Source organism: Kogia breviceps, chromosome X (genome assembly GCF_026419965.1).
Source record: "Kogia breviceps isolate mKogBre1 chromosome X, mKogBre1 haplotype 1, whole genome shotgun sequence".
NCBI classification, from domain to species: Eukaryota; Metazoa; Chordata; class Mammalia; order Artiodactyla; family Physeteridae; genus Kogia; species Kogia breviceps.
In genome coordinates, this window is record NC_081330.1 from 77,247,972 (window position 1) to 77,536,329 (window position 288,358).

The following is a 288,358-nucleotide window of genomic DNA, read 5'->3' on the forward strand; positions in this document are numbered from 1 at the left end:
AGTGATGGCTTTCAAGTGCTTGACATGTGAAGCCAGAGATTGGAAGTATATACATTTATTTTTTTAATTTTTAAAACACATCTAGAAAAACATGAATGTTTCTGAAGTTTCAGCTTACCTGAAAATATGTGCAGGCTGTGTGACTTTGTGCAATTAATTTAATCCATCTCTTCATCCATAAAATAAGCATAATAATAACTACCTTGCTGGATTGTTATAATGCCTAAATAATATGTAAAGCATCTAGCACAGTGCATGGCTCATATATATTCAATAAATGTTAGTTTTAGTTATGGTGTCATTTATCTTCATCAGAACCGTAGGTTTGAAAAGAGACAAAGTGTACAAAGTATTCCCTAATTTAGAAGATGAAGAATCAGAAGAAAATGGCCCAATTGCCTTATTGTCAGTTGGTGATTAAGTCAGGACCAGATTCAGTCTAGGACTGCTTCTGGTTTCCATGGCCCTGATGCTATTACAAGACCCCTTTTCTTAATATCAGATAACAAACAGCCTGGCCACATAGAACAAAATCTGTCCTATCTCAAATTTACTACTATAAAAGCAGTCCCAGGAACTGCACAGCTGTCTGTCCCACTCTGATGTATTTGTAGGGTTTGCCAGCAGAAAGCATGAAGGTTACAAACAGAGGGTATTAGAATGATAGAGAAATGTAGCATGTTATCACAGAAACAGACATGTGACAGTGGTAGTGCTCTGAGTAGGTATGAAAAAAGGTTCTGAAGCATATAGAGAAAATAAATTAATATATCTAAAAAGGTATAGAACTCAGGAGAGGTTACTTTTTTTGCTCTGGTCAAGATGCTCATATCTAATATGGCATAGTTCTAGCTCCCTGGTATTTTCTCTCTAGAAGACAGAAAACACAATGGCTTCAAGCAAAAGAAATGAGAATGGCAGGGCTTCCCTGGTGGCGCAATGGTTGAGAGTCCACCTGCCGATGCAGGGGACATGGGTTTGTGCCCCGGTCCGGGAAGATTCCATATGCCACGCAGCGGCTGGGCCCATGAGCCATGGCCTCTGAGCCTACGCGTCCAGAGCCTGTGCCCCACAACGGGAGAGGCCACAACAGTGAGAAGCCTGTGTAACGTGGGGGGAAAAAAAGGGAAGAAGAAATGAGAATGGCAGATATAGAACCAGGGCTTAGAGGACCATGTTGAAACTCATAAGAATTACTTACTGGTCATGGTGGTTTTCCCTCTTCTAGAGAGAAAATCCTGGGAAGCTAAACTCCTATACTGCTGAGATGATGTACTCACTAGAACCTGGGGGAAGTGTGATACAATCTAAGGATAATCTTGTCCATATTTTTTCATCCTCATTTTCTTCTGAGGGATATGCCAAATGTCCACTGAATAGATAGAAGCTCTCTGGGAGCTTTTCTGTGACACAAGAAGAAGTGGAAAATAGGGCTTTGAGCCCTTGTTATTCTCAACACTCTTCATGGCATGGCCATTTTGGAAAATAAAGATTAAAATTTTAGTTAGCTCCTTGCCTCCCACTGTATATCAAATCGATACCAGATTAATGAAAGATTTAAATATGAAAAGTGAAATCATGAAAGAACTAGAAGAAAATATAGTTATCTATATAATGCTGGTGTATCCAAATTTCAACTGATAATATAGAAAAGTAGTTATTGACATAGAAGAAAGTTATCAAACAACATTTTTATTTGATCCTATTTTGTAAAAATACATATTTATATGCATAGGAAATTTCTAGATATGCAGAAAATGTTGATACTGGTTATTCGTGAGTTTATTTAAGCTATTTTTTTTCCTTTTTGCTCCCCTTTTCTATGTATGTAGGTGTGTATGCATTTAAGTATGTATAATGAGTAAGTATTTCTGGTATAAAAATAAAACTTAACCAAAAAAATTTTTAACATTTTTATTGGAGTATAATTGCTTTACAATGGTGAGTTAGTTTCTCCTGTATAACAAAGTGAGTCATCTATATGTATACATATACCCCCATATCCACCCCCCTTGTGTCTCTCTCCCACCTTCTGTATTCCACCCCTATAGGTGGTCACAAAGCACTGACCTGATCTCCCTGTGCTATGCAGCTGCTTCCCACTAGCTATCTATTTTACATTTGATATTGTATATATTAGTCCATGCCGCTATGTCACTTCATCCCATCTTACAGTTACCCCTCCCCGTGTCCTCAAGTCCATTATCTACGTCTGCATCTTTATTCCTGTCTTGCCCATACGTTCTTCAGAACCTTTTTTTTAAAGATTCCATATACACATGTTAGCATACGGTATTTGTTTTCCTCTTTCTGACCTACTTCACTCTGTATGACAATCTCTATTCAATCCACCTCATTACAAATAATTCAGTTCCGTTTCTTTTCAGGGCTGATTAATATTCAATTGTATAAATGTGCCACATCTTCTTTATCCATTGATCTGTCAATAGACACTTAGGTTGCTTCCATGTCCTGGCTATTGTTAATAGAGATGTAATGAACACTGGGGTACATGACTCTTTTAGAATTATGGTTTTCTCAAGGTATATGCCCAGTAGTGGGATTGCTGGGTCGTATGATAGTTCTATTTTTAGTTTCTTAAGGAACTTCCATACTGTTCTCCAGAGTGGCCGTACCAATTTACATTTCCACCAACAGTGCAAGAGGCTTCCATTTTCTCCACACCCTCTCCAGCATTTATTGTTTGTAGATTTTTGGATGATGGCCATTCTGACTGTTGTGAGGTGATACCTCATTGTAGTTTTGATTTGCATTTCTCTAATGATTAGTGATGTTGAGAATTCTTTCATATGTTTGTTGGCAATCTGTATATCTTCTTGGGAGATATGTCTATTTAGGTCTTCTGCCCATTTTTGCATTGGGTTGTTTGTTTTTTTGATATTGAGCTGCACGAGCTGCTTGCATATTTTGGAGATTAATCCTTTGTCAGTTGCTTCATTTGCAAATATTTTCTCCCACTCTGAAGGTTGTCTTTTCATCTTGTTTATGGTTTCCTTTGTTGTGCAAAGCTTTTAAGTTTCATTAGGTCCCATTTGTTTATTTTTGTTTTTATTTCCATTACTCTAGGAGGTGGATCAAAAAAGTTCTTTCTGTGATTTATGTCAAAGAGTGTTCTTCCTATGTTTTCCTCTAAGAGTTTTATAGTGTCCAGTCTTATATTTAGGTGTATAATCCATTTGGACTTTATTTTTGTGTATGTTGTTAGGGAGTGTTCTAATTTCATTCTTTTCCATGTAGCTGTCCAGTTCTCCCATCACCACTTATTGAAGAGAGTGTCTTTTCTCCATTGTATATCCTTGCCTTCTTTTTCACAGATTAGTTGACAATAGGTAGGTGGGTTCATCTCTGGGCTTTCTATCATGTTCTGTTGATCTATATTTCCATTTTTGTTCCAGTACCATATTGTCTTGATTACTGTAACTTTGTAGTATAGTCAGAAGTCAGGGAGTCTTATTCCTCCAGCTCCTTTTTTATCCCTCAAGATTGCTTTTGCTATTTGGGGTCTTCTGTGTCTCTATACAGTTTAAATTTTTTTTGTTGTAGTTCTGTAAAAAATGCCATTGGTAATTTGATAGGGATTGCATTGAATCTGTAGATTGCTTTGGGTAGTAGAGTCATTTTCCCAATATTGATTCTTCCAAACCAAGAACATGATATATCTCTCCAGCTGGGTGTATCATCTTTGATTTATTTCATCAATGTCTTATAGGTTCCTGAGAACAGATCTTTTGTCTCCTTATGTAGGCTTATTCCTGGGTATTTCATTCTATTTGATGTGATGGTGAATGGGATTGTTTCCTTAATTTCTCTTTCTGGTCTTTTGTTGTAGTGTATAGTAATGCAGGAGTTTTCTGAGCATAATTTTTTATCCTGCAACTTTACCAAATTCATTTATTAGCTCCAGTAGTCTTCTGGTGGCATCTTTAGAATAATCTATATATAATATCATGCCATCTGCAAATGGTGACAGTTTTACTTCTTCTTTTCATATTTGTATCCATTTTATTTCTATTACTTCTCTGATTGCCATGGCTAAGACTTCCCAAACCATGGTGAATAATAGTGGTGAGAGTGGACATCCTTGTCTTGTTCCTGATCTTGGAGGAAATGCTTTCAGTTTTTCACCATCGAGAATGATGTTTGCTGTGGGTTTGTCGCATATGGCCTTTATTATGTTGTGGTAGGTTCCCTCTATGCCTACTTTCTGAAGAGTTTTTATCATAAATGGGTGTTGAATTTTATCTAAAGCTTTTTCTGCATCTATTGAGATGATCATATGGTTTTTATTCCTTAATTTGTTAATATGGTGTATCACATTGAATGATTTGCATATATTTAAAAGGCTTGCATCCCTGGGATAAATCCCACTTGATTATGGTGTATGATCCTTTTAATGTGTTGTTGGATTCTGTCTGCTAGTATTTTGTTGAAGATTTTTGCGTCTATATTCATCAGTGATATTGGTCTGTAATTTTCTTTTATTGTACTATCTTTGTCTGGTTTTGGTTTTAGTGTGATTGTGGCTTTGTAGAATTAGTTTAGGAGTGTTTCTTCCTCTGCAATTTTTTGGAAGAGTTTGAGAAGAATGGGTTTTAGCTCTTCTCTAAATGTTTGATAAATTTTACCTGTGAAGCCATCTGGTCCTGGACTTTTGTTTGTTGGAAGATTTTTAATCACAGTTTCAATTTCATTACTTTTGATTGGTCTGTTCATATTTTCTTTTCTTCCTGGTTCAATCTTGGAAGGTTATACCTTTCTAAAAATGTGTCTATTTCTTCCAGGTTGTCCATTTTATTGGCATAGAGTTGCTTGTAGTAGTCTCTTATGATCCTTTGTATTTCTGTGGTGTCCACTGTGACTTCTCCCTTTTCATTTCTAATTTTATTGATTTGAGTCCTCTCCCTCTTTTTCTTGATAATCTGGATGAATGTTTATCAATTTTGTTTATCTTCTGAAAGAACCAGCTTTTAGTTTTACTGATCTTTGTTACTGTTTTCTTTGTTTCTATATCATTTATTTCTGGTCTAATCTTTATGATTTCTTTCCTTCTAATAACTTTGGGATTTGTTTTTCTTTCTCTAGTTCTTTTAGCTGTAAGCTTAGAATTTTTGTTTGAAATTTTTCTTTGTTCTTGAGATAGGATTGTATTGCTATAAACTTCCCTCTTAGAACTTCTTTTGCTGCATCCCATAGGTTTTGGATCATTGGGTTTTTTGTTGTTATTTGTCTCTAGGTATTTTTTTAATGTTCTCTTTGATTTCTTCAGTGATCTATTGGTTATTTAGTAACGTACTGTTTAGCATCCATGTGTTTGTATTTTTTATGGTTTTTTTCCACTGTAATTGATTTCTAATCTCTTAGTATATTTGTTGGAAAATAAGCTTAATATGATTTCAATTTTCTTAAATTTACTAAGGCTTGATTTGTGACCCAAGATGTGATCTATCTTGAAGGATGTTGCATGTGCACTTGGGAAGAAAGTGTAATCTGCTGTTTTCAGATGGAATATCCTATAAATATCAATTAAATCTATCTGGTCTTTTGTGTCATTTAAAGCTTGTGTTGCCTTATTAATTTTCTGTCTGGATGATCTGTCATTGGTGTAAGTGAGGTGTTAAAATCCCCCACTATTATTGTGTTACTGGCGATTTCCTCTTTTACAGCTGTTAACATTTGCCTTATGTGTGGAGGTGCCCCTATGCTGGGTGTATCTATATTTATAATTGTTATATCTCATTCTTGGATTGATCCCTTGATAATTATGCAGTGTCCTTCCTTGCCTCATGGAATATTCTTTATTTTAAAGTCTATGTTATCGGATATGAGTATTGCTAATTCTGCTTTCTTTTGATTTTCATTTGCATGGAATATCTTTTTCCATCCCCTCACTTTCAGTCTGTATGTGTTCCTAGGTCTGAAGTGGGTCTCTTATAGACAGCATATATACAGGTCCTGGTTTTGTACCAATTCAGCCAGTCTATGCCTTTTGGTTGGAGCATTTAATCCATTTACATTTAAGGTAGTTATTGATATGTATGTTCCTACTACCATTTTCTAAATTGTTTTGGGTTTGTTTTTGTAGGTCCTTTTCTTCTCTTGTTTCCCACTTAGAAAAGTTCCTTTAACATTTGTTGTAGAGCTGGTTTGGTGGTGCTGAATTCTCTTAGCTTTTGTTTGTCTGTGAAGCCTTTGATTTCTCCATTGAATCTGAATGTGATCCTTGTCAGGTAGAGTAAACTTAGTTGTAGGTTATTCCCTTACATCACTTTAAATATGTCATGCCACTCCCTTCTGGCTTGTAGAGTTTCTGCTTAGAAATCAGCTGTGAACCTTAGGGAGTTCTCTTGTATGTTATTTGCCATTTTTCCCTTGTTGCTTTTAATAATTTTTCTTTGTCTTTAATTTTTGTCACTTTGATTACTGTGTTTTTTGGTGTGTTTCTCCTTGGGTTTATCCTGCCTGGGACTTTCTGTTCTTCCTGGGCTTGGGTAGCTATTTCCTTTCACATGTTAGGGAAATTTTCAAATATAATCTCTTCAAATATTTTCTTGGGTCCTTTCTCTCTCTCTTCTCTTTCTGGGACCCCTATAATACAAATGTTGGTGTGTCTAATATTGTCCCAGAGGTCTCTTAGGCTGTCTTCATTTCTTTTCATTATTTTTGTTTATTCTGTTCCATGACAGTGAATTCCACCATTCTGTCTTCCAGGCCACATAATCAGTTCTTCTGCCTCAGTTATTCTGCTGTTGATTCTTTCTAGTGTATTTTTAATTTCAGTAATTGTATTGTTCCTCTCTGTTTGCTCTTTCATTCTTCTTGGTCATTGTTAAACATTTCTTGCATCTTCTCAATCTTTGCCTCCATTCTTTTCTGAGGTCCTGGATCATCTTCCCTATCAATATTCTGAATTATTTTTCTGGAAGTTTGCCTCTCTCCACTTCATTTCATTATTTTTCTTGGGTTTTATCTTTTTTTCTTCCTTTGCTACATAGTCCTCTGCCTTTTCATTTTGTCTGTCTTTCTGTGAATGTGGCTTTTGTTCCACAGTCTGCAGGGTTATAGGTGCCCTTTGCTTCTGCTTTCTGCCCTATGGTGGATGAAGCTATCTAAATGGCTTGTGCAAGCTTCCTTATGGGAGGGACTGGTGGTGGGTAGAGCTGGGTGTTGCTCTGGTGGACAGAGCTCAGTAAAACTGTAATCCTCTTGTTCGCTGATGGGTGGGGCTGTGTTCCCTCTCTGCTGGTTGTTTTGCCTGAGGTGACCCAGCACTGTCGCCTATAGACTCTTTGGAAGTGCTAATGTTTGACTCCAGGTACGCTCATGTCAAGTAGTTCTTCCCAGAACTTCTTCCGCCAATGTCTGTGTCCCCTTGGTGAGCCACAGCAACCCTCCCAACCTCTGCAGGAGACCCTCCAACACTAGCAGATAGGTCTAGTTCATTCTCCTATGGGGTCACTGCTCCTTCCCCCTGGGTACTGATGTGCACACTACTTTGTGTGTGCCCTCCAAAACTGTAGTCTCTGTTTCCCCCAGTCCTGTTGAAGTCCTGCTGTCAAATTCTGCTAGCCTTCAAAGTGTGATTTTATGGGAATTCCCCCTCCCTTTGCCAGAACCCCAGGTTGGGAAGCCTAAGGTGGGGCTCAGAACCTTCACTGCAGTGGGTGGACTTCTGGGGGTATAATTGTTGTCCAGTTTGTGAGTCACCCACCCAGTGCTTATGGGATTTGATTTTATTGTGATGTTCCCTTCCTACCATCTCATCATAGCTTCTCCTTTGTCTTTAGATTTGGGGTATCTTTTTTGGTGAGTTCCAGTATCTTCCTGTTAATGATTGTTCAGCAGTTTGTCATGATTCAGGTGCTCTTGCAAGAGGGAATGAGTGCACGTCCTTCTACTCCACCATATTCAACAAAATAGCCTTCTGCTCATTTTAAATTTTTTAAAATATTGAGTTGTATAAGCTATTTGCATACTTTGAATATTAACTCTCTGTTGGTCCCTTTGTTTGTAAATAACTTCTCCCATTCCACAGGTTGTCTTTTCCTTTTGTCAATGGTTTCTTTTGTTGGAAAAGCTTCTAAGTTTAATTAGGTCCCATTTGTTTATTTTTGCTTTTATTTATTTTGCCTCAGAGACTGGTAAAAGAAAATATTGCTGTGATATATATCAAACAGTTGTTTATGTTCTCTTCTAGGGATTTAATGGTTTCAAGGGCTTACATTTATGTCTTTAAACCATTTTGAGCTTATTTTTGTATATGGTATGAGTTTATGTTCTAATCTCATTCTTTGACATGTAGTTCTCTAGTTTTTGCAGCACCAATTTTTGAAGAGACTGTCTTTTCTCCATCGTGTATTCTTGCCTCATATGTCGTTGATTGATTGACCATAAGTGTGTGGGTTTACTTCTGGGCTTTATTTTGTTCCATTGATCAATATGTCTGTTTCCGTGCCAACAGCTCAATGTTTTTATTGCTATAGCTTGGTAATAGAGTCTGAAGTCTGAAAGGGTTATACTTCAAGCTTTGTTCTTTTGCTCAGGATAGCTTTGGCAATTCTGAGTCTTTTGTAGTACCATATAAATTTTAGAATTATTTGTTCTAATTTTGTGAAAAATGTCATGGATATTTTGATAGGGATTGATTTAAATCTGTAGATTGCTTTGGGTAGTATTGCCATTTTATCAATATGAATTCTTTCAATCCAAGAGCATGGGATATTTTTCCATATCTTTGAATCATCTTCAATGTCCTTTACCCATGTTTTATATAGTTTTCAGCATATAGGTCTTTTGCCTCCATGCTTAAGTTTATTCCTACATGTTATATATTCATGTAATACATACATATGTATATATATATGATTTTAAATGTGATTTTTTTATACTTTCTCTTTCAGATATTTCATTATCATTGAATAGAAATACAACAGAATTTTGTATATTAATCTTGTACCCTGCTACCTTGCTGAAGTCATTTATTAGTTCTAATAGTTTCTGTGTGGAGACTTTAGGGTTCTCTACATAGAGTATTGTTTCATCAACAAATATTGCCAGTTTTACCTCTTCCCTTCCAACTTGAATACATTTAATTTCTTTTTCTTGTATAATTGCTGTGTCAAGGACGTCCAGTAGTATGGTAAATAGAAATGGTAAGATTTGGCATCCATGTCTTTTTCCTGAATTTAGCAGGAAATCGTTCAGCTTTTCACCATTGGGTATTATGTTTGCTGTGGGTTTGTTGTAAATGGCATTTATTATTTTGAGAGATGTTCCATCTATACCCACTTCAAAGAGAGTTTTTATTATGAATGGATGTTGAATTTTATCAAATGTTATTTCTGTGTCTATTGAGATGATCATGATGTTTCTGTCTTTCCTATAGGTAATGTGGTGTATAACATTGATTGATTTGCATATGCTAAACCATCCTTGTGACCCTTGAATGAATCTAGCTTGATCATGGTACATGATTCCTTTTACATATTGTTGGATTTGGTTTGCTAAATTTTGTTGAGGATTTTTGGATCTATATACTTCAAAGATATTGGCCTGTAATTTTCATTTTCTGTAGTGTTTTGTTTTGTTTACTATCAGTGTGATGGTGGCCTCATAGAATGAATTTTGGAGTATTCATGTTCCTTCTTCTTCAATTTTCTGGAATAATTTGAGAAGGATAGGTATTAATTCTTCTTCATATATTTGGTAGAATTCTCCATTAAAATCATGGATTTTTGTTTGTAGGGAAGGTTTGATTTTTAATAGATTATATTTCACATCTAGTGATCAGTCTATTCAAATTGTCTGTTCTCGACTCAGTCTTAGTAGGCTGTATGTTTAAAGAAATTTGCCCATTTCTTTTTGTTTGTTTCTTTTTTCTTTTCTTTAACATCTTTATTTGAGTATAACTGTTTTACAATAGTGTGTTAGTTTCTCCTTTACAACAAAGTGAATCAGTGATACATATACATATGTTCCCATATCTCTTCCCTCTTGCATCACCATCCCTCTCACCCTCCTTATCCCACCCCACTAGGTGGTCACAAAGCACAGAGGTGAACTCCCTGTGCTATGTGGCAGCTTCCCACTAGCGATCTAATTTACATTTGGTAGTGTGTATATGTCCCTGACACTCTCTCACATCATCACCGCTTACCCTTCCCCCTCCCCATATACTCAAGTCCATGCTCTAGTAGGTCTGTGTTTTATTCGTGTCCTACAACTAATCTCTTCATGACATTTTTTTTTTTGGATTCCATATATATGTTTTAGCATACGGTATCTGTTTTTCTCCTTCTGACTTAATTCACTCTGTATGACGGACTCCAAGTCTATACACCTCATTACAAATAACTCAGCTTCATTTCTTTTTATGGCTGAGTAATATTCCATTCTATATATGTGCCACATCTTCTTTATCCATTCATCTGTTGATAGACACTTAGGTTGCTTCCATGTCCTGGCTATCGTAAATAGAGCTGCAATAAACATTTTGGTACATGACTCTTTTTGAATTATGGTTTTCTCAGGGTATATGCCCAGTAGTGGGATTACGGGGTCATATGGTAACTCTATTTGTAGTTTTATAAGGAGCCTCCATACTGTTCTCCATACTGGCTGTATCATTTTACATTCCCACCAGCAGTGCAAGACTGTTCCCTTTTCTCCACACCCTCTCCAGCAATTATTGTTTCTAGAGTTTTGGATGATGGCCAATCTGACCGGTGTGAGATGATATCACATTGTAGTTTTGATTTGCATTTCTCTAATGATTAATGATGTTGAGCATTCTTTCATGTGTTTGTTGGCAATCTGTATATCTTCTTTGGAGAAATGTCTATTTAGTTCTTCTGCCCATTTTTGGATTGGGTTGTTTGTTTTTTTGTTATTGAGCTGCCTGAGTTGCTTATAAATTTTGGATATTAATCCTTTGTCAGTTGCTTCATTTGCAACTATTTTCTCCCATTCTGAGGGTTGTATTTGGTCTTGTTTATGGTATCCTTTGCTGTTCCAAAGCTTTTAAGTTTCATTAGATCCCATTTGATTTGTTTTTATTTCCATGTCTCTAGGAGACGAGTCAAAAAGGATCTTGCTGTGATTTATGTCATAGAGTGTTCTGCCTATGTTTTCCTCCAAGATTTTGATAGTGTCTGCCCTTACATTTAGGTCTTTAACCCATTTTGAGTTTATTTTTGTGTGTGATGTTAGGGAGTGTTCTATTTTCATATGTTTAAAGGTAGCTGTCCAGTTTTCCCAGCAACACTTATTGAAGAGGCTGGCTTCTCTCCACTGTACATCCTTCCCTCCTTTATCAAAGATAAGGTGACCATATGTGTGTGGGTTTATCTCTGGGCTTTCTATGTTGTTCCATTGATCTATATTTCTGCTTTTGTGCCAGTACCATACTGTCTTGATTACTGTAGCCTTGTAGTATAGTCTGAAGTCAGGGAGCCTGATTCCTCCAGCTCCACATTGTGTTATCAAGAAGACTTTGGCTATTCCAGGTCTTTTGTGTTTCCATACAAATTGTGAAATTATTTGTTCTAGTTCTGTAAAAAATGCCAGTGGTAATTTGATAGGGATTGCATTGAATCTGTAGATTGCTTTGGGTAATAGAAGCATTTTCACAATGTTGATTCTTCCAATCCAAGAACATGGTATATTTCTCCACCTATTTGTATCATCTTTAATTGCTTTCATCAGTGTCTTATAGTTTTCTGCATACAAGTCTTTTGTCTCCTTAGGTAGGTTTATTCCTAGATATTTTATTCTTTTTGTTGCAATGGTAAATGGGAGTGTTTTCTTAATTTCATTCTCAGATTTTTCATCATTAGTGTATAACAATGTCAGAGATTTCTGTGCATTAATTTTGTATCTTGCTACTTTACAAAATTCATTGATTACTTCTAGTAGTTTTCTGGTAGCATCCTTAGTATTCTCTATGTATAGTGTCATGTCATCTGCAAACAGTGACAGCTTTACTTCTTCTTTTCCTACTTGGATTCCTTTTATTTCTTTTTTTTCTCTGATTACTGTGGCTAGAACTTCCACAACTAGGTTGAATAAGAGTGGTGAGAGTGGGCAACTTTGTCTTGTTCCTGATCTTAGTGGAAATGGTTTCAGTTTTTCACCTTTGAGAACAATGCTGGCTGTGGGTTTGTCATATATTGCCTTTATTATATTGAGGAAAGTTCCCTCTATGCCTACTTTCTGCAGGGTTTTTATCATAAATGGGTTTTGAATTTTGTCAAAAGCTTTATCTGCATCTATTGAGATGATCATATGGTTTTTCTCCTTCAGTTTGTTGATATGGTGTATCACGTTGATTGATTTGCGTATATTGAAGAATCCTTGCATTCCTGGAATAAACCCCACTTGATCATGGTGTATGATCCTTTAAATGTGCTGTTGGATTCTGTTTGCTTGTATTTTGTTGAGGATTTTTGCATCTATGTTCATTAGTGATATTGGCCTGTAGTTTTTTTGTGTGTGTGACGTCTTTGTCTGGTTTTGGTATCAGGGTGATGGTGGCCTCATAGAATGAGTTTGGGAGTGTTCCTCCCTCTGCTATCTTTTGGAAGAGTTTGAGAGGGATAGGTGTTAGCTCTTCTCTAAATGTTTGATAGAATTCGCCTGTGAAGCCATCTGGTCCTGGGCTTTTGTTTTTTGGAAGATTTTGAATCACAGTTTCAACTTCAGTGCTTGTGATTGGTCTGTTCATATTTTCTATTTCTTCCTGGTTCAGTATCGGCAGGTTGTGCACTTCTAAGAATTTGTCCATTGCTTCCAGCTTGTCCATTTTATTGGCACACAGTTGCTTGTAGTAATCTCTAATAATCTTTTGTATTTCTGCAGAGTCAGTTGTTACATATTCTTTTTCATTTCTAATTCTATTGATTTGAGTCTTCTCCCTTTTTTTCTTGATGAGTCTGGGTAATGGTTTATCAATTTGATTTATCTTCTCAAAGAACCACCTTTACCGTCTTCCTCTTTAGTATAGTGGTGAGTATCCCCGCCTGTCAAAGAACCACCTTTTACTTTTATTAATCTTTGCTATTGTTTCCTTCATTTCTTTTTCATTTATTTCTGATCTGATCTTTATGATTTCTTTCCTCTTGCTAAATTTGGGGTTTTTTTGTTCTTCCTTCTCTAATTGCTTTAGGTGCAAAGTTAGGTTATTTATTCGAGATGTTTCCTGTTTCTTAAGGTATGATTGTATTGCTATAAACTTCCCTCTTAGAACTGCTTTTGCTGTATCACATAGGTTTGGGGTCATCGTGTCTCCATTGTCATTTGTTCCTAAGTACTGTTTGATTTCCTCTTTGATTTCTTCAGTGATCACTTCATTATTAAGTAGTGTATTGTTTAGCCTCCATGTGTTTGTATTTTTTACAGATCTTTTCCTGTAATTGATATCTAGTCTCATAGCGTTGTGGTCAGAAAAGATACTTGATACGATTTCAATTTTCTTAAATTTGCCAAGGCTAGATTTGTGACCCAAGATATGATCTATCCTGCAGAATGTTCCATGAGCACTTGAGAAAAATGTGTATTCTGTTGTTTTGGGGTGGAATGTCCTATAAATATCAAATATATCCATCTGTGTAATGTATCATTTAAAGCTTGTGTTTACTTATTTATTTTCATTTTGGATGATCTGTCCATTGGTGATGGTGGGGTGTTAAAGTCCCCTACTATGATGGTGTTACTGCTAATTTCCCCTTTTATGGCTGTTTGTATTTGCCGTATGTATTGAGGTGCTCCTATGTTGGGTGCATAAATATTTACAATTGTTATTCATGGATCAATCCCTTGATCATTATGTAGTGTCCTTCTTTGTCTCTTGTAAAAGTTTTTATTTTAAAGTCTATTTGGGGGGAGCGAGTAGATGGCAGAAGAGTAAGACGCAGGGATCACCTTCCTCCTCACAGATACATCAGAAATACATCTACACGTGGAACTTCTCCTTTAGAACACCCACCGAACACTGGCAGAAGACCTCAGACCACCTAAAAGGCAAGAAACGCCCCACGTACCTGGGTAGGGCAAAAGAAAAAAGAATAAACAGAGACAAAAGACTAGGGATGGGACCTGCACCAGTGGGAGGGAGCCGTAAAGGAGGAAAGGTTCCCACACACTAGAAGCCCCTTCACAGGCGGAGACTGCGGGTGGCGGAGCGGGAAGCTTCGGAGCCGCGGAGGAGAGCACAGCAGCAGGGTGCGGAGGGCAAAGCGGAGAGATTCTGCAGAGGATTGGTGCCGATCAGCAGTCACCAGCCCGAGAGGCTTGTCTGCTCACCCGCTGTGGCCGTGGCCAGCAGGGCTGGGAACTGAGCCTAGGTCGGATCCCAGGGAAAGGTCTAGAGTTGACAGAGTGAAAACAGCCTGAAGGTGTGAGTGCAACACGGCTGGCCTGGAGGGAGTTCGGGAGAAGTCTGGAGCTGCTGAAGAGGCAAGAGACCTTTTCTTCCCTCTTTGCCTCCTGCTGCGCGAGGAGAGGGGTTTAAGCGTGCCGCTTAAAGGAGCTCCAGAAACGGGCACAGAGCTGCCGAAGAGACAAGAGAGTTTTTCTTGCCTCTTCACTTCCTGGGGCGCAAGGAAAGGGAATTAAGGGCACCATATAAAGGAGCTCCAGAAACGGGCACGAGCTGCGGCTGTCAGCACGGACAACAGAGATGGGTGTGGGACGCTAGGGTTGCTACTGCAGCCACCAAGAGGCCTGTGTGCGAGCACAGGTCACTCTCCACACTGGCCCTCCCGGGAGCCTGTGCAGCCCGCCGCCACTGCCAGGGTCCCGGGATCCTGGGACTGTTTCCCAGGGAAAATGCGCGGTGCACCTCGGGCCAGTGCAGCATCACGCTGGCCTTTGCTGCCGCGGACTCGCCCCACATCTGTGCCTCCCCCCCCGCCTGAGTGAGCCAGAGACCACGAATCAGCTGCTCCATTAATGCTGCTCCTTTGACCCTGCCCTCTCTGAGCGAAGGGCAGACGCCCTCCTATGACCTGTACGCAGAGGCGGGGCCCGGTCCAGGGCTGAGCCCCAGGAGCTGTGTGAACAAACAGAGGGGGAGGTCCCTCCCAGCAGCCTCAGAAACAGTGGGTTAAAGCTCCACAGTCAGCTTGAAGTGCCTGCATCTGTGGAAAACCTGAATAGACAGCGAAATATCCCAGGTTGAGGAAATGCACTTTGGGAGCAAGATATACTAAAATTTTCCCCTTTTTTTCTTTTTGTGAGTATGTATGTGGGTGGTGCTGTGTGAGATTTTGTCGGTGTAGCTTTGTTTTCACCATTTGTCCTGGGGTTAGACCGACCTTATTTTTTTTTCTTTAATAGAAATTTTTCTTCTTAATAATTATTTTGTTATTTTAATAACTGTATTTTACCCTACTTTATTTTGTCTTCTCTCCTTTCTTTCTTCCTTTCTTCCCTCCTTTCTTTCCTATTTCCCTCCTTCCTTCCTTCCTCCCTTCCTTTATTCCCTCCTACTGTCCTCGCTTCCTTTCTTCCTCCCTCCCTTCCTTTCTTTATTTGCTCCTTCCTTCCTCCCTTCCTTTCTTCCTCCCTCCCTTCCTTTTATTCCCTCCTTCCTTCCTCTCTTCCTTTCTTCCTCTGTCCCTTCTTTTCTTTATTCCCCCCTTCCTTCCTCCTTTCCTTTCTTCCTCCCTCCCTTCCTTTCTTCCTTTCTTCCCTCCCTTCCTCCTTTCTTCCTTCCTTTCTTGCCTTTCTATTTTTTTCTCCCTTTTGTTTTGAGCCATGTGGATTAAAGGCTCTTGGCACTCGAGCCCGGTGTCAAGGCTGTGTCTCTGAGGGGGAAAAATAACCTCAGGACACTGGTCCACAAGAGACCTCTCAGCTCCATGTAATATCAAATGGCAAAAATCTCCCAGACATCTCCATCTCAACACAAAGACCCAGCTTCACTCAAGGACCAGCAACGAACAGTGCTGGACACCTTATACCCAACAAAGAGCAAGACAGGTCTACAGCCCCATCCATTAGCAGAGAGGCTGCCTAGTATCACAGTAAGGCTACCGACATCCCCATACACACCACCAGATGTGGACCTGCCCACCAGGGAGACGGGATCCAGCCTCATCCACCAGAACAGGGGCACTGGTCCCCCAACCAGGAAACCTGCTCAACCCACTGAACCAACCTCAGCCACTGGGGACAGCCACCCAAAATAGATAGAACTACAAACCTGCAGCCTGCAAAAGGGAGACCCCAAACACAGTAAGATAAGCAAAATGAGAAGACAGAAAAACACACAACAGATGAAGGAGCAAGATAAAAACACACCAGACCTAACAGATGAAGAGGTAATAGCCAGTCTACCTGAAAGAGAATTTAGAATAATGATGATGAAGATGATTCAAAATCTTGCAAATAGAATAGACAAATTGCAAGAAACAGTTAACAAGGACCTAGAAGAAATAAAGAGGAAGCAAGTAATGATGAGCAACAAAATAAATGAAATGAAAAATACTCTAGACAGGATCAGTAGCAGAATAACTGAGGCAGAAGGACGGATAAGTGACCTGGAAGATAAAATAGTGGAAATAACTACTGCAGAGCAGGAGAAAGAAAAAAGAATGAAAAGAACTGAGGACAGTCTCAGAGATCTCTGGGACAACATTAAACGCAACAACATTTGAATCATAGGGGTCCCAGAAGAAGAAGAGAAAAAGAAAGGGACTGAGAAAATATTTGAAGAGATTATAGTTGAAAACTTCCCTAATATAGGAAAGGAAATAGTCAACCAAGTCCAGGAAGCACAGAGAGTCCCATACAGGATAAACCCAAGGATAAACACGCCGAGACACATAATAATCAAACTGTCAAAAATTAAATACAAAGAAAGCATATTAAAAGCAGCAAGGGAAAAACAACAAATAACACACAAGGGAATCCCCATAAGGTTAACATCTGATCTTTCAGCAGAAACTCTGCAAGCCAGAAGGGAGTGGCAGGACATATTTAAAGTGATGAAGGAAAAAAACCTACAACCAAGATTACTCTACCCAGCAAGGATCTCATTCAGATTTGATGGAGAAATTAAAACCTTTACAGACAAGCAAAAGCTGAGAGAGTTCAGCACCAACAAACCAACTTTACAACAAATGCTAAAGGAACTTCTCTAAGCAAGAAACATAAGAGAAGGAAAAGACCTACAAGAACAACCCGAAACAATTAAGTAAATGGTAATAGGAACGCACATATCGATAATTACATTAAATGTAAATGGATTAAATGCTCCCACCAAAAGACACAGACTGGCTGAATGGATACAAAAACAGGACCCATATATATGCTGTCTACAAGAGACCCACTTCAGACCTAGGGACACTTACAGTCTGAAAGTGAGGGGAGGGAAAAAGATATTCCATGCAAATGAAAATCAGAAGAAAGCTGGAGTAGCAATTCTCATATCAGACAAAATAGACTTTAAAATAAATACTATTACAAGAGACAAAGAAGGACACTACATAATGATCAAGGGATCGATCCATGAAGAAGATATAACAATTGTAAATATTTCTGCACTCAACATAGGCGCACCTCAATACATAAGGCAAATACTAACAGCCATAAAAGGGGAAATCGACAGTAACACAATCATAGTAGGAGACTTTAACACCCCACCATCACCAATGGACAGATCATCCAAAATGAAAATAAATAAGGAAACACAACCTCTAAATGATACATTACACAAGATGGATTTACTTGATATTTAAAGGACATTCCATCCAAAAACAACAGAATACACATTTTTCTCAAGTTCCCATGGAACATTCTCCAAGATAGATCATATCTTGGGTCACAAATCTAGCTTTGGCAAATTTAAGAAAATTGGAATTGTATCATGTATCTTTTCTGACCTCAATGCTATGAGACTAGATATCAATTACAGGAAAAGATCTGTAAAAAATACAAACACATGGAGGCTAAACAATACACTACTTAATAACGAAGTAATCACTGAAGAAATCAAAAAGGAAATCAAAATGTACTTAGAAACAAATGACAATGGAGACACGACGACCCAAAACCTATGGGATACAGCAAAAGCAGTTCTAAGAGGGAAGTTGATAGCAATACAATCATACCTTAAGAAACAGGAAGCATCTCGAATAAACAACTTAACTTTGCACCTAAAGCAATTAGAGAAGGAAGAACAAAAAAACCCCAAATTTAGCAGAAGGAAAGAAATCATAAAGATCAGATCAGAAATAAATTTTAAAAAATGAAGGAAACAATAGCAAAGATCAATAAAAGTCAAAGCTGGTTCTTTGAGGAGATAAATAAAATTGATAAACCATTAGCCAGACTCATCAAGAAAAAAAGGGAGAAGATTCAAATCAATAGGATTAGAAATGAAAAAGAAGATGTAACAACTGACTCTGCAGAAATACAAAAGATTATTAGAGATTACTACAAGCAAATGTATGCCAATAAAATGGACAACCTGGAAGCAATGGACAACTTCTTAGAAATTCACAATCTGCCAAGACAGAACCAGGAAGAAATAGAAAATATGAACAGACCAATCACAAGCACTGAAATTGAAACTGTGATTCAAAATCTTCCAGCAAACAAAAGCCCAGGACCAGATGGCTTCACAGGCGAACTCTATCAAACATTTAGAGAAGAGCTAACACCTATCCTTCTCAATCTCTTCCAAAAGATAGCAGAGGGAGGAACACTGCCAAACTCATTCTATGAGGCCACCATCACCCTGATACCAAAACCAGACAAAGACGTCACAAAGAAAGAAAACTATGGGCCAATATCTCCGATGAACATAGATGCAAAAATCCTCAACAAAATACTAGCAAACAGAATCCAACAGAACATTAAAAGGATCATGCACCATGATCAAGTGGGGTTTATTCCAGGAATGCAAGGATTCTTCAATATACGCAAATCAATCAACGTGATACACCATATCAACAAACTGAAGGAGAAAAACCATATGATCATCTCAATAGATGCAGAGAAAGCTTTTGACAAAATTCAACACCCATTTATATAAAAACCCTGCAGAAAGTACGCATAGAGGGAACTTTCCTCAATATAATAAAGGCAATATATGACAAACCCACAGCCATCATTGTTCTCAATGGTGAAAAACTGAAACCATTTCCACTAAGATCAGGAACAAGACAAGGTTGCCCACTCTCACCACTCTTATTCAAGCTAGTTGTGGAAGTTCTAGCTACAGCAATTAGAGAAAATAAAGAAATAAAAGGAATCCAAATAGGAAAAGAAGAAGTAAAGCTGTCACTGTTTGCAGATGACATGATACTATACATAGAGAATACTAAGGATGCTACCAGAAAACTACTAGAAGTAATCAATGAATTTGGTAAAGTAGCAGGATAAAAAATTAATGCACAGAAATCTCTGGCATTCTTATACACTGATGATGAAAAATCTGAGAGGGAAATTAAGAAAACACTCCCATTTACCATTGCATCAAAAAGAATAAAATATCTAGGAATAAACCTACCTAAGGAGACAAAAGACTTGTATGCAGAAAACTATAAGACACTGATGAAAGCAATTAAAGATGATACAAATAGGTGGAGAAATATACCATGTTCTTGGATTGGAAGAATCAACATTGTGAAAATGCTTCTATTACCCAAAGCAATCTACAGATTCAATGCAATCCCTATCAAATTACCACTGGCATTTTTTACAGAACTAGAACAAAGAATTTCACAATTTGTATGGAAATACAAAAGACCTCGAATAGCCAAAGCAATCTTGAGAACGAAAAATGGAGCTGGAGGAATCAGGCTCCTTGACTTCAGACTATACTACAAGGCCACAGTAATCAAGAGAGTATGGTACTGGCACAAAAACAGAAATATAGATCAATGGAACAGCATAGAAAGCCCAGAGATAAACCCACACACATATGGTCACCTTATCTTTGATAAAGGAGGGAAGGAAACACAGTGGAGAAAAGACCGCCTCTTCAATAAGTGGTGCTGGGAATACTGGACAGCTACCTGTAGAAGTATGAAATTAGAACACTCCCTAACACCATACACAAAAATAAACTCAAAATGGGTTAAAGACCTAAATGTAAGGCCAGACACTATCAAACTCTTAGAGGAAAACATAGGCAGAACACTCTATGACATCAATCACAGGAAGATCCTTTTTGACCCATCTCCTAGAGAAATGGAAATAAAAACAAAAATAAACACATGGGATATAATGAAACTTAAATCTTTTGGACAGCAAAGGATACCATAAACAAGACCAAAAGACAACCCTCAGAATGGGAGAAAATAGTTGCAAATGAAGCAACTGACAAAGCATTAATATCCAAAATTTATAAGCAACTCAGGCAGCTCAATAACAAAAAAACAAAAAACCCAATCCAAAAATGGTCAGAAGAACTAAATAGACATTTCTCCAAAGAAGATATACAGATAGCCAACAAACACATGAAAGAATGCTCAACATCATTAATCATTAGAGAAATGCAAATCAAAACTACAGTGAGATATCATCTCACACCAGCCAGATTGGCCATCATCCAAAACTCTAGAAACAATAAATGCTGGAGAGGTTGTGGAGAAAAGGGAACACTCTTGCACTGCTGGTGGGAATGTAAAAGGATACAGCCACTATGGAGAACAGTATGGAGGTTCCTTAAAAAACTACAAATAGAACTACCATATGACCCAGCAATCCCACTACTGGGCATATACCCTGAGAAAACCATAATTCAAAAGAGTCATGTACCAAAATGTTTATTGCAGCTCTATTTACGATAGCCAGGACATGGAAGCAACCTAAGTGTCCATCAACAGATGAATGGGTAAGGAAGATGTGGCCCATATATAGAATGGAATATTACTCAGCCATAAAAAGAAATGAAACTGAGTTATTTGTAATGAGGTGGATAGACCTGGAATCTGTCATACAGAGTGAAGTAAGTCAGAAGGATTAAAACAAATACCGTATGCTAACACATATATATGGAATCTAAGAAAAAAAAATGTCATGAAGAGATTAGTGGTAGGATGGGAATAAAACACAGACCCACTAGAGCATGGACTTGAGGATAAGGGGAGGGGGAAGGGTAATCTGTGACGATATGAGAGAGTGGCAGGGACATATACACACTACTAAATGTAAATTAGATAGCTAGTGGGAAGCTGCAGCATAGCACAGGGAGTTCAACTCTGTGCTTTGTGACCACCTAGAGTGGTGGGTTAGGGAGGGTGGGAGGGAAGGTGACACAAGAGGGAAGAGTTATGGGAACATATGTATATGTGTATCTGATTCACTTTGTTGTAAAGGAGAAACTAACACACTATTGTAAAACAGTTATACTCAAATAAAGATGTTAAAATAAAGAAGAAAAGTCCATAACTCATTATTTTCAAACTTCTGATGTCTATATTAATCCTTTTAATGAATAATACCTTTATTATCATTATTAATACTTTTTGGTGGCTGATGATATCATTAAATGATTAATGCATACTTATATTCCAAACATCTTAAAATTCATTCAAATCTTTGTCAAATGTCTAATAGGTACAATAAAGGGTGTTTTAGTGATAAATAAGGCATTGAACTGGAAATCAAGGACCTTCCTATGTAGTCAGCTCCTCTTTTTATCTGATAACTCCCATAATCACTGCACAAGTATTTGAACAAACTTGTAGGCTAATCTTTCACCATACCTCTCCTATGGGACAACCTTTGTTCTCTTTTCAGTGTATCTTAACCATATTAAGAAACCCAGCCCACATAATAAGACTTCTATTTCTAAAACAGTGGTGAATATGGTGCCTGATATTTTTACTTTTTACTTCTAAATGCAGCTAAGTTCTTAGTGTTCCTGTGGAGAAAGAAAACCCACAACAGAAATTATTTGCATTTTTAAATTTAAAATGTTACATCTTCAAGTCACACTTTCCCCAATGAAAAAATGTCTGCTTGTTGACATGGTCTCCTCTAGCTGAAATGACACAATCATTTCAACCCCCTGAATTTAAAAGTGAAATGTCTTTTTCTTCTTCCAGAAAAGAAATAACCACCCTGTGACTAGAACTTCCCACGGTTGCTTTTAAAGTGCTTGAACTGAAAAAAGAAAGTTCTCCTCTATTTTGATCAGAAATTACCCTTCCCACGCAAACGCCGTGGCTATAGCTCCGAGTGGCTGACGAGTTGAGTTCTTTGCTACAGTAGCCATCTCCCCATCCCTCCCTCCATTGCCCCGCTCTTTCCAGGAGTACAAGTGGGCAGGATTGCCTATCTCGTTCCACTGCCCCTCCAAACAGTGGTTCCCTTCCCCTCTCCAGCTGTGGCTTCCCTCAAACTGCCGAACTGCACAGAATGTGCTCTTAACCCTGCATTGGTTGCCATAGGAAATTGAGTCTTTAGATGATGTAATATCTAAACAACAGCACCTCCTCAAATCTTTTCAAACAAGAATATCTCTGAATTGCTCTTGAAGTCACTATGTGTCCACCTAGAAAGACTTTTATGAGAAAGACACAGACGTAGAGAATGAACTTGAGGACAAGGGGAAGGGGAAGGGTGAGCTGGGACAAAGTGAGAGACTGGCATGGACTTATCTATACTACCAGATGTAAAATAGATAGCTAGTGGGAAGCAGCCGCAGAGCACAGGGAGAGCAACTCAATGCTTTGTGACCACCTAGAGGGGTAGGATAGGGAGACACAAGAGGGAGGAGATATGGGGAATGTATGTATATGTATATCTGATTCATTTTGTTATAAAGCAGAAACTAACACACCATTGTAAAGTAATTATACTCCAATAAAGAAGTTTTTTAAAAAAATAAATAAAGTCTATTTTGTCTGATACGAGAATTGCTACTCCAGCTTTCTTCTGATTTCCATTTGCATGGAATATCTTTTTCCATCCCCTCACTTTCAGTCTGTAAGTGTCTCTAGGTCTGAAGTGGGTCTCTTGTAGACAGCATATATATGGGTCCTGCTTTTGTATCCATTCAGCCAGCCTGTGTCTTTTGGTGGGAGCATTTAATCCATTTACATTTAAGGTAATTATTGACATGTGTGTTCCTATTAACATTTACTTAATTGTTTCGGGTTGTTCTTGTAGGTCTTTTCCTTCTCTTGTGTTTCTTGCTTAGAGAAGTTCTTTTAGCATTTCTTTAAAAGCTGGTTTGGTGGTGCTGAACTCTCTCAGCTTTTGCTTGTCTGTAAAGGTTTTAATTTCTCCATCAAATCTGAATGAGATCCTTGCTGGGTAGAGTAATCTTGGTTGTAGGTTTTTTTCCTTCATCACTTTAAATATGTCCTGCCACTCCCTTCTGGCTTGCAGAGTTTCTGCTGAAAGATCAGATGTTAACCTTATGGGGATTCCCTTGTGTGTTATTTGTTGTTTTTCCCTTGCTGCTTTTAATATGCTTTCTTTGTATTTAATTTTTGACAGTTTGATTATTATGTGTCTCGGCATGTTTATCCTTGGGTTTATCCTGTATGGGACTCTCTGTGCTTCCTGGACTTGATTGACTATTTCCTTTCCTATATTAGGGAAGTTTTCAACTATAATCTCTTCAAATATTTTCTCAGTCCCTTTCTTTTACTCTTCTTCTTCTGGGACCCCTATAATTCAATGTTGGTGCATTTAATGTTGTCCCAGAAGTCTCTGAGACTGTCCTCAGTTCTTTTCATTCTTTTTTCTTTCTTCTGCTCTGCAGTAGTTATTTCCACTATTTTATCTTCCAGGTCACTTATCCATCCTTTTGTCTCAGTTATTCTGCTATTGATCCCATCTAGAGTATTTTTTATTTCATTTATTGTGTTGCTCATCGTTACTTGCTTCCTCTTTATTTCTTCTAGGTCCTTCTTAACTGTTTCTTGCAATTTGTCTATTCTATTTGCAAGATTTTGAATCATCTTTACTATCATTATTCTGAATTCTTTTTCAGGTAGACTGGCTACTACCTCTTCATTTGTTAGGTCTGGTGTGTTTGTATCTTGCTCCTTCATCTGCTGTGTGTTTTTCTGTCTTCTCATTTTGCTTATCTTACTGTGTTTGGGGTCTCCGTTTTGCTGGCTGCAGGTTCATAGTTCCCTCTGTTTTTGGTGGCTGTCCCCAGTGTCTGAGGTTGGTTGAGTGGGTTGAGCAGGTTTCCTGGTTGGGGGGACTAGTGCCTGTGTTCTGGTGGATGAGGCTGAATCTTGTCTTTCTGGTGGGCAGGTCCACGTCTGGTGGTGTGTATGGGGATGTTGGTAGCCTTATTATGATTTTAGGCAGCCTCTCTGCTAGTGGATGGCACTGTAGACCTGTCTCGCTCTTTGTTGGGCATAGGGTGTCCGGCACTGTTCATTGCTGGTCCTTGAGTGAAACTGGGTCTTGGTTTTGAGATGGAGATCTCTGGGAGATTTTCACCATTTGATATTACGTGTAACTGGGAGGTCTCTTGTGGACCAGTGTCCTGAAGTTGGTTCTCCCACCTCAGAGACACAGCCTTGACACCTGGCTGGAGTGCCAAGAGCCTTTAATCCACATGGCTCAAAATAAAAGGGAGAAAAAAAATAGACAGGAAAGAAAGGAAGGAAGGAGGAAGGGAGGGAAGGAAGGGAGGAAGAAAGGAAGGGAGGAAGGAAGGAAGGAGGGAAGTAGGAAAGAAAGGAGGGAAGAGAGGAAGAAAGAAAGGGAGGAGAAAAAATAAAGTAGGATAAAATATAGTTATTAAAATAAAAAATAATTATTAAGAGGAAAAATTTCTATTAAAGAAAAAAAAGCCAAAAAAAGAAAACGGGTCTGTCTAACCCTAGGACAAATGATGACAACAAAGCTATACAGAAAAATCTCACACAGCAGCACTCACATACACACTCACAAAAAGAAAAAAGGGGAAAATAATAGTATATCTTGCTCCCAAAGTCCACCTCCTCAACTTGGGATATTTCGCTGTCTATTCAGGTTTTCCACAGATGCAGGGCAATTCAAGTTGACTGTGGAGCTTTAACCCGCTGCTTCTGAGGCTGCTGGGAGAGACCTCCCCCTCTCTTTGTTCGCACAGCTCCTGGGGTTCAGCTTTGGACTTGGCCACGCCTCTGCACATACGTCGTCCGAGGGTGTCTGCCCTTCGCTCAGACAGGACGGGGTTAAAGGAGCAGCTGATTCGTGGTCTGTGGCTCACTCAGGCCGGGGGGAGGGAGTGGCATGGATGCGTGGCAAGCCTGTGATGTCAGAGGCCGGTGTGACCCTGCACCAGCCTGAGGCGCACTGTGTGTTTTCCCCGGGGAAGCTGTCCCTGGATCCCGGGATCCCGGCAGTGGCAGGCTGCACAGGTTCCCAGGAGGGGCGGTGTGGAGAGTGACCTGTGCTTGCACACAGACCTCTTGGTGGCAGCAGTAGCAACCCTAGCGTCCCACACCCGTCTCTGTTGTCTGTGCCAACAGCTGCAGCTCGCGCCCGTTTCTGGAGCTCCTTTAAGTGGCGCGGTTAAACCCCACTCCTCACGCACCAGGAGGAAAAGAGGGAAGAAAAGGTCTCTTGCCTCTTCAGCAGCTCCAGACTTCAACAGGACTCCCTCCCGGCTAGCCGTGGTGCACTAACCCTTTCAGGCTGTTTTCACTCTGCCAACTCCAGACCTTTCCCTGGGATCCAACTGAAGCCCGAGTCTCAGTTCCCAGCCCAGCCCAACCTGGTTGGGGGAACAGACAAGCCTCTCGGGCTGGTGAGTGCTGATCAGCACCAATCCTCTGCGGAATCTCTCCATGTTTCCCTCCACACCCTGTTGTTGTGCTCTCCTCCACGGCTCCGAAGCTTCCCCCTCCGCCACCCGCAGTCTCCACCCGCAAAAGGGCTCCTAGTGTGTGGGAACCTTTCCTCCTTCATGGCTCCCTCCCACTGGTCAGGTCCTGTCCCTATTCTTCGTCTCTGTTTATTCTTTTTTCTTTTGCCCTACCCAGGTACGTGGGGAGTTTCTTGCCTTTTGGGAGGTCTGAGGTCTTCTGCCAGTGTTTGGTGGGTGTTCTATAGGAGAAGTTCCACGTGTAGATGTATTTCTGATGTATCTGTGAGGAGGAAGGTGATCCCCACGTCTTACTCTTCTGCCATCTTCCTGTCCATTTCTTTTATGTTGTCCAATTTGTTGGCCTATGATTATTCATAGTATTCTCATGATTTTTTTTTTGTATTTTTGTGGCATTGGTTGTTATTTCTCCTCTTTCATTTCTTGTTTTATTTGTCAGTTTACTTCATGGTCAACTTGGCTAGAGGTTTGTCAATTTTGTTCATCTGTTCAAAAACATAGCTCTCGGTTTTATTGGTCTTTTCTATCTTTTTTTAATCACTAGTTTGTTTATTTCCTCTCTTATCTTTATTATTTCCTTCTTTCCACTGACTTTGGGTCTTATTTGTTCTTCTTTTTCAAATTCTTTTGTGTTGTATGTTAGGTTGTTCATTTGTGATTTCTCTTATTTCTTGAAGAAAGTCTATTTTGCTGTGAACTTCTTTCTTAGAACTGCTTTTGCTGCATCCCATAGATTTTTTAATGTTGTTTTTTTCATTTTAATTTGTTTTAAGGTATTTTCTGATTTCTTCTTTGATTTCATCATTGACCCATAGGTTTTTTAGTAGCATGTTGTTTAGTCTCCAAGCTTTTGTTCTTTCCTTATTTTTCTTTCAATTATTGACTTCTACTATATTTGTGCTTCACTTGTTCTTGTTTTTCTAGTTCTTTGAGGTGTAAAGTTTAGTCATTTACTTGAGACTTTTCTTGCTTCTACATGTAGGAATTTTTCACTATGAACATCCATCTTAAAATTGGTTTTGCTGCATTCCTTGAGTTTTTGTACATTGTATTTCCACTATCAATTGTCTCAATGTATTTATTTTATATCTTTTTAATTTCTTTTTGAAGTATTAGTTGTTCAGTAGCATGTTTCTTAATCTCAATATTTTTGTGGATTTTCCAGTTTTCTTAGTGTAATTTATTTCAATGTCATCTTTCACAGAAATAAAACAATCCTAAAAGTTGCATGGAAATACAAAAAACTCAAATAGCCAAAGCAATCTTTACAATGAAGATGAATATGGAGACATCACTCTTCCTGATTTCAAACTATATTACAAAAGTATAGCAATCAAAATGGTATGGTATTAGCATAGAACAAGACACATAAATCAATAGCACAGAATACAGAGCCCAGAAATAAACCCACACGTATATGGTCAGTTAATTCACAACTATTGGAGGCAAGACTATACAATGCAGAAAGGATAGTCTCTTCAAAAAGTGATGTTGGGAAAACTAAACATCCACTTGCAAATGAATTAAACAAGAATACTATCTTATACCTTATACAAAAATTAACTCAAAATGGATTAAAGACTTGAATGTAAGACCTGAAACCATTAAACTTCTAGAAGAAGACATAAGCAGTACACTCATTGTCATCAGTCTTAACAATATTTTTTGTATATGTTTCCTCAGGCAAGGAAAACAAAAGCAAAAATAAACAAATGGGACTACTTCAAACTAAAAGCTTTTGAACAGCAAAGGAAACTATCAACAAAATGAAAAGAACATCTGCTGAATGGGAGAAGATATCTGCAAAAGATATATCAAATAAATGGTTACTATCTAAACTATACAAAGAACTAATACAACTCAACATTCAGAAAGAGAAAGACAAATACCATATGATCTCACTTACATGTGAAATCTAAATAAACACAAACAAGCAAAACATGAACTCATATAGGGAACAAATTGGTGGTTGTTAGAGTTTGGGGGGGTAGGATGGGCAAAATAGGTAAAGGTATGAACTTCTAGTTATAAAACAAATAAATAATCGTGATGAAATGTACAACACGGTGATTATAATTAATAATACTGCATTGCATATTTGGAAGTTGCTAAGAGAGTAATTCTTAAAAGTTCTCATCTTGATAAAAATATTGTAACTCTGTATAGTGACAAATATTAACTAGATTTATTGTGGTAGTCATTCTGTAATATGTACAAATATAAAATCATTTTGTTGTACACATGAGTCATATAATATTATGTCAATTGTACCTCACTTTAAAAAAAAAAGCCTAAAAAGAAACATCATATGATCATATTATTTGATGTAACAAACATCTGAAAAGCTCAATGCCTATTCCTTATTAAAACTCTATGAAGTTATGAAGAAAGGGAAATTACCTCAAATTGACAACAGGCATCTACAAAAACTTACAAGTAACACTAATGATGAAATGCTGAAAGCTTTCCCTCTCAAATTGGGGATCAGGCAAAGATAACCACTTTCATCACTCTTATACAACATAGTACTGGAAGTTCTGGCCAACACAGTAAGGTAAGAAAATCAAATAAAACGTTTACAGTTTTAAAATAAATAAATAATACTGTCCTTTTATGACTGGTTACTTTAAAAATATACACAAAAAATAGAAATAATGAATACAGCAATGTGAACTAAAAGAAATCAAATCACACTTCTATACACTAAAAATAAATATGTATAAACCAGAATTAAAATAAATTTTAGTAAATTTAAATTTCTCAATGGAAAATATAATATGTAAGTATACATGTAACAAAATATGTACAGGACCTGTAAGTTGAAAATTGCAAAATTTTCCTGATGACAGGAAATCTAAAACCTAAATACTTGGAAAAAAATACTGTATTCATGGATTTAACAAGTCAACATACTAAAGATGTAATTTCTCCCCAAATTGATGGATAAGTTTAATTGAATTGTTAAAATAATTCCAGGAAGGTTTCCTGGTAGACATATACAAGATTCCCCTGAAGTGTATATGGTCCTAGAATATGTAAAACAATGTTGACAAAGAAGGATAAAGTATAGGGCGAATCAATCTACTTGATATTAAGGTTTCATATATAGCCAGAGTATTCAAAACAGTGTGGTATTTGTAGATAAACAGACATGTAGATCAATGGACTAGAATAGAGTACACTAGTGGCAGTGGTATCCATGGTTCAGTCACCAACATGTAGCTCTTTGTCCATGCCCAGGAACTACACACTCTCTAGGTGACTGGCCAGGAGACTATCACCCAGATCAAAGCTCATGTAGCCTCATTGGAGGGCATCACTACAGAAGATCAAGTCCTGCTCCTGGAATGCACACCCCTAGAGGATGAGGCTACCCTGGGCCAGTGTGGGGTGGAGGCTCTGAGCACTCTGGAAGTAGCCAGCCACATGCTTGGAGGTAAAGTCCATGGTTCCATGGCCTGTGCCAGGAAAATAAGAGGTCAGACTTCCAAGGTGGCCAAACAAGACAAGAAGAAGATGGGCTGGGCTAAGAGCCATATGCATTACAACCTGTGCTTTGTCAATATTATGCCAACTTTTAGCAAGAAGAAGGGCCATAATGCCAACTCTTAAGTCCTTTGTAATCTTGGCTGTCTTTAATAAAGCCACTTAGCCCAATCATTAAAAGAAAAAAAGAATAGAGTACCCAGAAATAGACACATACAATATGCTCAACTGATTTTTGAAAAAAGTATGAAATCAATTCCATGGAGGAAAGACAACATTTCAACAAATAGTACTAGAATAATGGGAAATATAAGTAAAAAAAAAAAAATGTACCTATACCTCACACCTTATACAAAAAAATAACTTAAAATAGATAATGGATTCAAATTTAAATGTAAAACTATAAAACTTAAAGAAAAATCAAAGGAGAAATTTTGGGCGATCTAGGGCTAGGCAGAGTTTTTAGTTTTGAGAACAAAAACACAATTCATAAAAGAAAAGAATGATTAATTGAATCTCATCAAAATAAAAAAAGTTTGCTCTATGTAAGACCATGTGAAAAAGATGTAAAGAAAATATACAGGTGAGACAGTGGTGGGGAAGGTACCTGTGGGGCCGACTGGCGGGTTGAAGGAGGGAAGCATGTGAATGAAGTCCCAGTGCACACTGCAGCAGCACAGGTACCTTCCACTTCTGGGCATGAGGTGCTGTGAGGAAAGCTGAAGTGAGAGGACTCACACCTGCAGCAGGATGCTGCTACTGCTGCCCCAGCCTAGCCTCCCTTGACTTTGGCACACTGCTGCCCCAGCCTAGCCTCCCTTGACTTTGGCACTTCCATTGTGGGGGCCAAGGTTCCTCAGCACACCCTGATCCAGCAGCCCCAGAGACTGTCCCCAGTCCTTTGGAAGCCCTGGTGCAAGTCCAGGCCCTTGGCAGGGAGGATGGCGGAGCTGCAATCGGCACTGCTACTGTGAAGACAGCTGGTAGATATTTACAGAGGGCCTACTACATGTCAGGGACTGTAACAGATGCTGGACTACATCAGCAAAAAATTAAAAATCCATGTTCTTGATTTCTCATTAGAAAGTATGATCTGAAGTGTAGGGGATGAGGCCCATGAACATGGTCCCCTATGAGCAGGTGGAACTAGACTGAGCACAGAGGAAAAGAAGATAATGAAGAGTTTGTAGAGAATTGGTATTATTTCATCGTTAACTAAGAATTCCTCAGTAAAAGTATGCAGGCTTGGACTGAGACATTCAAAGACTAGAGGAGTGAGATGCGGAGATCGCTTTCCTCCCCACAAATACATCAGTAATACATCTACATGTGGAACAACTCCTCAGAACACCTACTGAACACTGGCAGAGGACCTCAGACTTCCCAAAAGGCAAGAAACACCCCATGTACCTGATGGTGTGGCTAACATGGTCATGGTGCTCCCGCTAGGTGTCAGGCCTGTGCCTATGAGGTGGGAATGCTGAGATCAGGAAACTAGTCCACCAGAGACCACCTGGCTCCATGCAACATTAAATAGCAAAAGCTCTCCCAGAGATATCCATCTCAACGCTAATACCCAGTTCCACTCAATGGCCAGAAAGCTACAGTGCAGGACAGCTTATGCCAAGCAATTAGCAAGATAGGAACACAACACCATCCATTAGCAGAGAGGCTGCCTAAACTCATAATAGGTCACAGACACCCCAAAACACACCACTGAATGTGGTCCTGCCCACCAAAAAGACAACATTCAGACTCATTATCTAGAACACAGGAACCAGTCCACTCCAACAGGAAGCTTACAAAATCCACTGAAACAACCTTAGCCACTGGGGGCAGACACCAAAAACAACAGGAACTATGAACTTGCAGCCTGTGAAAAGGAGACCCCAAGAACAGTAAGATAAGCAAAATGAGAAGACAGAAAAACACAAAGCAGATGAAGGACCAAGGCAAAAACCCACCAGACCTAACAAATGAAGAGAAAATAGGCAGTGTACCTGAAAAATAATTCAGAATATTATAGTAAAGATATCCAAAATCTCGGAAATAGAATGGAGAAAATACAAAAAATGTTTAACAAGGACCTAAAAGACCTAAAAAGCAAACAAAAATGATGAAAACCACACCCTTACCTAGAGGTAAGAAGGGAATAAAGTCACAGACATACTAGAGAATGGACTTGAGGATATGGGGAGGGGGAAGGGTAAGCTGTGACAAAGTGAGAGAGTGGCATGGACATATATACACTACCAAATGTAAAATACATAGCTAGTGGGAAGCAGCCGCATAGCACAGGGAGATCAGCTCAGAGGGGTGGGATAGGGAGGGTGGGAGGGAGGGAGACACAAGAGAGAAGAGATATGGGAACATATGTATATGTATAACTTATTCACTTTGTTATAAAGCAGAAACTAACACACCATTGTAAAGCAATTATACTCCAATAAAGATGTTAAACAAAATTAATACTATAAAAATCCAAGGGAATATAATATAGAAAAACATTTTCAATTTGTTACATATTGACCAATTGTAATTTGTCCCTTATTATTATCTCTAAGGGGAAACAACTGAATAAATAACTCATGCAAATCAAAATTCAAAACCAAACTATTATCAGTGTTGTTATGATTTATGTATAGATGTCTGTAAAACCCTAATACAATCAGATCTTATTATAGAGCAATTTATGTATCAATCATTATATATGCCTATTGAGAAGTTCCTGTAGAAAAAAGAAGTTTGTTTTTTATTCTCCTTAAAAACAAAGAAGGAAAAAGGGAAAAGCAACAAATAACATACAAGGGAATGCCCATAAAGTTATCAGCTGAATTTTGAACAGAAACTGCAGGCCAGATGGGAGTGGCAGCATATATTTAAAGTGACGAAAGGGAAATACCTATAACCAAAATTAGTCTACCCAACAAGGATCTCATTCAGATTTGAGGAAGAAATCTAAAGCTTTACAGACAAGCAAAAGATCAGACAATTCAGCACCACCAAACCAGCTTTACAACAAATGCTAAAGGATATTATGTAGGTGGGAAATACAAAAGAAGGAAAAAGACATATGAAAACAAACCCAAAACAACTAAGAAAATGTATGAGGTATCAACTCACACTGGTCAGAATGGCCATTATCAAAATATCTACAAACAATAAATGCTGGAAACAGTGTGGATAAAAGGGAACCCTTTTACCCCATTGGAGGGAATGTAAATGGATACAACAGCTGTGGACAAAAGTATGGAGGTTCATTAAAAAAATAAATATAGAACTGCAATATAACCCTGAAATCTCATTACTGGACATATATGCTGTGAAAATCATAATTCAAAAAGACACATGCACCCCAATATTAACTGCAGCACTATTTACAATAGTCAGTACATGGAAGCAACTTAAGTGCCCATCAGCAGAGGTATGGATTAAGAAGATGTGATACAGGGGGGATTTGAGAAGATGGCGGAAGAGAGCGACACAGAGATCACCTTCCTACCCACAGATACATCAGAAATACATCTACACTTGGAACTGCTCCTATAGAACACCCACTGAACACTGGCAGAATACCTCAGACCTCCAAAAAGGCAAGAAACTCCCCTATGTACATGGGTAGGGCAAAAGGAGAAAGAAAAAACAGAGACAAAAGGATAGGGACTGGACCTGCACCAGTGGGAGGGAGCTGTGAAGGAGGAAAGGTTTCCATACACTAGGAAGCCCCTGCATGGGCGGAGTCTGTGGGTGATGGAGGGGGGAAGCTTTGGAGCCAAGGAGGAGAGTGCAGCCACAGGGGTGCGGAGGGCAAAGCAGAGAGATTCCCGCACAGAGGATTGGTGCTGACCAGCACTCACCAACCCGAGAAGCTTGTCTGCTCACCCGCCAGGGTGGGAGGAGGCTGCAAGCTGAGGCTTGGGCTTCAGTTGGATCACAGGGAGAAGACTGAGGTTGGTGGCGTGAACACACCCTGAAGGGGTTAGTGCACCAGGGCTAGCCGGGAGGGAGTCCGAGAAGAAGTCTGCAGCTGCCGAAAAGGCAAGAGACTCTTTCTTGCCTCTTTGTTTCCTTATGCACGAGGAGAGGGGATTAATAGCACTCATTAAAGGAGTTCCAGAGACAGGCACAAGCCACGTCTTTCAGTTGCGGACCAGGGAGACGGGCATGGGAAGCTAAGGCTGCTGCTGCTGCCACCAAGAAACCTGTGTGCGAGCATAGGTCACTATCCACACCTCCCCTCCTGGGAGGCTGTGCAGCGCATCACTGCAAGGGTCCTGAGATCCAGTGACAACTACACCGGGAGAAAGCACGGCATGCATCAGGCTGGTGCAATGTCACGCCAGCCTCTGCCACTGCAGACTTGTCCCACATTCCATACAGCTCCCTCCCCCTGGCCTGAGTGAGCCAGAGCCACCAAATCAGCTGCTCCTTTAACTCCATTCTGTCTGAGGGAGGAACAGATGTCCTCAGGTGACCTACACGCAGAGGTGGGGCCAAATCCAAAGCTGAATGCCGGGAGCTGTCTGAACAAAGAGGAAAATGGGAAATTTCTCCCAGCAGCCTCAGAAGCAGCAGATTAAAGCCCCACAATCAACTTGATGTATCCTGCACCTGTGGAATACCTGAATAGATGATGAATCATACTGAATTGAGGAGGTGGACTTTGGGAGCAAGATATATAATTTTCCCCCTTTTCCTCTTTTTGTCAATGTGTATGTGTATGTTTCTGTGTGAGATTTTGTATACCTTTGCTTTCACCATTTATCCTAGGGGGCTGTCTGTCCGGTTTTTGGTTTTTTTAGTTTTAAAAATTTTTTATTAATAATTATTTTTATTTTAATAACTTTATTTTATTTTATCTTTATTTTATCTTCTTTCTTTCTTTCTTTCTTTCTTTCTTTCTTTCTTTCTTTCTTTCTTTCTTTCTCCCTTCCTTCCTTCCTTCCTTCCTTCCTTTCCATCTTTCTATTTTTCCTCCCTTTTATTCTGAGCCGTGTGGATGACAAGTTCTTGGTGCTCCAGCCAGGAGTCTGTGCTGTGCCTATGAGTTGGGAGAGCCAACTTCAGAACACTGGTCCACAAGAGACCTCCCAGCTCCATGTAATATCAAATGGCAAAAATCTCCCAGAGATCTCCAACTCAGAACCAACATCCAGCTTCACTCAATGATGAGCCAGCTACAGTACTGGACACCATATGCCAAATAACTAGCAAGACAGGAACCCAGCCCTATCCATTAGCAGAGAGGTGGCCTAAAATCATAAAAAGGCTACCGACACCCCAAAACACACCACCAGAAGTGGACCTGCCCAAAAGAAAGACAAGATTCAGCCTCATCCACCAGAACACAGGCACTAGTCCCCTCCACCAGAAAACCTACACAGTCCACTGAACCAACCTTAGCCACTGGGGACAGACACCAAAAACAATGGGAACCACAAACCTGCAGCCTGCAAAAAGGAGATCCCCAAAACAGTAAGATAAGCAAAATGAGAAGACAGAAAAACACACAGCAGATGAAGGAGCAAGATAAAAACCCACCAGACCTAGCAAATGAAGAGGAAATAGGCAGTCTACCTGAAAAAGAATTCAGAATAATGATAGCAAAGATGATACAAAATCTTGGAAATAGAATAGAGAAAATGCAAGAAACTTTTAACAAGGACCTAGAAGAACTAAAGAGGAAACAAGCAATGATGAATAACACAATAAATAAAATTAAAAATACTCTAGAAGGGAATAATAGCAGAATAACTGAGGCAGAAGAACAGAGAAGTAACCTGGTAGATAAGATAGTGGAAATAACTTCTGCAGAGCGAATAAAGAAAAAAGAATGAAAATAACTGAGGACAGTCTCAGAGACCTCTGGGACAACATTAAACACACCAATATTTGAATTATAGGGGTCCCAGAAGAAGAAGAGAAAAAGGGACTGAGAAAATATTCAAAGAGATTATAGTGGAAAACTTCCCTACTATGGGAAAGGAAATAGTTAATAAAGACCAGGAAGCACAGAGAGTCCCGTACATGATAAATCCAAGGAAAAACACACCAAGACACATATTAATCAAACTATCAAAAATTAAATACAAAAAAAATTGAAAGCAGCCAAGGAAAAATAACAAATAATGTAAAAGGGAATCCCCATAAGGTTAAAAGCTGAACTTTCAGCAGAAACTCTGCAAGCCAGAAGGGAGAGGGAGGACATATTTAAAGAGATGAAAGGCAAAAACCTACAACAAAGATTACTCTACCCAGCAAAGATCTCATTCAGATTTGATGGAGAAATTAAAATCTTCACAGACAAGCAAAAGCTGAGAGAGTTAAGCACTACCAAACCAGTTCTACAACAAATGCTAAAGGTACTTCTCTAGGCAAGAAACACAAGAGAAGGAAAACACCTACAATAACAAATGCAAAACAATTAAGAAAATGGGAATAGGAACATACATATCAATAATTACCTTAAAAGTAAATGGATTAAAATTTTCCACCAAAAGACACAGGGTGGCTGAATAGATAAAAAAACAATACCCATATATATGCTGTCCACAAGAGACCCACTTAAGACCTAGGGACACATACAGACTGAAAGTGATGGGATGCAAAAAGATATTCCATGCAAATAGATCATAAGAAAGCTGGAGTAGCAATTCTCATATCAGACAAAATGGACTTTAAAATAAAGACTATTACAGGAGACAAAGAACGAAACAACCTAATGATCAAGGGGTCTATCAAAGAACAAGATATAACAATTGTAAATATTTATGCAACCAACATAGGAGCACCTCAATACATATGGCAAATATTAACAGCCATAAAATGGGAAATTGACAATAACACATTCATAGTAGGGGACTTTAACACTCCACTTTCACCAGTGGACAGATCATCTAAAACGAAAATAAGTAAGGAAACACAAGCTTTAAATTATACATTAAACAAGATGGACTTAATCGATAGTTATAGAATATTCCATCCAAAAACAACAGAATACACATTTTGGTCAAGTGCTAATGGAACATTCTCCAGGATAAATCATATCTTGAGTCACAAATCAAGCATTGGTAAATTTAAGAATATTGAAATTGCAACAATTATCTTTTCTGACCACAATGCTATGAGACTAGATATCAATTACAGGAAACAATCTGTAAAAAATACAAACACATGGAGACTAAACAATATAATACTTAATAACGAAGTAAACACTAAAGAAATCAAAGAGGAAATCAAAAAATACCTAGAAACACAGGACAATTGAGACACAACGACACAAAGCCTATGGGATCCAGCAAATACAGTTCTAAGAGGGAAGTTTATACCAATAAAATACTACCTTAAGAAACAGGAAACATACTGAATAAATAACCTAACCTTGCACCGAAGGCAATTAGAGAAAGAAAAACAAAACAAAACAAAAAAACCCAAAGTTATCAGAAGGAAATAAACCATAAAGTTCACAGCAGACATAAATGAAAAAGAAATGAAAGAAATAATAGCAAAGATCAATAATACTAAAAGCTGGTTCTTTAAGAAGATAACAAAATTGATAAAACACTAGCCACACTAGTCAAGAAAAAAAGGGAGAAGACTCAAATCAATAGAATTAGAAATGAAAAAGGAGAAGTAACAATGACAATGCAGAAATACAAAAGATCATGAAAGATTACTACACGCACATCTATGCCAATAAAACCAACAACCTGGAATAAAATGACAAATACTTAGAAATGCACAACCAGCAAGACTGAATCAAGAAGAAACAGAAAATATGAACAGACCAATCACAAGCACTGATATTGAAACTGTGATTAAAATTCTTCCAACAAACAAAAGCCCAGACCAGATGGCTTCACAGGTGAATTCTATCAAACATTTAGAGAAAAGCTAACACATATACTTCTCAAACTCTTCCAAAATATAGAAGAGGGAGGAACACTCCCAAACCCATTCTATGAGTCCACCATCATCCTGACACCAACACCAGACAAAGATGTCACAATGAAAGAAAACTACAGGCCAATATCACTGATGAACATACATGCAAAAATCCTTAATAAAATACAAGCAAATAGAATCCAACAATACATTAAAAGGATCATACACCATGATCAAGTGGGGTTTATTCCAGGAATGCAAGGATTCTTCAATATATGCAAATCAATCAATGTGATACACCATATTATCAAGTTGAAGGAGAAAAACCATATGATAACCTCAAAAGATGCAGAGAAAGTCTTTGACAAAATTCAACACCGATTTATGATAAATATCCTGCAGAAAGTAGGCATAGAGGGAACTTTCCTCAACATAATAAAGGCCATATATGACAAACCCACAGCCAACACTGTCCTCAATGGTGAAAAATTGAAACCATTTCCACTAAGATCAGGAACAAGACAAGGTAGCCCACTCTCACCACTCTTATTCAACATAGATTTGGAAGTTTTAGTCACAGCAATCACAGAAGAAAAGGAAATAAAAGGAATACAAATTGGAAAAGAAGAAGTAAAGCTGCCACTGTTTGCAGATGACATGATACACTACATAGAGAATCCTAAAGATGTTACCAGGAAACTACTAGAGGTAATCAATGAATTTGGTAAAGTAGCAGTTTACAAAATTAATGCACAGAAATCTATGGCATTCCTATACACTAATGATGAAAAATCTGAAAGTGAATTTAAGAAAACAGTCCCATTTGGGCTTCTCTGGTGGTGCAGTGGTTGAGAATCCACTTGTCGATGCAGGGGACACGGGTTCGTGTCCCGGTCCTGGAAGATCCCACATGCCACCGAGCAGCTGGGCCCATGAGCCATGCCGGCTGAGCCTGCACGTCCGGAGCCTGTGCTCCACAAGGGGAGAGGCCACAACAGTGAGGGGCACGCATACCGCCAAAAAAAAAAAAAGAAAAGAAAACACTCCCATTTACCATTGCAACAAAAAGAATAAAATATCTAGGAATAAACCTACCTAAGGAGACAAAAGACCTGTATGCAGAAAATTATAAGTCACCGATGAAAAAATTAAAGATGATACATATAGATGGAGAGATATACCATGTTATTTGATTGTAACAATCAACATTGTGAAAATGACTCTAGTACCCAAAGCTATCTAGAGATTCAATGCAATCCCTATCAAACGACCACTGGCATTTTCCACAGAACTAGAACATAAAATTTCACAATTTGTATGGAAATGCAATAGACCCCGAATAGCCAAAGCAATCTTGAGAACGAAAAGCAGAGCTGGAGGAATCAGGCTCCCTGACTTCAGACTATACTACAAAGTTTCAGTAATCAAGACAGTATGGTACTAGCACAAAAACAGAAATATAGATCAATGGGACAGGATAGAAAGCCCAGAGATAAACCCACTCACATATGGTCACCTTATCGTTGATAAAGGAGGCAGGAATGTACAGTGGAGAAAAGACAGCCTCTTCAATAAGTGGTGCTGGGAAAACTAGACAGGTACATGTAAAAGTGTGAGATTAGAACACTCCCTAACACCATACACAAAAATAAACTCAAAATGGTTTAAACACCTAAATATAAGGCCAGACACTATAAAACTCTTAGAGGAAAACCTAGGCAGAACACTCTATGACATAAATCATAGCAAGATCCTTTTTGACCCACCTCCTAGAGAAATGGAAATAAAAACAAAAATAAACAAATGGGACCTAATGAAACTTAAAAGCTTTTGCACAGCAAAGGAAGATAGAAAGAAGACCAAAAAACAACCCTAAGAATGGGAGAAAATAGTTGCAAATGAAGCAACTGACAAAGGATTAATCTCCAAATTTACAAGCACTCATGCAGTTCAATAACAAAAAAACTAACAACCCAATCCAAAAATGGGCAGAAGACCTAAATAGATATTTCTCCAAAGAAGATATACAGATTGCCAACAAACACATTAAAGAATGCTCAAGATCATTAATCATTAGAGAAATGCAAATCAAAACTACAATGAGATATCCTCTCACACTGGTCAGAATGGCCATCATCAAAAACTCTAGAAACAATAAGTGCTGGAGAGGGTGTGGAGAAAAGGGAACGCTCTTGCATTGCTGGTGGGAATGAGAATTGGTACAGCCACTATTGAGAACAGTATGGATGTTTCTTGAAAAACTACAAATAGAACTACCATGTGACCCAGGAATCCGACTATTGGGCATATATCCTGAGAAAACTATAATTCAAAAAGAGTCATGTACTAAAATGTCCATTGCAGCTCTATTTGCCATAGCCAGTAGATGGAAGCAATTTAAGTGTCCATCATCAGATAAATGGATAAAGAAGATGTGGCACATATATATAATAGAATATTACTCAGCCATAAAAAGAAACAAAATTGAATTATTTGTAGTGAGGTGGATGGACCTGGAGTCTGTCGTACAGAGTGAGGTACGTCAGAAGGAGAAAAACAAATACTGTATGCTAACATATATATATTGAATCTAAGAAAAAAAATGTCCTGAAGAACCTAGGGGTATGACGGGAATAAAACACAGACCTACTAGAGCATGGACTTGAGGATATGAGGAGTGGGAACGTAAGTTGTGATGAAGTGAGAGAGTGGCATGGGCATATATACACTACAAAACATAAGGTGGATAGCTAGTGGGAAGCATCTGTATCACACAGCGAGATCAGCTCCGTGGTTTGTGACCACCTAGAGGGGTGGGATAGGGAGGGTGGGAGGGAGGGAGTCACAAGAGGGAAGAGATAGGAACATATGTATATGTATAACTGAGTCACTTTGTTATAAAGCAGAAACGAACACACCATTGTAAAGCAATTATCCTCCAATAAAGATGTTTTAAAAAGAAGTATTGCTACCAGAGAAAGGTAATTATGTGAGGGGATGGAGAAATTAAGTAACTCTATTGTGGTTTCACAATCTATATGGGTATTATTTCATAACTTTTTACTCCTTATACTTACATATGTTTTATGTCAATAATATCTCAATAAAACTGAGGAAAAGATGTAGCCTATATAAATATTGAAAGTTCAGAGATATAAAAATAAAATAATTATTATAGTTAACATTTTTATATTGTTTACCTGGTGTCAGATAATGTTGTAAGTGTTTTCCATAAATGAGATCATTTAATCTTCAATCATCCTTACTATTATTTTCCCATTTTACAGGTAAGGGAACAAGCTCATGGAAGTGATGTCACCTGTTCACAGCCATATAGCTAGAAAATGGTGAAGTTTGGATTTGTACCCAGTAGTCTAGTTCTATAGTCTGGTTCTTAATCATAAAACAAATCACAAATGCAGGGACCACCTAAGTGTGCTCTCTGGTTTAGACTGCCTGGGTTTGAATTCAAGCTCTGACATTTGCCAGTTGTGTAAAATCAGTCAAATTACATCATTTCTCTGTGCCTTGGTTTCGTCATGTGTGAAATAGAGATAATAATAGCACATACCCCAAAGGGCTGTTGAAAACCATCAATGAGATAAAGCATATATGTATGCCAAAGCTGCCTCTGACACACAATATGCTCAATAAATGCTAGCTACATGAGCATATAGAGAAAGAGGAGCAAAGAACAGAACTTTGTGGGACTTCTATATTTTGGAATGGCAGAAGCCAATAAAGAAAGGTGGTCAGAGATTTAGATTATAGTGGACTAGAAGGATGTGAGCTCACTCCCTTCTTATAAGAACATGAAAAATCACAACTAACTTTTGAACAACCATTGGCAAAAAAACCCTGGAACCTGCCAAAAAAGATTCCCTACAACAACAGAAAAAGAAGAAGCCACAGTGAGATGGTAGGCGGGGTGCAATCACAATAAAATCAAATCCCATACCTGCCAGCTGGGTGACCCACAAACTGGAAAACAATTATACCACAGAGGTTATACCACAGGAGTGAAAGTTCTGAGCCACATGTCAAGCTTTCCAGCCTGGGGATCCAGCAAGGGGAAGACGAGTCCCCAGGTAATCTGCTTTGAAGGCCAGAGGTGTTTGATCTCAGGACTTCCAGAGGACTGACAGAAACAGAAACTTCACTCCTGGAGGGTGCACACAAAGTCTCATGTGCATCAGGATCCAGGAGAAAAAGCAGCGACCCCATAAGTGACTGGGTCAGTCTTATCTGATACTATTGGAGGGTCTCCTGCAGAAGCAAGAACTACAATCCAGCAGCCTGTGGAATGGAAACTGCAATCACAGAAAGTTCGACAAAAAGAGGTGGCAGAAGAAGATTTCCCAAATGAAGGAACAGGATGAAACCCCAGAAGAACAACTAAATGGAGATAGGCAACTTTCCAAAAAAAGAATTCAGAATATTGGTAGTGCAGCTGATCCAAGACCTTGGAAAAAGAATGGAGGCAAGGATCAAGAAGATGCAAGAAATATTTAAGAAAGACCTAGAAGAAATAAAGAACACATAAACGGAGATGAACAATACAATAACTAAAATGAAAAATACACCAGAAGGAATCAATAGCAGAATAAGTGAGACAGAAGAATGTATAAGTAACCTGGAAGACAGAATGGTGGGAATCATTGCCATGGAAAAGATACAGAAAAAAGAATGAAAAGAAATGAAAATATTTTAGGAGAACTTTGGGACAACATTAAACGTACCAACATTCATATTAGAGGGGTCCCAGAAGGAAAAGAGAGAAAAGACCTGAGAAAATATTTAAAAAGATAATAGCTGAAAACTTCCTTTACATGGGAGGGGAAACAGTGACCCAAGTCCAGGAAGCACCCAGGAAGGATAAACCCAAGGAGGAACACGCGGAGACACCTAGTAATCAAATTGAAGAAAACTAATGTCAAAAAATGTTAAAAGCAACAAGAGAAAAATGACAATTAATATACAAAGGAACTCCCATAAGGTTATCAGCTGATTTCTTAGTAGAAGCTCTGTAGGCCAGAAGGGAGCAGCATGATATATTTAAAGTGATGAAAAGGAAGAAGCTACCACAAAGAATACTCTACCCAGTAAGGCTGTCATTCAAATTTGATGGAGAAATCAAAAGCTTTACAGAGAAGGAAAAGCTAAGAGAATTCAGCACCACCAGACCTGCTTTGCAACATATGATAAAAGAACTGCTCTAAGCTGAAAAGAAAAGACCACAACTAGAAACAAGAAAATTGGGAATGGAAAAGCTCACCAATAAAGGCAAACACAGAGTAAAGGTAGAAATCATCCACACACAAATATGACATCAAAAACTGCCAGAAGCCATCCAGCATTGCCAACTGTTGCCTGAGCAAAGCTTGGCGAGAAGTTATGGCATGAGGAAGCAAAGCTCCTCTCCTGGTGGACGGCGGAAAGCATCTCTTCTGATTCTAGGAAAATTCTTGCTAAAAGTTGAGGGGGTTTCTGGAGGGTTTAGGCCAAGAAGATGGAAGTATTACAAACCAAATCCCCTTCGGTATGAGACCACAACAACCCCTGTAACCACAACAGTAGCTATACCCACTGTAAATAATTTACTTTGGAAAAAAGTCCCTTGGTCAGGCAACAAAGGAATGTTTCAATTAAGGAGTAGAAGTTTAAAGGAAGAATTAGATGAGCTATGGCCCAAAGAAGGAATAAGGGATAAAGAAGGGAAGCAAATAGTGAGGTATTATGTACAGGATGCCCCCAAATGGTGGATTATGTGGTATGCCCCCTCTCCGGTATATTGGAGGAAAAAGAGAGAAGAGGAAGGAATTTACTGTTAATATTTTACGAATGAATTATATGTAACTATGAAAGTTAAAATTGATTGCCTTACGTAGAAAATAGAATTGTATTTTTGCACAATGTGTTTTGAACAAGGTACTGAGAATACTGGGACACAGGCCAATATATGTTGCTAGCTGAAGTAGAAAAGAATAATTAGCTTTCTAGACCTAAACATCCTGTTTGCATGAAAAGATCTTAAGACGGAACAATGCTCACTAATGTTTCTGTGTATAGATGTAGAAATGAGATTATGAGCCCAAATCCTATATAAGAAATTATATGTCAAAAATAAAGCTGTCAGAAACTTAACAGAAGCTCCTGCACCTACCCCCTTGCCCTATTTATTTATTTTTCTCGCCGACACTGTTGCCTCCATCTCAGGGACCCCTGGTTCTGCCAGGGCTGGACCTCGGTAAAAAACAGCAATTCTGAGGAGACAACAAATGCAGGATATTGGAAATGCATTTGAAATTTAAAAGCCAGCAACTTTAAAAAATCATTTATATATATAGACTGCTATATCAAAACCTCCTGGTAACTGCAAACTGAACATCGATAGTAGATACAAACACACAAAAGAAAAAGGAATCCAAAGAAAACACTAAAGTTAGTCGTCAAATCACAAGAGAAGAGAACAAAAGAGGAAGAGAAGAAAAAAGACCTGCAAAAACAAATCCAAAACAAGTAACAAAATGGCAATAAGAAAATACATATCAATAATTACCTTAGGGGGAGCGAGAAGATGGCGGAAGAGTAAGACGCGGGGATCACCTTCCTCCTCACAGATACATCAGAAATACATCTACATGTGGAACTTTTCTTATAGAACACCCAACAAACGCTGGCAGAAGACCTCAGACCTCCCAAAAGGCAAGAAACTCCCCACGTACCTGGGTAGGGCAAAAGAAAAAAGAATAAACAGAGCCAAAAGAATAGGGATGGGACCTGCACCAGTGGGAGGGAGCCGTGAAGGAGGAAAGGTTCCCACACACTAGAAGCCCCTTCACGGGCGGAGACTGCGGGTGGCGGAGGGGGGAGCTTCGGAGTCGTGGAGGAGAGCGCAGCAACAGGGTGCGGAGGGCAAAGCGGAGAGATTCTGCAGAGGATCAGTGCTGACCAGCACTCACCAGCCAGAGAGCCTTCTCTGCTCACCTGCCGGGGCGGGCGGGGCTGGGAACTGAGCCTCAGGCGGATCCCAGGGAAAGGTCTGGAGTTGGCAGAGTGAAAACAGCCTGAAGGGGTTAGTGCACCACGGCTGGCCGGGAGGGAGTCCGGGAAAGTCTGGAGCTGCTGAAGAGGCAAGAGACCTTTTCTTCCCTCTTTGCCTCCTGCTGCGCCAGGAGAGGGGTTTAAGCACGCCGCTTAAAGGAGCTCCAGAAACGGGCCCGGAGCTGCCGAAGAGACAAGAGACTTTTTCTTGCCTGTTCGCTTCCTGGGGCACAAGGAAAGGGGATAAAGTGCACCGCATAAAGGAACTCCAGAAACGGGCACGAGCTGCAGCTGTCGGCACGGACAAGAGACGGGTGTGGGACGCTAGGGTTGCTACTGCTGCCACCAAGAGGCCTGTGTGCAAGCACAAGTCACTCTCCACACTGGCCCTCCCGGTAGCCTGTGCAGCCCGCCACCGCCAGGGTCCCGGGATCCAGGGACTGCTTCCCCAGGAAAACGCATGGTGCGCCTCGGGCCTGTGCAGCGTCACAATGGCCTCTGCTGCCATGGACACGCCCCACATCCGTGACCCCACCCCACCCCCGCCTGAGTGAGCCAGAGACCACGAATCAGCTGCTCCGTTAACCCCGCCCTGTCTGAGCGAAGGGCAGATGCCCTTGGACGACCTACACACAGAGGCGGGCCCAAGTCCAAAGCTGAACCCCAGGAGCTGTGCGAACAAAGAGAGGGGGAGGTCTCTCCCAGCAGCCTCAGAAGCAGCGGGTTAAAGCTCCACAGTCAACTTGAAGTGCCCTGCATCTGTGGAAAACCTGAATAGACAGTGAAATATCGCAAGTTGAGGAGGTGGACTTTGGGAGCAAGATATACTATTATTTTCCCCTTTTTTTCTTTTTGTGAATGTGTATGTGAGTGCTGCTGTGTGAGATTTTGTCTGTATAGCTTTATTTTCACCATTTGTCCAACCCGTTTTGGGTTTTTTTTGGGGGGGGGATTTCATTAATAGAAATTTTTCTTCTTAATAATTATGTTTTTATTTTAAAAACTGTATTTTACCCTACATTATCTTCTCCCCTTTCTTCCTTTCTTCCCTCCTTTCTTTCCTATTTCCCTCCTTCCTTCCTTCCTCCCTTCCTTCCTTTATTCCCTCCTTCCTTCCTCCCTTCCTTTCTTCCTCTCTCCCTTCCTTTCTTTATTCCCTCCTTCCTTCCTCCCTTCCTTTCGTCCTCCATCCCTTCCTTTCTTCCTTCCTTCCCTCCCATCTTTTCTTCCTTCCTTCCCTCCCTTCCTCCTTCCTTCCTTACTTTCTTGCCTATCTATTTTTTTCTCCCTTTTATTTTGAGCCATGTGGATTAAAGGCTCTTGGCACTCCAGCCAGGTGTCAAGGCTGTGTCTCTGAGGTGGGAGAACCAACCTCAGGACACTGGTCCACAAGAGAACTCTCATCTCTACGTAATATCAAATGGCGAAAATCTCCCAGAGATCTCCATCTCAACACCAAGACCCAGCTTCACTCAAGGATCAGCAACGAACAGTACTGGACACCCTATCCCCAACAAAGAGCAAGACAGGTCTACAGCCCCATCCATTAGCAGAGAGGCTGCCTAAAATCATAATAAGGCTACCAACATCCCCATACACACCACCAGACGTAGACCTGCCCACCAGAAAGACAAGATCCAGCCTCATCCACCAGAACACAGGCACTAGTCCCCCCAACCAGAAAACCTGCTCAACCCACTCAAACAACCTCAGACACTGGGGACAGCCACCAAAAACAGACAGAACTACGAACCTGCAGCCTACAAAAAGGAGACACCAAACACAGAAAGATAAGCAAAGTGAGAAGACAGAAAAACACACAGCAGATGAAGGAGCAAGATACAAACACACCAGACCTAACAAATGAAGAGGTAGTAGCCAGTCTACCTGAAAGATAATTCAGAATAATGATAGTAAAGATGATTCAAAATCTTGGAAATAGAATAGACAAATTGCAAGAAACAGTTAACAAGGACCCAGAAGAAATAAAGAGGAAGCAAGTAACGATGAGCAACACAAAAAATGAAATGAAAAATACTCTAGATGGGATCAGTAGCAGAATAACTGAGACAGAAGGACGGATAAGTGACCTGGAAGATAAAATAGTGGAAATAACTACTGCAGAGCAGAAGAAAGAAAAAAGAATGAAAAGAACTGAGGACAGTCTCAGAGATCTCTGGGACAACATTAAACACAACAAATTTCGAATTATAGGGGTCCCAGAAGAAGAAGAGAAAAAGAAAGGGACTGAGAAAATATTTGAAGAGATTATAGTTGAAAACTTCCCTAATATAGGAAAGGAAATAGTCAATCAAGTCCAGGAAGCACAGAGAGTCCCATACAGGATAAACCCAAGGATGATCACGCCAAGACACACAATAATCAAACTGTCAAAAATTAAATACAAAAAAAGCATATTAAAAGCAGCAAGGGAAAAACAACAAATAACACACAAGGGAATCCCCATAAGGTTAACATCTGATCTTTCAGCAGAAACTCTGCAAGCCAGAAGGGAGTGGCAGGACATATTTAAAGTGATGAAGGAGAAAAACCTACAATGAAGATTACTCTACCCATTAAGGATCTCATTCAAATTTGATGGACAAATTAAAACCTTTACAGACAAGCAAAAGCTGAGAGAGTTCAGCATCACCAAACTAGCTTTTAAAGAAATGCTAAAAGAACTTCTCTAAGCAAGAAACACAAGAGAAGGAAAAGACCTACAAGAACAACCCGAAACAATTAAGTAAATGGTAATAGGAACGCACATATCAATAATTACCTTAAATGTAAATGGATTAAATGCTCCCCGCAAAAGACACAGACTGGTTGAATGGATACAAAAACAGGAACCATGTATATGCTGTCTACAAGAGACCCACTTCAGACCTAGGGCCACTTACAGGCTGAAAGTGAGGGGATGGAAAAATATATTCAATGCAAATGGAAATCAGAAGAAAGCTGGAGTAGCATTTCTCATATCAGACAAAATAGACTTTAAAATAAAAACTATTACAAGAGACAAAGAAGGACACTACATAATGATCAAGGGATCGATCCATGAAGAAGATATAACAAGTGTAAATATTTATGCACTCAACATAGGCACACCTCAATACATAAGGCAAATACTAACAGCCATAAAAGGGGAAATTGACAGAAACACAATCATAGTAGGGGATTTTAACACCCCACTATCACCAATGGACAGATCATCCAAAATGAAAATAAATAAGGAAACACAAGCTTTAAATGATTCATTACACAAGATGGATTTACTTGATATTTATAGGACATTCCATCCAAAAACAACAGAATAAACATTTTTCTCACGTGCCCATGGAACATTCTCCAGGATAGATCATATCTTGGGTCACAAATCTAGCCTTGGCAAATTTAAGAAAATTGAAATCGTATCAAGTATCTTTTCTGACCACAACGCTATGAGACTAGATATCAATTACAGGAAAAGATCTGTAAAAAATACAAACACATGGAGGCTAAACATTACACTACTTAATAACGAAGTGATCACTGAAGAAATCAAAGAGGAAATCAAAAAGTACTTAGAAACAAATGACAATGGAGACACGATGACCCAAAACTTATGGGATAGAGCAAAAGCAGCTCTAAGAGGGAAGTTTATAGCAATACAATCCTACATTAAGAAACAGGAAACATCTCGAATAAACAACCTAACTTTGCACCTAAAGCAATTAGGGAAAGAGGAACAAAAAAACCCCAAATTTAGCAAAAGGAAAGAAATCATAATGATCATATCAGAAATAAATGAAAAAGAAATGAAGGAAACAATACCAAAGATCAATAAAAGTAAAAGCTGGTTCTTTGAGAAGATAAATAAAATTGATAAACCATTAGCGAGACTCTTCAATAACAAAAGGGAAAAGACTCAAATCAATAGAATTAGAAATGAAAAAGGAGATATAACAACTGACTGCAGAAATACAAAAGATTATTAGTGATTACTACAAGCAACTCTATGCCAATAAAATGGACAACCTGGAAGAAATGGACAAATTCTTAGAAATGCACAACCTGCCAGGACAGAACCAGGAAGAAATAGAAAATATGAACAGACCAATCACAAGCACTGAAATTGAAACTGTGATTCAAAATCTTCCAACAAACAAAACACAAGGACCAGATGGCTTCACAGGGGAATTCTATCAAAGATTTAGAGAAGAGCTAACACCTATCCTTCTCAAACTCTTCCAAAAGATAGCAGAGGGAGGAACACTCCCAAACTCATTCTATGAGGCCACCATCACCCTGATACCAAAACCAGACAAAGACGTCACAAAGAAAGAAAACTACAGGCCAATATCACTGGTGAACATAGATGCAAAAATTCTCAACAAAATACTAGCAAACAGAATCCAACAGAACATTAAAAGGATCATACACCATGATCAAGTGGGTTTTACTCCAGAAATGCAAGGATTCTTCAATATACGCAAATCAATCAACGTGATACACCATATCAACAAACTGAAGGAGAAAAACCATATGATCACCTCAATAGATGCAGAGAAAGCTTTTGACAAAATTCAACACCCATTTATGATAAAAACCCTGCAGAAAGTAGGCATAGAGGGAACTTTCCTCAATATAATACAGCCCATATATGACAAACCCACAGCTAGCATTGTTCTCAATGGTGAAAAACTGAAACCATTTCCACTAAGATCAGGAACAAGACAAGGTTTCCCACTCTCACCACTCTTATTCAACCTAGTTTTGGAAGTTCTAGCCACAGCAATCAGAGAAAATAAAGAAATAAAAGGAATCCAAATAGGAAAAGAAGAAGTAAAGTTGTCACTGTTTGCAGATGACATGATACTATACATAGAGAATCCTAAGGATGCTACCAGAAAACTACTAGAACTAATCAATGAATTTGGTAAAGTAGCAGGATACAAAATTAATGCACAGAAATCTCTCGCATTCTTATACACTGATGATGAAAAATCTGAGAGGGAAATTAAGAAAACAGTCCCATTTACCATTGCAAAAAAAGAATAAAATATCTAGGAATAAACCTACCTAAGGAGACAAAAGACTTGTATGCAGAAAACTATAAGACACTGATGAAAGCAATTAAAGATGATACAAATAGGTGGAGAAATATACCATGTTCTTGGATTGGAAGAATCAATATTGTGAAAATGACTCTACTACCCAAAGCAATCTACAGATTCAATGCAATCCCTATCAAATTACCATTGGCATTTTTTACAGAACTAGAACAAAGAATTTCACAACTTGTATGTAAGCACAAAAGACCCCGAATAGCCAAAGCAATCTTGTGAATGAAAAATGGAGCTGGAGGAATCAGGCTCCCTGACTTTAGACTATACTACAAGGCTACGGGAATCAAGACAGTATGGTACTGGCACAAAAACAGAAATATAGATCAATGGAACAGCATAGAAAGCCCAGAGATAAACCGACACACATATGGTCACCTTATCTTTGATAAAGGAGGGAAGGATATACAGTGGAGAAAAGACAGCCTCTTCAATAAGTGGTGCTGGTAAAACTGGACAGCTACCTGTAGAAGTATGAAATTAGAACACTCCCTAACACCATACACAAAAATAAACTCAAAATGGGTTAAAGACCTAAATGTAAGGCCAGACACTTTCAAACTCTTAGAGGAAAACATAGGCAGAACACTCTATGACGTCAATTACAGCAAGATCCTTTTTGACCCATCTCCTAGAGAAATGGAAATAAAAACAAAAATAAACACATAGGATATAATGAAACTTAAATCTTTTGCACACCAAAGGATACCATAAACAAGACCAAAAGACAACCCTCAGAATGGGAGAAAATAGTTGCAAATGAAGCAACTGACAAAGGATTAATCTCCAAAATTTATAAGCAACTCATGCAGCTCAATAACAAAAAAACAAACAACCCAATCCAAAAATGGGCAGAAGAACTAAATAGACATTTCTCCAAAGAAGATATACAGATTGCCAACATACACATGAAAGAATGCTCAACATCATTAATCATTAGAGAAATGCAAATCAAAACTACAATGAGATATCATCTCACACCGGTCAGATTGGCCATCATCCGAAACTCTAGAAACAATAAATGCTGGAGAGGTTGTGGAGAAAAGGGAACACTCTTGCACTGCTGGTGGGAATGTAAAAGGATACAGCCACTATGGAGAACAGTATGGAGGTTCCTTGAAAAACAACAAATAGAACTACCATATGACCCAGCAATCCCACTACTGGGCATATACCCTGAGAAAACCATAATTCAGAAAGACTCATGTACCAAAATGTTTATTGAAGCTCTATTTACGATAGCCAGGACATGGAAGCAACCTAAGTGTCCATCAACAGATGAATGGATAAAGAAGATGTGGCACATATATACAAAGAATATTACTCAGCCATAAAAAGAAATGAAGCTGAGTTATTTGTAATGAGGTGGATAGACCTGGAGTCTGTCATACAGAGTGAAGTAAGTCAGAAGGATAAAAACAAATACCGTATGCTAACACATATATATGGAATCTAAAAAATAAAAATGTCATGAAGAGATTAGTGGTAGGATGGGAATAAAACACAGACCTACTAGAGTATGGACTTGAGGATAAGGGAAGGGGGAAGGGTAAGCTGTGACGATGTGAGAGAGTGGCAGGGACATATACACACTACCAAATGTAAATTAGATAGCTAGTGGGAAGCTGCTGCATAGCACAGGGAGTTCACCTCTGTGCTTTGTGACCACCTAGAGGGGTGGGATAGGGAGGGTGCGAGGGAGGGTGACACAAGATTGGTGGGATAGGGAGGGTGGGAGGGAGGGTGACACAAGAGGGAAGAGATATGGGAACATATGTCTATGTATAACTGATTCACTTTGTTGTAAAGGAGAAACTAACACACTATTGTAAAACAGTTATACTCAAATAAAGATGTTAAAAAATAATAATAATTACCTTAAATGTAAACAGATTAAATGCTCTAAACAAAAGCCATAAACTGGCTGAATGGATACAAAAACAAGACCCATATATATGCTGTCTACAGGAGACCCAATTCAGATCTAGGGACATATTCAGACTGAAAGAGAGGGGATGGAAAATGGTATTCCATGCAAATGGAAAGCAAAATAAAGTTGGAGTAGCAATACTCATATCATACAAAATTGACTTTAAAATAAAGAAATGTTACAATAGACAAAGAAGGACTCTACATAATGATTAAGGGATCAATCCAAGAAGAAGATATAACAATTGTAAATATATATGCACTCAACATACGAGCACCTCAATATATAAGGAAAATACTAACAGCTATAAAGGGAGAAATTAACAGTAACAAAATAATAGTGAGGCATTTTAACCCCCATTGTCATCAATGGAAAGATCATCCAGACAGAAAATCAATAAGGAAACACAGTCTTTAAATGACACATTAGACCAGATGACTTAATTGATATTTATAGAGCATTCCATCCCAGAGCAGCAGAATACACATTCTTCTCATGTTCATGGGGAACATTCTCCAGGATTGACCACATGCTGGGCCACAAAGTGAGCCTCATTAAATTTAAGAAAATTGAAACCATATCAAGCATCTTTTTCAACCACAATTCTGAGATTAGAAATAAACTATAAGAAAAATAAAACTGCAAAAAACACAACACATGGAGGCTAAACAACATGCAACTAAAGAACTAATGGATAACTGAATAAATCAAAGAGAAAATAAAAAAATACCTAGAGGCAAATGAAAACTAATACAAAACTATCCAAAACCTATTGGATGCAGCAAAACAGTTTTAAGAGGGAAGTTTATAGCAATACAATCTTACCTCAGGAAACAAGAATACATCTCAAATAAACAACTTAACCTTACACCTAATGCAACTAGACAAAAAACACACAAAAAACCTAAAGTTAGTAGAAGCAAAGAAATCATAAGAACAGAGAAGAAATAAATGAAATAAAGATCAAGAAAGCAATAGCAAAGATCAATGAAACTGAGGGAAAAGTCAAGATGGAGGAAAAGGAGGACACAGAATTCATCACTCTTCATAAGTACATCAAGAATACATTTGCAAATGGCACAATTCTGGGAACTTCCCTGGTGGTCCAATGGGTAAGACTCCACACTTCCAATGCACGGGGATGAGGATAGATCCCTGGTCAGTTGACTAGATCTCACATGCCACAACTGAAGATCCCACATGCCATGACTAAACATCCCACATGAAGCATCAAAGATCCAGCATGCTGCAACTAAACAAATGGGGCCTGATTAAACTTAAGTCAGAAGGAGAAAAACAAACACCATATGCTACACATATATATGGAATCTAAGAAGAAAAAAGAAAATGTCATGAAGAGATTAGTGGTAGGATGGGAATAAAATACAGACCTACTAGAGCATGGACTTGCGGATATGGGGAGGGGGAAGGGTAAGGTGTGACGAAGTGAGAGAGTGGCATGGACATATATACACTACCAAATGTAAAATACATAGCTAGTGGGAACCAGCCACACAGCACAGGGAGATCAGCTCTGTGCTTTGTGACCACCTAGAGGGGTGGGTTAGGGAGGGTGGGAGGGAGGGAGACCCAAGAGGGAAGAGATATGGGAACATATGTATATGTATAACTGATTCACTTTGCTGTAAAGCAGAAACTAACACACCATTGTAAAATAGGTAGACTGCAATAAAGATGTTAAAAAAATAGCTTTTGCACAGCAAAGGAAACCATAAACAAGACGAAAAGGCAACACTCCGAATGGGAGAAAATATTTGCAAATGAAGCAACTGATAAAGGATTAATCTCCAAGATTTACAAGCAGCTCATGCAGCTCAATATCAAAAAACAAACAATCCAATCCAAAAATGGGCAGAAGACCTAGATAGACATTTCTCCAAAGAAAATAAACAGATTGGCAACAAACACATGAAAGAATCATTAATCATTAGAGAAATACAAATCAAAACTACAATGTGATATCATCTCACACCTGTCAGAATAGCCATCATCAAAAAGTCTAGCAACAATAAATGCTGGAGAGGGTGTGGAGAAAAGGGAACTCTCATATGCTGTTGGTGGGAATGTAAAATGATACAGCCACTATGGAGAACAGTATGGAGGTTCCTTAAAAAACTACAAATAGAACTACCATACGACCCATCGATCCCACTACTGGGCATATACCCTGAGAAAACCATAATTCAAAAAGAGTCATGTACCACAATGTTCATTGCAGCTCTATTTAGAATAGCCAGGACATGGAAGCAACCTAAGTGTCCATTGACAGATGAATGAATAAAGAAGATATGGCACATATATACAATGGAATATTACTCAACCATAAAGAGAAACAAAATTGAGTTATTTGTAGTGAGGTGGATGGACCTAGAGTCTGTCATACAGAGTGAAGTAAGTCAGAAAGCGATAAACAAATACTGTATGCTAACACATATATATGGAATCTTAAAAAAAAAAAAGTCATGAAGAACCTAGGGGCAAGATGGGACTAAAGATGCAGACCTACTAGAGAATGGACTTGAGGGCATGGGAAAGGGGAAGGGTAAGCTGCGACAAAGTGAGAGAGTGGTAGTGTATATATGGACATATATGCACTACCAAATGTAAAATAGATAACTAGTGGGAAGCAGTTGCATAGCACAGGGGGATCAGCTCGGTGCTTTGTGACCAGCTAGAAGAGTGGTACTGGGAGAGAGGGAGATGCAAGGGGGAAGAGATATGGGGTTATATGTGTATGTATAACTGATTCACTTTGTTATAAAGCAGAAACTAACACACCATTGTAAAGCAATTATCCTCCAATAAAAACGTTAGAAAAAAGAAAAGACAACCCTCAGAATTGGAGGAAATATTTGCAAATGAAGCAACTGACAAAGGATTAATCAACAAAATATGCAAACAGCACTTGCAGCTCAATATCCAAAATAACAAACAACCCATTCAAAAAATGGGAAGAAGATCTAAATAGACATTTCTCCAAAGAAGACATAGGGATGGCCAACAGACACATGAAAAGATGTTTAACATCACTAATTATTAGAGAAATGCAAATCAAAACTCCAATGAGGTATCACCTTAGACCAGTCAGAATGGCCATCATCAAAAAATCTACAAACAATAAATGCTGGAGAGGGTGTGGAGCTAAGGGAATCCTCCTACATTGTCAGTGGGAATGTAAATTGATACAGCCAGTATGGAGAACAATATAGAGGTTCCTTAGAAAACTAAAAATAGAACTATCATAGGACCTAGAAATCCCATTATTGGGCATATACCCAGTGAATCCATGATTCAAAAATTCACATGGACCCCATTGTTCATTGCAGCACTATTTACAGTAGCCAGGACATGGAAGCAAACTAAATGTTCATCAACAGAGGAATGGATAAGGAAGGTGTGGTACATGTATACAATGGAATGTTATTCAGCCATAAAAATAATGAAACTGTGTCATTTGTAAAGATGTGGATGGACTTACAGTCTGTCATACAGAGTTAAGTCGGAAAGGGAAAAAGAAATATCACATATTAACGCATATATGTGGAATCTAGAAATATAGTGTAGATGATTTATTTGCAAAGCAGAAGTAGAGACACAGAGGTAGAGAACAAATGTATAGATACTAAGTGGGAAAGGGGGGGATGGGAGGAATTGGGAAATTGGGATTGACATATATACAATATTGATACTATGTATAAAATAGATGACTAATGTGAGCGTACTGTATAGGTCAGGGAACTCTATTAGATGCTCTGTGGTGACCCAAATGGGAAGGAAATGCAAAAATGGGGTGATATATGTATACGTATAGCCGATTCACTTTACTGTACAGTAGAAACTAGCACAACATTTTAAAGTGATTATACTCCAATAAAAAAGTTATTTTAAAAAACTATTTGATTTATGACCAGCTGAAAGCATTTGATGTTTGGGTGTGGAGATAGGAGAGATAGAGGAACAGGGATAAACTGGGAACAGAGCTATTGTTTATTAAACTTCAACTAAATGCCGGGCATTCTATATATATTGCTTAATTCTCAGACCCCTAAAATTAGTTGCTGTTATCGCAAATTAGAAAACTTAGGCTCAGATATGGGAAGGATTTTATCCCAAGTCAAATAGCTGGTAAATTAAAGAGTAATTTGAATTCATGCCTGTTTGATTCCAAAACCTATGCTCTTTGCTCTAAACTATACTATCTCTAGCTACCTTACATCGATGTCATTAATCAATTTGCCCTTTAGTGTAACAAAAAGTATTGGAGATAACCAACACCAAAACCAGGTGCTACTCTTCATCCTAATGGAGAAGATAGAAATAAATAACTAAAGCAAAAATGACTGAACAGAAAGATTAAAGGAAATAGTCATTGAAGAGTGTTCATATATCCACTAGATACCAATTTTTTAACCTCATAATGTCAATCAAGCAGACACTTAGCAGATGATCATTATATACAGCAGCCACGGTTGGCATGGCAGAGAAAAAAAAGGAAAAGCAAGATAGTTCCTATCCTTGTGAATCTACAGTCTAATGTAAGTAGGAAGCAGGGGAGAGGGGAGAGGATTAAGAAAACTAAGTAAGAGCTGTATTACTATAGTCTATAAGGTAGAATATAACCCCAAACAACCTGAGTATTCCATCACATGTGGAGTACTGTTTCCTTTTTGCTTAAAGGACAACTTTCCAGGCATAGAAATGAGGTTTTGTTCAACTGAAGAGTATTCAAGGGCATGACGCCTGTTGCCCTTTGCACAGGTGTTGCCTTGCAAAGCCCTTGGCTTGAATTCTTACCTTTCTAAAAATAAATGCTAATTATTATTATAAAATAATTCATGGTTGTTGCAAAAGAACAATGTTGAAATATGGAAAATAACAAGAAAATATTACCTTCCACTATTTCTCCTTGGCATGTATACACACACACACACACACACACACACATACCAGTACACATGTAGTACATATAGTGATCATTTTATATATATATATATATATATATATATATATATATATATATATATGATCATATTAGATCCATTGCTCCAAAATCAGCTTCCAAATAAACTTAGCATACTTAACTTCTAAGGGCAAGTCTCAAGACAACTTTCTTCCTAAAAGTAAAAGAAACTGTTCTGTATATAAATTTTTTAAAAAATCAATGAAACTAAAAGATGGTTCTTTGAAAAGATAAACCAAATGGAAAACCTTTAGCCAGTCTCATCAAGAAAAAGAGGGAGAGGACTCAATAAAATTAGAAATGAAAAAGGAGAAGTTACAACTGACTCCACAGAAATACAAAAGATCATAAGAGACTACTACAAGCAACAGTATGCCAATACATTGGACAACCTGGAAGAAATGGACAAATTCTTAGAAAGGTACAGTCTCCCAAGACTGAACCAGGAAGAAATAGAAAACACGAGCTGACCAATCACAAGTATTGACATTGAAACTGATTTTAAAATTCCCAACAAACAAAAGTCCAGGTCCAGATAGCTTCACAGGCGAATTCTTTCAAAAACTTAGAGAAGAGTTAACTACTGTCCTTCTGAATCTGTTCCAAAAAATCACAGAGGAAGGAAAACTCCTAAATGCACTCTATGAGGCCACCATCACCCTGAGAGCAAAACTAAACAGATACTACAAAAAAAAAAAGAAAATTGTAAGCCAATATCCCTGATGAACATCTATGCAAAATTCCTCAACACAATACTAGCAATCTGAATCCAACAATACGTTAAAAAGATCATACACCATGATCAAGTGGGTTTTATCCCAAGGATGCAAGGATTTTCAATATCTGCAAATCAATCAGTGTGATACACTACATCAACAAATTGAAGAATAAATGCCATATGATCATCTCAATAGATTCAGGAAAAGCTTTTGACAAAATTCAACCCTCATTTATGATGAAAACTCTCCAGAAAGAGGGCATAGAGGGAACATACCTCAATTTAATAAAGGCCATATACAACAAACACACAGCTAACATCTTACTCAATGGTGAAAAGCTGAAAGAACTTCCTGTAAGATCAAGAGCAAGACAAGGATGCCCAGTCTCACCACTATTATTCAACATAGTTTTGGAAGTCCTAGCCATGACAATCAGAGAAGAAAAAGAAATAAATGGAATTCAAATTGGAAAAGAAGTAAAATTGTCACTGTTTGCAGGTGACATGATACTATACATAAAAAATCCTAAAGACACTACCAGAAAATGACTAGAACTCATCAATGAATTTCATAAAGTTGAAGGATACAAAATTAATGCACAGAAATCTGTTGCATTTCTATACACTAACAACAAAAGATCAGAAAGAGAAATTAAAGAAACAATCCCACTTACCACTGCATCAAAATAAATAATAAGTAAAATACCTAGGAACAAACCTATCTAAGGAGACAAAAGACCTCTACTCTAAAAACTGTAAGACACTGATGAAAGAAATCAAAGACAACACAAACAGATGGATGGGAAGAATTAATATTGTGAAAATTACTATACTACCCAAAGCAATCTACAGATTCAATGCAATCTCTTTCAAACTACTAATGGCACTTTTCACAGAACTAGACAAAAAATCTTAAAATTTGTAGGGAGACACAAAAGACCCCAAATAGCCAAAGCAATCTTGGAAAAAAATGGAGCTGGAGGAATCAGGCTGCCTGACTTCGGATCATACTACAAAGCTACAGTCATCAAATCAGTATGATGCTGGCACAAAACCAGAAATACAGATCAGTGGAACAGGATAGAAAGCCCAGAAATAAACCCAAGCACCTATGGTCAATTAATCTATGACAAAGGAGGCAAAATTATACAATGGAGGAAAGACAGTCTCTTCAATAAGTGATGCTGGGAAAACTGGACAGTTACATGTAAAAATATAAAACTAAAACACTCTTTAACACCATACACAAAAATAAACTCAAAATAGATTAAAAACCTAAATGTAAGACCACACACTATAAGACTCTTAGAGGAAAATATAGGCCAGAACACACTCTGCCATAAATCGCAGCAATATCTTTTTTGATTCATCTCCCAGAGTAATAGAAATAAAAACAAAAATTTAAAAAATAGGACCTAATTAAACTCAAAAGCTTTATCACAGCAAAGGAAAACATAAGCAAAATGAAAAGACAACCAACAGAAGATGAGAAATTATTTGCAAATGATGTGACCGACAAGGGATTAGTCCCCAAATTTTACAAACAGCTCATGCAGCTTAATATCATAAAAACAAACAACCCAATCAAAAAATGGGCAGAAGACCAAAATAGACATTTTTCCAAAGAAGACATACAGATGGCCAAAATGCTCATGAGAAGATGTTCAACATCACTAATTATTAGAGGAATGCAATTCAAAACTACAATGAGATATCACCTCACACCAGTCAGAGTGGCCATCATCAAAAAATCTACAAACAATAAATGCTGGAGAGGGTGTGGAGAAAAGGGAATCCTCCTACACTATTGGTGGGAATGTAAATTGGTGCAGCCACTGTGGAGAACAGAATGGAGGTTCCGTAACAAACTCAAAATAGAGCTACCATATGATCCTACAATCCCACTCCTGGGCATGTATCCAGAGAAAAACATATTCCCAAAGGAAACATGCACCCCAATGTTCATTGCAGCACTATCTACCATATCCTAGACATGGAAGCAACCTAAATGTCTATCAACACAGGGATGGATAAAGAAGATGTGGTACATATATACAATGGATTATTACTCAGCCATTAAAAATAATGAAATAATGTCATTTGTGGCAACATGCATGGACCTAGAGACTGTCATACTTAGTGAAGTAAGTCAGACAGAGAAATACAAATATCGTATAACATCACTTACATGCGGAATCTAAAATAAATGATACAAGTGAACCTATTTACAAAACAGAAACAGATTCACAGACTTAGAGAATGAACTTATGGTTACCAGTGGGGAAGGATGGGGGCAGGGATAGTTAGGGAGTTTAGTATTGACATGTACACACTGCTACATTTAAAATGGAAAACCAACAAGGACCTACAGAATAGCCCAGGAAACTCTGCTCAGTATTATGTGACAACCTACATGGGAAAAGAATTTGAAAAGGAAAGGTTACATGTATATGTATAGCCAAATCACTTAGCTGTACACCTGAAACTAGCACAACATTGTTAATCAACTATCCTCCAATATAAAATAAAAAATCTTTAAAAAATAAAATCCCTTTTCCAAAAACAAAAAAAGGAAGGTGATACTATCACAAAAGGAAATAGAAAATTCTAAATAAGCAGAACCATTAGAGCCAACAGAAGCATTTGATAATGTAGTGTAGTAGTTCAGACCACAACCCCAGGGTATTAAGTTCCAGATCTGCTATTTTCATTGGTTACATGACATTGAGCAGGTTACAATCCTAAATATGCCTCAGTTCCTTTATACATAAAGAGAGGACACCAATAGTATCTACCTTAAAGGCTACTGTGAATATTAAATGCATTAATGCATACAGAACACTTATAACAATGTTTGGAACACAAGAAACTCCTGAAGAATGTTGGCTTGTATTATTTCCAGAATGGGGAGAAGATTTCCTTAAAGAAGTCTGGTAGTGCTTGTGAAATGAAGAAGCAGACTGAACTAAGAGAAACTTACCTTTTAAGTGTGTATCTCTTCAAATCCATCCCCTATTCTTCATCCCCACTTCCTGGGACCTCATTTGAGTCTTTATTATTTCTCACCTGGTCTTACTGTATATGGATTGGTAAAAGTAGAGCATGGGTTGAGGTATAGGAAGCAATCTTGTTTGCCTGGAGCACTAGACTAATGACGAGTCAGGGTGGATAAGGGTCTTGATTGCCTGGTGAAAGAGTTCAGACTTAATCATGTAGGCAATAAAAAGTCCTGGACGATTTTGGAATAATAGTATTGCAGAATTGTATTTTAAGGAAAATTCTCTTAATGGGAGAAAGACTAGGTATGGGGAACTAGTTAAAAGGCTTCCACATAATCCAGGTAGAAATGGTTAGTGCCTGACAAGGTACTGAAGAAGGAAGAACAAGATGAAAGAGATATTGCGGAGGCTGATGATATTTTGCAAATTAGTTTCAGTATTCATTGAACACCTACTATATGCCTGGCATGGTGACAGGTATTGGGGACACAGCAACATATAATCATTAATTTGTTAGACAAGTATTTATTGAACAATTACAAAGTGTCTCACATTGTTGTAGGAGCTGGAGATACAGCAGTGGTTCCTGTCTTCAAGGAGCTCACAGCCTAGACTGGGGGAAAGATAACTAAACAGATAATTATGGCACTTTCTGACAATGTTAGGATGAAGATTAAATCAGCATCTAACCCATTTTGTTTTGGCAATAGGAGCCATGTCACCTAAACTGTGGTGTTTGTGAGTAAAACAGCAAAGGTGGAGGTCAGAGAGGGAAGAAGAAACCAGATTGTGAAGGCCTTTAATGTCACAATATGGGATTTGAGCTTTCTCATGGGCAAAAGGGAAGGATTAGGGGATTTAAACAAGGGTGTGCAATCCTATTTTAGAGATGTTGCTCTGAGAATTAAGGTAGGGGTAGCCTAGCTTTGAAGTGTAAAGAAAAGAGAAGACTCTTAGAATCCTAGCAGGTCACAAAAGGCTCATAAAGTTCCTCCAATATTAATCAACCCTTTCTGTTTTATGGTCTGAGACCCTAGAAAGGTCACGTGAACTGATCACACAGCTAATAAAGTGACAAAGTTTAAATCTGAAGGTCTGCCCTGATTCTCAGTCTAGTGCCTTGATTACTACTCCCTGGTTTTGAACTTAAGTATGATCAGCAAAAAACGACTACAGGAATGGGCATAGAAAGTGTGAAGAGCAAGAAAATGAAAGATCAGAAGAGGAGGTGTTAAGCTGTGTTCTTGGGGGGACAGCTTTGTTTTTCCCACATTTGTAACTACAGAGTTTTGCAAACTTTACTACTAAAAACAGACAAACAAAAGAACATCCCTTGGTGAGAAGGCCAAGAATGGTTAGTGGTAAGAGGGTTAGAGGGAGTGCGTGCTAAGGAAGCTTATTCTGTCTGAGAAGAAAACATGTGGCCCAATCCCTAAAGAACAGGTCAGAAAGCTGAGGTTTCTGTCTATTTGGCTAACCACAGGCTCCACCTCGAAAGATGTACTCCAGCGCCCTCTGCTGAATCCTAAAAGCTGGTCTCCCTAGCTATTGCTGACGCATACAGTAGGAGAAGCCAAAATGGCGGCGACGCCTCCACGCGCCGCCGTACTGTGGAGGATGACGGGAAGGATTCGGTAGCAGTGACTGGAGGATGGACCCGGGGCGCTGGCCGCTGAGTTTGGGGTTTTGGATCCCTGAGCTGTGACAGCACCTTCTTGTGAAAGCGCTTTGGAAAATTTAAAGAGGTCTCTAAGCTACAGGTATGGCGATGTTGTTGTCATTACAGCAGACAGTCCAGTAGGCAGCGGTAGAGTGTAGCATGAGAGCCTCACCTGATCCCTATTTGTTTCTAGAACTGGGCTGTTATGACAAGATTTAGGCTAAATTAGAGTTTAAGATTGGTGGAATTTAGACTTTAAAGGAAGGAGTTTTAATCTGAGATACCTATATGAGCCACACGGCAGGGATTTATGGGAGTGGTAAAGATCAGTTAGTGAGCTTCTTGAAATAGTATGTAAAAACATATACGTGTGAATTTCTGTGTATTTCGGGGGAGAGAAGGTCCAAAGCTTTTATCAGATTTTTCCAAAAGAGTTGGTGATCCTTCCTTTAAAAGATTAGTTTCTCCTAGGGGCAGGACAGGAATAAAGACGCAGATGTAGAGAATGGACTTGAAGAAATGGGCATGGGGAAGGGGAAGGGGAAGCTGGGACGAAGTGAGAGAGTGGCATGAACATATATACACTACCAAATGTAAAATAGATAGCTAGTGGGAAGCAGCCACATAGCACAGGGAGATCAGCTCAGTGCTTTGTGACCACCTAGAGGGGTGGGATAGGGAGGGTGGGAGGGAGATGCAAGAGGGAGGAGATATGGGGATATATGTATATGTATAGCTGATTCACTTTGTCATAAAGCAGAAACTAACACACCATTGTAACTCAATTATACTCCAATAAAGATGTTAAAAAAATGGCAAGTAGCATGTGCCATTTTTGCCCTTCTCACTGTTTGTAATATGGATGTAACAACTGGAGTTCCAGTAACCATCTTGTGACCTTAAGGATGAAAACCATGTGCTAAGGATGATGGAGTCACCATACCAGCCCTGAACAGCCTACTACTAGATCTTTTTTGCGTGGAAAAATAAATGTCTATGTTATTTGAAAAACAAAAAAAAACGATTAAGTACTAAGCCAAAGATACCATACCATAATGATTATGCAAAACTTTAGAGCCAGACTCTCTGGTTTCATATCTTTACTAAGATCCCTAGCTGGATGACCTTAAGCAAGCATCTTAACCTGTCTGTGCTTCAGTTCCTCATCTGTAAAATGGGGATAATACCAATGCCTACCTCTGAGGGTTGTTACAAAATGAGTTTATTAACTCAAATTTGTTATACTAATCATATAATGTATGCTTATTATTACTAAAAATAATTTGATGGCTTCCCCAAGAGTTTAGTAACCCTTGGCAGCATTATAGTGCATATATATATATATATATATATATATATATATCATATAATATATATATATCATATCATATATACGTATATATATATGTATCATGTTATTACAATTTCAACATCTATTCTGTCCTTTGATCCTCCTTATGATTTTATGAGGTTGGTTTACACATAAAGAAAATTGGGACAGAGACAGGCTGAATAACATATATAAGGTTGTCCTGGTTAGTGATTGATTTGGGATTCTAGAACCAGGTCTGCCGGATTCTTGGCCTAGTGCTCTTTTCATTATGCCATGATGGACTTGTGCAAAGGACCTTATGGAAACGTGGGTTAAACCCTGACTTACTGACTAGAGTCAGTCTAACCCTGACTCTCATTTTAGAGTTGAGAAAAGAAATCCTCAGGTGGTTCTGTATCCAGCCTGGGTTTGAATACATGTGTCATGGAACAAATTGCATATTTGGCAACCCAATCTCATTTATAGAAGGATAACTTCATTGTAATTTGACCTATTAACATTCAGACTTGTGCAGGTTTCTCAGGTGTTAAAGGAAAACTAAAAGTTTTCCTTGACACTGTTCTCTCTCCAGCTATCACCTTCTTTCCTTCTCTTCTCAGCAGGCTTCAAGAAGAGGGCTGTTTATTCAGGATTTCAAAACTTTCACTTTCTGCTTCACCTATCCACTCACTTCCCTAAGCATTCTATCAGTGTCCTTCTCATTGGCAAAGCTAGTAGACATTCTTTTGACCCTTATCCTACTTTTAACCCTGTTGACCTATAAGGTACCATAGTGTTCTCATTTTTCTTTAGTTTCTCTGTCCTTTCCTTATCCATTTTCTTCTATGGTTTATTTTCCTCTGTCTAATCCTTATTTACAAAGATATGTCCTTGGCCTTCTCTCTTTCTTATTTCACATTCATTCCCTGGATAATCTCATCCCCTCACTCAGTTTCAACACCTGGAGCTAATGGCTATTAAATTTATGTCCACATCCCAGGCTCTTTTCCCCAACTCCACACTCATATATCAAACTGTCTACCATATATTTCACAAGGAACTCCAACTCATTCTTCTAAAACCAAATTAATCATTTTACCCTCGCCTCATATCTGAAGTGCTACCATCCAACTTAGTCACCAAAGCCAGAAACCTGGCTATAATTTTTGATTCCTCTTTCTACCTTAACTCTTATATATCATCAATTTATCCATTCATTTAACAAATGCTGAGTACCTACTTTGTTCCCAGCATTATGCTATGTGATGAGGATATAGCATCTAGGTCAGTCCCTGGCAAAGCCCCTGCCTTCATGCAACTTTCATTCAAGTACCAAGCTCAGTATTACGCTGTGATTCACATACTAAATTAATCAAAATTTTAAATTGTGAAAATGAGAATAATAATGTGCTATGAGAGCACATAATCTGGGGTCATGTAAGACTTCCCTGAGGAGGTGATGTGTGAGTTGAAGGCTGAGGAATGAAGAGGAATTAATTAGATAAAGAGAGGGAAGAGAGTATGGGCAGAGGAGAGAGCATGTGTACAAAGCCCTGAGGCAATGAGGAGGGTGATGTATTTGAGAATCAAAAAGAAGACCAGTGTGTAGTTGGCATGTAGAGAAACATAGGACAGAGTGCCATGAGACAAGGGTGGAGAGGTGGGCAGAAGCTTTATAGGCCACAGAAAGAATTTGGACTTTTTCTTGAGATTAATGAGAAGCTGTTAAAGAGTTTTCATCAGAGAAGTGACATAGTCAAATCTGGGTTTTGAAAAGATCACTCTGCCTGCTGAATAGCATATCAGAAGATTGGGGAGGCAAGTTAGGATGCTTTTGAGGTAAATGAGGCAAGAGAGATGGTGAGTTCTATTGGATTTGTGAAAGTGAGGGTCAGAGAGAGGAGCATATTAAGGGATTAATTAGGAAGTAAAAGTAATAGGACATAGAGACTGATTAGATACGAGTGTAGGAGGTGGCGAGGTAGAGAGAATAGAAGTCCCAGGTTCCTAGTTTCTATCTTGAACAACTAAGTGAATGGTGGTATCATTTTCTGAGTTTGGAATACTACAAAGATAAAAAAAAATTGGGGGTGCAAATAGATGATTTTAGATATCATAACTTAATTGGAAACATTTTTTGCTTTCCTGGTGATACATAAAATAATAATAATGCCTCTTGCAATGGATGACATTAATTTTAGTTAAATTTTCTTGATGAAACCAAGAACATGGTTGAAATCACCCAAGGAGAGAATACAGACCCAGAAGAAAAGGGAGCAGAGGCCTGAGACTTGAGGATTTCTAATGTTTAAATATCCAGGGGATATGAACTGGCAAAAAGACAGAGAAAGAACAGGAAGGGAATGTGATATCCCAGTTTTATTTTATTTTTAAAAAACTAATTAATTAGTTAATTAATTATCTTAGAGCATAGTTGATTTACAATATTATATTAGTCTTAGGTGTCCAACATAATGATTCAATATTTTTATAGATTACACTCATTTAAATTATAAAATATTGGCTATATTCCCCATGCTGTACAATATATCCTTCTATCTTATTTATTTTCTACGTAGTAGTTTGTACCTCTTAATACCCTACCCCTGTCTTGCCCCTCCCTGCTTCTGTCTCCCTACTGGTAGCCACTCATTTGTTCTCTACATCTGAGTCTGTTTCTGTTGTTTATTCATTCACTTTGGTTTTTAGATTCCACATATAAGTGATAACATATAGTTTTTTTTCTTTCTCTTCATATCGTATTACACTAATACACTATGCACTATACCTTCCAGATCCATCAATGTTGTTGCAAATGGCAAGACTTCACTGTTTTTTAATAGCTGAGTAATATTCCATTGTATATATATATATACAACACCTTCTTTATCCATTCATCTGTTGATGGACACTTAGATTGCTTCCATATATTGGCTAGTGTAAATAATGCTGCTATGAACATTGGGGTGCATATATCTTTTCAAATTAGTGTTTTTGTTTTCTTTAGCTATATACTCAGACATGGAATTACTGGATCATTTGGTAGTTCTATTTTTAGGTTTTTGAGAAATCTCCATGCTGTTTTCCACAGTGGCTGTACCAATTTACATTCCTACTACTAGGGTTCCCCTTTCTGCACATCCTCACCCAGTTTTGTTATTTGTGGTCTTTTTGATGATAGTCATTCTGACACTTGTGAGATGATACCTCATTTTGGCTTTAATTTGCAATTCCCTGATTATTACTGACTTTGAGAATCTTTCCATGTGCCTGTTGACCATCCATATGTCTTCTTTGGAAATATGTCTATTCAGGTCTTCTTTCCATTTAGAAATCAGGTCGTTTGGGTTTTTTCAGATTAAGTTATATGAGCCATTTATATATTTTATATATTAATCCCTTATTGGACATATCACTTGCAAATGCTTTTCCCATTCAGTAGGCTGTCTTTTAATTTTGTTGATGGTTTCCTTTGCTGAGCAAAGGCATTTAAGTTTAATTATGTCCCACTTGTTTAATTTTTTCTTGTATTTATCTTTGCATGAAGAGACAGATACAAAAAAATATTGTTGTGTCTTATGTAAAAGAGTGTACTGCCTATGTTTTCTTTTAGTTTATGGTTTTCAGTCATACATTTATATCGTTAGTCCATTTTGAGTTTCAATTTCTATATATAATGTGAGAAAATGTTATAATTTTATTATTTTTCATGTAACTCTCCAGTTTTCCCAGAACCACTTATTGAAGGTACTGTCTTTTCCCCATTTTATGTTTTTGCCTACTTTGTTGTAGAATAATTGACAATAAGTGCATGGATTTATTTCTGGGCTCTCTATTATTTTTATTTTATTATATTTTATATTTTTAATAACTATTGGAGTATAATTGCTTTACAATGGTGTGTTAATTTCTGCTTTATAACAAAGTGAATCAGTTATACATATATCCCCGTATCTCTTCACTCTTGCGTCTCCATCCTTCCCACCCTCCCTATCCCACTCCTCTAGGTAGTCACAAAGAACCAAGCTGATCTCCCTGTGCTATGAAGCTGCTTCCCGCTAGCTATCTATTTTATGTTTGGTAGTGTATATATGATCATGCCACTCTCTCACTTTCTCACAGCTTACCCTTAGCCCTCCACATATCCTCAAATCCATTCCCTAACAGGTCTGTGTCTTTATTCCCAACTTACACCTAGACTCTTCATGACATTTTTTTCTTAGATTCCATATATATGTGTTAGCATATGGTATTTGTCTTTCCCTTTCTGACTTACTTCACACTGTATGACAGACTCTAGGTCCATCAACCTCACTACAAATAACTCAATTTCATTTCTTTTTATGGCTGAGTAATATTCCATTGTATATATATGCCACATCTTCTTTATTCATTCATCCGATGATGGACACTTAGGTTGTTTCCATCTCCTAGCTATTGTAAATAGAGTTGCAATGAACATTTTGGTACATGACTCTTTTTGAATTATGGTTTTCACAGGGTATATGCCCAGTATTGGGATTGCTGGGTTGCATGGTAGTTCTATTTGTAGTTTTTTAAGGAACCTCCATACTGTTCTCCATAGTGGCTGTACCAATTCACATTCCCAACAGCAGTGCAAGAGTGTTCCATTTTCTCCACACCCTCTCCAGCATTTATTGTTTCTAGATTTTTTGATGATGGCCAATCTGACTGGTGTGAGATAATATCTCATTGTAGTTTTGACTTGCATTTGTCTAATGATTAATGATGTTGAGCATTCTTTCATGTGTTTGTGGGCAATCTGTATACCTTCTTCAGAGAAATGTCTATTTAGGTCTTCTGTCCATTTTTGGATTGGGTTGTTTGTTTTTTTGTAATTGAGCTGCATGAGTTGCTTGTAAATTTTGGAGATTAACCATTTGTCAGTTGCTTCATTTGCAAATACTTTCTCCCATTCTGAGGATTGTCTTTTGGTCTTATTTATGGTTTCCTTTGCTGTGCAAAACAAGCTTTTAAGTTTCATTAGGTCCCATTTGTTTATTTTTGTTTTTGTTTCCATTTCTCTAGGAGGTGGGTCAAAAAGGATTTTGCTGTGATTTATGTCATAGAGTGTTCTACCTATGTTTTCCTCTAAGAGTTTGCTAGTGTCTTGCCTTACATGTACGTCTTTAACCCATTTTGAGTTTATTTTTGTGTATGGCGTTAGAGAGTGTTCTAACTTCATACTTTTACATGTACCTGTCCAGTTTTCCCAGCACCATTTATTGAAGAGGCTGTCTTTTCTCCATTATATATCCTTCCCACATTTATCAAAGGTAAGATGACCATATGTGCATGGGTTTATCCCTGGGCTTTCTATCCTGTTCCATTGATCTATATTTCTGTTTTGGTACCAGGACCATACTGTCTTGATTACTGTAGCTTTGTAGTAGAGTCTGAAGTCAGGGAGCCTGATTCTTCCAGCTCCATTTTTCGTTCTCAAGATTGCCTTGGCTATTTGGTGTCTTTTGTGTTTCCATACAAATTGTGAAATATTTTGTTCTTGTTCTGTAAAAAATGCAAGTGGTAATTTAATAGGGATTGCATTGAATTTGTAGATTGCTTTCGGTAGTAGAGTCATTTTCACAATGTTGATTCTTCCAATCAATCCAAGAACATGGTATATTTCTCCACCTATTTGTATCATCTTTAATTTCTTTCATAAGTGTCTTATAGTTGTCTGCATTCATGTCTTTTGTCTCCTTAGGTAGGTTTATTCCTAGATATTTTATTATTTTTGTTGCAATGGTAAATGGGAGTGTTTTCTTAATTTCCCTCTCAGATTTTTCATCATTAGTGTATAAGAATGCCAGAGATTTCTGTGCATTAATTTTGTATCTACTTTACCAAAATCATTGATTAGTTCTAGTAGTTTTCTGTTAGCATCCTTAAGATTCTATACATGTGGTATCATGTCATCTGCAAACAGTGACAGCTTTACTTCTTCTTTTCCAATTTGAATTCCTTTTATTTCTTTTTCTTCTCTGATTGCTGTGGCTAGATCTTCCAAAACTATGTTGAATAAGAGTGGTGAGAGTGGGCAACCTTGTCTTGTTCCTGATCTTAGTGGAAATGGTGTCAGTTTTTCACCATTGAGAACAATGCTGGCTGTGGGTTTGTTATATATATCCTTTATTATGTTGAGGAAAGTTCCCTCTATGCCTACTTTCTGCAGGGTTTTTATCATAAATGGGTGTTGAATTTTGTCAAAAGCTTTCTCTGCATCTATTGAGATGATCATATGGTTTTTCTCCTTCAGGTTGTTGATATGGTGTATCACGTTGATTGATTTGCGTATATTGAAGAATCCTTGCATTCCTTGCATAAACCCCACTTGATCATGGTGGATGATCCTTTAAATGTGCTGTTGGATTCTGGTTGCTAGTACTTTGTTGTGGATTTTTGGATCTATGTTCATCAGTGTTATTGGCCATTAGTTTTCTTTTTCTGTGACATCTTTGTCTGGTTTTGGTATGAGGGTGATGGTAGCCTCGTAGTATGAGTTTGGGAGCCTTCTTCCCTCTTCTATATTTTGGAAGAGTTTGAGAAGGATATGTGTTAGCTTTTCTCTAAATGTTTGATAGAATTCAGCTGTGAAGCCATCTGCTCCTGGGCTTTTGTTTGTTGGAAGATTTTGAATCACAGTTTCAATTTCAGTGCTTGTGATTTGTCTGTTCATATTTCCTATTTCTTCCCGATTCAGTCTTTGCAGGTTGTGCATTTCTAAGAATTTGTACATTTCTTCCAGGTTGTCAGTTTGTTTGGAATATATTTGCTTGTAGTACTCTGTCATGGTCCTTTGTATTTCTGCAGTGTCAGTTCTTACTTCTCCTTTTTCATTTCTAATTCTATTGATTTGAGCCTTCTCCCTTTTTTTCTTGATGAGTCTGGCTAATGGTTTATCAATTTTGTTTATATTCTCAAAGAACCAGCTTTTAGATTTATTGATCATTGCTATCATTTCCTTCATTTATTTCTGATCTGATCTTTATGATTTCTTTCCTTCTGCTAACTTTGAGGGTTTTTGTTCTTCATTCTCTAATTGCTTTAGGTGCAAGGTTGGGTTGTTTATTCGAGATGTTTCCTGTTTCTTAAGGTAGGATTGTATTGCTATAAACTTCACTCTTAGAACTGCTTTTCCTGCTTCCCATAGGTTTGGGGGCATCGTGTCTCCATTGTCTTTTGTTTCTAGGTATTTTTTGATTTCCTTTTTGATTTCTTTAGTGATCACTTCTTTATTAAATAGTGTATTGTTTAGCCTCCATGTGTTTGTATTTTTTACAGAGCTTTTTCTGTAATTGATACCTAGTTTTATAGCATTGTGGTCAGAAAAGATACTTGATACAATTTCAATTTTCGTAAATTTATCAAGGCTTGATTTGGGACCCAAGATAAGATCTATCTTGGAGATTGTTCCATGAGCACTTGAGAAAAATGCGTATTTTGTTAGTTCTGGATAGAATGTCCTATAGATATAAAGTAAGTCCATTTTGTTTAATGCATCATTTAAAGCTTGTGTTTCCTTACTTATTTTCATTTTGGATGATCTGTGCATTGCTGAAATTGAGGTGTTAAAGTCCCCTACTATGAATGTGTTACTGGTGATTTCCCCTTTTATGGCTGATAGTATTTGCCGTATGTATTGACATGCTTCTATGTTGGGTGCATAAATATTTACAATTGTTATATCTTCTTCTTTGATCCCTTGATCATTATGTAGTCTTCTTCTTTATCACTTGTAATAGTCTTTATTTTAAAGTCTATTTTGTCTGATATGAGAATTGCTACTCCAGCCTCTTTTGATTTCCGTTTGCATGGAATATCATTTTCCATCCCCTCACTTTCAGTCTGTATGTGTCCCTGTGTCTGATGTGTGTCTCTTGTAGACAGCATATAAATGGGTCTTGTTTTTGTATCCATTCAGCCAGTGTTTGTCTTTTGCTTGGAGCATTTAATCCATTTACATTTAAGGTAGTTATTGATATGTATAATCCTATTCCCGTTTTCTTAATTGTTTTGGGTTTGTTATTGTAGGTCTTTTCCTTCTTTTGTGTTTATTGCCTAGAGAAGTTCCTTTAGCATTTGTTGTAAAGCTGGTTTGGTGGTGCTGAGCTCTCTCAGCTTTTGCTTGTTTGTAAAGGTTTTAATTTCTCCATCAAATCTGAATGAGATCCTTGCTGGTTAGAGTAATCTTGGTTGTAGGTTTTTTTCCTTCATCACTTCAAATATGTCCTGCCACTCCCTTCTGGCTTGTAGAGTTTCTGCTGAAAGATCAGCTGTTAACCTTATTGGGATTCCCTTGTGTGTTATTTGTTGTTTTTCCCTTGATGCTTTTAATATGTTCTCTTTGTATTTAATTTTTGATAGTTTGATTAATATGTGTCTTGGCGTGTTTCTCCTTGGATTTATCCTGTATGGGACTCTCTGTGCTTCCTGGACTTGATTAACTATTTCCTTTCCCATATTAGGGAAATTTTCAATGTTAAACTCTTCAGATATTTTCACAGTCCCTTTCTTTTTCTCTTTTTCTTCTGGGACCCCTATAATATGAATATTGTTTCATTTAATGATGTCCCAGAAGTCTCTGAGACTGTCCTCAGTTATTTTCATTCCTTTTTCTTTATTCTGCTCTGCAGTATTTATTTCCACTTCTTTATCTTCCAGGTCACTTATCTGTTCTCTGCCTCAGTCATTCTGCTATTGATCCCTTCTAGAGTATTTTTACTTTCATTTATTATGTTGTTCATCTTTGCTTGTTTTCCTCTTTAGTTTGTCTAGGCCCTTGTTAAATGTTTATTGCATTTTCTTGTTCTATTCCCAAGATTTTGGATCATCTTTACTATCATTATTCTGAATTATTTTCAGGTAGACTGCCTATTTCCTCTTCGTTTTTTAGGTCTCGTGGGTTTTTATCTTGCTCCTTCATCTGCTGTGTGTTTTTCTGTCTTCTCATTGTGCTAATCTTATTGTTTTGGGGGTCTCCTTTTTACTGGCTGCAGGTTTGTAGTTCCTGTTGTTTTTGTTGTCTGTCCCCAGTGGCTAAAATTGGTTAAGTGGGTTGTGTAGGCTTCCTGGTGGAGGGGACTAGTGCCTGTGTTCTGGTGGAAGAGGCTGGGTCTTGTCTTTCTGGTGGGCAGGTCCACGTCTGGTGGTGTGTTTTGGGTTGTCTGTGGCCTTATTATGATTTTCGGCAGCCTCTCTGCTAATGGGTGGGGTTGTGTTCCTGTCTTGCTAGTTGTTTGGCATAGCGTGTCCAGCACTGTAGCCTGCTGGTCGTTGAGTGAAGCTGGGTGTTGATGTTGAGATGGAGATGCCTGGGAGATATTTGCTATTTGATATCATGTGGAGCTGGGAGGTGTCTTGTGGACCAGTGTTCTGAAGTTGGCTCTCCCACGTCAGAGGCACAGCCCTGACTCCTGGCTGGAGCACCAAGAGCCTTTCATCCACATAGTTCAGAATCAAAGTGAGAAAAAGTAGAAAGAAAGACAGAAAGAAAGAATGAATGAAAGAAAGAAAAGAAGGAAGGAAGGTAAGAAAGAAAGGAAGAAGGAAGGAAGGGAGGAAGGAAGGAAGGAGGGAAGGAAGGGAGAAAGGAAGAAAGAAAGAGGATAAAATAAATTAGGATAAAATAAAATAAAAAATAATCATTAAGAAGAAAAATTTTAGAAAGTAGGAAAAAAAAGGTACGATTAGAACCCTAGGACAAATCATGAAAGCAAAGCTATACAGACAACATCTCACATAGAAGCATACATATACACACTCACAAAAAGAGAAAAAGGGGAAAAAAATAATATATCTTGCTCCCAAAATCCACCTCCTCAATTGGGATGATTCGTTGTCTATTCAAGTATTCCACAGATGCAGGGTACATCAGGTTGATTGTGGAGCTTTAATCCGCTACTTCTGAGGCTGCTGGGAGATATTTCCCTTTTTCTTCTTTGTTCGCACAGCTCCTGAGGTTCAGCTTTGGATTTGGTCCTGCCTCTGCTTGTTGGTCACCTGAGGGCATCTGCTCTTTGCTCATACAGGACAGGGTTAAAGGAGCAGCTGTTTCAGGGTCTCTGGCTCACTCAGGATGGGGGGAGGGAGGGGCATGGATGTGGTGCGAGCCTGCAGTGACCGAGGCCGGCGTGATGTTGCACCAGTCTGAGGCAGGCCATGCGTTCTTCCATGGTTGTTGTCCCTGAAACTCAGGACCCTGGCAGTGTCGGTTTGCACAGGCTACCGGGAGGGGAGGTATGGAGAGTGACCTGTGCTCACTCACAGGCTTCTTGCTGGCTGCAGCAGCAGCAGCCTTAGCATCTCATGCCCATCTCTGGTGTCCATGCTGATAGCTGTGGCTTGCACCCTTTTCTGGAGCTCCTATAAGCAGCGCATTTAATCCCCTCTCCTCACACACCAGGAAACAAAGAGGCAAGAAAAAGTCTCTTGTGTCTTTGGCAGCTCCATGCCCATCTCTGGAGCTCCTTTACCTGGCAGGCTTAATCCCCTCTCCTCACGCAACAGGAAACAAAGAGGCAAGAAAAAGTTTCGTGTCTCTTCGGCAGCTCCGTGCCCCTCTCTGGAGCTCCCTTAAGCAGCACATTTTATCCCCTCTCTTTGTGCACCAGGAAGCAAAGTGGGAAGAAAAAGTCTCTTGCCTCTTAGGCAGCTCCAGAATTCTCCCAGACTCCCTCCCGGCTAGCCATGGTGCACTTAGCCCTTCAGGCTGTGTTCGTGCTGCCAGACCTCTCCCTGTGATCTGACCGAAGCCCGAGCCTCAGGTCCCAGCCCCCGCCCATCCCGGTGGGTGAGCAGACAATCCTCTCGGGCTGGTGAGTGCTCGTCAGCACCAATCCTCTGTGCGGGAATCTCTCCGCTTTGCCCTCCGCACCCTATTACTGTGCTCTCCTCCATGGCTCCAAAGCTTCCCCCTCTGCCACCCACAGTCTCCGCCCATGTAGGGGCTTCTAGTGTGTGGAAACCTTTCCTCCTTCAGAGCTCCCTCCCACTTGCAGGTCCTGTCCCTATTCTTTTGTCTCTGTTTATTCTTTTTTCTTTTGCCCTACCCAGGTACATGGGGAGCTTCTTTCCTTTTGGGAGGTCTGAGGTCTTCTGCCAGCATTCAGTGGGTATTCTATAGGATCAGTTCCACGTGTAGATGTATTTCTGATGTATCTGTGGGGAGGAAGGTGATCTCTGCAACTTACTCTTCTGCCATCTTCTCTGTGCTCTCCTGTTTCTTGAAGTAGGATTGTATTGCTATAAACTTCCCTCTTAGAATTGCTGTTGCTGCATCCCATAGTTTTTGTATCATTGTGTTTTCATTGGCATTTGTTTCTAGGTATTTTTGATTTCCTTTTGATTTTTTCAGTCATCTCTTTGTTATTTAGTAGTGTATTGTTTAGCCTTTATGTGTTTTTAGTTTTTACAGCTTTTTTCCTGTAATTGTTATCTAGTCTCATAGCATTGTGGTCAGAAAAGATACTTGATATGATTTCAATTTGTGACCCAAGATATGATCTATACTGGAAAATGTTCCGTGAGCACTTGAGAAGAAAGTGTATCCTGTTGTTTTTGGATGGAATGTCCTATAAATATCAATTAAGTCCATCTTGTTTAATGTGTCATTTAAAGCTTGTTTGTCCGTATTTATTTTCATATTGGATGATATGTCCATTGGTGAAATTAGGGTGTTAAAGTTCCCTACTATTTTTGTGATACTACTAATTTCCCCATTTATGGCTGTTAACATTTGCCTTATTTATTGTAGTGTTCCTATGTTGGTTGTATAAATATTTACAACTGTTATATCTTCTTCTTGGATTGATCCCTTGATGATTATGTAATGTCCTTTTTTGTCTCTTGTAATAGTCTTTATTTTAAAGTCTATTTTATCTGATATGAGAACTGCTACTTCAGCTTTCTTTAGATTTCCATTTGCATGGACTATCTTTTTCCATCCCCTTACTTTCAGTCTGTATGTGTCCCTAGGTCTGAAGTGGATCTCTTGTAGACAGCATATATACGGGTCTTGGTTTTGTACCCATTCATCTAGTCGCTGTCTTTTGGTGGGAACATTTAATCAATTTACATTTAAGGTAGTTATCAATATGTATGTTCCTATTATCATCTTCTAAATTTGGGGGGATTTGTTATTGTAGGTCTTTTACTTGTGTTTCCTGCCTAAAGAAGTTCCTTTAGCATTTGTTGTAAAGCTGGTTTGGTGGTGCTGAATTCTCTTAGCCTTTGCTTCTCTGTAAAGTTTTGATTTCTTCATTGAATCTGTATGAGATGCTTGTTGGGTACAGTAGTCTTGGTTGTAGGTTTTTCCCTCCATCACTTTATATATGTCCTGCCTCTCCTTTCTGGCTTGCGGAGTTTCTGCTGAAAGATCATCTGTTAACTTTATGGGGATTGCCTTGTATATTATTTGTTGTGTTTCCCTTGCTGATTGTAATATTTCTTCTTTATATTTAATTTTTGATAGTTTGATTAATATGTGTTTTGTCTTGTTTCTCTTTGAATTTATCCTCTATGGGACTCTCTGTGCTTCCTGGACTTGATTAACTATTTCCTTTCCCATATTAGGGAAGTATTCAACTATAAACTCTTCAAATATTTTCTCAGTTCCTTTTTTTGTCTTCTTCTGAAAACCCTATAATTCGAATGTTCATGCATTCAGTGTTGTCCCAGAAGTCTCTGAGACTGTCCTCGATTCTTTTCTTTGTTTTTTCTTTATTCTGCTCTGTGGTTGTTACTTCCACTATTTTATCTTCCAGGTCACTTATCCGTTCTTATGCATCAGTTATTCTATAATTGATTTTTTTCCAGAGAAGTTTTTATTTCATTTTTTGTGTTGTTCATTATTGTTTGTTTCCTCTTTAGTTCTTCTAGGTCCTTGTTAAACATTTCTTGTATTTTCTGCATTCTATTTCCAAGATTTTGGATCATCTTTACTCTCATTATTTTGAATTCTGTTTCAGGTAGACTGCCTATTTCCTCTTCATTTGTTTGTTCTTGTGGGTTTTTACCTTGCTCCTTCTTCTGCTGTGTGTTTCTCTGTCTTCTCATTTTGCTTAACTTATTGTGTTTGGGGGTCTCCTTTACACAGACTGCAGGTTTGTAGTTTCTGTTGTTTTTGGTGTCTGCCCCCAGTGGCTACGGTTGGTCCAGTGCATTGTGTAGCCTTCCTGGTAGAGGGGACTGGTGCCTGTGTTCTGGTGGATGAGGATGGATCTTGTCTTTCTGGTGGACAGGACTGCATCTGGTGGTTTGTTTTGGGTTGTCTATGACCTTGTTATGATTTTATGAAGCCTCTCTACTAATGGGTGGTTTGTGTTCCTGTCTTTTTAGTTGTTTGGCATATGGTGTCTAGCACTGTAGCTTGCTGGTCGTTGAGTTGACCTGGGTCTTAGTGTTGAGATGGAGATCTCTGGGAGATCTTTTGCTGTTGGATATTACGTGGGACTGGGAGGTCTCTGGTCAACCAATGTCCTGAACTCAGCTCTTCCACCTCAGAAGCACAGGCCTGACACCCAGCTGGTACACCAAGACCCTATCAGCCCCAGAGCTCAGAAGAAATGGGAGGTAAAAGGAAAGAAATGAAGAACAAAATTAAATTAAATTTATTAAAATCAAAAAATCAAAAAAGTATTGAAATTAAAAACAATTGAAAAGTAATTTAGAAAAAGAAAGAAAGAAAGAAGAGAGCAACAAAACCAAAAAATAACAAATCCACCAATGATAACAAGTGCTAAAAAGCTATCCAAAAATAAACAAAAATACAGACAGACAGAACCCTAGGACAAATGGTAAAAGCAAAGCTATACATACAAACTCACAAAAAGTCAATCACCTCAATTTTGTGATGCTCTATTGTCTATTCACAGATTCCAGAGATGCAGGGTACATCAAGGTGATTGTGGAGTTTTAATCTGCTACTCCAGAAGCTTCTAGGAGAAATTTCCCTTTCTCTTCTTTGTTCCTTTGCAAAGCTCTTTGGGTTCAGCTTTGGATTTGTCCCCACCTCTGAGTGTAGGTTGCCTGAGGGCATCTGTTCTTACCACAGACAGGACAGTGTTAAAGTAGCAGCTGATTAGGTGTTCTGGCTCACTCAATACGGGTTGGTGGGAGAGAGGGTTATGGAAGGTGGGGCAAGCCTCTGGCAGTAGAGCCCATCATGATGTTGCAACAGCCTGAGGTGCGCCGTGTGTTTTCCTGGGGAAGTTGTCCCTGGATCACGGGACCCTGGCAGTGGCGGGCTGCACAGGCTCCCAGGAGCGGAGGTGTGGATAGTGACCTCTGCCTGCACACCAGCTTCTTGGTGGCTGCAGCAGCAGCCTTAGCATTTCATTCCTGTATCTGGTGTTCACTCTGATGGCCATGGCTCGTACCCATCTCTGGACCTTGTTTAGGCTTTTAGGCTTTGAATCCCCTCTCCTCACGTACTCTGAAGCAATGGTCTCTTGCATCTTAGGCACTTCCAGACTTTTTCCCGGACTCCCTCACAGCTAGTTGTAGCACACTATCCCCATTCAGGCTGTGTTCACGCAGCCCACCCCAGTCTTCTCCCTGGGGTCTGACCTCTGAAACCTGAGCCTCAGCTCCCACCCCCCAACCACACTGGTGGGTGAGCAGACAAGCCTCTCAGGCTGTTGAGTGCTGGTCAGCACTGACCCCTGTGTGGGAATCTCTCACTTTGCTGTCTGCACCCCTGTTGCTGTGCTCTCCTCTGTGCCTATGAAGCTTCCCCACTGCCACCTCTGGTCTCCACCAGTGAAGGGGCTTCCTTGTGTGTGGAAACCTTTCCTTCTTCACAGCTCCCTCTCAGTGGTGCAGGTCCTGTCCCTATTCTTTTGTCTCTGTTTTTTTTTTTTCTTTTTTCTTTTGCTCTACACAGGTACGTGGGGAGTTTCTTTCCTTTTGGGAAGTCTGAGATCTTCTGCCAGCATTCAGTAGGTGTTCTGTAAGAGTTGTTCCACATGTAGATCTATTTCTGATGTACTTGTGGGGAGGAAGGTGATCTACATGTCTTACTCCTCTGCTGTCTTGAAGGTCTCTGCTTCATTGTTTTCCTTAAAACTGATATATATAGACAGCCTTTCTTTCCCGGATTTTAAGATCTGTATATGCTCACCACAGACAATTTGAAAAATACAAAAATTAAAGAAAGAAATAAAAATCATTCACTGTCCTACTAAATAATGATAATCATCATTAATGTTTAGATATGTTTTCTTCTAATCTGTTTTCTATATATTACTGTTTACATAGTTGCATTCATACTATATGTATATTTGTGTGATGTTATATGACTTTATGTGAGAAATATACTCTAATCTTGCTTTTAAAGTTCCATGTAAACATCATTTTAATAGCTACATAATACCGCATCAAGCTATGATTCATTTAAACCTGAACAGGTTTATTGGACATTGAAATTGTTTGTAATGTGTTCCTATTATAAACCTCACCACTGTAATGAACATCTTTATGCATAAAGTATGTCTCTACCTTTTCTATGGTTCCTTAGAATGGATTCTCAGAAGTCGGATTACTAGATCAAAGCCCATGAATGTTTCTAACATTTTTTACTACATATTGCAAAATTGCCTTCCCAAAAATGGATACCAGCACCATTGCCTTGTAACAGCAGTGAGACCCCTGAAGCACAGTCTTTTCTCAGACCTGGGAAAGTGACTATCTTCTCTTCAAAGGGCCCTTCATCTGTTCTGGCAAGAAGAGTTCAAGGGCAAGGAGAAATTTTACATTGCCCTGAGTGTCAGCTAATAGGGTTATACCAAGAGAGTTGTTCTTTGAAGTTGGCAGACAGCTTAGATTATATGTAATCCCCCAAAACCTGGTGGTTAATTTCCAGTATATCCTGATCTTCAGCCAGTTCTCACTTCTTACTGGAATTGTAAAATTTGTGTTTTACATACCATTTTCCCTCTTTTATAAGGATCCAGTTCATTTCATCTTTTCCTGAACTTTCTTTCCTGCATCTCCTCACAAGATGATATACAGCAGACCCTTTGTCATCATACTGACATGAGTTCCATATCAAAGTGAACATTGCTTATAAACACTTTCAACAATCTTAGCAAGCAAATATCAACACTGTACTTAAAAAGCCTAAGTGAGGTACAGGAAAATAAAACAATGCATTTATAGAAAACCTTTTCCTTATTCAGACTCAAAATGCTATAATTTCCTCAATGATGTTTGATGGACTGGGGATCTGTTTGTTGGAGCCCAGAGTAAAGCTATCAAACCACAAGCTTCAGTCAACCCAGAATAGTGTATTTAATGCACTTTTTTCTTTAATATTCTGGTTTGTGTCAACATACATTCCCAGGTACCAGTGACACAGCTGGTTAATTTCTTTTTCCAGATATTTCGAGCCAAGGTCAATTACCTGTGGTCTGGAGGGCAGAAAGGAGGTTCAGCCAGTAGTTAGACACAAACTGAATACCCTAATCCAAAGTGCTTTGTAATTACTTATTGTTTATACCTTATATAGCTCCAGGAAGTAGATAAATGATGTGTATCCTCTTGCATCATTCCTCCTGGCTCTGTTCTCTTTACTTTGGTGGAAGCTAGCCCTACTAATCTCTCCACATTTAAGCTCATCTCTTCCTTGCAGTGTAGACTACTTTTGGCTTCAGGAAAGAATTACCAAAGAAGTCTTTTCCCGTACACCTCTCTACTTACTTAAGTATAAGTAAGTAAGTAAACAAACAAGTAAATAAATCTATTTGTATGTTTGGAGACTGTGAGATGGGAAGGCTTAACATTGAGTGAACTTCCCTGTTAGATGGATTCCAGGCAATTAACATTTAGGCAATGACAATGTGGCCCTGTTCTGATGGTGGGGACCATGTATAGACAGATGCACACATTCCATTCTCTTACTTCCTTGCCTCAGTATGGAAGGAAGAGTGAAGGTGGATTCTTTAGGGCCAGGAAATTATCATCCTCCCTCTAAACAATAAGGAGACACAGAGGACCAGAGAGGCATGGAAAATCAAAATGTATGGAAGTCAGGGGCCCAAATGCAGAAAGCAGAAAGTATGGGAGAACTCTTAATTCTGGTAGGGTCAGAGCTATGGGCTAGAGTCAGAGTAGAAAGACATAAATTTAATAAACAAATGAGGATGAGAACAGAGGAAGTATGAAACAATTGTCTTAAATGTCATCTAGTAATTGTGATTTACATCTGTGGGGCATATATCATATAAACAACAGAGTTCTATAGCCCCAAGGTGCTCCTTCATGAACACCAGTTCTTGACAATAGACAACTGGCCTTTTTTTTTCATCCCGAGGATGGGAGGAAGCAGGAAGAATACAAAAAAAAAAATATTTTCCGTCCCTCTTTCATGTCAAGTGTGCACAAGGTGCTTTCATTAATCTTATCACTTCAGTGAGGTGGTTATTATTCCTATTTTACAGATGAGAAGATAAAGCCTCCTAATTCTCAGGAAAGAGCCCATCCTCCTGTGAACCATCATGATGTAGTAGTCTTCAGCCATGTTGCCAATGTTCCAGTCTTTCTTCCCCATCCCAAATATGGGTCATTCTATATGACATCACTCCAGTCTGTTTTTGCCAGTGAAAGATGCAGATCTTACTTCCTATTTCTGGCTGCCTCATCTCTGCTAATGCTCTGGTCTCTGCCTGCTTCACAAGAGTCTCCTTCACCAAGTCATGCCTCTAATTCAAACCTTGCCACTTGTGTGGCAAAACTAGGCATTGTCAGCCTGATAATAATAACAATAATGGCATGTATCATTTTTTTGAGCACTTACCATGTGCCAGTTTTGGATCAAGCTCTTAACATGCATTATCTTATTTATTCCTTGCTCTAGCCCTTGTAAGTACTATTATTATCCCCACTTTACAGAAGAGGAAAAATAAATTCTTGCCTACATCATAAATATCATCTAGTACAACTCCCCCTCTCCCTGCATCCTGCTCCAGCCCATTGGCTTTCTTGCTGAGCCAGTGGGCTAGAGTCAGAGTAGAGAGCCATGAATTTAACAAACACATGATGATGAGAACCAGGTTTAACTTGCTCAATATAATATTTCTTTCTGTTCCTCAGATAGTTCAAATATGTTCCCACCTCACAGTCTTTACACTTTCTATTCCCTCTGTAAGGAACTCTATTCCCCCAGATTTATTCTCATGGCTGACTCCTTCACGTATTTGAATCTCAATTCAGACGTCACTTTGAGGCTTTCTTTGCCTCTAAAATAGCATACATATACACATACCCCATCACTGTTTTTTTCCCTGACCCTGCTTTTTTTTCATTATCTTCTTTCTCTCCTTCTTTCTTCCTCCTCTTTCTTTCTTCCTCCTCTTTCTTTCTTTCTTTCTTTCTTTCTTCCTCCTCTTTCTTTCTTTCTTTCTTTCTTTCTTTCTTTCTTTCTTTCTTTCTTTCTTTCTTTCTTTCTTTCTTTCTTTCTTTCTTTCTTTTTCTTCCTTCCTTCCTTCCTTCCTTCCTTCCTTCCTTCTTTCCTTCCTCCTTCCTTCCTCTCTCTCTCCTATCTCCCTCCCTTCCAACCTTTCTTTCATTCTTTCACTCTTGTAGTTGATATCTTTCTAAAGTTCTCTTAATTTGTTGACTTATTTATTGCCTTTCTCCACTACCAGACTATAAGCTCCATAAAACCAGGGATTTCATATGTTTGTTTATATCTATGTATTGTCCCCAATGCATAGTAAGCACTTAACTTATGTCTGATAGATGAATCTAGTGCTATCTGACTCCATAATCAGTGTTTTTAATTACTACACTTGACTCCTAGTTTGTCAAAGATGGGTAGTCACTTCTCTTGGGGCAGAGACAATTTATCCCTTAAAACTTTTATATGAAATAATTAAAGAACAATTATTTTTTAAATTAAGGATGTGAGCTGCCCAAATGCAGGCATTTTATCTTCCCTCCTGTGCTGTAATGGAAGAAAGGTGAACATTAGGGCCAGAAAGAACTAGTTTCAAGTACCTGGGCTGCCTTAGGTATCTTCATGACTTTAAAATGTTTATTCACTTGTAAGCCTTAGTTTTCATATATGTCACATATAGTTATTGTGACAAATAAATGAGCTATCATAGGTAACTTGCCTAGTTTACTGGCTAACACATCGTAGGCAGTTAAGAAATGTCAGTGCCTCATCTCTTGACACTTCTCCCAGAGTGAAACTTATCATGACATTTGTTAATTAGTGGATTCAATATTTATTTTGTACCCTTCAATAGCATCTAATATAGGGGTTTGCACATGGATGGTACTGACAGATTTTTTTCTTTAATTAACTTGCTTGATTAATATTCCTTTCATTCCTACTTGGAGGCAGGTCTGGAAGGTATGTATGTCCAATGTGGGAATATTATGAAGCTGGAAGGAAGAGAAAATAAGCTTGATGACAAAAGAGGGTCAAAAAATTATGTCCACACACTGATCTAATTATGACAAATACAGTAATGATTATAAAGTAAAGTTCTTCATCTGAATCCAAAAATACAATTGTCTAAATTCAGGTTGAAAGTGGTATGGTATAGCCCAGTATGGGTGAAAAGTTTAACTTAGGAGTCTTTGTTGTCATAAAGTTCAGTAAGAGTAAGCAGTGTGATATGGCTATTAAAAAAGAAAAATGAATATCATATGGATTTCAGGGTACCCTTTGGATCTTGTCATCACCTGGAATTGATCCACTTACAGAATCTTAAATGATGTTTTCTTCCTTGCACCACAATCCTTTATCCTTCTAGCTTTCTCTTTGGTTCCTACTCAATGTATTTTCTTCCTCTTTAACACCAGTCTGATTACCCTGGTACTTCTTCTGAGTCAATTAATCCTGTGTGGCTCTACTTCTTTCCCTATGGAGCTTAGACCCACAATACATCTTATTAACCATAACTTTAATGACATAATACCCTTGTATTTTACATACACTCACGCTGATAAAAGATTCTCAGCCAACGGTTATCTCAGAATATCCAGAATGGTGGATCCAGAGGGGTAGGGTGAAGTGAGGAAGGAATATTCAAAGTCTATATAACTCCTTTCCAGAGATTCTGTTCCACACCCACTCCAGCCCGGGTTGATATTTACTGCCCTTTAATAAGCCACAGTTGTAGTGTTGTAGTTACAAGTGTGGACTCAGATTGAGACCACCTGTGTTTGAATCCTGATTCTTTGGTTTGCTAGCAGTGTAGATAACCTCTGCATTTTGGTTTCTTTGTCTGTAAGATTAGAATAGAATAGACTCTTAAACCCTAGAATTGTTGTAATGATTAAATGAATAAGCATATGTAAAGCATTTATAACAGTGCCTGGAGGATGGTAAGTGCTCAGAAATTGTTAATTATTCCTGTCAAACACACTTCAGTAGTATTTCAGGGGGGAAAGTTTGAGAACCCTTGCTGTGTGCTCCCTTCTCACCATATTAGGGCCTTACAAAATCTATGCGCTCCATCCTTAGCTGGGCTTTCATTGCTACACTTGACAATCATTTTAATGTGTCCTAGGTCAGCCCTCCTTCTCGTTCCCCGCATCAGGTATTCCATAATTTTCACCCACTCCTCAAACTATTTATCCCACTCCAGTTGGAATGTTTCCTTAAATATTTAAGTATTTTCTTAAATATTTTGTATCACATATTAACATACACATCTACCTTCCTCTATTAAGTTATAAGCTCCTTTAGGGCAGGGGTTTTGTTTTGATTGCTCTAATTTACTGCTTGCCATAACACTTTATACCACAGCATTGTTGGTCGAATGAGTGAATGCATGAACAAATGAACAACTCATGAGTGTACTAATAAAAATATGCATCTTTAGGAGGATGGAAGATAATCTTCCTGATTTTATTACTTCTTAAAAAATTTCACCAAAGTTAGACAAAAGAAAAAAGAGCCCCAGTTAAAAGATCTTTCAGATCCCTTCCACTTCCAAGAGTCTGTGATGCTACCTTGTCATCAAGGACAAGGGGGCCTATGGGGGATACTGAAGTGTAAGATATGATATGTGTTCCAGTGACCTTAAAGTATATGTGAGAAGATCAGTCTAACATCTATGAAAAACCTAACTAACAATATGATAAAGGTGATAAGGCAATAGGGATAGACATCAAATTAGCCATATACCATAAATAACAGCTCAGAGGATAGAGTATATACTAATGGCTGGATTGATTAGACAAGGCTTCCTGGAAGGGATGGACTTGAGCTGGACTTTAGCAGATAAGAAGGCATGAGTAATGTAGTAATAACAGTAAAGAGGTAGTGCAGCAAGTGGTTAGGAGGATGGGCCCTACAGTCCAACTTTCTGGCTTTAAACCTAGGACATATGATTTGGGACAAGTAACTGCATCTCTCTGAGCCTCAACTACTTTCATACATTTAAGATGGTAATCTTGTTTGCCTCATGTTTTGAGGGATAAATAAGGTATTGTGTATAAAGAACTTAGCAAAGTAGCTTATAGTAAACACTTAATAAATCACTTAATAAATGTTGGTTGTTGCTATTATACCTTACATATACTGAGTGCTTCTATTTTGAAGAAGTCTTTACAGCTATCCTCAGCAATGCTCTTAGAGCAGGGAAAAGATTATTGTGTCCATTTGACAGATGGAGAAGCTGAGGCCTAGAATACAGGAGTGACTTATCAAAGGTGAGCTAACGGAAGAGTCAAGCCTCCTGAATCTCTGGCATACCAGAGCTTTTCTTGAGGCCTCCCTTTGACCATCAGTTGATCTTTCATACTCTGCTACATCACAGCTTCTGAACAGCTATTTTATTCATGTCTAGGTGATAGAGCAGGGTGGAGTACAGCAAGATTGGAGAATATGTAGGAAGAATGTTGAGAAAAAGCCAGAATGACCTTTAGGATTTGATGTTTGTTAAGGATGACCTGGTTCAGTGGAAAAGGTCCAGGCCCTGGCTTCTAGGACATGGAAGAGGTAAAATAGATAACTCACCCGACTGTGATAAAAATGATTTGGTGGGGAAGGTATAAAAGTAGTCCAGGCCTCACACTCCTTATCACTCATAAAGGCAAATAGAAAGTGTTGACAGGGTTGAGTCAATTTCCCGAGGAGGAAGGAAGAACTTTTGTACAATAATTAATAACACCTGGCAAAACTCTTTCTGATTGGCCAACATATAACTCTCTAGGATTCAGTGTTGTGCAGTTGATGTCTGGTTATCACAAATTAAAAATAACAACACTTTAGATCACTTACTCATTAGAATCCCCCACTTAGAGAAAAAACACATCTTGGGTTAGCCTTTCTTTTTTTTTTTTCTTGCAGGATCCTGTTCTAAAGTGTCCTCCCTCCCTCTCTCTAAGCAAGGTTAGGTCAGACCACAGGTAAATAGTCTCACCATTTCAATGTGCTTCATTTTCACAGTTAACTGCTGCATCTCTTTGCTAAGCTGTGAGATTGATACTCTCTTACCATATGTATGGTGTAGTTTCTAAACGCCACAGCCTAGAGTGTCTAAAAAATCAACTCTGCCAACTGCCTACCATATTGCCAGGTATCATACTCTTTTTAATAGGAACCCTGTAACAAAAATTGGTTGGGGGACGTTTTATTGAGATATATTTGACATATGACATTATATTAGTTTCACATGTATATCATAATGACTCAATATTTGTATATATTGTGATGATTGGGGAATATTATTTTTAACATTTTTATTCGAGTATAATTGCTTTACACTGTTGTGTTAGTTTCTGCTGTATAACAACGTGAATCAGCTATATGCATATGTATATCTCCATATCCCCTCCCTCTTGCATCTCCAAGCTTACCTCCTTATCCACACCCTTAGGTCATTGCAAAGCACCAAGCTGATCTCCCTGGACCATGGAGCTACTTCCCACTACCTACCTATTTTACATTTGGTAGTGTATATATGTCAGTGCTACTCTCTTACTTCATCCTGGCTTACCCTTCCCCCTCCCCGTGTCCTCAAGTCCATTCTCTATGTCTGTGTCTTTATCCTTGTCCGGCCCCTAGGTTCATCAGAACCATTTTTTTTAGATTCCACATATATGTGTTAGCATACAGTATTTGTTTCTCTCCTTCTGACTTACTTCACTCAGTATGACAGTCTCTAGGTCCATCCACCTCACTACAAACAACTCAATTTCATTTCTTTTTATGACTGAGTAATATTCCATTGTATATATGTGCCACATCTTCTTTATCCATTCATCTGTTGATGGACACTTAGGTTGCTTCCATGTCCTGGCTATTGTAAATAGAGCTGCAATGAACATTGTGGTACATGACTCTTTTTGAATTATGGTTTTCTCAGGATATATGCCCAGTAGTGGCATTGCTGGGTCGTATGGTAGTTCTATTTTTAGTTTTTTAAGGAACCTCCATACTGTTCTCCATTTTGGCTCTACCAATTTACATTCTCACTAACAGTGCAAGAGGGTTCCCTTTTCTCCACACCCTTTCCAACATTTATTGTTTGTAGATTTTTTTATGATAGCCATTCTAACTGGTGTGAGGTGATACCTCATTGTAGTTTTGATTTGCATTTCTCTAATAATTAGTGATGTTAAGAATCTTTTCATGTGTTTGTTGGCAATCTGTATATCTTCTTTGGAGAAATGTCTATTTAGATCTTCTGGGTTGGCTTATTTTTTTTTATATTGAGCTGCAGGAGCTTCTGATATATTTTGAAGATTAATCCTTTGTCAGATGCTTTGTTTGCAAATATTTTCCCCAATTCTGAGGGTTGTCTTTTCATCTTGTTTATGGTTTCCTTTGTATTCAAAAGCTTTTAAGTTTTGTTAGGTCCCATTTGTTTATTTTTGCTTTTAATTTTCATTTATCTGGGAGGTGGGTGAAAAAGGATACTGCTGTGATTTATGTTGTAGAGTGTTCTGCCTATGTTTTTCCTCTAAAAGTTTTATAGTGTCTGGCCTTACATTTAGGTCTTTAATCCATTTTGAGTTTATTTTTGTGTATGGTGTTAGGAAGTATTCTAATTTCATTCTTTTTCATGTAGTTGTCCAGTTTTCCCATCATCACATATTGAAGAGGCCATCTTTTCTCCATTGTGGAGAATGTTATTAATCTCCATCTTACAGATGAGCAAACTGAGGCTTGAAAAAGACAACAGAGGCAATGGAACTAGAAATCAATGCCAAGTATCTGGTGCCAAAGCCATATGTTCTGTGAATTAAAGCTTCTCATTGTGGAAGAAAAGGAGCACCATCCAGGCATTATGCATGCTAAACTTGTATCTGTCTTGAGTCTTAATTCTCACAACAAACTAATGAGTTAGCTAGTTCTGTTTTCTCCACTTTACTGATGAAGAAATTAAGGCTCATACTCACTTCCACAGTACATAAACTAAAATAGGAGCAATAGGTACATGATTTTCATTGCCCTATATAAAGGGGACATGTAAATTCATAGGTTATACTACATTTTGTATATTTGTTCAATAAAATGATGAATGACAACAAGAATGAATGAATAACTGTAATACCCAATATCTTGAATGAACCTCACATTCATAATATTGAGTGAAAGAAGCAAGACACAAAAGAGAACATAGTATATGATTCCATTCATATGAAATTTAAAAACAGGCAAAACTAAACTATAGTGTTTATAGAGAGAGAGAAGAAAGGAAACTATTATTTATTATTGTATATTGTCATTTATATTCCTCTCCTCATTTGCTCACTCCCTCCATACATTCCTTTCTCTCTCCCTCACTCCTGTCACTTTTCTTAATGTGGTATATATCTTAAAATAAAATTGTTACTCTTCTATGTCATAGAGAAGGGCCTGAGACTTTCCTGAGGGGAACTTTACAGGCTCTACCTTGGAATACACCACATACTAAGTCTAAGCATGACAATTGTAAGAGGGCCAAAATATGGTAGAGATATGGGCTGGGGACAGTTAGCATACATGACCCTGTAGTGGATAGAGCAATGAGCTCACAGGGAACAAGTGGGTCTTCGAAAACGGTATGTCACATGGCAAAAAAAAATAAAAAGCCTCATGGCTCACTGTACTACAAACCCCCAGAATGAAAAACTCCAGGAACTCTAAAGGGGCTAAAATGCTAATGTTTAAACTTTATAAATATTGTTATAAACCTTTATTCCTTCCTCTAATCAAGAAGTTGTAGGGACCAGAGAATAATGGCTGGTTAGCATGGTATAGTAGAAAAAGAACAGAGTTTGGGTGTTGGACTGACTTAGGTTATATCGTGGCTCTGGCCAAGATGTGTGACATTGAGTAAGTCACTTCCTCTCTCTGAGTCTCAGTTTCCTCATAAATAATGATGAGCTTAGCACATACATACAAACCAATAAAATTTAAATTCGGTATTACTACTATGTAATTTACAGAGTTGTTTTAGGAAAGAGTCTGGAACTTAGTAGGTGCACAATAAAGAAACGTTCCTTACATTTCCTTTATTTTGTGGCCCCAGCCAGTCCTCAGGAGATAAAACAGAAAACTCAGTGCCAGATGACTTGAGAGGATATGTTCTAGTTTATTTTTGGAAGGATGTACTTCAAAACCTACAAATTTATCATTGTCAAAAGGAGAAGACACTCCTGAACACCAGACATCAATCTTCCAACTCTTCAAGCTCTGTTTCATGGGAGAACAGATAAACAGAGAGAGGAGGTTTACTTAGCTATCTACCTTCATCAAAACAATATTCTGGAGAGGAGCTTCAGATGGTGGAAGAGTAAGACCTGGAGATCACCTTCCTCCCGAAAAATATATCAGAAATACATCTAAATGTGGAACAACTAGAGAACACCTACTGAACACTGGCAGAAGACCTCAGACTTCCCAAAAGGCAAGAACTCCCCATGTACCTGGGTAGGGCAAGATAAAAAAGAAAAATACACAGACAAAAGAATAGGGACGGGACCTGCACCAGTGGGAGGGAGCTGTGAAAGAGGAAAGGTTTCAACACTAGGAAGCCCATTCGCAGGCTGAGAGTGCAGGTGGCAGAGGGGGAAATCTTCAGAGCCATGGAGGAGAGAGCAGCAACCAGGGTGTGGAGGGCAAAGCGGAGAGATTCCCGCACAGAGGATAGGTACTGATGAGCACTCACCAGCCTGAGAGGCTTGTCTGCTCACCTGGGGGGCGGGCAGGGGCTGTGAGCTGAGTCTCGGGCTTTGGAGGTCAGACGCCAGGGAGAGGACGGAGGTTGGTTGTGTGAACACAGCATGACGGGGGCTAGTGTGCCACAGCTAGCTGGGAGGGAGTCCAGGAAAAAGTCTGGACCTGCTGAAGAGGCAAGAGACTTCTTGTTTCCTGGTGCATGAAGAGAGGGGATTAAGAGCACTGCTTAAAGGAGATCCAGAGATGGTCGTAAGCCATGGCTATCAGTGCAGACCCAAGAGAAGGGCATGAGATGCTAAAACTCCTGCTGCAGCCACCAAGAAGCCTGTGTGCAAGCACAGGTCACTATCCATGTCTCCCCTCCTGGGAGCCTGTGCAACCTGCCACTGCCAGGGGCCTGTGATCCAGGGACAACTTCCCCGGGAGAACACATGGTGCACCTCAGGCTGGTGCAACATTATGCCTGCCTTTGCCACCTCAGGCTCATCCCACAAACTGTAACCCTCCCTCCCTCCGGCCTGAGAGAGCCAGAGGCCCCAAATCAGCTACTCCTTTAACCCCATCCCATCTGGGCGGAAAGAGACACCCTCAGGTGACCTACAGGCAGAGACAGGGTCAAATCCAAAGCTGAATCCCATTAGGTGTTGGAACAAAGAAGAGAAAGGGAAGTTTCTCCCAGCAATCTCAGGAGAAGTAAATTAAATCTCCTCAATCAACTTGATGTACTCTGCATCTGAGGAATACCTGAATAGACAATGAATCATACCAAATTGAGGAGGTGGACTTTGGGAATAACGATATATAATTTTTTTCCCCTTTTTCTCTTTTTCCGTGTGGTTGAGAGGCTCTAGATGCTACAGCCAGGTGTCAGGGCTGTGCTTCTGAGGTGGGAGAGCCAAGTTCAGGACATCGTTCCACAAGAGACCTCCCAGCTCCACGTAAAATCAAACATAAAAATCTCCCAGAGATCTCCATCTCAACGCCAATACTCAGCTCCACTCAACAATGAGCAAGCTACAGTGCAGGACACCCTATGCCAAACACCTAGCAAGACAGGAACACAAGCCCACCCATTACCAGACAGGCTGCCTAAAATCATAATAAGGCCACAAACACTGCAAAACACACCACCAGACATGGACCTGCCCACCAGAAAGACAAAATCCAGCCTCATCAACCAGAGCATAGGCACTAGTAACCTCCACCAGGAAGCCTACACAACCCACTGAACCAACCTTAGCCACAGGGGGCAGACAGCAAAAACAACGGGAATAACGAACCTGCAGCCTGTGAAAAGGAGACACCAAACACAGTAAGATAAGCAAAATGAGAAGACATAGAAACACACAGCAGATGAAGGAGCAAGGTAAAAATCCACCAGACCTAACAAATGAAGAGGAAACAGGCAGGTTACTTGAAAAAGAATTCAGAATAATGATAGTAAAGAGATCTAAAATCTTGGAAATAGAATGGAGAATATAAAAGAAACGTTTAACAAGGACCTAGAAGAACTAAACAGCAAACAAACAGTGAGGAACAACACAACAAGTGAAATTAAAAATTCTCTAGAAGGGATCAATAGCAGAATAACTTAGGCAGAAGAACGGATAGGTGACCTGGAAGATAAAATAGTGGAAATAAATACTGCAGAGCAGGAGAAAGAAAAAAGAATGAAAAGAACTGAGAAAAGTCTCAGAGACCTCTGGGACAACATTAAAAGCACCAACATTCGAATTATAGGGGTCCCAGAAGAAGAAGAGAAAAAGAAAGGGACTGAGAAAATATTTGAAGAGATTATAGTTGAAAACTTCCCTAATATGGGAAAGGAAATAGTTAATCAAGCCCAGGAAGCACACAGAGTCCCATACAGGATAAATCCAAGGAGAAACACGCCAAGACACATATTAAACAAAGTATCAAAAATTAAATACAAATAACAAATATTAAAAGGAGCAAGGGAAAAACAACAAATAACACACAAGGGAATCTCCATAAGGTTAACAGCTGACCTTTCAGCAGAAACTCTGCAAGCCAGAGGGAGTGGCAGGACATATGTAAAGTGATGAAAGAGAAAAATCTATAACCAAGAATAATTTACCCAGCAAGGATATCATTCAGATTTGATGGAGAAATTAAAACCTTTACACACAAGCAAAAGCTAAGAGAATTCAGCACCACCAAACCAGGTTTATAACAAATGCTAAAGGAACTTCTTTAGGCAGGAAACACAAGAGAAGGAAAAGACCAACAATAGTAAACCCAAAACAATTAAGAAAATGGTAATAGGAACATACATATCGATAATTACCTTAAATGTAAATGGATTAAATGCTCCAACCAAAAGACATAGATTGCCTGAATGGATACATAAACAAGACTCTTATATATGCTGTCTAAAAGATACCCACTTCAGACCTAGGGTCACCTACAGACTGAAAGTGAGGGGATGGAAAAAGATATTCCATGCAAATGGAAATCAAAAGAAAGCTGGAGTAGCAATTCTTATATCAGACAAAATAGACTTTAATCAAAGACTATTACAAGAGACAAAGAAGGACACTACATAATGATCAAGAGATCAATCCAAGAAGAAGATAGAAAAATTGTAAATATGTATGCACCCAATATAGGAGCACCTCAATACATAAGGCAAATACTAACAGCCATAAACGGGGAAATCGACAGTAACACAATCACAGAAGGGGACGTTAACAGCCCACTTTCACCAATGGACAGATCATCCAAAATGAAAATAAATAAGGAAACACAAGCTTTAAATGATACATTAAACAAGATGGACTTAATTGATATGTATAGGACATTCCATCCAAAAACAACAGAATACACATTCTTCTCCAGAGCTGATGGAATATTCTCCAGGAAAGATCATATCTTGGCTCACAAATCAAGCCTTGGTAAATTTAAGAAAATTGAAATCATATCAAGTATCTTTTCTGACCACAACGGTATGAGACAATGTATCAATTACAGGAAAAAAATCTGTAAGAAATATAAGCATATGGAGGCTGAACAACATACTACTTAATAACCAAGAGATCACTGAAGAAATGAAAGAGGAAATTTAAAAAAAACTATAAACAAATGACAATGAAGACACATCGACACAAAACCTATGGAATGCAGCAGAAGCAGTTCTAAGAGGGAAGTTTATAGCTATACAAGCCTACCTTAAGAAACAAGAAATGTCTCAAATAAACAATGTAACCTTACACCTAAAGCAATTAGAGAATGTAGAATTAAAAAACCCCAAAGTTGGCAGAAGGAAACTAATCTTAAAGATCATATCAGAAATAAATGAAAAAGAAATGAAGGAAATGATAGCAAACATCAGTAAAACTAAAAGCTGGTTCTTTGAGAAGATAAATAAAATTGATAAACCATTAGCCAGGCTTTTCAAGAAAAAAAGAGAGAAGACTCAAATCAATAGAATTAGAAATGGAGATGACTCAAATCAATAGAATTAGAAATGAGAAAGGAGAAGTAACAACTGACACTGCAGAAATACAATACAATACAAAGGATCATGAGAGATTACTACAAGCAACTACAAGCCAATAAAATGGACAACCTGGAAGAAATGGACACATTCTTAGAACTGCACAGCCTTCCGAAACTGAACCAGGAAGAAATATAAAATATGAATAGACCAATCAAAAGCACTGAAATCGAAACTATGATTAAAAATCTTCCAACACACAAAAGCCCAGGACCAGATGACTTCACAGGCGAATTCTGTCAAACATTTAGAGAAGAGCTAACATCTATCCTTCTCAAAGTCTTCCAAAATATAGCAGAGGGAGGAACACTCCCAAACTCATTCTACGAGGCCACCATCACTCTGATACCAACACCAGAGAAAGATATCACAAAGAAAGAAAACTACAGGCCAATATCACTGGTGAACATAGATGCAAAAATCCTCAACAAAATACTAGCAAACAGAATCCAACAGCACATTAAAAGGATCATAAAAAAGGATCCTTAACTATGATCAAGTGGGGATTATCCCAGGAATGCAAGGAGTCTTCAATACATGCAAAAATATTTGAAAATGAAGCAACTGACAAAGGATTAATCTCTGAAACATATAAGCAACTCATGCAGCTCAATATCAAAAAAACAAACAACCCAATCCATAAATGGGCCAAAGACCTAAATAGACATTTCTCCAAAGAAGATATACAGATTGCCAACAGATACATGGAAGAATGCTCAACATCATTAATCATGAGAGGAATGCAAATCAAAACTACAATGAGATATTATCTCACACCAGTCAGAATGTCCATCCTCAAAAAATCTACAAACAATAAATGCTGGAGAAGGTGTGGAGAAAAGGGAACCCTCTTGCACTGTTGGTGGGAATGTAAATTGATACAGCCACTATGGAGAACAGTATGGAGGTTCCTTAAAAAACTAAAAGTAGAACTACCACACAACCCAGCAATCCCACTACTGGGCATATACCCTGAGAAAACCATAATTCACAAAGAGTTATGTACCAAAATATTCATTGCAGCTCTATTTACAATAGCCAGAACATGGAAGCAACCTAAGTGTCCATCAACAGATGAATGGATAAAGAAGTTGTGGCATATATATACAATGGAATATTACTCAGCCATAAAATGGAATGAAAGTGAGTTATTTGTAGTGAGGTGGATGGACCTAGAGACTGTCATACAGAGTGAAGTAAGTCAGAAATAGTAAAACAAGTACCATATGCTAACACATATATATGGAATATAAAAAAAAAATGGTCAGGAAAACCTAGGGGCAAGACAGTAATAAAGATGCAGACCTACTAGAGAATGGGACTTGAGGATACAGGGAGGGGACGGGTAAGATGGGAAATTGTGAGAGAGTGACATGGACATATATACACTACCAAACATAAAATAGATTGCTAGTGGGAGGCAGTCCCATAGCACAGGGAGATCAGCTCGGTGCTTTGTGACCACCTAGAGGTGTGGGATAGGGATGGTGGGAGGGAGGCAGATGCAAGAGGGAAGAGATATGGTGACATATATATATGTTTACCTGATTCACTTTGTTATAAAACAGAAGTTGTCACACCATTGTATGGCAATTATGCTCTAATAAAGATGTTAAATAAAAAAAAGAAACATGACAAGGTGTTTATGGAATCTGCCCCAGATGTCCTTAAGAGATTTGCTATTCTGCAGAAAAAGAGAATTTGAAATAGGACAAAAAGTTATAAAAAAAAAAGTATCAACATTTCATACTAGTGCTCTGCTGAGCATCCCTGTTCAACAAATATGTTATGCATAAATCAGATCATCTCACTTTCTTAAAACTCTCCAAATGCTTCCCATCTCACTCAGAATAAAACCAAATTCTAAGGAATTTGTTGTCAGACAAAGCCCAACATGATCTCTCAATGCTTTATCCACTATATTATATTCATATTGACTATCTTATGTTCATTTAACCCAACTCAGTTGTCCCCACTTTTCCAAATTTCTGTTTCCTTTGTATACAATCTTCTCGTAGATCTCACAGGACTGTTTTTTGTTATTCAAATATCATCTCAAACATGACTTCCTGGGAGAGGCTTTTGTGGATCATCCTATCTAATATGGCCTCTTTGCACTTCCTTCCTCACTTATATTAAAATTATCTTAATAATATGTATTTGCTTGTTTGTCTCCCTTCTCTGTACATTCCATGACAATTGGGAACCTTTTTGTCTTATTCACTGCTGCATCATCAGTACCCAGCAGAGTGGTTGGCATACTGAAGGCACTCAATAACTACTTGCTGATTAAAAAGGTGAAGTACCTATAAAACCATAGTATAAAAACTGTAGATTCGAAAGAAACTGGTTAATTTCAGTTCAACTCCCCATCCATTGCTTACTCTATGTTTATAATATTACTAGCCAAGTTGATATTCCCAACTTTGCTAGGACACTTTCAAGAAAAGGGAATTTGTTACACCTCCGGGCTGTCCATTTCACCTGTGGACAGCTCTGTGAAATTGTTAGATAGAATAGATGTTTTTTTCTCTGTTTCTCCTGCTAAGTACAACTAAAACCCCTGGACATAGTTTATAAAACAAGCATAAGAAGACTGACTGGGGCCTTCAGGAACCAAGAAATCATATGGTGATGAGTTCCCTGAGTTTTCTTTTAGCTTCACATATCCCAGACTGGATACTGGATAAGCTGGCAATCTAGAAGTGCCAAAAAAACACAGAAAAAGCCCCAAGGAAAGCCTATTCTCTTCTACCAAAGGATCAGAAAAAGAGCAGCTGAGCAAGACAGAAAGATTTTAAACAATAACTGCTCTACCACAACCAAACACCACAAAACAAACAAATGAACAGTGAGCCTGTACTCACCTATGCCAGCAAAGCGTGGATGGGGAGCCTAGACTTCCATACTTGCCAGGCTATGATGAAGCACCCCCACCCCCCCTCCGCACTGTAGGTATGCTTTAGTAAGACCAGGTAGGGAGCCTGGACTTTCACCACTATAAGGTGGTAATGCACACCCCTGCGCTTCCTGCATTGCATTGCCTGTGGAGACCGTGTGGGTACCCTGATTCTATGAGTTTTATTCATTTATTTATTTTTAAATTTTTTGTCATATTCTTTTTCGTTTACTTTTTAAAAATTGAGGTATAGTTGATTTACAATATTATATGTTTCAAGTGTACAAGAGTTGTTCACAAGTTTTTAAATGTTATCTTCCATCTATAGCTATTATAATATATTGCTGAGCAATATATTCACTGAGCAGTACAATATATCCTTGTAGCTTATTTATTTTATTCATAGTATTTTGTGTCTCTTACTCCCCTTCCACTAACATGGCCCTCCTTCTTTCCTGTCTACACTGATAACCACTAGTTTGTTCTCTATAGCTCTTGTGACTATTTTGTTTTGTTTTTCCATATTTTTATTTATTAATTTTAAAATTGAAGTATAATTGATTTATAATGTTGGGTTAGTTTCAGGTGTAAAGCAAAGATATAGATATAGATATAGATATATATTCTTTTCCAGAATATTTCCCTTTTTTTTAAACATCTTTATTGGAGTATAATTGCTTTGTAATGGTGTGTTAGTTTCTGCTTTATAACAAAGTGAATCAGCTATACACATACATATATCCCCATATCTCCTCCCTCTTGCATCTCCCTCCCACCCTCCCTCTCCCACCCCTCTAGCTGGTCACAAAGCAATGAGCAGATCTCCCTGTGCTATGTGGCCGCTTCCCGCTAGCTATTTATTTTACATTTCCAGAATGTTTCCCTTGTAGTTTACTACAAATATTGAGTATACTTCTGTGTGATACAGTAGGTCCTTGTCTTTTATCTATTTTATATATAATAATGTGTATATGTTAATCCAAAACTGCGAATTTATCCCTCACCCCATGCATTTCCCCCTTGGTAACCATGTTCCTTTTCTATGTCTGTGCGTCTATTTCTATTTCCTACATATGTTCATTTATATCATTTTTTTAGATTCCACATATAACTGGTATCATATGATATTTGTCTTTGTCTGGCTTACTTCACTTAATATGATAATCTCTAGGTCTATTCATGTTGCTTCAAATGGCATTATTTCATTCTTTTTATGGCTGAGTAGTATTCCATTGTGTGCATATACCTCATCTTCTTTATCCATTCATTTGTCGATGGACACATAGGTTGTTTCCATGTCTTGGCTATTGTAAATAGTGCTGCTATGAACATTGGAGTGCATGTATCTTTTTGAATTATACTTTTCTCCAGATGTATGCCCAGGAGTGGGATTGCAGGATCATATGGTAACTCTATTTTTAGTGTTTAAAGGAACATCTATACTGTTCTACATAGGGGCTGTATCAATTTACATTCCCACCAACAGTGTAGGAGCGTTCCTTATTCTCCACACACTCTCCCACATTTTTTACTGGTACACTTTTTGATCATGGCCATCTGACTGATGTAAAGTAATACTGCACTGTAGTTTTGATTTACACTTCACTAATAATGCTGTTGAGCATTTATTCATGTGCCCATTGGCAATCTGTACATCTTATTTAGGGAAATGTCTATTTAGATCTTCTTTTGATTGGGTTGTTTGGTTTTGTTTGCTATTGAGCTGTATGAGCTTTTTATATGTTTTAGAAGTTAATCCCTTGTCGGTCTCATTGTTTACAAATGCTTTCTCACATTCTGTAGGTTGTCTTTTTGTTTTGTATATGGTTTCCTTTGCAATGCAAAATCTTTTAAATTTAATTAGGTCCCATTTGTTTATTTTTGTTTTTATTTCCATCATTCTAGGTGATGGATTCCAAAAGATAGTGCTGTGATTTATGTCAAAGAGGATTCTGCCTATATTCTCCTCTAGGAATTTTATAGTATCTGGTCTTACATTTAGTTCTTTAATCCATTTTGAGTTTTTGTGTATGGTCTTATAGAATGTTCTAATATCATTCTTTTACATGTAGCTGTACAGTATTCCCAGCACCATTTATTGAAGAGACAGTCTTTTCTCCATTATATATTCTTGCCTCCTTTGTCATAGATTAATTGACCATTTGTGCATGGGTTTATTTCTGGGCTTCCTATCCTGTTCCATTGATCTGTATGTCTGTTTTTGTACAGTACCATACTGTCTTGATTACTGTAGATTTGTAGTATAGTCTGAAGTCAGGGAACGTGATTCCTCAGCTCTATTCTTCTGTCTCAAGATTGCTTTGGCTATTTGCAGTATTTTCTGTTTCTGTACAATTTTAAAAGGTTTTGTTCCAGTTCTGCAAAAAGTGACACTGGAAATTTGATAGCAATTACATTGAATCTGTAGGTTGCCTTGGGTATATTGTCATTATGACAATATTGATTCTACCAATACAAGAACACAATATATCTTTCCATCTGTTTGGGTCATCTTTGATTTCTTTACTCAGTATCTTAGTTTTTTTTTAGTATAGGTATTTTGTCTCCTTAGGTAGGTTTACTCCTAGGTTATTTATTCTTTTTGAAATATTGGTAAATGGGATTATTTCCTTAATTTCTCTTTGTGATCTTTCATTGTTTCTGTGTATTAATTTTGTATTCCTGCAACTTTACCCAATTCATTGATGAGCTCTAATAGTTTTCTGGTTGCATCTTTGGGATTTTCTATGTATAGTGTCATGTAATCTGCAAATAGTGACAGTTTTACTTCTTCTTTTCCAACATGGATTCCTTTTATTTATTTTTCTTCTGTGATTGCTGTGGCTAATACTACCAAAACTATGTTGAATAAAAGTGATGAGTGTGGGCATCCCTGTCTTGTTCCTGATCTTAGAGGAAAGGTTTTCAGCTTTTCACCATTGAGTATCATGTTAGCTGTTTGTCATATATGGCCTTTATTATGTTGAGGCAGGTTTCCTCTGTGCCCACTTTCTGGAGAGTTTTTATCAAAAATGGATGTTGAATTTTATCAAAAGTTTTTTCTGCATCTATTGAGATGATCATATGGTTTTATTCTTCAGGTTGTTAATGTGGTGGATTATACTGATTGATTTGTAGATATTGAAAAATCCTTGCATCCCTGGGATAAATCCCACTTGATCATGGAGTATAATATTTTAAATGTATTGTTGGATTTGGTTAGCTAGTATTTTGTTGAGAATTTTGTACTTATGTTCATCAGTGATACTGGCCTGTGGTTTTCTTTTTCTGTGTTTTTCTGGTTTTGGTATCAGGGTGATGTTAGCCTCAGAGAAAGAATTCTGAAGTGTCCCTGCCTTTGTCAATTTTTGCAATAGTTACAGAAGCATAGGTGTTAATTCCTCTCTAAATGTTTGGTAGAATTCGCCTGTGAAGCCATCTGGTCCTGCACTTGTGTTTGTTGGGAGTTTTTAAATCATGGATTCAATTTCAGTACTTGTAATTGTTCTTTTCATATTTTCTATTTCTTCCTGGTTCAGTTTTGGGTGATTGTACCTTTCTAAGAATTTGTCCATTTCTTCTAGGTTGTCCATTTTATTGGGATATATTTTTTCATAGTAGTCTCTTATGATGCTTTATATTTCTGTAGTGTCAGTTGTAACTTCTCCTTTTTCATTTCAGATTTTCTTGATTGGGGCCCTCTCCTTTTTTTCTGGATGAGTCTGGCTAAAGGTTTATCAATTTTGCTTAACCTTTCAAAGAACCAGAATTTAGCTTCGTTGACCTTTTCTATTCTTTATTTTTAGTCTCTTTCATTTATTTCTGCTCTGATCTTTACAATTTATTTCCTTCTACTAGCTTTGGGTTTTGTTTGTTCTACTTTCCCTTGTTGCTTTAGGTGTAAGGTTGGCTTGTTTATTGGGATTTTTCTTGCCTCCTGAGGTAGGTTTTGATTGCTATAAACTTCCCTTTTAGAACTGCTTTTGCTACATCCCATAGGTTTTGGATCAATATGTTTCATTTTCATTTGTCTCTAGGTATTTTTTTATTTCCTCTTTGATTTCTGCAGTGATCCATTGGTTTTTTTAGTAGTATTTGTTTAGTTTCCATGTGCTTATGTTTTTTAATAGTTTTTTTCCTTGTAGTTGATTTCTCATCTTCTAGCATGGTTGGAAAACAAGCTTGATATGATTTCATTTTTCTTAAATTTACCAAGTCTTGCTTTGTAGATGGCATGTGATCTGCAGAATGTTCAAAGTGCATGTGAAAAGAATGTGTATTGTGATGCTTTTGCATGGAATGCTCTATAAATATCAATTAGGTCCATCTGGTATAATGTGTCATTTAAGACCTGTGTTTCCTTATTGATTCTCTGACTGGATGATCTGTCCTTTGATGTAAGTGGCGTGTTCAAGTCCACCACTATTATTGTATTAATGTCAATTTCTCCTTTTATGTCTGTTAACATTTGTTTTTATACTGATCTGCTTCTATGTTGGGTGCATATAAATTTATAATTGTTATATATATATTTCTTTGATTTATTTCTTGATCACTATGTAGTATCCTTCTTTGTCTCTTGTAACAGTCTTTATTTTAAAGTCTATTTTTCTGATATGAGTATTGCTACTCTAGCTTTCTGTTGATTTTCATTTGCATGGAGTACCTTTTTCCATCCTCTCACTTTCAGTCTGTACATGTCTCTAGATCTGCAGTAGGTCCCTAGTAGACACCATATATATGGATCTTGTTTTTGTATCCATTCAGCCAGTCTGTGTCTTTTGGTTGGAGCATTTATTCTGTTTACATTTAAGGTAATTATAAATATGTATGTTCTTACTTGTTAATTCTTTTGGATTTGTTTCTGTAGGTTTTTGGTTTCCTTTCCTTTTTTGTTTTCTTCTCTTGTGATTCAATCACTATATTTAGTGTTGTGTTTAGGTTCATTTTGTGTGTGTTTGTATCTATTACAGATTTTTTTGTGGTTTTCATGACGTTTTGGTTTAGCAATCATATATATATATATGATTGTTTTAAATTTCTGTTTTCTTAATTTCAAATGCATTTTAAATGCTGCATTTGTACTCTCCTCCTCACAAGATTACTGGTTTTGATATTATATTTTACATCTGATTGTTTTATGTGTCTCTTAACTGCCTATTGTGGATACAACTGATTTTACTACTTTTGTCTTTTAACCTCCCTAATCACTTTGTGTGTGGATGATTTCCTACCTTTAGTGTATGTTTGCCTTTACTGGTGAGCTTTCCCATTTTGTAATCTTCTTGTTTCCAATTGTGGCCTTTTCTTTTCCACCTAAAGAAGATCCTTCAGCATTTGTTGTAAAGGTGATTTGTTGATGCTGAATTCTTTTAGCTTTTGCTTGTCTGTAAAGCTTTTGACTTGTCCATTGAATCTGAATAAGAGCCTTGCTGGATAGTGTATTCTTGGTTTTAGGTTTATCCCTTTCATCACTTTAAATATGTCATGCCACGCTCTTTTGACCTGCAGAGTTTCTGCTGAAAAATCAGCTGATAGCCTTATGGGAGTTCCCTTGTATGTTATTTGTTGTTTTTCCCTTGTTGCTTTTAACATTTTCTCTTTATCTTTAATTTTTGTCAATTTGATTATTATGTATCTTGGCATGTTCCTCCTTGTGTTAATCCTCTATGTAAGTCTCTGCACTTCCTGTACTTGGGTGACTGTTTCTTTTCCATGTTAGGTAACTTTTCAGCTATTATCTCTTCAGATATTTTCTCAGGCCGTTTCTGTCTCTTTTCTCTTTCTGGGACCGCTATAATGCAAATATTAGTGTGTTGAATGTTGCCCCAGAGGTCTTTTAAACTGCCCTCACTTCTTTTCTTTTCTTATTATTCTGTTCTGCAGCAGTGACTTCTACTACTCTATCTTCCAGCTCATATATTCTTTCTTCTGCTATTGATTACTTCTAGTATATTTTCATTTCAGTTATTGCATTCTTCAATTCTGTTTGGTGGTTGTTTATATTTTCTAACTTTTTGTTAAAATCTTCTTGTAACTTCTCACTCTGTGCATCCATTGTTTTCCTGAGTTCTTGGATCATCTTTATGATCATTACTCTGAACTCTTTCTCATATAGATTGTCTATCTCCACTTCACTTGTTCTTCTGGGGTTTTACCTTGTTCCTTGGTGTAGAACATATTCCTCTGCCATCTCATTTTGTCTAAATTTCTTTGTTTGCAGACTCAGTTCCTCAAGTTTTGGGATTGTAGTTTTCTTGCTTGCATTGTCTGCCTTATGGAGGGTGAGGCTGGTCTAGAGGCTTGTGCAGGCTTCCTGGTGGGGAAGGCTGGTGCCTTCCCAATGGTGGATGGAACTCTGTCTTGGTCCTCTGGTGGGCAGGGTCATGTCTAGGGACATATCTAGTGCCTTCTGTGGGTCAGGAAGTCTTTAGGCAGCTGATGGCTGGGGCTGTGTCCCCATCCAGTTAGTTGTTTGGCACAAGATGTCCCAGCACTGGGGCCTACAGGCTGTTGGGTGGGGCCAGATCTTGGCAATAATGATCCACAATGTCAGCCGCCAGCAGCAGCAACAGCAATGTTCATGCATTCCCAATTATGTATACCACCAGTGTCTATGTTCCCAGGGTGAGACACAGCTGCCCCCTGCCTCACTCTAGGATACACTACAAGACCAGCAAGTAGGTCTGGCCCAGACTCTTATGAAGTTACTGCTTTTGCCCTGGGTCCTGCTGCATATGAGATTTTGTGTGCACTCTTTAAGAGTGGAATCTCTTTTTCCCCCAGTCCTGTGGAGCAGCTGCCATTAAGCCCCACTGGCCTTCAAAGCAAATTATTCTGGTGGCTCCTCTTTCTGATGCCAGACCCCCAGGCTGGGGAGGCTGCCATGGGACTCAGAATTTTCACTCCTGTGGGAGGCCATCTGCAATATAATTATTCTCTGGTTTATGGGTTGCCCACCCAGGTGTCACAGGATTTGATTACATCACAAGTGCACCCCTCCTACCATCTCATTGCGGTTTCTTCTTTGTATTTGGATGTAGAATATCTTTTTTGGTAGGTTCCAGTCTTTTTAATCAATGGTTGTTCAGCACTTAGTTGTGATTTTGGTGTGCTCATGAGAGGAGGTGAGGACAGGGTCCTTCTACTCTGCCATCTTGTCTCTTTCCCCACTATAAGTTTTAAACATGAGTCTTCATTCCTTTGCCAAAGGCAACACTAAAAAAACTGATCCCCCTCAGTGCTCATGCAGTTCCTCAAGTACCTGAAGCTAGCAATCACTTTGTTTCCTATACCATTTGCCTCTCAATTCTTCACTTCTACAGACTTAATATTACCATTTACTATAGTGATTCCTATTAGGCCATTAATTCAGGTCCCTTCCCCAAATGGGACTTTCACCTTGTAATATACTTTAATTTTTCAATAGAAATATGAAGGTATGGCATTCCATATCTGATGCAATACCCTAATTAGGAAGATAAGGGAAGGTGGGATGCTTTGGATATATTATTACTAAGCATTGATATTTATTTCTCTTTTTAACATGTTAATTAAGACAGGTGGGTATTACTGTTATCCAAGAGCTCTAGGTTGGAGTAAGCACAGGGCTGAAAGAAGGGAATGATGCAGGCAGCAGGGAAATACATCTAACGGGAACAGAGTAGTAGTAAGTGGCTACTATCTGAATGCAGTCAAGTTATTTTTCAGGTGATGAAAATGGGTAACTTCAAAGCCTGGGATGAATTTATCCTCATCACTGGAGGTGATTAAGAAGAGCCTGGATTAATTTGGTGGGATGATGTAGATGGGATTCCAGCATCAGATGGCAAGTGGCATTAGATGGACTTAAAGTTTGCTTCCAGCTTTAACGTTCTGACATCATGGTTCTTACTATCATTTGCCATTCTAGTACCCCTTCTTTTTTTTTCTACTAACTCCCATTGTAAGAAGAACCATATCAGTCAACTTCTGATTATCTGGGTGTTCTCATTTCTTTGACTGCTGCTTCTGCCTGACCCCAGTTACTCAGTCAGTGGGCACAGCTTCTAAATCAGTGTGTGCTGAGCCTCTGGGAAATCTGATAAGTACATTAAAATTTAATATTTCCAGGAGGAGTCAAGGAGGACGTGGAGTTCATATCTCTCCACAAATGCATCAAGAATACATCTAGAAATGGAACAAATTTTACAGAGCACCAGCTGAACACTAGCAGAAGACCTCGGACACCTAAAAGGACAAAAAAGATCTTTATGTAACTGGGTAGGATGAAAGGAAGAAGAAGGAAAAAGGAATAGGAGAGGAAGCAGGATGGGACCTGCACCCCTGTGAGGAGAGCTCAAAGAGAGGAGAGGTTCCCACATCTGGGAAAGACCCCTCACCAGTGGAGAGATCTGTTGGGGCAAAAGGGGAGCTTTGGGGTCTATTGGAGGAGAGTACAGCAACTAGTCTGTGGCAGGCAGAAAAAAGTGAGACCTACAGAGATGGTCTATGCCAGAGCCCTGTGTTCCCCAGCCTGAGACATGTGTCTGCTGGTGCAGACAAGGAATGTGGGGTTTGGAGAGCAAACCCAGGGAGAGGACTGTTGTTGGCTGTGAGGAGACAGCCTGATGGGATGGGAGTGAGGAAATCCACAACCAAGAATGTCTTTGAAGGAAACCTGGACTGCCATAGAAGTGAAGCACCATTGTTGAGTAACACACAAGGAGTGGGGCTGCCATTGCAGCCTGTCTCCCCACACAATGGGCCCTGCCTCCCTGGGCACTAAGAAGGGTTACTGCTGGGGCTGGCTCTCATTCTTATGGCCACCAGCTCCCCTGTGCACCCAGTCCCCACCAGGGCCAGCTCTCTTGCACATATGGATGCTGGCTCCCCTGCATGACCCATCCCCATCAGGACTCCCATGACCTTGGTGGCTGCTGCCTTCTCCTCTGCATCCTGTCCCTGCTGCAGTGGGAACTCTCATGACCCTGGCCACCACTCCCTCTGCCCCTCCTCCTCATGGGGCAGACACATGTGCTCTGGGGCAGCCACAGGAACAGACCCCTGTGTGTGGCCCACATGCAGAGGTAAGGTTGAAACAACAGCTTAACTCCAGGGGCCATGCAAATAAAGAAAAACACCTGAAATCTCCCCTCGCAGCTGCCCAAATGGGGAATTGACACTGCCACCACCAGCTTTGTAAACTCAGCAACTACAGTATATCTGAAAGGATAATGAGTGCTCCTTCAGCCAAGATGGGTCTAGCTTTATCAGCTGTAGAATTCGTGGGCACATATATGCACAGGTTGGGAAAGGACAGACTCTGAGCTGCTCCCAGAGCACCCACAGTGGGTCCAGATCCATGATTACTGCAATCCTGGGACCTGATGTCAGTGGATCTACGCTGGTGGCCTGGTAAAAACAATGTCTAAGAGACACCAGGGCCAATTGCTGGCATACCCACAGTTAAGGTGGAGACAAGAGCAGTGCCAACAAGAGTGTAATCTGAGAACTCGCACAATGGGTGAAAGGTGATACAACAGAGCACAACCATAGGTGAACAGCTCTAAAGGAGGAATACTCAGTGACTTCCCTCCCAGTGGGAGTGCTCCAATCCTGCCGATCTCACACCACAGATAAGAAACACAGCTGAAAGACAGATCTCGGGGTTTCTACTCCAACAACTAGGGAGCAGATCACAACTCTCACAGAGAGATGACAGCCACAGAGCAAAGGGGAGGTCTTGCTCAATATCCAGTACAGGCTCTGGTGCCCACAACACCAGTCACATCTACTATCAAGGGGATAACAGGCAGCACACACTGAGGAAAGAGATGACTGACATCTATACTAAAAACAACCTTTGCACTGAAAAACATTAAACCCACACAAGCTACCCAGGGACATTCCCACATAAAAATAGCCCTCCAAGGGCATGGAGAAAAGAGAACCCTCCTACACTGTTGGTGGGAATGTAAATTGGTATAGCCACTATGGAGAACAGTATGGAGATTCCTTAAGAAACTAAAAATAGAGCTACAGTATGATCCAGCAATCACACTGCTGGGCATATATCTAGAGAATACCATAATTTGAAAGGATACATGCACCCCAATGTTCATAGCAACACTATTTACAATAGCCAAGACATGGAAGCAACCTAAATGTCCATTGAAAGAGGAATGGATAAAGAATATGTGGTACATTTACAGACAAGCAAAAGCTGAGAGAGTTCAGCACCACCAAACCAGCTCTACAACAAATCCTAAAGGAACTTCTCTAGGCAAGAAACACAAGAGAAGGAAAAGACCTACAAGAACAACCCGAAACAATTAAGTAAATGGTAATAGGAACATACATATCGATAATTACCTTAAATGTAAATGGATTAAATGCTCCCACCAAAAGACACAGACTGGCTGAATGGATACAAAAACAAGACCCATATATATGCTGTCTACAAGAGACCCACTTCAGACCTAGGGACACATACAGATTGAAAGTAAGGGGATGGAAAAAGATATTCCATGCAAATGGAAATCAGAAGAAAGCTGGAGTAGCAATTCTCATATCAGACAAAATAGACTTTAAAATAAAGACTATTACAAGAGACAAAGAAGGACACTACATAATGATCAAGGGATCGATCCATGAGGAAGATATAACAATTGTAAATATTTATGCACCCAACATAGGAGCACCTCAATACATAAGGCAAATACTAACAGCCTTAAAAGGGGAAATCGACAGTAACACAATTATAATGGGGGACTTTAACACCCCACTTTCACCAATGGACAGATCATCCAAAATGAAAATAAATAAGGAAACACAAGCTTTAAATGATACATTACACAAGATGGACTTAATTGACATTTATAGGACATTCCATCCAAAAACAACAGAATACACATTTTTCTCAAGTGCTCATGGAACATTCTCCAGGATTGATCATATATTGGGTCACAAATCTAGCCTTGGCAAATTTAAGAAAATTGAAATCGTATCAAGTATCTTTTCCGACCACAACGCTATGAGACTAGATATCAATTATAGGAAAAGATCTGTAAAAAATACAAACACATGGAGGCTAAACAATACACTACTTAATAACGAAGTGATCACTGAAGAAATCAAAGAGGAAATCAAAAAATACTTAGAAACAAATGACAATGGAGACACAACGACCCAAAACCTATGGGATACAGCAAAAGCAGTTCTAAGAGGCAAGTTTATAGCAATACAATCATACCTTAAGAAACAGGAGGGGCTTCCCTGGTGGCACAGTGGTTGAGAGTCCGCCTGCCGATGCAGGGGACATGGGTTCGTGCCCCGGTCCGGGAGGATCCCACATGTCGTGGAGCCGTGGAGCGGCTGGGCTCATGAGCCAGGGCCGCTGAGCCTGCGTGTCTGGAGCCTATGCTCCGCAATGGGAGAGGCCACAACAGTGAGAGGCCCGCATACGGCAAAAAAAAAAAAAAAAAAAAAAAAAGAAACAGGAAACATCTCGAATAAACAACCTAACTTTGCACTTAAAGCAATTAGAGAAAGAAGAACAAAAAAACCCCAAATTTAGCAGAAGGAAAGAAATCATAAAGATCAGATCAGAAATAAATGAAAAAGAAGTGAAGGAAACAATAGCAAAGATCAATAAAACTAAAAGCTGGTTCTTTGAGAAGATAAATAAAATTGATAAACCATTAGCCAGACTCATCAAGAATAAAAGGGAGAAGACTCAAATCAATAGAATTAGAAATGAAAAAGGAGATGTAACAACTGACACTGCAGAAATACAAAAGATTATTAGAGATTACTACAAGCAACTGTATGCCAATAAAATGGACAACCTGGAAGAAATGGACAAATTCTTAGAAATGCACAACCTGCCGAGACTGAACCAGGAAGAAATAGAAAATTTGAACAGACCAATCACAAGCACTGAAATTGAAACTGTGATTAAAAATCTTCCAGCAAACAAAAGCCCAGGACCAGATGGCTTCACAGGCGAATTCTATCAAACATTTAGAGAAGAGCTAACACCTATCCTTCTCAAACTCTTCCAACAGATAGCAGAGGGAGGAACACTCCCAAACTCATTCTATGAGGCCAACATCACCCTGATACCAAAACCAGACAAAGACGTCACAAAGAAAGAAAACTACACGCCAATATCACTGATGAACATAGATGCAAAAATCCTCAACAAAATATTAGCAAACAGAATCCAACAGCACATTAAAAGGATCATACACCATGATCAAGTGGGGTTTATTGCAGGAATGCAAGGATTCTTCAATATACGCAAATCAATCAACGTGATACACCATATCAACAAACTGAAGGAGAAAAACCATATGATCATCTCAATAGATGCAGAGAAAGCTTTTGACAAAATTCAACACTCATTTATGATAAAAACCTTGCAGAAAGTAGGCATACAGGGAACTTTCCTCAACATAATAAAGGCCATATATGACAAACCCACAGCTAGCATCGTTCTCAATGGTGAAAAACTGCAACCATTTCCACTAAGATCAGGAACAAGACAACGTTGCCCACTCTCACCACTCTTATTCAACATAGTTTTGGAAGTTCTAGCCACAGCAATCAGAGAAGAAAAAGAAATAAAAGGAATCCAAATAGGAAAAGAAGAAGTAAAGCTATCACTGTTTGCAGATGACATGATACTATACATAGAGAATCCTAAGGATGCTACCAGAAAACTACTAGAGCTAATCAATGAATTTGGTAAAGTTGCAGGATACAAAATTAATGCACAGAAATCTCTGGCATTCTTATACACTAATGATGAAAAATCTGAGAGTGAAATTAAGAAAACACTCCCATTTACCATTGCAACAAAAAGAATAAAATATCTAGGAATAAACCTACCTAAGGAGACAAAAGACTTGTATGCAGAAAACTATAAGACACTTATGAAAGAAATTAGGTGGAGAAATATACCATGTTCTTGGATTGGAAGAATCAACATTGTGAAAATGACTATACTACCCAAAGCAATCTACCGATTCAATGCAATCCCTATCAAATTACCACTGGCATTCTTTACAGAACTAGAACAAAAAATTTCACAATTTGTATGGAAACACAAAAGACCCCGAATAGTCAAAGCAACCTTGAGAACGAGAAATGGAGCTGGAGGAATTAGGCTCCCTGACTTCAGACTCTACTACAAGGCTACAGTAATCAAGACAATATGGTACTGGCACAAAAACAGAAATATAGATCAATGGAACAGGATAGAGAGCCCAGAGATAAACCCACACACATATGGTCACCTTATCTTTGATAAAGGACGGAAGGATATACAGTGGAGAAAAGACAGCCTCTTCAATAAGTGGTGCTGGGAAAACTGGACAGCTACATGTAAAAGTATGAAATTAGAACACTCCCTAACACCACACACAAAAATAAACTCAAAATGGGTTAAAGACCTAAATGTAAGGCCAGACACTATCAAACTCTTAGAGGAAAACATAGGCAGAACACTATACGACATAAATCACAGCAAGATCCTTTGTGACCCATCTCCTAGAGAAATGGAAATAAAAACACAAATAAACAAATGGGACCTAATGAAACTTAAAAGCTTTTGCACAGCAAAGGATACCATAAACAAGACCAAAAGACAACCCTCAGAATGGGAGAAAATATTTGCAAATGAAGCAACTGACAAAGGATTAATTTCCAAAATTTATAAGCAACTCATGCAGCTCAATAACAAAAAAACAAACAACCCAATCCAAAAATGGGCAGAAGAACTAAATAGACATTTCTCCAAAGAAGATATACAGATTGCTAACAAACACATGAAAGAATGCTCAACCTCATTAATCATTAGAGAAATGCAAATCAAAACTACAATGAGATATCATCTCACACCAGTCAGATTGGCCATCATCAAAAACTCTAGAAACAATAAATGCTGGAGAGGGTGTGGAGAAAAGGGAACCCTCTTGCACTGCTGGTGGGAATGTAAATTGATACAGCCGCTATGGAGAACAGTATGGAGGTTCCTTAAAAAACTACAAATAGAACTACCATACGACCCAGCAATCCCACTACTGGGCATATACCCTGAGAAAACCATAATTCAGAAAGACTCATGTACCAAAATGTTCATTGCAGCTCTATTTACAATAGCCAGGACATGGAAGCAACCTAAGTGTCCATCAACAGATGAATGGATAAAGAAGATGTGGCACATATATACAATGGAATATTACTCAGCCATAAAAAGAAATGAAACTGAGTTATTTATAATGAGGTGGATGGACCTGGAGTCTGTCATACAGAGTGAAGTAAGTCAGAAGGAGAAAAACAAATACCGTATGCTAACACATATATATGGACTCTAAGGGAAAAAAATGTCATGAAGAGATTAGTGGTAGGACGAGACTTACTCGAGCATGGACTTGAGGATATGGGGAGGGGGAAGGGTGGGCTGAGACGAAGTGAGAGAGTGGCAGGGACATATACACACTATCAAATGTAAATTAGATAGCTAGTGCGAAGCTGCTGCATAGCACAGGGAGATCACCTCTGTGCTTTGTGACCACCTAGAGGGGTGGGATAGGGAGGGTGGGAGAGAGGGTGATGCAAGAGGGAAGAGATATGGGAACATATGTATATGTATAACTGATTCAGTTTGTTGTAAAGGAAAAACTAACACACTATTGTAAAACAATTATACTCCAATAAAGATGTTAAAAAAAAAACAAAAAAAAAAACATTCACAAAAAAAATAAATAAATAAATAAATAAAATTCAAAAAAAAAAAAAAAAAGAATATGTCGTACAGAGAACTTCAAGATGGCAGAGGAGTAAGACCTAGAGATCACCTTCCTCCCCACAAATACATCAGAAATACATCTACATGTGGAACAACTCCTCATAACACCTACTGAACACTGGCAGAAGACCACAGATTTCTCAAATTCAAGAAACTGCCCATGTACCTGGGTAGGACAAAAGAAAAAAGAAAAACCAAAGACAAAAGAATAGGGACAGGAACTGCACCTCTGGGAAGGAGCAGTGAAGGAGGAAAATTTACCACACACTAGGAACCCCCTTCACTGGTGGAGACTGGGGGTGGTGGTGGGGAAGCTTTGGAGCCACAGAGGAGAGATCACCAAAAGGGGTGCAGAGGGTAAACTGGAGAGATTCCCACACAGAGGATTGGTGCCAACCAGCACTCAACAGCCTGAGAGGCTTGTCTGCTCACCTGCCAGTATGGGGGGGGGGGGCGCTGTGAGCTGAGGTTCTGGCTTCGGAATTCAGATCCAAGGGAGAGGACTGGAGTTGGCTGTGTGAACACATCCTGAAGGGGGCTAGTGCACTACAGCTAGCTGGGAGGAGTCCAGGATAAAGCCTGGAACTGCCTAAGAGGAAAGAGAACATTTCTGGGGGGTGCACGAGGAGAGGGGATTCAGAGCACCCCCTAACCGAGCTCCAGAGATGGACGCGAGCTGCGGCTACCAGCGTGCACACCAGAGACGGGCCTGAAACACTAATGCTGCTGCTGTAGCCACCAAGAAGCCTGTGTGCAAGCAGGTCACTATCCCACTTCTTCTCCATGAAGACAGTGCAGCCCACCACTGCCAGGGTCTTGTGATCCATGGACAAATTCCCTGGGAGAACACACAGCACGCATCAGGCTGTTAAAACATCATGGCAGCCTCTACCGCGGTAGCCTCGCATGGCATTCTGTACCCGTCCATCCCTGCAGCTTGAGTGAGACAGAGCCACCTAATCAGCTGCTACTTTACCCTGTCCTGTCTGAGTGAAAACAAATGCCCTCAGGTGACCTACATGCAGAGACGGGGCAAAACCCAAGGCTGAACCCCAGGAGCTGTGCAAACAGAGAAGAGAAAGGGAAATTTCTCCCAGCAGCCTCAGGATCAGCAGATTAAATCTCCCAATCATCTTTAGGTACACAGCATCTCTGAATACATGAATAGACAATGAATCATCCCAAAATTTAGACAGCTGACTCTGTTTGACTTTGTCTGTGTAGCTTGGCTTTTACCATTTGTCCTAGGGTGCTGTCTGTACATTTGTTTGTTATTTTGTATAGTTTTCAGTGCTTGCTATCATTGGTGGATTTATTTTTTGCTTTGTTTGCTCTCTTCTTTCTTTCCTTCTTTTTTATAAATTATTTAAATTTTTAATTATTTTTTAATATCTTTATTTTATTGTTTTCTTTCTTTCTTTTTTTCTCCCTTTTCTTCTGAGTTCTGTGGCTGATAGGGTCTTGGTGCTCCAGCTGGGTGTCAGGCCTGTGTCTCTGAGGTGGGAGGTTCAAGTTCAGGACATTGGTCCACCAGAGACCTCCTGGCTCCACGTAATATCAAACAGTGAAAGCTCTCACAGAGATCGCCATCTCGACGCTAAGACCCCGCTCCACTCAACGGGAAGCAAGCTACAGGGCTGGACACTGTATGCCAAACAACTAGCAAGACAGGAACACAAACCCACCCATTAGCAGAGAGGCTGCCTAAAATCATAATAAGGTCACAGACACCCCAAAACATACTGCTGAATGCAGTCCTACCTACCAAAAAGAAAAGATCCAGCCTCATCCACCAGAACACAGGCACCAGTCCCCTCTACCAGGAAGCCTATACAACTCACTGAACCAACCTTAGCCACTTGGGGCAGACACCGAAAACAATAGGAACTACAAACTTGTAGCCTGTAAAAAGGAGACCCCAAAAACAGTAAGTTCAGCAAAATGATTAGACAGAGAAATAAACAGCAGATGAAGGAGCAAGGTAAAACCCACTAGACCAAACAAATGAAGAGGAAATAGGCCGTCTACCTGAAAAAGAATTCAGAATAATGATAATAAAGATAATCCAAAATCTTGGATATAGAAAGAAGAAAATACAAGAAACGTTTAACAAGGACATAGAATAACTAAAGAGCAAACAAACAATGATGAACAACACGATAGATGAAATTAAGACTTCTCTAGAAGGAATCAACTGCAGAATAAATGAGGCAGAAGAATGGATAAGTGACCTGGAAGATAAAATAGTGAAAATAACAACTGCACAACAGAATAAAGAAAAAAGAATGAAAAGAAATGAGGACAGTTTCAGAGACCTCTGGAACAACATTAAACACACAACATTCGAATGAAACGGGTCCCAGAAGAAGAAGAAAAAGAAAGAGACTGAGAAAATATTTGAAGAGATTATAATTGAAAAATTTCCTAATATGGGAAAGGAAATAATCAAGTCCAGGAAGCATAGAGAGTCACATATAGGATAAATCCAAGGAGAAACACTCCAAGACACATATTAATCAAACTAACAAAAATTATATACAAAGAAAAAAATATTAAAAGCAGCAAGGGAAAAACAACATACAACAGAATCCCCATAAGGTTAACAGCAGATATTTCAGCAGAAACTCTGCAAGTCAGAGGGGACTGGCAGGACATTTTTAAAGAGATGAAAGGGAAAAACCTACAACCAAGACTACTCTACCCAGCAAGGAACTCATTCAGATTCGATGGAGAAATTAAAAACTTTACAGACAAGGCAAAAGCTAAGAGAATTCAGCACCACTAAACCAGCATTACAACAAATTCTAAAGGAAATTCTCTAGGCAGGAAACACAAGAGAAGGAAAAGACCTACAATAACAAACCCAAAACAATTAAGAAAATGGTAATGGGAACATACATATCAATAACTACCTTAAATGTAAATGGATTAAATGCTCCAACCAAAAGACATAGACTGGCTGAATGGGTATGAAAACAAGTCCCATGTATATGCTATCTACAAGAGACCCACTTCAGACCTAGGGACACATACAGACTGAAAGTGAGGGGATGGAAAAAGATACTCCATGCAAATGGAAATCAAAAGAAAGCTGGAGTAGCAATTCTAACAGACAAAATAGACTTTAAAATAAAGACTTTTACAAGAGACAAAGAAGGACACTACATAATGATCAAGGGATCAATCCAAGAAGATAGAAAAATTGTAAATATTTATGCACCCAACATAGGACCACCACAATACATAAGGCAAATGCTCACAGCCAACACAAACATAGTAGGGTACATTAATACACCATTTTCACCAATGGACAGATCATCCAAAATGAAGATAAATAGGAAACACAAGCTTTAAATGATACATTAAACAAGATGGAGTTAATTGATATTTATCGGACACTCCATCCCAAAACAGAAGATTACACTTTCTTCTCAATTGCTCATGGAACATTCTCCACGATAAATCATATCTTGGGACACAAAACAATCCTTGGTAAATTTAAGAAATTTGAACTCGTATCAAGTAACTTTTCCAACCACAATGCTATGACACTAGATATCAATTACAGGAAAAAAATATGTAATAAACACAAACACATGGAGGCTAAACATTAAACTTCTCCATAACCAAGAGATCACTGAAGAAATCAAAGAGGAAATCAAAAAATACCTGGGGGCTTCCCTGGTGGCGCAGTGGTTGAGAGTCTGCCTGCCGATGCAGGGGACATGGGTTTGTGCCCCGGTCCGGGAGGATCCCACATGCCGCGGAGTGGCTGGGCCCATGGGCCATGGCTGCTGAGCCTGTGCGTCCAGAGCCTCTGCTCCACAACGGGAGAGGCCACAACAGTGAGAGGCCCGCGTTTCACAAAAAAACAAAACAAAACAAAACAAAAACAACCTGGAAACAAATGACAATGAACATATGACGACCCAAAACCTATGGGATGCAGAAAAGCAGTTCTAAGAGGGAAGTTTATAGCAATACAGTCCTACCTCAAGGACAAGAAACGTCTCAAATAAACAACTTAATCTTACACCCAAGGCAATTAGAGAACGAACAACAAAAAGCCCCAAGGTTAGCAGAAGGAAAGAAATCATAAAAATCAGTTTAGAAAGAAATGAAGGAAACGATAGCAAAGATCAATAAATCTAAAGGCTGGTTCTTTGAGAAGGTAAACAAAATTGATAAACCATTAGCCAGACTCATCAAGAAAAAAAGGGAGAAGACTCAAATCCATAGAATTAGAAATTCAAAAGAAGTAACAACTAACACTGAAGAAATACAAGGGATCATGAGAGATTACTACAAGCAACTATACGCCAATAAAATGGACAACCTGCAGGAAATAGACACATTCTTAGAAAAACACAACCTTCTGAGACTGAACCAGGAAAAAATAGAAACTATAAACAGAACAATCACAAGCACTGAAATTGAAACTCTGAATAAAAATCTTCCAACAAACAAAAGCCCAGGATCAGGTGGCTTCAAAGGCAAATTCTATCAAACATTTAGAGAAGAGCTAACACCTATCCTTCTCAAATATTTCCAAAATATAGCAGAGGGAGGAACACTCCCAAACTTATTCTAGGAAGCTACCATCACCCTCCAACCAAAACCAGAAAACAATGACACAAAGAGAGAAAACTAGAAGCCAATATCACTGATGAACATAGATGCACAATTACTCAACAAATACTTGCAAACAGAATCCAGCAGCACATTGAAGGGATCATACACCATGATCAAGAGGGTTTTATCACAGGAATGCAAGGATTCTTCAATAAATGCAAATCAAACAATGTGATACACCATATTAACAAACTGAAGGATAAATACCATATGATTATCTCAATAAATGCAGAAAAAGCTTTCCACAAAATTCAACACCCATTTATGTTTAAAAAAACCCTCTAGAAAGTAGGCAGAGAGGGAACTTACCTCAACATAATAAAGGCCATATATGACAAACTTGCAGCCAACATTGTTCTCAAAGGTGAAAATCTGAAAACATTTCCTCGAAGATCAGGAACAATACAAGGTTGTCCACTCTCACGACTATTATGCAACATAGTTTTGGAAGTTTTAGCCACAGCAATCAGAGAAGAAAAATAAATAAAGGGAATCCAATTTGGAAAAGAAGAATTAAAACTGTCACTATTTGCAGATAACATCACACTATATGTAGAGAATCCTAAAGATGCTACCAGAAAACTACTAGAGATAATCAATGAATTTGGTAGAGGAGAAGGATACAAAATTAATGCACAAAAATCTCTTGCATTCCTATACATTAATATGGTGAAAAATCTGAGAGAGAAATTAAGGAAACACTCCTATTCACCATTGCAACAAAAAGAATAAAATACCTGGTAATAAACCTACCCAAGGAGACAAAAGGTCTGTATGCAAAAACTATGTCACTGATGAAAGAAATTAAAGATGGCAGAAACAGATGGAGAGATATACCATGTTCTTGGCTTGGAAGATTCAACATTGTGAAAATGACTCTACTACCCAAAGCAATCTACAGATTCAACACAATCCCTATCAAACTACCAAAGGCATTTTTCTGAGAAATAGGACACAAAATATCACAATTTGTATGGAAACACAAAAGACCCAAAATTGCCAAAGCAATCTTGAGACAGAGAAACAGCAGGAGGAATCAGGGTCCCAGACTTCAGACTGTACTACAAAGCTACAGTTATCTAGACAGTATGGTACTGGCACAAAAACATGAATATAGATCAATGGAACACTATAGAAAGCCCAGAGATATACCCACGCACATATGATCATCTTATTTTTGATAAAGGAGGCAAGAATATACAATGGAGAAAAGACAACCTCTTCAGTAAGTGGTGCAGGGAAAACTGGACAGCTACATGTAAAAGTATGAAATTGAACACTCCCTAACACCATACACAAAAATAAACTCAAAATGGATTGAAGATCTTAATGTAGGGCCAGGCACTATAAAACTCTTAGAGGAAAACCCAGCCAGAACACTCTATGACATAAATCACAGCAAGATACTTTTTGACCCACCTTCTAGAGAAATGGAAATATAAACAAAAGCAAACAAATAGGACTTAATAAAACTTAAAAGCTTTTCCACAGCAAAGGAAACCATAAAGAAGATGAAAAGACAATCCTCAGAATGGGAGAAAATATTTGCAAATGAAGCAACTGACAAAGGATTAATCTCCAAAATTTGTAAGTAGCTCAGGCAGCTCAATATCAGAAAAACAAATATCCCAATCCCAAAATGGGCAGATGATCTAAATAGATACTTCTCCAAAGAAGATGTACAGATTGCCAACAAACAGATGAAAGAATGCTCAACATCACTAATCATTAGAGAAATGCAAATCAAAACTACAATGAGATATCATCTCACACCAGTCAGAATGGCCATCATCAAAATATCTACAAACAGTAAATGCTGGAGAGCGTGTGGAGAAAAGGGAACCCTCTTGCACTGTTGGAGGGAATGTAAATTGATACAGCCACTATGGAGAACAGTATGGAGGTTCCTTAAAAATCTGAAAATAGAACTACCATAAGACCCACCAATCCCACTACTGGGCATATATCATGAGAAAACCATAATTCAAAAAGAGTCATGTACCACAATGTTCATTGAAACTCTATTTACAATAGCCAGGACATGGAAGCAAATAAGTGTCCATCAACAGATGAATGGATAAAGAAGATATATTCCATATAGAATGGAATATTACTCAGCCATAAAAGAAACTAAATTGAGTTGTTTGTAGTGAGGTGAATGGACCTAGAGTCTGTCATACAGAGTGAAGTAAGTCACAAAGAGGAAACAAATACTGTAAGCTAACACATATTTATGGAATTTTAAAAAAAGGTTCTGAAGAACCTATGGGCAGGACAGGAATAAAGATGCAGATGTAAAGAATGGAGTTGGGGACATAGGGAGGGGGAAGGGTAAGCTGGGACAAAGTGTGTGAGTGACATGGACAATATACACTACTAAATGTAAAATAGATAGCTATCGGAAATCATCCACATAGCACTGGAAGATCAGCTTGGTGCTTGTGTCCACCAGAGGGGTTGGATAGGGAGTGTAGGAGAGAGTTGCAAGAGGGAAGATATATGGGGATATATGTATATGTATAGCTGATTCACTTTGTTATAAAGCAGAAACTAACAGGCACACCATTTTAAAGCAATTATACTCCAATAAAGATGTTAAAAAAAGAGAATGTGTTTCATGTATACAGTGGAATATTAATCAACCATATAAAAGAACAAAATAATGCCATTTACAGTGACATAGATGGACCTAGATATTGTCATACTGAGTATAGTAAGTCAGACAGAGAAAGACAAATGTCATTTGATATCACTTATATGTGGAATCATAAATAATTGTACAAATGAACCTATTTACAAAACAGAAATACAGTCACAGGTGTAGAAGACAAACTTATGGTTACCAATGGGGAAGGAAGGGAGAGAGAAACTGGGAGATTGGGGTTGACATATACACATTACTATATATAAGGTAGATAACTAATAAAAACCTACTGTACAGCACAGGGGACTCTATTCAATAGTTTGTAATGACATATGGGAATAGAATCTAAAAAAGGTTGTATATATGTATATGTATAACTGATTCACTTTGCTGTGCAGCAGAAACCAATATTACATTGTAAATCAAGTATACTCCTATAAAAAATAAATTAAAAAAAATAGCCCTCCAAAAGAGTCTGTGGGTCTGACATCGGGATGAAGCACCCTCAAAGCATTTAACCTGGAAGGGCAGTGGGGCTTGAGTGCAGGAGTTCCACAGGGCTGGGATAAACAGACACTCCACTCCTGGAGGATGCACACAAGTTTTCACATGCACTGGGACACAACAGAAAGCGGTACATCCAAAGTAACCTGGCCTACACCTATGTACGTGTCTTGGAGGGTATCCTGGGGAGGTGAAGGTCTATTATAGCTCTCTGTGGAGGCAAGGACACTGGTAGCGGAAGCACCAGGGAATATTGATCAGAGTGAGCTCTCCCAGAGGTCCACATTTTAACACTGACACCCAGCCCCACCCAACAACCTCTTAAAATGTACTTCACAATAAGAGGTGTTTAGAAAGTGAACATATTCAGAGCAGTATCTATTTCTTAGAAAAACATGGCATACCTCACAACCTAGCTCAGTGTCTGATTTGTGATAAGGACTCTGCAAATATTTGTTGAATTACTAGTTAAAGTTTGCTGATAGGCCTACAGGAGTCTTAATCAAGTTGTAATAAATTTATCCTGTATGTCCAGAAAGGGAAATGTTCTAATAAGTTACATGAAAGATTTAAGCATTTAAATGCTAAACTTTATTTTAATATTTTTAATGAGAACCATTGCAAACTTCATTGCTTTAGTGTATTGAAATATGTGATGTAATTTGATTTTTCTTAATAAACTGGGGGGCATCTCTAAGAATACTCATTATTGTGAATTGCCCAAGACAGAGCCAAAGATGTATGTATAATTGTGTATGTGTCACAGCACCTATCAAGATAATGAGTCTAAATTAAATAGCTTGTTTCCTTTTTTATATTTTGCTTTCTTCCCTAAAAGTGGAATGACAGAGGTGTGGTTAAGTACACTCCAGGACAAGGTAACATGATTGTTTTTTTGAAACATAATGAGTAAATCAAAAGCCAAACCAGTTGCCTACAAAGTATAAAAAAATAAGCAAAAAAAATTCAAAAAATGATGATGGCTAGTGGAGATGTTTTACAGGCATCTTAATTGTAACTAAAAAGTTTCAGGTGCCACTGGAAAGCATGTAAAAGAAAAAGAATTGATGATGAAACATTAATAAAATGGCAAAATTCTAACAAGTAAAAAAAAAAATCCACACCAATAGCAGATGCAAAGTAGTATAATGAAAAAAAAAAAAACAGTAAATTAGAAGTCAAAAGTGTTCCATTTTTACCACAGCTCAACTGCTTGGCTATGTAATTCTTGATTAGTCCCATGCTCCTCTCTGAATGTCAGTTTCCTCATCTGTAAAATGAAGTTTAAAATGCCTATCCCATAAGAGCAGGGGAATTAATGAAAGTGCTTTGATAAATGCAAAGTGCTTTACAAATTAGAAATAGTATTATAGTAAGGTATCATTAGCACCCTTTCAGGAAGTATTCCTGATGCTATCTGCTATTTTAGTATCAGTAATTCAAGACACCATATCTGTCTCATTGTCATCATTAAAGCTACTCTTCACTCACACCTGCATTAAGTTGACTGATGAAATATGAAGCAGCAGTATCCCTCACCACCTCAAGAAATTGTGCTGGTGTGTGTTTGGGTCTTCTGGTCTCCAAATTCATCTTCAAAAAAACAAAAAAGATATGTCTGCAAACAGAGCTGAAATGTTCCCCAAGCCCCCTGTTTTGATGAAAGTCTGGGGCCTTTTGCCTGTCTACTTCACTCCAATATAATAACCTTTTATCAGTTCAGAAATATCCTCTGGTCTAACTCCACCCTAAATAACTTTGACATAGAAATACAAGAATTCAAAACAATGCAAAACTAACAAGTGTCTACAAGGAAAGATAACACTAAGATGGAACCACTGTACCACCTGGTGTCCACAATATCCTTCCTTTACTAATTAACATTAATCTTTTAATTAGCAAGAATGGGCAATTTTGTAAAGTTATCTCTGTAATACAAGTAACTAAAAAATACCATTTGAAGGCTTCCCTGGTGGCACAGTGGTTAAAAATCCATGGCCAATGGAGGGGTCACAGGTTTGAGCCCTGGTCTGGGAAGATCCTACATGCTGCACAGCAACTAAGCCCATGTGCCACTACTACTGAGCCTGCACTATAGAGCCTGTGAGCCACAACTACTGAAGCCCTCATGCCTAGAGCCTGTGCTCTGAAACAAAAGAAGCCACTGCAATGAGAAACCTGCACACTACAATGAAGAGTAGCCCCCACTCACCAAAACTAGAGAAAGCCTGCTTGCAGCAACAAAGACCCAATGCAGCCAAAATAAATTAATTTAAATTAAATTAATTAATTAAAAAAATACCAGTTGAATCCATTTTAACACTGTCAATGTCTAGAAAAGAATGAACACTGGTAAGTTTGTAACTCTGGTTTGCCCTGTATGGGATTCTCCAACCAGATGAGGGTAGTCCTGCAAGACTCCTTGCTTGATGACAGTGGTCAATGAAGGAAATATAAGAGCTAAGATCTGAAGGATGAAGTAAATAAATGGACTTGGGAGGAAAGGCACTTCAGGCTGATAGATCAGTATATGCAAAGGAAAATTTGCAGGGGAGGGTATTCTCAACAATAAGGTTCCTAGAGGAGAGTGGTGGGATATGAAGTTGAAGAAGTAGAAAGGGACAAAGGCTTAAGTGCCTCATGCATTACACTAAGGATTTTGTATTTTATCTTTATACTAATGGGGAGTCACTGAAGAGTTTTGAGTGATTAATATGCTAAAGACATCACTCTGGACGGTGTGTAGAGATTGGGTTGGAGGGAGCTGACAGCAGAGGCATGGAAAAAAGGTAAGAGGCTGGTGCAGTAGTGCAGGAAAGAGCTGTCAATGGCCTATATTAATAAAGTGGCTAGAGGGATAGTAAAACTGACCAGACTTGCCAACAGTTCAAAAGTGGGATAATCTCCCAAGGTTATGACTTCAGTTCTATGTCATTTAGCAAGGTCCACCAATTTCATGCACATCATCTCTAACTGTGCTTCATATAACTTCACTAAGATAATGGAATGAGCGACCTGAATCAGGAGGTGGCCCATTAATCACTTGAATATTTCAGGTCATTTCTCCATTTAACACACATCAGGTTTTTTTTTTTTTTCACTCAGCATAATTTTATCAAAGTTGTTTGTGTATCATTAGTTCATTACTTAAAGAACAAACAGAGAGGAACAATAAAATAACTGAAATGAAAAATACACTGGAAGGAATAAATAGCAAAATAAATTCAGCAGAAAAAACAAATAAGTGAGCTGGAAGACAGAGTGTTGGAAATCACTGCCGCGGAATAGAATAAAAGAAGAATCTATAAAAATGAGGACAGCCTCAGAGAACTCTGAGACAATGTTTAATGCTCCAAGATTCACATTATGAGGATCCCAGAAGGAGAAGAGAACGAGAAAGGGCCTGAGAAAATATTTGAAAAGATTACAGACAAAAACTTTCCTAACTAACATGGGAAAGGAAACACTCACTCAAGTCCAGGAAGCACAAAGAGTCCCATACAGGATAACCCAAGGAGGAACACACTGAGACACATATTAATCAAACTGACAAAACTTAAAGCCAAAGAGAAAATATTAATAGCAACAAGGGAAAAGCAGCAAATAACATAAAGATCAGAGCAGAAATAAATGAAAAACAGATAAAGAAGACAATAGCAAAGATCAATGACACTAAAAGCTGGTTCTTTGAAACAATAAGCAAAATTGATAAATCATTAGCCAGACTCATAAAGAAAGGGAGAGGACTCAATTCAATAAAATTAGAAATGAAAAGAAGTTACAATGGACACCACAAACATACAAAGGATCTTTAAAGACTATTGCAAGCAACTATACACGAATAAAATGGAAAACCTAGAAGAAATGGACAAATTCTTAGTGCAATCTCCCAAGAATGAACCAAGAAGAAATAGAAAATATGAACAGGCAAATCACAAGTACTAAATTTGAAACTGTGATTTTAAAACTTCCAACAAACAAAAGTCCAGGATCAGATGGCTTCACAGGTCAGTTATATCAAACATTTAGTGAAGAGTTAACATCTACCCTTCTGAAAATCTTCCAAAATTTACAGAGGGAGGGACACTCCCAAGCTCATTCTATGAGGCCGCCCTCACTCTAATACCAAAGCAGACAAAGATATCACAAAAAAAAAGAAAAAAATAATTACAGGCAAATATCACTGATGAACATCGATGCAAATATCCTCAACGAAATACTAGCAAACTGAACCCAACAAGACATTAAAGGATCATACACCATGATCAAGTGTGATTTATCCCAGGGATAAAAGTATTATTCAATATATGCAAATCAGTGTGATACACCACATCAACAAATTGAAGAATAAAAACCATATGATCATCTCAATAGATGCAGAAAAACTTTCGACAAACTTCAGTACCCATTTATGATAAAAACTCTCCAGAAAGTGGGTATAGAGGAAACATACCTCAACATAATAAAAACCATATATGTCAAACCCACAGCAAACATTCTGAATGGTAAAAAAAAGAAAGCATTTTCTCTAAGATAAGGAATAAGACAAGGATATCCACTCTCGCCACTATTATTCAACATAGTTTTGGAAGATCTGGCCACGATCACCAGAGAAGAAAAAGAAGTAAAAGGAATCCAAGTGGTAAAGAAGTAAGGAACTTCCCTGGTAGTCTATTGGTTAAGAATCTTCCTTCCAATGCAGGGGACATGGGTTTGATCCCTGGTCAGGCAACTAAGATCCCACATGCCACAGGGCAACTAAACAGATGCACCACAACTAATGAGCCCATGTGCCACAACTACTGAGCGCACGTGCTCTAGGGCCACAATTCTAGCATGCCACAACTAGAGAGAAGCCTGTGCACCACAAAGAAGAGCCTGCACACTGCAACAAATGGTCCCACATGCCAAACCTAAGACCCAACACAGCCAAATAAATAAATAAATATTTTAAAGAAAGGAAAAGAAAATAAGTAAAACTGTCACTGTTTGCAGATGACATGATACTATATATAGAAAACCCTACAATTCCTAGCAGAAAATGATTAGAGTGCATCATTGAATTTGGTAGTTTCAGCAAACAAAATTAATACACAGAAACCTCTTGCATTCTGATACACCAACAACAAAAGAGAAATTCAGAAAACAACCCCATTTACCATTGCATCAAATAGAATAAAATATCTAGGAATAAACCTACCAAAGGAGGCAAAAGACTTGCACTTAGAAAACCATAAGTTACTGATGAACGAAATCAAAGATGACACAAACAGATGTAGAGATATACAATGTTCTTGGATTGGAAGAATCAATATTGTCAAAATGACTATATACCCAAAGCAGTCTACAGATTCAATGCAATCCCTATCAAATTACCAATGGCATTTTTCACAGAATTAGAACAAAAAAACTTACAATTTGCATGGAAACACAAAAGACCCTGAATAGCCAAAGCACTCTTGTGAAACAAAAATGGACCTGGAGGAATCAGGCTCCCTGGTTTCATACTATACTACACAGCTACAGTCATCAAAACAGTATGGTACTGGCACAAAAACAGAAATATAGATCAATGGAACAGGATAGAAAGTCTAGAGATAAACCCACACACCTATGGTCACCTTATCTATGACAAAGGAAGCAAGAATATACACTAGAGAAAGATAGCCTCTTCTATAAGTGGTGCTGGGAAAACTGGACAGTTACATATAAAGCAATGAAATTAGAACACTCCCTAACACCATACACAAAAATAAACTCAAAATGGGTTAAAGACCTAAATGTAAGGCCAGACACTATAAAACTCTTAGAGGAAATTGTAGGCAGAACACACTTTGACATAAAGCACAGCAAGATCTTTTTTCATCCGTTTCCTAAAGTAATGAAAATAAAAACAAACAAATCGGACCTAATTAAACTTAAAAGCTTTTGCACAACAAAAGAAAGCATAAAAAAAAAGACCACCCTCAGAAGGAGAGAAAATACTGCAAACAAAACAACCAGCAATGGGGCTTCCCTGGTGGTGCAGTGGTTGAGAATCCGTCTGCCGATGCAGGGGACACGGGTTCATGCCCCGGTCCGGGAAGATCCCACATGCCGCGGAGCAGCTGGGCCCGTGAGCCATGGGCGCTGAGCCTGTGCATCCAGAGCCTGTGCTCCGCAACGGGAGAGGCCACAACAGTGAGAGGCCCGCGTACCACAAAAAAAAAAAAAAAAAAAAACCAGCAAGGATTAATCTCCAAAATATAAAAACAGATCATGAAGCTCAATATCAAAAAAACAAACAACCCAGTCAAAAAATGGGTGGAAGATGTAAATAGACATTTCTCCAAAGAAGACATACAGATGGATAAAAAGCACCTGAAAAGATGCTCAACATCACTAATTATTAGAGAAATGCAAATCAAAACTACAATGAGATATCACCTCACACCAGTCAGAATGGCCATCATCAAAAAATCTACAAACAACTAATGCTGGAAAAGGGTGTGGAGAAAAGGGAACCCTCCTACTTTGTTTGTGGGAATGTAAACTGGTACAGCCAGTATGGAGAACAGTATGGAGGTACTTTAAAAAACTAAAAATAGAGCTACCATATGATCCAGCAATCCCACTCCTGGGTATATATCTAGAGAAAACCATAATTTGAAAATATACATGCACCCCAATGTTCATTGCAGCACTATTTATAATAGCCAGGACATGGAAACAACCAAAGTGTCCTTTGATGGAGGAATGGGTAAAGAAGATGTAGCACATATATACAATGGAATATTAGTCAAAGAAAAGAGCAAAATAATACCACTTGCAGTGACATGGATGAACTTAGAGATTGTCATACTGAGTGAAGTCAGAGAAATACAAACTGATATTGTTTATATGTGGAATCTTAAAAAATGGCACAAATGAACCTATTTACAAAACAGAAATAGAGTCACAGGTGTAGAAAACAAACTTATGGTTACCAAGGGGGAAGTGGCGGGAGAGATAAATTAGGAGATTGGGATTGACATATACACATTATGTTCATATACATGTCATATATAAACATGACATATACACGTTTGCAGTATATATAACATAGGTAACTAATAAGAACCTACTGTATAGCACAGGGAACTCAATGGTCTGTAATATCCTACATGTGGAAAGAATCTAAAAAATAGTGGATATATGTATATATATAACTGATTCACTTTGCTGTACAGCAGAAACTAACACAACACTGTAAATCAACTATACTCCAATAAAAATTAATTTTAAAAAAAGAAAAAATATCTGTTGCAATCATCACTATTTTGAAAAAAAAAAAAAAGTTAATATGTCCAAAACCACACACTTGATTCCCTACCCCCATAAAACTTGCTTCTCCCAGTCTTCTCATCTCAATAAATGTCATCACAATTCAGCCACTTGCTTGGGCCTAAAGCTAGGAATCATCATTTATTCCAATTTTTTTCACACTGCCCAATCATGTACAAAATCATCTAAATCTTAACTCCAAAGCAAATACAGAATCCAACTGTTTCTTAACACTTTTATCCAAGTCCAAACCAACATTATTTGTTGCCTTGGCTACTTCTGCAGCAACTTAGCATATCTCCTCATATCCACTCTTGCACCATAAGGTCCATTGTCCACAGTTAAACCACAGTCATCCTTTTGAAATAGAATTCAAATATTTCTCAGACCAAAACCCTCCAGTGGCATCTCATCACACTGAAAATAAAATCCAAACTCCTTACCATGGTCTACAAGGACCTTCATTATTTGCCAATTTATGACCTCTAAGACTGGCATTTTTGTTATTCTTTGAGCATCCCATCTCTAAGACTTTGCCCTTGCTTTTCACTCAGCTTGGAACACTCTTTCCCCAGACGTTTTCATGGTTTGATTCCCCACATCATTCAGGTCACTGCTCAGATAGCACTGACTCAGAGAAGCCTTCCCTGACAATTCTATCCCAAATAGCTACTCCCCATCATACACTCCCTTTCCATATTTTATTTTTCTTCCTAGTGTTTATCAATACTTAAAATTATATTGTATGTTCATCATTTGTTTATTTTTGCCTCTATTCACAATAATGATATGTATCTCTTGTTCATTCTCTCCTCTGTCATAGATATATGACAGATCTCAAGGTGTGATTAGGCCCCACTCTCTTCTCTTCTATTAAGGAAAAGATATGGAGACCAGAAAAAAATCTACTTGAAGCCAATGTCACACATGAAGGTGTCTGAAATACAGATTTCCATACTTCTTGTAATGTGAGCTAAGCTCAGAAAGCATAACAATTACAAGACTATTATTTCCCAAAACTATCAGGGACAAAATAATGTCAGCAAGGAATACATACTTTCCTCATGTGGGACTAAACTCTGTCCTGGGAAAAATTAATGCTCTGTTTGGTAAGGTGTGTTTACTTCTTAGGTAACTAATGATGAAATTATCCATTGCTTTCACTGGTGGTGTGTATGAATTGGAATCAGAACACCCACCACTCACACAAAGGACCAGAGCCTGCTCCTTTTCTTTTATGGTAGGCACAAGGCAGAATTTTTTTTACTATCAACCAACCAAAGCATGAGGTACTAGAATTTGCAAAACAAAAACAAGGGAAGGAGATATAGAAAGGGTGGGACACCAGAACTAAAGATACAGTAAGTCCCCTACATATGAACGAGTTCCAGTCTGAGAGTGCACTTGTAAGTCCATTTTGTTTTTAAGTCCAACAAAGTTAGCCTAGGTACCCAACTAACACAATTGGCTATATAGTAATATACTGTACTATAATAGGTTTATCATACTTTCCACACAAATAATACATAAAAAACAAATCCAAAAAATAAAGGAAACATTTTTAATCTTACAGTACAGTACCTTGAAAAGTACAGTAGTACAGTACAACAGCTGGCATATAGAGGCCGGCATCGAGTGAACAGGCAAAAAGAGCTACTGAATGGAGGAGGAAGAGGAGGTGGGAGATGGCAGAGCTGAAGGATCATCAGCACTAGGAGATGAAGGCCAAGCTGCAATTTCGTTCACGCCTGACATCGATGGAACACACGTTAGCATCTTTGAAAGTTCACAACTTGAAAGTTCGTATGTAGGGAACTTACTGTACCGGGGTCCAGCCCCAGCTGAACCAGGGGTCCCTGAGATGGAGGCAACGGCGTCAGCGAGAAAATAAATAAACGGGGCAAGAGGGTAGGTGCAGGAGCTTCTGTTAAGCTTCTGACAGCTTTATTTTTGACATATCATTTCTTATATAGGATTTTCTAAATAATAGCATCAGCATTTTCTACGTAACTCCTATTTTTGGCTCATTACCTCATTTCTACACCTATACACAGAAACATTAGCAAGCATTGTTCCGTCTTAAGATCTTTTCGCACAAACAGGATGTTTAGGTCTAGAAAGCTAATTATTCTTTTCTACTTCAGCTAACAACATATATTGGCCTGTGTCCCAGTATTCTCAGTACCTTGTTCAAAACACATTGTGCAAAAATACAATTCTATTTTCTACATAAGGCAATCAATTTTAACTTTCATAGTTACATATAATTCATTCGTAAAATATTAACAGTAAATTCCTTCCGCTTCTCTCTTTTTCCTCCAATATACCGGAGAGGGGGCATACCACATAATCCACCATTTGGGGGCATCCTGTACATAATACCCCACTATTTGCTTCCCTTCTTTATCCCTTATTCCTTCTTTGGCCCATAGCTCATCTAATTCTTCCTTTAAACTTCTACTCCTTAATTGAAACATTCCTTTGTTGCCTGACCAAGGGACTTTTTTCCAAAGTAAATTATTTACAGTGGGTATAGCTACTGTTGTGGTTACAGGGGTTGTTGTGGTCTCGTACCGAGGGGGATTTGCTTTATAATACTTCCATCTTCTTGGCCTAAACCCTCCAGAAACCCCCTCAATTTTTAGCAAGAATTTTCCTAGAATCAGAAGAGATGCTTTCCGCCGCCCACCAGGAGAGGAGCTTTGCTTCCTCATGCCATAACTTCTCGCCGAGGTTTGCTCAGGCAACAGTTGGCAATGCTGGACGGCTTCTGGCATTACTGTATTTCTAACATATTTCACATGAAGAAACTTGATCAAAGTCACAAATCAGGTTTTGAACTGAGAACTGTCCTCACTAAAGCTCATGCCCTTTCTACTGTATTCTAATCCCATTTCATTATTGATTGATAAGAGCCAAAATGCTTTAGTTGAAAGAGCAAAGAATTTTCAGTCAAAATCACCTTGTTCCAAACCCAGTTTTTTGTGCCTTCTATCACTTTTAAAGTCTTAGCTGCATCATCCAAGAGGCAAGAATATCAGCTCTGTCTCATGGTGCCATTGTATTAAATGAAATAATGTATGAAATGAAAGGGTTTAACGTAGCACAGGGTACATATTAGGTCCTTGATATATGGACTACTAATCTTACTACTATTTTCAAGATGTACCTGGCATAATACATAGTATATATTACACAGTGATTTAATGGTAGTTAATGTTATTAAGGAGTTTGTTGTCAGAACAGAGGCTATGTTTAAATCTTGATGTTGCTATTGCCTAACTGCATATCCTTAGATAAGTCATTTAACCTCTCAGAGCCTGGAGATAGGTGGACCTCAAGATTCCTTTGAGGCTTAGATAATTCAGACAAAGTACTTAACAAAGTTCTAGGCACTTGATTCTCAAAATTATAGCTATTAATGTTATTATCAGAATAATGCATTAAAAGACTTCAAAGTTTATGCCATACACAGTGGGAAGCTCTCATGCAGGTTCTTGGGAATAGTAGTGATAAAGAAAGTGGGTGAATGCTTCCTCTTAATTCTTAAGTGTAGAGGATCCCCAGCAGGGGTGACCTGACAACAAATGGTGTTTTGGTGTTGAAGATTGCTTTCTAGGTGGATCAGGTGGGGGGGACCTCTGAGCTTAATGAGGCTAGTTTTCCATAGGTGGAAGGATGAGATGAGGGAGATGAGGTTGTTAGAGGGAAGTGGTTGGATGCAGGTATGCATGGGGTTATGCCTGGAGAATCTTGAAGTCTTTTGAAATAAAGAGAGGCATAGTAATTCATGAAGGAGTCAAGAGGCAAGGGTCTCTCCTCCACCAGTGGGAGGAATTCAAGTATGTTTGTGGGTAAAGTGGCTGGATACAGAGAAAAGGTGAATAATAAAGGTACCTGTGAGAGAGGGGTTAAAAATAAAGCATGGTCCATAGGGGACAGGGGAGGGGGAAGAGGCTCATACTCTCCTCCTCTCCACCAAGAGGAAAGACCAGGATGGATGGAGAGAGAAACTTACTGGCATAAGGGAAAGTGGTGGAAGGACTTCATACCTAATAGCATCTGTTTTTGTGCTGATAAGGATAGGGATTCATTTTTTTCTGGACTGATAACTAGGTGCCAAAGTAGGGACTTTAGGGAAAATGTAGAAGTTTAGAATAGCTGTGCAGGGAAGATGGGAGGACCCTCTAATTGGGAAGGAGAGAAATTATTTCACTTAGTGCTTTAGAACAGTGGTATTCAAACTTGAGTTGGAATCAGAATCACCCTAGAGAGCTTGTTATAACACAGACTTCTGGGTCTAACACTGGAAATTTCTGATTCATTAGATCTGGGTTGGGACTAGAGAATTTGCATTAAAAAAATAAGTTTCGAGGTAATGATGATTCTGCTGCCAGAGAGCTGAGTGAGAGTTCTTGAATCCATTGAGTTTTCTGGCTGTATTACCATGAACAAACTCTATCTTGATTTCTCATCTGAAAGTTAAGGATGATAAATATAGTACCTATCTCATAAAGCTGTTATGAAAATTAAATTAATTAAGACACATGAAGCACTTAGAACAGGGCCTGATAGTAACTTGGGAGAAATATGGAGTACTCAAGAATAGCTGGAAATCCAAGAAGACTGGGCAGTTATTTTTTCTGGCAACTTCTTCTCTTTGCCCTACCCCTATCTCTAAGTCCAGGCCCTACAGTTGCCTTCACCTCCCTCCTAGGTGCTGACTGGTTTCTAGGGATGTATTCGGAGAGACCTGCTCCCTGAGCCTCAGTAGTAACTCTGCCAGTAGATTCTACATCTAAGCCTACATTCACTACCTCCTCTAGCTTACCTGGTTTGCCTTGAGCTTTCTGAGCTTTCCCATAAGAGGCCAACTTGCACCTCACTCTGAGTGAAAGCACAGCCAAAGGCCACAAAGCCCTGCTAGGGAGGGGTCTTGAGAGATGGCTGGAAAGGATTCTTAGGTCTAAACTCTCCCCTAGAGTAATCACACTGAATCCAGACAGGCTGGAGGCACACACTGAGGAAAATGACCTTAGCTACCGACTCCAGGATGGTAACATTATATTAGTGAAGATAAATAGGAAAGACTGTTATCTGGAGCCCTGGAGACTGATCTGACCCTTCACTGTGATTATTAAAAAACAATTCCTTATACTGAGTATAAATCTTTCTGCCTGTACATTCTACCCATATGGGCTCATTTTGCCTCCTTAAGATACAAATCTCATCAGTTCCTTCTACCCTGTGACAGCCCTTCAGATGTTGGCAGAAAGTGACCAAGTCCTCCTGAGTCTTCTCAGACAAAACATAGTGGTGGGTGATGGCAGTGCAATGAGTGTCTGGATGTCTCACCGATGCTAAGGAGAATAAGAATTTTAGAACCTGCCCTCTGGACACTAGATATATCTCTTATATGATTATGAATCTTTTATATGATTGTGTATCCCTTAGTGTTGCCATTCTTTCTCCTATTATGTATTTATTAATTTATTTATTATTTATTTATTTTTGTGCCAGGCATATCATGCTGTGAATTCCTTTTGAAATTGAGCTGACCTAAACAATCCTAATATTTTTCAGAAATGCTGATTCAAAGCCCTATGGCCCTCATCCCATAAGTAGAGTTTTAGAATGAAGTATCTAAATCTTTTTTTGCATCCCCAGTGATAGTTTTCTGTCCCCACAAGGCTGTCTGTAGGTGAGAAATAGCATGGTATACTAAAAAGAGCTCCAGAGTTGGCCTTAGAAAATTCAAGTTCAAATCTCAACACCTCTGCTTAGCAATTCTGTGCTCATTTGGATGTCACATAATGTTTTATACATCCAATTTATTTTTTTTTTATTTTTAAAATGGACATAATAATCACCAGATCATGAAAGTGCTCTTGAAGGTTTAGTGATATAACATACAAATTGCCTATCTCAGTGCCTGCCTATAGTACACATCCAAGAGATGGTATTTCTGCCCTTTCGAATTAGTAAATTGGCATGGTAATAGTAATGGCACCTTCCCTTGGTTATAAGGATTGAATGAGATACCTGTGTAAAGAACTCTAGAGGACTATGTTACCTATTGTTTTAAAGTAATATTATTAGCAAATATATGTGTAGAAGAGTCAGAGTTGCACAGCCTTCTGGTCGGTGTGTGATGAATTTCCAATCCTAGGCCTGAGAAGGTAGGGTGTAGAGAAAACACAGGAGTTTGGCTAACTGCCTCAGTCAAAGTTACATTCTCTCAGAGGAGGACTGAGTCAGGCAAAAACAAATAAAATTAGGAACTAGTGACAAGAAAGTAGACTAATAATGTTAGACTAACAATAAAAGGAAAATTAGATAGGGGGGAAAGGTTGATAATTATAGTCCTCATTACCACTATCATTCTAACAGATCTCAGTTATTGTGTCTGGAACTGGGTCCAGAAGTCTATAAATATTCCTCTCAAATCTTCCCAGCAAGCTTGTTTCTTTCCACATTTTATAGATAAGGAAACTGAATCTCTGAGAGGTTAAAGTACTTGTCTAAGATCACACAGCATGCAAATTTTAAGTGACAGATCTGGGATCCCAATTCAGACTCCAAAGCCACTCTATTTCTATGCCATGTCCTTACTCACTGGAGCAAGACAACATGATGTAGCATTCTTAGAGTCGGGTACTAGTTATAGTTCTGGATTAAGCTTGTACTTGCTGTGTGCCTTTGGGCAATTCAGTTAACTTGTCTGATCCAGTGTTGCCACATGTATAAAATAAGGAAAATAATACTTCTAAGAGTTGTTCTGTGGGATAAATGAGATTGTATGTATAAAGTGTTGTGAGGGCCCCAGCATCACCAACATTATGGAATGAGATACTGGAGAATATCCAGTGACACAATCTGAGAAAGAAGGGTTAGAGAAATAGAGGGAAATCAGGAGCCAAATAGTGTTTTCCAACTCAAGAAAGAATGTTTCTCAAAGAAAAACGTGGCTAGCACTGGAGAAAAGTGCAGATAAATAAGAAAATGGGTGAAAATGTTCCCTAAAATGTGGCAATAAAAAATGTCACTTGTGATCTCAGGGAAAGAACATTGGGCTGGAAGCCAGGTTGCAATAAATTGGGAAGCTAATGGAAAGTAAAGACATGGAAACAGTGAGTGGAGACTACTCTGGACAGAAATTTGGCTGAGGAAAGAAGAGAGATGAGGCTGTTATTTTAGGAGGAGGCAGTGGGGGAGATTTTATTTTGTAGTGGGAAGAATTCAGATATGTTTGTGGGGTAGAAGGGTTGGACATAAGGTGGAAAGTAAATAATAAAGATACCAGTGAGTGAGGAGTTTTAAAATGAGGCATGGTTCTACTGAGTGAAGTAAGTCAAAAAGAGAAAGAGAAATATCATATGATATCGCTTATATGTGGAACCTAAAAACAAGTATACAAATGAACTTATCTACAAAATGGAAACAGAGCTACAGATGTAGAAAACAAATTTATGGTTACCTGGGGGAAAGGGGGGGAGGGATAAATTGGGAGATGGGATTGACATATATACACTACTATATATAAAACAGATAACTAATATGGTTATAATAATAAGGTATAGCACAGGGAACTGTACTCAACACTTTCTAACGGCTTATATGGGAAAAGAATCTTAAAAAGAGTGGATATATGTATATGTATAACTGATTCACTTTGCTGTATAGCAGTGACTAATACAACATTGTAAATCCACTATACTCCAATAAACAATTTTTTAAATAAAAATTAAGTTTTTTTAAAAAAAGAGACATGGTTCATAGGGAGCAGGGGAGGGGGAGCTCTTGAGCTCTTGAGGCTAGGGTTGTTGAAAGCCCCTAATCCTGACCTTGAAGAATGTTCCCAACTTAGCTGAAAAGGACTTGTGTTTAAAAACTAAAAGGCAACATAAATAAATAAATTAATTAAAAAACGGCAGCAGGGTTGTGTCAGGTGGGAGAGTACACCCAGTCTAAAGGGTCCTCTTGCTGCCAGCTCACATTTCTTCATCTGTAGGGCTCTTTGGCTCAGTTCAACCTATTCAAAGTCTTTCTACCTCTCCCATTTTTGTCATTTACACCTGGTTCTCTTGTTAATTTATTTATTCCTCTGCTGTGTACCAGACTCCTTCCCAGCCCTGTCACTTACTAGCTGTTTGACAATTGGTCAATCAGTCTATGCCTTAGTTTTCTTATCTCTAAACTGTGAATAAAACTAGGGTAGTTATAAGGATTAAATGAGTTAATATATATAAAATGTTGAGAAGAGTGTCTGGCAGATAGCAAGTGTTGCATAAGTGTTAGTTATTAAGTATTAGCTCATGATGCTTACCAAGTAGTGAAAGGGAAAGGACACACATTAAACAATCAAGGAAATTAATCAATTAAATTATTACAGATTACAATTAAGTGCCAGTAAGAAAATAAACAGAATGCAGTGGGCAGGGCAGGACTTGGATGAGTGAGGCTTATATGAGGAAGTGACACTCTGCCATGAAGACACAAATCCTCCCTTGACACCACTGATCTTAACTTCAGCTCCACAATCTCTCCTGCTTCCATTCCCTCTCTCCCTGCTTCAGTCCCTGAAGCTTTTCAGTTCCTGCCAAAGGCGTGGCTTGGTCATTATTCACCCACTCTTCCCCAACTCCTCCCCCACTCTCACTGTCAGGGGTGAAACTTCTTTCTGTAGCCACGCCTAGACACTCAAGTGGTCCAATAGCTGTTTCACGGGGGTGGAGAAGTAGGCGTAGCATGATAGGAAAAGAGAATAGGTTCTGGCTGTTGTTGCTACACGTGGATGTGAAATGAGTCAGAGCAGAGCTTTGATTGTAATGAATTTCATCTACTTTGAGTAGTATGGAGACTGGGGGCTGAGAGGTGGGGGCTTCATGGGATGTCTGGCTTGTGCTGAGGTACGTTTGTCCAGGAATTCCATTACTGGAGCAAGATCCATCCATCCATTCATTTACAGGGTAAGTGTGGGAAACACCCTCTGGCATGGCAAGGTGGCTTGGACCTGTGGGGCATAGAGATGGGAATTCAGGATCAGGTTAGGATAACCCTGCTAAGGTGTTACAGAGTCAGAGTGGCTGGGAAGGTGTCCTGTGGCTGTCTGTCTGCCCATCCATCTGTATCCAGAGAGTGCTGTGTAAGGTGCCATGGACCTGAGCTAATACCGTGATGGCCTTGGTGAGCCAGTTTCCCTGGGGTAGGCTTGTACTGGACTCTTATGGCCTCTGGGAACATGCCTGGACCTGCCCAAACACCCTGAATATCTCCAGTTAGGAGATAAGGAAAAGAGGAGGCTAGGAGCTTAGGGGAGGGAGGGAGGAGTTGGATCAGATTTGTGAAGGATCCCGAGGGATGTTGAGCTGCTGGCCTACCCACTTGGCCCCTGGGCAAGTCGGGGCTTGTGTAAAGAGATTGCAAGCTCTATTTGGGGGCTTTCAGTCTCACCCACCCTGCTGGGTTTCACTTGACCCCTCACTCCTGGAAACTGAGCCCAGGGCAGTGATATTTTGATCCTGCTTTACATCAAACATTGGCCAAGAGGCCGAGGCAGCTGTGAGAACTGGGGGACAAGTAGAGACCCGCCAGAAACTAGGCTGGGGAAGCAGAGACTGCAAGGTCTTGTTTGGACAGCTGTTGGCAGTGCTGACAAGTATCACACCATTGCAGGGTGGCTAAGACAGGAGAGTATGGGCATCTTCCCCTACATAACTCTCCTGTCCCCTCTTTTACCCCAACATACCTTCAATTCAACATAACAGACTCACTGAGCACCTACTCTGTGCCACCACTGTGTGAGACAGACAGATGCCTAAGACATAGTCTATTCCCACTGGGGCCTCATCATGGGTATAAGAACAAATAAATATAACACAAGATAGCTTTAAATGTCCAGTTAAAGTATGCTTTGGTATTGTCAGGTAAGGATCACATCTAGTTGAGCCAGAGTAAATCAGAATTTTTTTTGATTGTTTGTTTTTTGACATTGTATCAGCTTTCAGGGCTCCAGAGCCAGACTATTTGAGTTCAAATCCCATCCCTACCATTTATTAACTTGTGTGTCATTGGACAAGCATAATTACTTTCCCCTGTCTGAATTCTGTTTTAATCTCACCTAAAATGGAGATAATAATAGAGCTTACTTTATCAAGTTTTGTGAGGATTAAATTAGATAATCCATGTGAAATACTTGCACACACTTAGCACAGTGGCTGGACCAAAATAAGCACTCAATAAATGTTAACTATTATTATTATTTAAGATGGGCCATGAAACACAGATAGGATTTCAACAGGTGGAGGCAGGAGAGAAGGCAGTCCAAGCCAGAAGAAAAACAGGAACAACTGTTTGGAGGCAGGGAAGCTCAGGGCATGTGAAAAGAACACCAGCTGAACTGGATTTTAGAGTACAATTATGTGGAAAGTGAAAGTTACAGTTGCCATGGTAGATTGATGACAAACTCTGGAAGACTTTTAGATGCTAGATCTTCTGTTCAATTCATCACACTGTGGAAAATCATTGAAAGTTTCTGAGCTAAAGAAAAAAGATAAATCTGTGTTTCAGGAAGAATAATCTGGTAAACATGAGTTAACTGAATTGGAATAGGAAAGCATGAGATGTAGATAAACCAGATGCAGAGAGGGAATGAGACCCTGAACTGAGGTGGTGACTATGGGAATAGAAAGGAGGCAATGAATTTAACAATACATCACAGAAGCTGAATGTGTAGAACTCAGAAGTTGATAAATTATATGAGATTGAAAAGAGAGGAATGAGAGAATCACTATCTCTTGGGATTGGTTTAGACTTTAAAAGGTTGTGTATTCCAATCCCAATTCCATCCATGTCTGTGGATGGTACAAATAGAAAGGATATCTACTTTCTGAGTTAGACACAGTGTATTCAAGTCCGGGGTCTGCTACTTACCTGCTGCTTGTGATCCTAAGCATATTATTTATCCATCATTCCCAACCAGCATCAATACGCTATCCATAGGGCATTTAGAAATATGTGTTGAGAGTGTGATTTTTTTGCACAAAGAATGAAGTACTACTGAATTTAGTACAAACCAGTTTGAGACAGCAAAGTATTGTTCTTCCCACCCACTTATTTTTTTAAATTTTTTAAGCATCTTTATTGGAGTATAATTGTTTTGCAATGGTGTGTTAGTTTCTGCTTTACAACATAGTGAATCAGCTATACATTTACGTATACCCCCATATCTCCTCCCTCTTGCGTCTACCTCCCACCCTCCCTATCCCACCCCTCTAGGTGGTCACAAAGCACCAAGCTGATCTCCCTGTGCTATGTGGCTGCTTCCCACTAGCTATCTATTTTACATTTGGTAGTGTATATATGTCCATGCCACTCACTCACTTTGTCTCAGCTTACCCTTCCCCCTCCGCATGTCCTCAAATCTATTCTCTATGTTGGTGTCTTTATTCCTGTCCTGTCCCTAGGTTCTTCATAACCTTTTTTTTTTAGATTCCGTACATATGTCTTAGCATATGGTATTTGTTTTTCTCTTTTTGAGTTACTTCACTCTGTATGACAGATTCTAGGTCCATCCACCTCACTACAAATAACTCAAATTTGTTTCTTTTTATGATTGAGTAATATTCCATTGTATATATGTGCCATATCTTCTTTATTCATTCATCTGTCAATGGACACTTAGGTTGCTTCCATGTCCTGGATATTGTAAATTGAGCTGCAATGAACATTGTGGTACATGACTCTTTTTGAATTATGGTTTTCTCAGGATATATGCCCAGTAGTGGGATCGATGGTCATATGGTAGTTCTATTTTTAGTGTTTTAAGGAACCTCCATACTGTTCTCCATAGTGGCTGTATCAATTTACATTCCCACCAACAGTGCAAGAGGTTTCCCTTTTCTCCACACCCTCTCCAGCATTTATTGTTTCTAGATTTTTTGATGATGGCCATTCTGACTGGTGTGAGATGATAGCTCATTGTAGTTTTGATTTGTATTTTTTTAATGATTAGTGATGTTGAGCACCACCCGCTTATAATACCAGTAGTAACCCCAGTGAGAAATACTGAACGTCTCCAAAACTCAGTCTGAAGGGAGAATAGCAGACATGTCATAGTTTTGTTGGAAGGATTAAAAGAAATAATCCCTGTGAAGTATCTAGCACAATATCTGATGCTTAATAGGTAGAAAATTCATAGTAGAAAGTTCATGAACCATAATTTTATTTCAGCCCAATTGACTTCACCTTATAACATCTTTGCTAGTCTCTGCCTGAATACTTTCAAAGGGAGTCTACTTACTGATCTCTGAGAGAGTCCATTCCCTTCATAGAAAGCCTTGACTCTGCAAAAGTTCTTCCTTTTGTTAAACTGAACTCAGTCTCCCTTTGGCTTCCAGAGATCCTAGTCATTCTCCCTGGGGTCACTCAGAGGAGTCTGCTCACTCTCTTCTATGATAGTTCCTCAGAGATCTGAAAACCAAAAAAGAGATCCCCATTCATCTTTCATTCCCAGGTCAAACAGCTCATCTTTCATTCCCAGGTCAAACAGCCCAGCTCTTCCATCATTTCTCTTATAGCATGCTGTCAAGTCAAATAAGACTCTGAGGCTTTGAGCTATATAAGTTGGGGTGATGGTGGTACCTTCAAAGTGATCGGAAACACTAAAAGTAACAGGATGGGTGAATGTGACAAGTTCCTTTGTAAATTATTTCTTAAGTTCCCACTGTGTGCCAGGTACTTTCAAATCCATAATCCCACTGACTCTTCACCCCAACTAGGGAAGGTCCAGGTCCTCTTGTTTTAATTGTACAGGTAGCCAAATAGGCTCAAAGATAATGAAACTTGCTAGAGATAATTTAGTTAGTAAGTGTCTGAACAAAACTAGAAACCAGATTTTTGTTACTCCAAGGTCAGTATTGTTTTATTTTGTTTTGTTTTTAAATTTTGCACTGGGTTCTAAATTTGGAGACTTTGGATTCTAGTCCTCGCTCTGTGCTGACCAACTATGTGAATTGGGGGAAATTTTATCCCTTCTAAAGGGGACTCAGTCTCCCCATATGGATCATCAAGGGAATGAGGTTAGGTTGTCTTGAAGAAACCTTTTGGGATTCTATGAGAATATGTTTTCAATTATCTGATGGTTTGAAGTTTTAGCCAGTTACCAAAAAGGAGAAAAAAAATAAACCATAATGAAATGTGCTGTCGTATGAGTACTGAGGTGACTCTTACTCTACTTGAGGTGAGTTCAAGTAGATATGGATGGTATTTCTTTATTGGACAACAGGGAGCTGGGACTAAGATGAGTTTTAAGCTCCCATCTAAGATTGTACAATTCTGAAAATTGTTTTATAGAATGTGCATTTACATATGCAATCATAGGCTTCTTGTTGTATCAGTTTTATCTTTTCCCCACTACCCCACCACCGTTCTTTTTCTTAGGCAGCCTAAAAAATAAAAGGCAAGAAATATTTTGGCATCAATATCTCATCCTGTACAGACAGGCTTCATTCTATGGACTGATTCTCCTATTCAGATTGGAAGGATAAGTAGCCCTGAGCTGTGCTTGCAAATGTTCATCAGTTTGTATATCTGTTTTTTTAGGATATTTCTGGCCTATGAGGAAGGGATAGTGTATATGATAGAATTTACATTGCTGTGGGAGAAAAGGCACTGTTCTTATTGACATCTTCAGAGAGATACAACTATTCCAGATAGTTCGTAAACTGGACAGGGTGGAGAGAATGTGGGGCAAGACCAAAGAACATTTATAAAAATCAGAAATTAGAGCACTTGACTGAGTTTTATCCAGTTCCTAGCCCTGTAAAGAAATCATACCATGAATCCAGTTTTCAGCTGGGAGAACTCAGTCAAAATCATATCCTCTGTGGAAAGTCACCTAGTGCTGATGGCGATGTAACTAATTTTTGATGATACCACTAATTTCATTGTATCTGTGGTGGTCGGCACATGAATGTGACTCACTTTTGCTAGGGACACTGTGGAACAAAAGCAGGGATTGGGGTATTGGTTTTTGGCCTGTAGCCTCTCTCCAATATCCTTTGCTCCCAAACTCTGGGTGGAATAGAAACAACAGTCATAGCAATCCCTCACATGTGTAGCACAATTTGGAGTTTCCAGAGCACTCTCACATACATTATCTCATTTTTCCCTTGAACATCATCCAAGGTAGTTTCCGTACCTTTGCTCCCACTTGGGAAGACTGTTTCAGCAATCATTAAAGTGATATTTTTCTCTCATAATCAGCCCAAAGATTGCTGGTCTTAATTATATCACCATATTCTTGGTTACACAGTTCTTTTCTCCCCTCCCTTTCACAATTTTTTTCAGCAGTTATAGACACTAACTAAATATTTATATATTTTTAAGCTTTTTCTCTCTCTCAATTTACAGTCTTTTAAGTTATTTTTGTCATTTTTAAATTTGTGGGGTTTTTTGTTGTGGATGTGTGTGCTTCCACATGTTTTGAAGGAGAAAGATTTTAACTTACATGGTTAACATTTGCTTTTGGCTGAATTGAAATAGTCCAACTGGATATTAATTCTATCTGTACAGTGACAATTGTTTTAAATAAAATTTTCTTTATTTTTCTACTCCAGCATCTTTATTCTTGCTGAACCATTACCTGTTGCTCTGTACACCAGAATAAAGAACAAGGTAAATAGGTGTGACTTCTTTAATTTTGCACAGCTTCCTTCATTCTCCTCTGTTGCTATACTAATCCTGACATTACTGCACCAAATGTTGATATCACTAACAGTTGAATTTCTTCAGCCACTTTGGAAATGGAAAGAGAAGCTTGTTAAAAACTTTAACAACCACCTGTGGTCTCTGAATTATTTCTATTCCATGCACATATTGTGATATACTTGAATATTAAGACAATTTACTTTTGTCACATACCAACAAAATAATGTATTTCCAGTCTTGATGCTCCTTCACCTCCCTGTACCAACAGCTGACACAGTTGCTCACCTTTTACTTCTTAAAACTTAGTCCTGTACTGTCCCATCTGAGTTCTATTCTTTCTTCCCTGGATTCCCCTTCTTGGTTGCTGCTGGCTAATCTTCCTCTTCCAGCTTCACATATGGATGTCCCTTAGTGTTTTGTTCTTGGCATTTTTCTTTGCTCATCTAAGCCTCTGCCATGATTTACCTAGGCCAATGGTGCTCTACCTTCCAAAGATTTTATTTAATTGGTCTAGGGAATAGATATGTTTTAAAGTACCCCAGACGATTCTGATGTGCATCCATGAGCTGGTATTTTTATGCATTTGACTTATCTCTAGCCCCAACCTATGTTCTACATATTTTAATTGCCTGCTAGGCACCACAAGTGACATGTTCCTTTTTCTCCTTAAATTTTCCATACTTAAAACAGTTTGAAAAACTGAGTGTGTTGTCTCTTTTTTTCCTAACAAGCAACTCCCCTTTCACACTTTTTGCACCTTGAGGTTCTCCTGGTTTCCCAGGCAGAAACCCTCAGAATCTTCTCTGACTTATGTCTGTCTCTTGGCTCTCACATCTATGTAATTGTAAGGTCCTATTGACTTACTTAGTAAGATCTGTATCTCCCACCATCACTTCCTTCCTGTTCCTATTGCTACCATCTTTGTCCTGGCCCTTGTCTCCTAGGGCTTGAGCAGAAACACTGTCTAGCCATTCTTTTTTTTTTTTTTTTTTTTTTTTTTTTTGTGGTACGCGGGCCTCTCACTGTTGTGGCCTCTCCCGTTGCGGAGCACAGGCTCCGGATGCACAGGCTCAGCGGCCATGGCTCACGGGCCCAGCCGCTCCGCGGCACGTGGGATCTTCCCGGACCGGGGCACGAACCCGTGTCCCCTGCATCGGCAGGCGGATTCTCAACCACTGCGCCACCAGGGAAGCCCTAGCCATTCTTTAAAGCACAGATTAGTATTCAGAAAATACCTTTGTCCCAACCTAAAAGATTTCTGATGAAATAATAAATTTAAGTGACAGCATGGGAGGACCTCCATTCCCTATTTTAGAGTTCAATACTGCCTTGGAAAGCATGCCAAACTCATGAGTCTTAAATCACCTGTGAGTTCTGGCTTTATTTAAGGCTAGTTAAATAAATTTAGAGACTTTTTAAGCCACAGTTTTTAAAATCTATGAATTGGTGATAATAATCCATGGCTTATTCTCAGGGTTACTGGAAAGAAATATTCAGCTAACTGATATGAAACCCTTTCAAACTGTGAAACCTTTCACTCAGACAGAAGACTGTTACCACTATTTTGTAAATGTTTACCATTCACTCATTCAACAAATATTTATTTAGTGCCTATTGTATGCCAGGCACTGTTCTAAGCATGGGGGATGAAGTAGTGACCACAACATGGCCATGATCTCATGGTGCTTACATTCTAGTTGGGGTAGAAACAGGCAATAAAGAAGTAAATAAGATATAAAGTGTGTCAGATGGTCACAAGTGCTACTGAGAAGAATGAAACAGGAGAAGGGATAGGGAATATGGAGGGAACTTGCAGTTTTGGAACAGTGGTCAGGAAGCCTCACTAAGAAGATAGTTTATGATCAAAGAACTGAAGATGAGGAAGGTAACCATGTGGATATCTGGGGAAAGCATACCTGAATAAGGAAATAGCAAGTATTAAGGCCTTAAGGTGGAAGCATTTCCTGGTTAGTTTGAGGAAGAGCAAGGAGGCTGGCATGGCTGGAGTTAAGGGAATAATAGTAGATCATAGAGTCAAAGAGGTGATGGGGAGGTAGGCAGGTCATCTAAAATCTCATTGACCATTATAAGGACTTTAGTTTATTGAGTGAGGTTGAGAGACATCGATGGATTTTGAGGTTGGAAATGACATTATCTAACATGTTTTAAAAGAACCATTCCACCCTCAGCCCTTTTCACTCTATCACCCATTCTTTCCAGAAAAAAAAATGGGTAGGCCCCAGGTTACTCCCTTACCAAGTTCCCTCTGAATATGGGGAAACAGACTTTTTTCTGACTGCACCTTATATTCAGGTGAAACATGCAAGAGCCAAAAAGACCCCTTAAAACAATGATTTTCAAAGTTGGCTGCACATGAGAATCACCTGGTGAATTTTTAAAATTCCAAATACATCAGAATCTCAGGAATGTGACCCAGGTATAAGTGTTTTTTTGAAGCTCCCAAGGTGTAGCCTATACTGAGAACCACTAGTCAAAGAGATTGACCAAATCCTCATGATATGATTGGGACCTTGAGTTTGGCAGTGGGGAGGATCATGCTTCTGATGGCAGAGCTGGACCTAGGACCACTCACCATTCTGAGGAATGCAGAATTCACAAATACTTGGGCAGGAGGAAGATAAGATGTTTGATAGTTTGGAAGCAGATTATGGGCAAGAGAAAGATGGGATAGGAGTAGCCCTGGGCCAGGCCAGGAAGGAGAAGGCTGAGAGCCAGCACCAAATGATAAAGCAGCATCTGAATTATAAACCAAACATTTGGAAATGATGAAGGCACTGCACAGATTAGAAGCTTGATTTTCAAAGAAAGTACTGTTCTCATGGCCAGACTGAGAAACTATTTTGATTTTTGCCAGTCCTCTGCACGTGGGTGACTGGGTAGGTTCACAAGGAGAGGAATGGGCAGGGCATGGACCAGCTGCTGTCTTCCTCATCCTCTTTAATCCCACACCTCCTGCACTGCCCAGGAAAGGCAAATATCTTCCATGAAGTCCTGAATTCTTAATTTAGACCTGTCATCTTGTTCTGCCCACCCGTCCTAGAGACAGAATATTTCATCCCACAGGCATGTGCAAGTTGAGAAGAGCAGCAATCGTAAGCTGTGGCCAGAGGCAGCTGCACTGGCAGTAGTCTGAGTACCTAACATCCAGGAGAAACTTAGCCAACATCAATTTTTTAAGGCACAATGAGCTCATGTGGGAATTATCAGCCTCATTACTTTTCCTTTTCCCTGTCAGATTGCATTCTTATTTTTCTAGTTTATTTTTTTTTCGGTGGGAAGGGGATCAGGACAGGGGGATGGACAGAGTGAGCAGTCACATGACAGAGACAGACAAAATAAGGTATATTCTAGTCATCTTACCACTTGTCAGCCCCTCTGGTTAAACCCAATCAATATACCCAAATAGCACTTAATAGATAAATTTGGGTAAAAAAAGTTATTTGGAGGCATATATAAGAATGTTCATAGTAGCTTTTTAAAATTTTAATTTGGGGAATAACTTAAGCAATGTCTATTAGAATGATACAGGGTAGTTCACAGTGTTAAAGAAAAAGCTGAAGAAATAGTTTTTTTAAAAAAATTGAAACATAATTCACATACCATAAAATTCACTTTTTAAAGTGTATCATTCACTGTTTTTTAACATATTCACCAAGTTGTACAACCATCACTACTATCTAGTTCCAAACCATTTCATCACCCCGAAATGGAACTCATATCCATTAAGTAGCTATTTCCTATTCTCTCCTTTCCCCAGGCCCTGGCAACTACTAGCCTACTTTCTGTCTCTATGAATTGCCTATTCTGAACATTTCATATAAATGGAATCATATAGTTTTCCTTTTGTGTAGCTTCTTTCACTTAGCATAATATTTTCAAGTTTCATCCATGTTGTAGTCCTCATTGAGTACTTCATTCCTTTTCCTGGCTGAATAATATTTAATTGTATTGATAGACCACATTTTGTTTATCCACTTAGTTGATTTACATTTGAGTTGTTTCTACATTTTTGGCTATTATGTATAATGCTGCTAGGAACATTCATGTACAAATTTTTGTGTGGATGTATATTTTCAGTACTTTTGGGTATATGCCAAATATTGGAATTGCTGGATCATGTGATAACTATATGTTTAATATTTTGAGGAACTGCAAAACCATTTTCCAAAGGGACTGCACCACTTTACATTCTCACCAGCAATATATGAGGGTTACAATTTATCCACATTCTTGCCAACACTTGATCATCACCTTTTCTATTATAGCCACCTTAGTGGGTATGAAGTGGGATTTCATGGTGATTTTGATTTGCATTCCCCTAATTGCTAATGATGTTGAGCATCTTTTAATATCCTTATTGGCCATTTTTATATCTTCTTGGATCAATGTATATTCAACTACTTTGCCCATATTTAATTAGGTTATTTGCATTTTTATTTTATTTCTCTATTATTCTATATATATATATATATCTTATCAGTTCTCTATAATTTATAGGTTTTTTTTTCTCCCATTATGTGGGTTGTCTTTTTATTTTCTTGATATTGTCCTTGAAGCACAGAAGTTTTACATTTTGATTAAGTAAAATATATAATTTTTTCTGTCTTTCTGCTTTCCTTTTGGTGTTGTATCTAAGAAACCATAGCCTAATCAAAGGTCACAAATATTTATACCTATATTTTCTTATAAGAAAGAAATATTTAATTATAAATATTTTAATGTTTTCTTATAAAGCTCCTTTAAGAGTTTTATAGGTTTATATCTTTCATTTAGAGCTTTGGTCCATTTTGAGTTAATTTTATATATGGTGTGAGGTAAGGTCCAATTTGATTCTTTTTTATGTGGATACCCAGTTGTCACAATGCCTTTTTTGAAAAGCCTGTTCCTTTCCCATTGAACTGTCTTGGCACTCTTTTTGAAAATCAATTGACCATAGTATAGCAACTTTATTATAAATGGCTACAAATTAGAAACAGCTCAATGCCCATCAACCAAAAAAAATGCATAAATAAATTGTGGCATATCCATACAATGGGGTACTACACAGCAATGGTAAGGAATGAATATTGCTACATTCAGTGTAATGGGTAAATCTCACAGACATTACATTGAGCAAAGAAAGCCAGAAACAAAAAAGTGCTCTTTTTTTATAAAATATTTATTTATTTATTTATTTGGCTGTACAGGGTCTTAGTTGTGGCATGTGGGATCTTCTTTTGCCACATGCGGGATCTTTTAGCTGTGGAATGTGGGATATTTAGTTACAACATGTGGGATCTAGTTCCCTGACCAGGGATCAAAACCAGGCCCCCTGCATTGGGAGCACAGAGTCTTAGCCACTGGACCACCAGGAAAGTCCCAAGAGTGCTCTTATATGAATCTAATTTATATGAAGTTCAAGGACAGGTTAAACTAATAATTGTGATAGAAGCCAGAATAGAAATTACCTGAGAGAAGGGGATGACATTGACTGGGAAGGGGCATGAAAGGGTCTACTGAGGTAATGGAAAGGTTTTGTATTTGTATCTTTATCTGGATAGCGTTTGTATGAGTATATAGATATGTCAAAATCTTATAGGTCTGTCTATATTGCTGACTTATACAGCAGTTTGGAAGATTCAGACATATCTTCTGTGACATTTTAGAAGAGTGTTAGCTGTAGTTATAGGATGATTCAGAGTAACTCTGATTTTCTCAAAACCTAATTATTCTCTCTCACCTTCTCTTAAAATAAAAAGGCAGTACATCTACCACAGAACACTGCTGACCACAGGGAAGAACTTTACATAAGGTCTGAGTTTGTCCCTTGGTAATAATTTAACCATTATTAGACAATTTTACCCATATGCCCTGACTTCTTCAGAACAGATCAGAGTCTATGTGGCTTTCTTCTCTTTTAAAAAGGCAATTTTTTAAACTTATAATGAAAGACAGTTTAATTTGTATGCTTTGGATAAACAGTTTGACAAAAGAGGGGGAAAAAGTCCTTTGTTAATCCCCTGGGACCTGATATGGGGATTTGGCAATATGCCTGACTTGCCTAGACACAGGTCTCAAAGCCAAAGTTAGAGGGATATGTTAAAATTCTTGCCACATGATGTTTATTACATGGGAGGGGCTCTGGATACCAAACAGAATAGGGTGTCTCAGACACCCAAAGGCCAGAAACAGCTGCTATGGAGAGTTCAGATGCCTATATCAGAAGCTTATCTCAAGGACAGGACTGCTCTTTGGCTCCTGGCAATGTTTTTCTGTTTTTGTGGGCAAGAGAAGGATACAGAGGAGTTGTCCAGACCAGTATGCTGGCCCTGTGCCTATGACACTTAATTCCCTTGTCATGAGGGCTGTGAGACCACTGATGGTTTTTGTTCTTAATGAGAAGATGGGGTAGGGAGGGGAGCGTGCCTACTGAGGGTGACACTATGGGCCAGTAATCGAAACAACATAGGAGGGACCATCTTCAGCTTGTGCATAAACGGATTTTGTAGCCCACTTTCTTCTGAATGAATGCATGGGAAAGAATGGCCCAGTTGATGGTGGGAAAAGGTACATTCAAGCAAAAATGCCAGACAGGATGACTTATCCCATCGCTATTGGGGACTTTTGAAGGGAGGAGTGATGCTCTATCAAGATGCACATTCACACTCTCCTCTCTTCTGACTGGAAGTACATACTTAGGACTTTCAGTACTTTGAGAAGCCACCTGAAGTTCACCTTGGCATGAGGTTAAGGAGTGCACAAAATAATCTCACCCCACCTTTCTCTTTGAGCAGTGCAAGCCCCATGTATCAGTTACTTACATTAAAACTCATCTTTGTAGAACACTCTCTCTCTACATACTTCTGTCTTATTTTGTATAGCTTTTCAAATCCTTCAGAATGCTTTGATGGACCTTAGCTCATTTAATCATCCCCAAAGCTATATAAGGTAGGTGAGGAATATACTTCCCCCTTTCTTCAAATTAAGTAACTAAGGCCAGAAAAAATAAAGTGAATCATCCAGGATCATAGGTTGAAAGAATAAGAGCCAAGTAAGTTCACCAACCATCCCAATTTACCTGAGACTGTCCCAGGTTTTTTTTTTGTTTTTTTTTGGTTTTTTTTTGTGGTACGCGGGCCTCTCACTGCTGTGGCCTCTCCCATTGCGGAGCACAGGCTCCGGACGCACAGGCCCAGCGGCCATGGCTCACGGGCCCAGCCGCTCCGCGGCATGTGGGATCTTCCCGGACCGAGGCACGAACCCGTGTCCCCTGCATCCGCAGGCGGATTCTCAACAACTGCGCAACCAGGGAAGCCCCACTGTCCCAGTTTTAACACTGAAAGTCCCATGTCCTGAGGAAGCTTCTTAGTCCTAACCGAACCTGGATGATTGGTTACCCTATATCCAGGATAGAACCCATATCTCCCAACACTCTGACCAATGCTAGTTCCACTGCCCTATGCCTTTTGTATTATGAGAACTGTTATCTGACTAGTGTTTCTTTTTCTCTACACCTTAGTGTACCAGCACATTTCTTCATGCTGGGTCATTCTCCCCTCCTACCCAGGCAGGGACAGAAGCAATGACAGCTAGTTCTCCTCAAAGTTAAAGACAGTTTTTGCAAAAGGGAACCATGTTTCAGCTTTCTCATCCACAAAAGAAGGATGATAATCTCTATATTGCTTACCTCACATGGATGTTGTATGGATCAAATATAGTGGGTATTAAAGTGCTTTCTAAACTGTTAATAGCTGAAACATGTGAGAGATTATGGTTATTCTCTACTGCCTAGGCAGAAGCCAGCTCCTTGTCTTATTCTCTTTCCAGTTCAGCAAGCGTCTTAGCCACTAACTTTTTGAACTTTGGTGAATCCCTTGGTCTCTGTGCTTCATTTTCCTCATATGCAAATTTAGGCTTAATAATTCTTTTTTTTTTTTTTTTTTTTTTGCGGTATGAGGGCCTCTCACTGTTGTGGCCTCTCCCGTTGCGGAGCACAGGAGCACAGGCTCTGGATGCACAGGCTCAGCGGCCATGGCTCACGGGCCTAGCTGCTCCGCGGCATGTCGGATCCTCCCAGACCAGGGCACGAACCCGCATCCCCTGTATCGGCAGGTGGACTTTCAACCACTGCACCAGAAGGGGAGCCCAATAATAATTCTTGATATGGTTGTTTTAAAGGTTGAATTATTACTTGTAAACCATTTAAGAGTTCTTGGCAAATGGTCAGTGCTATATATGCATTAGCTGTTTTGGGTTGGCTTTCTCAACCCTTATAACCCAGGACCAGAGACTAGATTAAGAGGTCCATAAACCAATTGACATGGAAGCCACTACTTACTTTGAAATCCCTTTCCACTAGTTCCCTAATTGTTGTGTTCTGTACCCATAGCATTCCCACCATGGATTGCCAAGAAAATGAGTACTGGGACCAATGGGGACGGTGTGTCACTTGCCAACTCTGTGGGCCTGGACAAGAGCTCTCCAAGGTAAGTCCCCCTGGTCAGGATACTTATTTCTGTCACATCTTAGGAACCAGACTGGCAACCAAGAGAGTCCAATATTAGGAGAGTCAGCCCCATCTGTGTCTAATCAGTTTAGTAGATAAAACAAACCAAAGATTATGACAGGGGACTTCTCTGGTGGTCCAGTGGTTAAGACTTCACCTTCCAATGCAGGGGGTGTGGGTTCCATTCCTCATTGGGGAGCTAAGATTCCACATGCCTCAGGGCCAAAAAAACCAAAACATAAATCAAAAGCAATATTGTAACAAATTCAGTAGACTTTAAAGAAAAATGATCCACATCAAAAAAAAAAAAAACAGAAAACAAAGATTATGACAATAGCAGTCACTGTTCCATTAAGAAGTCAACCTGGAAGCACCAGGGGCAGGAGAGGATTCCATGAGATAGTGGGGTATTTCAAGAGTAAATGTGTGATGCAAAGGCCTAGGAAGGCTGTTTGGTATTAGGGACATATGTCAACTAAAGTAAGGCCCACTTGTTTGGGGTTCAGGAGCCAGATATCAGGTCTTGGGAATGGGAAAGAGAGAAGAACTGAGTAGTCTGAAATGTGACCTCTGTCTAGAGGGACTGGGCCACTGAGGAAACTGCAAGAGAGGCTTCATTGATGGGGAACTAGGGAGGGTCTAGAATCCCAATTAGTGGTAAGGGTCAGAACAAAAGCACCCACAAAGCAGGGATTTTATACACAGCCCTGGCTTGCAGAGTTGGAGCTGCTTAATTGTTCCTGCTTCAGGTCCATGTTGGTCCCAGAACCTGGGGGTGGTATTAAATTTAGGCTGCAGCTGGGAACACAAAGGCTGGGAACAGACAGCCGGCTGATTTTTTTTTTTTTTCACACTCACATATTTTATGAAGTCGTTCATTAATTCAGCAATTACTTATTGAACATCTACAAAGTGGCAGGCATGGTTGTAGCCACTGTGAGTATGGTAAAACAGACAAAATTATTTGCCTTCCTGAACCTTACCTTTTAATTAGTGGAGTAAACAATGAACAAGATACATACATAGATATGGAAGTATAACAAAAATTATTTACAGTGACCTGATACAGAGTGACTGGGTGGCTGCTTAGATCAGGTAACAAGGGAAGGCCTCTCTAAGGAGGTGCCTTCTGGGGAGAGGATACAGCTAGTGCAGAGTTCCAAGGTGAGAATGAGCTAGGCATGTTCAAGAAAGAGGAAGAAGGTAAGTGCAGCTGATGATTGATGAGTGAGAGGTAGAGTAGTACATAATGAGGTCACAGAGGGAGGTATCGGCCAAACCATGGGAATCTTTAAGTTTATGATGAGAAATGTTAATTTTTTAAAAAGCACACCAGGAACCCTTTGGATGGTTTTAGGTAGGATAGTTGCATGATACTCTGACTGAAACAAAATGTTTCAATTATTTAGCCTGCCTCCTTCCTACCTCCCTATTTCACAAATGAAGAGACTAAGGCCCAGGGATATTAACAGACAAGCACTAACTCTAATTTTAACTCTTTACACATAGCATTCTATACCACAGTGAGGTGCCCACATGGTTAATAAGGGATCCCAAGACCAAGGAAAAGTGTTCAGAAGTTAGGTCATGCTAGACATTAGGATGGACCCGATGGAATAAGCTACTTAGCTTGACAAAACCTATTTTAAATATCACATTCATCTTCATGATCAAAAGTCTCATCACTCCTATAAGAACAAGCTCTGAGAAATGTTCCTGTCATGTACATGGCCATTACCCTTAAACCGTCCATATTTACAAACCTGAACTTCTCCAAGGGAGAAAAATAGGTTTTTCTGTTAAACTGCTGTTACCAAATTCTCAAAAAGTGGCCCATGATAAAATGTGCATTTATCTAAGCACCTCTTTGGTTGTCATTTATTTCAGCACCACTAGAAAGCTCAGAAAAAATGAATGAACTGCAGTATTGTGTTCCTGCAACTGCATTATGTAAAAAACAGCTTGTACATGTATAGCAGTCTATACTTTGTAAAGAGCTTTCATGTGCATTATCTCATTTGGCTCTCAAGTCTCACCAAGAAGGTATTATGAGCCCCATTTTAGATGTTGAAACTGAGACTCAGAGAGTGTATGTGACTTGCTCAAAGTCACAGTGGTTCAGTAAAAATTGGATACACATGAATTTGAGTCTCAGGTTTGCTGTGGGCAAATTAGTTAATCTTTGATTAAATTAGGATGTACTAAGTTAAAAGTAACATAAAACTTATCAGTGACTTGAACCATAAACACGTTTATTTATGTAATGAAATTTGGAATCAGGGGCCCTTGTGGTTGGGTGGGCAGATCAACAATATTGTCAAGGACCCAGGCTCTTTTTATCCTACATCCTGGGCACCTTGCTATTTTTTCCTCATGCTTGTGACCTCTTGGTTACCATAACTCAAAGCATTACATCTTCACATCAAAGTCAGGAAGAAGAGGCAGAGACAAAGTAGCATGATGTTGTTAGTGAAGAAGTATTTTCCTAGAAGCTCCCCAACAGATTTCCCTTTGTGTGTTATGGGCCAGAGTTGGGCATTATAAGTATCTCAAAACTGCTGGGAGTGCTAGGACATGAGTACTTGGCAAACAAAAATGGGATTTCCATAATGTACTAAGACCAATCAAGAATCACTTTTTGGACTTCCCTGGTGGCGCAGTGGTTAAGAATCTGCCTGCCAATGCAGAGGACAAGGGTTTGAGCCCTGGTCCAGGAAGATCCCACATGTCACAGAGCAACCAAGTTGTGTGCCACAACTACTGAGCCTGTGCTCTAGAGCCCACAAGCCACAACTACTGACCCTGTGTGCCACAACTACTGAAGCCTGTGTGCCTAGAGCTCATGCTCTGCAACAACAAAAGCCACCGCAATGAGAAGCCCACACACCACAATGAAGAGGAACCCTGCCTCGAGGCAACTAGAGAAAACCCTCGTGTAGCAACAAAGACCCAATGCAGCCAGAAAGGAAGGAAGAGAGAGAGGAAGGAAGGGAGGGAGGAAGAGTCAGTCCTTGAGGCTGGTCACTTTGCCACCCAGAATGAAATCAGTGTTCTGTTAGTAAGGAAGAATATGGGCAATGACTTGGATAAGGATCTAACAGCATCTGACAGTCTTGTTTTTATAATTTCTTTTATTTAGTTTTAAAGTTCACTCATATGAACCATAAACATCACTGTAAATAAATCTTTAGAGAAAATCAACACTCTTTCCTCAGGACACATTTTTTTTTTTTTTTTTTTTTTTTTTTGGTGGTACGCGGGCCTCTCACTGCTGTGGCCTCTCCCGTTGCAGAGCACAGGCTCCGGACGCACAGGCCCAGAGGCCATGGCTCACAGGCCCAGCCGCTCCGCGGCATGTGGGATCCTCCCGAACCGGGGCACAAACCCGTGTCCTCTGCATCTGCAGGCGGATTCTCAACCACTGAGCCACCAGGGAAGCCCGGACACATTTTTAAAAGTATAATTGTCAAGCTAAATAATGCATACAGCTTTAAGATTCCTGTAATATATTAGCAGATAACACGTGATATTTTTTACTAATTTCCACTATAATTACACTTATTTTCAACAGTTCATGGAATTCTTATATCCCAGAAGCCTAACCACACATAAATAATGTATGTTTCTATGATCTATTAATTTTGTCTTCCTTCATAACATTAAATTACTAACATATGAGGACTTTATGTTAATTTTTTTTTTTACTTTTTTCTATTTGATAGGGGAAAATATCACCTTTTGGTGTTTGTTTATTTGCAGTTTTGTGAACCGTTTCTGTTTGCTTGTTTTTTCTGTTCTATTCATTGTTTATTGTTCATTCTTCACTCATGTAAGGCACCTGAGTAGAAAAACAGAAAAATATGGGGTATTTTAAAAATCATTTATATAACATGTAATACTTTGAAAAATCAGAAATGGTTTTGAATTTTATTTCATTTTACCATTCATTATCTCTTGACTATTTTATGTATGTCTGTTTGATATATTAATTTGATGACATATATTAATAATTCCAAAATTAAAGTATCTTGCATCCCGAGGATAATTTTATTGTGATTTTGGATTAAATGCCCTCTTATGTTTTATAAGTTAATATTTTATTTATAATAAATAAGTACTCAGCGCTATCAGCATCAAAACTTATATAAGAACTGTGCTAGCTTGGTAAAATTAATTAAGAAGATCAATGTTTTTCTGGTTATAAAACTGGTTAATAGCAAAAGAGTTTTGGGAGACTTGATCATTTGAACAAATTTTCTTTGCTTCCTTATTAGGAAAGAAAAATTTGAATATAAATTTTTCATGATAATTTCTTCCTTTTTAATTCCTTAAGAAATGAAACATCTATTTATTCAAGGAATTCTTGTTGAGGACAATTTGATAGTGTTTATCCACTATGCCAATCTCTGTTCTTAGTTGGTGTACTTAAACCATTTATATTTAAGGTAATTGTTGATATGTTAGACCATTTTATCATTTTTTTTTCTGTTTCTTGTTCTTCCGTTTGTCTTTTCTTGCCCCCCTGTGGGTTTCTTGAACATTTTTTTTTAGGATTCCATCTTGATTTATTTGTAGTGTTTTTGTACAGTTTCCTTGAAATCATTCTGGGTACAGTAAGTGCCCTACAAAGTTCAAGTTATGCACTTTCAAAGATGTGAAAATGCATTCCATCAACATGAGACATGAGTGAAATTGAAGCTTGCCTTCCGTATCCTATTCCTGACTCTCCTTCAGCTCTACCATCTCCCACCTCCTCTCCCTCCTCCAGTCAGTAACTCTTCTTGCCTGTTCATTCAATGCCGGCCCCTGTATTCCAGCTGTTGTACTGTACTACTATACTTTTCAAGGTACTATACTGTAAGATTCAAATGTTTTCTTTATTTTTGTGTTTGTTTGTTTGTTATGTATTATTTGTGTGAAAAGTATTATAAACCTATTACAGCACAGTACTATATAGTCGATTGTATTAGTTGGGTACCTAGGCTAACTTTGTTGGACTTACGAACAAATTGGACTTAATGAACATGCTCTCAGAATGGAACTCGTTTGTATGTAGGGGACTTACTCTATTACAATATACACATGTGCCTTAACACTCTCCACTGTTATCAACATTTTACCATTTTTAGTACAATACAGAAACATTACTTCTACTTAGGTTCCTTTACTTTCCTCACTTTCAAATATCATTGCTTTGAGTATCAGATAATTTTATGATTTTTCTTTTAATCATTAAACAATATATAAAACTCATAAGAAGTGCAGTTTATTGTATATAACCATATTTTTGTTCTTCCAATGTTCTTTTTTTCCTTCCTGGTGCTCCAAAATTCCTTCTTCTATCATTTTATCATTTCCTTTCTGCTCGAAATTTTCTTTCTGTTTGAAGAAGTCCTTTTAGCCATTGTTTAAGGGTACATATACTAGCAACAAATTCTTTTAGTTTTTGTTTGCCTTAGAATGTCTTTATTTCATGTTAATTCTTGAAGGATGGTTTCAATGCATATAGAATTTGAACTTGTGACAGTTCTTTTCTTTCAGCACTTGAAAAACATTGACCACTTCATTCTGGCCTCCATGGCTTCAGATAGAAACCTGTCGTCATTCCTATTGGTATGGTCTTTAGTTAATGTCATTTATTTTGTAGCTACTTAGAATATTTTTTCTTTGTCTTTAGTTTTTAGAACTTTCATTACAATGTGTATTGGTGTTCATTTCTTTGAATTTCTTCTATTTGGGAATTTCTCATCCTTTTGAATCTGTAGATCTTTTGCCAAATTTGTGAAGTATTCAACATTTATTTCTTTGAAAATATTTTCAGACACATATTTTACTTTTCTTTTCATGAGACTCTGATAATATAACTGTTTGATCTTTCATTGTTGTCCCACAGGTCCATGATAGCATACATTCTATTTTTGTGTCCTCAAGTTCAGTGATTCTTTATCTGTCTTCTCCTCCCTATTATTGAATTCATACAGTGAGATTTATATTTTATTTTTATAATTTCTATCTAAAATTACATATTTTTATAATTCCTATTTCTTTTTCGAGATGTTTGATTTCTTCTTTTGTTTCAAGATAATTTGATTGCTTGTTGAAACACTTTATGATGCCTGCCTTAAAATCCTTGTCAGATCATTCCAACATCTATTTCATCTAAATGTTGGTGTCAGTTGATTGCTTTTTCTTATTCATGTTGTAGTTCCCTGATTCTTGTTATGACAGGAGATTTTTCTTTGATATTTTGGACATTTTTGTCAATTATATTAGGAGACTCAGGGTTCCAGTTAAATCTTTTATTTTAACAGGCAGTTAGTTACCTGTTTAAGATTATCACACAGGTCCTTGCCTACTTTTGTGAGTCTGGTTCTAACAACAATTTAATTTTCAGGGTCTTTGCGGTTGTGATTTTGGTCTGTGTGGTTTATCTGATGCTGCTATGGCTCTAACTACTCTCTGCTGGTGCTGCCTAAGGTGTGTAAGGAATTGGGCCAGGTCACTGGTGCATCTAGATTAGAGGAAGGAAGTCTCTGAGTTGTGGGAGAAAGGATATTTCTCAGGCCAGACCACTTCTTGTGGTAGGATATCACTGCAATGCACCATGGCCACATATCTCTAGGTGAGGGAAAAGTCTCAGACCCACAGGAAAAGAGGCCTCTTGGACTGGATATGTGTTGTTTTGAAATCCCCCTTGCACCCACTGCAACCTGGTGTCTCTGGTTATGGAAGAAGTTTCCCAGATTGGGTCACTTGTGATACATCATTATGCCTCAAGCCTGCTTATTTGTGAAACATAGATGATAATGCACAACTTACAGAGTTTTGTGGAGAATAAACAAGAATATAAGACCATGAGAGCAGGAATTTGTCTGGTTGATTCAATTTAGTCACAACATCCAGAATAGCATCCTAACACATATTAGTTGCTCATTAAGTATTTTCCAAATTAATGAATTGATGAACAAAATAAAGAGGCATGGCTGACACATGGTCATTCTCAATAAATGCTAGCTGACTAGCTCTCATCACTCTCTTCTCTAGCAAGTGAACAAGGGAGGAGTGAGGCTCATGTCTTTTTACTCCAATGCTCTTTTTCTTTTTTTTATGATTGGGTTAGGGGCCCATCCTACTCCAATATAACCTCATCTTAACTAATATATCTGCAGTGACCTATTTCCAAATGAAGTCACATTCTTAGTTACTGGGGTTTAGAATTTTAACTTTTGAATTTTAGGAGGGACACAACTTAACCTGTAGCACTACCTCACTAAAGTGCTGTGTGAGGATTTGTTGTAATTATTACTAGTAAGTAGACATATGAAAGAATTACAATATAAATAATAATTATTATTATTTGAGGCCCTACTATGTGTCAGGGACTATATTGTTATACTTCCTTTTTTTCCTTTTCTTTTTTTTAATGTTTATTTATTTCTTTATTTCTTATTAGTCATCCATTTTATACACATCAGTGCATACATGTCAATCCCAATCTCCCAATTCATCACACCACAACCTCCACCACCCTCCACTTACCCCCTTGCTGTCCATACGTTTGTTCTCTATCTCTATGTCTCAAGTTCTGATCTGCAAACCAGTTCATCTGTACCATTTTCTAGGTTCCGCATATATGTGTTAATATACGATATTTGTTTTTCTCTTTCTGACTTATTTCACTCTGTATGACAGTCTTTAGATGCATCCACGTCTCTACAAATGACCCAATTTCGTTCCTTTTTATGGCTGAGTAATATTCCATTGTATATATGTACCACATCTTCTTTATCCATTCATCTGTTGATGGATGTTTAGGTTGCTTCCATGTCCTGGCTATTGTAAATAGTGCTGCAGTGAACTTTGTGGTTCATGACTCTTTTTGAATTATGACTTTCTCAGGTTATATGCCCAGTAGTGGGATTGCTGGGTTGTATGGTAGTTCTATTTTTAGTTTTTAAGGAACCTCCATATAGTTCTCCATAGTGACTGTACCAATTTACATTCCTACCAACAGTGTAGGAGTGTTCCCTTTTCTTTACATCTTCTTCAGCATTTATTGTTTATAGATTTTCTGATGATGTACATTCTGACCAGTGTGAGGTGATACTTCCTTGTAGCTTTGATTCTCATTTCTCTAATAATTAGTGATGTTGAGCAGCTTCTCATGTGCTTGTTGGCCATCTGTATGTCTCCTTGGGAAAAATGTCATTTTAGGCATTCCACCCATTTTTGGATTGGGTTCTTTGTTTTTATGATATTGAGCTGCATGACTTTTTTGTATACTTTGGCAATTAATCCATTGTCAATTCTTTCATTTGCAAATATTTGGTTGGCCAAAAAGTTCATTCGTGTTTTTCTGTACCATCTTATGGAGATTCCCGTACTGACATTTTGGCCAACCCAATACTTTTTTGTCCCATTCTGAGAGTTGTCTTTCATTTTGTTTATTGTTACCTTTGCAGTGCAAAAACCTTTAAGTTTAATTAGGTCCCATTTGTTTTTGTCCTTATTTTCATTACTCTGCATGGTAGGTAAAAAAGATCTTGCTGTGATTTACAACAAACAGTGTTCTGCCTATGTTTTCCTCTAAGAGTTTTACAGGGTCTGGCCTTACATTCAGGTCTTTAATCCATTTTGAGTTTATTTTTTTGTATGGTGTTAGGGAGTGTTCTAATTTTATTCTTTTACATGTAGCTATTCAGTTTTCTCAGCACCACTCTTTGAAGAGACTCTCTTCTCTCCATTGTATATTCTTGCTGCTTTGTCATCTATTAGGTGACCATAGCTGCAAGGGTGTAACTCTGTGCTGTCTATCCTGCTCCACTCGTCTATAGTTCTGTTTTTGTGCCAGAACTATACTGTCTTGATGACCATAGCTTTACAGCATATTCTGAAGTCAGGGAACCTGTTTCCTCCAACTTTGTTTTTCCTTCTCAAGATTGATTTGACTCTTCAGGGTCTTTTGTGTTTCCATGCAAATTGTAAAATTTTTGAACTCATTCAGTAAAAAATGCCATTGGTTATTTGATAGGAATTGTGCTGAATGTGTAGATTGCTTTGTGTAGTATAGTTATTTTCACAATATTGATTCTTCCAATCCAGGAACGTGGTATATCTCTCCATCTGTTTGTGTTGTCTGGGATCACTTTCATCAGTTTCTTATATATTTCTGACTACAGTTCTTTTGCCTCCTTATGTAGGTTTATTCCTAGTTATTTTATTATCTTTGTTGTGATGGTAAATAAGATTGTTTCCTTAATTCCTCTGTTTGATCTTTTATTGTTAGTGTATAGGAAAGCAATTTTGTATCCTGCAACTTTACCAAATTCATTGATGAGTTCTAGTAGTTTTTCTGTAGCATATTTATGAGTTTCAATGCATAGTATCACATCATAAGCAAACAGGGACAGTTTTAATTCTTTTCCAATTTGGATTCCTTTTACTTCTTCCTTCTCTGATTGTTGTGGTTAGGACTTCCCAAACTATGTTGAATAATAGTGGCATAAGTGGACATCCCTGTCTTGTTCCTGATCCTAGAGGAAATGTTACAGTTTTTCACCACTGAAAATGATGTTTGCTATGGGTTTTTTTGTATATGGCCTTTATTATGTTGAATTAGGTTCCATCTCTGCCAACTTTCTGGAGAGTTTTTATATAAATGGGTGTTGAGAGAGACCTTCAAGATGGCAGAGGAGTAAGAAGTGGAGATCACCTTCCTCCCAACAAATACATCAAAAATACATCTACATGTGGAAAAACTCCTACAGAACACCTACTGGATGCTGGCAGAAGTCCTCAGACTTCCCAAAAGGCAAGAAACTCCCCCACATACCTGGGTAGGGCAAAAGGAAAAAGGAAAAACAGAGACAAAAGAATAGGGATGGGACCTGCACTTCTGGGAGGGAGTTGTGAAGGAGGAAAAGTTTCCAAACACAAGGAAACCACTTCACTGGTGGGGACGAGGGGTGGAGGGTGGGTGAATGTCGAGGCATGGAGGAGATCACAGCAACAGGGTTGCAGAGGGCAAAGCAGATAGATTCCCGCACAGAGGATTGGAACTGACCAGCACTCACCAGCCTGCAAGGCTTGTCTGCTTACCCAGCGGGGCTGGTGGGCGCTGGGAGCTGAGACACAGGGTTTGGAGTTCAGAACCCAGGGAGTGGACTGGGTTAGTTGCATGAACACAGCCTGAAGGGGGCTAGTGCACCACAGCTAGGTGGGAGGGAGTCCAGGGAAAAGTCTTGAACTGCCTAAGAGGCAAGAGACCATTGTTTTGGGGTGTGCAAGGAGAGGGGATTCAGAGCACAACCTAAAAGAGCTCCAGAGACTGGTGTGAGTCGTGGCTATCAGCACAAACATCAGAGAAGGGCATGAAATGCTAAGGCTGCTGTTGCAGCCACCAAATAGCCTGTGTGTAAGCACAGGTCACTATCCACACCTCTGTTCCTGTGAGCCTGTGCAGCCTGACATGCCAGGGTCCCGTGATCCAGGGACAACTTCCCTGGGAGAACACATGACATGCCTCAGGCTGTTGCAACATCATACTGACCTCTGCTACCCCAGGCTCGCACCACATTTCATACCCCTCCCTCCTCCCAGCCCAAGTGAGCCAGAGCCTCCTAACCAGCTGCTACTTTAACCCCGTCCTGTCTGGACAGAGAACAAACACCCTCAGGTGACCATCACACAGAGGTGGGGAGAAATCCAAAGCTGAAACCCAGGTTATGTGCAAACAAAGAAGAGAAAGGGAAATTACTCCCAGCATCCTCAGGAACACCAGAATAAATCTCCACAATCAACTTCATGTACCCTGTATCTCTGGAATATCTGAATAGACAATGAAGCATTCCAAAATTCAGGAGGTGGACTTTAGGATCAACTGTAGACTGGGAGTTTGCATTCTGCATCTAATTTGTTTCTGGTTTTATGTTTATCTTGGTTTAATACTTAGAGCTTATTATTACTTGTAGATTTGTTGATTGATTTCTTTGCTCTCTATCTTTATATATATATATTTTTTTCTTTTTCTCTTTCAGTGAGTGTGTATGTGCATGCTTCTTTGTATGATTTTGTCTGTGCAGCTTTACTTTTGCCATTTCTCCTAGGTTTCTCTCTTTGCTTTTGTTTGTTTGGTATTTTTTGTTCATATAGTCTTTAGCGTTTGTTGTCACTGGTGGATTTGCTTTTTGGTTTGGTTGCTCTGTTTCTTTTTTAATTAGTTTTTCATTTTCTGTTTTTAATAATTTTATAATTTTAATAATTTTATTTCTTTTCTTTCTTTCTTTCCTTCTTTCTTTTTTCTTCTCCATTTTCTTCTGAGCCATGTGGCTGACAGGGTCTTTGTGGTCCAACTGGGTGTCAGGGCTGAGCTTCACAGGTTGGAGAGCTAAGTTCAGGATACTGGTCCACCAGTGACCTCTCAGCTCCATGTAATATCAAACAGTGAAAGCTTTCCCAGAGATCTCCATCTCAATGTTAAAACCCAGCTCCAGTCAATGACCAGCAAACTACAGTGATGGACACCCTATGCCAAACAACTAGCAAGACAAAAACAACACCACTCAATAGCAGAGAGGATGCCTAAAATCACAGACACCCCAAAACACACCACCAGGCTTGGTCATGCCCACCAGAAAGACAAGATCCAGCCTCATCCACCACAACACAGGCACCAGTCCCCTCCACCAGGAAGGCTACACAACACAATGAACCAACACCACCCACTGGAGACAGACACCAAGACCAACGGGAAATATGAGCATGCAGCCTGCAAAAAGGAGACCACAAACACAGTAAGTTAAATAAAAGGAGAAGATAAATATGCAGCAGATTAAGGAGCAAGGTAAAAACCCAGCAGAACAAACAAATGAATGGGAAATAGGCAGGCTACCTGAAACAGAATTCAGAGTAATGATAGTAAAGATGATCCAAAATCTTGGAAATAGAATGGAGAAAATACAAGAAACATTTAACAGGACCTAGAAGAACTAAAGAGCAAACAAACAATAAAGAATGTCACAATAAATGAAATTAAAAATTCTCTAGGGCTTCCCTGGTGGTGTGGTGGTTGAGAGTCCACCTGCTGATGCAGGGGACATGGGTTCATACCCCGGTCCAGGAGGATCCCACATGCCATGGAGCAGCTAGGCCCATGAGCCATGGCCGCTGAGACTGTGCAACCAGAGCCTGTGCTCCACAATGGGAGGAGACACAACAGTGAGAGGCCCGTGTACCACAAAAAAAAAAAAAAAATCTTCGGAAGGTATCAATAGAAGAATAACTGAGGCAGAAGAAAAGATAAGTGACCTGGAAGATAAAATAGTGGAAATAACTACTGCAGAGCAGAATAAAGGAAAAGTAATGAAAATAATTGAGGAAAGTTTCAGAGACCTCTGGGACAAGATTAAACACACAAAAATTTGAATTATAGGGGTTCCAGAAGAAGAAGAGGAAAACATGGACTGAGAAGATATTTGAAGAGATTATAGTTGAAACCTTCCCTAATATGGGAAAGGAAATAGTCAAGTCCAGGAATTGCAGAGAGTGGCATACAGGATAAATCCAAGGAGAAACACGGCAAGACACATATTAATCAAACTATCAAAAATTAAATATAAAGAAAAATATTTAAAGCAGCAAGGAAAAAGCAACAATTAACATACAAGGGAATCCCCATAAGGTTAACAGCTGATCTTTCACCAGAAACTCTGCAAGCTAGAAGGGAGTGGCAGGACATATTTAAAGTGATGAAAGGGAAATGCCTACAACTAAAATTATTCTAACCAGCAACGATCTCACTCAGGTTAGATGTAGAAATTTAAAGCTTTACAAACAAGCCAAAGCGAAGGGAATTCGTCATCACCAAACCAGCCTTACATCAAACGCTAAAGGAACTTCTCTAGGCAGGAAACACAAGAAAAAGAAAATACTTACAATAAGAAACCTAAAACCATTAAGAAAATGGTAATAGCATATGTATATGTATACATGATTCACTTTGTTATAAAGCAGAAATTAACACACCATTGTAAAGCAATTATACTTCAATAAAGATGTTAAAAAAAGAAAATGGTAATAGGAACATATATTGATAATTACCTTAAATGTAAATGGATTAAATGCTCTGACCAAAAGACCTAGACTGGCTGAATGGATACAAAAACAAGACCTGTACATATGCTATCTACAAGAGACCCACTTTTGTCCTAGAGACACATACAGACTGAAAGTGAGAGGATGGAAAAAGATATTCCATTAAAATGGAAATCAAAAGACAGGTGGAGGAGCAATTCTCATATCAGACAAAATAGTTTTAAAATAATGACTATTACAAGAGACAAAGAAGGGCACTACATAATGATCAAGGGATCAATCCAAGAAGATATAACAATTGTAAATATTTATGCACCCAACACAGAAGCACTTCAATACATAAGGCAAATGCTAACAGCCATAAAAGGGGAAATCAAAAGTAACACAATGATAGTAGGAGACTTTAAGCCCCCACTTTCAGCAATAGACAGATCATCCAAAATGAAAATAAATAAGGAAACACAAGCTTTAAATGATACATTACACAAGATTGACTTCATTGATGATTATAGGATATTCCACCCAAAAACAGGAGATTACACTTTCTTCTCAAGTGCTCATGGAACATTGTCCAGGATAGATCATATCATGGATCACAAATCAAGCCTTGGTAAATTTATGAAAATTAAAATCATATCAAGTATCTTTTCTGACCACAACTCTATGAGACTAGATATCAATTACAGGAAAAAAAACTGTAAAAGATACAAACACGTGGAGGCTAAACAATACACTACTTAATAAACAAGAGATCACTGAATAAATCAAAGAGGAAATCAAAAATATAACTAGAAACAAATGACAATGAAAACACGAAGACCCAAAACCTATGGGATGCACCAAAAGCAGTTTAAGAGGGAAGTTTACAGCATTAAAAACCTACCTCAGGAAACAAGAAACATCTCAAATAAACAAGCTGACTTTACACCTAAAACAATTAGAGAAAGAAGAACAAAAAAACCCCAATGTTAGCAGAAGGAAAGAAATCATAAATATCAGATCAGAAATAAATGATAATGAAATGAAGGAAATGATAGCAAACATCAATAAAAATAAAAGCTGGTTCTTTGAGAAGATAAAAAAAAAATGATCAACCCTTACCCAGACTCATCAAGAAAAAAAGGGAAAAAACTCAAATCAATAGAATTAGAAAAGAAAAAGGAGAAGTAACAACTGACACTGCAGAAATACAAAGGAGCATGAGAGATTACTACAAGCAAAAATATGCCAATAAAATGGACAACCGGGAAGAAATGGACTAATGCTTAGAAAAGCACAACCTTCCGAGACTGAACCAGGAAGAAATAGAAAATATAAACAGACCAATCACAAGCACTGAAATTGAGACTGTGACTAAAAATCTTCCAACAAACAAAAGCCCAGGATCAGATGGCTTCACAGGCGAATTCTATCAAACATTAAGAGAAGAGCTAACACCTATCTTTCTCAAACTCTTCCAAAATATAGAAGAGGGAGGAACACTCTGAAACTCATTCTGTGAGGCCACCATCACCCTGATACCAAAACCAGACAAAGATGCCACAAAAATAGAAAACTACAGGCCAATATCACTGATGAACATAGATGCAAAAATCCTCAACAAAACACTAGCAAACAAAATCCAACAGCACATTAATGGATCATACACCATGATCAAGTGTGGTTTATCCCAAGAATGCAAAGATTCTTCAATATACACAAATCAGTCAATGTGATAAACCATATTAACAAACTGAAGGAGAAAAACCCTATTATCCTCTCAATAGATGCAGAAAAAAGCTTTTGACAAAATTCAACAGCTATGTATGATAAAGATCTTCCAGAAAGTAGGCATACAGGGAACTTACCTCAATGTAATAAAGGCCATATATGACAAACACACAGCCACCATTGTTCTCAATGGTGAAAAACTGAAACCCTTTCCATAATGCTCCCATTCTGAGGGTTGTCTTTTCGTCTTGTTTATGGTATCCTATGCTGTGCAGAAGCTACTAATTTTCCTTATGTCCCATTTATTTATTCTTATTATTTCCATTTCTCTAGAAGGTGGGTCAAAAAGTATCTTGCTGTGATTTATGTCATAGAGTGTTCTGCCTATATTTTCCTCTAAGAGTTTTATAGTATGTGTCCTTACATTTAGGTCTTTAATCCATTTTAAGTTTATTTTTGTGTATGGTGTTAGGGAGTTTTCTAATTTCATTCTTTTACAAGTATCTCTCCAGTTTTCCAAGCACCACTTATTGAAGAAGCAGTCTTTTCTCCATTGTATATTCTAGCATCCTTTATCAAAGATAAGGTGACCATATGTGTGTGGGTTTATCTCTGGGATTTCTTTCCTGTTCCATATTTGTTTTTCTGCCAGTACCAAACTGTCCTGATTACTATAGCTTTGTAGTATAGTCTGAAGTCCAGGAGCCTGATTTCTCCAGCTCCGTTTTGCTTTCTCAACTTTGCTTTTGCTATTCAGGTTCTTTTGTGTTTCCATACAAATTGTAAACTTTTTGGTTCTAGTTCTGTGAAAAATGGCATTGGTAGTTTGATAGGCATTGCATTGAATCTGTAGATTCCTTTGGTAGTATAGTCATTTTCCCAATGTTGATTCTTCCAATCAAAGAACATGGTATGTCTCTCCATCTGTTTGTAAAATCGTATTTCTTTCATCAGTGCTTTATAGTTTTCTGCATACAGGTTTTTTGTCTCATTGGGAAGGTTTATTCCTATGTGTTTTATTGTTTTGTGTTGCAATGGTAAATGGGAGCATTTCCTTAATTTCTTTTTTAGATTTTTCATCACATTAGTGTATATGAATGCAAGAGATTTATATGCATTAATTTTGTATACCACTACTCTACCAAATGCACTAATTATCTCTAGAAGCTTTCTGGTAGCATCGTTCGGATTCTCTATGTATAACGTCATGTCATCTGCAAACAGTGAGATTTCCTTCTTTTCAGACTTGGATACCTTTTATTTCTTTTTCTTCTCTGATTGCTGTGACTAACACTTCCAAAACTATGTTGAATAATAGTGGTGACAGTGGACAACCTTGTCTTTTTCCTGATCTCACTGAGAATGGTTTTAATTTTTCACCATTGACATCAATGTTGGCTGTGGGTTTGTCATATATGGCCTTTATTATGGTGAACTAAGTTCCCTCTATACGTACTTCCTGGAGTGTTTTTATAAAATTTGAGAGTTGAATTTTGTGGAAAGCTTTTTCTGCATCTACCTAAATGATCTATTGGTTTTTCTCCTTCAATTTGTTAATATGGTTTATCACATTGCTTGATCTGGTATATTGCAGAATACTTGCATTCCTGGGATAAACCCCACTTGATCATAGTGTATTATCCTTTTGAAGTGCAGTTGGATTCTGTTTGCTAGTATCTAGTTGAGGATTTTTGCATCTATGTTCATCAGTAATATTGGTCTCTAAATTTCTTTTTTGTGGCATCTTTGTCTGGTTTTGGTATCAGGGTGATGGTGGCCTCGTAGAAAGCATTTGGGAGTGTTCCTTCCCTGCTATATTTTGGAAGAGTTTGAGAATTATAGGGGTGAGCTCTTCTCTAAGTGTTTGATAGAATTCACTTTTCAAGTCACCTGGTGCTGGGCTTCTGTTTGTTGGAATATTTTTAATCAGTTTCAATTTCAGTGCTTGTGATTTGTCTGTTTATATTTTCTGTTACTTCCTGGTTCAGTCTCGGAATGTTGTGCTTTTTAAAAAATTATTCCATTTTTTCCAGGTCATCTATTTTATTGGCATATAGTTGCTAGTAATATCTCATGATCATTTACATTTCTGCAATGACAGTTGTTACCTCTCATTTTTCATTTCTACTTCTATTGATTTGAGTCTTCTCACTTTTATTTGTAATAAATCTGGCTAATGTTTTATCACATTTTTTAAAACTTCTCAAAGAACCTGCTTTTAGTTTTATTGGTCTTTGCTATCTTTCCATCATTTCTTGTTCATTTATTTCTGATCAGATCTTTATGATTTATTTCCTTCTGCTAACTTTGGGGTTAGTTTGTTCTTCTTTCTCTAATTCCTTTATGTGTATGGTTAGGTTGTTTATTTGAGATGTTTCTTCTTTCTTCAGGTAGGATTGTATTTTATAACCTTACCTCTTAGGACGTTTTTTGCTGCATCCCTCCCTATCCCACCAATCTAGGGGGTCACAAAGCACTTAGCTGATCTCCCTGTGCCATGTGGCTGCTTCCGGTAGCTATCCACCCTGTTTGGTGGTGTATATATGACCATGCTACTCTCTCACTTTGTCACAGTTTACCCTTTCCAATCCCCGTATCCTCAAGTCCCTTCTCTAGTAGGTCTGTGTTTTATTCCCATCCTACCCCTAGGCTCTTCATGACATTTTTTTCTTAGAATCCATATATATGAGTTAGCATACGGTGTTTGTTTTTCTCCTTCTGACTTACTTCACTCTGAATGACAGACTCCAGGTCCATATAACTCACTACAAATAACTCAGTTTCATTTCTTTTTATGGCTAAGTAACATTCCATTGTATATATGTGCCACATCTTTATCCATTCATGTGTTGATAGACACTTAGGTTGCTTCCATGTCCTGGCTATTGTAAATAGAGTTGAAATGAACATTTTGGTACATGACTCTTTTTGAATTATGGTTTTCTCAGGGTATATGCCCAGTAGTGGGATTGCTGGGTCGTATGGTAGTTCTATTTGTAGTTTTTAAATGAACATCCATACTGTTCTCCATAGTGCCTGTATCAATTTACATTCCCACCAGCAGTGCAAGAGTGTTCACTTTTCTCCACACCCTCTCCAGCATTTATTGTTTCTAGATTTTTAATGATGGCCATTCTGACCAGTGTGAGATGATATCTCATTGTAGTTTTTATTTGCATTTCTCTAATGATTAATGATGTTGAGAATTTCTTTCATGTGTTTGTTGACAATCAGTATATCTTCTTTGGAGAAATGTCTATTTAGGTCTTCTGCCCATTTTTGGATTGGGTTGTTTTTTTCTTACTTAGCTGCATGAGATGCTTATAAATTTTGGAGAATAATCTTTTGTCAGTTGCTTCAATTGAAACTATTTTCTCGTATTCTGAGGGTTGTGTTTTGGTCTTGTTTATGGTATCCTTCACTGTGCAAAACCTTTTAAGTTTCATTAGGTCCCATTTGTTTATTTTTGTTTTTATTTCCATTTCGCTAGGAGGTGGGTCAAAAAGGATCTTGCTGTGATTTATGACATAGAGTGTTCTGCCTATGTTTTCTTCTAAGAGTTTGATTGTGTCTAGCCTTACATTTAGGTCTTTAACCAATTTTGAGTTTATTTTTGTGTATGGTGTTAGGGAGTGTTCTAATTTCATACTTCTACATGTCCCTGTCCAGTTTTCACAGAACCATTTATTAAAGAGGCTGTCTTATCTCCACTGTATATTCTTGCCTCCTTTATCAAAAATAGGGTGACCATATGTGTGTCAGTTTATCTCTGGGCTTTCTAGCCTGTTCCATTGATCTATATTTCTGTTTTTGTGCCAGTACCATACTGTCTTGATTAGTGTAACTTTGTAGTATAGTCTGAAGTCAGGGAGCCTGATTCCTCCAGCTCCATTTTTCATACTCAAGATTATTTTGGCTTTTCGGGGTCTTTTGTGTTTCCATACAAATTGTGAAATATTTTGTTCTAGTTCTGTAAAAAATGCAAGAGGTAGTTTGATAGGGATTGCATTGAATCTGTAGATTGCTTTTGGTGGTAGACTCATTTTCACAGTGTTGATTATTCCAATCCAAGAACATGGTATATCTCTCCATCTATTAGTATCATCTTTAATTTCATTCATCAGTGTCTTATAATTTTCTGCATATAGATCTTTGGTCTCCTGAGGTAGGTTTATCACTAGATATTTTATTCTTTTTGTTGCAGTGGTAAATGGGAGTGTTTTCTTTATTTCACTCTCAGATTTTCATCATTAGTGTATTAGAATGCCAGAGATTTCTGTGCATTAATTTTGTATCCTGCTACTTTACCAAATTCATTTATTAGCTCTAATAGTTTTCTGGTAGCATCCTTAGGATTCTCTATGTATAGTATCATGTCATCTGCAAATAGTGTCAGCCTTATTTCTTCTTTTCCAATTTGGATTCATTTTATTTCTTTTTCTTCTCTGATTGATGTGACTAGAACTTCCAAAACTATGTTGAATAACAGTGGTGAGAGTGGGCAACCTTGTCTTGTTCCTGATCTTAGTGGAAATGGTTTCAGTTCTTCACCATTGAGGATGATGTTGACTGTGTGTTTGTCATATATGGCCTTTATTATGATGAAGAAAGTTCCCTCTATGCCTACTTTCTGCAGGGTTTTTTCATAAATGGGTGTTGAATTTTGTCAAAAGATTTCTCTGCACCTATGGACATGATCATATGGTTTTTCTCCTTCAGTTTGATGATATGGTGTATCACGTTGATTGATTTGCATATATTGAAGAATCCTTGCATTCCTAGAATAAACCCCACTTGATCATGGTGTATGATCCTTTTAATGTGCTGTTGGATTCTGTTTGCTAGTATTTTGTTCAGGATTTTTGCATCTATGTTCTTCAGGGATATTGGCCTGTACTTTTCTTTCTTTGTGATGTCTTTCTCTGATTTTGGTATGAGGTTTATGGTGGCCTTATACAATGAGTTTGGCATTGTTCCTTCCTCTGCCCTTTTGGAACAGTTTGAGAAGGATAGGTGTTAGCTCTTCTCTAAATGTTTGATAGAATTCGCCTGTGAAGCCGTCTGGTCCTGGGCATTCGTTTGTTGGAAGGTTTTTAATCACAGTTTCAATTTTAGTGCTTGTGATTGGTCTGTTCATATTTTCTATTTCTTCCTGGTTCAGTCTTGGCAGGTTGTGCATTTCTAAGAATTTGTCCATTTTTTCCAGGTGGTCCATTTTATTAGCATACAGATGCTCGTAGTAGTCTCTAATAATCTTTTGTATTTCTGCAGTGTCCATTGTTATTTCTCCTTTTTCATTTCTAATTCTATTGATTTGAGTCCTCTCCTGTTTTTTCTTGATGAGTCTGGCTAATGGTTTATCAGTTTTGTTTATCTTCTCAAAGAATCAGCTTTTAGTTTTATTAATCTTTGCTATCTTTTCCTTCTTTTCTTTTTCAATTATTTCTTTTGTCATCTTTATGATTTCTCTCTTTCTGTTAAATTTTGGGGTTTTTTTGTTCTTCTTTCTCTAATTGCTTTAGGTGCAAAGTTAGGTTGTTTATTCGAGATGTTTACTGTTTCTTAAGGTAGGATTGTATTGCTGTAAACTTCCCTCCTAGAAGTGATTTTCCTGCATCCCATAGGTTTTGGGTCGCTGTGTCTCCATTGTCATTTGTTTCTAAGTATTTTTTGATTTCCTCTTTGATTTCTTCTGTGATCACTTCACTATTAATTAGTCTATTGTTTAGCCCCCATGTGTTTCTATTTTTTACAGATATTTTCCTGTAATTGATATATAGTCTCAAAGTGTTGTGGTCAGAAAAGATACTTGATATGATTTCAATTTTCTTGAATTTACCAAAGCTAGATTTTTGGGCCAAGATATGATCTATCCTGGAGAATGTTCCATGAGCACTTGAGAAAAATGTGTATTCTGTTGTTTTTGGATGGAATGTCCTATAAATATCAATTAAGCCCATCTTGTTTAATGTATCATTTAAAACTTCTGTTTCCTAATTTTCATTTTGGATGATCTGTCTATTGGTGAAAATACGGTGTTAAAGTCCCTTACTATGAATGTGTTACTGTCGATTTTCCCTTTTATGTCTGTTAAAATTTGTCTTATGTATTGATATGCTCCTCTGTTGGGTGCATAAGTATTTACCATTGTTATATCTTCTTCATGGATCGATCCCTTGATCATTATGTAGTGTCCTTCTTTGTCTCTTGTAATAGTCTTTATTTTAAAGTCTATTTTGTCTGATATGAGAATTGCTATTCCAGCTCTCTTTTGATTTCCATTTGCATGGAATATCTTTTTCCATCCCCTTACTTTCAGTCTGTATGTTTCCCTAGGTCTGATGTGGGTCTCTTGTACACAGCAAATATATGGGTCCTGTTTCTGTATCCATTCAGCCAATCTGTGTCTTTTGATAGGATCATTTAATCCATTTACCTTTAAGATAATTATCAATATGTATATTCCTATTCCCATTTCCTTAATTGTTTTGGGTTTGTTATTGTAGGGCTTTTTCTTCTTTTGTGTTTCCTGCCTAGAGAAGTTCCTTTAGCATTTGTTGTAGAGCTGGTTTGATGGTGCTGAACCCTCTCAGCTTTTCCCTCTCTTTAAAAGTTTTAATTTCTCCATCAACTCTGAATGAGATCCTTGCTGGGTAGAATAATCTTCATTGTAGGTTTTTCTCCTTCATCACTTTAAATATATCCTCCTACTCCCTTCTGGCTTGCAGAGTTTATGCTGAATTATCATCTGTTAACCTTATGGGGATTCCCTTGTGTGTTATTGTTGTTTTTCCCTTGCTGCTTTTAATATTTTTTCTTTGTATTTAATTTTTGATAGTTTGATTAATATGTGTCTTGGCATGTTTCTCCTGTATTTATTCTGTATGGCACTCTCTGTGCTTCTTGGACTTGATTAAGTATTTCCTTTCCCATATTAGGGAAGTTTTGAATATAATCTCTTCAAATATTTTCTCAATCCCTTTCTTTTTCTCTTCTTCTTCTGGGACCCCTATAATTCGAATGTTGGTGCATTTAATGTTTTCCCAGAGGTCTCTGAGACTGTCCTCAGTTCTTTTCATTCTTTTTTCTTTATTCTACTCTGCAGTAGTTATTTCCACTATTTTATCGTCCAGGTCACTTATCTGTTCTTCCACCTCACTTATTCTGCTATTGATCCCGTCTAGAGTATTTTTAATTTCATTTATTTTGTTTCTCATCATTGCTTGCTTCCCCTTTATTTCTTCTAGGTCCTTGTTAAATGTTTCTTGCATTTTCTCTATTCTATTTCCAAGATTTTGAATCATCTTTACTATCATTATTCTGAATTCTTTTTTCAGGTAGACTGCCTATTTCCTCTTCATTTGTTAGGTCTGGTGGGGTTTTACCTGGCTCCTTCATCTACTGTGTGTTTTTCTGTCTTTTTATTTTGCTTTCTGTGTTTTGGGTCTCCTTTTTGCAGGCTGCAGGTTCATAGTTCTCATTGTTTTTGGTGTCTGTCCCCTGTGGATAAGGTTGATTCAGTGGGTTGAGTAGGTTTCCTGGTTGGGGGGGACTAATGCCTGTGTTCTGGTGGATGAGGCTGGATCTTGGCTTTCAGGTGGGCAGGTCCACGTCTGGTGGTGTGTTTTGTTGTGTCTGTAGCCTTATTATGATTTTAGGCAACTTCTCTGCTAATGGATGGGGCTGTAGTCTGGTTTTCCTTGTTGTTGGGCATAGGGTGTCCAGCACTGTAGCTTGCTGGTCATTGAGTGAAGCTGCGTCTTGGTGTTGAGATGGATATCTCTGGGAGATTTTCGCCATTTGATATTACTTGGAATAGGGAGTTCTCTTGCGGGCCAGTGTCCTGAATTTGGTTTTCCCACCTCCGAGACACAGCCCTGACAACTGGCTGGAACAAGAGACTTTAATCCACATGGCTCATTAAAAAAGGGAGAAAAAATAGAAAGGAAAGAAAGAAGGAAGGAAGAAAGGAAGGAAGGAAAGAAGGAAGGAAGAAAGGAAGGAAGGAAGAAGAAAGGAAGAAAGAAAAGAAGGAAGGTAGGAAGAAAGGAAGGAAGGAAGGAAAGAAGAAAGGGAGGAAGGAAGGAAGAGAGGAGAGAAGGAAGGAAGGAAGGGAGAAAGAAAGGGAGGAAGGAAGCGAGGAAGAATGGGAGGAAGACCAAAAGCAAGAAAGGAAGGAAGAAAGGATGGAAGAAAAGAAGAAAGGAAGGAAGAAAGGAAGGAAGAAAGAAAGAAGATAAAATAAAGTAGGATAAAATAAAGTTATTAAAATAGAAAATAATTATTAAGAAGATAATTTTTTTAAAGTAAAAAAAAAACAAAAACAAAAAAATGGGTCAGTCAGAACCCTAGGACTAATGGTGAAATCAAAGCTATACAGACCAAATCTCACACAGCAGCACTCACAGACACCCTCACAAAAAGAAAAAAAAGGGGAAAATAATAATATATCTTGCTCCCAAAGTCTACCTTCTCAACTTGGGATGATTCGCTATCTATTCAGGTATTCCACAGATGCAGGGCACTTCAAGTTGATTGTGGAGATTTAATCCGCTTCTTCTGAGGCTGCTGGGAGAGACCTTCCCCTCTCCTCTTTGTTCACACAGCTCCTGTGCTTCAGCTTTGGACTTGGCCCCACCTCTGCATGTAGGTCGCCTGAGGGCGTCTGCTCTTCGTTCAGGACAGGGTTAAAGGAGCAGCTGATTTGGGGGCTCTGGCTCAGGCCAGGGGGAGTTAGGGTTATGGATGCAAATCGAGCCTTCAGCGGCAGAGGCCGGCATGATGTTGCACCACCCTGAGGCATGCCGTGCATTCTTGCAGGGAAGTTGTCCCTGGATCCCGGGACACTGGCAGTGGCAGGCTGCACAGGCTCCCACGAGGGGAGGTGTGGAGAGTGACCTGTGCTTGCACACAGGCTTCTTGGTGGCAGCAGCAGAAGTCTTAGCATCTCATGCCCATCTCTGGTGTCCGCACTGATAGCCGCAGCTCGTGCCCATTTCTAGAGCTCCTTTAAGTGGTGTGCTTAATCACCTCTCCTCACACACCAGGAAACTAAGAGCCAAGGAAAAGTCTCTGGTCTCTTTGGCAGCTCTGCACCTGTCTCTGGAGCTCCTTTAAGCAGTGCGCTTAAACCCATCTCCTCATGCACCAGGAAACAAAGAGGCAAGAAAAAGTCTCTTGTCTGTTCGGCAGCTCCACACCTGTCTCTGGAGCTCCTTTAAGTGGAGCGCTTAATCCAATCTCCTTGCACCCCAGGAAGCAAAGAGGGAAGAAAAGGTCTCTTACCTCTTTGGCAACTCCAGACTTCTCCCAGACTCCCTCCCTGTTATCCGTGGTGCACTAACCCTTTCAGGCTGTGTTCACGCAGCCAACCCCAGTCCTCTCCCAACTTCCTACCGAAGCCCAAACCTCAGCTCCCAGCCCCTGCCCTTCCTGGCGGGTGAGCAGACAAGCCTCTCGAGCTGCTGAGTGCTGGTCACTACCGATCCTCTGTGGGAATCTCTCCACTTTGCCCTCTGCACCCTGTTACTGCACTCTCTTCTGTGACTCTGAAATTTCCCCCTCTGCCACCGCAGTCTCCACCCATGAAGGTGCATCTAGTGTGTGGGACCTTTCCTCCTTCACAGCTCCCTCCCACTGGTGCAGATCCCATCCCTATTCTTTTGTTTCTATTTATTCTTTTTTCTTTTGCCCTACCCAGGTACGTCAGAGTTTATTGCCTTTTGGAAGGTCTGAGGTATTCTGCCAGCATTCAGTGGGTGTTCTATAGGAGCAGTTCCACGTGTAGATGTATTTCTGTTTTATCTGTGGGGAGTAAGGTGCTCTCTGCATCTTACTCTTCCACCATCTTCTCTCTACCCCCTCTAGTAATGTATTGTTTAGCCTCCATGTCTTTGTATTTTTTACATATTTTTTCCTGTAATTTATATCTAGTCTCATAGCGCTGTGGTCAGAAAAGTTACTTGATACGATTTCAATTTTCCTAAAATTACCAAGGCTTCTTTTGTGACCCAGGATATAATCTGTCCTGGAGAATGTTCCATGAGCACTTGGTAAGAAAGTGTAATCTGCTGTTTTTAGTTGGAATGTCCTATAAATAATCAACTAAGTCCATTTTTTAAAATGTATCATTTAAGGCTTTTGTTTCCTTATTTATTTTCCTTTTGGATGATCTGTCCATTGGTGAAATTGGGGTGTTAATGTCCCCTATTATTGTGTTACTGTCATTTTCCCCTTTTATGGCTGTTAGCATTTGCCTTATGTGTTGAGGTGCTCCTATATTTGGTGCATAAATATTTACAATTGTTATATCATTTTTTTGGATTGATCCTTTGATCATTATATTGTTTCCTTCTTTACCTCTTGTAATAGTCTTTATTTTAAAGTATATTTTGTCTGATATGAGAATTCCTACTCCAGCTGTCTTTTGATTTCCATTTTCATGGAATATCTTTTTACATCCCCTCACTTTCAGTCTGTATGTGTCCCTAGGACAAAAGTGGGTGTCTTGTAGACAGCATATGTACAGGTCTTGTTTTTGTATCCATTCAGCCAGTCAATGTCTTTTGGTGGGAGCATTTAATCTATTTATATTTATGGTAGTTATCGATATATATGTTCCTATTACCATTTTCTTAATTGTTTTGTGTGTTATTGTAATTCTTTTCCTTGTCTTGTTTTTCCTGCCTAGAGAAGTTCCTTTAGCATTTGTTGTAGTGTTCTTTTGGTGTTGCTGAATTCTCTTAGCTTTTGCTTGTCTCTAATTTTTAAAATTTCTCCTTCAAATCTGAATGATATCCTTGCTGTGTTGAGAAATCTTGGCTGTAGGTTGTTCTCTTTCATCACTTTAAATATGTACTACCACTCCTTTCTAGCTTGCATAGTTTTTGCTGAAAGTTTCACTGTTTACCTTATGGGAATTCCCTTGTATGCTAATTGTTGCTTTTCCCTTGCTGCTATTAATATTTTTTCTTTGTATTTAATTTTTAATAGTTTGATTAATATGTATCTTGGTGTGTCTCTCCTTTATCTTGTATGGACTCTCTCCACTTCCTGGACTTGACTGACTATTTCCTGACTTATATTGGGGAATTTTTCATTAAAAATTTTAAATATTTTCTCAGCCCCCTTTTTTTTCTCTCTCCATCTTCTGGGACCCCTATAATTCAAATATTGGTGTATTTAATGTTTTCACAAAGGTCTCTGAGCTTGTCCTCAGTTCTTTTCAATCTTTTTTCTTTATTCTACTCTGCAGTAGTTATTTCCACTATTTTATATTCCAAGTCACTTATCCGTTCTTTTACCTCAGTTAATCTGCTTTTGATTCCTTCTAGAGAATTTTTAATTTCATTTATTTTGTTGTTCATCTTTGTTTGTTTGCTCTTTAGTTCTTCTCAGTCCTTGTTAAACATTTCTGTATTTTCTCCATTCTATTTCCAAGATTTTGGATCAACTTTTCTACCATTATTCTGAATTCTTTTTCTGGTATACTGCCTATTTCCTGTTTATTTGTTTATTCTAGTGGGTTTTTACCTTGCTCCTTCATCTGCTGTGAATTTCTCTGTCTTCTCATTTTGCGTAACTTACTGCATTTGGGGTCTCTGTTTTGCAGACTGCAGGTTCATTATTTCCCATTGTTTTTGGTGTCTACTCCCAATGGGTAAATTTGGTTCAGTGGGTTGTGTAGGCTTTCTGGTAGAGGGGAGTGGTGCCTGTGTTCTGGTGGATGAGTCTGGATCTTTTCTTTCTGGTGGGCAGGAACACATCATGTGGTGTGTTTGTGAACTTTTTATGATTTTAGGCAGCCTCTCTTTTAATGGGTGGGTTTGTGTTCCTGTCTTGCTTGTTGTTTGGAATAGGGTGTCATGTACTGTAGCTTGCTGGTCATTGAGTGGAGCTGGGTCTTAGCATTGAGAAGATCTCTGGGGAACTTTCACCATATTATATTACATGAGGCCATGAGGTCTCTGGTGGACCAGTGTCCTGAACTCGCCTCTCCCACCTCAGAGGCTCAGACCTGACCCCCTACCAGAGCACCAAGATCCTGTCAGCGACATGGCTCAGAAGAAAAGGGAGAAAAAAAAGAAAGAAAGAAAGCAAATAAATAAAATAGTTATTAAAATAGAAAATAATTATTAAAAATTAAAAAAATAATGAAAGAGAAAAAAAGAAGAGAGCAACCACACCAAAAAAACCCCACAAATCCTCCAATGATAACAAGTGCTAGAAACTACACTAAAAAGAAAAAATAAATTAAAATAACGTGCAATCAGAACCCTAGTACAAATGGCAAAGAAAAGCTTTTGGGAAGTCTGAGGTCTTCTGACAGCATTCATTAGGTGTTCTATAGGAGTTGTTCCACATGCAGTTGTAATTTTTATATATTTGTGGGGAGGAAAGTGATCTCCACGTCTTATTCCTCTGCCATCTTGAAGGCTCCTTCTTCAGATCCAAACACAGCCTCTCTGCACATTCTGAGTTTGTATACTGCAGGGAGGCATTCCCTGTTCGTGATATCTGTGCCCCTTTTCAGGTTTTCTCTTTCTTAATAAAGCATATAAGTGCTGGGTGATAAGAAAAAAAATTTGGAATTCAATTTTGACAGTAGCCAGCTAATCCAATAAAACCTCATAATTGACACTTAGTTTTAGGTTTTGGGAAACTCAGGATTCCATAAAGCCTACATAGATCCAAATGTAGTCCTTGTTCAGAGATCATGTGCCCTAAATATCCAACCTGAGTTTGAGCAAACTGCAATTTTTCTTTGAAGACTTTATGGTCCCTTTAAGGCCAAAAGTTTTAACAGATGGATGATGTCTTCATGTGAAAAGGTTTGAGCAGGAGAACATAGAAGCAAATCATCTATATATTGTAACAACTTTGAACCTGTAGAAAACTTTGTATCATCCACATCAGCTTTCAATATTTGTGAAAATTAAGAGGGACTTACTGGGAATTCCCTGGTTGTCTAGTGGTTAGGCTCCATGCTTTCACTGCTGAGGGCATGGGTTCAATCCCTGGTCCAGGAAATAAAATTCCACAAGCCACATGGTTTGGCCAAAAAAAAAAAAGAAACCCTGGGGCATTACTGTCCAGATGTATTGTCATCCTTCCCAGGTGAAGGCAAAAACATTTTGGTTAGCCTTATCAACTGGAATACTGAAAAATGTACTGCATAGATCAATTATGGTGAAAAATTTGCCTTCTGTTAGAATGGATGTTAGTAATGTATGGGGGTAGGAACAACAGGGTGTTGAGCAATGATGTTGTTTATTGCTCAGAGTTCCTTGACATACCTCCTTGGGTTTTCTCAAAGGTAAAATATGAGTATTACAGAAACTAGTACAAGGGATAATGAGGCCCTGAACCTTGCAATCTTCTTTTATGGGCTTTATACCTTGAAGTGCTTCTTTACTTATAGGGTATTAATTAATTCTGGGGAGAGGTTTTGAGGGATCTATTTGAGTCTTGATGGGAGGTGCACTGTGTATTTTGGCAATATCAGTTGGATATTTTGCCCATAAGAAGGGTAGGAATTGGCTCAATAAGGACAATTTATCAGTGTCTCCAGAACCAGCTCAAGTACCATCAGAGACAGAGAAAATGAAAGATGTTGAAGGGTCATTTAATTTATCTGGTTGGCTATTTTCATTGCTACTGTCAAATTCTAGAATTATTTCCCCCTTCTGGTAGAAAGAAATTCCAGCATGATACTTTTCTAAGTCTCATGTGATAAATGGATAGTGGTGGAGGGACTAAGGAGAAAACAGTGGTTATTTCTCAAGGGGCCTAATCAAGATGGAATGGGTTCAGAGACAGGAACCTTTTGCAGTTCACTAGAACTCTTCCTTATTTGAACTATTTTAGTATTCCGAGGCAGGAGCTGCTTTATAGCAGTGAGGTTGAACACTGACAGTGTGACTCCAGTGTCAATAAGGACAGTAAGAGATTCATTCCCAATGTGGAGAGTTGTTTATCTGATCCAATTAAGAGGAAGGATTGGGAGGACACCCTGTAGATCCTTGGAGTCCCAATTTTTCAGAAATGGGAGGGCACTGGAAATTCTGGTTAGAGGGCTGAAGGCACCTAAAGTGCTTAAGTTTGTGATAATCTTTTTGCCAATGTCCTGGCTCTTTGCAGTAATAGCTGAAACTAAGAGTTTTGTTTGTTTGTTTGTTTTGTTTAGGGTTCTTCATTTTTCAGAGTTGAAACTTAAGAATTTTAGCAGTTTTTCATTTAGTGACACATCTAGGGTGCAAGCAAGCTGATTTGTCAGATTAACCTAATCTAAGGTAGACATAATTTCCCATTCCACCCTGCTCCTTTTAACTAAAAGAGAAAGATCCTGTTTCAGCCCTTAGTAAACACACAGTTAAAGTCTACCCAATTATATTTAACACCTGAAGGAAGCCCAGAATTTCCTTTGAAAATAGCCTTAAGTAAATTATAATAGTCTTGAACAGGTTCACTAGATTTTTGTCTGTAACCCTGAATTTTCTTTCAGTCAATAGGCTTAGGGAAAGCTACTGTTATTGCTCACTGGAGTTCTCCAGCAAATGTTTTAGCCTCTTGCCAAAAGTTAGGGGATTACTTTTCTAAATCCCTTTCAAGATTTTACCATCCAGCAAGTTTATCCAGTGTTTGGCTTGACCCTCACCAACAAACATATGGACTAATTGATACAAATCTGAAAAAACAGGTTAGTAAGTTTGAATAACTATGTTAAATTCATCAGCAAACCTGGGAGGTTTGTTTGGATCAGAAGACTCAACTTTAAAGGGGCAGGTTCTAATAGGTTCAGAGGAGGAAGGAGCAGGGGGAGGTTTAAGAAAAACGAGAAGTTCAGAGAGATAATTAGAAAGAGGAATCTGAGGGTATAGAGGAAACGGAGGCAGTCCATAAGGGAAGGAGGAAGATGGCACCAGAGGTAGGATTTGAGCATAAGATGGCTGCTGCACGTCCAGGGATGGAAGATGGAGGAGGGGAAAGAGAGGCCTTAGAAACCATTCTGTTTTTCTTCAATAGTTTGTTTGCCTCAGTTGTTTTAAAAATTTTATTTTGCAGTGAGGCAATTTTAGACTCATATAATCACATTTGGAAGCTTCAAAATACCAATTAAAATAGGTGTGCTATTCATTTTTGACAATTTTAGAGCCATGTCTTTCAATTCCGTTTTAAGAAAAATATGTTTGGGGAGTTCAAAAGTCCCCCATAATGGCCATTGGTGTTCTAAATTAAGTTGATCCATTTAGTTAGAAATGCACATGAGGAGGGACTGCAGTTTTTAAACATTAAACTGGCTAGGATCCCTGAAGTAGGGGCATACTCAAAGCATTATATGACTGGGATCCCATTTCGTGGGTTTTTTTTTTTTCTCTAGAGCAAAGGGAAAGAAATCCTAAACAGCACAGTTCTAATAGGAAAAACAGCCCAGTTCCAAAGGAACTGGACCAAAGGCTTAGCAGCACAGTTCCAATAGGAACAGACTGGTTCCAAAAGGAATTAGAGCAAAAGCTAGCACAGTTCCATAGGGACAGCCTGATTTCAAAGAGTCAGTCCAAAGTGCCAAAGAAGTGCTAACAGAAAGGCCAAAGCCTTTAACAGAAAAATCAAAGCTTTCAACAAATATTTCTGTATATTAATTTTGTATCCTGCAACTTTAATGAATTTATTGATGAGCTCTAATGGATTTTTGGTGGCATATTTAAGATTTTATATATATATATATATATATATATATATATATATATGTTATCATGTCATTCGTATACAGTGACAGTTTTACTTCTTCCTTTCCAGTTTTATTTCTTTTTCTTTTCTGATTGCTGTATATAGGACTTCCAATACTATGTTGAATAAAAGGAGTGAGAGTGAGCATCTTTGTGTCGTTCCTGATCTTAGAAGAAAAGTTTTCAGTTTTCACCACTGAGTATGATGTTAGCTGTGGGTTTATCATATATCACCTTAATTGTGTTGAGGTATGTTCCCTCTCTACTCATCTTGTTGATGTTTTTTTTTTTCATAAATGGATGTTTAATTTGTCAAAATGTTCTTCTGCATCTATTGAGATGATCATATGATTTTTATTCTTCAATTTGTTACAGTGTTGTATAACAGTGATTGATTTGTGGATACTGAACAATCCTTGCATCCTGGAATAAATCCCACTTTATCATGGAGTATGATCCTTTGAATGTATTATTGGATTCAGCTTACTAATATTTTGTTGATGATTTTTGCATCTATGTTCATCAGTGATATTGGCCTGTAATTTTCTTATTTTGTGTGATATCTTTGTCAAGTTTTTGTATCGGGGTGAGTTTGGCAGCATTCCTTCTTCTGCAGTTTTTTTTATAGTTTAAGGATGATGTGTGTTAACTCTAAATGTTTGGTAGAACTCACCTGTGAAGACTTCTGGTTCTGTACTATTGTTTGTTGAGTTATTTTTCTTTTTTGTTACCAATTAAATTTCATTACTGGTAATTGGTCTGCTCATATTTTCTATTTCTTCCTGGTTCAGTCTTGGGGCATTGTACATTTCTAAGAATTTGTCCATTTCTACTAGGTTGTCCATTTTATTGGGGTATAGTTTTTCATAGTCATCTCTTATGATTCTTTATATTTCTATAGTGTGGGTTGTAACTTCTGCTACTCCATTTCTGATTTTATTGATTTAGGCCCTTTCTCTTTTTTCTTGATGAGTCTGGTTTATCAATTTTGTTTATCTTTTCAAACAACCATCTCTTAGTTTCATTGATCTTGTCTAATTGTTTAGTCTCTATTTCATTTATTTCTGCTCTGATCTTTATGATTTCTTTCCTTCTACTAACACTGGGTTTTTAAAAATTAATTAATTAATTAATTTTATTTTTGGCTGCATTGGGTCTTCATTGTTGTGCACGGGCTTTCTCTAGTTGTGGCTAGCAGGGACTATTCATTGTGGTGCAGAAGTTTCTCATTGTGGTGGCTTCTCTTTGTTGTGGAGCACAGGCTCTAGGTACATGGGCTTCAGTAGTTGTGGCTCACAGGCTCTAGAGCAGAGGCTCAGTAGTTGCGGTGCATGGGCTTAGTTGTTCTGCAGCATGTGGGATCTTCCCAGACCAGGGCTCAAACCCATGTCCCCTGCATTGGCAAGCGGATTCTTAACCACTGTGCCACCAGGGAAGTCCCAACATTGGGTTTTGCTTGTTCTTCTTTTTCTAGTTCCTTTAGGTATAAGGTTAAGTTGTTTACTTGAGATTTTTCTAGTTCCCTGAGGTAAGCTTGTATCACTCTAAACTTCCTCCTAAGAACTGATTTTGCCACATCCTGTAGATTTTGGTTCATTGTGTTTCTGTTTTTATTTGTCTCCAGGTATTTTTTGATTTCCTCTGATTTCTTCAGTCACCCATTGGTTGTTTAGTAGCATATGGTTTAGCCTCCACGTGTTTGTGGTTTTTGCAGTTTTTATCTTGTAGTTGTTTTCTAGTCTCATAGTGTTGTGTTTGGAAAAGGTGTTTGACATGATTTTAATTTTCTTAAATTTACCAAGGCTTGTTTAGTAGCCTAGTATGTGATCAGTCCTGCAGAATGTTCCATATACACTTGAAAAGAATGTGTACTCTGTTGCTTTTGGATGGAATGTTCTATATAGATTTATTACATTCGTTTGGTGTAGTGTGTTGTTTAGGGCCTTTGTTTCCTTATTGATTTTCTATCTGGATGGTATGTCTATATATGCATGTTGGGTGTTAAAGTGTCCTACTCTTACTTTGTTACTGTTGATTTTTCTCTGTACTTCTGTTAATATTTCCATTATGTATTTAGGGGTTCGTATGTTAGTTTCATGTATATTTTCATTATATCTCTTGGATTGATCCCTTAATCATTTTGTAATGTCCTTCTTCATCTTTGCTATAGTCTTTGTTTTAAAGTCTATTTTGTGTGATATAAGTATCACTACTCTGGCTTTCTTTTCATTTCCCTTTTCATGGAATACTTTTTTCCATCCCCTCACTTTCAGTCTCTGTTTGTCTTTAGATCTGAAGTGAGTCTTGTGAAACCAGCATATATATGGGTCTTTTTGTATTCATTTAGCCACTCTATGTGTTTTGATTAGAGCATTTAGTCCATTTAAATTTGAAGGGTAAGTTGTGACAAAGTGAGAGTGGCATGGACGTATATACACTACCAAATGTAAAATAGATAGCTAGTGGGAAGCAGCCACATAGCACAGGGAGATCAGCTCGGTGGTTTGTGACCACCTAGAGGGGTGGGATAGGGAGGGTGGGAGGGAGGGAGATGCAAGAGGGAAGAGATATGGGAACATATGTATATGTATAACTGATTCACTTTGTTATAAAGCAGAAACTAACACACCATTGTAAAGCAATTATACTCCAATAAAGATGTTTAAAAAATAAATAAATAAATTTGCAGCAACTACTGATAAGTGTGAAATTATTTTCATTTTGTTAATTGATTTGGTGTTCTTTTCTTTTCCTTTCTTCTTTTGCACTCTTCCCTTGTGATTTGATGACTATCTTTAGTGTTATGTTTGGATTCCTTTCTCTCTTTTTCTGTCTGTGTTCTATTATGGTTACCATGAGGTTAACAGATAGAATTTGCTATATATTCATGATTATTTTAAGCTACTGATCTCTTAATTTCAAATGTTTTTAAACAACACTGCATTTTTACTACCTTCCTCCCACATCCACTGTCTGTCACATATTTTACATCTTCTTTTCGTTTGTCTCTTAATTACTCATTGTGAATATAGTTGATTTTACTCTTTAATCTTTCTACTAACTTTATGTGTTGTTGATTTACTACTACATTTACAGTATATTTGCCTTTACCAATGAGATTTTTCTGTTCCTGATTTTCATATTTCTAGTTGTGGCCTTTTTTGTTTAAAATTAGAGAATGCCCTTTAACATTTCTTGTAAAGCTGGCTTGCTGTGGATGAACTTTTAGCTTTTGCTTGTCTGTAAAACTTTTGGTAACCCTATTAAATTTTATTTAAATCTTTACCAGGTATAACATTCTTAGTTATAGTTATTTTCTTTCATCATTTTAAATATATTGTGCCACTCCCTTCTGGCCTGCAGTTTCTGTTTAAAAGGCAGCTGATAGCCTTGTGAGATTTCCCTTGTACACAACTTGTTGATTTCCATCTCTGTTTTTAATATTCTCTCTGTACATTGAATTTTTGCTACTTTAATTGCAGAGTGTCTTAGTGTGATCCTCCTTGGATTGAACTTGTTGGGAACTCTCTGTGCTTCATGGACCTAGATATCTGTTATATTTTACCTCTTCATATTTTCTCAGGTCCTTTCTCTCTTGCTCTCGTTTCCTTCTGGGACTCGTATAATGAGAATGTTACTGCGTTTAATATAATCCCAGAGGTCTCTTAGACTGTCCTCATTTCTTTTCATTCTTCTTTCTTTATTCTTTTCCATAGCAGTGATTTCCACCATCTGTCTTCCAGGTCACTTATCCATTCTGTTCTTCTGCCTCAGTTATTCTACTATTGATTCCTTCTAGTGTATTTTTTTATTTCAGTTATTGTATTGTTTATCTCTGTTTGTTTGTTCTTTAGTTCTTCTAGGTCTTTCTTAAACACTTCTTGCATCTTCTCAATCCTTCCCTCCATTCTTTTTCTGAGGTCTTTGATCATCTTCACTACCATTATTCTGAACTCTTTTTTCTGGCAGGTTGCCTATCTCCACTTCACTTAGTGGTTCTTCTGGGGTTTTATCTAGTTCCTTCATCTGAGACATGTTCGTCTGCAATCTCATTTTGCCTAGCTTTCTGTGATTGTGGTTTCTGTTCCATAGGCTGCAGGGTTGTAATTCTTCTTGCTTCTGCTGTTTGCCCTCTGATGGGTGAGGCAGTGGAGGGACTCCACTAGTGGGTGGAGCTGGGTTTTCTCCCTCTGGTGGGCAGGACCATGCTCAGGAAAACTTTAAGCAGCTTATGCTGATTGGTGTGGCTGTCTTTCCACCTTGTTGGTTGTTTGGCCTGAGGCATCCCAGTACTGGAGCCAACAGGCTGTTGGGTGGGACTAATGGCAGCCTCTGGGAGGTTTCACAACAATGAGTACTTCCTAGAACTGCTGCTGCCATTTTCTTTGTCCCCACAATGAGCCACAGCCACCCCCCACATCTGCAGGAGACCCCCTAATGCTAGCAGGTAGGTGTCACCCAGTTTATTATGAGGTCACTGCTTTTTTCCCCTGGGTTCTGGTGAATATGGGACCTTGTGTGCACCCTCCAAGAGTGGGTCTCTGTTTCCCCCAGTCCCATGGATTTCCTGTGATCAAACACTGCAGCCTTTAAAGCCAGATTCTCTGGGGGCTTCTCCTCCCAATGCTGGACCTGTGGCTGGGAAGTCTGACATGAGGCTCATGACCTTCACTCCTTTGGGAGGGCCTCTGTGGTACAGTTGCTCTCCAGTCCATGGGTTGCCCTCCTGGCAGGTATGGGGTTTGATCTTATCACAATTGCACCGCTCATACCGTCTCATTTTGGCTTCTTCTTTGTCTTTGGCTGTAGGGTATCTTTTTTGATAGGTTTCAGTGTTTTTCTGTCATTGTTTGTTCAGCATTTAGTTGTGATTTTGTTTTTTCTGTAAGAAGGGGTGAGCCCACATCCTTCTACTCCACCATCTCGAGCTCAAGCTTGTCTCCTTTTTTAAAAAAATTCTTTTTTTTTTCTTTTTCCTGATCAGCTTCAGTCATTTCCACTACTTTGTCTTCCAGGTCACTGATCTGTTCTTCTGCGTCATGTAGTCTACTGTTCACCCCTTCTCTTGTATTTTTCACTTCGGTTGTTTCATTTTTCATCTCCTTTGTTGTTCTTTATATTTTCTAACTCTCTGTTAAAAACTTTTTAACTTCTCACTCCGTTTATACCATCTTCTCCTGAGTTCTTTGAGCATCTTTATGAACATTACCTCAAACTCTTTATTGGGTAGATTGTCTATGTCCACTTCACTTAGTTCTTCTGTAGTTTTATCTTGTTCCTTCATTTGGAACATATTCATTTTACCTAATTTTATCTTTTCATTTCTATGTATTTAGTAGGTTGGTTATGTTGGAGAAGTGACCTTTTGTGGGAAATGTCCTATGCATCCCAGCATTGCATGCCTTTCTGGTTATCAGAGCTAGGGTTGTCCCCCAGGTGTATTTGGTGGGTCCTTCTGTAGTGGCAAGATGACTACTGTGGGTGGTCTGGTGGGTGTGTCTCACCCCCATTCCAGTTGGTGGCTAGACCCTTCCTTGTGAAAAGGCTGTCTGCCACTGATGGGTAGGGTCAGGTCACCAGGTAGCTGGCGGCAGAGCCCCCTGTTTTCCCAGGGCTAGTGCTGGCCCCCTGGTGGATGGAGTCAGGTTCTGCATTGGGTGATTGCAGGGCCAGGGTTCAAGGTCTATTGTTGTTCTGCTGCTAGGCCAAGCCAGATCCTGACATAACTTGGTGTTGTGTCTGGGGTGTCCGAAAGCTGGTGCTGGCCCACTGGTGAGTGGATCTACATAATGGGTCACCTGGCTAAGGGTCCAAGGTATGTCTGGGCAGTTGCCCACCCACTGGTGGGTGAACTCATGTCCTGGGGCTAGTGCTGGCCCACTGGTGGACAGAACTGTGTCCTGAGGCCTCTGGCTACAGCGCCCAGCCATCCCAGAGCTGGTGTTGGCCTTCTAGTGGGCAGGGCTGAGGCACAGGAGTTCTCAGGGCTAGTGCCAGCTCAATGGTGGTGGAATTGGGCACCAGGTTCTCTGGCTACAGGACACTGGGGATCCTAGTGTTGGTGTTTCAGATTGCTGGTGGGCAGGACTGGGACTCAGTGGGTCCTGGGACTGGTTTCTGTCAACTGGTGGGTGAAGCTGATCTCAGAGCTAATGCCAGTTCAGTGGTGAACATAGCCAGATTCCAGCATCTCTGGCTGCAAGGCCCTTGGGTTCCCAGGTCTAATGCTGGTGCATTGGTGTGCAGGCCAGAGTCCTAGGCCCTCTGGTGGACTGAGTTGGGTTTCACGTTGTCTGTAGGCTGAAGGGATCTTAAGGCAGCCATCCTGCTCATCAGTGGGTCTGTGTGTCTCCCTGGTGGCTAGTTGCTTGTCTGTAGGTGTCCCAATACTGGTGCTGACAGCCTGACAGGCAGGGCTGGCTCCCTGCCCTAATAAGCTAGAAGGAGGATTCCAAAATGGCACTTACCAGCACCAACATCTTCATGATAGAAGCAGCTCACAAAAAATTACTGCAACTAGTGTTTATATCCCCTGAGTGAGCTCCAGTTGCCTCTGGTATCTCCAAGAGACAATCCATGACCAGCAGGTGGGTCTGACCCAGGCTCCTATCAAATTACTGCTTCTTCCCTGGGTCCTGGAGTGGTTAAGATTTTGTGTGCACCCTTTAAGAGTGGTGTCTTTATTTTTCACAACCCTCTGGCTCTCCTGAAATTAAGCCCTGCTGGCCTTCAAAGCCAAACATTCTGGGGACACATGTTCCCAGTTTAGGACCCCCAGGCTGGAGACCCCAACGTGGGGCTCTGTCCCCTCGCTCCTTGGGGAGAACCTCTGCAATTGTAATCATCCTCCCACTTGTGGGTCACCCACTTTGGGGTATGGGTCTTGACGATACCCATTTCAGCCCCTCCTACCTGTTTGTTGTGGTTCCTTCTTTATCTTTAGCTGTTAAAGTTCTTTTCTTCTAATCTTCCAGACTTTCTCATCTATAGTTGGTCTATAAATAATTGTAATATTGATGTGCCCATGGCAGAAGATGAGCTCATATTCTTCCTATTCTACCATTTAGGTCACTCCCCTCTTCAGTTAAATTTATTTCCAGATATTTTATGCATTTAGGTATTATGAAATATAATTTCATTTTAATCTCTTTTTTGGATTGTTTCTTGCTGGTATATGGAAACACACCAGACTTTTGTGTGTTTACCTTGTAACCTGAAATTTTTCTGACTTTGTATATATATTACTTTGCTAGGGCTGCTATAACTATAACTACAGCTATAACTATAACTATATATAATATATATATATATATGCAGTGAAATTTTACTTTTTAACAGTTCTTGAGGTTAGAATAATGAGATCAAGGTGTAGACTGACTTTTGTTCCTTCTGAGGCCCTCTTTGGCTTGCATATGTCTGCTTTCTTGCTGTGTGTTCACATGGTTGTCTCTCTATGCATGTATAAGCACGTGTTTGGTCTTCCCCTTTCTCTATGTCTTAATCTCTTCTTCTTGTAAGGATACTAGTCATACTGGATTAGGACCCACCCTAACTATCCCATTTTAATTTAATTATCTTTGTAAAGGTCCCATCTCTGAAATACAGACACTTTCTGAGGTATCAAGAATTATGGCTTCAACATATGATTTAGGGGTGGGAGATAATTCAGCCCATAAAAATTGATTTCCTCTACTAGCTTTCATGTGGAGTAATTAGGATATTTTCTACATAGGAACATGTTATCTATGAATATAGTTTTACTTATTTATTTTTTTGGTCATGCTTTGCAGCATGTGAGATCTTAGTTTCCCAAGCAGGGATAAAACCTGCACCCACTGTATTGGAAGTGCAGAGTCTTAACTACTGATCTGCCAGGGAAGTCCCTAGTTTTACTTCTTTATATCCAATTTGTATCCGTGTTATTTCTTTGCCTTCTGTAATAGTTCTTGCTAGGATTTCCAGTAAAATGTTGAATTGCTGTGGTGAAAGTGACCATGATTTTTTTGTTTCTAATCATAGGGAGAAAGGTGTCAGTCTTTTACCATTGAGTATGATGTTAGCTGTGGATTTTTCCTATATGTTTTTTATCATGTCGAAGAAGTTCCCTTTTATTCCTAGTTTTCTTTGACAATTGAGATGAGCATGTGTTTTCCCCCTTTATTCTATTAGTGAGCTATATTAACATTGATTTTCTTATGTTAAATCATCCTTGCATTCTTATGATAAACTCCTCTTGGTGTAAAATCCTTTTAATATGCTATAGGATTCATTATGCTTGTATTTTATTGAAGACTTTTATGTGAATATACATGAGAGATATTGGTGTGTAATTTTCTTTTCTTGTGATGTATTTTTAATCAGGTTATATCTGGCCTCATAACATGAGTTAGGTATTAAATTAAATTATTTTGGTAAATTTTGAAAACATTAGGAGTAATTATTTTAAGGTTTGTTAGAATTCACCAGAGAAGCCATCTCTTCCTGGATTTTTCTTCATTGAGAGATTTATGATTACCGATTCAATCTCTTTACTTGGCATAAGTCTGCTGATATTTTCTATTTCTTCTTGACTCAACTTAGGTCATTTGTGGATTTATAGGGATTTATCCATTTCATCTAGATTACCTAATTTGTTGCTATATAATTGTTCAAACATTCTTTTATAATTTTATTTAATTTCTGTAAGGTTGTTAGTAATATCCCCACATTCATTTCTTTTTTATTAATGTTTATTTTATATTGGAGTATAGTTGATTTACAATGTTGTGTTAGATTCATCTGTACAGCTAAGTGGTTCAGTTATACATATACATATATCTATTCTTTTTTAAATAATTTTCCCCAATAGATTATTACAGATTACTGACTAGAGTTCCCTGTGCTATACAGTAGGTTCTTGTTGATTATCTAATTTATATATACTAGTGTGTATCTGTTAATCCCAACCTCCTAATTTATCCCTCCACCAACCATCCCCCTTTGGTAACCATAAGTTTGTTTTCTAAGTCTGTGAGTCTCTTTCTGTTTTGTTAATAAGTTCATTTATATCATTTTTTACATTCCACATATAAATGATATCATATGATATTTGTCTTTCTCTGTCTGATTTACTTCACTTAGTATGATAATCTCTAGGTCCATCCATGTAGCTGCAAATGGCATTATTTCAATCTTTTTTATGGCTGAGTAATATTTCATTATATATATGTACCACTTATACTTTCATCTGTCAGTGGACATTTAGGCTGCTTCCATGTCTTGGTAATTGTAAACAGTGCTGCAGTGAATATTGGAGTGCAAGTATCTTTCCAAAGTATGGTTTTCTCCAGATATATGCCTGTTATTGGGATTGCTGGATCATATGTTAGCTATATTTTTAGTTTTTTTAAAGAACCTCCATACTGCTCTCCATAGTGTTATGTGCCAATTTACATATCCACCAATAATGTAGGAAGGTTCCCTTTTCTCCACATCTTCTCCAGCATTTATTGTTTGTAAATTTTTTTGATGATGGCCACTCTGACTGGTGTGAGGTGATACCTCATTGTAGTCTTGACTTGCAATTCTGTAATAAATAGTGATGTTGAGCTAATGTGCTTTATGGCCATCTGTATGTCTTCTTTGGATAAATGTCTACTTTGATTGGGTTGCTTGGTTTTTTTTTTTTTTTTGATACTGAGCTATTTGTATATTTTGGAGATAATCCGTTGTCCACTGCATCATTTGCAAATAGTTTCTCCCATTCTGTGGGTTGACTTTTCTTTTTGTTTATAGTTTCCATTGCTGTGCAAAAGCTTTTACGTTTAATTAGGTCCCATTTGTTTATATTTGTTTCTATTTTATTACTCTAGGATGTGGATCTAAAAAGATATTTATGCTACAATTTATGTCAAACTATGTTCTGGTTATGTTTTCCTCTAAGTTTTATAATATCTGATCTTACATTTAGGTCCTTAATCCATTTTGAGTTTATTTTTGTGTATGGTGTAAGAGAAGGTTCTAATTCTATTTTTTTACATGTAGTTGGCCAGTTTTCCCAGCACCATTTATTGAAGAGACTGTCTTTTCTCCATTGTATATTTTTGCCTCTTTTGTCATAGATTAATTGACCACACGTGCATGGGTTTATTTCTAAGATTTCTATCCTGTTCCATTAATCTATAAGTCTATCTTTGTGCCAGTACCATATGTTTTTGATTACTGTAGCTTTATAGTATAGTCTGAAGTCAGAGAACTTGACTCCTCCAGCTCCATTTTTCTTTCTCAAGATTGCTTTGACTATTCAGGGACTTTTGTGTTTCCATACAAATTTTAAGATTTTGGTTCTAGATCTGAAAAAAAATGCCACTGGCAATTTGATAGGGATTTCTTTGAATCTGTAGATCACCTTGGGTAGTATAGTCATTTTGACAATATTTATTCTTCCAATCCAAGAACATGGTATATCTTTCCATTTGTTTGTGTCATCTTTGATTTCTTTCATCACCATCTTATAATTTTCAAAGTACAGGTCTTTTGTCTCCTTAGGTAGATTTATTGCTAGGTATTTTATTCTTTTTGATGCAGTGGTAAATGCTATTGTTTCCTTAATTTCTCTTTCTGATCTTTCTTTGTTAGCATATTGGGATGCAACAAATTTCTGCATATTAATTTTGTATCCTGTAACTTCATCAAATTCATTGGTGACCTGTTATAGTTTTCTGGTGGCATGTTTAGGACTTTCTATGTATAGTGTCATGTCATCTGCAGACATTGACAGTTTTACTTCTTCTTTTCCATTTTGGATTCCTTTTATTTCTTTTTCTTCTCTGATTTCCATTGCTAGGACTTCCAAAACTATGTTGAGTAAAAGTATTGAGAATGGACATCCTTGTCTTGTTCCTGATCTTAGAGAAATTTATTTCAGCTTTTCACTGTTGAGTATGATGTTAGCTGTGGGATTGTCATATATGGCTTTAATTATGTTGAGCTAGGTTCCCTCTATGCCCACCTTCTGGAGAGCTTTTATCCTAAGTACATGTTGAATTTTATCAAAAGCTTTTTCTGCACCTATTGAGATGATCATATGGTTTTATTCTTCAATTTGTTAATGTGATGTATCACACTGATTGATTTTTGGATATTGAAAACTTCTTGCATCCCTGGGATAAATCCCACTTGATCATGTATGTATGATTTTTTTAATATATTCTTTGATTTGGTTGCAATATTTTGTTGAGGATTTTTGTCCCTATATTCATCAGTGACATTGGCCTGTAACTTTCTTTTTTTGTGTGATATATTTGCCTGGTTTTGGTATCAGGGTGATGGTGACCTCATAGAATGAATTCTGAGGTGTTCCTGCCTCTGCACTATTTTGGAAGAGTTTCAGAAGGATAGGTGTTAGAAGGATAGTTGTTAACTCTTCTCTAAATGTTTAATAGAATTCACCTATGAAGTCATCTGGTCCTGGATTTTTGCTTGTTGGGTGTTTATTTAATCACACTTTTAATTTCAGTACTCATGATTGGTCTGTTCATATTTTCTTTTTCTTCCTGGTTCAGTCTTGGGAGATTGTACCTTTCTAAGAATTTGTCCGTTTCTTCTTGGTTGTCCACTTTTTGGCATATAGTTGCTTGTAGCAGTCTCTTATGATCTTTTGTATTTCTGTGGCATCAGTTTTAACTTATATTTCATTTCTAATTTCATTGGCTTGGGCCCTCTCCCTTTTTATCTTTATGTGTCTGGTTAAAGGTTTATCAATTTTGCTTATCTTTCAAAGAACCAGCTTTTATCTTCATTGACCTTTTCCTATTGTGTTTTTAGTCTTTTGCATGTATTACTGCTCTGATCATTATTTCTTTCCTTCTGCTAACTTTGCGGTTTGTTTGTTCTTCTTTCTCTAGTTGCTTTAGGTGTAAGTTTAGGTAGTTTATATGTGATTTTAATTGTTTCCTGAGGTAAGATTGCATTGCTGTAAACTTCCCTCATAGCACTGCATATGCAGCATCCCATAATTTTTGGATCATCATGTTTTCATTTTCATTTGTCTCTAGGTACTTTTTTATTTGCTTGTTGATTTCTTCAGTGATACATTATTTAGTACCATGTTGTTTAGCCTCCATTTTTTTACAACTTTTTTTTCTTGTAGTTGATTTATAATTTCACAGTATTGTGGTTGGAAAATATGCTTGATATGATTTTGGTTTTCTGAAATTTATATTGAGGCTTCCTTTATGGCCCAGCATGCTATCTATCCTGGAAAATATTCAATGTGCACTTGAGAAGAATGTGTGTTCTGCTACTTTTTGTTGGAATGCCCTATAAATATCAGTTAAGTCCATCTAGTTTAATGTGTCATTTAAAGCCTGTGTTTCCTTATTGATTTTCTGTCTGGATGCTCACTGATGTAATTGGGGTGTTAAAGTCCACCACTATTATTGTGTTACTATTTATCCTTTTATGGCTGTTAGCATACACTTTATATATATGGGTGCTCCTATGTTGGATACATATATATTTACAATTATTATATCTTCTTCTTGGATTGATACCATTTTTTAAATTTTTATTTTATTTTTAACATCTTTATTGGAGTATAATTGCTTTACAATGGTGTGTTAGTTTCTGCTTTATAACATAGTGAATCAGCTATATATATACATATATCCCCATATCTCCTCCCTCTTGCATTTTCCTCCCACCCTCCCTATCCCACCATCTAGGTGGTCACAAAGCAACATGCTGATCTCCCTGTTCTATGCAACTGCTTCCCACTAGCTATTTATTTTACATTTGGTAGTTATATAAGTCCATGTCACTCTCTCACATCATCCCAGCTTACCCTTCCCCCTCCCTGTGTCCTCAAGTCCATGCTCTACCTCTGCATCTTTATTCCTGTCCTGCCCTGAGGTTCATCATAACCATTATTTTTTAGATTCTATATATATGTGTTAGCATACGGCATTTGTTTTTTTCTTTCTGACTTACTTCACTCTGTATGACAGACTCTAGGTCCATCCACCTCACTACAAATAACTCAATTTCGTTTCTTTTTATGGCTGAGTAATATTCAATTGTATATATGTGCCACCTCTTCTTTATCCATTCATCTGTCAATGGACACTTATGTTTCTTCCATGTCCTGGCTATTGTAAATAGAGCTGCAATGAATATTGTGGTACATGACTCTTTTTGAATTATGGTTTTCTCAGGGTATATGCCCAGTAGTGAGATTGCTGAGTCATATGGTAGTTCTATTTTTGTTTTTTTAAGGAACCTCCATACTGTTCTCCATAGTGGCTGTATCAATTTACATTCCCACCAACAGTGCAAGAGGTTTCCCTTTTGTCCACACCCTCTCCAGCAGTTCTAAGAGAGAAGTTTATAGCAATACAATCCTACCTCAAGAAACAAGAAACATCTCAAATAAACCACCTAACCTTACACCTAAAACAATTAGAGAAAGAAGAAAAAAAAACCCAAAGTTAGCAGAAGGAAAGAAATCATAAAGATCAGATCAGAAATAAATGAAAAAGAAATGAAGGAAACAGTAGCAATGATCAATAAAACTAAAAGCTGGTTCTTTGAGAAGATAGACAAAATTGATAAACCATTAGCCAGACTCATCAAGAAAACAACAGAGAAGACTCAAATCAATAGAATTAAAAAAGGATTGATATCTTGATCATTATGTAGTGTCCTTCTTTGTCTCTTGTAACAGTCTTTATTTTAAAATAGTATTTTTTTTCTGATGTAAGTATTGCTACTCCAACTTTCTTTTGATTTCCATTGGCATGGAATACCTTTTTCTATCCCCTCACTTTCTGTATGTATCCCTAGATTTGAAGTGGGTCTCTTGTAGACAGCATGTATATAGGTCTTGTTTTTGTATCCATTCAGCAAGTCTATGTATTTTGCTTGGAGCATTTAATCCTTTTACATTTAATATACTCACTGATATTTATGTATTAATGCTATTTTGTTAATTTTTTGGATTGTTTTAAGTCTTTTTTCTTTCCTTCCACTTTTGCTCTCATCTCTAGGTATTTAATATGTATCTTTAGAGTTCTCTTTGGATTCCTTTTTCTCTTTTTTTGTATATCTATTGCAGATTTTTGTTTTGTGGTTCCCATGAAGTATTGGCATGCACCCTGTATATATACAAGATTGTTGTAAGTTGCTGGTCTATTAATTTCAAATGAATTTCCCACATTTGTATTCTCCTCTTCTCATCATTGCTGGTTTTGATAATATGTGTGTGGATGATTTCCTACCTTTGCTGTATGTTTACATTTACCATTGAGCTTTTCCATTTCATAATTTTCTTGTTTCTAATTGTGGCCTTTTATTTACTGCCTATAGAAGCTCCTTCAGCATTTGTTGTAAGGCTCATTTGGTGGTGTTGAATTCTCTTAGCCTTTGCTTGTCTGTAAAGCTTTTGATTTCTCCCTCAAATCTGAATGAGAGACTTGGTGTGTAGAGTATTTTTGGTTATAGGTTTTTCCCTTTCATCACTTTAAATATACAGTATAGTGCTACTCCTTTCTGGCCGGCAGAGTTTCTGGTGAAAACTCAACTGATAACCTTATCGGGATTTACTTGTATGTTATTTGTTGCTTTTTCCTTGTTGCTTTTAATATTTTCTCTTTGTCTGTGATTTTTGTCAATTTTATTATTGTGTGTTTCAATGTGTTCCTCCTTGGGTTTATCATGTATGAGACTTTCTGTGATTCCTGGACTTGGGTGATTGTTTCCTTTCCCCTGTTAGGGAATTTTTCAGCTATTATGTCTTCAAATATTTTCTCCTGCCTTTTATCTCTCTATTCTCTTTTTGGGACCCCTATAATGTGAATGTTCGTGTGTCTCAGAGGTCTCTGAGATTGTCCTCACTTCTTTTCATTCTTTTTTCTTTATTCTGTTCCTCAGCAGTAATTTCCACCATTCTTTCTTCAGCTCACTTATCCGTTCTTCTGCCTCATTTATTCTGCTATTGGTTCCTTCTAGTGTATTTTTCATTTTCACTATTTTATTCTTCAACTCTGTTTGGTCATTGTTTCTATTTTCTAACTTTTTGTTAAAAACTTCTTGTAATTTCTCACTCTGTGAATCCATTCTTTTCATACCTTCTTGGATCATCTTTACAGTCATTACTCTGAGCTCTTTGTTGGGTAGATTGCTTATCTCCACTTCCCTTAGTTGTTCTGGGGTTTTGTCTTGTTTCCTCATCTGGAACATATTCCTCTGCTATCTCATTTTGCCTAACTTTCGGTGTTTGTGATCCAACAGGCTGCAGGACTGTAGTTCCTCTTGTTTCTGTTGTCTGCCCTCTTTGGGGTGAGGCTGGTCTAAGAGGCTTGTGCAGGCTTCCTTGTGAGAGGGACTAGTGCCTGCCCACTGGTGGGTAGAGCTGGGTCATGTCCCTCTGGCTGGCAGGGCTGTGTCAAGAGGTGTGTTTAAAGGTGGCTGTGTTGTCAGGAAAACTTTAAGCTGTCTGTCTTCTGATGGTTGGTGCTGTGTTCCCAGCCTGTTTGTTGTTTGGCCTTAGGCATCCTAGCACTGGAGCCTAAGGGCTATTGTGTGGGACCAAGTCTTGGTGTCAAAATGGCGGCCTCAGACAGCTCAAACCAATGAGTACTCCCTAGTACCTCTGCCACCAGTGTCCTTGTCCCTGAAGTGAGCCACAGCCGCCCCCCTCCACAGGAGACACTCCAGGACCAGCAGGTAGGTCTGACCCAGGCTGCTATGAAGTCCCTCCTTTTCTCCCTAGGTCCCAGTTTGAATGAAACTTGTGTGTGTCCTCTAAGAATATTCCTTCTATTTCCCCAAGTCTTGTGGAGTTCCTGCCATCAAGCCTCACCGGCCTTCAAAGCCAAATGCACTGGGGGCTCCTCCTCCTGATACCAGACCAGCAGACTAGGGAGCCTGATGTGGGGCTCAGATCTCTCACTCCTGTGGGAGAACCTCTGCAATATAATTATTTTAAAGTTTGTTGGTTGCCCACCTGGCGGGTACAGGATCCTATAATCTAGTTGTGACTTCTTCTTTGTCTTTGGATGTAAAATATGTTTTTTGGTAGTTTCCAGTCCTTTTTTGTCAATGGTTGTTCAGCAGGTAGTCATGATTTTGGTGTTTTTGTGAGAAGAGGTGAGCTTAGGTCCTCCTACTCTGCCATTCTGTCAGGAATCCCCCACTTTCATTTCTGATTTTAGTCATCTTCATCTTCTCTCTTTTTCTTTGTCAGTATAGCTGAAGGATTGCCAATTTTTTTCATCTTTTCAAAGAATCTACTTTTCATTGATCTATTGTGTTTCTACTCTATCTCCACTCTAATCTATTATTTCCTTCCTTCTGCTAGCTTTGGGCTTACTTTGTTATGTTTTTCTAGTTCCTCATGGTATAAATTTAGATTATTTATTTGAAATCTCTTTTCTTTTTTAATATAGGCATTTATAGGTATAAATTTTCCTCAGACTACCACTGCCTTGCTGTACCCCATACATTTTGGTATGTGGTGTTTTTATTTTCATTCATCTTTAAGTAGTTTACAGTTTCACTTAAGATTTTTCTTTGACCCACTAGTTTTTTAAGAATGTGGTATTTAATTCCACATGTTTGTGTATTTTCCAATTTTCTTTCTGTTATAGATTTATATCATCATTGTCTTGTGGTCAGAAAAGACATTTTGTATGATTTCAGTCTTTTAAAATTCATTGAAACTAGTTTCATAATCTAACATATGTGGTCTAACTTACAGAATGTTCCATGTGCAATGGAGAAGAATGTATATTCTTCTTTTGTTAGGTGTAATGTTCTATAAATGTCAGTTATGTCTAGTTGTTTTATAGTGTTGTTAAAGCCCTCTACATTGTTATTGATATTCTGTCTAGATATTCAATCTGTTATTGAAGTTGTTATTCAAGTCTCCAACTATTTTTGTAGAACCACTATTACTCACTTAAATTTTGTTAATGCTGCATAGATTTGGGGGGATTTGTTATTTGGTGTATGTATGTTCAGAGTTGTTATATCTTCTTGATGTATTGACCATTTATATATTTATAATATCCTTCCCTTTCTCTTGTAAAAGTTTTAACTTAAAGTCTATTTTGTCTGATATCAGCATAGACATCCCAATTCTCTTCTCAGTACTATTTGCATGGAATATGTTTCCTTTCTTTTACTTTCAACCCATTTGTGTCTTTAGATCTAAATGAATCTCTTCATATAGTATATAAGTAGATTATGTTCTTTTTATCCAATCCATCAATCTGTACCTTTGGAGAGTTTAATCCATATACATAAAGATTAGTACTGATAAGAGAGCACTTCTGACATTTTATTATTTGTTTTATGTATTTCTTATGCCATTTTTGTTCATCATTTTCTTCCTCATTGCCATTTTTGTATTAGTTGATTTTTTTGCAATGAAAAGTTTTAATTCCCTTATCATTTGTTTTGTGTGAGGGGGTTTTATTAATATATTTTCTTTGTGGTTACCATGTGGATTCCCTTTAACATACTAGATTTTATTTAGTTTTAAAAATTTATTGGAGTATAGTTGATTTACAATGTTGTGCTAGTTTCAGGTGTATAGCGAAATGAATCAGTTATACATATACATATAGCCACTCTTTTTTAGATTATTTTTCCACATAGGTCATTACAGAGTATTGAGTTCCCTGTGCTATACAGTAGGTCCTTATCAGTTACCTATTTTATATATTACATACTAAATTTTAACAATATATTTTGAATTAATACCAAGTTAATTTCAATAACATACAAAAACTCTACACTTACACAGTTTGATATCACCTTCCTTTGTTATTTTTGTCACTTTTGTTTTTATCTTAATCATTGTATGTGCAATAACAGATGTATTATTATTGTTGTTACTATTTTATTAATTTTTCTTTTAAATAATATAGGAAATAAAAGGCAGGGTTCCAAACAAAATATTCAATAATGCTGCCTTCTGTATTTGCCCATGTATTTACCTTTACCAGAGATATTGACTTCTTTTTATGGCTTTGAGTTACTATCTAGGTCCTTTCATTTTAACCTGAAGAACTCACTTTAGCATTTATTGAAGTACAAAAGTGTAGTACTATCAAACTCCTTTAGCTTCTTTTATTTATGTAGGAATATTTTAATTTCTCTCTCATTTTTGAAAGATTTTTTGCTGGGTATAAAATTCTTGGTTAATAGTTTATTTCTTTTGACACTTAAATATGTTATCTTATTGCTTTCCAGCTCCCAGGTTCTGAAGAGAATTCAACTTTTAATCTTATTGAAGATCCCTTGTATTTGACAGATTGTTTCTCTCCTTCTGCTTCAAGATTTTCATTTTATCTTTGGCTATCCACATCTTGTTTATGTCTCATATGGGTCTTTTTGAGTTTTTCCAACTCGAAGTTTGTTGAGCATCATGGATGTTTTATTCATGTCTTTTGTCAGTTTTGAGAAATTTCAACCATTATTTATTCAAATATTCTTTCTGCTTCTTTATCTTTCTCCCTCACTTCTGGGACTCCCATAATGTGTATATTGGTCCATTTGATGGTGTCTCTTAGGTTTTGTTTACTTACTTCATTCTTTTTAAATTTCTGCTCCTCGCACTTAATAATTTCAACTGTCATGTTTCAAGTTTCATCATTTGTTCTTCTACCTGTTCAGATCTGTTGTTGAATTCTTCTAGTGAATTTTTAATTTCAGTTATTTTACTTTTCAATTCTGGTATTTCTGTTCAGTTCCTTTTTACAATTTTTCTTTTTTGATATTCCCATTTTTTCATACATTTATTTTCTTATATTCTTTATATTCTTTAGCTCTTTGTCTATGTTTTTCTTTGAACATATTTAAGACAGTACTTGTTAGTCTTTGTCTAGTAAGTCTGATGTCTGGGTATCCTCAGGAACAGTTTGTCAATTTTATTTGTTACTTTAAGTGAGCCATGCATTCCTGTTTCTTTTTATGCCTTGTGTTTTTGTTGTTGTTGTTTTTCAAAACTTTTAATTATAAGGTGGTAACTGGAAATCAGATTCTCCCCCTTCCCCATATTTAGCTGTTTTCTGTTGTTGTTACTTTATTTGATGATGGCTATAGTAGTCCATTTTTTTAGGTGTTTTAACCAAGCTATTTGTGCAAAGACTGTATTCTTTGCCATATGTGATCACTGAAGTCTGTGTGGATCTTGTTCAGCTAATATTTTGACAGGAATTTCCTTGAGTGCCAGCAGTTAAAAGTAAACAACAGAAAAAAAAAAAAAAAAAAAAAAAAAGTAAACAACAGTAGCAATCAAAAAAACCCACATATCTCTCCCAGTCTGTGAACATTGGCTCTGTGCTGAAGCACTCCTTCAACACTTAGCCAAACTGGCACTTAGCCTATGTATCAGTCTGGTGTGTAAGCTTTGGGTCTTCTCCATATTTTCCTAGTCATGTGTCTTGCCCTGGACGTATATGGGCCTTTCTAAGCTGCCCCCATATATATTGGTGCTTTTGAATGTCCTAATTTCCCAAAGAATCTTCTCCAGGTTTTGCTCCAGACTTAAGCAGTCTAGTATATGTCTCCACCCATAATTTCTTGTCCCCGGCATCTCTGGTTTATTAGTTTGCTTTGCAAAAATTTTTAACAAATGCCCACCCATTTTCCAGCCTGCATTTTGAATTGGGTGAAACAGAGATGAGCACCTTGTATCTGTCCTTCAGATAATAGGTTAAAATAGACATACACAATAATTTTTGAATAAGTTTTGCTTAGCTCACTCTGTAACTAGGGGCGAGGGTTTCACACAAGGAACACATGCTGCTGCTACCTTCAGACCGCCTTTACTTTAGGACTGTTGCTGGGGAGAAGGGTGCAGTAAGGGCAAGTAAAAATGGCACAAAGATTTCCTATCATTTTCAAGATGCCTTTTTCTTGGTTCAGTATTTGCTTCATTGCTGTAAATGTTTGACTCTTTCCCAGAGTTCTGACAACATTGATTCTGACAGTTTCTGTTTGTGTTGCTACATTTCTGTGAAGGAATGAAAGCTCAGAACTGCTGCCTCCTCCATATCCCTGATGTCCTCTGTCATTTTTAATATATTGATTCCAACATATCTCTGGGTGTCCCTGTGTGCCAGAAGATCAAAGCATAAAGAAACTTAAGGATATTTTAATTATAAAATAAGTATAAAGAAAAAAGACAGTTTTTTGTTGAGCCAGGCCTGAGAGATGCATACATCATTTTATCCATATTCCATTGGCTAGAAATTAGGCACATGGCCCTACAGACTTGTGTGGGGTTAGAAAATGTTAACAAGTGGTATTCCCAGGAAGAAAAGTGAATGAGTTTAGTGAACAACCAGCCAACTTCTTCCACAACAAACAAATAACTAATATCCCTTGTTAAGTAGAGTTGTGTCTTTGACAAAGAGCTATGATATAACAGGCAGGAGCCTTGTTCCTAGGTTAGAATGCCAGAGCTGGAAGAATATTTAGAGACCATTTATTTTAATATCCTCAGGTGTTGGAGACTCTGATGCTTGGAAATGGAGAGGGGCTAACCAGAGTCACACTGAGTCAACACCAGACCTGAGACAATATTTAGCTGGATCACTCATCTCTCCTCTATGCCATCTTTATTCAAATATGTTTGAGCATTTCCAAGAGTAAGATTAAATCTTAAAAGATTGTATATTTCTAGAAATTTATGCACTTTTTCTAGTTTGTCCAGTTTGTTGGCATATAATTGTTCATAGTATTCTCATGATTATTTGTATTTCTGTGATAATGTCTGTGACTTGCACAGCAAAGCACATTGACAAAACAAAAAGGCAACTTACTGAATAAGAGAATATATTTGCAAATGAAATATCCACTAAGAGGTTAATATCCAAAATATACAAATAACTCATAACAGTCAACATCAAAAAAAACATAAACAACAAAATTAAAAATGGGCAGAGGACCAAAATAGACATTTTTCCAAAGAAGACATATAGATGGCCAACAGACACATGAAAATATTTTCAACATCACTAATCATCAGGGAAATACAAATCAAAATCACAATGAGGAATCACTTCACACCTGTCAGAATGGTTATCATCAAAAAGACGAGAAATAACAAATGTTGGAGAGGATGTGGAGAAAAGGGAACCCTCATGCACTGTTGGTAGGAATATAAATTCGTACAACCATTATGGAAAACAATATAAAGGTTCCTCAAAAAATTAAAAATATAACTACCACTTGATTCAGCAATTCCACTCTTGGGTATTTATCTGAAGAAAATGAAAACACGAATTCAAAAAGTTATATGCATCCCAGTGTTCATTGAAGCATTATTTATAATAGCCAAGATGTAGAAGCAACCTAAGTGTCCATCAACAGATGAATGGATAAAGGAGATGTGGTATATTATATATATATATATATATATATATATATATATATATATATATATATACAATGAAATATTACTCAGTCATAAACAATAATGAAATCTTGTCATTTACAACAACATGGATGCATCTAGATGGTATTATGCTAAGTGAAATAAGTCAGAGGGAAACACAAATACAGTATGTCTTCACTTATATGTGGAATCTAAAAATACAAAACAAACAAATAAATGTAACAAAACAGAGACAATCACAGATGTAGAGACCAAACTAGTAGTTGCCAGAGAGGAGAAGGGTGGAGTAATAGGTGAAATCAGACAGAGAAAAACAAATACTGTATGTTTTCACTTATATGTGGAATCTGAAAAACAAATATAACCAAACAGAAACAGGCTCACAGATAGAGAACAAACTAGTTGTTGGCAGAGGTGAGGAGGGTAGGGATAAGGGCAAAATATTGGATTGGCCAAAAAGTTCGTTCAGGTTTTTCCTAACATCCTGCAGAAAAACCCGAACAAACTTTTTGGACAGCCCAATAGGTGAAGGGAATTAAGAGGTACAAACTACCAGTTATAAAATGAATACATCACAGAGATGCAATGTACATCACAGGGATTACAGTCAATAATATAATAACTTCGTATGATGTGTAATCTATAAAAATATTGAATCACTGTGTGTACTCCTGAAACTAATATAATGTTGTGAATCAAATATAGTTCAGTAAAATGTAAGAAATAAATTTTTCATCACAACCCAACACATACATACATATTTCATCTGTATAAGTTCTATAAAACAATACTAAGATAGATAGTGATTAGCATTCATTGTCAAATATTTCCAGTTCCCCAGCTCTGGCACATTATAGAATTATACTTTCTTTTACTTTTATAGTTATTAATGATCAGGTGATGTGTGTGGTGAAGGACGTGAACAAAATGAAATGAGTTATTTCTGGGGGAAGATTTTAAGAGCCAGTGCACAGATCACAATATCCTCTTTTCTCTGATGCTCCAATCATGGTAGCACAAAGATGAAGCCTCCGCCACTCTGGGTAATCCAGTAAGTAAAATGTAAAACAGAGCCCCCAGGAAATCTCTGGTAAGCAAAATAGTGTGAGTGAGAAATAAATTTTTGTTAAGACACTGAGGTTTGGAGTTTACTTTTTTACCATAGCATAACCTAACCTATGCTGGCTGTAAATTGATGTTGTGACTCAGTAATGGGTTGCAACTTGAAGTTTGTAAAATGCTACTCCATACAATGTCCACTTGTCCCATAACTAATCCTCTCTCCAAGTTTCTGTAGAGTAATGTTAGTGACTCCCATTTCACTGAAGGATTGTGGTTATGGAGAAGGTGGAGATGCATACTGCACAGCCTGCCCTCCCCGCAGATACAAAAGCAGCTGGGGCCACCATAGATGTCAGACTTGCATCACCTGTGCTGTCATCAATCGTATCCAGAAGGAGAACTGTACAGCTACCTCTAATGCCGTCTGTGGGGACTGTCTGCCCAGGTGAGCCTGCTATATAAGGCCAAGCTCTTCTGGGCATTCTCTAGCCCTTGGAGGCCTCCCTTATCCTTACCTCTCAGGGCCTAGTTGAAGTATTCTAACATATCATGATGAGTTTAAGCTCCCATGAGGGAAAAGCAGTATTTTTTCAAGATCCCCCTATAAAGTACTTAGCACACAATCAATTACAGATGAGTACTAAACAGCTGTTTTATCATGCTGGCTTGCTTAGCTTAGGCCCAAGTTTCAAGGTAAATCTCACTGTAGACCTAGAAGAGATTAGGAAGCAGTTGGTGTCAAAGCAGTGTTTCCTTCTCTTGTGAGACTAGTTCCCCTTTTGGTTATAGTGTTTGGTGAATGGGGGAAGAGGTGGAGCGTCTGGGACTCTGAGTCAGAATCAGACATAGAGGTAGAGAACTCACGAGGGGTCAGAGTGAGTGATGGCTTCCTGGAGGACAAGACTCTTAGAAGCTGCCTATGGTTCAAGCAGGACCAATCCAAGTACATTGCTTGTTTGATCACCTTGCCATTTCTTATTGCTCTGACTACAGGTTCTACCAAAAGACACGTATTGGAGGCCTGCAGGATCAAGAGTGTATCCCGTGCACGAAGCAGACCCCCACCTCTGAGGTTCAGTGTGTGTATCCAGTTCTCTTCTCCCCTTTCTTCCCCAATCCATTGGGTGACAGCAAGACAGCATAGTAAAGACTTCCCCTACCCCCTCATACTCCTTCCTATAGGGTAGATTGGCAAGGAAATTGGTTAGATTTGAGTAATAGTTTTGCAATATGTTATCTGTGTAACCTTCTATAAATCATTGAATCTCATTGAACCTCATTTCCCTCACCTGAAAAAAATGTAAATCATGAAAATCATTGTGCTTCATACCTTATGGGATGCTGCCTAGTTCTAATGAAAGAAGAGGTTAGAAAGCGTTTTGTAAATTATAACATTTGTACACTTGTGGATTATTTATTTGAAGTTCATAGGAGTCCCTAATGCTTAGAACTAGTAAAAGGCTGAATGAAGTACTAGGATCTAGTCTGTGCCCATATCACTATCCATTTATCTATCATTTTTGTCTATCTACCAAATATATGACTACTCACTTGTTTTTTTTAATTTATTGATATATTTTTAAAACATGAAGTATTTCAAATATGTAGAAATATTTTAAATGCAGAAAAATATAAAAATAAAAATGCTCAGTTACACAGCATCAATAATTAATAAATCTTAAAATTTTGCGTATTTGCTTCAGATTTTTTTTAATGAAGATTCCACAGGTTTAATGGAATTTGTGTTTTGATCCTTTCTGAGTTCCATTCTCTCCTTACCTCCCCAGAGGCAACCACTATCATGAAATTGTGTGTATCTTGTTGGTAGGCTATGCTACTGTAACAAACCCCCAAATCTCAGTGATTTCATGCAATAAAAGTTTTATTTTTCATATGCAAAGATCTTACTCTATCTTGTAACTATACCATCAAACCATGTGGCTTCCAGGTTGATGAGACAGGGTAAGAGATAGAGGAGACATATTGGCTTTTAACTACTTCAGTCTGCAAGTGACACACATTACTTCCACTCATAGTCCATTGGCCAGAAGTACTCTTATGGCCTTACTACAAAGGTGTATGGGAAATGCAGAGAAGCATGTGGATAACTGGTGAGCACTATGACTCTGCCATACTCTCCACCCATGTTTTGATACTTGTATTCTTTTTTGATATATATATATATTCATAAGCAATATAATCTATATGCAATTTTTATATTTTATAATGTTTTATATAAATGATATCAAGTTATATACTCTCTTTCTCCAATTTGCTTTTCCTCTCTGGATTATTTATATTGATCCATACAGGTCTTTTATTTTAAATGCTATATAATAATATTACATCATAGAATTATATAATGATTTATTTATATTGTGCCCTACTGATGAACATTTTAGTTTGTTTCTATTTGTCTAGGTTATATAACTTAATGTGACATGGAAAGACCTCAGGATATGTGCATCTTCAAATAACTATACTAATTTATACCATACCAGCAGTATATGCTAGTTCCTCCACTTTGTTCTTTATACATTTCCCTGCTCTACAAAGAAGTAGAACCAGTTTAGCAGCCTTAGTTGAAGAAGAACCTGGGGAAAGGGTGCTGGCCTGAGGAAGTCCAGGCCCAGTGTCAGGGTGACTATTGACTACCTACAGTGACTGACCTCCCCCACTTTCTTGTCTCACAGGTGCCTTCCAGTTGAGCTTAGTGGAGGCAGATGTACCCACAGTATCCCCTCAGGAGGTCACACTTGTTGCACTGGTGAGCAGTCTGCTCATGGTGTTTACCCTGGCCTTCCTGGGGCTCTTCTTCCTCTACTGCAAGCAGTTCTTCAACAGAAATTGCCAGCGTGGTAAGGGTAGCTGCTTCACGTATTACATGAATCAGGAACAAGTTTCTAACTAGCAGAAGAGAGGAATTTCCTGGGGTTGAGAGTTAATGGACCTTCCCTACAGTGCTGAAATATCTGGGGGTGGCAATAGAATGCACAGGACTTCAGAGATGATTGAGGCTGACCCTATGAGTTTATAGGACTTGGTTCATTAAGTTGTGGTGATTCATAAAGGGCTACAACATTATGGGAAAACCCTTGGGAAAGGCATCTGAAGTCCTAGTCCCATGCACCTCTAAATCACTGTGTAACTTTAGACAAGTCGTCTAGCTTCTTTGGGCCTCTTTCTCCTTAATCTTTAAAATGAGAGATGGAGTTGATTTCTAAGTTCTTTTCCAATTAGTTATATCTACTAATAGGTATAGATTCTGGAGCATGTCAGGAAAGGAGGAAGGCTGGCTGGAATGAGACATGACTATAATAAAAGTGGGTGAGGTCTCAGGTAATGGTTATCAGTATAGTAATATACCAAATGTGGGTAACAGAGAGCCCAGTATCCAGAGGAATTGGCAAACTTAGACATTTTTCCTCAGACAATAATGATAACCAGAGGTCTGGCCCAGCCCATAGGAGATAGCCATGTGAAATTTTAGATGGAAGGTCATATTTAAAATCAGGAGTAACATCATGATCTATTTTCAGCACAAGTCCAGCCATTAGCCAAGAATATGAGACAGGACTTCCAGGTCACTGAGGGCAGATATAGGGGAGGTGGGATGGTGGCTGGCCAAGACCAGAGAAGGGTTTAGATCTTTAGTCAAGAGTACTGAGGTTCAGTGCAGCTTCAGTGCCACGAAGGGAGCTGAGAGCTAGGCAGAAACACCAAAATAGGAACCCAGGCTAGTAAGTGGAGTTGATTTAGTAAGGAAAGAGGAGGATACATTCTACTAGATACACAGGTGCTAAGGACTCCTCCTCAGCCCACTGGATATTTGGCCCAAAGCAACACAACTTTTTTCAACCTCTCTGTTTGTGTGGAATGATCCTGCTTATATAGGGCTACCTTGGTCACTTTGGATCTAGGGTCTGCCAGATGATCTTCAAAAAGCCTAGAAGATATGTTTGGCTCTACCTCTCACTTAAGTGGAGGTGAATCTAGAATTTCAGGGGATGCAGGGCACAAGGGCAACACTGTTATCTCTTTATGACACTTCTCAAACTCTAATTCTCTCTCCTCTACTCCCTGGTGTCTCCTGGAACATTGTGGCTCAGGGTGGATCATCCTGTCTCTGACTTTGGAGGCCAGTTTCTCAGATAAGAGTTGTTGCCCAGTCCCTGGGCATGGGCATGAAACATGGGCAATGAAGCATTTGGGCCCCAGGGCCCGGAAAGAAGAAGATGAGGCAACATCTGAGAGCTGCCTGTCTCCCTCCTCCTGCCTCAGGAGAAGAGAAATGGGTAACGCTTCTCTGCTCCTCCTCTGTCCTCAAGATAATAATGCAGTACCCTCTTCTGGGGATACGAGGGCAGGCAGCTCCCTCAGGGTCTCCACAGGGGAAATAAGATTAGACATTTTCTCATTTATCAGGAGGTGTTTGACAAGAGTCACTGACTTACATGCATACTAGGGTTGTATAAGGGAGATTAGTATGTGAATTGGATCCAATATAAGATTCATTAGAGAGGAGTAGAGACTGTGGCAAACTGAATAGTTCATCCCCTGTCTAAAGAGGAATCTACTACTCAGCTTCAGCTGTTTGTTACCATGTAGGAATATTCAATGTTTCAAGATCTTCTGAATTTTCAAGAGAAGCCAAAACTCTGGATTTTTATATGAAATAGTTTTAAGTTATGGCAATGAGTTATAATTAAAAACTACCACAATGCAGGGGTCAAACAAACACACATCCCATAGGCTCTCAGTTTGTAACCTGATGTTGAATCAGAATTATGCATGAAAGGTGTTTTAATTTTCTATCACTGCTAGAACAAATTACGACAAATTTAATGGCTTAAAACAACACCCATTTATTATCTCACCATTGCCATAGATCAGAAGCTTTGTAAGCTTGGCTGGATCTCGACTCAGAGTCTCACTAGGCTGTAATCAAGGTGTTGCCAAGGCTGCATTCCTTTCTGGAAGCTCAAGAGGTGAATCCATTTCCTTGATCATTCAGAAAGGTGGAAGAATTCAGTTCCTTGCAGTTATAAGGTTGAGGTTCCATTTCCTTGCTGACTGTCTGCTGAGGACCATTCCCAGTCTCTAGACACCACTCACTCTTTGACTTATGACCCATTTCCATTTTCAAAACTAGCAATGGTGGTCAAGTCCTTTTCCTTTCACATATCTGATACTCTCCCTGACTCTTCTGCCTCCCTCTTCTCCTTTTAAGGACACATGTGATTACATTGGGCCCACCTGGGTAATTCAGGATAATCTACCTATTTTAAGGTCTATAATCTTAATTCTACCTGCAAAGTGCCTTTTGCCATATAGCACAACATATACACAGGCATAACACCAGGGAATAAATATCATATCTGGTGTGCGGGTTGTTAAAATCCTGCTTCCCACAAAGGATTTCTCTTTCTCTGGAGAAAATGACAATTTTCCCTGATCCACCACCAGGTAGCCTCAATCTGATACCCCAATGTAAATATGTTTCTCAACTGTGTCACCTCAGCCTGGTGCTAGGTGCTTTGGTCCCCAGGGATGGGAGGGGGAGCACTAGTTCCCAGATCTTTCCTGACTTTGTGCTCAGGACCAGGTGCCCCGCTGAGAGAAGCCCCTACCTTTGGGTCACCCAGTGGCTTTCTGCTTCAAGTTTCAGGAGGTTCGCTGCAGTTTGAGGCTGATGAGGCAGCAGAGGAGGAAACTCTCTTCTCCATGCCACCTGGCCAGGAGACCAGTCCTGAGTCCCCACTGAGTGAAAGCATCTTTGAGACCCAGGCACTTAACCCCATCCTGGATGATGACTGCAGCTCGACTCGTGGCTTCCCAACACAGGAGTCTTTTACCTTGGCCTCCTGTGCCTCAGAGAGCCACTCCCACTGGGTCCACACTCCCATCGAATGCACAGAGCTGGACCTGCGAAAGTTTTCCAGCTCTGCTTCCTATACTGGATCTGAGACCTTGAGGGGGAACACAGCTGAAAGCTCTGGAGACAGACTGGAGCTCACTGCACCCTTTGAAGTACCCAGCCTTTAACTCTACTGAGGTGAGCTGGAAAGGTAGGGTAGAAAGACCAGAAATTGGGGACCACCCCCAAAAGGAATTATCCCTTGGAGTACTGTTGTTCAGTCAGGCTAGTGTCAGAGGAACAGCAAGCTAGGAACACTGGTGGATGGAGGGACAGTTGTGATAATGTTAATCTTTTGAGCCAGTCAGTCATACTTCATATATCTGGGCCTACAGTTGTCAAGGAATTGGCCAGGTTGACATGACACCAGTTTTTCTATCCTGACCTTTTGCAATCTCTCTCAGGGCCCCACTGTCTAATAGTTATATTCAGTTATCTCCCATCATGTATTCAAGCACCAAGGTACAGTGGGAAAATATACAAACCTTGGCATCTGGAAGCATTATATTTCAAATCTACCTCCATTCCTTAATATCTGTGTGAAGCTTGTGTAAATCCCTTCACCTCTCTGAGTCTCAGGTCCTTAATCTGTGAAAAGTAGAAAATACTATTCACCTTATATTGTGAGAGTTGAATGAGAAATGCATGTGCAAGTGCCTTTTACAGTGTCTAATGCATTAGAGGTGTTTAAACCATGTTAGTTTGTCTTTCCCTCCCTTGCCCCCAGTCACAATTTATATTGGGTTGGCCAAAAAGTTTGTTCGGGTTTTTCCATAACGTCTTATGGAAAAACCCAAATGAACTTTTTGGCCAACCCAATACATTCTTACATATACACTACACTCATCTGGTCTTCATAACATACCTTTGTGGTAAGCAGGTCAGGGTTTGTTAGCTTCACTTTATAGAGGCAGGAACTGAGACACAGAGTGGGAAAGTTATTTGCTTAAAGTCACAGAACATTTCAGTGGCAGAACTGGGTTAGAGCCCAGGTTTTGGAGCTCCAAGTAAGTAACAAGGGGCAGTATGAAGCTTGAGGGTGGATTCCTATTTTTCAACTAACCAATTACTTTCACCACCCATTTCCATATTTCTCCAGCTATTATATTGTCCAGGTCCCCCAATGACTCCCCCTCCCTATATCTTACCTAAGAAAATATAAACAATATGTAGGCGAAAGCCAAGACTCCTATTAAACAAGTCAGCCTAGATACCTTCAAGGTCATCGAGGCCAACCTCCCTTCCAACTCCTCCAATCCATGCTTGAGTCCCTTTTATAATATCCCCACTAAGTGTCTGTGTCATCCTTGCTCACATACTTACAGTATCAGAGAGCACACTACTGCCCAACATGTATTGCAGCTATGACTGGTGGATTTGAGCTCAATGTAAAGAAAAACTTTCTGTCTTCTTATAGTAACCACCCTTGGGCCCTACTCTGCTCCTTGGGCCACACAGACCTCATCTGCTTCCTGTGTCTTGTGATAGCCCTGAAGAAGTCTAAAGATAGCATCTCCTCTCTGGAAAGTACCACTTTGGATTCCTTTAAAGTATGGGGTGCTTAAAACTGAACACAGTTTCATGAGGAATTGTCTCACCAACATAGAGTAGGGTAGAACTGTCATCATGTCCACCCCACACAGGTGATGTTTTTCTGCTATTTTATCCTAACCACTGGCCTAAACCATTTTTTGAGGGATGGGAAGAGGAAGGAGCTAGTGAGATTGCCCCATAGGTTTCTAACTTGCTCTGCTCCCTCCCTAGGTCTCTTGGGCTCCTGGCAGCCCAGTCGTTCTCCCTGGACTACCCTGCCTTGTTCCTATACCACAACAGAAGCAGGGGCATAGGATGTGGTATTCACAACAGCCTGCACTCTACAGATGGGGCACATCCTATCCCATCCCACCAAAGGATTGATTCTTCATCATTTTCCCAAGACTGACCAGCAGCATTTTTTGCTTTTCTATCCTAGATAGCCTGGAGAGCCAGATTCCCCAGTCATGGGACTACAAAACATGTTCCTAGCTCAGCTTGATTATAGAGAGGAGGGGAGGGGATGGCAATGAATGGGGTAGAGTTTTACTGCCTGCATCTTTGGTCAGGTGAACCTGAAGGAGAAGCCCCTCAGTACCCTATTGATACATCTACCTAGCACTTTAGGGACAAAATCAAACTCTTCCTCCTTTCGCTCCTCCACACTGCCCCCCCTCCCCAGTACACACACACACACACACACACACACCTACACACATCTTAGGAGAGGCCTGAAACTTTGATTCCCCACACTTCTCTTAGACTTCTGTGGCTGTAACAATAATGGAGCTAACCCCTTTGCCCCCTGGGGTCTTCCTCTCCACTTATAGGTTTCTTACCTTCTTTAGTGGGAATCCAACTCAGTATATTTTTGCCTTTTAAAATGGTACTTCCTAAAGTTCCTTTTATCTTATTTCTCTTCTTTTATTGCCTCTTTTGTCCCTTCCTGGTACCTTGTCTTCTTAAGCCCAAGGCTGAGCCTCTAGATCCCCAGGGCCAAACTCAGAGCTCAGAGCTTTCATCTTTGGGGTGGCCATGAAATCCCTGAGATCTAGGTGGGGACACTTAGGAGCTAAGGCTTTCAGTGAAGCCTGCCCTAGGGCTGCTCAGGGACCATTGGTGCTTTCTTGGTTTAGAGAAAAACCAATCAATTGCTGAACCCTCACCACCAGTTTCACATGCTCCTCAGAATAAAGTGGAACTTCTCTCTCCATGGCTGATGCCACAGGGCAGATGAGAACATTAAGGCTCAGATGTGGGCACCATGGATTGTTTTTAAGTCTCCCTTATGTCCATAATGGGCTACTTGGGCTGATACCCACTCCCTCACTGTGGGTCAGATTTTGAAAGAAAAATTGCCCAGATGAGTAGAGCAACTATCTCCTTTGTTTGGGAGCAACCTATATACTCCAGAATGTTGGATGTGACTTAATTTGTGAAAACCAAGACTGTATCTTCAGGTGGGAATGCTGGAATTTACTACGTATATGTGCTGCACTTTATATTTTGCAGTGTGTATTCACAGCAATCATCTCATTGGATCTTTATACACACCCTGAGGTGGGCAGGGCAAGGATTAACATCCCCAGGTTGCAGAGGATGAAACAGAGGCTCAGAAATGGAAGGTGACTGCACTCAGTAATGTATGGGGTAATTATCAAGGCTAGGGTCCTCTCCAATATCTTGAAATCTTCATTTTCTAGAAGACAGTGTTTTAAAGTAGTAGATTTTCTGGCATATCTGTTCCAGAAAACAATCTTTTTGGAAGCAAAAGGGGTGGAGAAACAAATAAGGCCCTTATGCCTGAATGTGAATGAGGTAATATCCTTGCCTACAATATCAAACCTATTCTCTCCCTCTCCCATCAGCTCCCCTACTCCCACCCTGTAGCCAGCCTGGATGTATATTCTCTGCCAGATCTGACCCCAGTGGAAAGGTAAGAGACTTTCCATTCAGCACTGTCTCTCAAGAGATCAAAAAGTGAGAAGAGCTGCAAAGTCAGACAAAATTCTTTTTATCTGTCTATCTTACCTCCTTTTGCCTCTGGGGGTAAGAAAGAAGGTATAAAGGTTGGAGCCAGTAGGACTATCCATCCTACTTGTCCTCCCTCCTATATTCTTCTATTTAATTTAAGAGTCTCTGATCTTAGTTTGGGCAATGACTTAAGACTTTAACTTTAGAGATGGGAGGGGGGTAAATATCCCATCTTTAAAAGCCTCTCCCAGGTAGATTGCAGATATTTGAGCAAATCTGTCAATTATAACACTTTAGTGTTTTACAGTCTAAAAAAGTTCATTCATACATGCCTAATTTAAAGATGAGGAACCTAAGTCCTAGACAGGAGTAGTAACTTACCCAAAGCAATTCATATTTTGGAAAGGTGGCGTGCTCCACACTCCCACCCCCAGGCTGAAGTGTGGATTCCATGGCTGAGAAGAGAGACAGGGAAGGGCAGTTAGAGCAGAAACTGCTCTTGGCTATGGCAGAAGGACAGGCAGAGGTGTTGGAGGGCACTAGTTATTTCTATCCACTAGACACTGCCTAAATAACCCTTAAAGTATCATTAAGGAACATAGGGAAGAGAGAGGAGATTGAATAAGGCAATTCATCTCCACCACCAGAGAAAAACAGCTGGCCCCATAGTCTAAGTGCTACAGGAGGCAGCAGTGTAGTCATCCACTGAAAAATAGCACATGACTTCAGGATGGAGAGGGTTTCTTTGTTTTGGGTTTTTTTTTTTTTTTTTTTTTTTGGCTTTACTCTCCCCTATAGCTCTTACCTCCTATGGCCTACAAGGTTTCCCCTGCCTTCTTCCAGGTCCCTCTAGACTCACCACACTCCCTGGGTTAGCTGGAAGATCTTATGCATGTTTGAAGAGTGATGGTCCTGTGATGCAGCATAGGGCAGGGTAAATAATTTCCCTGTGGATCTCCTGGGCCTCACCTTTTATTTGAAGTGCTATAACTCTCCACCTCTGGCAGGGAGCTGGGCTGGAATTTGCCCTATTGGAACCTTATGGAAAATTTCTGAGCCAAGGTGACCTTCCCTCTGGGGCCTGATTTCCCCAAACTACCTCACAGCAGTCCTCCAAAGATACTCTCCAATATACTTAGGAGTAGCTGAGTGGGGAGAGGAAGGGAGCCCCACTGCCACTTTCTACTAACATGTCAGTTGGATCCCAGATTTCCCGCCACCCATTCCCATTTGATTCTTTCCAAGTTTGTTTTTGCTTTAATTCCTACCTATACATCTCATGACCAGGGAGGAACAAGCAACTTGGAGGCTGTATTCTTCTTTATTATCTGGCTATCTTTCTGAGGCCTGTACAGCTAGTTCTGTCCCACAAGTACTTGGTGGTTAATTAAGTACATTAAATAGCATGTGAACTTCATTAGGTCCTAGCCCTGGCAAATGAATGCTCTCTACCACAAAACCTATGCTTTCAGGATTTTATTAAATGCATCTTTGGGGACAGTTCATCTACAAACATTGATTAAGGGCTCCTGGGACAACCCATTGGTCAGGGTGCTAAAAACACCTGGGAAAAAGTAAACAGGCCCCATTGTACTGGACTGGGGATTAGAAGCAACTAAATTACTAGCCTGCACCAAGCAGCCTGACTTAACACAGGTATTGGCAAATATGTGTGAGCCAAGAGTTTAGGCCTTGACCTTTAGGTTATCTGTTCTTTTCTTTCTGGGACAGTTTATTCTTATCTCACTGGCTCTAATTAGTCATGTCTGCAGCTTCTGGTAGGGCAAGAACTAGTATCCAAAAGAAGATGATTCATCTTGGGCGGGCCTTAGGTGTTCAAAGGTCACCATGTGCCTGGCAGTGGGTTCAAGCCCAAGTCTAACACTGCTGCATCTATGGCAAAGGTACTGATTTTGTCACAGTCATAATGACAATAATATGATAAAATGTTACAGCCAGCCTTATTCATCGTGCCTGTTCTAGATTTTATAATTTACAAAGCTCTTTTATGTTTATGGTCTCATTTCATCCTCACAAACCCCTGAATAAGGTGTTATTATATCCCTTTTGAAGAAAAGTAAAACAGCTCATATTAGATATGTGGCTTGTCAGGCCAGAGATCAGTCTGACCCAAGTCTCCTGATCCCCAGACCAGGGCTTTCTCCACTGTTTCCCCTTAACAACTGCTTTAAGATGGTACAGTTACCATAGTGGCACTGAGGGCAGCATTGCAGAAAAAAAACAGCAACCATGTAGCAAAATTCCCCAATGGTATATCCATAAACACAATTACTGCAAAGCTCATTGTGAAACCCATCCAAGACAAGAAACTTCCTGGATAGAATACCCAGCCCAGAATAACTTCTTAGCAATGATATTTTCTGTAGCAATTAAGACAACAGCCTTGGTTGCTGGGCCTACCCCAGTGCACAGGTGTGCCAACCAGGAGCAAGGTCCTCATGGTATGAACATCGTGTGACCATCCCAAGTCATACCCAGCATCACCTTGGTTCTAACTTTCATTTTGAAGTCAATAAATTGTAGTTAGCAATTGGACCAAGGAAATGTTTTACTTTGCTTTTTAAGATATCTTGGGTAGAGGTGAGGTGAAGCATGCTTTTTTTTCCTTATAATTGCTGTTTGGCCATGGCAAATGTGACACTCAAGCATTTGTTCCTGGGGAGTGTTTTTAAATATTTCATTGCTTTTAAAGTATGGGCATCTTTGAGTGCCTTGCTTTCATGTATCTTTGCTATTTGGGGGTCACTTGTCAGTGGAAGCACAAAGGACATGAGTTGAGTTGTCTATATTTGAACTAGCAAAAGAAAGTTGTTCTTGCTTGTAAGGGAGGGGAGGTATTTACTGAGGATGAGTTTAGTTTTTTGGTTTTGTATTTTCTTCTCTGTATACCTGGATTTGGATTTTGACAGGGAGGAGCCTAGGAGAGCAACTTTCTCCTCCAAGATTCTCAGATCCAGACTTGGTAACAGTGTCAATACTGTAGCACCCTCTCCACAGCACAAACCCTACTATACTGGGAAGATAATCTCTTATGCACCTAACTCCCTGCTTGCCTCACTAGAAGGTGTCTGGTGTTTTACATTGAATATAGGTAAATTTTAATTACTTTTACCTCCTAAATCAGTTATTTATAGAGATTTTGTTCAATCTTGAGCCATATGCATATGTGACTACTGGCAGAGTTATGTTTTATTTCTGATGCTCTGGAAATATTTCATATTAGCCAATAAATAAAAATACATCCAAACACCTTGTTTATTCCTCTACTTTCAAATAACAAGGTGCCTCATTTGGCTGGTGTGTCTTTGCTCAGTGAGTACAGCAAGGAAATGTGTTTCTTCTCAGTGGATCCATCACCAGGGATAGTAGGATCCACTGACTTGCCACCCAAGAGGTCTGGGTTATAGTCCAAGCTCTCCTTCTATATTTTTGAATTGCTTATGACATTTATCTTTTTTTCTGGGCTACAGATCTACTAGAACTTCTTGTGTTCTAAACTAATACTTCTTAAAACAGGTTCCATGCCCTAAGAGGACTGTGCACATGTCTTGTGAGGTCTGCAGAATCTCTCAGAGATTGTGTGTATTTTCATTTTGACTATAATATTCTTTAAAAAAAATTACAAGCATATTCTATTTAGACCATCTGGATTATTATCTCTTAAACGCACTACCTGGCCATTTCAGCGTCTGTGTTTACAATCTCGTTGGATTTAAAGAAGCACCTAAGGAGATAATATTTAACTTTGAATGCTGTGCTTTACTATAATCTTACTTAAGAGCTAGAGAAATCAAGTTCCTCACATCTTTAAAATGCTATGATCCTGACAACAAAACATGTTGGCAAGGATGTGGAGAATACCTTGCTGGTGGGATTGTACCTTGCTGGTGGGATTGTACCTTGCTGGTGGGATTGTAGAATGGTACACTCACTTTTGAAAACATCCTGGCAATTCCTCTAAAAGTTAAAGTTAGAATTATTATATAATCCAATAATTCCATTATGTATGTACCCCAAGATAATTAAAAATATATGCACACACAAAATTTTTACACAAATATTCATAGAAACATTATTTATAGTATCCAAAAAGTGGAAACAACCTAAATGTCTATCAACTGATGAATGGATAAACAAATTGTCAAGTATACATATAATAGAATATTCAGTAATTAAAAAGATTGAACTGATGCACAATATGTCATAAATGAACCTCAAAGCAAGCTAAGTGAAAAAGCCAGACACAATAGACCACATATTGTATGGTTCCATTTATATAAAATTTCCATATAGGCAAGCTAATAGAGACAGAAGGTAGATTAATGGTTGCCTCAGGCTGGGGGGTGAGAAAAGGGATTAAAAATGGTCCCCAGTTTATGATGATTCAATTTACAACTTTTTGACTTTATGATGGTGTGAAAGTGATAAGCATTCAGTAGGAAACATACTTCAAATTTTGAATTTTGATCTTTTCCTGGGCTAGCAATATGTGCTCTAATACTCTCTTGTAATGCTGGGAGCCACAGCTCCCAGTCAGCCATGCAATCACAAAGGTAACCAACTGATAACACTTATAATCATTCTCTACCCATACAACCATTCTGTTTTTCAATTTCAGTGCAGTATTCGGTAAATTACATGAGATATTCAATACTTTATTATAAAATAAGCTTTGTGTTTGATGATTTTTCCCAACTGTAGGCTAATGTAAGTGTTCTGAGCACATTTAAGGCAGGCTGTGCTAAGCTGTTGTGTTTGGTAGGTTAAGAGTATTAAATGCATTTTACACTTTGGATATTTTCAAATATGATGACTTTATCAGGATGTAACCCAGTTGTAAGTCAAGGAAAATCTGTAAATGTAAATAGGCATGAGGGATCTTATTTGGGGATGAAAATGTTCTAAAATTGAGCTATGATGCTAGCTACAACACCAGTGAATAAAAATTGTTGAAATGCACACTCGAAATGGATGGATTTTATCACATGTAAAATACACCTCAATAAAACTGTTTTAAAAAATATTCTGTGATAATCGATCTGAGTAGACTGGTGTTGGTTTAACAATTTTATTACTTTCCAAACACCTGCATTGCCAGAAATAATCTCTCTCTCTCTCAGACACACACACACACACACACACACACACACACACGACCCAATTACTCAATTAGGACAAAAGAAAGAAACAGAACTAGAGTCCTATTTGGTTCTTTTCATTTTGAACTCTACATAGCCTCAGGGAAAGAGAAAGGATGCATCTAGAAGGAACTTACAGGAGGTATCATTCAAAACAAAAGGAGGAAAAACAAAGGAAACTATTATAGATTCAGGGGTGGGTATAGGAAAAGAGATATTGGGAGATACCATCACAGGCTACAGAGGAGTTTTTTGAGGGAACCATCACAGAATAAAGGAGGAATAACTGGGAATTACTTCGCAGGTAAGAGGCCAGGAATGTGGTGAGTCTGTCCTGTCTTTGTGTCAGAAAAGACCTTTTTGCCCAACCAGGCCTCCCATTCTTACTCAAAATTTTGAGTGCTGGTAGAGTGGGAGAGATTTAACCCTCTAATTTATGAATGGTGATTAAGGCATAGGAAGTGTTATCACTTATCTGTTGGAGTCGATGTCAGTGTGTGCTTGTACCAGTCATAGGGCAGTGAAGTCCTACTCCTTACCCAAGAAGGACATGGGGAAATTGGAGCTCTGTAAACAGATGAATTAAAGCACAAACAAGTCATCAGACTATCAAATAGGGGATTATTAGGTGATTGTTAATAACCCTTTTATTAAGGACTAGGAACACTTGCTATTTCTGCTGGTATAATGATCTTTCACTTTATGTTCATAACATGATTGGCAAGTTTCTGTATGCCCAACAGTTAGTCCTTTAAGGCCTTAGAAACTCTATCTCTGTGTGTGTGTGTGTGTGTGTGTGTGTGTGTGTGTGTGTGTTGGTTCAAATGCTGCCTGCCTGGAAAAAATGGATCTCCAGTGAGAGCAGCTGCCTAGTCACATGATTATATCCCCAAAGCCTTTTTCCCTTGTGGTTTCTAGTGCCAGTAAATTCCCTTCCTTAACATCTCTTTCCTAAGGAATAATGCAAAAGTGAAATAGAAGGGGAAAGTACAGTCAATATTTAGTGGTTATCTCTCATGTGCTTTCTCACTTTCATATTTTGTCTCATTCAATCCTCATGATGGCCCTAGGTGGTAGGTGCTCTTTATAACCTTCATTTTACAAAATATCACAGATTTAATTATTTTTCTATGGATATACAGTAGTATAGAATGATGTACTAGAATTCCAGTCTAAGCCTATCTGAGTCTGAGGCACAAACACTTCCCACTATGCCTCAGCTGCCTCCCTAAGACAGACCTCAGGAAAGAGAATACAATTTATCCCACTGGATCTCTCATAGTTCCCAGCTTGGGAGGCTACATCAGAGAGTCTCCCTAGGAGACTCTCTAAGTCTCTCTAAGTATCACATAGTAGTGTCAAAGTATTATCAGCTCAAGATATATTAATCATTCCCATGTAATCAGAAGGACCACGTTGATTATGCTATCTCCTTGGCCACAATGTTGTCATTGAAAGATCATGTTGGAGATATGAGTTCTTATTTCACCTTCATCATCCCCTAGATGGAGTAAGAAAGGGGTACTTTTCTTGGCCTCAGTTTCCCCCATGGTACACAAAGGAGATTGAACTCAATGATCTCTAAGAGCCTTCCAACACTGATGTGCAATAAACTTACAAGACCTAGCTTTGCTATAGACTCTTGGTAGCAGGACATCTCAAAGGAGCAGAAGGACAGAGAAGATAACCAGAAATGGTAACTAGAATATGACTGAGTAAATAACAGGGGCTTAATTATTTAACCTATGGGCTTTATTGATGTTTTCCATTCCATTTTGGAATCATCTCCATTAAACATGCCTCTAGGGATTATTTTCAGATCCTCCAGATGCATCTGAGAAAGTAAGCTTTCCATAAGTAAGAACGACAAAGAGACAGACCGGGATGCACTTTTCTTCTCATTTACATGCTCTATATAACACTAGACCTCTTGTTAAAGTTGTAAATCAGTAACAGTATTGAAAAATATTATATTATATTAAACAACACATATGGATAAAGATTAAAACACCTGGGGTTGGTTAGAGACCCCCTTCTCCAAGAAGCCTTAGTTGTTGACAGTCACTGATTTATCTTTTCATTCTACCTTCCCATTGTCTTGTACGGGATGAGTTTCTTATTAACATTAGTTGAACCTTCCTACTCTAGTCCAACACCTCTACAGCAGTGATTCTTAACCTTGGCTTTATACTGGAATCACTTGGGGAGATTTTAAAATGCTGATGCATCGACCTCAGACCTAGAGGCTTTAACCTAATCGTTCTGAAATACAGCCTGAGTATTAAAAAAAACAAAAACAAAAGAAACACCTCCCCAGGTGATACTAATGAGTAGCCAGGGTTGAGAACCTCTTCCTTATAGAAAAATTCTCCTACTCATGGCTTTCCTTATCATGGCCACAGGTAATCTATTTACTCTGTTAAAAGGCCCTTTTAAAACTTCCATCGACTGTTTGTTTCCTGCCTCTCCATACATCTCTTAAACTTAACTCTTTGCCCTTTGAGGTTGAAACTGGTATTATTCCTAATCTATATTAACTAATCCCCTACAAATCATCCCAATTACAGGATCAAGTGTAAACTTATGTTCAGATACAGATGGTTTCTAATATGTCAGCTTCCTGGGCAGAATCTTCAGGCTGTGAAAGCAAGCAACATCCAAAGCTCACTTTAAAAAAGGGTTTCAGGTTCCAGATCACAGAGGAGGAGATGCATTTCTCTACCACCCCCCATCCTAAGCACAGCTAAAATCCCTGGACATTATATTTAAAACAAATATGACTATAAAATTCTTAGAGAGAAACAAAGGCAGAACACTCTATGACATAAATCACAGCAAGATCCTTTTGACCCACCTCCTAGAGAAATGGAAATAAAAACAAAAATAAACAAATGGGACCTAATGAAACTTAAAAGCTTTTGCACAGCAAAGGAAACCATAAACAAGATGAAAAGACAACCCTCAGAATGGGAGAAAATATTTGCAAACGAAGCAACTGACAAAGGATTAATCTCCAAAATATATAAGCAGCTCATGCAGCTCAATATCAAAAAAACAAACAACCCGATCCAAAAATGGGCCGAAAACCTAAATAAACATTTCTCCAAAGAAGACATACAGATGGCCAACAAACACATGAAAAGATGCTCAACCTCTCTAATCATTAGAGAAATGCAAATCAAAACCACAATGAGGTATCACCACACACTAGTCAGAATGGCCATCATCAAAAATTCTACAAACAGAGTGGGCCCCAGGCCCAGCCGCTGCCACCGCTGCCGCCGCAGAGCTCCACCACCACCACCAAGCACCATGGGAGATGCCGGGAGCAAGCGCAGCAAAGCGCCCAGTCTGCCGCCTCTCTGTCCCTGCGGCTTCTGGGCATCCAGCAAGACTATGAACCTCTGTTCCAAATGCTTTGCTGATTTTCAAAAGAAACAACCAGACGATGATTCTGCCCCAAATACAACTAACAGCCGATCAGATTTGTTTTCCGAAGAGCCCACCAGTGACAACAGCAATACCTCAATAACCACGCCAACCCTTAGTCCCAGCCAGCAGCCGCTTCTGACAGAACTGAATGTCACTTCACCAAGTAAAGAGGAGTGTGGGCCATGCACAGATACAGCTCATGTCTCGTTAATCACACCAACCAAAAGATCCTGTGGTACAGATTCACAGTCTGAGAATGAGGCTGCGCCAGTAAAATGTCCATGACTACTGAAGAATACTGAACGATCCGAGGAAACCAGCCGATCTAAACAGAAAAGCTGACATGGGTGCTTCCAGTGCCAAACCAAACTGGAGCTGGTGCAGCAGGAACTGGGATCGTGCCGCTGCGGTTACGTGTTCTATATGTTGCATCGCCTCCCTGAGCAGCATGACTGTACATTTGACCACATGGGCCGCGGCCAAGAGGAAGCCACTGTGAAAATGGTGAAACTGAACCGGAAAGTGGGGCACTCTTGCCAGCACATCAGGGAAGGGTGCTCCTGAAGGCCAGCTTGGCCGCTACGTGATGCTGTTCTTAGTTCACTAATGTTAGCCTTATTTAGGACAAAGTCAGTCAGTCACCTTGTACTGGGCACGTGTCAGACTACAGCCAGTCAGTTTCCTTTCCTTAGCCAGCCATCCTGGTACTGTAGTTTAGGGGTTGATGGTGGTTGAAATTGATTTCTGGCTGGTTACTAAGGTGCCTGCTAGCAATTGTATAAAATTAAAACATGAAGAATACTTTTTTTTGGAGCATGGCTAGTGGATTTAAAACAACACATACCTGTCACTGCTGGAGTCAAACTTACAAAAAGCCTTAAGTAGAAAGTGTTCCAGACGGAGACTCTGAGTCAATAGAGGAGAAGCTGGTGTTCAAGTCCCCACGATGCACATGGCTTTGCCGGAAGCTCTGGTTAGTGTTCAGCCTTGACCTCTTCACTATCCTTAGTCCCAGTATCCAGGATACCTGATGGCCACACATGCCCGGGCCACGGGAGGCTGTTGAGATTGGCCCGGTGGCTGGGCTGGGTGGTGGCCCTGCTCTCCCACTGAGCAGGAAATGGGGGTGGGGACAGGTTAAGAAAATTTACCTGACTTGCTATGACTAGTCCACGAATGAGAACCACCTTTTCTACACAAGACCCTTGGTCATGAGAAGCGACCGCGGGTGTGCCCTGACCCACTGGCTCTGGTTTGCCATTTGCTGAGTCCAGGGATCTAGCAGTTGATCAAATAAGGCTAATTGCAGCACCACAACTGTGGCCTACAAACTGGCCTCTGCAGCTAGATTTCTATATTGGAAGTTTTTTAAGAAGATGTTTCATAGACAGCAGGAATCAATAGAAGAGCTGGGAGCTGCCTGCAGCTCTGTTACTTCCAGCAGGAGCCTACTCGGCCCCTCCAAGGCCAAGGGGACGATGCCTTGGCCTCACCTCTCATGTCTGTGCAGCCCCATAGTCCAAGGGCAACCAGTCCACTTCTACCACGTAGCAAGTTTAGTAAGGGAGGGCAACATATGTCACAGGGACAGAGGTTGATCTGTCTAGAACAGTGTTTCGTGGCCGTGGCCCAGCTTGAGAGAGACACTCGCTCAGACAGGTGGGGGGAGGGTCTATTTCTCAGCGTGTTTCTCTTCAGAGAGGAGTTGAGTGGAAGCAGGAGCTCAGGCCTGGTGAGGATGGGTGGAGATGGGCCTGTTTGCCAGTGTTAGGAAATCATCTCCGATCAGGTGCAGGGGGTAGACAGGAGAAAGATGCCCTTGAAAGCCTGAGCAGGGGTGAATGGCCCCAGAGCCCCGTCTGATCCAGGCCATTGAGGGTCGGAGGCTCCTGCAGAGGCAGTTTGGATCTGCCTGCACACAGGCTACTGGAATAGTTTAACCCAGCAACTTACCCTTTTATACCACAGCAAGTGTTTGCTCAACTCTGTCTGCAAATTAACAGTTAATACCTGCAACTACAAATGTTTTTGGTCCAAAATACTGAAATAGGAAATCACGCTCTTCCCTGCCTCCTCTTCCACCACACCCCCACCAGAGTGGAATCTGCTACAAAATCTCCAGCCTTAATTCTTGCTTCAGGACCCAGACCGGTGTCTTGCTCTATGGCAGCCCAGAGCAGAGGGGCCAGATCTGCCCATGTTTACCACTGTTACCAAGCCACTGCCCTCTGGCCAGTACCTGGCCATCCTCAGTGATGCGGCCTACCTCGGGCCCCCACCAAGCTCTGATCATAAAGAGGCCACAGGCGCCCTTGCGGCCCTCCTCATGCCCCATCTGCTGCTGCTTCCCAGCGGCAACAATGGGAAGCAGGCTCTCTGGGGAGCCCGGCCGCACACAGGGCTCGCAGCTGGGTGTGTGTGGGGGGGGGGGGGAGACTGCTTGTTCCCCAGCAGTATCTGTTCTGTGAAGTTTGTTAAATGTAAGGAAAGCTTAAATTCTTGTATCTTTAAAAAAGAAAATCTTATTTAACCCTTTTGTGTTCTAGATTTACTTACACACATAGCCTAGAGCTCCGTTTTAGTTTTAACATTGTGAAAATATTAAAAGAATCTTGTAACTTTATTCTTTTTTCTCCTGCTGAAAAAAACAATTAAACCAATTGTATGAAAGTTTGGATTTCTCTGTTTTGCCGGTTCTCCTAAGTGCCACCTGGACGACCAGAAAAATAATAAAAGGTCTCCCCAGCCAGAGGTTGGAAGGGAAAAAAAAAATTCTACAAACAACAAATGCTGCAAGGGAACCCTCTTGCATTGTTGGTGGGAACGTAAATTGATACAGCCACTATGGAGAAAAGTATGGAGGTTCCTTAAAAAACTAAAAATAGAACTACCACATGACTCAACATAGGGAGGGTAGGAGGGAGGCACAAGAGGGAAGGGATATGCAGATATATGTATACATATAGCTGATTCACTTTGTTATGCAGCAGAAACTAACACAACATTGTAAAGCAATTATACTCCAATAAAGTTTAAAAAAATACATGTACCTCAGTGTTCATTGCAGCACTATTTACAATAGCCAGGACATGGAAGCAACCTAAATGTCCATCAACAGATGAATGGATAAAGAAGATGTGACACATATATACAATAAAATATCACTCAGCCATAAAAAGGAACAAAATTGAGTTATTTGTAGTGAGGTAGATGAACCTAGAGTCTGTCATACAGAGTGAGGTAGGTCAGAAAGAGAAAAACAAATACTGTATGCTAATGCATATATATGGAATCTAGAAAAATGGTAATGATGAACCTAGTGGCAGGGCAAGAATAAAGACACAGACATAGACAATGTACTTGAGGACACGGGGGAGAAGGGGAGGTTGGGACGAAGAGAGAGAGTATCATTGACATATATGAACTACCAAATGTAAAATAGATAGCTAGTGGGAAGCTGCTGCATGGCACAGGGAGATCAGCCTGGTGCTTTGTGATGAACTAGAGGGGTGGGATAGGGAGGGTGCTAGGGAGGCTCAAGAGAGAGGGGATGTGGGGATATATGTATACATATAGCTGATTCACTTTGTTGTACAGCAGAAACTAACACAGCATTGTAAAGCAATTATACTCGAATAAAGATGTAAAAATTAAAATAAAATAAGATAAAATTAAATAATAAAATAAAACAAATATGAGAAAGCCCTGAAAAGTGGAGAGAAGAAGTCAGACCATCTAGGGGCTATGGCACCTGATGAGTAATACAGCAGTGAGTTCCCTGGGTTTTCTTTTTGTTGCATATATCTCAGACTGGGTGGAAGAAAATCCAGTGACACAGAAATGCCAATGAGCAATAAATGCCAATAAATCCCCCAAGGAAACCCTTTCCAGCTAAAAGGCAAAGAAAGAGGCAACCTAGCAAGATAGAAACTTTCTAGCTAATAACTGCCCTAAATTGTGGAAATAACTGTGACCCCATCACCATCCTTGTCAATAAAAGCAGTGTGGGGAACCAAGATTTCTACCCTTTCCCTGCTCTAATGAAGTATCCCTTCCCTTTTTGCCAGGGTGGTATCAGAGAAGACCAAATGAAGACTGGGAACTTTACTGTCTTGTGGTAACAAGCATCCCTCCATAGTATCAGTAGAGGCCTAGTGTGGGGGGGTGGAATTCCACCCCTCCCCAGTGATATCAAGGCATTCTTCCTATTCCCCACCAGTGTCAGTGAAGGATGAGTGGGAATCCAGAATATTCGCTTACCATCCAGAAGTAACAAAGCATCTCCCCACCCAGAGATGTCAGTGGAGGCCACATGGGGAGCAAGAAAATGGTGCCACTCCTTCTCCTAGCCAGGGTGGTACCATCAGACCCCAGTGAAAATCTGAAACTCCCACCTTTTCCCAGCAGTAAGGAGTCAACCCTTTTCTCTAGGGTGTCAGGAAAGCTGGTGGGAGACCTGAATTTCTACTCCCCACCCATCAGTAATGAAAGAGTGACTCTCCTCCCACAGGTGTGATGTCAGAGGAAGCCTGCTAAACAGAATATATTGAAAATACCCAAGGTATTATAATATAATACACAAAATGCCCATATAAAATAAAACATCATGTTCATAAGAAGAACCAGGAAAATTGCAAATGAGAAAAGACAACAGATGTCAATGAAATGACATAGATATTCTTATCTCACCAAGATGTTGAAGCAGCCATCATAAAAATTGTTCAGTGAGCAATTATGAATTCGCTTGAAGCAAATGGAAAAAAACAAAACAAACAAACAAAAAAAAAGTTTCAGCAAAGAAATAGAAGGACGAAATAACTTAGAACTGAAAGATGCAATACTTGTAATAACTCAAAGATGCAATATTTGTAATAACTCAATGGATGGACTCAAGAGCACAGTGAAGAAGAGAGAAAAGATCACTGAACTTGAATATACAATAATATTAATTATCCAATTAGAACAACAGAGAAAATAAACTGATTTTTAAAAAAGGAACCAAGATACTGGTGATGAATAACTGAAATTTGAAATTTTTTCACAGTGTTATTTACACTAGCACCTCCCCCAAAGGAAATACTTAAGTATAAGTCTAACACAATATGTACAAGATCTTTATGAGGAGAACAACAAAACTCTGATGAAGAAATTTAAAAAAATAAAAACAAAAACTAAGTAAATGGAGAGATATTCCATGTTCATGGATAGGGAGACTCAATATTTTCAAAATGTCAGTTCTTCCTAATTTGATTTTTTTTTTTTTTTTTTTTTTTTTTTTTTTTTTTGGTACGTGGGCCTCTCACTGTTGTGGCCTCTCCCGCTGCGGAGCACAGGCTCCGGATGCACAGGCTCAGTGGCCATGGCCCACGGGCCCAGCCGCTCTGTGGCACGTGGGATCTTCCTGGACCGGGGCACGAACCCGCGTCCCCTGCATCTGCAGGCGGACTCTCAACCACTGCGCCACCAGGGAAGCCCCCTAATTTGATTTATTGATTCAATGCAATCACAATCAAAATCCCAGTAAGTTATGTGGTGGATATTGACAAGCTGATTCTAAAGTTTATATAAAGAGGCAAAAGACACAGAATAGTGAACACAATATTGAAAGACAAGAACAAAGTTAGAGGACTGATATTACTGTTATCAAACTCAGGTTTGGCTGCTTGTCACTCGAAAGCCAACACTCGAAAGACAAATGTTGGTAGGAAAGGAAAGATTGCTTTATTCAGGAGGCCGGCAACCTAGTGAGAAGGTGGACTCGTGTCCAAAAGCCAACTTCACACTATCAATCAGGGAGAAAGAGCTTTTAAAGGGGAGTTTCAGGAGTGTATAGGTGGAGGAAGGGTGCTAGGCGCAGAACAGCACAGTCAGCTCCAACAATCACCTTGAAATTGCTCATGCAGTGGTGTGATCAGCATTATCTTTTGTTTTAAGTACAGTTACTCTTCAGTTCCAGTGTTGGTTTGTTCCCATTTCCTTGAGGCCAGTTCTCAAAATTGTGCAAGATGGAGAAGCTTATATCATGGTTACAGTCTGGTCATAGTGTAGTTAACTTCTTCCACCTGGTGGGGGTTTCCAGTACCTGTAAAACAGTCCAAAGGAGATGGCTCAGAATATTATCTATAGCCCTTGAGGAGGAACTCAATGTCCTTGATTTTGTTTAATGACTAAACTATCATTATTTTGTCCTGCTTGACTGCTTTTCTTTTCTCCTGCATTTTTCTACTTCTATGATTAAATTTATTCTTTGCTTAAAGTTTTTCTACAGACAAGAGGCAGTCAGAGGACTTGGGTGGGGGGAGGTTTGTCCTGGGAAGGCCCCATAGGGTCCTGCTCCATTACACTGCTTGAATTCAACACTTACTATAAATCTACAGTAATCAAGACAGTGTGGTATTGGTGAAAGAATAGACAAATATAGATCAATGGAACAGAAGTGTCCAGAAGTAGAACCACGTAAATATAGTTAACTGACAAGGGAGCAACGACAATACAATGGAACAAAAATAGTCTTTTCAACAAATGGTGCTGGAACAAATGGGCACCTACATGCAAAAACATAAATCTAGGCACAGAAATTACACTCTTCACAAAAATAAACCCCAAATGAATCACAGGTCAAAATGTAAGCAAAACTATAAAACTAAATGTAACATAGGAAAAAACATCTAGACAACTTTGGGTTTGTTGGTGAGTTTTTAGATACAACACCAAAGGCACAGTCCATGAAAAAAAGAATTGATAAGCTGGACCTCAATAAAACTAAAAATTTCTGCCCTGCAGAGGACACCATCAAGAGAATGAAAAGACATGCCACAGACTGAAAGTATTTGCAAAAGACATATCTGATAAAGGACTGTTATCCAGAATATAAAAATAACTCTTAAAACTAAACAATATGAAAACAAATGGATTAAAAAATGGGCTGAAGACCTTAACAGACACCTCACCAAAGAGATACACAGATGGAACATAAGCTCATGAGAAGATGCTCCATACCATATGTCATCAGGGAAATTCAAATTTTAAAAAACAATGAGATGCAATTAGACACTTATTGAAATGTCATACATCCAGAACACAGACAACAGTGAATGCTTGTGAGGATGTGGAGCAACAGGAACTCTCCTTCATTGTTCTGCTCTGAATTGTGTGTGTGTGTGTGTATTTCTATCAAATTATATTACATGTATAGATAGACTGATGTAATTACCACCACAATTATGATACAGAATTGTTCTAAATAACTTCTTAGTAGTAATCTTCATAGTCACATCCTCTGAACATTTTATACTTAGATGTATAGCATATAATAAGTTACCTTTTTTAATAAGGTATGAAGTTTACAGCAAGGAATTTTTGGGGGGATGTTTGTTCCTTGTTGCTTATGGAGTCTAATCACCATTGTTTGAAGCTATCCTTTCTTGTATTTTTTTTGAAGTTTTGTTAAAATGCAGTTGGTTGTACTTGCATCAGTCTATTTTAGAGCCCTCTATTATTTTCTATTGAAATATGTGTCCACTCCCCACTATTAACACACTGTCCTGACTAATGTTGCTATACAATACGTTTTTAAATTGATAGAGTGGTTTCTCCCATTTTATTCTTATTTTAAAAATTGTTATAGCTATTTTAGTTCCTTTGACTTACCTTATCAATTTTAGATTAAGCTTGTCAATATGTAGAAAAGAATCCTGCTGGGATTTTTATAGAAATTGTATTAAACATATAGATCAAATTGGGGAGAATTGAAATCCTTTCTTTCTTGAGTTTCCCAATCCGTGAATAAAGTATATCTCTACTTTGTTTTTTTTTTTTTTTAGTTCTTTAATCAGCATTTTGTAGTTTTCAACACATAGATCCTACAAATATAGCTATATTTATACTTAAGGATCTTATTTTATTTTGTGCCTATTATAAATGTTATTGGGTTTGTAAATGTGATTTCTAATTTTTCATTGGTATTGTAAAGAGATGCAATTGACTTTTGTGCATTGAACTTTTGTACTGTGCCATTGTTAAACTTCCTTATTAGTTCTGTTCTCTCTCTCTCTCTTTCTCTGTGTGTGTCTCTCTCTGTAGCTCCTTTGAGTTTTTGTATGTAGACAAACATGCCATCTGATCATAGGGATAAGTAAATTTCTTCCTGTTCAATCTGTACATATTTTATTGCCTTATTGTACTGGCTAGGACTTTCAGTATGATGTGTAATAGCAGTGGTGCCTGCACAAAATTGCCCTCTTCACAAACTTAGGAGGAAGACATTCAGTTTTTCAACACTAAGGATAATGGTAACTGTGGGTATTTTGTAGATGTTCTTTAACAGATTGAGGGCATTCCTTTTTATTTAAAATTTGGTGACAATACCTGAGCTAAATGGTATTGAATTTTATAAAATGCTTTTATATAATTATGTGGGATTTTTTTATACTGTTAATATGATATTTTACATTTCTTTTGAATATTGAACTAGTTTTAAATTTATGAAATAAATTATTTTTCGTGGTTTACTATTATATATTGATTTGATTTGCTAAAAATTTGTTGAACATTTTTGAATTTATGTTTATAAATGCTATTTGTAGATTAACATATCCATCACCACAAATAGTTACCAATTGTGTGTGTGTGTGTGATGATAATATTTAAGATCTACTCTCTTAGCAACTCTCAGGTGTGCAATACAGTATCGTTAACTATAGTCAACATGCTGTATATTAGGTCACCAGAACTTATTCATCTGATAACTGGAAGTTTGTTTATACCCTTTGGCCATCATAACGCATTTCCCCTTTCCCTGCAGCCCCTGAGAACCACTATTCCACTCTTTGTTTCTATGAGTTCATCTTCTTTAGATTCAACATATAAGTAAGATCATACAGTATTTGTCTTCGTCTATCTGACATATTTCACTAAGCAAAATTATCCCTAGGTTCATCAATGTTGTTGTAAATGGCAGAATATTTTTTAAAACATTTTATGGCTGAATAATATCCAATTATATATTTTAAAATACCATATTTTCTTCATCCATTCACCCATTGACAGACACTTATGTTGTTTCCATGTCAGCTATCTCAAATAATATACAATGTACATGGGGGCACGGATATTTCTATGAGATAGTGACTTCATTTCTTTTGGATATATACCCAGAATTGGGATTTCTGGATCCTAGGGTAGTTCTATTTTTATTTTTTTAAGAAACTTCCATACTGCTTTCTATAGGGACTGTATCAATTTACATTCCCACCAACAGTGTACAAGGGTGTTCTCACCACATCCTTGCCAGCATTTTTCTCCTGTCTGTTTTTGTGTGTGTGTGTGTGGTATGTGGGCCTCTCACTGTTGTGGCTTCTCCCGATGCGAAGCACAGGCTCTGGACGTGCAGGCTCAACGGCCATGGCTCACAGGCCCAGCCACTCTGCAGCATGTGGGATCTTCCCGGACCGGGGCATGAACCCGTGTCCCCTGCATCAGCAGGCAGACTCACAACCACTGCACCACCAGGGAAGCCCATTCTCTTGTTTTTTTGATAATGGTCACTGTAACAGATGTGAGGTGATATCTCATTGTGGTTTTGATTTACATTTTCCTTATGATTAGTGAGCACGTTTACACATACCTGTTGACCATTTTGATGTCGTCTTTGGAAAAATTCAAGTCCATTGCCCATTTAGAAATCAGATTAGGATGGTAATGATGATGGTGATGATGAATTTTTGTTATTGAATTGTACAAGTTACTTACATACTTTGGAAATTAGCCCCTTATCAAACATATGGTTTGCAAACATTTTCTCCCATTCTGTAGGTTGGCTTTTCATTTTGTTGGTCTTTCTTTAGTTGTACATAAGCTTTTTAGTTTGATGTAATCCAACCTGTTTATTTTTGTTTCTGTTGCTTGTGATTTTGGTGTCATATCCAAAAAAAACATTGACAAGACCAATGTCAAGGAGGTTTTTCTGTATGTTTTCTTCTAGGAGTTTTATGATTTTACATCTTACATTTAAGTCTTTAATCCATTTCAAGTAAATTTTTGTAACTGATGTAAGAGTTAAGGGTTCAGTTTCATTCTTTTGCATGTGAATATCCAGTTTTCAAAACACCATTTATTTTATTTTTTAACATCTTTATTGGAGTATAATAGCTTTACAATGGTGTATTAGTTTCTGCTATACAACAAAGTGAATCAGTTATACATATACATATGTTCCCATATCTCTTCCCTCTTGTGTCTCCCTCCCTCCCACTCTCCCTATCCCACCCCTCTAGGTGGTCACAAACCACCTAGCTGATCTCTCTGTGCCATATGGCTGATTCCCACTAGCTATCCACCCTACGTTTGGTAGTGTATATATGTCCATGCCACTGTCTCACTTCATCACAGCTAACCCTTCCCCCTCCGCATAGCCTCAAGTCCATGCTCTAGTAGGTCTCTGTTTTATACCTGTCCTACCCCTAGGCTCTTCATGACATTTTTTTTTCTTAGATTCCATATATATGTGTTAGCATACAGTATTTGCTTTTCTCCTTCTGACTTACTTCACTCTGTATGACAGATTGCAGGTCCATCCACATCACTACAAATAACTCAATTTCATTTCTTTTTATGGCAGGCTAGGTGCACTGACTGAGGGATTGTGGTTTTCTTTCTATCCCCTGGTGGTTGAAGCTGTTCCAGAGGATAGAGCAGCTCTTCTGGAGGGCAAAGTCAGGACCCAGTGGATTCCAGGGCTAGTGCCTGCCCACTGGTTAGTGAAGCTGAGTCCTGGGACTTCTGGTGGGCAGGTCCATGTCCAGAGGCAGCTGTGGACTCAGGGGGTCTAAGCAGCCTGTCTGCTGATGGGTGGGGCTGTGTACCTCTCCCAGTTAAATGGTTGGCCTGAGGTGTCCCAGCATTGGTGCCTACAGTTTGTTGGACAAGGACAGGGCTGGGTCTTGGGGATAATAAATTAAAGGGAGGATTCCATATTGGTGCTTGCCAGTACCAGCATCCACATAATAGAATGAGCTACCAAGAGTGGCTGTTGCCAGTGTATGTGTTCCCAGGGTGAGCTGCAGTTGCCTTCTGCCTCTCTAGGAGACTCTCCAAGATCAGCAACTAGTTCTGGCCCAGGCTCCTATCAAATTACTGCTTCTTCCCTGGGTTCCTGAGCTTGTGAGAATTTGTGTGTGTCCTTTAAAAGTAAAGTCTCTCTTCCACCTGCCCTCTGACTCTCCCAAAAGTAAATCCTACTGGCCTGATTCAAACTGGCCTTGGTTAATATCATCTTGGCTAATTTGTCCAAAATACTCCCTTATTTTAATCTCTATTTATTTGACTTTTAGTAAGGTTGGATATTTCTTCATATAGCACCATAATTCATTCAGTTGCAGACCAAAGATCATAATGTCTCTCGTATACAATACAAGCAGTCCATCAGAAAATCCTTTTAACTATTTATTCTGAGTATATACTGGATCACAGTACTTTGCTACACTTCTAATGTTATCACCCTAGACTAAATCATCATTATCTCTCACCTGGACTATAGCAGTTGCCTCATAACTTGTCTCTCTTCTTCTACTCTTACTACTTTAAATCAGTTCCCCACATAACTGCTATAGTGGTCTTTTAAAGCTATAAATCAGATCATATCACTCCTCTGATCAGAAACCTCTAAAGGCTCCCATCTCCCTCAGAATTAAATCTGAACCCTTTACCATGACGTGGAAATGCCTCTCACTTCACCTGTTACCTTTATCCTGCCCTTACTCACATTATACCTACCACCCTGGCTTCTTCAGCTGGTTTTTTTTTTTTTTTTTTTTTTTTTTTTTTTTTTTTTTGTGGTATGCGGGCCTCTCACTGCTGTGGCCTCTCCCGTTGCGAAGCACAGGCTCCGGACGCGCAGGCCCAGCGGCCATGGCTCACGGGCTTAGTTGCTCCGCGGCATGTGGGATCCTCCCGGACCAGGGCACGAACCCGTGTCCCCTGCATCGGCAGGCAGATTCTCAACCACTGCGCCACCAGGGAAGCCCAATTCAGCTGTTTATTGAACATCCTAGGTATACTATCACTTCAGGACTTTTGTAATTACCATTCCCTCTACATGGCGTGATTTTTCCCCAGACATCATGGCTCACCTCCTCACTTCTTTCAGGTCTCTGCTTAAATATCACCTTCTCAGGCAGGCCTTCGCCAACCATCCTTTCTAAAACAGGAGTGCTCCTCTGGTCACATTCTATCCTCTTTCTCTACTCTATTTTTTTATTGTAGTCATTGCTACCTGACATTGTGTTATATGTCTATGTATTTTCTGTCTCCCTCCACCATTAACAGACTATAATCTTTATGAGAGCAGAGGCTTTATCTGATTTGTTCAGTGCTATGGCTCCAGCACCCAGAACAGTACCTGGAACAAAGTAGTTCCTCAATAAATATTTGTTGATTAAATTTGTTGAGTGACTGAATCAGTGATATCTTTGCTAATGATGGCTAGATTATCCTTATTAGAAGTACATATGGTACCAAGGGGAAGTTTTCATTAAGTCCACTGAAGAGATATGTTAAAGAAGGAAACAAAAGAGATAGAGGTTGCCTCAGTATACCCTAGTGAGTCTTTAACAGATTCAACATAGAATTCCTATCTCCTGAAATACACACCAGCATTTGCCACAGAGGTTTATCATTGCAGAGGGTTTTTGAGGGACTTCTTTTTGGGGCACCAAAGCTGACTTCCAGAAGTTTAATTAAACTTGATGAGATGTTATGAGCTTTGCATTTTTGTTCACAGAAGCTGTTAAAACACTGAAATTTCAAACACATCTTGGTTAACCAACAACCAAATTTTGGCAGCTGAGAACATAAAGAATACAAATTGACCCTGCATTTGTCCACCAGCTCTTTTGCAGTTAACAGAAATAACTCTTGCATTATTCAAGACATGAAAGTATCTGTCACAGAAATGATATCACTTTAAACAGGAAAACTTGTTTCTTAATGAGAATGGCAAGGATGATTCTTGATGCTAATAAGTTACATGATGAAACAAAAATACCATGGGTGACTCCTGGGTCTGCAAGAGAATCTGAGAGCCAGGAAACTCAGCACTCTTGGGGGCACTGGCCTCAGGACAGAGGCCAAAGAGGCACCAAGAGGGAAGACCGGCAGCTGGATCATCCCCTGGACACATGCAATGGTCTTGGGCTTGCATCTTTTTTTATTTTTTTAACATCATTATTGGAGTATAATTGCTTTACAATGGTGTGTTAGTTTCTGCTTTATAACAAAGTGAATCAGTTATACATATACATATGTTCCCATATATCTTCCCTCTGTCATCTTCCTCCCTCCCACCCTCCATATCCCATCCATCTACGTGGTCAAAAACCACCTAGCTGGTCTCCCTGTGCTATGCGTTTACTTCCCACTAACAATATATTATACTTTTGGTAGTGTATATATCTCCATGCCACTCTCTCACTTTGTCACAGTTTACCCTTCCCCCTCCCCATATCCTCAAGTCCAGGCTCCAGTAGGTCTGTGTCTTCATTACCATCTTACCCCTAGGATCTTCATGACCATTTTTTGTTTTTACCTTATATTCCATATATATGTGTTAGAATATGGTATTTGTTTTTCTCTTTCTGACTTACTTCACTCTGTATGACAGACTATACGTCCATCCACCTGACTACAAATATCTCAATTATATTTCTTTTTATGGCTGAGTATTATTCCATTGTATATATGTGCCACATCTTCTTTATCCATTCATTTGTTGATGGACACTTAGGTTGCTTCCATGTCCTGACTATTGTAAATAAAGTTGCAATGAACATTTTGGTACATGACACTTTTTGAATTATGTTTTTCTCAGTGTATATGCCCAGTAGTGGGATTGCTGGGTCATATGGTAGTTATATTTTTAGCTTTTAAGGACCCTCCATACTGTTCCCCATAGTGGCTGTATCAATTTAAATTCCAACCAACACTGCAAGTGTTCCCTTTTCTCCACACCCTCTCCAGCATTTATAGTTTCTAGATTTTCTGATGATGGCCATTCTGACCAGTGTGAGATGATATCTCATTGTAGTTTTGATTTGCATTTCTCTAATGATTAATGATATTGAGCATTCTTTCATGTGTTTATTGGCATTCTATATATCTCCTTTGGAGAAACGTCTATTTAGCTCTTATGCCCATTTTTTAATTGGGTTGTTTGGTTTTTTGTTATTGACCTGCATGAGCTGCTTGTAAATATTGGAGATTAATCCTTTGTCAGTTGCTTCATTTGCAACTATTTTCTCCCATTCTGAGTTTGCCTTTTGGGCTTGTTTATTATGGTTTCCTTTGCCTTGCAAAAGCTTTTAATTTTCATTAGATCCCATTTGTTTATTTTTGTTTTTATTTCCATTTCTCTTGGAGCTGGGTCAAAAAGGATCTTGCTGTGATTGATGTCATAGAGTGTTCTGCCTATGTTTTCCTCTAAGAGTTTGATAATGTCTGGCCTTACATGTAGGACTTTAACCCATTTTCAGTTTATTTTTGTGTATGGTGTTAGGGAGTGTTATAGTTTCATACTTTTAAATGTCCCTGTCTGATTTTCCCAGCACCAAATATTGAAGAGGCTGTCTTTTCTCCACTGTATATTCCTGCCCCCTTTATCAAAGATATGGTGACCATATGTGCGTGGGTTTATCTCTGGGTTTTCTATCCTTTTCCATTGACCTTTATTTCTGTTTTTGTGCCAGTACCATACTGTCTTGATTACTGTGACCTTGTAGTATAGTCTGAAGTCAGGGAGCCTGATTCCTTCAGCTCCAATTTTCGTTCTCAAGATTGCTTTGGCTATTCGGGGTCTTTAGTTTTTCCATACAAATTGTGAAAATTTTTGTTCTAATTCTGTGAAAAATGCCAGTGGTAATTTGATAGGGATTGCATTGAATCTGTAGATTGCTTTGGGTAGTAGAGTCATTTTCACAATGTTGATTCTTCCAATCCAAGAACATGGTATATCTCTCCATCTTTTTGTATCATCTTTAATTTGTTTCATCAGTGTCTTATAATTTTCTGCATACAGGTGTTTTGTCTCCTTAGGTAGGTTTATTCCTGGATATTTTATTCTTTTTGTTGCAATGGTAAATGGGAGTGTTTTCTTAATTTCACTTTCAGGGTTTTCATCATTAGTGTATAGGAGTGCCAGAAATTTCTGTGCCTTACTTTTGTATCCTGCTATTTTACCAAATTCATTGATTAGCTCTAGTACTTTTCTGGTAGCATCTTTAGGATTCTCTGTGTAGAGTATCATGTCATCTGAAAACAGTGGCAGCTTTACTTCTTCTTTTCCAATTTGGATTCCTTTTATTTCTTTTTCTTCTCTGATTGCTGTGGCTAAAACTTCCAAAACTATGTTGAATAACAGTGGTAAGAGTGGGCAACCTTGTCTTATTCCTGATCTTAGTGGAAATGATGTCAGGTTTTCACCATTGAGGATGATGTTGGCTTTGTGTTTGTCATATATGGCCTTTATTATGTTGAGGAAATTTCCCTCTATGCCTACTTTCTGCAGGGTTTTTTATCATAAATTGGTGTTGAATTTTTTGAAAGTTTCTCTCCATCTCTTGAGATAATCATATGGTTTTTCTCCTTCAATTTGTTACTAGGGTGTATCACGTTGATTGATTTGCATATATTGAAGAATCCTTGCATTCCTGGAATAAACCTCCTTGATCATGGTGTATGATCATTTTAATGTGCTGTTGCATTCTGTATGCTAGTATTTGTTGAGGATTTTTCCATCTATGTTCATCAGTGATATTGTCATCTTTGTGTGGTTTTGGTATCAGGGTGATGGTGGCCTCATAGAATGAGTTTGGGAGTGTTCCTCTCTGCTATATTTTGGAAGAATTTGAAAAGGATAGGTGTTAGCTCTTCTCTAAATGTTTGATAGAATTCGCCTGTGTAAGCCATCTGGTCCTGGGCTTTTGTTTGCTGGAAGATTTTAAATCACAGTTTCAATTTCAGTGCTTGTTATTGGTCTGATTATAATTTCTATTTCTTCCTGGTTCAGTCTCGGCAGGTTGTGCGTTTCTAAGAATTTGTCCATTTTTTCCAGGTGGTCCATTTTATTGGCATAGATTTGCTTGTAGTAATTTCTCAGGATACTTTGTATTTCTACACTGTCAGTTGTTACTTCTCCTTCTTCGTTTCTAATGATATTAATTTGAGTCTTCTCCTTTTTTTTCTTGATTAGTCTGGCTAATGGTTTATCGATCTTGTTAATCTTCTCAAAGAACCACCTTTTAATTTTACTGATCTTTGCTATTGTTTCCTTCATTTCCTTATCATTTATTTCTGATCTGATATTTATTATTTCTTTCCTTCTGCTGAATTTGTGGGTTCTTTGTTTGTTTTTCTTTCTCTAATTTCTTTAGGTGCAAGATGAGGTTGTTTATTCGAGATGCTTCCTGTTTCTTTAAGTAGGTTTGTATTGCTATGAACTTCCCTCTTAGAACTGCATTCGCTACATCCCATAGGTTTTGGGTCTTTGTATCTCCATTGTCATATGTTTCCAGGTATTCCTTGATTGTCTTTTTGAATTCTTCAGTGATCACTTGGTTATTAAATACTGTGTTGTTTAGCCTCCATGCATTTGTATTTTTTACAGATCTTTTCCTGTAATTGATATATAGTGTCATAGTACTGTGGTTGGAAAAGATACTTGATAGGATTTCAATTTTCTTTCATTTACCAAGGCTTGATTTGTGACCCAATATATGATCTATCCTGGAGAATGTTCCATGAGCACTTGAGAAAAATGTGTATTGTTTTGGTTTTGGATGGAATGTCCTATAGATATCAATTAAATCCATCTTATTTAATGTATTTAAAGATTGTGTTTCCTTTTTATTTTCATTTTGGATGATCTGTCCATAGATGAAAGTGGGGTGTTATAGTCCCCTACTATGAATGTAGTACTGTCGATTTCCCCTTTTAGGGCTGTTAGTATTTGCCTTATGTATTGAGGTGCGCCTATGTTGGGTGCATAAATATTTACAATTGTTATATCTTCTTCTTGAATTGATCCCTTGATCATTATGTAGTGTCCTTCTTTGTCTCTTTTAATAGTCTTTATTTTAAAGTCTATTTTGTCTGATATGAGAATTGCTACTCCAGCTTTCTTCTGATTTCTATTTGCATGGAATATCTTTTTCTATCCCTTCACTTTCAATCTGTATGTGTCCGTAGGTCTCAAAGGGGTCTCTTGTAGACAGCATATATATGGGTCTCATTTTTGTATCCATTCAGCCAGTCTGTGTCTTTTGGTGGGAGCATTTAATCCATTTACATCTAAGGTAATTACTGATATGTATGTTCCTATTCCCATTTTCTTAATTGTTTTGGATTTGTTATTGTAGGTCTTTTCCTTCTCCTGTGTTTCTTGCCTAGAGAAGTTCGTTTAGCATTAGTTGTTAAGCTGATTTGGTGGTGCTGAACTCTCTCACCTTTTTCTTGCCTTTAAAGGTTTTAATTTCTCCGTAAAATCTGAATGAGATCCTTGCCAGGTAGAGTAATCTTGGTTGTCGGTTTTTCCCTTCATCACTTTCAATATGTCCTGCCACTCCCTTCTGACTTGCAGAATTTCTGCTGAAAGATCAGCTGTTAACCTTAAGGGGATTCCCTTGTGTGTTGTTTGTTGTTTTTCCCTTGCTGCTTTTAATATTGTTTTTCTGTATTCAATTTTTGATAGTTTGATTAATATGTGTATTGGTGTGTTTCTCCTTGGATTTATCCTGTATGGAACTCTCTGTGCTTCCTGGACTTCATTAGCTATTTCCTTTCCCATATTAGGGAAGTTTTCAACTATAATCTCTTCAAATATTTTCTCAGTCCCTTTCTTTTTCTCTTCTTCTTCTTCTGCGTCCCCTATATTTAGAATGTTGGTGCATTTAATGTTGTCGCAGAGGTCTCTGAGACTGTCCTCAGTTCCTTTCACTTATTTTTCTTTACTCTGCTCTGCAGTAGTTATTTCCACTATTTTATCCTCCAGGTCACTTATCCGTTCTTCTTCCTCAGTTATTCTTCTATTGATCCCTTCTATAGTATTTTTTAACATCTTCATTGGAGTATATTTGCTTTACAATGGTGTGTTAGTTTCTGCTTTACAATAAAGCAAAGCAGTTATACATATACATATGTTCCCATATCTCTTCCCTCTTGCATCTCCCTCCCTCCCACCCTCCCTATCCCACCCCTCTAGGTGGTCATAAACCACCTCGCTGATCTCCCTGTGCCATGCGGCTGCTTCCCACTAGCTATCCACCCTATGTTTGGTAGTGTATATATGTCCATGCCACTCCTCACTTCATCACAGCTTACCCTTCCCCCTCTCAATATCCTCAAGTCCATTCTGTAGTAGGTCTGTGTTTTTTTCCCATCCTACCCCTAGGCTCTTCATGACATTCTTTTTTTTCTTAGATTACATATATATCTGTTAGCATACTATATTTGTTTTTCTCCTTTTGACTTACTTCACACTGTATGACAGACTCCAGGTCCACCCACCTCACTACAAATAACTCAGTTTCGTTTCTTTTTATGGCTGAGTAATATTCCATTGTATATATGTGCCATATCTTCTTTATCCATTCATCTGTTGATGGACACTTAGGTTGCTTCCATGTCCTCGCTATTGTAAATAGAGTTGCAATGAACCTTTGGGTACATGATACTTTTTGAATTATGGTTTTCTCAGGGTATATGCCCAGTAGTGTGTTTGCTGGGTCATATAGTAGTTCTCTCTGTAGTTTTTTAAGGAACCTCCATACTGTTCTCCATAGTGGCTGTATCAATTTACATTCCCACCAACAGAGCAACAGAGTTCCCTTTTCTCCACACCCTCTCCAACATTTATTGTTTCTAGATTTTCTGATAATGGCCATTCTGACTGGTGTGAGATGATATCTCATTGCAGTTTTCATTTGCATTTCTCTAATGATTAATGATGTTGAGCATTCTTTTATGTGTATTTCAGCAGTCTGTATATCCTCTTTGGAGAAATGTCTATTTAGGTCTTCTGCCCGTTTTTGGATTGGGTTACTGGTTTTTTGTTATTGAGCTGCATGAGTTGCTTGTAAATTTGGGAGATTAATCCTTCGTCAGTTGCTTCATTTGTAACTGTTTTCTCCCATCTGAGGGTTGTCTTTTGGTCTTGTTTATGTTATCCTTTGATCTGCAAAAGCTTTCAACTTTCATTAGGTCCCATTTGTTTATTTTTGTTTTTATTTCCGTTTCTCTAGGAGGTCGGTCACAAAGGATCTTGCTGTGTTTTATGTCATAAAGTGTTCTGCCTATATTTTCTTCTAAGAGTTTGATAGTGTCTGGTCTTACATTTAGGTCTTTAACCCATTTTCAGTTTATTTTTGTGTATGGTGTTAAGGAGTGTTCTAATTTCATAATTTTATATATAACTGTCCACTTTTCCAAGCACCACTTATTGATAAGGCTGTATGTTCTCCACTGTATATTCCTGCCTCCTTTACCAAAGATAAGGCGACCATATGTGTGTGGGTTTATCTCTGGGCTTTCTATTCTGTTCCATTGATCTATATTTCTGTTTTTGTGCCAGTACCATACTGTCTTGATTACTGTAGCTTTTTAGTATATTCTTAAGTCAGGGAACCTGATTCCTCCAGCTCCATTTTTCCTTCTCAAGTATTTTTAGTTTCATTTATTATGTTGTTCTTCATTGCTTATTTCCCCTTTTGTTCTTCTACGTCCTCGTTAAATGTTTCTTGCATTTTCTCTCTTCTATTTCCAACATTTGGGATCAACTTTACTATCATTATTCTGAATTCTTTTTCAGATAGACTGCCTATTTCCTCTTCATTTGTTAGCTCTGGTAGGTTTTTACCTTCCTCCTTCATCTGTTGTGTGTTTTTCTGTTCTTATTTTGCTTATCTTACTGTGTTTGGGGTCTCCTTTTTGCAGGCTGCAGGTTCGTAGTTCCCATTGTTTTTAGTGTCTGTCCCCAGTGGCTAAGGTTCAGTAGGTTGTGTAGGCTTCCTGGTGGAGGGGACTTGTGCCTGTGCTCTGGTGGATGAGCCTGGATCTTGTCTTTCTGATGGGCAGGTGCACGTCTCATGTTGTGTTTTCCGGTGTCTGTGGCCTTACTATGATTTTAGGCTGCCTCTCTGCTAATGTGTGGGGTTGTGTTCCTGTCTTGCTAGGTGTTTGGCATAGGGTGTCCAGCATTGTAGCTTGCTGGTCGTTGAGTGAAGCTGTGTCTTATCATTGAGATGGAGATCTATGGGAGATATTTGCTATTTGCTATTATGTGGAGCTGGGAGATCTCTTGTCGACCAGTGTCCTGAACTTGGCTATCCCACCTCAGAGGCACTGCACTGACTCCTGGCTGGAGCACCAAGAGCCTTTCATCCACACCGCCACTTACAAAAAGAGGAAAAGGGGGAAAACTATTATATCTTACTCCCAAAGTCCACCTCCTCAGTTTAGGATGGTTCGTTGTCTCTTCATTCATTCCAAAGATGCAGGGTACATCAAGTTGATTGTGTAGATTTAATCTGCTGCTCCTGAGGCTGCTGGGAGGGATTTCCATTTCTCTTCCTTGTTCACACAGCTCCCAGTGTTCAGCTTTGGATTTGACTGTGCATCTTCGTATAGGTCGTCTGAAGGTGTCTGCTCTTTGCTCAGAGAGGACACGGTTAAGGGAGCAACTGATTCAGTGGCTCTGGCTCACTAAGGCCAGGAGGAGGGAGGGGTATGGCTGTGGGGCGAGCCTGCAGCCGCAGAGGGCAGCATGACATTGCAGCAGCCTGAGGCGCACTGTCCATTGTCCCAGGGAAGTTGTCCCTGAATCACGGGATGGTGGCAGTGGCAGTCTGGACAGGGTCCCAGGAGGGGTGATGTGGATATTGACCTGTGCTTGCAAACAGGCTTCTTGGTGGCGGCAGCAGCCTTAGCATCTCATGCCCGTTTCTGGGGTTTGCACTGAAAGCCATGGCTTGCACCCATCTCTGGAGCTCCTTTAAGCCACGCTCTTAATCCCCTCTCCTTGCACACCAGGAAGCAAATAGGGAAGAAAAAGTCTCTTGCCTCTTCAGCAGGTCCAGACTTTTTCCCAGACTCCCTCCTGGCTAGCCATGGTGCACTAACCCCTTCAGGCTGTGTTCACACTGCTAACCCCAGTCCTCTTCTTGCGATCTTGAGCCTCAGGTCACAGACCCTGCCCGCCCCAGCGAGTGAGCAGACAAGCCGCTCGGGCTGGTGAGTGCTGGTTGGCACCTATCCTCTGTGTGGGAATCTCTCCGTTTTGCCCTCCACACCCATTGCTATGCTCTCCTCCAAGGTTCCTAAGCTTCCCCCCTCTGCCACCCGCAGTCTCCACCCACAAAGGGGTTTCCTAGTGTGTGGAAACCTTTCCTCCTTCACAGCTCCCTCCCACTGGTGCAGGTCCCATCCCTATTCTTTTGTCTCTGTTTTTTTTTTTTTCTTTTGCCCTACCCAGGTACCTGGGGAGTTTCGTGCCTTTTTGGAGGTCTGAGGTCTTCTGCCAGCATTCAGTTGGTGTTCTATAGGAGCAGTTCCACATGTAGATGTATTTCTGATGTATCTGTGGGGAGGAAGTTGATCTCCGTGTCTTACTCTTCCTTCATCTTCTCTAACCACGCTTGTGTCTTGGGTGGGAGCTGTCTGTGTGTACTCTCTGTGCCCTTGCTCTCGCCCTGCCCCACCCCACCCCTCACCCACCCCCACCCCCCACGACCCTGGCCGGGGGCTGGAGCAGCCACTGGGTGCTGTGGCCCGAGCAAGCAGGGCCCGCCATGCCTCCTGCCACCAAGGAGTCATGGCCACCTGGTGGGTTCAGGCCTGAGGGAAAAATAAAAGAAACAAAAGTATCTCAAGATTAACCTTGTCTTGAATTATTTATCTAGTGACCTTCTTTTCAGCATCATCTCATCTATTCTCTTAAATCATCTCCCTTCTTTTCCCTCTAAACCTAGCATAAGGAGGATAGAAAGAACTGTCTGAAGTACAGAATTGGCTAAATATGAATAGGAATGGTTAAACAACTTATCTTGGGTCATACAGCATGCCAGTGGTAAGAATAAAATGACCACAGCAAGTTTCCAATTCACTATTACAAGGTTCTTCCTGTGCACTGCCACCCCACCTTCACCATGGTTATCCCCAGCATCCAGCAATAGAATAACCATCCATCAATCAGAAAGTCTTGAGAAGAGTAACAAAGATCACAGATGTTAGAGCCCAATGGCATGGGTTTGAATCCCAGTGCTGCCTCTTAAATGTAAGCATGAGCAAGTCACTTCTCCTCTTGTTCTTACATCTCTCATTAGTAACACAAGGATAATAATTGTTGTGAATGAGTGATGCATATCAAACAGAACACTTAGCACAGTAACTGTCTTATACATGCCATATTAATGTGAATAATAGTAATAATAATAATTTTCCTAATGGAGCATCCGCTATGTGCCTGATACCACACTATGGGGAAAGATATGAATAGAAGATGGCACATGAATTACTGTTGGATAAAGACACTATATACTTCCTGTTTCCTGTCTGCCAGAAGCCATCCAGCATTGCCAATTGTTGCCTGAGCAAAGCTCGGCGAGAAGTTATGGCATGAGGAAACAAAGCTCCTCTCCTTGTGGGTGGCGGAAAGCATCTCTTCTGATTCTAGGAAAATTCTTGCTAAAAATTGAGAGGGTTTAGGCCAAGAAGATGGAAGTATTATAAAGCAAATCCCCCTCAGTACGAGACCACAACAACCCCTGTAACCACAACAGTAGCTATACCCACTGTAAATAATTTACTTTGGAAAAAAGTCCCTTGGTCAGGCAACAAAGGAGTGTTTCAATTAAGGAGTAGAAGTTTAAAGGAAGAATTAGATGAGCTATGGCCCAAAGAAGGAATAAGGGATAAAGAAGGGAAGCAAATAGTGGGGTATTATGTACAGGATGCCCCCAAATGGTGGATTATGTGGTATGCCCCTTCTCCGGTATATTGGAGGAAAAAGAGAGAAGCGGAAGGAATTTACTGTTAATATTTTACGAATGAATTATGTGTAACTATGAAAGTTAAAATTGATTGCCTTACGTAGAAAATAGAATTGTATTTTTGCACAATGTGTTTTGAACAAGGTACTGAGAATACTGGGACACAGGCCAATATATGTTGCTAGCTGAAGTAGAAAAGAATAATTAGCTTTCTAGACCTAAACATCCTGTTTGCATGAAAAGATCTTAAGACGGAACAATGCTCACTAATGTTTCTGTGTATAGATGTAGAAATGAGATTATGAGCCCAAATCCTATATAAGAAATGATATGTCAAAAATAAAGTTGTCAGAAGCTTAACAGAAGCTCCTGCACCTACCCCCTTGCCCCATCTATTTATTTTTCTCGCCAACGCCGTTGCCTCCATCTCAGGGACCCCTGGATCTGCTGGGACTGGACCCCGGCACTTGTCCTTTACTCCCTCCTTCTGTCCCCTCCCTCCACATTCTGGCAACTCATATCTGGGTGTAGATGAAAAGATCCCCTGTCTGACAGCTTCTGGTGGATAGAGGCCTGAAAAAACCCAGATCACCTTGGGGTTATAGCTTCAGGCTTGCCATACCTGCAGGACCAGAGAGATTGACTGATGTCCCAACCAACTCAACCTATCAGACTTTTCCCCAGGCTGCCAACTTGAACTTGCTTGGTTTCCTGGGACTTTTGCTTCCATTTTAGATCCTATCTTCCTAAGACTTCCTTACACTCTCTCTCATATCCCACCTCCTTGGTCTCTTCTTTCCAGTTGGGTTTCTACTGGGACTGAACATTTAACTGATTGCCCTGAATCAATTTTTGCTTCTTTCTGCCTTATGCCTATTTCCCCTGGACATTTTCTCTATGAGGAAGGACTACAGACTTCTGAATGAGAACTCTCTAGGGGCTGTGCAGGTAGGTTGGCAGGTAGGACAGGTCAAGGAAGTCAGAGGTCCAGCTTGGTGTTTCCTCATGGAAAAAGAAAAAGAAAACTCTTATACCCTGTAATAGATGAGGAGCCCAGTATATTCAAAATTAAAATCTTTAGCTTAAAAATATAAGTTCTAAAGCAAGACTGTCTCGGCTCTAATCTTATCTGTCTCTTACTAGTTTGTGAGATCTAGTTTGTGATCTTGAACAAGTTATTTAATATCTTTCTGATTCAGTTTCCTTATATACAAAATTACAATAATAATAACAACAATTTCATTGGCTTATGGTATGAATTACATGGAATAGGTCATGTGAAGTTCTTAGAATAATGCATGGCACTTATCAAGGAATCAATAAAAATTAATATTTTTATTACTGTCATAATTATTATCCCTCATTTAAAGTTAAAATTGTATTTGGCTTTGCAAGCATTCAATAAATGTTAATTACTATCATTATTATCATTGTCATATTATTAGTTTCCTATTGCTGCTGTAACAAATTCCCAGAAATTTAGTAGTTTATGTCAAGAAGGACGATCCAGCTACCAACACCTCATTAGGATTCTCACTGCATGTACAATGGCCACTATCATAACAATGCCAACACCAGAAATAGGAGTTCACAGACCTTAATCCACTGCATAATCTACAGCTTTGGAGATACCAAAGAGGACCCATCATACAAGGGCACTGGTTAGAACACTTTCCTCACAAAAAGGAGAAGAGACATGGCAAGATCAGTTTCTGTAGTGTGCAGTGGTCTCCCATCGCCAGCAGATCTCACCCAATAGCTGTCATGGTGATGGACTGCATGCACTCATCTCATGCTGCAGGTGAAGACCCTGTTTCTTTCCTGCCAGAGGCAGAAATACAGATGAGACTGGTCAGGTGCCATATGATGCACACACATAAGCAATACAAGGAAGTTCACTGCATGATTAGAACAGAGAAAAGTTTTCTTGTAATAAGGAAAAAGAATTGGGGGCCGAGAGACAGATGAGCATCAGGCTTCCATACAAGGGAATGTTCCAGGACCAGGGCACTGATTGGGCAACTCTAGAGGGGCAGAAGGTTGCATAATAACTGCCTCCCTGACAGTTTAATTTAATGAAAATTTATTATCATTCAGTTCAGAAGCCTGACGCAGGTCTTACTGGGATAAAATCAAGGTTTTGGCAAGTTGCATTGCTTTCTGGAAGTTCTAGAGGAGAATCAGTTTCCTTGTCTTTTCCAGGTACTGGAAGCTGCCTCCATTCCTTGGCTTGCAGCCCCCTCTTTCATCTACGACGCCAGGAACAATGGGTAGAGTCTTACATGTCATCACTCTGACCTCTTCTGCAATGCTTTTCCACTTTTTTCTCTTTTACTGTAGTAAAATATACTTAATATAAAATTTACCATTTTAGGGCTTCCCTGGTGGCACAGTGGTTGAGAGTCCGCCTGCTGATGCAGAGGACACGGGTTCATGCCCCAGTGTGGGAAGATCCCACATGCCGTGGAGCAGCTGGGCCCATGAGCCATGGGTGCTGAGCCTGTGTGTCCGGACCCTGTGCTCCGCAACGGGAGAGGCCACAACAGTGAGAGGCCCGTGTACCACAAAAAAAAAAAAAAAAAAAAAAAAAAAATTACCATTTTAATATTTTTTAAGTGCACAGTTCAGTGGCATTAAGTACATATACATTGTTGTACAACCATCATCACAATTCACCTCCAAACATTTTTTTTCAGCTGTGCCCTGCAGCTTGTGGGATCTTAGTTCCCCAACCAGGGATCAAACCTAAGCCCATGGCAGTGAAAGTGCCAAGTCCTAACCACTGCACAGCAAGGGAATTCCCTCCAAATATTTTTATCTTCCCAAACAGAAACTCTGCACCAATTAAACAATTCCTCCATATTTTCGCTTCCCACCAGTACCTGGTAATCTCTATTCTACTTTCTGTTGCTATGAATATGACTATTTTAGGTACCTCATAAAGGGTATTTGTCTTTTTGTGTCTGTCTTATCTCAGCATAATGTCTTCAGTATTCATCTATGTTGTAGTATGTGTTATAATTTCAATCAATAGTATTCCATTGTATTATGTATACCACATTATTATATTTTTAGCACATTTTGTTTTTCATTAATCTATTGATGGATATTTGTTTTTTTTCTACCTTTTGGCTATTGTGAATAATGCTGCTACAAACATAGGTGTAAAAATATCTGTTCCAGTCTCTGACTTCAATTCTTTGAGGTGTATAAACAGAAGTGTAACTTCTGGGTCATATGGTAATTCTACATTTAAATTTTTATACGTACCGTTATACTGTTTTCCACAGAGACTACACTATTTTATATTCCCATCAGTAAGGCACAAGGGTTCCAAGTTAGCTACATACTCCGCAGCACATGTTATTTTCTCATTTTTTTTTTATAATAACCATCCTAATGTGTGTGCAGTGGTATTTACTTGTTATCTTCATTTGTATGTCTTTGATGGCTAATGATGATGAGCATCTTTTCAGGTGCTTATTGTCCAGCTGTGTGTCTTATTTGAAGAAATATTTATTCAAGTCATTTGCCCATTTCTTAACTGGGTTGTTTGGATTTTTGTTGTTGTTGTCTCTTCCACTTTTAAGGACCTTTGTCATTACCTTGGGCGCAATGTAATCCTATTTTACAGTCAGCTGATTAACCACCTTAATTCCATCTGCAACCTTAACTCCCCTTCATCATGTAATGTAATATACTCAGAGGTTACAGGGATACATTCATAGACATCTTTATTAGGCCATTATTCTGCCTATTATAGTCATTGTTATTATTCTACATTCAACATGCTCTTTGCCCATTGTCTGTCTGTGAAACTTTCATGTTGTCTATGTATCAAGAAACTTGTGAGTTAGCCTTGATTCTTTTCTGTCATCAGGTCTGCCTCCTTAAATATTTTTCTGATTAAGCTTGGTTTACATACAACCAGCCTATCCCTAGGAGCCTTTTATTGCCTAAGGACTTCTCCTCATACCTACCAATACCAAATCCATCTCCTACATAGTCCCCAGAGCCAGCTTTGTAAAGCACAGCTCTGATGATCATCAGTTTGCTGCTTAAAATCATCAAGGCTCCACACACAGCATAGAAATTCTTCAACTTAATCCACCTTTCTATCTTCTCCCCACATCTATTCATCTCTGAGGACTTCCATTCTCCCTTAACTTTGTCCATTCTCTTCTCTCTTTTCATAATGTCCTTCACTCCGTAAACACTTATTTGTCCTTCAAGGTCCTGATCAAATTTCCTCTCAAACTTTAATACCCAAACTTTGGCAAAGGAACTGGCACTCAGGAAGAGTGGCCAGGATCATTAAGTGAGTGGCTTGATCATTAAGACCCCTTCCAATCCAGAGACTTCATATTTATGGGGTCATGCTCAAAACCCTATTGTAAGTTTGTGTCCATACTGTGTTAGTGGGTTTTATTTCAATAGCTGAACAATCATACACACACACACACACACACACACACACACACACACACAAAATCTATAACAAAACATAGATTAACAAAGAGAACAAAGTTCTCTTAACCTACTGACATTTCTTCAAGAGTGGAGAAAGAAATAGTTCTTATTATCCATATTTTGCATATACACAAACTGAGGCATGGAAAAATAGAGTTGCTCAAGATCACACAGGGAGACAATAATAGGTGCTGAGAACTTAAGCAGCAGCAGAGTGTCTGTTAGTACAAATGGTGGCTAGTATATACTATAAAAATATGCCCCCTTGGGGTAAACCAGAGAGAGAAAACATCTGCCAAGTGCAAGACACACAGCTGAATGAAGCTTTCGCTGAATTTCAAGCCCACTTGCCTCCCTTGGCCAGTTGCCCTCATATACAGCATAACCTGCAGAATTATATGTGGATACCCTAAGCAACTACCCTCCTGGGGGTGTTTACCCTAGCAGATGAAAGTGAGATGAAAAAAGAGACATTTATTTTTCCATGAACTCTCTGAGAACAGGGCCTGGGGATGATCTGAATGCTAGGAGTCTGGGAGCAACATTCCCAAAGTGTATTCTGAGGAGTACTAGCCCTGAGACATATTCCTATAAACAAAAAGTATTTCACGGGACCATGATATTCAATAGTTCTCTTACTGGATTCCAATGCATATTAACTCAGAACATAAAGACTGAGAAGTTATGCAGTAAATAAAACTGTTTCATATTGACTTCCTCAGGGTTTCCTAGATTCCCCCTGCCCCCATATTACAACTCTTAACATCCACTAGAACTTTATTCTACAGAATACACTTTGAGAAATCCTGACCTAGAGAATGATAGAAAAAATGGTTGAAAACAGATGACTGAGCTTGGAGTTCAAATCTCAGCCATACTTTTTTATTAGCTGTGAGACCCTGGGTAAGTCAGTTCAATTCTGTGAGTCACAGTTTTCTGAACAGTAATATGGGATCTATATCATTCACAATATTGATATGAAGATTAAAAAAGATATTAAATTCTAAGTGTCTCATCATTTTGTTCTTATTATTCTCTCTTTTTACAGAGCAAAGGCTGAGCAAAAAAGAAGGGACTACCAGAAGGATTTAGTTTCAAGAAAGATATAGATATATATAGTCTGTCTAGAGGTAAGTAAAACAGCCAGTGTTGGAGCCAATTTAGCCCAACTCCTTCATTTGGACAGATAGAGAAATAGACCCAGAGAGGGGAAGGGAATTGCCCAAGGCTACTAACTGAGATCACCGGGGCTCATTCTACTATTCTGACTAATCCCTACTGACTGTCCCCTGGCTATTCCTTGAAATGAACTAAGGGATGGTAAAAGACTTAGGCCTTATTGCCCATTACTTAGACTGCTGCCTAAGCTGCTTCACCCTTTGTCGGAGCTTGTTTTGGTCAACTAAGACAGTCTCACACTGTACGCTATGGACAGTTGACTGTCTTAGGAGGCCACTCCAGATATCAAGTTGGAAATATACTCTGCTGAAGACTATTGAGCTGGCCTCCTGGACGTACTCTCCTTTTGCTGGTGTAAGTCAATAATTTCTTACATGTTTTTAATACAGTGTTAGCACCAGGGCAATTCTAATGGACTCTGACAACTCCTGGGTAACAAACACCCTGAGGGCTTGGAGTAGGCAATGGCTCTAGGAAGAGGGTAGAAACTTGCCAGGGAGGAGGCTAGGTGAGGGTGGGAGGAGGGTGGGCATATCTTGGCTGCTTTCATCGAGGAACTGCTTTATAACTCTGACTTTATTCAGGATAGTTTGCCCTACCTTCTTCTTAAAAATAAGAGATGATAGAAAACAATGCAACTTCTTCACACAAGAATACACAATAGTGCTTTTCCTATGTGACGTATAGTCCAACCAAGGCAAAATGTTACAAACAATTATTGGACAAAGGGGGAACATGAGAGATGTCAGTGCAGAATCTGGATGATTAACTAACTAGCCCAGCTCCTTTTCATGGCTTATTAGAGAGGTGATTTTGGGAAAATTAGCATCTCTGAGCCTGTTTTCTTAATTGTAAAAGGGGGAAAAATTAGTCATCAGAAGTTTGAAGTGAGGATTAGATGAGATAATTTTATAAAACACCTTGAAAGATACTGACACTGGTAAAAATTCAAATAACATAAACTTTTATTATTGTTATTATCGTTTTTGTTTGCATCCTGGCACTAAGAATTTGAGTAGAAAGACTTCCCCAATGCAGATTGAGTAGAATAAGAAAAAGAAAATGGAAAGAGATCACTTTTAAGTGTAAGAAGACCTTATTTTATTATCCAATGACATCTTGGATCCCCATATGACTACTATTGTAATTTTAATATTGCTCAAATGAGAACATACATGGCCAAATGCTAGCTTAAATTATGTTGTTCATTTTAATGCTTAATTATATTAATTACAAAAGCATCTACCATACTTAAAAACCAGTAGTATCCTATGTTCAAGACAAATTTTGTTATTTAGTCTGCAGAGTTTGGTGTTCATTTGGATGCCAAGACCTTTGGTTGGCCCTAACTCCCAGGTCTCCAAGGAATCACAATCTGTAATTAAGTTCAATTCCACACTATTGTGCAGATGAAGAATCTGAGCCCAGAGAAAGGCAGTGACCCAGTCAAGGTCACATGACAACACAGTGGCATATTTAGGACCAAAACTCAGGTTGTGGATGCAGTCCACTCATAAAATTCACCACTAGGAAAAGGGCCAAAGAAAAGGCTCTTCTAGCTCTGTAAATTGATGAGGCTCAGGGAGAATATATGCAAAAGTCTTTGATAAAGCAAAGCTCAATCATATGCAAAAGTAAAAGAACCCAAGGATGGTGTACTTAGGAGGGGGACTCAATTCACCTTTGAAAACCATGAAACTCAAACATATTCTATTTTTTTTTTTTTTTTTTTGCGGTATGCGGGCCTCTCACTGCTGTGGCCTCTCCCGCTGCGGAGCACAGGCTCCGGACGCGCAGGCCCAGCGGCCATGGCTCACGGGCTTAGTTGCTCCGCGGCATGTGGGATCTTCCCGGACCAGGGCACGAACCCGTGTCCCCTCCATCGGCAGGCGGACTCCCAACCACTGCGCCACCAGGGAAGCCCCAAACATATTCTATTTTTTAAATCTGGGAAGTGTTTGAAAGCAGCTGATTGTTCCCATAATCCACCGATTTTTTCCTATGGTCCTTTGATAAACATAGATGGGAGAGAAGAAGAGAGTAAGAGACAAGACGTTTAACTATAGTGTGTTTGCCTCTCAACTGTGAAGTCTTCACAAGAAAGATTTAACTATGGACATGGAAGAAGGTCCTTGCATATTTTCTGAGAAGTAAGAATTTAAAATTTTCACAAACATAGACAAAGCTCCATTGTGTGATGTTGGTTGGGTAGATAAGTGGATGTAGAATTAATCCTTTCTGTAAAAACAATACAAGGCAATTTAGATACCCATAAGAAAATTAAAGTTATTAGATCAAAAGTGGAAGTATTACTTAGTTGTTTTCTTTCTTTGTATGTTTATTATAAGTAGAACAAGGGCCTTTTGAATGCCTAATAGATCTATGTACCCTCTACCCAATGTACGTGCAAACTTATATGTCTACTGAGGCCTGGGATAGAGGGATCATTAGAATTAGAATTAGAATTCCTACTGGCCATCTCAGGACCTTTAGATCCCAGGTTGGACAGTACTTGTTATCATCCCTCCTGAGAACACAGAGAGAAACAAATTGGAGATGGGTACAATAGAAAGCATGAAATAGAGTATCAAGAGACATAGTTCAGGTCTTGGTTCTTACCTTTTACCTGTTTACTACCTTTCTGTAGAACTGTAGGTATGAAAATTATTTTCTCTCTCTGATCTCCTTTTTTCTTAATAATATTAAAAATATACATAGCTCATACTACAGACTGGTTGGTATTACAAGTACTTTTCATATATTATCTTACTTATTCCTTATAATAACCTTGTGAGGGACTTCCCTCCTGGTCCAATGGGTAAGACTCTGTGCTCCCAACACAGGGGGCGTGGGTTCAACCCCTGGTCTGGGAACTAGATTCCACATGCATGCCACAACTAAGAGTCCACATGCCGCAACTAAGAAGTTTGCATGCTGCTATGAAGATCCTGCATGTTGCAACTAACAGCCAGCAGAGCCAAAATAAATAAATAATAAAATAACCTTGTGAGATTGGTACTCTTACTATACCCAGATTACAGTGAGGCAATGGAGGCACAAAGAATCTAAGTAGTTTGCCTGAGGTCATCAGGCTAGGAAAGAGTAGATAAAGATTCATGCTTGGATACTCTACCTGCAGAATCTGCTCTTAACTGCTATGCATGCTGCCTTCTCCAGAAAATGGGAAGAAGGATAATGTATGTCTTATTGAGTTGGTGTGGAAAACAAATGTGATATATTGACTCACATGAAATGTTCTAAATAATAGAAAAGCAGTGGAGCAATTTGAACTAATTTTGAAGCTGTGAAACTTTGGAACATCTCTTTCTCTCTCAGAGGCTCAATTTCCCTGACTGTAACTCAAGAGCATTGGACCCCTTTGAACATCTGATCCAATTAATACAATGCCCCTCCCCTCAACCAGTGCATATAAACACACAATTTTGCATTGATTTCAAAGGGTTCAAGGACATTCCCCTATTAAATTTACCTAGGGAGCCCATATTAAGAATATTTGCTCTATCATCAAGATTTGCTAATTATGGAATCAAGAAAGCTTCTCCTTCCAGAATTTCAGAGATCCTTTTTCCCCATGATAATGGCAACCCCTCAAGGAGTACCAAGTTCAGTTATTATTTTTTAACATCTTTATTGGAGTATAATTGCTTTACAATGGTGTGTTAGTTTCTGCTCTACAACAAAGCAAATCACACACACACACACACACACATATATATATATATATATATATATATATATATATATATATATATATAGGTATGTTCCCATATCTCTTCCCTCTTGCATCTCCCTCCCTCCCACCCTCCCTATCCCACCCCTCTAGGTGGTCACAAAGCACCAAGCTGATCTCCCTGTGCTATGTGGCTGCTTCCCACTAGCTATCTATTTTACGTTTGGTAGCGTATATATGTCCATGTCACTCTTTCACTTTGTCACAACTTACCCTTCCCCCTCCCCATATCCTCAAGTCCATTCTCTAGTAGGTCTGTGTCTTTATTCCCGTCTTATCCCTAGGTTCTTCATGACCTTTTTTTTTTCTTTTTTTTTTTTTTTTGCTTAGATGCCATATTCCAGTTCTCTCTTCCTAAGGCCTGTGAAGTAATTTGGGCAGGAATTATATCAGTTTTACAGATAAGGAAACTGAGGCCCAAGAACATGACTGAATATGTCAGTGGCAGAACTAGAACTTGAATACCAAACTTCTATGTACTACTACTAGCCTTCACAGGGCTATTTATGCCACAGGGCTATATGTTGCTCTGAAAAAAATCCCAAGTAAACTAGCATCACAGAAGTTGTTTTAATTCACAGGTGAACCTTAATCCATTAGATGCAGCACTCTGAGGTCCTGATTTAACTGGAATACATTTTTCACTGTCTTTTTTGCAATAGAAAGGGGGCTTCCTAAAAATAGCAATTTTCAGGGTCCTGAGTTGAGTGTCAGGAGATGAATATAGATTTGCTGATTTACTCACTTGCCTCTGGACATGCTACAAAAATGCTAATGGGTTTAGAAGTTGTGAAACCAACACTGATGAAACAAATGCATCATAATTGTTAGACAAAGACTTTTAAAAATCTCTCTTAAATATGCTCAAAGAGCTGGAGGAAAACATAGACAAGAACTAAAGGAAATCAGGGAAATGAAGTATGAACAAAAAGAAAATATCAACACAGAGATGTAAATTATAAAAAGGAATCAAACAGAAATTCCAGAGCTGAAAACTCCAATAACTTAATTTAAAAGTTTATTAGAGGTGTTCAATAGAAGACTTGAGCAAAGAAGAGAAAGAATCAGAAAACTTGAAGTTAGGACATTTGTAATTATCAACTCTGAAGTGAAAAAAAATAGAATGAAGAAAAATAGAGGGCCTAAAGGACTTATGGGTCACCATCAGATGAATAAATATACACATTACGGGAGTCAGAGAAGGAAAAGAGAGAGAGAGAAAAGGGAAGAGAGGTTATTTGAATACATAATGGTTGAAAGTTTCCCAAATTTCAGGAAATCTGAAAAGCTCAACAAATTCCAAATAGCATATACCCAGAGAGACTCTCACTGAGACACAATGTAATTAAACTGTTTAAACACACACAAAGACAAAAAGAGAATCTTGAAAGAAGCGAAAGAAAAACAACTTGTCACATACATGGGATTCTCAAGAAAATTATAAGTCATGTTCTCAGTAGAAACCCTGAAGGACTGAAGGCAGTACGGAATTATATAAAGTGCTAAAAGAGAAATACTGCCAACCAAGAATTCTATATCTGGAAAAACTGTCCTGCAGAAATAAGGGTCAAATTAAGTCATTCCCAGATTTTTAAACATTTTTTTTTTTTTTTTTTTTTTTTTTTTTTTTTTTTGCGGTATGCGGGCCTCTCACTGTTGTGGCCTCTCCCGTTGCGGAGCACAGGCTCCGGAGGCACAGGCTCAGCGGCCATGGCTCACGGGCTTAGTTGCTCCGCAGCATGTGGGATCTTCCCGGACCGGGGCACGAACCCGTGTCTCCTGCATCGGCAGGCAGATTCTCAACCACTGCGCCACCAGGGAAGCCCCCAGATTTTTAAAAAAGAGGGAGTTTATTACCACTAGACCTACCTTACAAGAAATGCTAACAGGAATCCTTCAGGTTGAAATAAAAGAATGCTAGACAGTAACTGGAAGCCAATGGAGATATAAAGATGTCTGGCAAATGTAACTACATGGAAAATGTGAAAAACAATATTATTGTAATTTTTATTTGTAGCTCCACTTTTTATTTTCTGTAATACTTAAAATATAAATGCATAAAATAAATATAAATATATATTAATGGGTACAAAACATATAAAGATATAATTTGTAACATCAGTAACATAAGGAGGGATGGAGCTATAAAGGATTAAAATTTTGTATACAATTAAAGGTAAATTATAGAAAAAGATTGTTATAAATTTAGGATGCTATATGTAATCCCCATGGTAACTACAAAGAAAATATCTATAGAATATATACTTATGGAAATAAGAAGAGAATCAAAACATATCACTAAAAAAAATTCAACTAAACACAAAAAAGGCAGTAATGAACAAAATGAGGGATATATAGAAAATAAATAGCAAAATGGCAAAATTAAGTTCTTCCTTATCAGTAATTGCTTTATATGTGAATGAATTAAATTACCCAAACAAAAGACGTATATTAGCAGAGTGGATTGAAAAATATGATCCAGCTATATGCTGTCTACAAAAGGTTCACTTTAGATCTAAGGACATACACAGGTTAAAAGTGAAAGGGTGGAAAAAGTTTTCCATGCAAGGAGCATCCAAAGGAGACTAGGGGTAGCTATACTAATATCACACAAAATAGACTTTAAATTTAAAAAAAAAACTGTTACAAGAGACAAATGACATTATATATTAAAGTATTCATTCACCAAATAGATATAATAATTATAAAAATATGCTCCAAGCATCAGAACTCCAAAATATATGAAGCAAACGTTGACAAAATTGATGGCACTCTAATGGTACTATAGGATAAATATTGATTCAAAAAATCAACAAAATTCTAGCAAACCAAATTCAACAACTTGTTAAAAAAAAAAGCACACCATGACTGAGTGGTATTTATTTCTGGAATGCAAGGACAGTACAACATATGAAAATCCATCAGTGTAATGTAACACATTAAAAGAATAAATATAAAAAATGTGATCATTTCAATTGATGTAGAAAAAGCATTTGACAAAACTGAACACACTTTCATGATGAAAACATGCAGATAGTTAGGAGTAGAATGAAACTACATCAACATAATAAGGTCATGTATGAAAAACCCACAGTTAACCTCTAACTCAGTGGTGAAACAACAAAGGCTTCTCTTCTAAGATCAGAAACAAGACAAGGATGTCCTCTTTCATCACTTGTGTACAACCAAGTATTAGAAGTTCTAGCCAGAGCTGTTAGGCAAGGAAATAAATAAATGGCATACAAATTAAAAAGGAAGTAACAAAATTATCTCTATATAAAGATGATATAACCCTATGTATAGAAAACCCCAAAGATTACATACACACACAAACACACACCACAAAAAAATAACCAGCTTTTAGTTTCATTGATCTTTTCTATTGTTTTCTTTGTCTCAATTTCACTTATTTCTGCTCTGATCTTTATGATTTCTTTCCTTCTACTAACTTTGGGTGTTGTTTGTTCTTCTTTCTCTAGTTGCTCTAGGCATAAGTTTAGGTTGTTTATTTGAGATTTTTCTTCTTACCTGAGGTAAGTTTGTATTGTTATAAACTTCCCTCTTAGGACTGCTTTTGCTGTGTCCCATAAGATTTGGATCATCATGTTTTCATTGTCATTTGTCTCTAGGTATTTTTTGATTTCCTCTTTGATTTATTCAGTGAGCCATTGGTTGTTTAGTAGCATATTATTTAGCCTCCACGTTTGTGTTTTTTGAAGTTTTTTTTTCTTGTAGTTGATTTCTAATCTCATAGTGTTGTGGTCAGAAAAGATGCTTGATATGATTTTAATTTTCTTAAATTTACCAAGGCTTGTTTTATGGCTGAGCATGTGACCTATCCTGGAGAATGTTTTATGTGCACTTGAAAAGAATGTGAACTCTGCTGTTTTCAGATGGAATGCTCTATAGATATCAAGTCCATCTGGTCTAATGTGTCATTTAAGCCCTGTGTTTCCTTATTGATTTTCTGTCTGATCCGTCCATTGACGTAGGTGGGGTGTTCAAGTCCCCCACTACTATTGTGTCACTGTCAGTTTCTCCTATTATATTTGTTAACATTTGCCTTATATATTGAGGTGCTCCTGTGTTGGATGCATATATGTTTACAATTGTTATATCTTCTTCTTGGATTGGTCCCTTGATCATTATATAGTGTCCTTCCTTGTCTCTTGTAACAGTCTTTATTTTAAAGTCTATTTTGTCTGACGTGAGTATTGCTACTCCAGCTTTCTTTTGACTTCCATTTGCATGGAATACCTTTTTCCAGCCCCTCATTTTCAGTTTGTATGTGTCTCTAGATCTGAAGTGGGTCTCTTGTAGACAGTGTATATATGGGTCTTCTTTTTTTTATTCATTCAGCCAGTCTATGTCTTTTGGTTGGAGAATTCAATCCATTTACATTTAAGATAGTTATCAATATGTATGTTTTATTGTCATTTTGTTAAATGTTTTGGGTTTGTTTCTGTTGGTATTTTTTCTTCCCTTTCTCTTTTGTTCTCTTATGATTTGATAACTATTTTATGTTGTGTTTGGATTCCTTTTTCTTTTTGTGTGTATACCTGTTATAGATTTTTGGTTTGTGGTTACCATGAGGTTTTTATATCAGAGTCTATATAAATACATGATTGTTTTAAGTTGCTGATCTCTTAATTTCAAATATCCTGCATTTGTACTCCCCTCCTCTCATGATTATTGGTTTTGATATCATATTGTATGTGGATGATTTCCTACCTTTACTGCCTTTGCCAGTGAGATTTCCCATTTTGTAATTTTCCTGTTTCTAATTGTGGCTTTTTCTTTTCCGCCTAGAGAAGTTCCTTTAGTATTTGTTGTAAAGCCGGTATGGTGGTGCTGAATTCTTTTGGCTTTTACTTCTCTGTAAAACTTTTTATTTCTCCTTCAAATCTGAATGAGAGACTTGCTCGGTAGAATAATCTTGGTTGCAGGTTTTTCCCTTTCATCACTTAAAGTTCCACTCCCTTTGGCCTGCAGAGTTTTTCCTGAAAAATCAGCTGATAACCTTATGGGGATTCCCTTGTATGTTCTTTGTTGCTTTTCCCTTATTGCTTTTAGTATTTTATCTTTGTCTTTAATTTTTGTTAATTTGATTACTATGTTTCTCAATGCATTCCTCCTTGTGATTATCCTATATGGGACTCTGTGCTTCCTGTACTTGGGTGAATGTTTCCTTTTCCATGTTATGGAAGTTTTCAGCTATTATCTCTTCCAATATTTTCTCACACCCTTTCTCTCTCTCTTCTCCTGGGACTCCTATAATGCAAATGTTGGTGCATTTAATGTTGTACCAGAGGTCTCTTAAACAGTGCTCATTTCTTTTCTTTTTTTTTCTTCTTTATTCTGTTCCATGGCAGTGATTTCCCCCATTCTGTCTTCCAGCTCACTTACTCATTCTTCTGCCTCATTTATTCTGATAGTGACTCCTTCTAGTGTATTTTTCATTTCAGTCGTATTATTCAACTCTGTTTCATTGTTCTTTATATTTTCAAATTCTTTGTTAAATATTTCTTGTAACTTCTTGCACTGTGCATCCATTCTTTTTCTGAGATCTTCTATCATCTTTACAATCATTACTCTGAAGTCTTTCTCTGGTAGACTGCCTATCTCCAGTTCACTTAGTTTTTCTTCTAAGGGTTTATCTTGTTCCTTCATCTGGAACATATTCCTCTGCTATCTCATTTTGTCTAAATTTCTGTGTTTGCAGACTCAGTTCCACAGACTGCCGGATTGTAGTACTCTTGCTTCTGGTGTCTGCCTTCTAGTATGTGAAGCTGGTCTAGAGGCTTGTGTATGCTTCCTTGTAAGAGGGGCCAGAGCCTGACAACTTGTGGGTGAAGTTTGTTCTTGGCCTTCTGGTGGGCAGGACCATATCAAGGGGTGTGTCTGGAGGAGGCTGTGGGCTCAAGAAGTCTTTAGGCAGCCTGCCAGTGAATGAGTAGAACATTGTGCTTGCCCTGTTGTTTGTTTGGCCTGATTCAACCCAGCACTGGAGCCTACAGACTGTTGGGTGGGGCCAGGTCTTGGTGCCAAAATGTTGGCTTCCTAGAGAGTTCACACTAATGAATATTCCCCAGTACCTCTGCCCAGTGTCCTTTTCCCCACAGTGAGCCACAGCCACCCCCTTCCTCCCCAGGAGACCCTCCAAGCCCAGCAGTTAGGTCTGGCCCAGGCCTCTATGAAGTCACTGCCTTTGCCCTTGGTTCCAGTATGCAAAAGCCCTTGTGTGCACCCTCCAAGAGAGGAGTCTCTGTTTTCCCTAGTTTTGTGGAGATTGTGCAGTCAAGCCCTGCTGAACTTCAAAGCCAAATGCTCTGGGGGCTCCTCCTCCTGATGCTGGACTCAGGCTGGGCAGCCTAGAGTGGGGCTCAGAGCTCTCACTCCCATGGGAGAACTTCTGCAATATAATTATTCTCCAGTTTGTGGGTCCAGGTGGTATGGGATTTGATTATATGGCAAATGCATCCCTCCTACCATCTCTTGGCTCCTTCTTTATGTCTTTGGATATAGAATATCTTTTTTGCTAGATTACAGTCTTTTTTTTTTTTTTTTTTTTGCGGTATGCGGGCATACTCACTGTTGTGGCCTCTCCCGTTGCGGAGCACAGGCTCCGGACGCGCAGGCGCAGCGGCCATGGCTCAAGGGCCCAGTTGCTCCGTGGCATGTGGGATCTTCCCGGACCGGGGCACGAACCCGTGTCTCCTGCATCGGCAGATGGATTCTCAATCACCGCGCCACCAGGGAAGCCCTACAGTCTTTTTTATTGATAGTTTTCCAGCAATTAGTTGTGATTTTGGTGTGTTGGTGAGAGGAGGTAAGATCAAGGTCCTCCTACTCTGCCAACTTGTCTCCCTTCCTCAAAACTAATTTCTTTTAAATGTGGCTAGGCTGAGAGCATAAGGAGAGAAGTCAAGAGTCAAATTTACATACCAAGGTCAGTTAACTGAAAATCCGCTGCAGTCATTAGGTCATTAACATATAAAAGCCTAACTTTTAGCATATTTGAACAGAAGGAGATTACTTCCTGAAACACCCAAAGAGAGAGAGCTCATGCATCCAACCAAATTGACATCCATGTTATTATTATTAGCCCCACTTGATTTCTGGAGGCTTTTCATCAGTGTGAATGCTTGTTATAAGTGCTTTAATTCTTTTGGTACTATTCTCAGAAGAATCTCCTAAGTGGACTAAAATTGAATTTATCCATGTGAAATTGATGAATGGCTCCTACTTTCATTTTTTTTTCTATTTTTCATTGAGGTAAAATTGATATATAACATTATATTAGTTTCAGGTGTACAACATGATAATTTGATATTTGTATACACTACGAAGAGATCACCAAATGTTTAGTCAGCATACATCCACAATGTACAGTTAACTTCCTTCATCCAATTCTCCCATCACCATTTTGTTATTTATAGATGAGTTTTGTTTTGTTTTCTTTTAGATTCCATATATAAGTGAAATCACACAGTATTTGTCTTTTTCTGACTTATTTCACTTAGTATAATACCCTCACATTCTACCCATGTTGCCACAAATGGCAAGATTCCTTTCTTTGTTATGACTGAGTAGTATTCTATTGTATTTATACCACATTTTTCTATCCATTCATCCATTAATGACACTTCTGTTATTTTCATATCTTGGCAATTGTAAATAATGTTGCCATTAACAGAGGGGTACATATATCTTTTTGAATTAGTGTTTTTATATTCTTCAGATAAATACTTAGAAGTGGAATGGCTGAATCATATGGTGGTTATATTTTTAATTTTTTGAGGAACCTCTATACTGCTTTCCATAGTGGCTGTACAAATTAAATTCACAACAACAGCATACAAGGGTTCCCCTTTTCCCACATCCTCTCCAATCTTGTTATTTCTTGTCTTTTCAATAATAACCATTCCAACAGGTGTGAAATAATACCTCATTTTGATTTTGATGTGCATTTCACTGATAATTAGTGACACTAAGCATCTTTTTCTGTGCCTATTGACCATCTGTATGTCTTCTTTGGAAAAATGCCTATTTAGATACTCTGGAAGGGCTACTACTTTTAAACTACTCCCAAATCTATTCATCCAAAGGACCCATATGAGAAATCAGTTGTACTTTGCAGAAGTACCTACAAAACCTGGCTCAAAATAGCATGACTCATCTCAAGACATAGCTAAATGATTAACGGCCCTGATGTCAGTGGCACCACCCCTTCTCAACCAAGCCTTTCCTCCATAATCAATGGCCTTAGATCCTCTGTAAAGCACTAGTTAATCTTAACACTGTACTCCCATTGGTAGTCCAAGGTAATGTTTTTATCTTTTGTGGAAAAGTGGAAGGGGCAGAGAGAAAAGTCAGTGGCTTGCCCAGCTGTTACTATTGAATCTCTTCATTCTTCCACTTAAACTCCATGGTCAATACCCAAGTAATCCGGGAAGAAGTATGTGAAAAGTGGGGTAGGGTAGGGGCTGGTGGCTGGCCATGTCTTTCCTAGGCTTCTTTCCTGTACTTGGAGAGTAGACCTATAGTTTTGAACCATTGGTAGGTTACTAAATCAATTTACTGGATGGAGACCTGTAATGAAACCATGAAACACTTATTGTGGTGATCATTTCATAATGTATGCAAATGTCAAATCATTATGTGGTACACCTGAAACAAGCATAATATTGTACATCAACTGTAGAAATGGAATTTTGCCTGCCATTCCATTAAACAATGAATGTTGACCTCCATCAAACCATCAGACACTGCAGCCACTCCCTGGATGGTGCGCTCTGAGAGGGATTCAGGATGGAGCAAAACAGGAAAGATTTTGTGCTCTATATATTTGCCCTAGATAGTTAAGATGCACGTCTAAGGAATAATTTCAATGAGCTCAGACTCTTGCATTTTCCCATACATAGAAAAACACTAAAATCATTAATTTGAGATGTCTGGTTATTGTGATTAGCAATAATCTTTTGATGTTACATTACATTTTTTTTCAGCAAAAATTCCTATATACCCTGGCTCCTCCCTTACCTCTTTGGAGCAGTTCCTCAGAGCTATCTGTGAGGCTGTCTCTTAGGTTATAGTCCTCAATAAGTTCCCAAAATAAAACTTAACTTGAAACTTTTAGGTTGTGCATTTTTCTTCAGTTGACAAACTATATTTCAATTAAATAAATAAGTGAAAATAAATTTAGCTAATAAATGTAAAGACAAAAAGAACACAAAACAGAATAAAATATCAGAATGCTTCATTTCTAATGAAGCTAAATAAAGAAAGGTCGTAAAATATAGTAGCACAGCCTCTGAAGATGCACTAATTGGTAGTCAATCCCAGTTCTGGCAATTACTTATTACTTGACTTGACTTGTCTGTGACTCAATTTCTCGTGCTACAAAAGGGAATAGTTATTGCCATTACATCATATTTGTAATTACTAATTATTTTTACATAGTTAGATATAGAATTTAAATTATATTTATATACATATATATAATTTCATAATTTCAATTGCATAGTGGTCATTGTGTGAATTGAGGAATTGAGTGAGTTACCATATTTAAGGTACTCAGAACAGTACTGAGCACAAGATAAACGTAGATAATAGATGTTTCTCATGAAACTTTGGCTTCAGACATGTTTTTAAGTGTGAATACTGGCCTAAATAATTTAAAATGTACTATATACCGTGGCTAGTGATCAGTTCCTGTTTCAGGAGCTGTGACATTGCCATACAGATATTACCTGCTACTTCTCTGGTCCTCTAGATACAATGTTAACATAAACTTGTTAATGAGTTAATGAAATTTAATTAAAATGGCATCACCACTCAATCATAACTTGAGTGCAATGAAAGTTGACTGGACATCAGGGATGGGGGTGCAGTCCAAGGCCATGTATAAAAAGCTATAGTCAGAATTAATACTTCTCTTCTGGCTCCATGGACTCTCCTTCACATCTGCCATCTGCATCCCCCTGCTTTCCAATTGACAAAAGAATAGGAATAAATGATTCTGGGTAGATATCTTCCCTCTTCATTTCAGTTTCCACATCTTTATGTGAATGGTTGGTTGAGGATGTCAAAGAAAAACACACAATGTGAAAGTTATGACTTGAGTTTTATTCAGAGATCTTACTGAGGACTATAGTCTGGGAAACTATAGGCTTCAGTAACTCTGAGGGGACTGCTCTGAAGTGGTAGGGGAGGAGCCAGTGTATATTATGAATTTTTTGGCTTGGAAATACATGTAGTCAACCATATATCTTGGTACAAGATTACTGCTAATCCCAAAGAACCAATATCTCAGGTCAATAATTTCAGTGCTTTTCTATGTATAGGAGTATTCAAGAATCTTGGGTTATTGAAATTATTCCTTAAACATGAACCTTAACTATCTAGAGACCAATATATCCAAAGCACAGAATGCTTCATCCTGTTTTTCCCATCCTGAATTCCCCTAAGTGTGCACTGTCAGTGGATGACTGCAGTGGGATGAGACTTAACCCTTTGTATAATGGGATGAAGATTGACACTCTTTGTTCTTTTTGTTTACAGGGGACAAGACTGTATGATTTTGAGGGACCCTTCCACCTTCAGATCTACATTTTAACACTAAGCACATTCAGAATGAGCTCAAGGTAAGGACAAAAGTTGCCCTTAAACATTTGGGTAGACATTAAAGTGGAGGTACATAGGTAGGGATTTTTTATAATAAAGTATATTGGGGTGACTTTTTGCCTAATATGAGCCCTAGCATACCCGTGCAGACCAGAGAGTTCTGGAACAAATCACTGGTCACTGGCGTCCTAGACCTGAAATCAGATATGGGTATTAGTGAATCCAAAGACTGGATCTCATCTTCCCAGTTGCTTTGAGCTCTCCAAAGAAAACATCATACACATGGAACAAGCAGATAAGATTCTAACTTGTGTCCAACTTCATGTAAGGCCCAGCTCAAGGAAGGAGATAGGCAAGGCATGAGCACCTGTGTGACTCTGCAAGCTCAACTTCCCTCAGTGCAGTGAGCCTTTTTTAAACTGGAACATGTCCAAATCCCTAGGTTCAATTTGGATTCACCAAAGACACAACGTATCCCACCACAAAAACCCAGTGGCTCACCATAACTGTCTTAGAGCAAATATGGCCCATCTGATGTGCAAAAGTAGTCACCAAGAGAGAAGGGTTCTAGAGTGCTGATGTGCGGGTGACAGGTATTCTGTGCCTTCACACTACCCTGAATTAGTAAAAGGAAAACTATTTCCAGGAATGTTCCAATGAATTTATCACTGTCCTCATTGGCTGGGTGTCCCAGCTGGAAAGAGTCTGTAACACTAGTTATGTTTAGTCTCAGCCTCTTTGCTTTTGGGAAGAGGAAACTGAAGCCCCAGAGAGGATGAACAAGGATTTGCCCAAGGTCACATAGCAAGCCAATGGCAGAACTTAAAATAAGACCTTGGTCTCCTTCCTTCCGGGCTTATATTCTTGGTATGAGTCTCTGGTTTGGAGTTAGAAGTTGTATTAGTTTTCCTATGGCGGTTGCAACAAATTGCCACAAAATTAGTGATCTAAACAACACAAACTTATTATCTTAAGTTCTAGAGATTAGAAGTCCAAAATGAGTTTTATGGGGTTAAAATTAACATGTTGGCAGCAGGGTCGGCTCCCTCTGGAGGCTCCAGTGGAAAATTTGCTCCTTGCCTTTTCCAGTTTCTAGAAGCTGCCTGTAATATTTGGTTTATGGCTGCATAATTCCAACTTCTCCTTCTGCTGTCACATCTCTCCTCTCTGATATTCCTGTCTCTCTTTTTCTCTTACAGGGACCCTTGTGATTACATTGGACCCACTTAAAATAGTCTAGGATAATCTCTCTATCTCAAGATCCTTAATTTAATCACATCTGCAAAATCCTTTTTGCCATGTAAGGTAACATATTCACAGGTTCCAGGAATTAGGACATGGCCATCTTTCAGAGAGTTTATTCCTACTGAAACAGGAACTTTCTCCTCAGGCAAATGAAAGTAATGAATGAGCTATCTTTTTAGTTCTTGCTAGTAGTATGATAGGAGGCAAAATATAACTCCAACACAGTAAAAGTCCCATTATAAAATGCCTGACTATCCCATAGATTAGTTGTCTTATGAGTCAGCCTATGTCCTGTACAGAAAGTAAGGAACAATGCATTCACTCACTGTATTGTGGAAAATATTCTCCTTGGGGAAATCTGGAGACCTCAAGATTGCATTATTCTTTCACAGAAATAAAAAATTTTAAATGAAATAAAACTGTCTCAGCAAGTTATCTATTTACTCAATCCACAAATTTTCAAAAGTTATCACCAAGAGCTATTTCTCTTCTCTGTCACCTCTCTCCTAAGTCTTCTATATTCAAATCTCTCATCTATATTCCCCCACAGGCTGCTGTCTTCTCCCTATTTTCTTTTCCTTTCTATCTCTATCACCTACTTTTTAATATACTATATACTGAGCTAGGATATTTCAGCTTGGGGAATAAGAAAACAAAGTTCTTGACCTAAGAGCAGCATTTGCCTGTAGTCAGAGAGGGATGTGGCTCAAGGAAGCAAGCTTTTCCTACTCCCAGTTTCTTTCCCTCTTCAGGAGAGTATCTACCCATTTATTCTGGTCTTTCTATTTCAAGCTCCTCTTCAGGAAAGCTAGGCCATCAGTCATTTACTCCTCAGTCTAAATGAGTTTCCCTGACTTGGTTCTCTAATTAAAACATATTTTAAAGACATTGTGTTAATTCTGTGGTCCTCAGCTAACATTTATCTCTAACTAGGGAATGCAAATTACTGTTCCTTCCCTCCCCATGCTCTTTCTTGTAGTAAAGTATCTCTCTCTCCTTGCCAGATATTAACATATGCTAGTGATGGTATGTAGGAAATTTTCACGTAGCCCCTTAAATATTATGGGAAGCTGAAAATAAATAGCTTTGTTTCAGTTTATCATGCATTAGCTTGCCAATGAGCTGCCACCAGCTAAGAGAAGTTTATGGATGAGTAGTAGTTTAGTAGTAGTAGTAGTTTCTCTCCACTACTAAGTATTCTCCATGGCATACAGATCACGTTTCCTCAACCTCTCCTATCTTGGGAGTGGGGAACAGGACTGTGAGATATAGGTTGGGGTGGGAGAGAGAAGCTGTTCTTATCTCTGACTTCTCCAGTGCTTCTATTAATCAGATCAATTTCTATTTAGAACCCTTTTTCCCCCACCCATTCCTATACCCAGGGGAGAAAACTTTGTTATGCTCATTTTCTCCAGTATCTGGATGAACTAACAGAGGAGGAAGGATACAGGAAGGGATTTGGGTGAAATGTATGAGAAAGCTACCCACAGTAAACCACTAACACAATTATTAAAAGGTCACTTCCCCCTACCTAGGACTTCTTGATAAATATACATTCATCTACCAGGGACTAGGACCCTTGAAATATCTGATACTTATAGAGCAAATTAGTTTCTCTGACTCTTCCCTCTTTTCCTTGAGGGCTCTAATGCTTGGCATTAGGAGAGCAAACAAAGTAGATGTGGTAATCAGGGGCTATATTCAAAATATTTAACTACAGGGTCCAGCACAAACTGACCTATCACAATAGAGACAAACACTCTTTCCTCTATTGAATTACACTGGCACTTTGTAAAAAATCAATTGACTGATTTCCTCTTCCCTTTTGCAAGCTAGCCCATCATCCTGCCAACCTTACGTCCTTTAGTAGTGCTTCTGAACGCTTGAGAGGAAGACTCCAGGAATCTGTCCAGAGGAGAATATGTGGCATGCCTCAAACTATTGCAATGTCACACCAGTGACTGCCACCAAAGGCTCAAGCCACATTCCGAACCCCTCCCTAGCCCTGGCCTGAGTGAGCCAGAGCCCCTAGTAAGCCACTCCTTTAACTACCTCCTGTCTGGGAGAAGAACAGACACCAAAGGGCAACCTACATGCAGAGGCAGGGTCAAATTCAAAGTTGAACACCAGGAACTGTATGAAAAAAGAAGAGAAAGGGAAATTCTCCATGTAGCCTCAGGGACAGTGGATTAAATCTCCACAAACAACTTGACGTACTATGGAAGTATTCCATGGAATACTTGAATAGACAACAAATCATCAAAAAATTGAGGTGGTGGACTTGGGAGCAAAGGTAGACTTGGTGTTTCCTGTATGCAACTGACTACTGGCTGATTTATATGTTTATCTTAGTTTAACTTTTAGTGCTTCTTATCATTGTTCAATGTGTTAATTGGTTTGTCTGCTCTCTTCCTTTTTTATATTTTTATTACCTTTAAAATTTTTATTTTATTTATATTTTTAATTTTTTTATTTTAATAACTTTCTTTTTAATTTATTTTATTTTTTTCTTTCCTTTCATTCTTTTTTTTTCCATTTCTACTGACCTTGTGGTTGACAGGGTTTTCGTGCTCCAGCCAGGTGCCAGGCTTGAGCCTCTAAGGTGGGAGAGCCAAGTTCAGGATATTAGACTACCAGAGATTTCCTAACCCCATGTAATATCAATCAGCAAGAGCTCTCCCAGAAACCTCTGTCTCAACACTAAGACTGAGGTCCATTCAACGACCAGCAACCTCCAGCGCTGGACACCCCATGCCAAAAAAATAGTAAGAGAGAAACACAACCCTGCCCATTAGGAGAGAGGCTGCTTAAAGTCATAATAACTTCACAGACACCCCAAAACACACCACTGGACTTGGTCCTGCCCACAATAAACACAGGGTCCAAACTCATCCAACAGAACACAGTCATCAGTCACCTCCACCAGGAAGCCTACACAACCCACTGAACCAACATTACCCACTGGGAGGAGACAAAAAACAACAACAACAAAAAAAAAAAACAAAAAAAGAAAAACAACAACAAAAAAAAACAGGAATTACAAACCTGCAGCCTGTGAAAAGGAAACACCAAACACAGTAAGTTAAGCAATATGAGAATACAGAGAAATATGCAGCAGATGACAGAGCAAGGTAAAAACTAACCAGGCCAAACAAATGAAGAGGAAATAGGCAGTCTACCTGAAACAGAATTCAGAGTAATAAGAGTAAGATGATCTAAAATCTTGGAAATAGAATGGAGACAATACTAGAAATGTTTAACAAGGACCTGGAAGAACTAAGGAGCAAATAAACAATGATGAACAACACAATAAATGAACTTTAAAATTCTCTAGAAGGAATCAGCAGCAGAATAACAGAGGCAGAAGAACAGATAAGTGACCTGGAAGATAAAATATTAGAAATAATGACCACAGAGCAGAATAAAGAAAAAAGAATGAAAAGAAATGAGGATGGTCTCAGAGACCTCTGGGACAACATTGAATGCAATAAAATTCGACTTCTAGTGGTCCCAGAAGAAGAAGAGAAAATGAAAGGGACTGAGAATATATTTGAAGAGATTATAGATGAAAACTTCCCTAATGGGAAGGGAAATAATCAAGTCCAAAAAGCACAGAGAGTCCCATGCAGGATAAATCCAAGGAAAAACACTCCAAGATACATATTAATCAAACTATCAAAAATTAAATACAAACAAAAAATATTAAAAGCAACAAGGGAAAAGCAACACATAACATACAAGGGAATCCCCATGAAGTTAGCAGATGACGTTTCAGCAGAAACTCTGCAAGCTAGAAGGAAGTGGCAGAACATATTTAAATTGATGAAAGGGAAAAACCTACAACAAAGATTCGTCTACCCAGCAAGGATCTCATTCACATTTCGTGGAGAAATTAAAACTTTTACAGACAAGCAAAAGCTAAGAGAATTCAGCACCACCAAACCAGGTTTACAAAAAATGCTAAGGGAAATACTGTAGGCAGGAAACACAAGAAAAGGAAAAAAAACATACAATAAAAAACCCCAAACAATTAAGAGAATGGAAGTAGGAACTAACATATCAATAATTACCTTAAATGTAAATAGATTAAATACTCCAACAAAAAGACATAGACTGGCTGAGTGGATACAAAAACAAGACGCGTATATATGTTGTCTACAAGAGAACCACTTCAGACTTACAGACACATAGAGACTAAAATGGAGGGGATGGAAAAAGATATTCCATGCAAATGGATATCAAAAGAAAGCTGAGTAGCAATTCTCATATCAGACAAAGTAGACTTTAAAATAAAGACTATTACAAGAGGCAAAGAAAGACAATACATAATGATCGAGGGATCAACCCAAGAAGAAGATATAACAATTGTAAATATTTATGCACTCAACATAGCAGCACCTCAATACATAAGGAATATGCTAACAGCCATAAAAGGGGAAATTGACAGTGCCATGATCAGTGTAGGGAACTTAAACATCCCACTTTCACCAAAGGACAGATCATCCAAAATAAAAGTAAATAAGGAAGCAAAAGCTTTAAATGACACATTAAACAAGAAGGACTTAATTTATATTCACAGGACCTTGCATCCAAAAACATCAGACTGCACTTTCTTCTCAAGTGCTCATGGAACATTCTCCAGGATAGATTATATCTTGGGTAACAAATCAAGCCTTGGTTAATTTAAGAAAGTTGAAATCGTATCAGGTATCTCTTCCAACAATGACGCTATGAGACTAGATATCAATTACAGGAAAAAAATGTGAAAAATAGAAACATTTGGAGGATAAACAGTACACTACATAATAACCGAGACATCACTGAAGAAATCAAAGAGGAAGTCAAAAAATGCCTAGAAACAAATGACAAAGAAAACACGATGACCCAAAACCATTGGGATGCAGCCAAAGCCATTCTAAGAGGGAAGTATACACCAATACGATCCTACCTCAAGAAACAAGAAACATCTCAAATAAAGATCTAACTTACACCTAAAGCAATTAGAGAAAGAAGAAAAAAAATATCCCAAAGTTAGCAGAAGGAAAGAAATCATAAAGATCAGATCAGAAATAAATGAAAAAGAAGGAAGGAAATGATAGCAAAGATCAATAAAATGAAAAGATGGTTCTTTGAGAAGATAAACAAAATTGATAAGTCACACTCATCAGGAAAAAAAGGGAGAAGACTCAAATCAATAGAATTAGAAATTAAAAAGGAGAAGTAACAACTGGCACTGCAGGAATACAAATAATCATGACAGATTAATACAACCAATTATATACCCATAAAATGGACAACCTGGAAGAAATGGACAAATTCTTAGAAATGCACAACGTCTGAGACTGAAACAGGAAGAAATAGAAAATATAAACAGACCAATAAAAAGCACTGAAACTGGGGCTTCCCTGGTGGCGCAGTGGTTGAGAGTCCGCCTGCTGGTGCAGGGGACACGGGTTCGTGCCCAGGTCTGGGAAGATCACACATGCCACAGAGTGGCTGGGCCCATGAGCCATGGCTGCTGAGCCTGCGCATCTGGAGCCTGTGCTTCACAACGGAAGACGCCACAGCAGTGAGAGGCCTGCATACCAAAAAAAAAAAAAAAAAAAAAGCAATGAAATTGAAACTGTGATTAAAAATCTTCGAACAAATAAAACCCCAGGACCAGATGGCTTCACAGGAGAATTCTATCAAACATTTAGAAAAGACATAACATCGATCCTTCTCAAACTCTTCCAAAATATAGCTGAGGGAGGAATATTCCCAAACTCATTCTATGAAGCCACCATCACTCTGATACCAAAACCAAGCAAACTATAAGACACTGATGAAAGAAATTAAAGACGATACAAATAGATGGAGAGATATACCATGTTCTTGGATTGGAAGAATCAACATTGTGAAAATGACTCTATTACCCAAAACAATCTACAGATTCAATGCAATCCCTATCAAACTACCACTGGCATTTTTTACAGGATTGAAACAAAAAATTTCACAATTTGTATGGAAACACAAAAGACCCCGAATAGCCAAAGCAATCTTGAGAATGAAAAATGAAGCTGGAGGAATCAGGCTCCCTGACTTCAGACTATACTACAAAGCTACAGTAATCAAGACAGTATGGTACTGGCACATAAACAGAAATATAGATCAATGGAACAGGATAGGAAGCCCAGAGATAAACCCACACACATATGGGCACCTTATATTTGATAAAGGAAGGAAGAATATACAGTGGAGAAAAGACAGCCTCTTCAATAAGTGGTGCTGGGAAAACTGGACGGGTACATATAAAAGTATGAAATTAGAAAACTCCCTAACACCATACACAAAAATACACTCAAAATAGGTTAAAGGCCTACATGTAAGGCCAGACACTATCAAACTCTTAGAGGAAAACATAGGCAGAGCACTCTATGACATAAATCACAGCAAGATCCTTTTTGATCCATCTCCTAGAGAAATGGAAATAAAAACGAAAATGAACAAATGGGACTTAATGAAACTTAAAAGCTTTTGCACAGCAAAGGACACCATAAATAAGACCAAAAGACAACCCGCAGAATGGGGAAAAAGTTTGCAAATGAAGCAAATAACAACGTATTAATATCCAAAATTAATAAGCAAGTCATGCAGCTCAATAACAAAAAAACAAACAACCCAATCCAAAAATGGGCAGAAGAACTAAATAGACATTTCTCCAAAGAAGATATACAGATTTCCAACAAACACATGAAAGAATGCTCAACTTCATTAATACTTAGAGAAATGCAAATCAAAACTACAATGAGATATCGTCTCACACCCGTCAGAATGGCCATCATCAAAAACTCTAGTAACAATAAATGCTGGAGACGGTCTGGAAAAAGAGAACACTCTTGCACTGCTGGTGGGAATGTAAATTGATACAGCCACTATGGAGAACAGTATTGGTGTTCTTTTAAAAACTACAAATAGAACTACCATATGACCCCACAATCTCACTACTGGGCATATACCCTGAGAAAACCATAATTCAAAAAGAGTCATGTAACAAAATGTTCATTGCAGCTCTATTTATAATAGCCAGGACATGGAAGCATCCTAAGTGTCCATCGACAGATGAATGGATGCAGAAAATGTGGCAGCTATATACAATGGAATATTACTCAGCCATAAAAATAAATGAAACAGTTATTTTTAATGAGGTGGATAGACCTGGAGTCTGTCATACAGAGTGAAGTAAGTCAGAAGGAGAAAAACAAATACCATTTGCTAACACATATATATGGAATCTAAGAAAAAAAATGTCATGAAAAGACTAGGGGTAGGATGGGAATAAAAGACAGATCTACTAGAGCATGGACTTGAGGATATGAGGAAGGGGAAGGGGAAGCTGTGACAAAGTGAGAGAGTGGCATGGACATATATACACTACCAAATGTAAAACAGATAGCTAGTGGGAAGCAACTGCATAGCACAGGGAGATCAGCTCGTTGCTTTATGACCACCTAGAGGGGTGGGATAAGGAGGGTGGGAGGGAGGGAGATGCAAGAGGGAAGATATATGGGAACATATGTATATGTATAACTGATCCACTTTGTTGTAAAGCAGAAACTAACACAATATTATAAAAGTTATACTCTAATAAAGATGTTAAAAAAATAATAAAGGAAGAAAGAAAGAAAGAAAGAAAGAAAGAAAGAAAGAAAGAAAGAAAGAAAGAAAGAAAGAAAGAAAGAAAGAAGGAAAGAAGGAAGGAAGGAAAACAGACTTGTGGTTGCCAAGGGGGAGTGGATTGGGAGTTTGGGAATAGCAAATGAAAACTATTATATATAAAATTGATAAACAACAAGGTCCTACTGAATAGCACAGGGGACTCTATTAAATATCCTGTCACAAACCATAATGGAAAAGAATATGAAAAATAATATATATATACAACTGATTCACTTTGCTATACAGCAGAAATTAACAGAACATTGTAAATAAAATATACTTCAATAAAAAACATTTTAAAAATAAAATAAAATCTTATATTAAAAAAAAGAAAAGAGCTAACATCTATCCTTCTCAAACTCTTCCAATATACAGCAGACGGAGGAACACTCCCAAACTCATTCTACAAAGCCACCATCACTCTTATACCAAAAACAGACAAAGATGTCACAGAGAAAACTACAGGCCAATATCACTGATGAACACAGATGCAAAAGTCCTCAACAAAATACTAGCAAACAGAATCCAACAGCACATTAAAAGGATCATACATGATGATCAAGTGGGGTTTATTCCAGGAAAGCAAGGATTCTTCAATATATGCAAATCAAACAACGTGATACACCAAATTAACTAATTGGAGGAGAAAAACCATATGATCATCTCAATAGATGCAGAGAAAGCTTTTGACAAAATTCAACTACCATTTATGATAAAAACCCTGCAGAAAGTAGGCATAGAGGGAACTTTCCTCAACATAATAAAGGCCATATATGACAAACCCACAGACAACATTGTTCTCAATGGTGAAAAACTGAAACCATTTCCAATAATTTCAGGAACAAGACAAGGTTGCCCACTCTAACCAATCTTATTCAACAGAGTTTTGGAAGTTTTAGCCACAGCAATCAGAGAAGAAAAAGAATCCAAATCTGGAGAGAAGCAGTAAAGCTGTCACTCTTTGCAGTTGACATGATACTATACATAGAGGATCCTAAAGTCTCTACCAGAAATACTTTAGTGCCAATGAATATGTTAAAGTACCAAGATATAAAATTAATGCAGATAAATCTCTTGCATTCCTATACACTAATGATGAAAATTCTGAAAGAGAAATTAAGGAACCACTCCGCTTTAACCACTGCAACAAAATGAATAAAATACCTAGGAATAAACCCACTTAAGGAGACAGAAGACCTGTATTCAGAAAACTATAAAACACTGATGATAGAAATTAAAGATGATACAAATAGATGGAGAGATATACCATGATCTTGGATTAGAAGAATCAACATTGTGAAAATGACTGTATTACCCAAAGCAATCTACAGATTCAATGCAATCCCTATCAAACTACCAGTGGCATATTTTACAGAACTAAAACAAAAAATTCCACAATTTGTATGGAAACACAAAAGACCCCGAATAGCCAAAGCAATCTTGAGAACGAAAAATGGAGCTGGAGGAATCAGGTTCCCTGACTTCAGACTATACTACAAAGTTACAGTAATCAAGACAGTACAGTACTGGCACAAAAACAGAAATATAGATCAATGGAACAGGTTAGAAAGCCCAGAGATAAACCCACACACATATGGGCACCTTATCTTTGATAAAGGAGGGAAGAATATACAGTGGAGAAAAGACAGCCTCTTTAATAAGTGGTGCTGGGAAAACTGGACAGGTACATGTAAAAGTATGAAATTAGAACACTCCCTAAAACCATACACAAAAATACACTCAAAATGGGTTAAAGACATACATGTAAGGCCAGACACTATAAAACTCTCAGAGGAAAACATAGGCAGAACACTATATGACATAAATCACGGCAAGATCCTCTTTGACCCACCTCCTAGAGAAATGGGAATAAAAACAAAAATAAACAAATGGGACCTAATGAACCTTAATAGCTTTTGCACAGCAAAGGATACCATAAACAAGACCAAAAGACCATACACCAAATGGGAAAAAATATTTGCAAATGAAGCAACCTACAAAGGATTAATCTCCAAAATTTACAAGCAGCACATGCAGCTCAATAACAACAACAACAAAACAACCCAATCCAAAAATGGGCAGAAGAACTAAATAGACATTTCTCCAAAGAAGATATACAGATTGCCAACAAACACATGAAAGAATGCTCAGCATCATTAATCATTAGAGAAATGCAAATCAAAAGTACAACGAGATATCATCTCACACCGGTCAGAATGGCCATCATCAAAAACTCTAGAAACAATAAATGCTGCAGAGGGTTTGGAGAAAAGGGAATACTCTTGTACTGTTGGTGGGAATGCAAACAAACACAGCCACTATGGAGAACAGTATGGATGGTCCTTAAAAACTACAAATAGAACTACCATACGACCCCGCAATCCCACTACTCAGCATATACCTTGAGAAAACCATAATTTAAAAAAGTAATGTACCAAAATGTTCATTGCAGCTCTATTTGCAATAGCCAGGACATGCAAGCAACCTAAATGTCCATCAACAGAAGAATGGATAAAGAAGATGTGGCACATATATACAATGGAATATTATTCAGCCATAGGAATAAATGAAACTGAGTTATTTGTAATGAGGTGGATACACCTGGAGTCTGTCATACAGAGTGAAGTAAGTCAGAAGGAGCAAAGCAAATACCATATGTTAACACATATTTATGGAATCTATGAAAAAAAATGTCATGAAGAGACTAGGGGTGGGATGGGAATAAAACACAGACCTACTAGAGCATGGACTTTAGGATATGGGGAGGGGGAAGGATAAGCTGTGATGAAGTGAGAGAGTGGCATGGACATATATACACTACCACATGTAAAACAGATAGCTAGTGGGAAGCAGCCACATAGCACAGGGAGATCAGCTCGGTGCTTTGTGACTACCTTGAGGTGTGGGATAAGGAGGGTGGGAGGGAGGGAGATGCAAAAGGGAAGAAATATGGGAACATATGTATATGTATAACTGATTCACTTTGTTGTAAAATAGAAACTAACACACTATTGTAAAACAGTTATACTCTAATAAAGATGTTAAAAAGAAGAAATTAAAGATGATACAAACAAATGGAAAAATATAGCATGTTCTTGAATGGGGAGAATGAACATTGTGAAAATGACTATACTACCAAAAGCAATCTACAGATTCAATTTAATCCCTATTAAACTATCAATGGCATTTTTCACAGAAGTAGAAGAAAAAATTTCACAATTTGTATGGAAACACAAAAGACTCTGAATAGCCAAAGCAATCTTGAGAAAGAAAAACAGAGCTCGATGAGTCAGGCTCCCTGACTTCAGACTATACTATAAGTCTACACTCATGAAGACAGTATGGTACTGACACAAAAACAGAAATATAGATTAATGGAACTGGATAGAAAGCCCGGAGATAGATCCACAGTCATATGGTCACCTTATCTTTGATAAAGAAGTCAAAAATATGCAATGGTTAAAAGACAGCCTCTTCAGTAAGTGGTTCTGAGAAAACTGGACAGCTACGTGTAAAACAATGAAATTAGAACACTCCCTAATACCATACACAAAAATAAACTCAAAATGGATTAAAGACCTAAATGTAAGTCCAGACAGTATAAAACTCTCAGAGGAAAATATTGGCAGAACACTCTAAGACATAAATCAGAGCAAGATACTTTTTGACCCAGCTCCTAGAGAAACAGAAATAAAAACAAAAATAAACAAATGGGACCCAATGAAAATTAAAAGTGCCGGAAGCCATCCAGCATTGCCAACTGTTGCCTGAGCAAAGCTCGGCGAGAAGTTATGGCATGAGGAAGCAAAGCTCCTCTCCTGGTGGGCGGCGGAAAGCATCTCTTCTGATTCTAGGAAAATTCTTGCTAAAAATTGAGGGGGTTTCTGGAGAGTTTAGGCCAAGAAGATGGAAGTATTACAAACCAAATTCCCCTCGGTACGAGACCACAACAACCTCTGTAACCACAACAGTAGCTATACCCACTGTAAATAATTTACTTTGGAAAAAAGTCCCTTGGTCAGGCAACAAAGGAGTGTTTCAATTAAGGAGTAGAAGTTTAAAGGAAGAATTAGATGAGCTATGGGCCAAAGAAGGAATAAGGGATAAAGAAGGGAAGCAAATAGTGGGGTATTATGTACAGGATGCCCCCAAATGGTGGATTATGTGGTATGCCCCTTCTCCGGTATACTGGAGGAAAAAGAGAGAAGCGGAAGGAATTTACTGTTAATATTTTACGAATGAATTATATGTAACTATGAAAGTTAAAATTGATTGCCTTACGTAGAAAATAGAATTGTATTTTTGCACAATGTGTTTTGAACAAGGTACTGAGAATACTGGGACACAGGCCAATATATGTTGCTAGCTGAAGTAGAAAAGAATAATTAACTTTCTAGACCTAAACATCCTGTTTGCGCGAAAAGATCTTAAGACGGAACAATGCTCGCTAATGTTTCTGTGTATAGATGTAGAAATGAGATTATGAGCCCAAATCCTATATAAGAAATTATATGTCAAAAATAAAGCTGTCAGAAACTTAACAGAAACTCCTGCACCTACCCCCTTGCCCTATTTATTTATTTTTCTCGCTGACGCCGTTGCCTCCATCTCAGGGACCCCTGGTTCTGCCAGGGCTGGACCTCGGTATAAAAGCTTTTGCGCAGCAAAGGAAACCGCAAATTAGACCAAAAGACAACCCTCAGAATGGGAGAAAATATTTGCAAACGAAGCAGCTGGAAAGGGATTAATCTCCAAAATATAAAAGCAGCTCATGCAACTTAATATCAAAAAAACAAACAACCCAGTCCAAAACTGGGGAGAAGACCTAAATAGACATTTCTCCAAAGAATATACACAGATTGCCAACAAACACATGAAAGGATACTCAACATCACTAATCATTAGAGAAATGCAAATCAAAACTACAATGAGATATCATCTCACACCTGTCAGAATGGTCATCATCAAAAACTCTAGAAACAATAAATGCTGGAGAGGGTGTGGAGAAAAGGGAATCCTCTTGCACTGTTGGTGGGAATGTCAATTGATACAGCCACTATGGAGAACAGTATGGAGGTTCTTTAAAATCTCAAAATAGAACTACCATATAATCCAGCAATCCCACTACTGGGCATATACCCCGAGAAAACCATAATTCAAACAGAGTCATTTACCACAATATTCATTGCAGCACTATTTACAATAGCCAGGACATGGAAGCTACCTAAGTGTCTATTGAGAGATGAATGGATAAAGAAGATGTGGCACATATATAAAATCGAATATTACTCCACCATAAAAAGAATCGAAATTGAGTTATTTGTAGTGAGGTGGATGGAACAAAGTCTGTCATACTGAGTGAGGTAAATCAGAAAGGGAAAAACAAATACCATATGCTAACATATATATAGAATCTATTAAAAAAAAGGTTCTGTAGAACCTAATGGCAGGACAGGAATTAAGATGCAGACATTGAGGATGGACTTGAGGACACAGATAGAGGGAAGGATAAGCTGGGGAGAAGTGAGTGAGCAGCATTGACATGTATATACTACCAAATGCAAACTCGATAGCTAGTGAGAATCAGCTGCCTAGCACAGGGAGATCAGCTTGGTGCTTTGTGACCACCTAGAGGGGTGGGATAGGGAGGGTGGGAAGAAGGTGCAAGAGGGAGGTGATATGGGGATATATGTATACTTATAACTGATTCACTTTGTTATATAGCAGAAACTAACACAGCAATATAAATCAAATACTCCACTAAAGATGTTTTTAAAAAAGTTCAATTGACCGTGTTTGTGTGGATCTATTTCTGGAAAAATATGGTAACTGGAAGACAGACACCAGCGTTTTGTTTGAAGCAATTTCCCTTCTAGTAGTACAGCTAGATTCCACACTTATTTTAGAAGTCCTCCAACCCTAGCTCCCTCACTTCCCATATGCACCGCCTAGTTTCAGCAAATATCTGTTGGGGAAAATTGTCTTTGCCGTTGGGGCACTACAAGTTTCTACTCTTCCAAGCTACTCCCCTATGACCACCAAATGTTTCACTTGTTTCTCCTTCCCCCAGGAGATTCTCTCTGTGTGAGCCAAGACTAACAATTATTTTATATCCATAATCCATAAATAACCCCAGGGGAAGTGGCTCACAATTAATGTCTTACCTGTGAAATACTTTCCTCTCTCTTGAAATCCAATTTATCCAGTTTTTGTTGTTTCCATACCTTCCACACCTCTATCATATCTTTACAGTAGAATGTTTGCAATGCATCCAGATTTTTCTAGTCTTTGCACCAGGAACATTGGGCTATTGAGATTTACTGCATCCTACCAAGAAAGAGGAGTTTCCCACCCACTCTGCTGCTTTACTGATAATATAGAAAAAGGAAGGGGCAAGAATAGAAGCATGGAGATCAGTTAGGAGGTGATTGAATTGACATATGATGGAGGCTTGGCTTATCGAAAGAGCCTGGATTTAAGATAAAAAGCATCTAAAGCAGGGATTGGAAAACATGTTTTGTAAATGTCCAAATAGTAAATATGTTAGGCTTTGTGTGCCATATGGTTTCTCTCAAAACAACTCAACTTTGTTATTGTAGTGCAAAAGCAGCCATAGACAGTATGCAAATGAACAAGCATAGTTGTCTTTCAGTAAAACTTTATTTACAAAAATAGACTTGATTTGGCCTGTGAACCATAGTTTGCTCTCCCTTATCTAGAATTTTTACCTTTCCTCCTGCTTTCCTGTTGGAAGTTCTACTGAGTGTCTTTCTTTATAGAAACTCTTCATTGAGGGTATAATATGCATAGAAGCTCACAAATGATAAATATATAGTTAAATAAATTGTCATGAACTGAAGTACCTTGTAATCATGACCCCAATCAAGCAAGGGAACATTAGCAGCAACCAGAAATCCCCTCATGTATCTTCCCATTCAGTACCAGAAACAACTCTCCTAACTTCTAACATCATAGGATAGTTTTGCCTATTTTGGAACTTTATATAAATAGAATCTTATAATCTGTACTCTTTGTCTGGCTTCTTTTACTCAACATTATGTTTGTGAGATTGATTCACCCATGTTGTGGTATGTAGCAATAATTCATTAATTCTCATTGCTGTATGGTATTCCATAGTGTGAATATACCACAATTTATTTATCCATTCTACTATTGATTGACATTTGGATAGTTTCTAGTTTGGGGCTATTACAAATTCTATTTCTATGAATGTTCTTTTACATATCATTTGGTGAATATAAAAAAGCATTTCTGTTGTGTATATATGTAAGAATGTAATTCCTTAGTCATAGGATATGCATGTGTTCAGATTAAATAAATATTGAAATCTTTTACCTAAGTGTCTGTACCATTTTTACTGAGGATGTTGACAACACCTGTGCCAAAAGACAGACAGTGCTGGAGAGAAGCAGAGGGGAGAGGTGGTCATTGGTTAATTTCATCCTGAGTGGAAGGAAGTTCTATCTGTCTGGGTCAAGGGTCTTTCCTCACAAGCCATACCCTTCAAACACTTTATAGGGTTAGACTATTTGCAAAATTGGCTTCTAGAGAGAGCTTTCAAGGATTAGATGGCTCCTGAGACACTTTCTCACCTTTGGCATTGTCCTAGCAATCCCTTCCACTGTTACTCCCCAAAATTAAGTCATGACTGATGCTGTTTATCTTAATTCTTATGCAATCTAGATGCATTAAAGGCCAGCATAGTAGTGAATATCTAGGTGGGAGGCAGAGCACTGACTATGCTGAACAAGCTACAGTATATGTGATAGCAAACTGGTCTGTGAGTGGGGCTGTTTTTTTATGTGTTGCTATATGTTCATAGCTCAATTTGACTGGTGGTGAGGGAGAGAAAAGAAAATAAACACATAGTAAGAAAACTGGAATGAAAGCCCTTTTGCAAAACCCTAAACACAGAGGTTTATTTGTCTCTCAGAGGAGATATAGAGGTGGAGAGCCTAAAAAGAGTTGTGGGAAAAGAGAGGGAGAAGAGAAGGAAAGAAAGGTAGGGAAAAGTCAAGGAGAGAGTATGTGAGAAAGAAAGAGAAAATATGCTAACACATACATATGGAATCTAAAATTAAAATGGTCATGAAGAACCTAGGGGCAAGACGGGACTAAAGACACAGACCTACTAGAGAATGGACTTGAGGACACAGGGAAGGGTAAGGGTAAGCTGGGACAAAGTGAGAGAGTGGTATGGACATATATACACTACCAAATGTAAAACAGATAGCTACTGGGAAGCAGCCGCATAGCACAGGGAGGTCAGCTCGGTGCTTTGTGACTACCTAGAGGGGTGGGATAGGGAGGGTGGGAGGGAGGGAGACGCAAGTGGGAAGATATATAGGGATATATGTATATGTAAAACTGATTCACTTTGTTATGAAGCAGAAACTGACACACCATTGTAAATCAATTATACTCCAATAAAGATGTGGGAAAAAAAGAAAATTAATGAGATTGGTAAATGGAGTGAAAAGAAAGAATTGAAATAAGGGACATAAACAAGGAAGTGGAGGAGAAGGTCAGAATAGTGTATTGAAAGTACACTATGTAAAGAGCATGGTATAGGGGCTTCCCTGGTGGCGCAGTGGTTGAGAATCCGCCTGCCGATGCAGGGGACACGGATTCGTGCCCCGGTCTGGGAAGATCCCACGTGCCGCAGAGCGACTGGGCCCGTGAGCCATGGCCGCTGAGCCTGCGCATCCGGAGCCTGTGCTCCGCAACAGGAGAGGCCACAACAGTGAGAGGCCCACGTACCGCAAAAATAAATAAATAAATAAATAAATAAATAAATAAATAAATAAATAAATAAATAAATAAATAAATAAAAAATAAAGAGCATGGTATAGGATTGCTACTGATGGCTAATAACAGTCCTCATAAGAATTCTAATGGAAGACAGATTCTGTAGTAACTGTATTTCTATATGCTATCTCACCCAATGATCATAATAGCTCTGTGAGGAAGATGTTATTCCTATTTGCAGACGTGGAAACAGGCTTTGCCTCTGAATCAGGAGTTCTTAATCTGCTGTCCACAGGGTTTGTAGAAGTCAGAGAGTTTATGAACGTGGGTTGGAAAAATTAAAACTTAATTTTTACTAACCTCTAACTAAAATTTAACATTTTATCCAATGATGACAATAGGCAACAAACCATAGTAGTATTTACATTACCTGAGACTTTGTCAGCAATAGAAATCACAAATAGCTTCACATCATATTAATTATTCCAGTTATCTCTAAATAACATTTAAGCTCATCATTATTCCAAAATGAAGGTAGTTACAGGACTTGATGCTAAATCTTGTTATGTATGCATTAAAGAAGAAATACATATATCACATATTTTGTTTAAAAATATTTCAATAACTGTTTCAATATGCCATCATACTTTTTTCATTTTATGCATTTGAAAACATTATTTATCGAAGGGGTTCATAGGTTTCATCACACTGCCAAAGGGGTTCATAGAGAAAATAATGTTATGTGTCTATTTTACCTTACATGTGACCTTGAACAAGTTTTTTTCCTTATTCTATCTCAATTCCTCTGTTTGAACTTAATCATCTCCAAGGCCTTGGCCAGGCTTGAAGTTCTAAGTTTTAGATGAGAAAAGTAGGAAACACAAGAAAGAAGACCATCCCAGGGCTAGAGATTGTCTAGCCAGAGCCTTCCTAGTCCACAGGACACACTCAGAGTAAGAATGTATTGCAGGACATCTAACCAGAAATCCTGCACTTGAATTTTTTGAGGTAATATTGGTTTATAATATTATATAAGATTTATGTGTACAACATTATATTTGAACTTCTGTATACACTACAGAGTACTCACCACCAAAAGTTAGTTTCCATCGGTCACTATGCAGTTGACCCCCTTTACCAATTTCACCCTCCCCCAACTTCCCCTCTGTTAATTACTACTCCATTCTCTGTATATACATATTTGTTTCTGTTTAGTTTGGTTTATTTATTTATATTCTTTTTGTTTGTTTGCATTTTTAATATTCCATATATGAGTGAAATCATATGGTATTTGTCTTTCACCATCTAATTTCAACTAAGCTGAAAAAATATCACTCCAGCCTAGAAGGCCTATCTGACCAAAAGTGATGGTGTTCCATGGGCCTATAAACTGCAGATATTTGAAAGGAATTTTAAAGAATCAGGTATAACTATCAGTTGAGGAAAATTCTAAACCTGGAATAAATGATTAACTGCAAAGCATCTTTTTTTTTTTCCCTCCTGGAACAAATTGTAGGGGCATTGAATCGTATGGGCACTGACTGATTGAGTCAAACTGACAGGCTGACTGTCCATTAGAAAAACACACAAAGGAAGGCTTTGGCTAGATAAAAAGTGGTCTTTCAGTCTTAGAAGACATTCTCAAAACGTATATTAAGATGTGTCAAAATATTTCAACAATTAACAGAAAAATGTATCAAAGTATTTTTGCATAAAACATTGGTTTCAAAGGTACACTATTAGCTCATAGTCCTGTTTACTGAACTAGCCAATTACTGGGCTACTATAAGGTAATGCTAGATCTTTAGCTTTATTTTCTTGTTATTTTCTAAATATTTTAATTGTATTAATATAAAATAGTATTGTATTTTTAAAAAAATTTATTGGAGTATAGCTGTTTTACAATATTGTGTTAGTTTCTGCTGCACGGAAAAGTGAATCAGCAATACGTATGCATATATCCCCTTTTTTCCATTTCCTTCCTATTTAGGTCACCTCAGAGCATTGAGTAGAGTTATCTATGCTATACAGTAGGTTCTCATTACTTATCTATTTTATACATAAAATCAATAGTGTATATATGTCAATCCCAAACAACCAATTCATCCCACCTTCCCTTTCCCCCTCGATATCCATATGTTTATTCTCTATATCTATGTCTCTATTTCTGCTTTGTAAATAAGATGTATACCAATTTTTTTTCAGATTCCACATATCTGTGTTAATATACTGTATTTGTTTTTCTGACTTACTTCACTCTGTATGACAGTCTATAGGTCTATCCATGTCTCTACAAATGACCCAATTTGTTCATTTTAATGGCTGAGTAATATTCCATTAGATATATTACATCTTCTTTATCCACTCCTCTGTTGATGGACATTTAGTTTGCTTCCATGTCCTGCCTATTGTAAATAGTGCTGCTATGAACACTGGTGTGCATGTGTCTTTTTGAATTATGGTTTTCTCTGGATATGCGCTCAGTAGTGGGATTGCTGGGTCATATGGTAGTTCTATTTTTATATTTTTAAAGAACCTCCATACTGTTCTCCATAGTGGTTGAATCAATTTACATTCCCACAAAAAGTGCAAGAGGGTTTCCTTTTCACCACACACTCTCCAGCATTTATTGTTTGTAGATTTTTTGATGATGGCCATTCTGACTGGTGTTAGGTGATACCTCATTGAAGTTTCTATTTGAATTTCTCTAATGATTAGAGATGTTGAGCATCTTTTCATGTGTTTGTTGGCCATCTGTACGCCTTCTTTGGAGAAATGTCTATTTAGATCTTCCACCTGTTTTTTGACTGGGTTGTTTGTTTTTTTTGATATTGAGCTGCATGAGCTGCTTATATATTTTGGAGATTAATCCTTTGTCAATTGCTTCATTTGCAAATACTTTCGGCCATTCTGAGGGTTGTCTTTTTGTCTTCTTTATGGTTTCATTTGCTGTGCAGAAGTTTTTAAGTTTAATTAGGGTCTATTTGCTTATTTTTGTTTTTATTCTCATTACTATAGGAGGTGGGTCAAAAAAGATCTTGCTGTGATTTGTGTCAGAGAGTGTTCTGCCTATGCTTTCCTCTAAGAGTTCAATAGTGTCTGGCCTTACATTTAGGTATTTAATCCATTTTCAGTTTATTTTTGTGTATGGGATTAGGAAGTGTTCTAATTTCATTTGTGCATGTAGCTGTCCAGTTTTCCTAGCACCACTTATTGAAGAGACTATCTTTTCTCCGTTGTATATTCTTTCCTCCTTTATCAAAAATAAGGTGATCATATGTACATGAGCTTATCTCCGGGCTTTATAACCTGTTCCATTGATCTATATTTCTGTTTTTGTGCCAGTACCATACTGTCTAGATTACTGTAGCTTTGTAGTATAGTCTGAAGTCAGGGCATCTGATTGCTCCAGCTCCATTTTTCTTTCTCAAGATTTCCTTGGCTGTTTGGGGTCTTTTGTGTTTCCATGCAAATGGTGAAATTTCTTGTTCTAGTTCTGTGAAAAATGCCAGAGGTCGTTTGATAGGGATTGCATTGAATTTGTAAATTGCTTTGGGAAGTAAAATCATTTTCACAATATTGTTTCTTCCAATCCAAGAACATGGTATAACTCTCCATCTATTTGTGTCATCTTTGATATTTTTCATCATTATCTTATAGTTTTCTGCTTACAGGTCTTTTGCCTCCTTAGGTAGGTTTATTCTTAGGTATTTTATTATTTTTGTTGCCATGGTAAATGGGATTGTTTCCTTAACTTATCCTTCAGATTTTTCATCGTTAGTGTATAGGAATGCAAGAGATTTCTGTGCATTAATTTTGTATCCTGCTACTTTACCAAATTCTTTGATTAGCTCTAGTAGTTTCCTGGTAGCATTTTTAGGATTCTCTATGTATAGTATCATGTCATCTGAAAACAGTAACAGTTTTAATTCTTCTTTTCCAATTTGGATTCCTTTTATTTATTTTTCTTCTCTGATTTCTGTGACTAGGACTTCTAACACTATGTTGAATAATAGTAGTGAGAGTGGGCATCCTTGTCTTGTTTCTGACTTTAGAGTAAATGCTTTTATTTTTTATTATTTTTTTAACATCTTTATTTGAGTATAACTGTTTTACAATAGTGTGTTAGTTTCTCCTTTACAACAAAGTGAATCAGTTATACATATACATATGTTCCCATAACTCTTCCCTCTTTTGTCACCCTCCCTCCCACCCTCCCTATCCCACCCCTCTAGGTGGTCACAAAGCACAGAGGTGAACTCCCTGTGCTATGCTGTAGCTTCCCACTAGCTATCTAATTTACATTTGGTAGTGTGTATATGTCCCTGCCACTCTCTCACATCGTCACAGCTTACCCTTCCCCCTCCCCATATCCTCAAGTCCATGATCTAGTAGGTCTGTGTTTTATTCCAGTCCTACCACTAATCTCTTCATGACATTTTTTTTTCTTACATTCCATATATATGTGTTAGCATATGGTATTTGTTTTTATCCTTCTGACTTACTTCACTCTGTATGACAGATTCCAGGTCTATCCACCTCATTACAAATAACTCAGTTTCATTTCTTTTTATGGCTGAGTAATATTCCATTGTATATATGTGCCACATCTTCCTTATCCATTCATCTGTTGATGGACACTTAGGTTGCTTCCATGTCCTGGCTATCGTAAATAGAGCTGCAATAAACATTTTGGTACATGACTCTTTTTGAATTGTGGTTTTCTCAGGGTATATGCCCAGTAGTGGGATTGCTGGGTCATATGGTAGTTCTATTTGTAGTTTTTTAAGGAACCTCCATACTGTTCTCCATAGGGGCTGTATCATTTTACATTCCCACCAACAGTGCAAGAGTGTTCCCTTTTCTCCACACCCTCTCCAGCATTTATTGTTTCTAGAGATTTTGATGATGGCCAATCTGGCTGGTGTTAGATGATATCTCATTGTAGTTTTGATTTGCATTTCTCTAATGATTAATGATGTTGAGCATTCTTTCATGTGTTTGTTGGCTATCTGTATATCTTCTTTGGAGAAATGTCTATTTAGTTCTTCTGCCCATTTTTGGATTGGGTTGTTTGTTTTTTTGTTATTGAGCTGCATGAGTTGCTTATAAATTTTGGAGATTAATCCTTTTTCAGTTGCTTCATTTGCAAATATTTTCTCCCATTCTGAGGGTTGCCTTTTGGTCTTGTTTATGGTATCCTTTGCTGTGCAATAGCTTTTAAGTTTCATTAGATCCCATTTGTTTATTTGTGCTTTTATTTCCATTTCTCTAGGAGGTGGGTCAAAAAGGATCTTGCTGTGATTGATGTCGTAGAGTGTTCTGTCTATATTTTCCTCTAAGAGTTTGATAGTGTCTGGCCTTACATTTAGGTCTTTAACCCATTTTGAGATTATTTTTGTGTATGGTGTTAGGGAGTGTTCTAATCTCATACTTCTACAGGTAGCTGTCCAGTTTTCCCAGCACCACTTATTGAAGCAGCTGTCTTTTCTCCAATGTATATTCTTGCCTCCTTTATCAAAGATAAGGTAACCATATATGTGTGGGTTTATCTCTGGGCTTTCTATCCTGTTCCATTGATCTATATTTCTGTTTTTGTGCCAGTACCATACTGTCTTGATTACTGTGGCCTTGTAGTATAGTCTGAAGTCAGGGAGCCTGATTCCTCCAGCTCCAGTTTTCGTTCTCAAGATTGCTTTGGCTATTCGGGGTCTTTTGTGTTTCCATACAAATTGTGAAATTCTTTTTTCTAGTTCTGTAAAAAATGCCAGTGGAAATTTTAAAGGGATTGCACTGAATCTGTAGATTGCTTTGGGTAATACAGTCATTTTCACTATGTTGATTCTTCCAATCCAAGAACATGGTATATTTCTCCACCTATTTGTATCATCTTTAATTTCTTTCATCAGTGTCTTATAGTTTTCTGCATACAAGTCTTTTTTCTCCTTAAGTAGGTTTATTCCTAGATATTTTATTCTTTTTGTTGCAATGGTAAATGGGAGTGTTTTCTTAATTTCATTCTCAGATTTTTCATCATTAGTGTATAAGAATGCCAGAGATTTCTGTACATTAACTTTGTATCCTGCTACTTTACCAAATTCATTGATTAGTTCTAATAGTTTTCTGGTAGCATCCTTAGTATTCTCTATGTATAGTATCATGTCATATGCAAAGAGTGACAGCTTTACTTCTTCTTTTCCTATTTGGATTCCTTTTATTTCTTTATTTTTTCTAATTGCTGTGGCTAGAACTTCCAAAACTAGGTTGAATAAGAGTGGTGAGAGTGGGCAACCGTGTCTTGTTCCTGATCTTAGTGGAAATGGTTTCAGTTTTTCACCATTGAGAACAATGCGGGCTGTGGGTTTGTCATATATTGCCTTTATTATATTGAGGAAAGTTCCCTCTATGCCTACTTTCTGCAGGGTTTTTATCATAAATGGGTGTTGAATTTTGTCAAAAGCTTTCTCGGCACCTATTGAGATGATCATATGGTTTTTCTCCTTGAGTTGGTTGATATGGTGTATCACGTTGATTGATTTGCGTATATTGAAGAATCCTTGCATTCCTGGACTAAACCCCACTTGATCATGGTGTATGATCCTTTTAATGTGCTGTTGGATTCTGTTTGCTAGTATTTTGTCGAGGATTTTTGCATCTATGTTCATCAGTGATATTGGCCTACAGTTTTCTTTCTTTGTGACGTCTTTGTCTGGTTTTGGTATCAGGGTGATGGTGGCCTCGTAGAATGAGTTTGGGAGTGTTCCTACCTCTGCTATCTTTTGGAAGAGTTTGAGAAGGATAGGTGTTAGCTCTTCTCTAAATGTTTGATAGAATTCGCCTGTGAAGCCATCTGGTCCTGGGCTTTTGTTTGTTGGAAGATTTTTAATCACAGTTTCAATTTCAGTGCTTGTGATTGGTCTGTTCATATTTTCTATTTCTTCCTGGTTCAGTCTTGGCAGGTTGTGCATTTCTAAGAATTTGTCCATTTCTTCCAGGTTGTCCATTTTATTGGCATACAGTTGCTTGTAGTAATCTCTAATAATCTTTTGTATTTCTGCAGAGTCAGTTGTTACATCCCCTTTTTCATTTCTAATTCTATTGATTTGAGTCTTCTCCCTTTTTTTCTTGATGAGTCTGGCTAATGGTTTATCAATTTTATTTATCTTCTCAAAGAACCAGCTTTTACTTTTATTGATCTTTGCTATTGTTTCCTTCATTTCTTTTTCATTAATTTCTGATCTGATCTTTATGATTTCTTTCCTTCTGCTAAATTTGGGTTTTTTTTGTTCGTCCTTCTCTAATTGCTTTAGGTTCAAAGTTAAGTTGTTTATTCGAGATGCTTCCTGTTTCTTAAGGTATGATTGTATTGCTATAAACTTTCCTCTTAGAACTGCTTTTGCTGTATCCCATAGGTTTTGAGTCGTCGTGTCTCCATTGTCATTTGTTTCTAAGTACTTTTTGATTTCCTCTTTGATTTCTTCAGTGATCACATCGTTATTAAGTAGTGTATTGTTTAGCCTCCATGTGTTTGTATTTTTTACAGATCTTTTCCTGTAATTGATGTCTAGTCTCATAGTGTTGTGGTCAGAAAAGATACTTGATACGATTTCAATTTTCTTAAATTTGCCAAGGCTAGATTTGTGACCCAAGATATGATCTATCCTGGAGAATGTTCCATGGGCACTTGAGAAAAATGTGTATTCTGTTGTTTTTGGATGGAATGTCCTATAAATATCAAGTAAATCCATCTTGTATAATGTATCATTTAAAGCTTCTGTTTCCTTATTTATTTTCATTTTGGATGATCTGTCCATTGGTGACAGTGGGGTGTTAAAGTCCCCGACTATGATTGTGTTTCTGTCGATTTCCCCTTTTATGGCTGTTAGTATTTGCCTTATGTATTGAGGTGCGCCTATGTTGGGTGCATAAATATTTACAATTGTTATATCTTCTTCATGGATCGATCCCTTGATCATTATATAGTGTCCTTCTTTGTCTCTTGTAATA

General features: G+C 38.5%; 1 protein-coding gene and 2 pseudogenes across 1 annotated transcript; all 3 read left to right on the forward strand.

Annotated features, from left to right (window-relative positions):
- Window positions 1-29,029: 29,029 nt before the first annotated feature.
- LOC131748744 (ubiquitin-like protein FUBI pseudogene) lies at window positions 29,030-29,425 on the forward strand (annotated as a pseudogene).
- A 32,127-nt stretch (window positions 29,426-61,552) lies between these two features.
- Window positions 61,553-209,351, forward strand: EDA2R (ectodysplasin A2 receptor). The gene is made up of 6 exons (XM_067023477.1): window positions 61,553-61,723; window positions 148,475-148,571; window positions 201,835-202,013; window positions 204,262-204,426; window positions 207,231-207,623; window positions 208,903-209,351. Exons 2-5 carry the CDS (start codon window positions 148,501-148,503, stop codon window positions 207,611-207,613), a joined length of 798 nt encoding a protein of 265 aa, XP_066879578.1. The 5' UTR covers window positions 61,553-61,723; window positions 148,475-148,500; the 3' UTR covers window positions 207,614-207,623; window positions 208,903-209,351.
- A 10,111-nt stretch (window positions 209,352-219,462) lies between these two features.
- Window positions 219,463-220,147, forward strand: LOC131748737 (AN1-type zinc finger protein 3 pseudogene; annotated as a pseudogene).
- Window positions 220,148-288,358: the final 68,211 nt, after the last annotated feature.

Bases quoted from the DNA above. Each gene is read 5' to 3' on its own strand.
- EDA2R (XM_067023477.1), top strand. From the start codon at position 148,501: ATGAGTACTGGGACCAATGGGGACGGTGTGTCACTTGCCAACTCTGTG. The intron at 148,572-201,834 runs GTAAGTCCCCCT...ATTTCACTGAAG, and splicing joins CTGGACAAGAGCTCTCCAAG to GATTGTGGTTATGGAGAAGG. The intron at 202,014-204,261 runs GTGAGCCTGCTA...CTTGTCTCACAG, and splicing joins TGTGGGGACTGTCTGCCCAG to GTGCCTTCCAGTTGAGCTTA.